At 31.4% G+C, this 258,662-nt stretch overlaps 1 protein-coding gene across 1 annotated transcript; it reads left to right on the forward strand.

Moving 5' to 3' along the window:
* The first annotated feature begins 58,802 nt into the window (after positions 1 to 58,802).
* Positions 58,803 to 200,460, forward strand: LOC148272656 (uncharacterized). The gene is made up of 4 exons (XM_088239752.1): positions 58,803 to 59,166; positions 64,370 to 64,573; positions 134,273 to 134,425; positions 199,245 to 200,460. The coding sequence occupies exons 3-4, from the start codon at positions 134,335 to 134,337 to the stop codon at positions 199,370 to 199,372; spliced, it is 219 nt and encodes a 72-aa protein (XP_088095878.1). The 5' UTR covers positions 58,803 to 59,166; positions 64,370 to 64,573; positions 134,273 to 134,334; the 3' UTR covers positions 199,373 to 200,460.
* The last annotated feature ends 58,202 nt before the right edge of the window (positions 200,461 to 258,662 follow it).

The following is a 258,662-nucleotide window of genomic DNA, read 5'->3' on the forward strand; positions in this document are numbered from 1 at the left end:
GGCGTGTTACTCATGTCATGTTTCTTCTCAAACACTCAACTCGTCAACCCACGCTTATCACTCAAGATCAATCCTGCTATAAGAATTAAGGGGATGCGCGGCTTGACTTTGTTTACAAACGTATGCCCGTATTTCCTCCCTGGATTATAATGCTAAAACGACGATTTTTTTCTTAGCAGTATTTCTCTGTGTACACAAAAATTTAAGTGAAGAAAATATGCATACTTGTGTATTTTATTCTCACACAAATGCTGACATGTATTTTGCGATTTGTTATATCTTTTTTTGGAATCGTTGAGGGTAACGCAATATTTGCTTAATATGAGACTCGGCTAATGAAAAAATTACGTACATATTACGTCAGTAAATTATACGTTATTTAAGTTTCTACATAACAATACGCCGTATAGATATAAATTATATTAACATTTTCAAATATATTTTTTTTAACGAATTTGTATTCCCACGAGTTAGGTCACTTATTCTGAGGAAATTATAATAAAAAACAAAAGTTAAAACAACGACAAAATATATGAATGTATTCAAATCCACTATTGACAGATGAAATTTATTTCAATTATAATTGTTGTGATGATTTTTTTAGACGTAGATTTTTAATGTTCACGTTTGAAAATATGTTATTTAGTCAATTAACATGATATAGTTCATTTTAAAAGTAGCTATTTAACTTAATTTGAGTTCGCCATTTCTCTGAAGCAGCTGTACATATTCTAAAAATACAAAATGGCATCTGTCTCACGCATGAGACTTGTCAGAAGATACGTTTTTCATTTTTTCAGAAATCTTGCTAACGAAAGCGGCGTCAAATGATTCATTCGTTGGCGATCTAAAGAAAATTAATGTTCGTGGATTGAACATTTATTTTCAGTGATATATACATAAATGTATATAGTGCACAAAGCACTTAAATTACTGATTTGTAATAAATACAGAAGGCTTATTATTCATTTTATCGCTTCTCGTTAATCACAGTTGTTTTCGATTTGATGGACAGAGGATAGACAATTTTAATGTAATAAAATCTGATGACATTATTAAAAAAAAAATACAATTATAATTTTTGAACACCAGCTGCGTGTCTACTACATGAAAATATATTGATTTTCTATTTTTTAATGTGAAAATTTAAAAAGTGGCATTGTAATTTTTTTTCAATATTTGAAACACTAACTTAGTGGAACATTTATTTTCTAATATATTACATTAAAATAACTTTGTTTTTTTGTAAGTACCACTTTATTTTTTATTATTTGATAACAAACTAGTTTTGGCAAAATACTACGCCTTATTTATTTATTAACGGACATTGTCCATGTATACAATTTAAAAGGTTTAAATATTACAATAAAAGAATAGTTTAAGACATTTTTAAAAAAAGAAAGAAGCATTGACGAACATAAGGGACATCGAGACAAGATCTGGACTATTTATTTAGTGCTATTTTTTTATGCCTTCTTCAGTTTGTAATTAACTCTGAAGAAGGCATAGTATTTTGCCGAAACTTTTGGTTATTAATATATATAAAAATAAATTATTGCCCGAATACATGTTTTGTGATGTTCAGCGTAATAACGAAATTCATCACTATCCTACGAAGGGAGGTGAAGGTTTCAGACTCCCCAAAATAAAAATCCAGGCAACTCAAAACAAATTGCATCATAGATACATAGGTAGATAGAGTGTTATCGGAAAGCGTCTAGATTTTATAAAAATGTTTTGTTTTTGAAATTATTTTTGTATGCACATTGCACATATTATATTGTTTATTAGTTTAGGTAAAATTAGGTGTTCAAATTTTATTCGTACAACTATCTAAATAAATGCATTACATTACGTTAAATTATAAAAAAAGTTGAACACACAAAAAAAAAAAACAATGATATTAAATTGTAATATATTGGAAGTGACATTGTACTTAAACAAAATATTTCTCATGTAATCAAGTATGCTGTTTGATCTTTAAATAAAATGAAATAATTACATGTCATAAAAAGTCGTATTAAAACTTACACATATCTTGAGGAATATGTTAGATATAATATGATTTAAAAGTATTAGTTGAGTTTTCAGCTATTTTATTAATTTTAACTTTTCGGACAAGATTATTTGCACACTAGTCGGCTTATTTTCAAATGGCATTCGAAAAAAATATCGAATGAAGTAGAATTGAAAAATGTTAATTGTATTGATGTTATTGTCAAATATTGGACTAACAATCCTTTCACTGTGACGTTAATAACTTTGAAATGCATGATTTTGGCATTCATATTTTATGACTTGTATGAAGGGCGTCGGAGTTAGGTCATTTTTCTGAATAATTTGTGTAATTGCAATCTGGTCAAGAGGAAGAATGACATAAGTCAACATAAGCCTTATATACAATTTTCCAAACTCATAGTGAATGGACCAACGAAAGCAATAGAGTTAAATTAAATTACAATCACGGTTTCTAAAATTGAAATTTAAACAGTAACTCGTTTATATACAAAAAATGTTTTTAGTATGAGCAAAACCAATAGGAAGACCCTTTGTTCATTAAAACGTGTATCGTAATGTAAAAAAAATCGGGAATATGCCTTAAAAATCGGAAATATATTATTACTGATGTGTATTTATGATATATTTGAAAATAAAAAAGTAAATAGGGGCTAGATTTCTTATTGTCCATGCGCTCTGTAGCTGCAAGACGTTCTGTTATCTAGCTCATATTTATCATAATTGTAATATATCATAAGTGGAGACGATGAACTAGAATTCCTACCGTCCATGCGCTCTGTAGCAGCAAGACGTGTTGGGATATTTATTTACTTTACAGCGCCCTTGAGGTGATTTTCACAAAAATGGCGCTATATAAATTATCCAAACATTATTATTATTATTATAACAGATAAAATGGTGATAATTATAACAGAAGTGTCAAGTAATAGTTAACTGCTGAAATCCGTTTTTTGAAAAATTTAGGTAAAATAAATATATATATATATACTAGCAGACCCGACAGACGTTGTCCTATCCGAACGTTGGCTTGCCTGCTATTACCTTGGGAAAATACTTTTCATTGATAATTAGGTACCTAGGTAGTTATTTATGGTTGAATTCCAAAACATTACCAAAAGTAAATGGGAAGAAATCATAAGGAACGTAAGGAAAAAATCTGATTGGGATCCATAAAATACGAATGTTGAATTCAAAAACAAACTTTTTTTAAACACAAAAAAACAACGTCCTTTCATTTTTTGTTTCTGCATTCTCATCGAATGCAACCTTTTGTTTGCGAACATTCAAAAACAAACTTTTTTTATACACTAAAATGCAACATCTATCATTTTTTTTGTAAATGCATTCTCCTCGAATGAAACCCTGGTAGGTCGTTGAAAAAAAGATTTATGCTTCTAACTTTTGTTTACATATTCGATCAAAAATTTTAATATCTACGAACACGCGCGGCGCAAAGATCTACATTTCCCTTAAAACCGCACGTAAATCGGTAAAGCCGCTTAGGAGTTCAGTGACAGCACAAGTACAGAAGAATATATCTATATATATATAATTAATTAGTTATGTCGTTTAGTACAAGAATTTTCCCTATGGAACGTTTTATTTTTGATACATAATGTAGCTTTTATCGATTGCCGGTCCTCCGACTATGCAATGGCGACGTAGCATCGTCATTATATTCATAAACCCAAAATCCTACTTCAAAACCAAAACGCAAAGCAACCCAAACTAACCATAGTTTATCGTAGCAAGTCAGTTACATAATTTTAAAATGATTATTTTTGTCAACCCACCTTACCGCCTTTTTCAAATAACGTCGCTCATTGTTTATATATTATATCTACATTTTTATCGTTGTATTTTTTTTTAACTTGCGTTGAAAAAAAAGTATTCTATTTTACTCCTCATCTTCCCGGCTATCCCCACGCAAAAAAAAATGTCAATCGGTCGCTTCGTTGAGACGTGAAGGAAACATAAGGAAAGAAAAATCAATGATACTTTTGTTACTATCGAGGTTATATTAACTACCCATTTTTTATGTTTTAATTATGACACTTCAAGAAAATTATTGAAACCAATTTTGAACAAATGATACGCACATCATTTATATGATTTCAATGTGATTTCTGTTTTCCACCCGAAATCATAATTACCTTTTACATTTATCACAATATTTTATAGTATTAGTTTTGCTGCAAGACGTCATTTTTACTCAATGACAACTGACGATAACATGTGACATGCGACGCCTTAAGTGGTAGAAAAAAATTCAAAAAGAACAATCGGGCGCGAATTGTATCAAGCCAAAACATTACGGCTGATCGTTCGGTCGGCCAAAATGCAATACGGCTAATCGTCGATCAGCCGTTTAACAACACAGAGCTGGTTTAAAATTTGGCTAGCCAACATGTAATCCCCGTAAAATGACAATCCGACTTCGACATTTATATTACATCGTGTAATTGAACAAATGTTTATGATGTACCTACGGTTAAAATGTTCAATCACGCCGTGGTGCAATGCCTGTCAGCAATTTAACTTTCTATGAATAAATGCATAAATAATGACTATAATAAAGCCGGAATAATTACGTCTATCGCTCCGCAAGAAAGGATTCATGATCCCATTTAATGCCCTTTATACTCAGAATATAGTTTGCATCGCTAATATCGACAGAAGTTAAGTTATTTGTTTATCTTAATTGTGTTTGTATTTTGTTTATACTGTTTGTCTGGAAGTTGAATGCACTTGATAACAACATTAAAAACAATGCTATCTTAATTCTTACAGACCAACTGTCTGCTGATTCTGGTACATTCATATCGATAAATTATTAACGGTAGGTACCTAAAGATAAATAATAAATTTAAAAAAATATTACCATTCTATTAAACTAAACCGAAACATATTTTCAGTATCAAATGGACATTGTACACTTTCCTCTTATATATTTCTACAAACCTAATGACATAATTAAATATATAATTTACAAACGTGAAGAAAACGGCGTTTCAATTCGTGAGAAATTGCCTTTCGTGCCTTTAATATTTAACGAACTTTCATCATCATCAGATGTAATGCTACGTTGATATATGACAATACGTGTTTTGAAAAAAAAACTTTAATCGCACTGCAACCAAGAATAAAAAAACGGACATCGTTTCAGTCGTAAATACAATCTGACGATTTGTAATTGTACAATAATGAAATTGTTGGCGAATTATCTATATTTTCCATTACAGTTTTAAAACTTTCACAGCTACCAGCTAGTACCGATTTTTTCAAGTATGAGGCATATCCAGAAAGTACAAGTATTCAGTTTTTGTATTTAAAAAAAAATACATAAAAAAAATACAGTACATCGTTTGTATATTTATATTTCTTATTTTTCGCCTTCCCGTTCTGCGCAGGCTGTAAGTCGTGGCACAAGCTTTTTGATGCCCCCCTTAAGAACTCTCCCGCCATCTCCTTCGTCCACTTGAAGACCTCTTGTTTCATCTTATCGGTTAGAATTTATTTTTTTCCACTCCTGTGAGTCTTCAGGAAGGTGAAAAGACGGAAATCTGAAGGCGCCAAGTCAGGGAAGTATGCAGGGTGGTTCAAAATGTCCTAACCAAACGAGTTCAAATGCGCCTTGGTGGTGATTAGCCATGCACGGGCGGGCGTTGTCGCGCAACAAACACACTCCCGTTGTCAACATTCCCCTCCGTTTGTTTTGCAAAATCGTGATGCAGTAATCGTCTCCCCTCGAGGCAATCAAAAACAATCAAAATGATCCCTTTTCGATCCCAAAACACGGATGCCATGATTTTTTTGGCCGAAGTTGAGGTTTTGAATTTTTTGGCAGATAGAGTACTAGTGTTTCGCCCCTGTGATGACTGTCTTTTTGTCTCAGGGGTGTAATGAGCCACCCATGTTTCATCACCAGTCACAATGGATCTCAGAAAATCCTCACCTTCCAATTCAAATCACTTAAGGAACTCGCAAGCGCTAGCTACCGATTCAATTTCTGCTGTTCTGTCAGTTGTTTTGGGACCCATCTTGAGCCCAATTTTCGATATTCCAGCGTTTCTGTAATTGTTTCGTATAAAAGAGATCTGGAAATTTGTGGGCACATCGCAGACATTTCATCTACTGTCAATTGGCGGTCTTCACGACCAGTTTCGTCGATTTTTTGCCTGGGCATAACATTATATTTATTTATTATATATACGACCTAAGCCAACTACGACAGTTATTAATTTATTTGACAATTGTGGTCTGCAATACTTTACGGGTTGTTTAATTAATAACCCACTACGTAATGATGACTGTAAAAACAAGGTAGAAGTTAATGAATAGAAAACAGATACTGCTAAACTGCCGATATGTACAGAAAAAAGTCTATGTTATCCACACAAGCCGTATTCAGCAAGAGAATTGCCATATTGATGAGTGAATTCTGAAATGCATTCGTACGGTTTCTGGGTGCGTAAAACAATGTATGAGATCTTGCTGTAGTAAAATGATTGGGAACGAATAGACTGATCTCTTTCAGTATTTCATTTAATTTATTTTTTTCATTTCAAATTACAATTGAATACCTATTCACCAACATATTATTGCTTTTTATGCTGTGCCCGTGTTAAGCTATAATAATTAACAAAAACAAAATACGAAGTAAATTATAATAATTAATAATGTCACTATACAAAATAAAAATAAAATAAAAAGCAATCCAAATATAAGAAATAGAATTAAATACTTTGATAATAATAATCACATATGATACAATATCAAAAATAACAATTAATTATTTTAAATACCAATCCAAATAAAAAAAAATACATAAAAAACTTATCATACCTATAATGTAACAAACACAAACCAGTATACAAAATTAACATATTACAACAGGGATGAAGAACATTTTAGTAAAGGTTAAATAGAAGTCCAGGAATCTACAGGGCTTATGACCTGTCATTGGCTGGTTCAAGTGGCCACTTTACACACTGTTAACATTCACCATTCTGCCCATATTTGAACATCTATATTCATTCAATTCTTTCATCCGTTGATGTTTGTGAAGTTAAAGAGCTGAAACCTTTATTTATGTGGGTGAGATTCATCTAATTGAATTATTTTACATACTAGGCAACGCCTGAAAATCTTATTTTTCCAATTTTTAGACTTCTTCATGGACCAGGTGGATTTATCCAGAATATTTTGAGTTGGTCCAAATTTTTGTTGACAAAGTCTGGATTTAACTCCCTGGGGAGTTGTTAATATCAACATATTACAACAGGGATGAAGAACGTTGTTCTTCATATGTTGTAAAATGTTAATATTAACAGCTCCCCAGGGAGTTGAATCCAGTCTTTGTCTACAAAAAAATGAACAAACTCAAAATATTGTTTAGTATTGTTGTGATAATTTACATATGGCGCATAAATTAAAGAAATCAATTAAGCAACAAAATAACGGTTTAAACAATATAAAAAAGAACGAGACAACAAAAAATATAAATCGGAAATAAGGATAATTATAAGGAAAGAATGAAAGCAAAAGGGGTACAATAAATCATTTCATTTATTGAGTTAATGAGTTAATGCGTGCGAGAAAAATTTCACGATTCACTAGAATTTTGGATTATGTATGGTACTTCCAAAAATCAGCTTAGAGAAATGTTTCCCGAGAAAAATTTGACGAGAAGCTTCGAGGGTGTTGTAATCCAGCATAGCATCACTGCTAGAAATAATGGTGCATACAAAAATGGACAATTATTATTTTCTTTAAGTATTGCGAATCGCTTTTGGACCTTCTTCATTTTAAGGATGTGGTTGGATTGGGAAGAGTCCCAAATTATGGAACAGTATTCTAGTATGCTGCGGAGAAAAAACATACTATATGTATAAGAAATTGAACAAAAATAAAATAAAACTATATAATATGTAGCAAAGACAAACAAGGGCATTACAATAATGGCATACAATAACACGATGCTTATATAAGACTTCGAGCTAACTCATGCTAATCCATCTGTATTCCACACTGTGTTAATGGCAAATAGATCTACGAAAAGCGTAAAGATTTATCAGGTTTATAAGTAAGGTTCCTTGTGTTTTTTCTAAGATTAAGTGGCAGTATATTTCAAGCCAGTAGCAAATCAAAATTAAAACGCGAATTGATCAGGTAGATTGATAATTACCGAGGTGTGGTCTTGTTAATCTGTTAAAATATTTTAAGCTCGAGTCAAGGTAAATTTACTGGCAAAGTTCAGCTTTAGGTACATCACGCTTCAAGCTCGAACAATGGAAGGCGTGTTGAATATTTGAATCGGTTACCACAGTAAAAATGGAAACTTACGCGTTTCTACATTAAAATAGCGGCTCAAGTAATTTAAATCTCAGGATTCCCAACGCAGCGCCGTACTGTACTGCTCTGTTTCACAATGTCGGTCGGCATTGTTCACTTCATACTTTATAAACATAACAAACATAAATATACTATGTAGAAACACTGGCGTATACCATCATGTACGCTGTTGTGCGTTTTCATAATTTATTAGTATTTACGTATAATGTTGTTGTTGCCGCCAAAGGATCTTCTTGGTCAACAAACCAATTATTGTATATTTACGCATTTCTCGTCGTCTTTAGACCCTATAGTTTGTTCAAAAAAAATATGTGGAATATAAACTAGAATCGGTATCGATGTATTTGACTGTGAAAATTATGATGCCGGAGTGCCGGAGTAACAGGTAATTTGAAATAAATGAGGTTTACAAATTACAACAGGGATGGAGAATACCTTAAAAAGGGTTAAATACCTTAAATGGAAGTCTAGGCTTATGAGCTGTCATTGGCTGGTTTAAGTGGCCACTTTACACACTGTGTAACATTCACCATTTTGCCTATGTTCTAACATCCATATTTCATCAATTCTTCCATTTGTTGATTTTAGTGAAGTTAAAGAGCTGAAACCTTTGGACAAACTCAAATATTGTAATAAACGAGGTTTATTAACATCGTTTTTGGATAAGTTGTTATCAAGAAGCGAATTTTGCGTTGGTGTGGACATGTAGAGGGGTATGATGGTATTTTTGTTTATTAGTAAAAAAAAAAAATATATATTTTAAAACTTTTTTGTTTTATAATTCATTTATAAAGTTGACGAATGAAAAAAAATCTAAATATTTTATTGAATAAAATGTTTTCATTTCATTTTAGTACTTTTAATCTATTTTTCTTTGTAAGTCTGTACTTCGTTCTAAAGTATCAAGAAAATACTAAATCCCTTTGTTTCTTTAGATAAATGACGCATACTCGTATTCTGTCTTAAGAATATAATAACACATTTTTTTCTGTGCATCATTGACTTTTGTTCGAGCCCTTATGATAATTTACGATTCTGTAGAAAATCTGACATAAAGACTATCGCCGGTACTTGTACAGTGAATATACCATGATAGCTAAATCAATGAAGTGGACGATGACGTCAACATGATTTTCCGTACAGTCCATTAGTGATAGATAGCCTCAACAAAGAATAAGCTTACCCTATCCAATATAACACTCCCACGCTAATGACATTGCATAATATCAGGTCTGGAGGGATTGTAGAAGACCCTTCGGAAGAAAGAAAAATGCTAACAACGTAGAAAAAATATTCAGAAAACGAAATACTACGGGTTTTTGTGATAGTTCATCAATGGAATGTTTTTGATTTCTGAATTTAAATCCATAGAAAAAAAATCACAAAATAGAGTATCCTGAAAAGTGATGTTATTTATTATGGAATGCTTTTATGGCTTGAATAGTTTCCGCAAACGCTCCGGGTAGAGGGATTGCACCAAATAAACAGCCAATAAATGCTGAATACGAATGATATATTAGGTGCTCCGAAAGATATACGCGTTGGCGTAGTGTCAAGTTTCAGGGAAAAGAGTCAATTTTCCGGATTAACGATTGGGCTAACCATAATCTCTTACGTAACGAGTATTGCCATTTAAAAGAACATGTATTTTCGCGAGTTAAAATTAACCGTGGATAAAGAAACTCGTTTTGTTCGTCGCAGACTTTAGACAGGCGCCGTACGGGCTGCGGGTGGAGTGAATCAGGGCGCGTCCGCGATACTCAGAAAATCTATGACCGGAATATGACAAGTAATTTGTTTTGTAATTTGGCGATGTGTCAGTGATGCTCTCGTACTGCGCATGAGCGAATGCAATATTGTCAGATACTTTATTTACTTTGGCAGAAGGAAAATACACCCTTTAATATAATCGGGCAAAAATATTAAGGAAGTTAATATTTTAATGAAAATCAAGTAACATGACGTTTTGTGACTTGTTGGAGCGTTCAAAGTTAAGCTTTTATGTAAAAAAAAGAATAAATGTAAACGTTTCTAAATATTTTCTCATCACTCTTTCATGAAGTCGCAACCATATAGATTATAAATAGTGTATTGGCAATCAATCTATTCAGAGCGGATACTGTTCGCGATCTAGGTATACTATTAGATAAAAAACTTACTTTTGTAAATCATAATTATGAAATACTTAACAGAGCACACAGAAATCTAGGTTTTATTTTCCGAACTTGCAAAGTATTTGAAGATATCGGATGTATGAAAATGGTCTACTTTGCATACGTCCGGCGTCTACTCGAGTCCGGCTCTTTTATTTGGTCTCCACAATACATTGTATTGTGACCTGCGACCTTTAGTTTTTAGTAATATGTTTTTGTAATTCCTTTATAGTTAATAAGTTAAAGTTCCTATAACGCACATTGTAGAACGGTTACATATAAGTCATATGTATAACGCAGCAATGGATTAAAAAGCGCTTAAAATAAACCTTTTTTTTTACTCATTGAATTCATTTCTTTTATTTCATTGTTTGTTATTAAAACCGGGTTGTGGTCCCGTGGTAGTATTGTGGACTAACGGACCAAGGGTTCCAGGTTCAAATCTTACTCTACCACAACTCGATTTCCATTTTTCTAGAACAAGTTATTTACGACTTTCAGGAAATGGACTGAAAATTTAAATATTTGAGTAAATAAAAAGAGCTCTAGTATTTCTCTTTTTTATAAAAAAAATGTGTATTTTATTTAACATTTATTTGAATGAACTCGTAAGGTTTAACAATAAAAACGCCCAATTTTCGGCGTTTTGAAGTGAATTTTAACTTATTTGAATAAATTTAGGTTTTGGCCGAAACTAGAACGGAAACCGAAATTCGGTTTCGGTTTCGACTGAAAATCTTGTTTAGGTTGGTCATTAAAAATAAATAAATTTTGTTTCTAATTTTAAGAAATATTAAGCACTACAAATGTGAATCATCGTAAAAATAATATGTACAAATTTATAATAACCATTCAACTTCTCTGAAGAATTGAAAACATTTAACAATATTTCAACCCTGTTGACTGAAATCCTGAAAACTTTACCCGGTCATCGCCTTCAAAATACCGAACCTGCAATAAGAAATTATTGGGCCTGAAAATTGCATTAAATTTACAAACGCGAAATGCTTATTTTCCTTTATTTGTAAACATATTTCACCGTCAATTTGTAGGCAGCTACTAAATCAAGGATCGTCTTGGCTCGAGTAAGTCATAAACACTTTTATTTCGCATTCAATCGTCGGCGGAGTACATTATATTTTAAGTGTGGGTTCAAATACCCCGGTTAATCAATCAACTCCAGCGGGTTCATTTGTTTTCGCCTGCACCCACTACATTGGGGAGTTATTTGTAGAGGAATGTGTCAAATTCCGATGGCAAGAAATAGACGTTAACCCAAAATTGTTACAAAATTCACATACTTAACGAATGAGACCACTCGCTCATTGCGACCATGAAGCTTTCAGTGAGCGGTAAATTTGTTGGAATCAAATGAAATTATCTTATAAAATGGGAAAACCATTAACGTATTAACACATAGACGCACCCTATAGAGTAAACTGTTTTAAAAAGTGGTGACACGAAAACGTACCCATAGTTACTGAGTTTGTTGATTTACACCGAGGCTGTATTCAACGATCTTGCATGCTACCAAAAATTACAGGATACCCTTTTTTGGTATAAACAAATATTAGTTTTTGGTAGATCCCGCCAGATTATTTCCTTTATTTCCGTATAATTTTGACGCATTCATAATTTGTTTTAAGAAAATGAAAAAATAATAATATTAACTCACGTTTATTACACATTAAAAACGTATGTATATCAGTGCATCACTGTAACTAAGAAGAGCTTTGCAATTGCGCCGCTAGGCGTAGTTTGACATTTACAAACAATATTAGTTATATAAAGTTTATATTTCATTATGATAATTAGTTACGTAAACCTTGACAAAGAAGCTTGTTTGCTTTGAAACCGGTCGGTGAAAAATAAAAATCAGTGGTTAAAAACAAAGTTGTTGCTTTATTTATTTTATAATAATAGTTATATTTGAATATTGATTGTTTTAAGCTCTGTTACTCACTCATGAACAAATATTTACCAATGAAATGTCACACATTCATTTTTACAATGTTTATCCGAAAGGTTTTTACACGCTTTCATGACACAAGTAATCATTTTGGTTTCAATTCTAAACGTCACGCCCAACAGGCGGTCGAAGAACGACTAAATACGCTTTGAGTCTCACTGAGCGTTTGAGCATGAGTTAAGTGTTATCATTTTTGAGGGCTCAGGGCATGTCTATGTGTATTAATATGTCGATGGGGAGAACATATTGGAGATAAAAATTTCGCCGAGACGACGCCGACGCCCGGAAAACTAATATTATTCAAAGTTGAATATTATTAATCAATTTTAATTTAAATGTAATGTTAATTATAAGTGGCAGATAATTTTGATAAAAACACATGAATTTAAACATAGTTTATCTGTCATTCGCGGTATATGGCCCAGCCAATGGTATCGCCTCCGCTTGATGACAGTTGTCGCCGGAGTTTGCTGCGTTCGTTCTCTAATGACTTCATCCCTTACAAAGTCAAACCACTGCATATCCAAGATTCTTCTGAGACATCTATTCTCAAAACTCAGTATCTTGCTGTTTTGGGCCCTAGTGTTATGCAGACGTTATATAGGCGGCATTTGGTTTTCACTGAGTAAATATTCGATGCACAGATAGTCTTCATACTGTTAAATGTGACGCCTGCTATTCCTAGCCGCACTACCAGTTCTTTTTGAAAGCCGCTATTTTCAGAAACATTTACTATACTTCCACTCGGGGGCGCTATTCTGACTCTGATCTTGATGATCTGAATATGATGGTAGTGATAATTTTAATTTTTAGCATACGTTTATATTTTGCCTCATATATGGCCACACTGATGATTAAACGACAAATAAATATTGTGAAACACTTGAAATCAGACATGATGATTATCATTTATGGGATTTATAGCATTACCCAAAACTCTTAATTAGGTTGAATTTACCAAACCGCATTCGTTTATTTCTCTTTTCAAAAAGTTTTATAAAACATTTCAGATTTAATCTTAAGTATAACCATATATGAAGTAAAGTGTATTCGATTGTAAAATATAAAAATCCCTAAATTTATTTCTGCTATACCCCCGCGATGAGATCTATAATTGCACCAGAGGTATTTACAACTCTCAACCTTTTCGAAGTCTTGTTTTGACAGTCAGGGGATTTTATATTGAATGGTATTTATTTTAGATAGTCGTACAAACAAAACTAAAACATCTAGTTATACCTTAACTAATAAACAAAATATTCAAAAACAAAACCACTTTATAAAATCCGACGACACTACTCATTTTGATGTTTGTTTTTAACAAAAGTCATCACCATCCCACAAAACGATGCTATAGACCCAGCATCCCCAATCTCTTTTGGTAACTCATTAAACATTTTAAGTCCTAGATGATACATATTGTTTTGACTTGCCTGGATTCTTGTTTTGGGGAGTCTGAAACCCTCACATCCCCTCGTAGGATAGCGATGAATTTCGTCATTACGCTGAACATCACAAAACATGTATTCGGGCAAAAATTTATTTTTTTATTTAAATATTAACACTTAAGTATTTAAATTTACTCTTTGCTTTACCGAAAACATGTTCAGCTCCGTCAACATATGCTGATTTTTGTATTTATTTATTTATTTATTAACGGACATTGTCCATGTATACAATTTATTAGGTTTAAATATTACAATAAAAGAATAGCTTAAAACATAAAAAAAAAAGAAAAGAAGCATTGACAAACATAAGGGACATCGAGACAAAATCTGGACTATTTATTTAGTGCTCGTTTAAATCCAGAAAGTGTTTTTCTGGGTTATTATGCCGTGTTTGTGGGCTTTGTATTGGCAATACAAAGCCCACAAACACGGCATAATAACCCAGAAAAACACTATCTGTATTCTGAAGGCCGTGAAAACCTACGAACCTCGTTTAAATCGTTGTAAACTTAAACCAAAAAAGTCCAGATCTTGCCTTGAGTTAACAATACGACAAAGACGGGTCATTGGAGAATATCTTCCATATCTCAATATTGTCCTCATTCCCCTATCCTAAGCTTTCTGCATGATTGATTATATTGATTTTCAGTGCTCAGAAAGAGAACACTAGAACAATAATTGAATTGCGGCAAAACAATTGCCTTAAAAATTACATTAATTGTGTTTAAACTGAGATTTTATCTTATTCTATTTAAAAATCCTATTTTTATCATCAAGGCTTGAATTGCTTGTTACACATTACATGGGTTTTTGCAATATTGATGTTGCAACAGTGACTTCTAAATACTAAAATACACATAGAGTAAATAGTAAACCTAATACATATGAAATTAGTACTTGAAAATTATAAGAAATATCAATGATATTTTTCTGGTTCCCGGAAATTTGTTCGCCAACAGTTATTTGCAAAACATTTGTTCCCGGGCTTTTTTTCACAGCGACAATTCACCGCCAGAGACTTGTTGAAAGTGAAAAAAATAATTAATACTCATACTAACATTTAACATTACAAATGTTAAAAAAAAGTTCTTGACTAAACAAATTGGACGCATTTTATCTGGAGACGTAAGTTAAGAGGATAGAATGCCAGGTATTTACATCCACCTTTTTTTGTCCAAAAAAAATTGCCAGCTTTCTGCTGTTTTGTCCACACAAGCTTTTTTTTTAGCATAAGCTTATTTAAACTAGAATTTTTTTATGTGTTCTATTTATGTCTTACCATCACGATGTGCTAATTAAACAAATTAGGCAGATATGATAGAACGCCATACACCTACATTTTCATTTAAAACATTCAGTAATTAGACAAGTCATTTCATATGCTAAGCTAATAAATTTTAGCTATTTATTTTAACACTTGTTATTACTTTGGAGCAATAGTTATCCAAACTTTTTCTATGGTTTTTCGACGGTAAAATGCAGCCTGAGTTATTATGGTAGTTAGAATTGCATTGCATTGTGCTTTAAGTAACAATGTAGCAGGGTTAATACAAACCATGCATTGTTGAATTATTTTATCGTCACCAGTAAAATTAAGACCCCCATTAAATACGACAACTGCGTTGCAAAAATATATTTTAGTCTACTAGATTTTTTGTTTGCTTAAAATGAAATCCCAAAGATCTCATAACTGTAATTGAAAATAAGAAAGTTCATTTTGTATCAAATTCACGAATCATTAAAAAAAACATTCGGCATTTTATCTGTAAATAGTCTGCTCATAAAGCTTACATAATGGTACATAATTTTGTGCAAGATTGAACCCAATTAGAATTTTCTCGTGTAATACACAAAAAGAGAGTCAAATTCATAAAAATTAGAACTTGCCTATTTTTCAACAAATGGTTAAATCCCGTAAGAACTGCGCGCGCATAAAAAATGTGCTCGCGCATCCCACGCCTGTGATACTGTTACCCGTCAACATCAAATGTCAAATGTGCTTGTATCACTTTATTTATCTTCGGGATTATTTATTTCACTGCGATTTTCCTCTTCATGCTTGCTTTTTTTTTCTGGAAATACTATGTTTCAGGAAGGTTCCCGGATACATGTTATTTTAGAAATCTGACATTGATTGTTAATCGCAGAATAGTATATTGTTAGTTGTCAGTAGTTGTCGTAAACAGCTCGTTTTGGCAATCATAAAACTGCTCTTTATCTGTCATGGTATCGAAAATGTATACGTACTGCACACGCTTACGCGCAATGTTCAATTGAGGAAACTGTCCCGTGTAAAACAGCAAATAAAATGGCAAAAAAATTAGCGCAGTAACGAGGTCTACAAGAAAATGCACAAGATCTTATACCATTTTCTGACCCTTGTAATACGTAAGTAGAGCCCTGAATAATATCTATTGCAACAGAGAGGGAAAACATTTTCGAGGAGGGAATATGGAAGTGTAGACATTAAGAAGGCTTATGAGCTGTCATTGTGTGAGCTGGTTTGAGTGATATACTTAGACTCCCATGTCTTCAAAAATATATTTTCTCGCTGTTGTAATTTAAATAAATCTTGATAACTCTCAAGGGGTGGCATCTATCCTTGTTTACAAGCATTTGGACTCAAAATATAATCATCATCATCATCATTCCCTTTCCGCACCTAATGGTGCATAGGGCGCTGCATTGGTACACCAATCGCAGCAATCTTGATCATTTTTGTTACATGAAGGTAAGATGATCAGACTTACGGTTCAGGTGCCAGTCCAAGGACTATGAAATATTCTTGGGTAAAAACACCTTTTTAAGTAAATATTTCATCTCAACCATGTCAGGAATCGAACCCGAGACCTCTTGCATAGTAAGCAAACGCCTTTATCAGTTTACTACGAAGCCGACAGTTTAAAAGGAGGAATATTTATTTATTACTGGCTAAATGTTTTTAACATATAAAAAACATAATGTACACATCAGTTTAAAAAAGACATATTAGTAAAAGATATGTTGTAGGTATTTTTGTGAAAAAAAAAATAGTGTACAAATCTGTCTTTTCTTGCTTTAACTTGAGAGCCATCAGGAATCTGGAGACGACAAACGAAAAAGTCGGCATACTTTTATTTCGCTTTGCACAACTACGCCGTGTTATGACTAACACTAAGTAGGTACTAGTTCATTCATGGAATGGTAATTAAGATGGCGAGACGAGTTGAGTGTTGGCAGAGTTGCCAACCCATAAAGATTTATGTGTGCAGTTTGGCACAATGTAAATAATAAGCCTCACTCTCAGTAAAACCACCAGGTAATAAACTAGTTTTCCGAACATTTTCTATAATAAACCAATACTTAATGTGCATGCAATAATTAACTTGAGTCAGAGAACTATATTTATATACAGGGTGTTTTTTAAACCCTGTCACATCCGAAACCGCAATGATCATTATGGGCAAGAAGACATAAGCATATTAAAAAAATATTTAGAATAAAGAAAATTTAAAAACATTAAATATTTAAAAAACAAATGGTTGCTTACTTCTGCAGGGGAGAAGTAAGCAACGATTTTCTCCCCTGCAGAAGTAAGCAACCATTTGCTTTTTTTTTATTTTTTTTTTTTAATTTTATTCATTCTAAAAAAATATTTTAATGTGCCAATATGTCTTCTTGCTCATACTGATCATCGTGGTTTTAAATGTGACAGGGTTTAATGAACACCCTGTGTGTACCATGTACTTACTAGATTACTTATGTACTTACGGCGTTCTTATACATGTGTTTCAAGGCCAGACCGCGAAACTTAAAAATAACTTTTTGCTGTCTTTGCTTCCAATATATATATATATATATAGTCCGTCAATTTATAAACATTTAATTTTTGTGCAAATAAAAGTGATAGTGTTACACATGAAAAAAAAGCGATGCCCTAAAATAAGTGCAAAAAAAATTTCTGTAAAAAAAAAATTTTTTGGACTTGACCAGTTTTGAAGATTACCTCCTGAAATATTGAAGCATTAGAAGGAAATATAACACACAATATAGGAAATAACACCGGATTTGTTGGGAAAAGTGAACGTGAAAAATTGGAACGACAGAATGCGCTGCGTAACTGCGAGTCGCGGATAGAGTTGCCGTTTCAAAATGAAGGGACGCCAGTTCAGGATGCCTAAAAGGCCCGATTTATCATAAAAATACCTGTCTTAAGCTCGAGTTTCCTAGGACAGCGGTGCCCGTATTTTAACGGCCGTAGTGAACATTAACGCGATTGACAGCCGTCGTAACGGTGACTAGAGAGTGGTTTCCTATAAAAATGGTGTTGATAACACCGTTAAAAAACAAAACCACTCTCTAGTCACCACTACGACGGCTGTCCACCGCATCACCGTTCACTACGGCCGTTAAGATACGGGCACCGCTGTCCTAGGAAACCCTAGCTTTAGGGAAAAAACGGTAAAATTAAAAAGAGTGTTATAATTAACATTCCATTTAAGAAATTAATACGGTATAATACGAACAAAATAATAAGATTATTAGTCATTCTCAAAAATGTTTTCCCTCTATTGCAACAAATTGAGATAAGATTTACCTTATTAACCTGACAAATTTTTCGGATGACGCGATTTTTAAAGAACAGATTTTTTTTCTAATTTATATAAAATGAAAATAATTTTAAGATATTCAGAATGTTCATGTGTCACCAATATCGCCTATTTAACTCAATATTTAACCTATTCCTCGAACATGCTATAAGTTTTAGCTATGAAATAGTGTTGAGTTTTTGCGTAACCGGCAGTGACTAAAATTTTCATCCTTACGTGTTTTGAGGGCATTTATAGTTGCGTTTAATAAAACAATGTTTATTTCTTTCTCAATAGACTGAATTTAAATTAAAAAATGCCTGTCTCAGAAGAATGTCGACTGCACGCCTGTATAAACCTTAAAATACCCGCTAAATGCGGCAAACGCTTGTCACATATTATGGTAACCAACCTAGTCGCGGTGGACATTTGGTAAAAAAAAATGCTTCTGTTATTTTATTTAAATGTGTATTACGCTTAAAAAACGCCGGATACATGTTTTCATTTTATTTTATTCAAATTAAATATTTATTTTTTTTATTCCTGGATTTAAAGTAGCTTTTTGAAATATGTTTCCGTATATTTATATTTCGTGTTTTAAAAAAATTAGTTTAAAAGTAGTTCTTTAATTGTCTAGGATAAAAATGCTCTTACAGCCTAACTCGTTTTGGATTGCACGATTACTTAAAACCTATGATGTATCGTATGTCTCGATGTTCGGAAACTTTTAATACTAAATTTATCGTTTGTCAAACTTTGTAGCGGCGAGAAACAACTCTGGGAAAATGTAATATTTTTTTGATACTGCATGAAACATAATATGAGTTATTATATTTAAGTAATATTTTTTTTATTAAATATACTGTAAAAGTTCAGATTAAAAATGAAATTCTTGTTCTGAATTTTGCAGCCCCAACATTTTAGTTAAAAATATTAAGTAGTATTTTATCAATTAACCCCACTTTTTACAATTAACTAAATTTATTTTAAAAACTGTCCTTATCTAGGCGGTTTAAGAATACAGTTCTGTGTTTGAAATATAACCAGAACTCTTGACGAGCGTTTCTGACTCGATAGTTACTCTCAAATAAAAATTTTGAATAGGGAAATTGAGTAGAGATAAGTCCGCCTAGTAGTGTTGCGGTTGGCGCGTTCGCCAAATATATTTGAGGCCCAGGTTCGATTGCTCGCAGGCTCAACGTGAAATATTTATTTTAAATGTGATTCACCGCAATATTTCACTATCCCTGGACCGGCACCTGAAGCGTAATACTGATCACCCTACCTTGGTGTGACATTTGAAATATGCTAGATCGGTTAACGAAGCCATTTTGTGTACGAGGCTGAAGGGGTGATGTTTTCGTAATCGAGATGTTTTAAAAAGGCTGGATGATTGGTCCTGCGCTCTCGAAGCCTGGGCTGCAAGGGCCTTTAGAGTCGGCTTAACCCGGTTTTTGTGTCGGGGTTTTCTTTCCCTTAGCCAAGTGGAGATTGGTTTTGAGGCACCAAAAATCACTTTAAATCAGATTCAAAATAACTCACCAAATCGTGGCAAGACAACACCGTCCCCGGGTCCTGTTCGCAGTCCCAGTAGGGTGGTTGAGTCTGATGTGGAGTAAGTGTGTGACATCTGGAAGAATCATTTCTGCGGGGTCCTTAATCGCCCACCTCCCTCGGACATTTTGGCAGCGGCTGTTCAAATAAACATCCCTAGAGCAGCTAATATCCTTTCTCTAACCACTGATGAAATCATCAAGGCGGTAAAATGCCTGAAGAATGCGAAGGCGCCGGGCGAAGATAGAATTATTACCGAGCTGATAAAAAGTCGCTTGGATGCAATTGTTCAGCCTTTCCACACTTTATTATCAAAAATCCGGGATGAAGAACGTTATCTCAGGGATTGAATTAATTGCACTTCACAAGAAAGTCGAACCTTTTAAGTGCAATAATTACCGTGGAATAACTCTGCTGAGCGTTCCAGGAAAGATTTTTGGATACATAATCTTAGGCAGAATACGAGCTCCTGTACTGCAGATTCTGAGAGTCAACCAAACTGGTTTTATTCCTAGTTAGTTATGTGCGAACCATATCCATAATATAAGATGCATTCTCCAACAGAGCAATGAAATGAACCCACTTCTTGCGTGTTGCTTCATTGACTACGAGAAAGCATGTGATAGTCCGCATCCACCATCTCTTTGGAAAATTCTCGATGCGGATGGTATTTCTCCCAAGATTATTGCTGTTATAAAAGCACTCCACATAGACAGCAATTGTGTGAGAATCGGCAGCTCTTTGACTGATTGGTTCGGGGTCTCCGCTGGAGTAAAGCAAGGCTTCGTCCTTGCACCGTTCTTATTCATATATTGATAGATTTTATCTTAGATAGATCAAGGCATAGAAGTGAACTCCCCCCTAAATTTGTGCAACTTGGAGTATGCAGACGACGCGGTTCTTCTTGAAAAGTCAGTTGGTGATTTTCAGGAAATTGTTGACAGACTGCAAGAAAACTTTACTCGTCTGAGTCATAATATAATATCAAAAAGATCTTGATTATGTGCACCAATCCTGTCTTGATCCTGATAAGGCTCTCTAAAATAATGGAGAGAAGTTCGAGAAAGTTGACAGGTTTAAATACATGGGAGTTCACATAACTGAGGATGAAAGCATGTACAAAGAGCTCGCAACCCGCTTAGGAATTGCCGGAGCAACTTTTGACATGATGTATGTTGTCTGGAACTCCAATCTATACTCGGTCAAAACAAAATACCGATTATCCAACTCTTGCAAAATGCTAGTACTTCTATATGGTGCGAATCTTGGCACCTTAGTTAAGCTCAGAACACCTAACATCTGAGTTTTCAGAGTAAGTACTCGAGGAGAATATTAGGCATAAGGTGGTTCGATTTAATAACTAACATTGAACTCCGAGAACGAACGCAGCAGCCTCCTATAACGAGTGTCTTGAGGATGCGGCGGTGGATCTGGCTTGGACACGTGCTACGCACGCCTCAGTAAAACCTAAGCCTAAGTTACCTGTTCTTTAAACATGCTGCGATGACGATCTATTGACTTTATTTGGCGGAACTAAGGCGATGGATTGACGTGGGAGGAGGCAAATGTGCTGGCTGGCGATAGTCTCCTGGAGGCAACTGGTGAAGTCCACGTGCTTCACTTAGGAGCGGATGTTGAAAAGAAAATGAAGACATTTCAAATAAATCTAATTTAAAAAAAACATTTATTATATAAAGTAACATAAAAATTGAATTAAATACAAAATTAAATACAAGTTCATTTCAATTCGCGTTTTTAACATTAACATCTTTACTTATCGGCGACAAACCAGAATGAATGATAGTATTGATATTTATATTATTATAAGTTATTATAACGACGAGACGAGAGAAAGAAAAACAATGCTTGCCCTAGATATTTAGATATATATATATGTATATATATATATATTACCACAAATAACAGATCTACATACTGGACAATCACAGTGATGTGATTGCATAATGTAAACATACATGGAAGTGTGATTTATAACAGTCCAATCGATTAACTTTAGTTTTTTCACGCGGGAGCGCTAAGTTATATAGCAAATTTGTTACGTATGCAAAACCGGATTTAAATCTTAATGTTTACCTCAAATATTATAACAAGCTGTGTTCAAGGCACAGTACAGGCGCACTTTTAATAACCATCTTCAGATTCTACGGATTCAACTTGAGGAATAAAACCGAGAACTGTGTGTTATTGTGATAAAAACAATAAAACATATTTTATCTGTAAGGAAGTCCGAATATTCCGAATCATTAAAAAATAGGTGATTTTTTATAATTTTTTTTTCAGAAGGAATTACAGCGCACGACGTCCAGGCTTGAGAAAAAACATATAGTGCGTTCGAATGATTAATAGCCCAATGTTAATGTGTTAGTGACAACGGTTTCAGATCAAATATTCTAGTGCGCCGACTAACACAAACGAAATTTGTGAAAAAATGTTTACGTTGTTCTCCGACAGATACTAACACATTATTACATGCCATCAACCATCAGAACGCACTATCTTTTAATGCCAGGTTAGGTACATTTTTACTTACTTCAATAAATTATTCCAATAAAATTCATGATCATTTCACTTTTTAATTATTTCTTTTCTAACTAATTTCGCATATTTTTTCTGTATATTTTGTGTTTATTTTTTAAAATATTAGCATTTTTTTTTCTTTTTTGTAAATGCCTCTTGGCCGTTTTGTAGACAAATACTGGTTTTTACTCCGTAGGGAGTTTGTAAAAAATAATGTATACATTACAATAGTCACTTTACACACTGTGTAACATTAACCGTTCTGCCTAGTATATGTATTCATATTTTTTCCATCTGTTGATTATCATCCACCTTTACCAGCCAATGACAGTTCATAAGCCTTGTAAATGCCTCGATTTTTATGTATCCTTTCTAAAATGTTCTCCTTCTCAGTTTTTTGTAATGGGCATAGATAGAAAGTTGAATAATAAAATTCGTTAATCGTTTTTACAACGGAGAAACTACTAGAAATGTTCTGAACGTCTATTACAAAGTAGGATTAAACGTTCATATTAAACTGCTTCCATGTTTATGAACTGCATCCTTTGAGAGCGGAAATTACTAGCAGAATGAACTTAAATTTCATTAAATGTGGCTTAATATTTCCCTTACGCCCAGTTGGCTTTTATGTTATTGCACAGAGAAATCTGAAAAGTATTATTATGAATGCAAATGCAGGAAACATTTTCCTAGATGTCTCTTTAATAGAAAAGTTTGAAAATAATGTCATAGTATTTTGCCTTTTCAGGACAAGTCTCTTTAGCTGTGCACCCATACAAATAAATTTGGTTTAACGCCTGTTGCCAAGCGTTGCCAGAAGCAGATAAGAGGGTTCTTTAAGCGGTAAAACATCCCGAGTTAAGTGAAAATAAATTACTTATAATAGTCATAATTAATAATATTGATCATCATATTTATTTTTCTGCAATTTAAAGGAATCGTATAAATAATAATAATGATAATAATCTACATTGATGATATAAAATTGATATTAAATGACAAGTAATTAAAAGAGGCGTTAATTGCATTACGCAATAATAATTTTTGTTACTTGTATATGGGTCTGTGTCCAGATCGATAAAAAATACAGTTTTGTGTGAGAAATAGAACCAAAACCCTAGAATAGTGTTTTCGACTCGATGGCTACTGATCGAGCGGGGATAAGTCGGCCTCGTATTGTAGTTGTTGGCCCATTTGCCAATCACTCTTGATTCCCGGGTTTGATTCCTGGCAGGGTGGACGTAAAATATTGATTTTTAAGATTGTTTTAACTGAAATATTTTATTGTTCCTGGACTAGCCCCTGAAGCGTAAGACTGATCATCTTAATAATATTGATGTTTTTTTGTAGATATTTCTTGATAAAACTCCATAGTTAAAGATTTTAATTATAAAACAACTACTATGTAAATTCACCTATAGCTAGACTTCATCGCCTTGGTAATGAATATGGCGATGTTGATATATTTCGTTACTCATTGAGCATATTCAAGACCAAAGTACTACAGGCGACCGACGCGACGGAGTCTAGTCAATAAATCTTCGATCGTATTTATGTATGCTTAAAAGTTAGCCCGTGTTATGTTTTATATTTTTAGTTTATAAAACCCTTTTCAGTTTTCAACATTTTGGATAACTTTACTTTAAAGTTTAGTTTACCGGTGTAAAAAAAATAAAAAAATAATAATAATAATTATTATGTTTTATTTTAATCCTACTATGAAAATATGTCTATCCATTATAATATACTTTACTAACGATTTGTAAAAAGTATAAGTCCTAACGAACTACCATACATTTGAATTTATATGGGTACATTATAATAACGACTTTTTTATATACGGACATTTTTATATTACACTCATTTAAAAAACAATTTATTTTTTTTAAACTTGATTCAATATACTGTTATATTTTATATGGTAAAAGGTACTCGTGCCGTACAGTAAATAAGTACATATGTAACATATGCACGCCGTATGCGTATCTAATCAAACATCAAACGGTTTAAAGCAAAATATACAAATTCACGTAAACTTTAAATCGAACCTCCCTTTAAAGTGCGAAAAATAACAACACGTCATATGATAAGACCAGTGTACTAAGTTAATACAAATGTCCATAAAATCTATTTAAGGAACATTATTGATATTTTACGTCACGAATTCCAATGTTTGAAGGGGAGATAAGACCACAGGTAGTTTGTTTTCTAATTAAAGTATACACCGACCATAACTGACATACGTACAGTACTAGCACATGTTTGTATATCTCTAGAGCTCAAATGATGCAGTTAAATATTTAAACAATCCGATTAACATGGTATAATACTGATCCTGCAATCATTGAGTACATTGTTTTATCAAAGTTGTGTTTAGATAAGGTGGATTATTTGTGTAAGATTTTGAACAGAACTTAATTATCTTTCGGCGTTTATTTTTTAACAGGTCAAAAACCTGTTACCTGTTTCCCGTATTAGTGATTGAATATTCAAACCACTATAGAGTTTTCGGCTATCCCTACGCGAACCATCCGATACAAGTAAATTGACTCTCCAATCAGGGCACGAAATTCAAGGTAACTCCACTGCCCCGGACGAAGCGGCGCGAAATTCAGCGAGCAGCTGACGTCACCCTCTTTCCCTTCGTGAAGCGTGAAGATGAGGAGACGCTCTCAATGCGATGTATCCTGGCTAGAACAGAATAAAGTACAAATTCAAAATGGTCACCACGATTAAGGAACAATTATTGACAAGTTCCCATGAACAGTTTACCTGAACTATTACTAAACGCGAAATGACCTAAATAATACCCAACTTTAAACGGTGTCTGGACAATAAGCCAAGCTTCAAAATAACCATTCAGCCCCTTACAATTTCAAGAGGAATCTAAAACTAGTTTTTCATAAAGCATACTTATTTATTTATATATACGTCCAGTGGGCATGTACAAGAACGATAAACATTACATGATATATACAAAATAGACTTAATATTATACAATAATAAGTACAAGAATATAGATAAAATCATTGGAAGAGAGGGATCAAAATTGAACTAGTTGGGACTAAAAGAGAGAGAGATGGTTATAGTTAAATTAGATTTAGTGATCACATAGAAGACGATTTGTTATCAATGAAATCGAGACTGGGATATTCCTCGGAAGACCTAAGAATTCAAAGCAAGTCGAAGTGAAAATCATAATTAATTCTATGGTTTTCAGTATGCAAAAGTCAATTTTGTCTTAGGTTTCTTGTTGCCATGTTGGGATATTTAATTTTAAAGAGCTCAGCAGTTCAGACGCATCAAAGAGTAAATTATGGATACTGAATAGGTCTAACATGTTGGATTTATAAGATTACGTTTTTATTTAAATTGTATTTGTTCAATCAGCAAAAGAGGATGTTATAAATATTTTTGAACACTTTACGCTATTTAATGAGTCATTTTAGTATGCTGATAAAAGTTTAACCAACTCAGCTTCAAACATCGGTACACCCGAGTATAACTGACTTAATATTCCAAGCCAATTCCCCAAAAGCCAATTATATTTGATTTTGTGTGTTACAGCAACTTAATTCAAATACTGGATAAAACAGTCATCGTGTAGTTTTGAGAAAAGCGTGGGATTTTTAATAATAGAATGGTATTCTAGATCATGCATTATTATGCGTGCGACGTTTCGTAGTCTAACGCGGGTAATATTAGTTTTTGCACAAACCCACACAAATGCGACATACATTCTCTAAGTAGGTACGTGACAAACTTTGTCTATAGTTTTGTGTATCAATGAATACTAAAGTAAGACAACCGAGTCTTAGTACAATATTGTACTCACTAAACGTTGAATTAAAATTCTAGCATTTTTTCATCAGTAAAGTTTAATAATAAGACGGATATTTTCACGTAAGAAATACCTGTTCAAATACAAGAAAATTTAAAGTTTTAAATGTAAGATTACAATTACATTACATTACAATAAACCTTGTTAAAAGATATTTACTTAAAAAAAAAACAACTATAGTGAAAATATTTTTAAAAGATTTTTTAAAGAAACGTACATAAAAACATCTACTATTTTTATATAGACCTACAGTCTGGAAAGTACTATAAGCATATAGGATGCCTATTAAACTAATCAAACTTATTAAAGCCCTTCACTTAAGTACCAAATGCCGAAACAGAATTAACGATGTTGTTACAGATTGGTTTGAGGTCACCCCCGGAGTTCACCAAGGATGCGTCCTTGCACCGTTCCTTTTTATAACCCTTGTAGACTTTATCTTTAGAAAGTCGATTCCACTAGATCGAAGAATATCCATCTCCCACTCCCAAAAACTCTGGAACCTAGAGTATACCGATGATATATAATTGACGATTCAGTCGGGGGTTTTAAGGTCACTGTAGATAAGCTAAATAGGTACTCCGCATGCATGGGTTTAAAAATCAATACTGAAAAAAACTTAAGTACTGTAACCTAAGTAACTTAAAAACTTAAGTTCGTGTCTTGATGCTCAAAACCCCCTGACTCTGTCAAACCAAATTATAGCAAGGGTCGAGAGTTTCAAATACCTAGTAGGGAGTATATATTATAGAAAATGGCAGCTTTCAAAAAGAACTAGGAGTGCGGTTAGGAGAAGTAGGGGCCACATTCAACAGTATAATGGCTGTTTGGCGATCGGATATTTACTCAGAAAAAAACAAATGCCACCTATATAACGCCTGCATAACACCTATTCTCCTCTACGGATGCGAATCGTAGCACCTCACTAGAGCCCAAAACAGCAAAATTCTGAGTTTTGAGAATAAGTGCCTCAGAAGAATCTTGGGTATGCGGTGGTTTGACTTTGTAAGGAATGAAGTAATACGAGAACGGACGCAGCAAACTTCGGTGACAACTGTCACCAAGCGGAGGCGATACGGTTGGCTTGGCCATGTACTGCGGATGCCTCCTGAGAGCTTTTACCACGCTTGCCTGCTTTACAGGGCATCCGATTTTCGACGCCCAGGACATCCACTGCTGACTGTTCGTCGGCAGTTTATGTCAAAACTTCGGGACGAAAACTTGACTTGGGAGGACGCAAGGAGTTGGCAGCCAATAGAGATGCATGCAAGCTCTTTGTGGATATCATATGTTCCAACTAGGGAGCGGACATGGAATGATGATGACTATTTTTTGCCAATAAACGCCAAATTTTTGCACCTGAAACTGAAACTAAATACAGACGTGTCTGTATGCAGTTTCAGAGATGTTGTAGATTACCTATAAAATGTCCAACACACGATAGGTGTAAAAAATATGAGCTATTAGTATTAACTGCACAAAAAAGTTATCCAATGTTGAAGAAAATTAATAAAGCAATGGTTTTTCGGTGTAATCTTGATGATGAAAGTCTGTACTTTTTGATTTTACAATTTTGCGTCAATATACGTAAATTACGTCTGCCTGCAATATAATGTAATATGATAATTTACTATTTAGTGAACCAGGTAATGGTCCCGTGGGCCACTTTTCGGTATCACTCGGTCACTCGTTGTTAATTAGCACTGCTCAATTTTGTACAGTCACAAAATTGCCCCTGAGTAGTGCCTACTAACGTCACTTAAAATAAACATTCTCGTTTTCATTGTAGTAAGCCACATTGTAAATTTAAAAAGTAATTTGGTTTCAGCTATTACTGGGATGGATAACGCATCAGGCATATCCATAGAAACGTCTGCTATTTACGAAGCCACATCCGATGAATTCCGGTACATACCAAACGGATAATGCGTGGCAGTGTTGCGGAGTCACGCATTACTCTATCACTTGATTTCCATTTTTCCAGCACAATTTACTAAAGAAATAGTCTAAAAAATTGAAATAATCGGGTAAATAATATGAACTTACATATTTATTTTATCATTTTCTAAAATGTATGAGATTCTTCTAAGTTTGGTAAGTATTTTTTACAAAGCAGGCACAGTGGCAGCGATGAGCTTTTTATAAGGATCAGCTTCGATCTGCTTTTGTCTTACATTTTTTGATTTCTCGAGTGACGTCAATTTTCATTAAATTAATTTTACGGCTGTTCAGATTACTCATTTAGTTTTTCTGGGTTATTGTGCCGTGTGTTGATCGTACTCTTTGCCAGCGATTCAGATCGCATTGCAGCATTCATTATCAGGCTTGACGTAATTTGTACGGATATTTATGTAACTTAAAGAACTTGAAATTTGGACCGTTTAAAAGTCGTCGTTATATGTAGCTTATTGATTTGTATCGCGTCTATCGGGTTTTCATGTCAGAACTATATTGTTGTTTTCATGTCAGTACATTCTATTTCGTGATATCGAGCTTCGATTGAAAAAACCTAAATATTTATTTATTTATTTAACTTTTTGTACATAATGTTATTTGTACATTGGCGGGCTTATTGCCAAATGGCAATTTTTTTCCAACCAACCAATAAAATAAAAGTTTTATTTTTATAATTCAAGTTACAGAACATATTCAATAGAAAAAAAGCTAAAGATATATAAAAATAGAAATAAACTTATTTGTTTATAAATTACCTTAAATCAAAACTATTACTCAATGGGAAAAAGGAAAAAAAGAGAAAAGAGGAAAAAGGAAAGGAGGAGAGATTAAAGAAGAGAAAGGAGATGTTTCTTCAGACGTGATTTAAACAGAGATAATGTAGTAACATCTTTGATGGTGGATGGGAGATGATTCCACAGTCGAGCCGCATAGACACTATATGAGTTGGACAAGAAAGAGGAATTGTGGATGGGTATTAAGAGAGTGTCTTGAGAATTAGAACGAAGAGGTAAACCATGAACCGATAAGCGTTGAATTTTTTTACGCAGGTATATAGGAGCGTTAGGACTATGAAGTACATTGAACAGAAGTGAGAGGGAGTGATAGTCTCTCCGCTATAATATATAGTAATATATTGTAACGAAAGCCAATTTTGTTTAATTCAAACGACAAATTACGTCAAAGTATGAATAATTACATCAAAGCAATATTTAAGTATTCAAAACCTACGCTCTTGTTAAAATATTGGATTTCAGAAAAAAAAATGGCCTCGGGTAATAAATTCACTCAATTTTAAGTAGACGTGTATTTTTTTTAATTCATCACTTCGCAATGGGAATAAAATACGTCGGAAGTTGAGTTTGTCCATCGTTTTCATGTCTATACTTGAATCCCTGTCAGATTTCGGCACGTCTTTTCTATTTTAGAACATACTTCATAGCTCTTACGTCAGCTAAGATGAATGGAGACCCTTTACCCATTCAATACGCATTATTAAACATGGTTGCCGATTTAACTGGAAACCCAATCTAGATCAAACATTTCCGTTGTAATTCGAGTCTGTTGACAAAGTGTCGTCATCTATGGGTGGGTTCAAACAGAACACACATCGTGCACCGTCCTCTTACACTACGTGCGAATTCTGCATTGATAACATCTATTAATACATATTATTACTATCTCTCTATATCTAACTTCCTTCGACGTATCGTCAATGGAGCACCTGGTCGAAAAATGATTAAGTAAACTAAATGTTTACTCAAATCGAAGCATCCGTAATTTTAGGTCTTCTCTGGTGATGTAATGCAATCGAGACCCGAGAATCGATACAATATTCAGACGAGCAATTCACGCAGACATTTTTGTCGAAAAAATATCAAGCTGATGAACTGTTTTTTAGGACGAGTAAATTAATGGAAAATAATTATTTAAATGAATTGAAAATATCTGGGAATACATACTTTTTTATAAAGAATTTTGCTTTGATGTACAATTGGGTAGAAGCTTATGATTGCGTTGGAGTGAGATATATATATAAATATATGTATATATTGCACATCAAAGAAAATTTTTCATAAGAAAGTATATTTTTATTTTATTTTATTTTTGCACCACAACAGGCCAGGAGGCCCAATTACAGTGGTGAATTACATCACAGAACACCCAGACTTGAGAAAAATCACATTTTAATTTTTGTGTTCTCACCGGGAATCGAACCCGGAACCTTCCGTGCGTTCCTTTTCGAAAACTTTTCGAACGAAGGGCCGAATGTGGAATTTAAAAAATAACGGCAGGCTGTAAGTAAAGTATTACTTATAGATACGCATTATTTACTAATACTAATACGCATTATTAGTCATAAAAAAGAATTTCAATATAAAAAATAAGTGATTCTCTCATCATCATCATTCACTTTCCGCGTCTAATGGTGCATAGGGCATTGCACTGGTACCTTGATAATTTTTGATACATGAAGGTAAGATAATTAATCTGCAGGTAGCAGTCCAGGGACACTTTAATGTGAAAAGGGAAACATATTTTTTAATAAATTTAATATTTCCGAACCGGATACCTCTTGCATGGTAGGCGAAAGCGCTGACTACTACACCATGAGGCTGATATGTGATTCTCTAATAACCAACAACTTGAGAGGATGGAACTGCTTCACGTCTTTCAGCATTTAAAAAAAATCGTGTCGTAATTTTGTAGTTAGTGGGAGATAGAGTAAGCGGAATGTTCATAATTTTAATTTATTTATTTCACGTAAACCTATTTTTTAAAATTCTATATATCTACCTCACTGGGCATAAGTCTAGGCATTCATTTGCATTATTTTTATATTGTTGGTTGGTGATACAGTTGGTATCCATAATAATATATGCGCATCTATACACACACATAAATAACACGAACACTTCAAGCCACCAAGGTGTATCTTTTTAAATAGTCTCAATTTTTCTCCTTTTCTGTGACCGCTCGCTATATAGAATCAAATATTTTTTTTCAGAAATACTACTATAGCTCGCGGGCCGCACTTTACCTAGGCCTGACATATGAAATAAAAACGAACTTTCGAAACGAAAGAGTGACATAAGTCTGTACATGATAACTATTACAAAAAATAAAAACATTAGAACGTCTTTTAAAAAAAAAAATATTTGTGTTCATATGCTATATTTATTTAACTTTTTGTACATAATGTTATTTGTACATTGGCGGGCTTATTGCCAAATGGCAATTTCTTCCAACCAACCTCAATGGGAATCAATGGGAACATTACTCAATGGGAAAAAGGAAAAAAGAGGAAAGAGGAAAGGAGGAAAGATTAAGGAAGAGAAAGCAGATGTTTCTTCAGACGTGATTTAAACAGAGATAATGTAGTAACATCTTTGATGGTGGATGGGAGATGATTTCATAGTCGAGCCGCATGGACACTATATGAATATACCTATTTTTCAACATTTTATGGGTCGTTTTCAACGAGTTGTAAAAAACGCACAGCCTTCTCACTGAAATTATTGTATTTTGAAGTGTACGACCTAAAATCCCCGCTTTTTACTTTTACCATTCTCGCAATCTCAGTCTTCCAAGCAAGGTTTTGCAATTCCTCCGGAGGTCGCCACCCAGAGGTTGAAAATCACTGTTGTATGGGATGCGAAAATGAAGACATGGTATACTAAATTTCACATATAGAACTGTGTTCTTCATTTCGCCTGTACACAGATTTTATTGGTCAGTAGGCCTATTTATAAATTAACGTTTAAATCGAAACAAAAACAGGACAACCTTCACCATTTCCAAACATTTCTAATGGATTTTTAATGTAATCCAAACTTGATGTAATGAAGTGCCCTACATTGACGTAGATGGCGTTTGTTTTTTCCGATGACGCGTGCCGTTTATTTGTCCGAAACGTTATCGCAAGAGCAAATCACGATGTAGCCTAATCCTCTGACAGCCATGACGTCAAAATATTTAAAATATATGAGAAAAGCATGCGACAGGAGGTTCAATAAAGAGATAACGCATAGATTAACGTATATTTATTTTTTCCTGCAGTAGGCACTTCATACATACATATTTGTAAGTTTAATTTTTTGTTGAGAACTAAAGGGACATATGTATATAACTATTTTTGCTGCGAGTAAATAGGGTATGGAAAAGTTAAGGATCTGAACAATGAATTGAATTAATTTTATTTCATAAGAAAAAATAACAGCATAAAATATTTATTAATTTAAACGCTTTATATACATACACAGTTTAAATACATATGCATAAGGGCAGGCATATTTCCTTACGGCAATTTCTTCTTATCTACCCAAACCGTTCACTTTGAGAAAATCAATGGTATTTTACTAGGTATTATAACACGAAGAGTGCTAGCCCTCCCTACGCATGTAGATGCTCATAGAATCACATACATGGTATGAACTACCAGCTGAACAGTTATCAACCAAAAAACATGAGAAAATGTCTAAAATGATTAATTATCAATGCATAGCAATCAGAATAAATAAATAATAAATAAAAAAACATAGATACTGTTTATAATATAGCATTAATGCTTTTAAGATATGATATACAAAATTTAGAAGATGATTTCCTAAACACAGTATAAACTAATTAAATTATAATATCAACATGCAATATTAAATTATATTTCAGACATGTTAAAATTAAGAAAATTTTGAAGAACAATTTACAGTCAGAGCATTAAAATAAAATTAATAAATTACTTCAAAACAAAAGAGATAATTACATCAAACAAACTAGCGAATTGCACAATACAATATTTTCATTGCCAAAAAAAAGTACTACCTTATATAAAAATGTCACTATTGACTTCTGTTTTATTTACAGAAAAATTCATGAATATTATTAAAACAATGGTTTGAATTCAACAAACACTGATGTCTGGTACACTGGTATCTTAATGAAGTTTAATTTAATGTGAACATTATGTATAAAATAAATTAAATACAAAATGAGTTTATTAATTAAATTTACTTTCTACTCCTAATAGCAAAATGAGAAAGTTAAAAGTTCGCTGTGTCCAGAATTTGTGGAAATTTGTCCCTCCAATGATTTCATGAAGTTCATCCTGCACCCTGAATGGATTTGGAGGAGGCAATCCTCGTTTGAATTCTGGAAAAATCGTCTCAGGAATTGTTTCACCTCGTTTTGCAGTCATTCATTTGTAGCGCGTCTTGGCAATTTTCAAGGAAGGAAGTCTAACCTCTAATAAAAAAATGGCTGATAATTAAATTCACCGTATCTGCTTAGATGAAACCCGTTACAGCATATTAAAATAATATTTTTATATTTAAATAAGAAACGTTGTTTTATAAATATACATATTATTTTTTAGATATAAAAATTTACTAAATATCTACATTACACTATAAAGTAATATTAAATATTATTTACAGTGTATTATAAAATTATAAAGTAGTATTATACTATAAAATAAAAAAAGAGGCGTTTTAGACATTAGTGGGTAAATTATTCCATAATCAAGCAGCTACTACTGCAAAAGAGGAGGTAAAAGAAATTGAGCGTTGAATGTGTATTTAAAGGTTTTCCCAATGTTATTAGAACGAAGAGATAGCTCATGCTCTGATACAGATTGATAAAGCTCTCCCAAATAAACAGGCAAAGTGGAATTATTTAAAATGTTGTGAAGAAGTGATAGAATGTGAATGTTTCTTCTATTGCTGATACTAAGCCAGTGTAGTTGCGTGCGATATTCGGTTATGTAGCCGAATTTGGCAATATTAAAGATATCTCGTATACAAACATCTTCAATCATTCTAACTTATCAAGAAATTCAGAATTAACATCTGTTAATCATATAAATGCTTATGTATGATAATATGTACATTTTTTGACCGTCATATACCATAGTTACAATAGAGTCTGATCATGAATGCAGCTACATAGTTCTTATCTCCACCACTTACTATATCTAGATGGAACACAATAATAAAGCATAACAATGCAAAAATATTCCAAGCCACAATACGGAAACAATGAATTAGGATCAGAATCATGATCCTAAAGTGATATTTTTAATTTAAAAATGCAGTTTGCTGAGTTTAAACTTACATTAGGTACCTCGATGTGTTAACCAAAAACCATGCAACTGGACTAACAAAGTAACAATGATTTAAGATGTTAAACATGTCGTTGCGAAGTATGTGGTTCACATACACTAAAATATTAACGAAGAAGAACTATTGCAACAGGATCTTGGAGCGAGACCGTGGATGGATCCACATGAGACATCCAAAGAGGTGAACACCTACCATACTCCCTATGGATCGCCCTCAATAGACTACGGGTAGGTATTACACGATATAAAAAAATCTCCAATGGTGGGGGTACCTCTCTGGGGAGGATATATTGTGTGATTGCGGCGCAACCCAGGACAACAGCCACCTATTGACATGCCTGCTCATGGGAGAAGGCTGCTCTCCTGGGGACCAACTGTGGCAAATGACAAGGCGATATCCGTCGCCATGTGGAGTGGCAGGATATGATTCAACCGGGCATGTTAAGCAAGTAAGTACTACAATATTGCAAAAATATGTTAACCCCGCAAAAGAAGCTTTGTTTGCCAGAATTGCTGACAAGTTAGGTTTATTACGAACGGCAGTTAAGGTTTTGTAATTTGGGGAAAATACCTTAGGATTTGTATTATTTACTTATTGGAAGTACATACAAAGGTATTTTCACATCTGGTTTTGCACATGAAGCTTTTATTTCAATTTAATTTATTTACTACTCAAAATGTTCCATCACAATAAAATATATACTATTGATAATTTTACATTTAAAAAAATAAATTATAGACTTTTTTTATATTTTTTTTTTATTTATTAAATCATACAAAATTTTTTTTTGTACTCCCAGGAGTTACAACAAACATCAACATCACTTATATAATATATTCATATTGTTTGGATTTTAAGTAACATTGTTTAAAACATTTTTGCGATATCGTTATGAAAAAGTTCATAGTTTTTAGTTGTTCTGTTAAAAACGTGTTATACAACATTTTTGTACGATGTTTATATTAAAAAATACATTTTTTTTACCTTTTGTTTTATTAAGCATTTTCAACACATTAAACTTGACAGGCAATCTAAAAAAATAATCAGATTTTTGAAAAATGAGTCCGATGTTAAATATCAATTATCTCAGTTTGAGGTTAGTATGGCTTAACTCATTTTCGCATAACACGATCTATCTAGTGTAAATATAACTTGAAAGTAAATATTAAAGTAATTCGTAAGAGCTTTATATGGATATGACCTCAAAAGTAAAATAAAGGTCATAGACGGATTTTAAATAAAAATAATAAAAACATAAAAATTAAAAGACATTTAAAAAAACGTCAAAATTTACTAACACTAGGATCTCATTATTTTTTTAAATAAGAGAAGAAATATGATGGTAAATATACTATTATTTTTTTTCGTGCGATGCCGGGTAAATTTCTTCATTGGTTTAAAATACGCACGTGTATTTTGCCTACCTGAAAACAAGGTGTTTTGCGCCCCCTATGGGAAAAACGGCATGTATTATGTAACCGCGCCATACTTATATGCAATGTTTGTTAGAAGAGCACTAGGCGTGCGCGACATGTGAAACGACGCTAACTGCGAGGTTTTAACATAATTTTAACACCTAAAATAATGAAAACATAACATCAATAATATTTTGAGTTTGTTCTAATGTAGTATGTAGAGAATAATTGGATTTCATTCAAAGGGGGTTACCAAGATCAGCATGTTTTTTTTCACGTTATAAACAATAATTAATAATAAAAATAATGCGACCTCATTGAGATTACCCGTGCCGGCGACATTTAACAATATAATATGTACTTTTAATAGAGAATATAAAAAGAAGACTATACAGAGAGAATTAAAAAATAAACACTACGTTTTTATGTTTATATTTAATTACTGTATACCTATAAATAATATTTATTTATACTATTAAATGCACAATAAAAGAAAAAAAAACTCGATAAACTATACGTTTGTGGAGCAGGTGATTCAATTTTGGTTTGGGCGAATGAGACAATTCATTTTACTTCTACCTAGCTCTGCTATTTTTTTTTTATAGCCTTTGTGAACATTTCTCGTTTCATAGAGATTTTATTTGCATAAATTTTAAATCTCTTTGTCCGAAAGTGGTATTAGTTTGTATTTGTTAAAGTTATATTTGTATTGAGGATCTAGTGATAGTATTATTTCTATGTGTTTTGTTGGGGTTACGTCTTTTGTTTGAGTAAGAATAGTTTTTAAATCTGTAAGCGAGTATTGTTTTAGCATATAAATGCTTTGGTCTCATAACTGGTGCTTTGTGGAATATTTCTTCAGTATCGGGATAGTATTATTTTAACAATGGATTTTTGTGCAACAAATACATAATTTAAAACTTTCTCACTTTCACCTCCCCATCTGATTATACCTTACTCCAAAATTGATTGGCACAACGCAAAATAAATCTAAAAAAGTTCTTCTACATTAATTATGTTTCGAATTGTTTTGAAAATATACGATAGTCTTTTAAATTTATTTGTAATATTTTCAATTTGGTGTTTCTACTTAAAATCCAATAATTACCCCTAAGTATTTGACATTATCTACCCTATCCAATATTGGGCAATTACAATGAGCACTACGAGGACAATTATAATTATGAAATTTGATGTTTTAATAAGCATATTGAAAATAGTTTCTAATACTGATTTGAAATGGAATGAAGTTAGATTTATTGAGAGTTAAGTAATAAGAATCTAGCCATGCCTTTACTACATTAAGATATTTTTCGTCTTTCTCATATGTTCCCTTCCATGTCTTATCTTTGAATAATATAATAAATCTGAGTATATTTTTAGAGTCTAAAATATTGTTGATTAAACAAACCTGTCCAAGAAGTTGCAGTACTTACCTAGGTTAAAAAATTCAGTGACATAAAATTTTACTCACATCAATAAAGATTTCAGCTCTTTAACTTCATAAAAATAGACAAAAAAAATACAAGAATTTAGAATGTACATAGACAATGCAGTGAATGTTACAAAATTTGTAAAGCAGTCACTTAAACCAGATAATGACAAATCATACACCCTATAAATGCCTAGACTTCCATTTTCACTTACCAAAAAAAATTATAATGAAATGGTTCGTTCACAATATTGACATATTTTTTTGTGTATTCATACTAAGGTTACTTTGGCATTTAATTTTCAACTTGGGAAATATTTTGCACCCACGCGCCACGCAGAGGGATGACGACAGCGCAATAAAAGAAAATGTATTTTTACGGCAAAAGAATTCAATATATGTATTAACATTTGGTAGGAAAAAATATAATATCGTATTTTATGCCTATGCTTCGTGGTTTATCGATTAGCCCATTTGGCTACCATCGTGCACAATAACCCTGAGTTCGATTCCCGACAATATCATGATGCCACATTTATAAGGAAGTGTTTTGAAATACAATATTAATAGTTTCTATATTATCTAAACTCTCTGTGTCCAGGCAGATTAAGGATATAGTTCTTTGTGTGAAATTGAACCTAAATCCTGGACGAGTGCTTTTGCGTCGATGGCTGCTCTAAGGTAAAAAATCTGAATAATGAAATCGAGAGGAGTTAAGCCCGTTTCGTAGTGGTCGGCGCGGTTGTTGATATATTGGTTTTCAAGGTGGACCTACAACGCATTATCAATTTTTTTTTGGACTGGCAAACCCGTGAGATCGATCATCTTAACTTCCATATAATAAAGTTGATCCAGATACGTAGTAATTAGAGTACAAATGCAGTGCCCTATGCACCACTGGGTGCTGGTAGAGAAGTGATGATGATGATAAGAAAAAGGCTGTTTAAACTTATCCTGTATTTAGAAACGAAAAATGTTTTTATTTTTAAGTCCGTATTCTTGTAAAATAAATTGCTTCAAATAATTCTCTCGTATGTTTCCCTCGAAGATGTACAATGTACAAGGCTTCTATGGAAAAGAAGCTCAATAAACTTTTATGTCCCTTTTATCTTGACACTCCCCTTTTTAAAAACACCCATATCGGGTAGTTTATTCGACTTGCCTTCATAAACTACACAATTAATTTATTGTACCTATAATAATATCCCATGAACGATGCATTATTTTTTAAGAAGAATTTAGCGAAATTGAACTTACGCACGTAGCAATAATTTTTACAATGGAAGAAAAATTCCTAGTCTGACTTTATTAACACGGTCAATTTTGAGATTCACAATTATTTAAATTTATTATTCGGCCTATTACAATATACAATATAACAAAAAACAAACAAACAAGTCGTGATTCTGTGCCTTGGATCTAAAAGTTCCAATGTCGGATATAATTATTTTTTGACATTATTTCGTAGGGGGTTTATATCGATTAAAAAATATGTATATTGAACAAATGTATAAACAAACATAAATGTGGTAGTGTTTTTTAATTTAAAATAGTTTCAAACATCTCTAAGAGTATGTAATGACGTCACAAAATAGGTGTAAAACTACTCTCCTGTAATGTTGTGATTTACGGCATTAGCCCCTTTAGACCCAAGCCACAGAAGAGGGAAATATAACATACGTCAAACACCGATACAAATATATGAAATGGATTAAAAATAATTAATTGAATTTTCAAAATCAATACGGATATTGTGGAGAAATGTTTTCATACATAAATATACAAAAGAAATTTAATAAAAATACATTGCAAGAAAATCACTACATGTTTGGCCTTGGTTGTTGTGACGTCAAGATTTGTGCGGAACAAATTTCAATGGGCAGGAACAAATAAACATGAATCGTGACGTATTAGGGGCGTGGCGTTTTTGCGGGAATTCTAAATTACACATTTATAAATACTTTATATGCTACTAATAATAATAAGCAAAATTTTTTTTTACTATTTTAAAAATGTAAAATAGATGGATATGTTCTCATCATCACTATGACAGCATCATCTGCATGGTATGTGATGTTAATGACTTTATCTCCCTAAGTGGATTCACTCCTTTTTTATATTCTTAAAAGCGTTTTTTTATATATATTTATTCCGCTTGTGTAGGAAAAGGTTTTAGGCTGATATATTGTTTTTGTATATTTAGTTATAAAGGTGCTAAACTTGCTTTGTTTCTTTGTTGTTCTCAATATGTGTTATTTTCAAAATGTTAATATCATTTATGTCCCGAATTGAGTTATTGTAACTCCTGAGAATGTAATTCAATGTATTATACTTTGTGTTATATGATTTATAAATAAAAACATAATAATAATAAAAAATAAAAAAAAAACAAAAACGTGATATTTCCCAATTGTTGTCCTTGTTTACAATTTCACCAACATATATTCTTAGTATGTGATATTTTCCTATTGTTTTTGGGTGTCTAAAACATACACCTCCCCTCGTAGGACAGCAATGAATTATATTACTACGCTGAATATTACTGAACAAGTATTCGGGTAATAATTTAGTATATCGGTGAGATCTAGATTTCCACAAATTACTTCTATATGTATATAAAAATTATGCTTAAAAAACAGTGTTTTTTATATGTATTTGTTTTATATACATTTTTATTTAAAATGGTGTCGGTAATAGGTTGAATTACCTTACTTGTTCTCAGTTTTATTATTCATATCCTAGATTTGGTTGTAACTCTTGTGAATTATTTTATTGCATGCGAAAGTTTAAGTAAAATTCTGATTTTCATTATATTTATGACAAGTGTTACGAATTAAGTTTTAAAATAGAATGAAACAGTTTTTGGAGACGCAAAAAGGTTCTGGCACGCCGCGACAGTGGCGACCAGGAGGGTAGACATGGGAGAAGGTAGAAAGTGATTTGTTGGAGTCGGTACTAACCATATTGTGATGAGAAAATTGACTGCAACTTCCTTACACAGGCTGGGCGCCTAGGAAGATTCTAATGTTACCTTCTTGTCTCTTGTAAAGAAATCAATACTTGATCAACTAGTCACCACTTGTTACTTTTTGCTCGTATGGTTACAAAAATACCGATATAATTGTCGATTAAAAAAACACCAGAATGCGCTAAAAACACAACATGCGCTAAATAGTTTAAGATGTTGTTTGTTGAGTGTTTCGCTATTTTTGCAAATATGGACGGCGCGGCGGAACCATTTTACTTTACACTGCTTCGAAAACCTTATGAACAAATATAAATAAATAAAACGTAATTAAAACACGAATTTTATAGAAAACAAAAATACCGCTTTTAAAAATGTCACGCGTCGTCGTTTCGATACATTCCGCGTTGGTATTATTTCTAAAACTACCATAGACGCAGACGTTTAACGTAAATTTATAGCGTGGATCTTTACAATTATTGCACAACCTACTGAAATATTGATGGTTGGCACCATATTTGAATGTAGGTAATCCCGATTATGACCAGGATTATGCAGGAAAAAATATCTCCAAATTTTTTATTGTGGGTAGAAATAAATATGTTAAAAATAATAAATATCTGTTTCAAACAAAGATTCCACTGTTTTATCTTTAAATTCTGAGCCTTATTTTTTGTTGTCGTATATTTTCAGTAAACTATTTTAATTATCCCTGATATGTCCATCAAATTGTTTGTAATCCATGTTTTATATTTTTGACAGATACTCAATACAGCGCAAGCAAATACTCACAATTTGATTCGCCTTATTATACTTACAATAATTTTTCTAAAAGTAAAAATTTAGGATGCAGGAAGCTAGAACTGCATATTGCATAGCAACAATTATTTGTATTTTAACATTTTTTCCAGAATTTACGGTTTGATTGCCAAAATACCAAGGTTATGAAAAAATAATCTGTGAAAAGTAACAATTTTCCTTATAAATTGTACATCCAGACCTGTTATTAAAATATTTTTTTTTTCATAAAACCATGATTATCGTACTGATAAAGTAGATTCGAAAAAATACTGTCAAAAAATTAAAAGCACATCCATAAATAAATTTACCAATTTAAATATTTTAAAATTAATTCATGTAGATACAAAAAGATGATTTGCATACCATAATGATTATGAAAACAAATCAAATTATTAACATATTACAACAGAGATGAAGAACATTTAAGAGAAGGTAATATAGAAGTCCAGGCATCTACAGGGCTTATGACCTGTCAACGGCTGGTTTAAGTGGCCACTTTACACACTGTGTAACATTCACCATTCTGCCTATATTTGAACATCTATATTCCTTCAATTCTTTCATCTGTTGATGTTTGTGAAGTTAAAGAGCTGAAACCTTTATTTATGCGGGTGAGAATCATCTAATTGAATTATTTCACCTACATACTAGGCAACGCCTGAAAATATTATTTTTTCATAAATAATATTATTTGATAATGTAATATGTTAATATAAACAGCTCCCCAGGGAGTTGAATCCAGTCCTTGTCTACAAAAATTGGACAAACCCAAAATATTTTTAATAAATTACCTGGTCCATGAAGAAGTATAGAAATTGAAAAAATAATATTTTCAGGCGTTGCTCTTTAACTTCACAAACATCAACAGATGAAAGAATTGAAGGAATATAGATGTTCAAATATAGGCAGAATGGTGAATGTTACACAGTGTGTAAAGTGGCCACTTAAACCAGCCATTGACAGGTCATCAGCCCTGTAGATGCCTGGACTTCTATATTACCTTCTCTTAAATGTTCTTCATCTCTGTTGTAATATGTTAATATAAACAGCTCCCCAGGGAGTTGAATCCAGTCCTTGTCTACAAAAATTTGGACAAACTCAAAATATTGTTAAATCAAATTATGCTCACTTGCTCTGTCGGCATTTACTAAACAGAATAAAAGATTATATCTGTTGATATTTCATAAAATTTTTACGACAACGCGTTTAAGTAACTTTAGAGCAAATTAAGAAAAATTATGTGTTACACAAATTATGCGTAGGTACGTTTTTATATTTTTTATAACGTCGTTTTATGTACTCTACGTACCTCAGATACCTATTATATCATATATAAAATTTAAAAAAATTAATTAACCCGCTAAGCCTCTATTTAAAGGCTTGTCAGCAGGTGGGATAGAGCGAGTATGGAAGGAGGTAATGAAAAATACACCACAACACCCAGACCAATTGAGAAACAATCTTTCTTGGATTTTTTTTACAACTGGTGGGAATCGAACCCGCAACTCCAGTTTCACAGTTGGCCGTCTAACCAACTGCGCTACGGCACATGTCTAAAATGTGTATACATTGTTATAATGTGCATGTATTTATACTAGGCACGTGTGCGTATTACGTATTATCGTAAGCTAATTAAATGTGATTGCGATTAAAAAAAAAATAAATTAAACTGATATACGAGTATATTAACTAACATTATTCACTTTATTTTGTTTTCTGTATTTATTTTTAGCATACTTACCTATATATTATATATGTGTGTGTGTGTATGTATTATATTTTATTGGATTGTTAATTTAATCAGTTACTTTAAAACTTTAATTTGGGTATTTATATTTTGTACCCCCTTTCGTTTAATTTATTTATGTATGTTTGAAGACATATTTTTATTGAACTTTTTATTTTGTACATATGGATTTACTCTTTTTTTATAACCTGTAAGCATGTTTTTTTTTATGTCTGTTTTATAATATTATTTACAATGTGTACATATATTATCTTTTACATTGTGTTTGAAATGTTTATTTCTACTAAATACATTTTTTGCAAGGTAAGAAGTATTCTGAATCCTGTATTTGAGAAAAATATAACTAAATTTTAATTACACTGAAAATAAATGTTTTTAGTTTGTTAAAATAAAAAGATATCTGACGAATGCAATTAATTATTGATTCAGGAAGAGTACGTCGTAAGTAATAAAATATTTTAATGAATCACAAAAAACATTGAATTGCTGTCTCTACACACGGTATGGCGATTAAATCATTTTAAATATTCCATTCATGATCTTCCATATACAATTATTAGCAGAAACACGTTTGAGCTTTTTGCGATTTTCAGAAATTTAATTATTGCCTTTATTCGGTATCATCCCTGCTCGCTAAAAACACTTGTAGAAACAATGTTTGTATGTGAGATGTGATGAATGAATTTATAAAATGTACCACCGGTTTCAGGTTTTACGTTTAAGGCTTCGACAAAAAAGCGGTAACACCTTATTTGTAAACATCGATTCGCTTTTATTTCACAAATGCTCTTGGAAATGCAACACATGATAAATAACTTCGATTCATAACACCGACCAAATCGGTCAATCGATGGGTGTCCTTCAATCCCAATTACGGATATAAGGATTTTGAATAATAGGTTAAAAACCTTTAGGTGACTTCAGTGCCACCGTATATATTTGTTTACAGAAATATAATAAAATATTAATTGTGGTATTAATGAGGTTTATTGAAAGAAGGCACTAACTTTTTAAAAAAATATGAGAATGTGATTATAGGGTTTTTTAATGATTTTAAACTCTTTATCGAACAATTTAAGCAATTTTTTTGGAAAACTTTTCCACAGAAAATCCTTCAATTATATCAAGAATATATTGATAAAAAAGGACGATTGATTGTTTAGGGGAATACGAATTCTTCATATTAAATTTATTAAAAAAACCATGCATTTTTAATACCTTAATAAATTTACCGAATTGTAATTTTGAATAATATTGACACTGAAATTATATTAGATCAAAGTAATAAGCTGCCAATAGAGACAAAAATAAATCTAGGATTGTCAATCACAAAATTAACCATGGCTACTAACTATAGTTTACAGCAAAACAATGAACTCTAGGTGCTTAGGTCAAGAATCTCAAGCCAAGTGAAAAAAATCATCGTTGTACTCGTACGTCTGTTGTTTACGCCTTTGACCAAAAATTTAAAACCAAACGTTTCGCTTCTGTTCTATGCAAAAGAGCATTCTGCCGTCTCTACAGCTGTGGTGCATTATTATTCTAAAAAAAATATTTTTTTTTTCAATAAAGGAGTAGCATATTCCATTGCCTTGCTTATTATGTAAAATTAACTGCAAAAGGTATGTTCCTTCTAATTTTTCGACTATCGACTATTTCGAGCATCTGGTGGTGGAAACTCATACAGCAGAAGCCAGACTATTGACAGGCATAAACAGATCCTCCGTTCCACTTTGAGAGCGTTCAAAATTTTGTGTCCCATTTTTATTTATTTCAACAATCACCTTTACTATTTTTACTTCTTATTTTTATTTTTTATTCATGCGATAAGTCCTCATCACTTATTGCTGTTACGATATCTTCTAGGTCCTCATCCAGACTTCTGCATTGGGCCTCCAGCTACATTCGCTTTAAGCTGAAAATGGGACAATGCATCAACAAATGAGGGACATCTTGGGGTGTCTCATCATCACATGGAAAGCTATTGATTTATGAGAGGTTGAAACGGTGAATATAGCTCATAAAATATCCGTGGACTGTAAGGATTTGAGTCTGTTCGTAGCCAACAAATTATATTTTTATTGATCTAGGCATTAATTCTTTGCAATAATAATCAACCACTATCCTATGATTTACCAAAGAATATGCAATGGGCGGCGCAGGTTAACGCCCCGTACCCTCTCTATAATGAATATTTTAAATTCGTTTGACAATACAGGGTTAAATTAATTATTAAATTAATTAGAAAAAGAAAAAGAAGGGAAAAAGGCCGAGTAGTCCAACCGATTACTAGAAAACGACTGGTCGCTGTGGTGTAATTGAACGTAGTTATGCAGAAAACAGCCAGCCATAGAAAATGGGACTGAGATAATAGCACTTTTGTGAAAAGAGTAAATCATCAAATCTAACAACAATTACAATGTTTTTGACAAAGAATGAATAATGCAAATTTTTGGTTTTTTTATACACAATTTTTTTTTTTTTTAATTTATTTGACCAGTTTGAATGATTTCTTAAGTCTCGCTGATCAAACAACCTAAGATGATCATTTAGCAGAAAACAGCCAGCCCTAGTAAAACTCTGATGTATGTTGTGTCATTGTAATATTGTACATGTTATTTTATATTTATTTAGGGGACCCAATGGTAAAGAATCACTTAATAAATTTGCTTTGAAAAATTTTGTAATTTTAGTGATTTTTTAAAGTCTGCCTAAATTTTACAAAAAATAGCCAGATTAAATATTGAATGATACCTTATTTAAACTATGAATGTTCGAGGTGACGTTCTGTATTAAAATACGGGTTTTTATTACAAGTATATTTTATTTAATGAATTTATAAAATTAAAACACTTGTGCATTTTATACACTTTAATTTATTTAAGACAATTAGATTTCTAGTGGCATTAATCTTCCCATCAGTATCTCTGAAAACGATTTCTGTATGAAAGCAGCCTGGCTATTTTGAGCAGAACATAAAATTGACCATACTGCACCCGATAACGCCAATAAATGTTTTTTACAAAATTATAAACAGGCTACTTTCTACATTACTACATTCAATTGGTCTGCATTGGTGGAGTCATGCGAAGTAACAACATGTTTTCGTGAAAAAAGGGACATTCCTATTAGAACTAGACAATGGACCATTAGATTTATAAATACGTTAAAAATTTCAAAGGCTTTTTAGGCATATTATGTATCGGTATTTGTAGATAGATTGGATCAATTCAAAAAATAATTATACTTCATCAAAATTGTGAAGCTTAAAATCAGAGAAGAGGATGAGTGGTGAGAGCAGAGTGAACGATGCACTAAAACCAACATTATAAAATAAGTATTTGTTTTAAAAAATAAATTAACCGTCCACAGTGGAGTCCTGGTGCAAATACAATATATGGAATGAAAAACAAGGATGCAAGTTGGTTAAATGCTGTCGAAATGCGATATCTAAGGCTAATGTGTGGTAAAGCGATTGGTGCACAAATGTCGAGATCCGTGCATTATGTAATTCTGAGATAAGCATTGTTGAAAAAATCATGAAAGGAGTACTGCTGGACAAGTAAAGTGAATGGACGGCGAAAGAACAGCTAAAAAGTTTAACGTTAGGAATATTGATGGACACATAAAACGAAGAAGCTTGAGACAGACGTGGGATGACTAAATCAACAAATACTTGAAGAAGGATATTTCAAAAGTCGGAATAATCGGCGCGCTTGCATAAGAATATGTATGAATGTAGAGGAAGCGGGGTTAGAATGCAAAGACAGAATGATATGGTATTCTATCCTCTCTGTTTTTTCTAATATTTTTTTTATGTGGGAGTTGCATTATTTTTTACCTTGCTTATAATATAAACGGTTTATATTTCAAAAAGAGGATTTTTCTGCCATTATATTACTTTAATTTAGCTAAACTGTTAGGATCAGGAAGGATATTCTAATGTTGGCCAATCAGGAACTTTTTAGCATTTGCTTATGTGAAGAGGAAACCACTTTAAACGCTTCAGAAAAAGCTGGCCTGTTGACAGTTGTCAACAGGTCTTCCGTTAAACTAGAGGAATGTTCGGCATTTTGTTCCCTACTTTGGTTTATTTTACCGATTGCCTGCACTATGTTGATCGTGTATAATACTACCTCTCGTCTGAGTTCTTTACCTATCATCGATGTGATGTCGTTTGTTGTCTTTGATAGCTGAAAAAGGGGCAATGCATCAACAGGTGAGAGACATCTTGAGGAGTTTCATAATTTTGTCGGCCTCCGTGGTGTAGTGGTCAAGACGCTTGACTCACGCACGGAAGGCTCCGGGTTCGATTCCCGGTGAGAACACAAAAATTAAAATGTGATTTTTTTCAAGTCTGGGTGTTCTGTGATGTAATTCACCACTGTAATTGGGCCTCCTGGCCTATTGTGGTGCAAAAATAAATAAATAAAATCATCGCATGGGCAGCTGTCGATCTCGGAGAGCTTGAAGCGATGCAGGTAGCTCATGAACCCACCGTGCCCCGTGAGAATCTGGGTGAGGTCGTAGCCAGCTTTCTGCATTCTTCTGAAATCAAAGGCATGGAAAATTGTAGGGAAAAACATTTTAGTAATATTTCCGGTAAGTTCACTCAAATAACGATCGTTCCAGATTTCAAGGATCCTGCCTTTTATTTTTCTTTTGGCAAAGCTGAGCGGGAAATCGTTGAAATCGGGGGCTGTATTCTTGAGCGTAGCAATCTCCACCGATCCTATCCTCTATGCTTACCACTACGAAAAACAGTGTAATGATATGTTTGTTTCGTTAAAAAAGAGTTTCTGTAATTTACGTAGTATTTACCTAATATATTTTTGTTGTAGCTTTGTTTATTTCTTTTAATTCTTTCTAAAATAACATATTATGTATTCAAATGCACTTTAAAGTACGTAAATATATTAACTATGTACCTATGTATAATGTAAATATGTTCAGCCAGTTCTCGGGACACAAAATTACGGATAATGAACGCATTTGTAATTTGCACCATTCATAAGAGTACATCAAGCTCATTGCATTTAACTTTAAAGGCCCTTCTCTGCGGGGTTCCAATTTCGTCATTCGAAGCTGGAAAACGCTGTTACAAATTACGTTTCTTTGAACATAAAAGTAGATTGAAGGGATGTTCTATTGAAAGTCATGATTGAATTAAAAACTGTTTCCTAAAAAAATGGTATTATTTACTTTGTTAACAATATGCGAATGAAGAGAGAAACAATGTTTTAAAAGGGAACGAAAAAATCTTTGTAATTATTTAATAATAAAACCAAAAAAAAAACTACAGTTTATTTATCGGCTGCCAAGTTTTTGTGTCTAAATAATACGCATATTTTCGGAACGTATCCGTAAATCTAATAAATATTTTGTTAATACTGAAAAACGTTATATTTTTGTTTTACAACACTACAGGCCAGAAAGACCAAGTACAGTCTTGAGAAAAATCACATTTAATTTTTGTGTTATCACTGGGAATCGAACCCGAGCCTTCCGTGCGTGAGATAAGCGTCTTAGTCATTTAGCCCCCGAGGCCGTGTTAATTATTCTAATGATAAATGTTAGTTAATATATCTGTACCTCAGAGGCAGACGGATGCAAATCCAGAATTTGATGAAATGACATTTCGATATTCGTATCCAGTTTGTGATCATGCCCATTGATGTTGAAGAAATGTAAGTCTTTTTATGAATGAACCAATGTATTAAGATACTAAATACACAAATTAATCCTATAAATGATTAGAAATCACTTAGAGAAAGTAGATTCTTTAGACTTGTGTTGAACATTTGACGTTTGGATTTGCATCGTCTGCCTCTGAGGTACAGATTTGTTTATGACCACTTACCAACTTTTCTGTCTGCTGGTGTCGAGGCGTACCCGTCTCTTCTTCAGGATACTAATTGCACCAACATGCAAATTGCACTATACACCTTGACGACAGTAGTTGCCCAAAAATAAAAATCAAACGTGATGATAGGACACACGCTATTAGAAGCTAACACCAACGTGCATTGTTTATAGTTAAAAAAAATATCTTGCGGTCGAAATAATTTTAAATAAGGGGAGGGAGGAAAAGTATATAATAGGAAAATGAAATTACTATAGCAATTAAAATATAGCTCGATTAGAATGACATTTGTCAGAAAAAGTGACGATATAACTTTGTAGTAACGGAAAAGGAGTTATTTATATTGACACACGAAAAATCATTTGTGTCTGGTGTGTTAATTTATTTTTTTAATACAATGCTTGGCACATAAATCAACATTAATATAAAAAATCAGCTTTTAAACTAAAAAAAACTAAAATAAACCTAATTATTAACGACGTTCTTACAAGGTTACATCATTTTGCAAAAACGTTAGAGATGGACAAATTGATCAATGTAAATTGCATAATTCATTTAATATTGTTCATGAAAAAAGTATAAATGTCTTGTATTTTGGTGAATAATTGTGTTAAACACTCTATAGTAGGCTTGTTTTTGCGTTTTTTATATCAATTTTCGGAAACAGAGATTCATGATTGCATGAAATAACTGATAAAATCGATTTGATCAATGATCAGTAATTTTCCATCACTAATGAAATTAGTTTGACAGCTGTCATTCTAATCAAGCTATATTTAAGGGATTATAGGTTTACAGTTTTTATTATAATCAGTGCACCATGGTAAAAGTTTCAAATGGGATTTGATTAAAAAGACATGTTTGTGTATGGAATGAGTAAAAAAAATAAGAGTGTACGATATTAGAATAAAAAACCTTAAAAAGCTCGAAAAATAAGTAACAATTCTGAATAAAAATGAACGCACTTTTACAAAATTAAACAAATATACTTTCGAACATCTTTCCTGAATTTAAAATAATTATTTAATGAAATAATGAAAATTATATGGTGTTTTAAGGTAAATTTTTAGCATTACCTCCCTACCGGAGACTTTGTGTTGACGAAAGCTTGGCTATCGAATCCTGTCATTCGGTACACGCGCTCCCAGAACGTGCCGACTTGCCTTCCATTTGATGGGGAAAATTACAAAAGAAGCTTTGATCTTAAAAACAAATAATAATTGAAACAGGTAAAATTACGGTTTCTAAAGCATGAGTTAAGACATCTACAAGTCTATTGAAAAACCCTTTATATTTTGAGTATTTTTACAATACGATAGGTTATGGATAAATACTATTTTTAAGCATGCACACACTTTTAAATAATTGTTTTATTAGTTGTAAAATATTATAATAATACCATTTTTTCTTGGAAAGGAAAATTTAGTTGCATAATGCCGATCTTTACAATTGTACACAATTCCAAATTCAATTAGATTTTATTTGCTGAATTTTTTTTTAGGAGTCGTTAGGTTTTTTTACAAAGAAAAAAAACATGAAAATATGATTGTTTATAAATGAGACCAGTATCAGATTTCTCGTTTATAAATTAAAAATAGCCCCATAAAAAAAGAGCGCTATAAATTTTTCTCCCTTCCCCTGTTTTTAAGTACATTTTTATTTCGTATTCATAAAAAAATAAGAAAAATCAGAAGTAAAATGATCAGAAGAAACATCAAAAGAAGATCAGAACGAAAAGTAAGTAAAATACAATACATGCTAAGCAACGAATGTGAGATTTTCAGATATTTTAACAGATAAAGAACCCGTCTGTGAGGGGAAATGAAATATAACTTGTTACTGGTTGATTTGATAAACATTCCATATTTGGACCATTTAATAAAAATAACTTTTCTTAATTGTTTTGTAAATACCTACACATATTTCTGTATTTTCAAGGCCAGTCACAGCTCGAAAAGTAAAATAAATTAAAAAGTTACGTTGAATACTAATTTAATTTTCGACAAAATTGTATTATATCTTACCTTTTTCATAAAACCCATTTTTTTCGCTTTGACTATAATGCGACAATTGTTAACTTTTATCTGTTTATCTTTTTCTAAAATCTTGACAAACTGTAAAAATTTTTGTCTCGATCAAAGCCTTCATTGTGTCATTTACCTCTTTTCGCCACGCGCAACTAAATTGCCTGAATTACTGACTGCCAATTAAAGTTGTGGTGGTGAGCAGGACCTATAAAGGACTATTGTCTCGGGAGCTTTTTATACAAATAGTTTCTATAAAGGTACGCTTCGGAGCTTTTTGTATTTTGATATATAATGCTCGAAGCTCAATGGAAGTATCGGAGCTGGACGGAACGTGTGGACTTTAATTGTGAGATGAATGCTTAGTAAACAGAGACATTGTTTACTCAAAGTGCTTCTGGTTTGAAAATGACCGCGAGATAAATATAAAATGCTTGCATTTGAGTTTAAAAAAATGTTCATAAAATACGTAGCCAGCTAGCATATATTGGATAGGAAATTCGTCATTATTGGTTGATTTTTTATTATTAAAAATTGGAAACCACTCAAAAACATACTCACAAAATATTACATGTTTAAGACCTTGCGCATAGTTTACAATTGTATGTGAATACTATAACAGTAAATAAAAATAAGCGGACTGGGTTGTGGTTCCGTGTCTAATGTCATGTGTGACGGATTCAAACCATATTCTACCACAACTTACTTACCGTTTTCTAACAGAAAGTATATTACAACTCGTTGAAAATGGACCCAAAAATTGAAATATTTGGGTTAATCATAAAAACGCAAATACATATTTTTCTAAAAATAATAATAAAAAAAAAACATTTAAATAAACGCTTGTCAAAAAGATATTTAGACTTAAATTTATCAAAAATGTAAAAAAAAAAATGTAAAACGAAAAACAAAGAACACATGTTTTATTTTCATAAAATATACAGAGGTAAACTAGAACGCGCTAAACTGATAGTAAATAATAAATAACAATCGAGCGTGAAATTCTGAATAGAGTTATCTTTTGCGGTTTAACAAAGTTAATGATTCTATTCAGTTAATTAATCATCAGGGTTATGATTAAGCTGGTTGAACTTCAGAAGTAGTTAGTGGACTGGGGGTGAGACGCGGGATTATAGGAACCGGCAGGCGCAGGCGCTCTGCTTTCTTTGAAATCGCTCGTTTTTTATCGCCAGTCTCTGACAAATAAGGGATTTTTATGGGGTCTTGTTTCAGTGGCGTCACGTTTCTAAGGATTAAAAGAGAGTTTTAATAAACAAAGTGATTATAGAATAAAAAATAAGATTATAACGAAACAAAACATAATAAAACACTACGGAACATAATATATCAGAATAAAGTATGAGTTGTTGAAAGATAGCAAATTAAATGTCATTTTTTGTAAACTTTGAAGGAGAGCTTTGATGCGCTCTAAAAAATCGTAATTTTAGTTAACAAGCCTAATTCTAGTGTCAATAGATACATTAAACATTGTTTTAAACATTTTAAACATGAAGGTTTCTTTACCATGGTTTGTTTACACAAAATGCGGAAAAATCCGAAAATATATATTTCTCAATATGCTTAAAAAATAACATATTTACCCATTTTTCCACAAAAGAATTACATTAAAATGAATTCAACCATCTTTTTTTTAATGTTTAAATTCAGTTTACATCCGCTATGCAGCCTTTAAAGTTTACCGATCAAAAAAAGCACGATGCTGATTTTTGTTGAATTTTTAACAAATGTTAAATTATGTATGAAATACTAATATCTGTACCGCGATAGTTCACTTTTTGCCGTTTCGAAGTTTAAAATAAAGAGATTTTCGAAATAAGCGTTTTTATACGTGAATAAGACATTAAAATCCACTTTAGCCATAAAAATGCTTTTTTAAGTTGAAATAAAAATCTAAAGTACAATTTGTTTTAATGTAAACAACATCAGTAGTCCTAGATCCCTATTTTAATATGTACCATAATTATCAAAATAATCATAATTTTACATTGAAAGTTCTTTATTGATTGAAATTTTCTCATTTGGTTGAAAAATCATGTACTCGGATATGGGTACGTCAACATTAACATCAAAAAACAACTTCCTCTCTACCCACCTAGGCACCAATTTTAATTTTTTGTAGATTTTATTTATTGATGATTGATAACATTTATTTTTTAAAATTTGAATTTAAATCTGCAGTGATTCCTTGTTAAAATTCAGGATTACTTTCAAAACGTACCTATATCTGAAATTGTTTGGTTTTAAAACGTATTTAGTCCGTTATCAAATGTTGATAACTAACTAAAAGTGTACGTCTCATATAAACATATAATTCTTTATGAACTTTCCAATATTTCCTACTCATATTCATCATCATTCCCTTTCCACACCTAATGGTGCATAGGACACTGTATTGGTACACCAATCGCAGCATATATTGTAATTTTTTTGTGACATGAAGGTAAGATGATCAATCTTACGCTTCAAGTACCAGTCCAGGGACTGTGAATTATTGCAGTGCGAAAACACCTTTGTAAATGAATATTTCATATCACCCATGTCGAGAATCGAACCCGAGACTTTTTGCATGCAGCTTGCAGCTTTTCTCGTTCGGTAATGAGCAAATTTTCCGTGTATGTGTGGCATGTGGTGGGCAAGCTGTTTATGAAATGACACCTTACTTTACATGTAATAAAAATGATCAAGATACGCTTAAATGATGATGTTGTGGTTTAAAAAAGTAATGTATTTGTAATTAGACTACCAAACTAAGCCAAACATTTTTTCATGTCTTATATTATCATCGCTATGATTTTTGAATAGCTTTGAAATTACTCCGCCCGTGACATAACTAGTTCTCTTCGGTGAGTTCTGCTTCGGTGAGTTCTGCCACGGCGCTTGTCACCAACTTAAAACGGCGCCTGAAAAAACCGGCTACTGGACCCCGGAAGTCTATCACAACACATAACAACGCTGTAATTGATTGGTTGATTCTAAAAAACTTGTGACGTGGTTCAAAAAAGTTTGTTTTCATTTTAACTAATTTTTTTTCTCACGTTTTCGAGAAATTCCGCCGCACAATAAAATGGTCTAATGTTTTATTCTTGTGACCTGTCTTTGGCTGGTTTGAGTGGCCACTTTACACACTGTGTAACAATCACCATTATGTCTATGTTCAAACGTTTAATTTTTTTAAATCCAATTTACCGCACTTAACTTCATCATTATAGTGCCTATGCAGTGCTCTATGCACTATTTGGTGTGGATAGGGAAATGATGATGATGATAATGATGAATTAAAAAAATAAATTAAAATAAAATAAAATAAATATTGGTAAATACGAAAGCCTTTGTATTATCCACCAGAAGTACCTAGGTACTGCAGTTTGGAATGGTCAAGCCATCTCATGCCAATCCTTACCATATTTGGTTCATTCATTCATACCAGTCTTTATTCAGTCTATTCTACTCACTGCGCGACTGAAAAAGTTTATCAATGGACTCAAACATATTTTTTTAAATGTTTTTTTTTACATCACAACAGGCCACAAGAGAACCAATTAGAGTGGTGAATTAGAGAAAGTAACGTAGATTAATATTAGATTAAATATTTTTGGAACAATGAGGAAAAAAAAATTGAGGAGGAAATATGGAAGTCTAGGCATTTACAGGGCGTATGACCTGTCATTGGCTGGTTAAAGTAGGCATTTTACACACTGTATAACATTTACCATTCTGCCTATGTTTTAACATCCACATTTCCCCAACTCTTCCAACTGTTGATTTTTTAATATCAATTCGAAAAATCAACAGTTGAAAGAATTGAAGAAATTTGGATCTTTAAACAAAGGCAAAATTGTGATTGTTATGCAGTGCGTAAAGTGGCCACTTAGAACAGCCTATATCAACAGGTCGTAAGCCCTGTAAATGCCAAGACTTCCATGCTTTTAACTCTAAAATATTCCCGCTGTCTCTATTGTTATATGTTTTCTTAACAACTGCATGGGGGGTGAAATCTATTATGCGTCTACAAACAATTAGACAAACTCAAAATATTTGTTATTTACAGCTTTACACCAACTGGTTAAAGATAAGGAATCAAATGAAAAAATGTTTTTAGGTTTTTCCTATTAGGTGAAATATTTCATTCAGATGAATTTCACCCCCATCAATAAAGATCGCCCTCATCACATCAACTTTCTAAAAATCGACGGAAAGAAGATTTGAAGAAATATGCTCTTCAAAGAAAAGTAGTATGCTGAATGTAACAGTGTGTAAAACGGCCACTTAAACCTGCTAATGACATGTCATAAGTCCTGTAAATGCCTAGACTTCCACATTTCCTTCTTTCAAACGTTTTCCAATTATGTTGTAATACGTTTTTCAAAAATGCATTTGATACTAAAACATTTCTCAGATAATTCGTAATTTACACAAAGAACATGGATATTGTAGGAAAACACAATTGCTTTTTTCTGTTTTGTGAACCGAATGTTTCTTAAATTATAAATAAATTGATTCATATTTTTAAATTTTTTCATTTAATTACTAGTAGTTTATTACACATTTTTTTGGACATAAGTCCCAACACCATGGGACTAACATTTCTAGGGTGAGTTGGGACGAGTAATTCGTTGACACAGACATACGAGTATACAGTCACAAATATTATATTGGGTCAGAAACATAACAATAATTTAAAAAAATGTATATATGGCACATCAATAAGGTAAACAGCAAACTCAAACATTCGGAAAATCATCAAGGAGTTTCCTACTCAAATCCCTCCCACTAAGGAAAATCCAGTCCTTAACTCCTCTTCTGGAAATAGTTATTGTCCTTGAAAACTTAATACGCTTGTTAATTTCTTGTTGATATACGTTATAATTATGTTTCAGAAAATTTATTTTCGTTTTTATAAATTGGTGGTTGTATAAGTCAGCCGAAAACAAGAAATAAAGCCGTAACTTTTGATTTAGGCCCTAAAAAAATTTTTGGTAACGCCATTATGAATATTAATTAAAATGGCTCTCGCGGAAGAACGTTGACTCTACATTTTCGCTATATTTGGCAACAATAGTTGTGGCATAGTTCCAGGATAAATGTAATCATTTTTGTTCCTTAGCTAAACTGGGAAATGTTCCTTCAGTACAGTCAGAATACACCATTACGAACTTATTTAATATTTAAAGTATCATAATTTGATCTTATTCTTGCACCACAAGCGGCAATAATGTCAAATTCTAGTAATGAATCACAACAGAAAACACCCAGGTTTGAGAAAGTTACTTTTATTTTTAATAGATCACAACAGAGATGAACAACATTTTATGTTGAAAATATAGAAGTCTATGCATTTACAGGGCTTATGACCTATCATTGGCTGGTTTGAGTGGCCACTTTATTCACTATGTAACATTACCATTATGTCTATGTTTGAACATCTATATTCCTTAAATTTTTCCACCTGTTGGTCTTTGCAAAGTTAAAGAGCTAAAACCTTTAACAAATTACAACAGGGATGGAGAATACCTTAAATAAGGGAATATGGAAGTCTAGGTATTTACAGGGCTTATGACCTGTCATTGGCTGGTTTAAGTGGCCACTTTACACACTGTGTAACATTCACCATTTTTCCTATGTTTGAACATCCATATTTCTTCAATTCTTCCATTTGTTGATTTTAGTGAAGTTAAAGAGCTATACCTTTATTGTTATGAAGAGATTCATCTGACTGAATTATTTCACATACTAGGCAACGCCTGAAAACAATTTTCCAATTTTTAAACTTCTGCTTGGACCAGTTGGTTTCATTACAATATTTGAGTTTGTCCAAATGTTTGTAGACAAAAGACTGGTTTTCACCCCCTCGGGAGTCATTAAGATTAACAAATTACAACAGGGATGGCTTTATTGATGCGGGTGACATTCTGACAGAATTATTTCACCTACATACTTAACGCTTAAAAATATTTTTTAATTTATATACTTCTTCTTGGACCAGTTCTTGTCTTCAATAAAATGGATAGACTTAGAATATTGTTAATATTTTATTATTTATCTCAGGCAAATTAGACATCAACCTTAAAAAATACTACAGTTTTGTTTTTTTGCGCAAGTGTTCCTTAGGACTCTTAAAATGTCCCCTCTAAAATCCCTGCCCCTTCCATGTTCGGTTCCCCCTTTCCCTTTAAAACATCTCCCCGAACGTGTTTCTCATTTCGCACAAATAGAATATGAAATTTTAGGCGTTTTCTGGGCTTACGACCTGTCATTGGTTGCTTTTAATATGTTCTGTTATATCGGGGCCGAATTGGATTATTATTTTTTTTTTGATGGTCGTTTTCACGCCACAGTAAAAACCCACCTGACCTGATCAAATAATACAGAGCGGATTGACAATTATTTTATAATTATTATTTAGTTTATTTAATGACAGGTTACGCACTAATTAGTACACCACGAGGACTAATCTCTACTCGATTTCCTGTTGCATTTTTCTTTACATGTAAGTAAAAACTAAATAAATAACCCGAAAAAAGAAAATAATAAATAAGAATCGATCCACCTTAATTTTACCGGTCCGGGTGGATTAGGACTATACACATGAAATTGACCATTTGACGATTGTCAGTGTTTTCAGGCATCTTAAATGAACCCGAGTTCGCGTGGTGGATGTGTTCGCCTACTATTATTGAGGTCCTGGGTTCGATTTCTTGAAGGGTGGACGAGAAATATTGATTTTAACTGCAATATTCCACTGTTCCTGGACTGGTACCCAAGCGTAAGAATGATCAGGTGATGTTACCTTCATGTACAGATTATCAAACTACGCTGTATTTTATTTACTAATGCAGCGTCTTGCGCACAAATGAAAATTTAAAAACAAAACTCAAGCTAAGAAAATAATAAATTATACGGATGTTTTCTAAAACTATTTTTATTCGAAATTTTTTTTATGCTATTCAAATTATTTTTTAAAAATTGATTAATATACATGATTGATATATGATTTTTTTCTATTCAATCTACGTTTATAATTTTGTAATGTTATAGATTTAATTTCCAAAAAAGAAACTTGCTCCTTTGCTTGGAGAATGACTTACAATGTAATATTCATTGAGTAATTTGAAGTTACATCATTTCGAATACACAAGAGAAAATAATTAAAATTATACGAAATAGAAAGAAAATAAAAATGCTTATTAAAACAGAAAGCTGTTTTTACTCGGGTTCTAAAAATGTATTTTAGTTTACTTTGAATTTATTTACTAATATATTAGTTTTAATAGTTTTTAGATAGTTGTATTTTTTTATTCCTTTGAAACCAAAACTATTTTGACCATGACTTGTGTGGAATTTAAGAATTTCGATATTATGATGAATTCATCTCAAATTTGTTTATTTTTTCTTCTTTGTGTAATATAATTTATTTTTTAAATAGTGTCTACTGTATGAACTTTAAATAATTTATGTAGATGTTCGGTGTTGAATGTTGAAGGTTTCTTTAAACTTACTTTGATAATTAATCTTTGTACTATTTTAAGAGGGTTTAATATATTGACATATGCACCACCAGATCCAACAACTCCATATTGTAATAAAGATTGTACAATTATATTATTAACTGTGGGTATTGTAATTTATTTTATTTTATGTAGATACCGTACATTCATTTATGCGATGTTAGAACATATTATTTTTATTGTAACAATTTTATATTAAAAACAACAATAATTTTAATTAACGATTATAACATTTTAAGTAACAATGGTGTGATTAGGTAATTCAATAAACTTTTTTTTAAGAACATAAAAAATGTAAAGGTACATGGATAAAAATATTACTTAATAATGAAATTTTTCTATATTTCTTCTGCTTTGTATGAAGGGCACTTAGCGATCTACGCAATCGGAATTTCCTCTCTTGAAAAATAGATGGCGCTGTTTGCGCGCGCGCGCTTTTACAAAACAGTTTAAAATCATGGTAGGTAAACCGAAATTCTCAATTCTCACTCGCAAGCCGCTGAGTTCAGCTAAGCAGTACATGGCGGGTCGCCGTCGGGGAAGGAGTATATACACGCGGCCGCATATTCCTACGGACTGCGTGATTGAATATGACATCGGAAAAGAGATCGTAGCTTTAATTCGAAATCCCGCCATTATGCAAATATCCCAAGTCCACAAGAATCGTTATCAAATGTAGTGTATCTGTGTTGTTTGAGCAATTTAAGGTTATATAAATCGCAACATAAACATTTCGAAAAGTTTAAAGTTTTGAGAAAAGTTGTTTGACAAGTGACAGTGTGAGTTCGATGTTCGTTGTTTTTGTTTTGCTTTTCTACTCAGTCGATAAAATTGCGACAGAATTGAATAAACTATCGCGAGTACCAGCTTAAAAAAGGTAAACAAACAATTGGTTGAATTGATTAAAAATCAACCGTTTTATGATGTACCTACATTACGACACGTGTTTTCATGACGATGTCAGGTGTACGTTGTCTTGGGCTCTTTTAGTACTATGGTTGATTTAGATAAACTATATTTCTTCACCATGTAACACTTCATGCACTCACTAGGCAAAACAGTTGACTGTTGAAGACGGCATTTTTCAGTCAAGAAAGTTTCATTAAACGAGTCACGATTCAGTACAGTATTTATTAACCCTTCGTTTACATCTTTCAACTAACCTTGCTCTGCGGCGTTATCTGTTTTGGAAATTATAATTAGCAAAAATGATCAGTTATTCCCCATTCATTTTAAAATATTTACGCCGACTCAGCTGTAGATAAGTACAGAAATTTAAATACAATTACTTTTTAAAAAATCAATACCACATAATAATAAATATTAATTGAATTGTATTGTTATCGAAATAAAACAGATCTGCTGAAAACTAGACATGGGGTGAATTTTAAAGGTTATTATTTTATTTAAGTTTGTAGGTAGCTAAAGGTACAATAAAATCGAGAATCAACAGATTTTCATGTTATTAAACATTTTACGAACTCATTTTACACATGATATTATTACATAAATATTATGTTATATTTTTTAACCAATGCATGCACATTTTTTAAATGTGGAGACGCTTTAAGCTTCTCTGAGACTTTCTGGCAACTCATTGATCACTTATTTTTTTTTATAAAACAGACTGTTCTAAGTTCAAGGCATTCTTACTTTAGAAATCCTGAAATCGTTTACTAAAAAATAAAACAGATTTTAAAAAATTGACTTTTTTAACTCAAATGATTTATTTGGTTCTACATAATGTGTTTTCATATTTTTTTCAAATCAACCAAATATCGAAAAAAACGTTCTAATTTTTGCAAGAAAAAGTTCGATAAAAATTTTATACAAGTAACGTTTCATTAATATTTTTTTTCTATTGTCTTATTATCGTTATACTAAAAAAAAATATAATTTTAAAACGTGGTTCTTTTTAAATATAATTAGTGTTTGTAAATACCTACTAAGGGACATAAATACAAGTACAACATACGTAATCAGATGTACAAACACCGTTGCCAACCACTACCAAGCTAAAATCGGTAGATTCTAAAAAATAAATAGGTAGATTCTGAAAAATAAATAGGTAGACTCGTTATCAGCTAAAACATTTTCACAAAAATAATTAAACTGTTACCTGTGACAAATTACGCTGCCAAAAACTATTATTTTATTAACAGTTTTAAACAGTTCAAAAACCCCGATAAGCGGCGGGGAAAGGGGGTGGCTGCTATTAAGACATTAAATTTGCCAATATTCCGAAATATTAAAAAATCGGTAGAGTTACCGTCAAATTCGGTAGATCGGTACATTGCTCCCAAAATCAGTAGATCTATTTAAAAATCGGTAGGGTTGGTAACGCTGTGTACAAATACGATAACTATTCGGACATCATTCCTGCGCTTCAACATAGTTGCAAATCGTAAAAAAATAACTAAATATTAACATAAAATTAATATTTGAAAAACAATTTTTTTTAATTTTCCATTTTGAATTATAAGTAAATATTAACTTTCTTTAAAATCACCAAATATTCTTATGACTTAAAAAAATTATAAGATATTTTTTTATGTTATGATTTTTAAAACCAAAGGTCCAGTCTGTAATTGACTAAAACCATAAATTACTTTTGCAAAATCAAGCTCATGAAAATGGCATGTTTTTAATAATTCTTGTTTATGTCGATTTCCCTATTAAAATTTATATTACGAATCGTTTGAAAATGTGTCATAATATTATTTGACAGAACAGTGTACTTTCTCTCCTATTATTTAAATGCTGTCCTTTCCGGGAAATAAGTACTTATTTATCCATTCAATCCAATGTACTGAAATTTCACTTTATAGACATTACATTACTTCGTTGAAGTTTGCAAATTCAGTAACAGAATTATCATGGTTTGAAAAATTATTTAAAAATATAATTAACAATAAACATACGTAGGGGAAACTGGGGCTAGATGTCACTTGTCCTAGTTTTCACAAAAGCCTCTCTGAACGATGATAATGTTTGAAAATACGTTCTGTTTTTTTCGAACGCTTCTCAATATAACTAACTTGTGAAAGTGGCATGGTCGCCGGTTTACTGTGTTATGAAATAATATTGTTAAACAAACAAATCATTTGGCTGTTTTTTGGTAGGGGTGGTAGGCAGACAGGATTGAACGCCATATTACCCTGTCTTTGCATACAGTCTTTGTTTCCTCTACACTCATGCATCTTCTTATGCACAAATGTCGATCATTCCGACTTTTGACATGTCCATCTTCAAGTATTCGTTGAATGAATGTAATGCGATGTCTTTCTAAGTCTTCTCCGTTTTCTGCATCCATCAACATTTTGCAACTAAATCCTTATAGCTCCTCTTGTCTACACGCTCTTAATATCTAAACCAACGCAGCTCTCATTTTTTGATTTTGTCGATAATGCTAGTCTAAGGCTTACATAATGCAGGGATCTCGACATTTAGGCACCTATAATCCATCGTTTTACCATACATTCACCTGAGAGATCACATTTCAACAACATTCAGCCTATTTTGACTGCCAAAACACCAAAATTGAATATGATTTTTCTCAAGCCTGTTTGTGATATGTTGTAATTCACAACTGTAATATGTGCAAAAAAAAACGAAATTCTAAAATTTAAATTATCTCTGTCTACTACACCATTGCACCAATAATATTTATCATCTAAATGCATTAGTGTATGATGTTCTCACAATATAGTAAAGCACTAAACCTCTTTTTATTATTTAATGTTTGTATAATTGATACTGTAGTGTTATTATATAATTATTTAGAGGTATTTAACTTATTTTAAAAATGACATTGGTAAAGCAGAGTAAAAAATTCTGAGCAAAATTGTTAGGGTGCTTATCTCAAAAATGTCTCTTTTTTTAACTTAATACACTAAAGTACTCATGATGCGATATCTTATAAGGTGTTCACGAGTAAAAGATATGCATGAAATCTGTTCTACACAAAATATCAAAAGTGCATATTGTTGAATTCGTATCACCATTTTTAAATTTCTCTTCCAAACAATGAACTTCCATAAAATGAATGTACTTTTATAATAATAAAATATTTGAATCTAACATGACTTTAGTTTCAACAATACTTGCATGAAAATATTAAATATAGTGTCTCGAGACAAACTAATAACAATGTTTTTTTAAATTATTCATCGTTTTTGGCATAAAAAATAAATATAGGTACTTTCAAATTTGCAACCACTTCTTTTTAACAAAAATGACTCAACATTCAAAGACATGCGGTATAAACGGATTATTCGAATCTAAATTAATTGACACAGAGAGGGAAAACATTTTTAAGATGGGAATATGGAAGCTTAAACAATTACTGTGCTTATGACATGTCATTGGCCGGTTTAAGTAGCCACTTTGCACTCTGTGCAACATTCACCGTTCTGCCTATGTTAAGACATCCGTTGATTTTTGTGGAGAAAAAGAGCTTCCCGACTTTTCTATGTCTACCGGTTTAAAGACCTACCCGTCTCTTCGTCAGGACACTAAGTACGCTTACTCGCAAATCCCACTATACCTACTCCTTCACCACATTAGTTGCACAAATATATAAAACCAAGGTGCTGATAGGACCCATGTTATTAGAAGCCAACACGTACGGGACTGATTATAGTAAATAATTCAGTGTCCAGACAAATACACGGATGCGTCTCGAAATCCGAAGACGTAAAACAGTGGATAAATAGTTTTATTAAAATATTTATTGCCATTTATCAGAAGAAGTATTGTTATTAATTTATTGCATTTTTTGTATTTTTAACAGTTTCAGGGGGCTTTTAAAATTTGTAAATTTATAAAATTGTAAAATACAAATTAATGTTATTCAAAATTAACATGTACAAACATTTTTTTTTAAACATATAAATAAATCAAAAAAGTAACGGGAACTCGAAGACCAAATGATTTTGAGAAAATTATTCTACATATAATAAAAGTATTTATTTTAATATTGATGTTAAAAAGCAAAATATTACTTTTCCTTCTGGCTGTGTCCTATTTACTTGGGGTCAGCCCCTTAGTCCTTAATCTATGCGTCGGACTAGGAGTTTTGATGTTTGCTTTTTTTTACAGCAAAACATATCAAAAGAGATAAATTTATTGTCAAGTCGAAGATAATAATTAGCAGGTACTAGATTTTTTAATATAAAATAGCGCTGCCTGAGTTTGTCGCATCAATCAAGATGGAAATTTTTACATAGTCACAAACTAATAGTTTTTCTATTTAGTACACTTTTGATTTTGAGTTTATTTTGTAAGTACAATACAACTATTAGTTAAAAAAAAAACTTTAAAAAAATTAGTGGACTTAGTTTTTTTTTCAGTAAGAGGTAACATCTAAAAAAAAATACTTGTTAGTTTTCCATGTGTGCTCTCGATATTTTATTTGTTTAAATCTGGTTTCCCATAGTGGGAAGTGACGTCTTGTAATGATGTTTCTATTTATTTATTTATTAACTTGGTTTTATCTTGTAGAACTTCATATTATAACTACAAATATTTACACTTAATTTACACATTTGTTTGAAAATACCCTAAAAAGGGGAAACAATTGTACAATTTTTTGTTTTAGTAGACTCAAATCAATCTTTGATTTTAATTTTAAAATTATACTAACAAAACAAAAACACACAAACAACCACGCCGTTTCCGTCCGGGCAGGCAGAGAGGATATATCGCTACATCACTATCCTTGCATACAGATCTTGCTTCCTCTACATTCATACATCTTCATGCACGCCCGCCGATTATTTCGATTTTCGACATGTCCATCTTCAAGTATTTGTTGGATTTGGTAATGCCATGTCTTTCTCGGTCTTCTTCTGTCTTCCTCTATTTCCGCATCCATTAACATTCGCATTCTTTCACTGTACATTCGCTCTGCATGTCCAAACCAACGCAGGCCTCCTTTCTTGATTTTGACGAATTTTAAAATTATTTTACTATTTTTTTGTTCAATAAATATTTCTAAAATTACATACACAATGTTTTCAATGAGTATTTTTGTTTTATACTATCGCTTATAAATTTGATATAATAAATGTGTTTTTTAGGTAGTTAAATGCGAGATTATTTGTGGTTAAGTCCGTTAAAATAAAAAAACAAGTGACATAATACGCGAGTGTTGTTTGTTGTTTGCTGTTCGTTGTCAACCACGAATTGTTGTGACCATAATTGAATTAAAAGTGGTAGCGTGAAAGAACAGCTTTACACGTGAGGAGGATCGGAGCACACCACAAAACCGAGCGAATTTAAAGGTAAAGAAAAATCTTACTTTTGGCATGATTCTGTAGCTTGTTTCTTACTATGTATTCTGTTTTTATTTCGCATTTTACTGAGTTTCAAAATATTTTTATAGACATATTTATATATTTTAATGGTTTTTACTATGTTTTCACTGCATAGATTACTTTATTTTTATAATTTTTTTTGCTACGTTTTTATTATGTTTTTACTACATTTTTCATATGTTTTTACTACAATTTTACTATGTTTTTATTACATTTTACTATGTTTTTACTACATTTTTAACCATGTTTTTAATCCATTTTTTACTTTGTTTTTCACTTTGTCCTGTATCTTTATAACTATTTCTATATATTGATTACTGTTTTATATATTTTTTTACTGTCTTAGAACGGGGTAAATAACCCTAGTAAAGCTAGGGTTTCCTAGGAGAGCGGTGCCCGTATTTTAACGGCCGTAGTGAACGGTGATGCAGTGGACAGCCGTCGTAACGTCGACTAGAGAGTGGTTTCCTAGGGAAACGGTGTTAAATGGTGTTGATAATACCGTTTTCCTAGGAAACCACACTCTAGTCACCGTTACGACGGCTGTCCACTGCATCACCGTTCACTACGGCCGTTAAAATACGGACACCGCTGTCCTAGGAAACCCTAGTTTTAGACAGTCAAAGCAACTTTACATAAATTATAATTTTGTGTATGTAATATAATAATAATAATAAATAAATAAATAAAATAAAAGATCTAAAAGGGTCATGTCATATTTCATTTTAACCTTGCTAACATTTTGTCCAGGGTCAATGTCAATGAGGAAGTTCAGTTCCACGGGAAATGGGATATAAAAATGTTTCTTGCACGCTGTTAAAATTAGAGCATTTGATTGTGTACGGTAAAGTTTTTTGAAAATGTATAAAAATGGTTTTATGAAAATTAAACTACTTTGAAACGTCAAAAAGCGTGTGAAAAATAACGGACCAATGGGGAAATATCACATATTACAAATACGGATAAATGTATTTGAAATGGATTTAGAATAATTCATTGTATTTTCAAAATCATTGGAGAAATGTTATCATATATAATTAAAAAAAAATATATATAAAAAATATGTCACTAGAAAAACGTGACATGTTTGGCATAGATTGTTATGACGTCAAGATTTGTGACGATGTTCCATAAAAATTTTAACGGTTAGGAACAAAGTTGAAAATTAACATGAATCGTGACGTATTAGGGGCGTGGCCAAATTGCAAATTTAAAAATATTTTTTATGCGATTGATAAGTAGCAAAATTTTTTTTTTTACTGGACAGTATTTCATAGATCCTCATTACTTTAAAAATGTTCAAAAAAAGAGTGATATATGTTGTCATGTGTTATGATTGATTTCCGGTTTTCAAGAGGCCATTTTTTCGAAGGTTGAGTGTGTTTTGACAGCTACGGGAATCTTCTTTTAAATGTCAGCACAACTTATCGAGGACAACTTGTGACGTCACGGGCGGAGAGATTTCAAAATTACGAAACTTTAAAAAATCATAGCGATGATAATACGATACATAAAAATGTAACAACTTTTTAAACTTATTTTTATAAAAACAATCGCGATTTATAAAAAAAACACTGAAATTCCAAATAAAAAAATATTTTTTTAAATTTAAAAAAAAAATATTATATGTAATATTTGTTTACAAATTAATTTGAATCTCGTGCCTCGTGGTGTAATGGTCAGCGCGTTCGCCTACCACGCAATAGGTCTCGGGTTCGATTTCCGACATGGTTGATATGAATTATTTATTTAAAAGGGTGTTTTTACAATAAAAAATATACCAGTCCCGGGACTGGTACTTGAAGCGTGTGACCGATCATCTTACCATCATGTAACAAAATTTTTAAAGATATTTATTTATTTATTTAACACTTTATATACATATACGATATATTTATATTCATATGGCGGCCTCCGTGGTGTAGTGGTCAAGACGCTTGACTCACAGACGGAAGGTTCCGGGTTCGATTCCCGGTGAGAACACAAATATTAAATGTGATTTTTCTTAAGCCTGGGTGTTCTGTGATGTAATTCACCGCTGTAATTGGGCCTCCTGGCCTGTTGTGGTGCAAAAAAAAAAATGAAAATGAAATAAAATAAGGGCGGGCATATTGCCTTAAGGCAATTTCTTCCCACCTACTCAAACCGTTCAGTTTGAGAAAATTACAAGTACATGGACATATTGAATCCATTGATTTAATACAAAATTAAAAACAAAGATCAACTTTAAATATATAAAATATTAACACTATACTATGAAGAGAGCAGAGGGGTTGGGAAGGAAAGAAGAAGAATAAAATAACAACTTAAATATTTAGATACTGACATTTCAATCTTGTAATGTAAATAAAGAAGGGGCGTTTCTAACATGAGTGGGTAGATTATTTCACAATCGAGCAGCTACTACTGTGAAAGAGGAGGCAAGAAAATTAGAGCGATGAAAGGGTATTAAAAGGGTTCTCTCGTTACTAGAATGAAAAGATAGTCCATGTTGTGATAAAGGTTAGAAGAGCTCTCTCAGATAAACAGGCGAAGTAGGATTATTAAAAATATTTTGAAGAAGTGATAGAATGCGAATGTTTCTTCTATGCCTGATACTGAGCCAGTGTGGTTGCGCTGCGATTGGTGTGCCAATGCAGTGCCCTATGCACCATAAGGTGTGGAAAGGGAATGATGATGAGTATTCAATAAGCAAAAAGGAATAAAGAGAGAGGTAAGGAGGAGAGGTTAAGGAAGAGAAAGGACATGTTGCTTCAGACAGGATGTAAACAGAGATATTGTAGAAAGGTATTTGGAAGTGGATGAGAGATGATGCTGTAATCGAGCCGCATGGAAGCGTGGAAGATGTGAGTTAAAGATGAAAAAGGTACTTTGGATAGGAGTTGAGAGGGTGATTCAAGAATAAGGACGGAAAGGAAAACCATTATTTTATGTGTCTAGTGTCCTGTTTAAGAAACACAATATTTTATAACCGGGATTTACAAACGGACAAGATTGCATTAAAACCAGCCTCCGGATTCGACTCACAGAATAATCCAGCCAAGAATATTAAAACAAAATGTTTGAATGTAAATATTCGTTCGGAACATTTTTCGTAGCATTATTAGCGCACTTTTGCCACCGTAATGGTAATTTACCGTCCGAGATAATCAGTTATTCTAGCAGCGTAGATATATACGTTTCTATCTTGTATGCAGGGGTCTTAAAATTACGGCCCGCGGGCCAAAACCGGTCTATGAGCACATATAAGCAATAAACACCATAATGTTGTATAATGTTTGAACTGTGTGTGTTTTCTAAACTTTATTTTTATTTTTATTTTTTAAAAGTTAATTTTTATTATTGTGTTTTTTATTTAGTTTTTATTAGACTGTAATAAATTACTAGTGGCAATAAGTCCGCCATTTAACTATGTATACCTTTGTTATTATTATTGTATGATATTGTATGTTATGGTTAATAAATATTTATTATTATTATTAAAAATTCGGCAAATTAGACCGCCGAAACATAGAGTATTAAAAAAAGAAATAAGAAGTCAACAGTATTTTGAGTATGTAAAAATCTTTGTAAATTGCATGGTATTTTAGTACTCGAAATGATTTGTAAAATGCTATCCGTTTCCTTGAATGTCTTAGATCTTTCTATTTCACAAGAATCACCAAAGAATGAATGAAAAATGTATTTTCAAACATAGCCAAAATGTCGAATGTTAAACATTGTGTTTCATTCGCTCTTCTGCTAGTGAATGAAAATGTTCAATGTTAAACGTTGTATGACATTCGCCTTTCTGCTAGTCAATGACAGGTTATAACCCTTGTAAATGACTAGACTTTAATTTTTTATTCTCAATATGGTTCTTTATCTTTGTTGGATTCTTTATTAATTTCGAAAAAATAACAATAATGAAATTACTATGGTATAATTACTAAATTATGCCTTGATAAAGCAGCTTGAGTGGCTTTGAAATCGGTCAGTAGAAAAAAAAAAGTTGTTTTATATTTGTTTTATTATAATGAATAACCACAAAGTTAGTGCTTCAAACATATTTTTTTATTCATTTTTTATTTTTTTATTTCATTGAAAGAGAAGAGAACCTCTTTAAGAAGATAATGTTGAAGTCTCTGCATTTTAAGGGCTCATTTCATATCATTGGCTAGTTGAAAATGGGAATCAAGTTGTGGCAGAGCGGCGTTTGAATCTCGGACCTCTGACCCGTGAATGATGAAAAACGCTATGTTACAACAGAGATGGAGTGTATTTATGAAAAGAGAATATGAATCTCTGTTGTAATATGATAATCTTAATAATTTTCTACGGTTCGAAATACAGTTACGGTCCACAAAAATTAGAAAAAAAATATTGTTGTGTATGAATATACTAAAATTGTTTATAAAAATATGTTGATACAGTCAACTAGGGGTTTCGTTTGTCAGACTTTGCAGAACAGTCAATGTGACATTTGACCAAAAAGATTGAGAACCCCTGGCGTATACTGTTTGTGTAGGTATGTTTGAACACATTATATTATGAACATATACATGATGTGTATATATGTATGTTCATCCACGTAAAGGTAGTGTGACGTTGCTATTACACATCGTATTAAGAAAAAAGTAGTTTCATCTCAAGGTATTTTACATTTAGATTAATATTATTCGTACACTAAGTGCATACTGCACACACTGTACGTTAATTTTTAGAAGAAATAAAAAGAAAAACCGTTTGCAGAATCACATTATACGATACATTTCATTTTACCCCTCACACCCGATGGTACATAGAGCACTACATCGGAAAACCAGATGCAACGCATTCCGATTCAGTCACATGAAAGTAAGGTGATCAGTTTCAGGTAACCTTCCAGGGACAGTGAAATATTGCAGTGTTAAAGCACCTTTAAATAAATATTTCACGTCAATCCTACCATGAATTGAACGTACTAATGCAGAAAGCAGCCAGTCCACAATTTTGAAAAAATGAGATTTTGCTGTTATCGGCTGCAGTAAGGTCTATTCTATGTTCTGCTAAAAACTGCCAGGTCGCTTTCATACAAAAAACTGTTATAATCACCTTTAAAAAAAAAGTGTCGATCACAAAAACGGCATTTCTCAATTCGCAGAAAGCACCCACAGCACTGAAATAATCTTACGGTATTTTAAAAATCATATAAACTGGTCAAATACGTAATTAAATTCTTGTTCGTAACATTAAAAAAACCAATGTATTCTTTGTTTATCATTTGTCAAAAGGCGAAAACATTCCAACTGTTGTGTAGATTCGATTATTCGTCCTTTTCACAGAAGTGCTATTATCTCAGTTTCACTTTTCTATGGCTGGCTGCTTTCTGTATAACTATGTTCAATTGATCCCGTGACCTCTAGTATGGCAGACGAATACGTTAACCTCTACACTACGAGACTGACTTATTCCCATTCGATTTCCTTTTTCAGGATTTTTTTAAACCTGGGTGTAGCCATCGAGTCGAAAGCACTCGTTCAGGATTCTGGTTCTATTTCACTATATACTAGAGTAGACAATATACTATAAAATATATCATGGTACAAGAGCTGAACATACCTTTCAAAAAATGGGACTACGCATGAACTTGAATAAAACTAAAGTGACTGCACGTACTCCTGTAAGGAGATGTATGCATAGATAATATTCCCATAGAGGCAGTTTATAAATTTGTATATTGCGGCCGCAAAATCGTCCTTGGCAAGGTACATCAAACAACAGAGATCAACCGAAGTGTTGGCTCTCTCAGCTTTTGGAAAACTTTGCCATATTTTGAAAAACGCTCGAATCCCTATCAATCTTAAATTTTTGATTTCTGTGTTTTGCCGGTACTCACGTCTGGGTTTGAGACTATCACATTATTCAACAAAGTGCGTATAACTGAGAGTTATACAGAAACCCATGGAGCGAGCGATACTGGGGATTAGTCTTAGATATTAAGTAACAAATTAAATCATATGAATCAAAACAGGGAGCTTTGGGCATTTGGAAAGAGTTGCTAGGTCGAAATGGCACTGGGCTGGTCCCGTTGCTCGCGGCTCAGACAATAGATGAACTAAACACCGCAAGTGCTGGCAACTTTAAACTACTGCCAGAAACCCCGGATGACCCCGGAGTTTCGGGTAAATACGATATTGTGAAGCGTTCGGGAACAGCGCGAATGCAAATAGCCCAAGACCGTTTGGCATGGAGAAGAATGGAGGAGTTCTACGTTCAGGAGTGGACGGCTACAGGCTAAAGAAGAAGACGAAGAAGACTATATAATGGAATACATTAATGTAATGTTAACAAATAAAAATGTTCTAAGCGTTGTTAACAAGACGGTAGAACATAATAATATTATAATACGTTTTATAATGTTTAATTCAGAGTAGGTGATTGGAATAAATTACTATTGGCAGTAAGCAAGAGGTACATTATGCGTATAATTATGCAAGTTTGCTGATTGATACTTCAACATCATTGTAAAATAAATCAGAATCAATGATAATAAATAAATCAAAAAAGGTTATAATAATGACGTTTAATTAAATATATCCGTTACAAGCCCGTAATCGTTGGCATTTCAATTAGTGGATTGCTTTGTATATTGTTTCAGCTGTAAATACAGCAGGACCTCGATAATCCGGACTGACAAAAAAGAGACATTGGCGAATTATTAAGGCGTCCGGATTGTGGTCTGCAATACTTTAATGGCAAAAGAACATATTTCTTTAGCTTTACAAATTTATTTGATTATCAAAAGACAACCTCGACAATATTAACAATAGTGATTAATATACAAAGAGGAACGCTACGCGTTTGAAATGAAGCTAAAATAACAGAAATTTAATTAAATAGTTGTCTTAAAAAAGTCTGTAATACTCTTCTTCTTGTGTTTTTCTAAGTTCGTTTTAAAAGCATGATCTCTTAATTGACAAAAAACTAATCTACTTCTTGGCTATAAAATTCGTTATCTGCAGTCCATTGCAAAGCAGTAATAAGTGCTCCCACCGCTTCGGAAAGTGAAACCTTTTTGGAAGCGACGACTTCAATGCTTTTATCATCATTTTGCTCCGCGTCTTCGTAAATCGCTGCTTGTACGATTTCCCGCCTCACCTGTCCGGATTACCGTAATCACCGGATAACCGGGGGTCTGGATTAAGGAGGCCCTAATGTACAATTCTATTTATTTGATAATTATAAAATAAGTTTTGCTTTAAAGTAAATTTACGATACTAAAAGTTTCAAGTTCAGTTTCGTTTTTTCCAAGTTCATAAATAATGTAAAATACTAACAGCTGCCAGCTCGTATCGTATCTATGGTAACGAATACAAAGATTTTAGGGATAGCGTTTCTATTTATTATACTTCAGTGTGTGATAACCAGCATTTTAATTTGGGTTATTTTTATCTAGTCATGTAAGCGCGTAAATAATTATTATAAATTACTAAATAGACATCGTGTGGCTAGATTCAAAGTCCATAAGAATAAAATATTGTCTGATTATGTTTTTCAATGAATTTAGTAAACCGTAAAAAAATTAAGTATTATTCATTAAAAAAAAAAATATATATTGTAGTGTCATCATGACTAAATATTTAAATATACTATTAGGTGTAAACATAAGTTGTCTCTTTTCTTTCAAATTTCAAAATAAGCACCGAAAGTAAAAGATATTCGTTATTCGAAAGAAAATTTTCTCTTCTATAAAACATTGTATTTTCTATTATTACAAACCTTTAAAACAAAATGTCAAGTAGACAAAAGTAAGCATTTTCGACACCCGCACCCGTTCGCGTTCAATCGAGGGAATAAAAGAGAAAACAAACACAGAGAACACATCGACGACGAAAAGGCAAAAGTGTAGAAACTTTACAAAAGAGTCAATTAACGTTTCTTTTATTTTAAATTAGTACAGAACTTTATACTATAAATTTTGGTTTAAATTGTAAAGGAATCGCAAGATTTTTTTGTTAATAAAACCAAAAAAACTTCAATTGGCTCTTGTGAAAAGTTGCTACTTGTCGCTTGACAACTTTTTCCTTTCTAGAGTCGACAGTACTGACTAATTTGTTGTAATTAATATGTATTTGATCACTTACCGACTTTTTATGACTACCAGTTTTGAGACTTACCCGTCTCTTCGTCAGAACCCTCACTACCCCAACATGCAAATACTAAATTTCACTTTGACCTTTACCGTCGCCGTAGTATACATAGTATTTATGAAAAAACATATAAATTATATACACAGTTAAAAGGGATGCAAACACCACTATGTCCAAATATGCAGAATGTGAGGGGGGGGGGCAGGAAGGGGAGGGGCTAAGAGGTTGAACGTAACATTTTATTATTTAAAAAAATACGATGGTAGCAGTATTGTTTGAATAAATTTTCCACAACGGTTTAAAATATTCGTATTTTGAATTACCCGAAAATGAGATGTTTCTCGCCCTGTGAGACAAACGGCACGTATGACGTTTTGGCGCCAAACTTGTAGGCAATGTTTATTAGAAGCGCAGCCGGCGGTCATAACGCGTGACGTCAACTGCGACCCGTGTTGTATGTGATCATTTTGAAACCCGAAAATTTTTAACGAAATGAATGCATTGATAGTTATATTATTAGAATCGTAAAAATATTTTTCATATTTTTAACGTTATTCCCGACTTGTGAAAACATCCTTTTTGACCTTAGAGTAATATTACGTCACCAGCTAATAGTATCGCATGTGAACATAAACCGTTATGTTATTGTCAGCTTTGAACTTGGCTACAATTTACAGCAATACAACGTATAATACATTCTATCACTTCTTCACACTATTTTAAATAATCCCACTTCGCCTGTTTATCTAAAAGAGCTCATCCAACCTCTTTCACAACACGGACTATCTCTTCGTTCTAGTAACGAGAGAACCCTTTTAATACCCTGTCATCGCTCTAATTTTTTTGCCTCCTCTTTCACAGTAGTAGCCGCTCGATTGTGGAATAATCTACCCACTAATGTTAGAGCCGCCTCTTTTTATTTACATTTAAGTCAAGATTGAGATGTCACTATCTAAATATTTAAATTGTTCCTTTATCCTTCTTCTTTCCTTCCCATCCCCTCTCCTCTCTTCATAGTATAGTGTTATTTTTTTTTTATATATATTTATTTTTGTTAATCTTTGCTTTTCATTTTTGTATAAAATTGTAAGATTCAATATGTCCATGTATTTATAATTTTCTCAAACTGAACGGTTTGGGTAGGTAAGAAGAAATTGCCTTAAGGCAATATGCCCGCCCTTATATGTATATTTATTGTATATGTATATAAAGTGTCAAATAAATAAATAAATACAACGGGCCATATGGACTCAGGTTGAAAATTGCAAGCGTAAACCGAAATCATCCGTTAGACGTTCGTTGTTAAACTAAAAACCAAACCAAAAATTTAAAACGCCTTTGTTCCATGCAAAAGCTAAAGGGCTTCTCTTTAAGTGGAGACAAATTTTTACTCTTAAGTTTTTTCCTTTATGTTTTTTACCGTTTCAATGTAAACTTATTGGGACTCGAACTGAGAACTTCGTATGCTTTTGTCGCCGTTGTTATATTTTTTCTATTGCCACTACCGGTAATCTTTATTACCCAGGTAACTTTTACCAGTGGAGTCGTCTTGTTTACCTACTTAGATGCAGAACATTGCATGATGCAGCGCTGAGTATTGTGTTAAATTCTGGTTTCACAAGACTGAATCGGTTTACAGAGCTGTCATGTTAACTAAGCAATACTATTTCGCAAGTGCTTTTAACTATTGGTGAATGCATCTGAATTAATAAACAGATGTAGGTACTAATAATATTATTAAGATAACTTCGTTCAGAAAAGCAGGTTTATCTAAATCTTTACAAAAAGTATGTTTTCATTGAATTTTTCAGTCTTTATTAAAAAAATTACATACATTACATAAAAATATTATTTAACATTATAAAATATTAAACAATAATGGTCCCAATAAACTATGAACTTATAGTTTGTCATCGGATGCTCAAATATTAATGTTAATAAACTTTTTAATAAAAAAGTACAGACACAAAAAAAACCTCAAACAAACCAATATAAAATAGTTTGAAACGATTAAAAAGCATAAAAAAGGAGTGCGAAAAAAATACAGCGAAATTAATTGATAAATATATAAATTGATTATGGTTGTAATGGTATTAGAAAGAAAAATGGTGGGTGCTCATAAATGCAACTAAAACAAAAAAATAATGCATAACAAACCAAAAAATAAATGTTTCACAAACTACCAGTATTTTAAACATTTATTTAATTTAAAATATATATTTAACGATTGTCTAGATTCACATTGAGTTTTGATGGGTTATTGTTCTGTACGCATTCTTTACATTTTTTTTTCGTTTGTAAGTAGACTTTTAAACTAAGATATTTTTTTTATGTATCGGATTTTCATCGCTTTGATTTTTTAAGTTTTGTCATTTTAAAATTACACTACCCCCGACATTTTAAAAGAAAACCTCTTCGAAACGCGATAAATATGGCAACCCAGAAACCGAAAATGTATTCTAACACATAATGTATTTGTGTTTACTAATTTAAGCTTAGAAATAAATATATTCCATTCATATTTATAAAACACGCACATATAAAAATATTTTATTTTATTTCATTCACGCCCAGAATATTTTTATTTGACAAGTACAACATTACAATAGTTAATATGCAGGTCTAATAAATATTTATGTAATAAACACATTTTTTAAAAGTATCCAATTACATTATTCTTTATAGATATACATAAATAAAGATAAAATACTACATTAAAGTAGGTAGGGTACATATTTACATAGGTTCAAAAATTAAAAGAGTTTTAGGCAAAAAAAATAAGTGAACAATTGATATTCTTTATGTGTAAGTAAGTAAAATATAAAAGGCGGTGATTTTTACAGCATTTGAATGATATAAGTTATTTTGATTTTATCGCTGTAAGAATTTTTAATCTAAAAACCGACAATGGAAAACGAAACATATCAATTTCTCCTTACTCGTTTCTGAGCCGATGTAGTCCGACGATTGGAGAATTTACATGATATACATTTAAATATTATTTATATGTTTCAAAAAATTTATTACTAATAATAATATGCTTTGAAGAACGTTTGTGCGTAAATAATTTGTAATTTTTCTGAATAATTTTTTTTAATATCGCGTTTTTACATACAAAATACGTGAGATAAAAGTGTTTTCTACGGCCGCGAGAGCGTTTGGAATACTACCCCAGGAAGTTTTTGGGCATATTTGCTAATGCTGTTATATTACTTTTCATAAACTTTTAACATGTCACCAAAAATCTTACACTTCGAGTTTCAAGTGATTTCAATTTCAATTTCAATTTATTTATTTCAAAAACGTTTATGTACATAACAAAAAAATTCAATGCATACATAAAACGAAAAAATGAACACTAAAATTTAAATATACAAAAATGGTAAAAATAAAAAATACCCAGCAATTATAGAGAAAGAATGCAATCTTCTCTGAATTTTTTTTCACTAATATGAAAGATGTCAATATCCGAAGAGATACGGTTGAGTAAAGACATTGCTCTTCCTACTGGCATTACCATCGGCAGGTTGGTTCTGCAAGCAGGAAGATAAAACAGCTTAAGCTGTCTATGTCTAAGGTAGTCATTAGGAACATAAAGAAAAATACTCTCCGTTATACCTATGTTGATCGTAATACCACGGATCAATCGGAAAAAATACATAAGCAAGTATGCATTTCTTCTTTTCTCCAAACTATTGTAGCCAAGCATTCCCAGTATGAAGTCAGACGGGTACAACCACGGATAATATCCGCACTCCCTTAAGTAAAGATACCTCAGAAATTTCTTCTGAACCATCTCCAGCATAAGAGAGTACTTCAATTCGTGGGGCGCCCAGATCAGAGATCCACACTCAAGTCTGCTTCGCACCAATGAGTTATAAAGAAGCCTTAGAACACGAGTATTCAAGAACACCTTAGCTGTTCGGAGAACAAATCCCAACATTTGGCGCGCATTGTCACAGACAGTGCCTATGTGAGTATGAAATTGATGCCTATATCTACGTTATGTACAATAATCACGTTTCTTAGGGAGTTCCATATAATAATAAAAATGTTCCTGGGATAGGCTACAGGAAATGTGGATTGAAAAGTCGGTTCTACAGTGCAATATTTTATTTTCGTGGACTAGCACCTGAAGCGTAAGGATGCTCAACCTATCTTTATGTCAGAGATGATCAACATACGCTGCATTGAGTGTACCAACGCAGTGCCCAATGCACCCTCGGAAAGTGAGAGGGGCTTGATTTTTTTTAGTTTTTTGTTAACCAGGACTGTTTTTATTTTTAATACTGAATTATTTAACTTTAACTGTCACTGCTTTCTTAATGCAGTTCAATGTAGCTAATGATAGGTCATGAGCCCGATAAGTGCCCTTCTCTAAAATACTTTTCCTCTCTGTTGCAATAAATTTCAATATTTCTGTTTTTTTATATGGTTGAGGGTATAAAGAAGGGGATTGCATTTGAAGGTTACAGGATATGAAGGGCTAATGTCAATTTTGATGTGTTTTAAACTAATAATGGCATCTGACGGCAGTTCACATTACCTATATTTTTGTTTAATAAAATTTGCATAAAAGCTGTACTTTTCAAGATAATTGAACAAGAACAAAAATGCATACAGGGGATAATGGGTGGATGTCAGTTAAAAATTGACAAAGCTGTTAAAGCGTTAATTTAATGTTAATGAAAACAATTTTAAGTTATGTCAAACAGTATATGCTATTTAAATTAAAGAGGCTCCTTTTTATTAATAAGTTTATTTGAATGTCCGAGAGATTTGAAAACTTAAAAACGTTATATCTCAAAACTTTTTTTTACATTCATCCTTTACATCCTGTGTCCTTAATTTATCTTTCATAAAAGGAATTGAAACACGCTGAGTGATCTCCATAAATAACTACACATACTTTTTTTATTATTATTTGGCTTTCTCTCAAATGATAATAACACACTACGTCACTCCTCTCAAAACGGAAATGCTTGCTTTAACCCTTTCCCGGATAATAACAAAATACATTTTAAAAATAAATTTACAAATTTCAACAAAGATAATATTTTAGAGAAAGAAACGTGGAAGTCTAGGCATTGGCTGGTTTCATTGGCTAATTTAAACAAATTATTTAAATACATTTTGTTAAAGTTTGATACTGTTTTTTAACGTTGCTTAATTTTTTTATTTACGTTAATGTTAAATTTGTACTCAGTTTACTTATGTATCGTCATGATCGTAGAACAACGTTGCATTTGATTTTCTTCAACTTTTCATAAGAGCGATTTTTTTTTTGATACTTTATACCCCAACTTAATAGGTCCTAAAGGATATAATTTGATCCTTGGGTTAGTTGTATATAAGCATATATATATTTTTTTTTCAAACCTGGAATACGGAACCTTTATAAAACCTTTTCAATATCAAATTTGAAAGAAAGTCAATGACGTATTTTTCGCACGTCCGTCGTTGTTCTACGATCACGAGGAAATCAATGTATTGTACCATCATCAAAACCCTTATTTGCATCTAATGGTGCATAGGGCCTTGCATAGGTGGAGGAAATACAGTGTACATCGATCATCTATTAAGAAGATAGGGAGATCAGTCTTAAGCTTCAGGTGTCAGTACGGGGTCAATGAAATATTTCAGTAAAACCACCTTACAAATAAATATTTCATGTCCCAGATATCGTACCCAGAACCTCAATCAATGACACAATATGACAAGTCGGACTTCTGATTTTTCATTTCAGGATATTTACCTGAGAACAGCCATCGAATCAAAACACTTGTCCGGATTTCTGTTTTCATTTCACACAGATAACTGTACTCTTAATCCGCTTGGATAAATATCACTCATTTGTTAATGATATCAAAATGGCGTGTACAAAGTGTACATATCTAAAAGCATTTTAAGAACTCTTTAAACAAACTAAACAAATTATTCAATTATAACTGACCCTTTAACTAGATTTTTTAATAATTCTTGATACATTAGCTACTGATATTATTGTGGACGATGAATTAAAACTTAATAAACACGAACACAATACGAGAATATCAGAAAAATATCACATACAATTTTCTATAACGAGACAAGTAAAGTAGAGACTAATAAACCAGGGACTGAAATTATTCAATAAACTATCAGATAAAACTTGACAAAAGACTCAGACAGCTTAAACAAAATATCTAAAGAGTATATCATTAACAATATGATATGAATAAAAAAAAAAACAATTATTTTGTTAAATGAGTGTAATCCGTTAAATTTAAAATAATAAAAAAAGTAGTACATTCATATCATCAAATAATACCAAAAAATATGTCATTTCAATGTATCAATCCAAATAATAAAACACGAAATTGTAATTTATTATCATTATTCATAAATTTAGGATTTTCACAATTCAATATTGATATCAACAATATTTTGATTTTGATCAAATTTTTGTAGACAAGGACTATGTCTTTAACTATGTCTTTAACTTCACAAACATCAACAGATGAAAGAATTGAAGGAATATAGATGTTCAAATATAGGCAGAATGGTGAATGTTACACAGTGTGTAAAGTGGCCACTTAAACCAGCCATTGACAGGTCATAAGCCCTGTAGATGCCTAGACTTCTAAATAACCTTCTCTTAAATGTTCTTCATCTCTGTTGTAATATGTTACAATATTGATATTGTAATAAAAAAAACATTGAAAGACATAATTTTTTACTGTCATATATAACCACAAAATATAATATCAGTTAACTTGTATTATCAATATGTCAACATTAGCAATAAGCGAAAACATGTTGATGAAAATATTTTTTCCGATTAAATGGCGGGTAGTCGTAGAATGATTCAAATATTGAATTTCCATTGTAAAAAAATAAATGTTTTAAACGGCCGCCGTTTATTCCTAAATTTGAAATCGTTTTTATTTTAGATTGAAATAATTACCGAAAATAAGTTTTAGCATTTATGTACTTCTGATGTTTTATTCTTTAATAATCCATGTGTCAATGGGTTATCATAATATTTTAATGTTACTAACCTACAAACAATCTTAAACGGCGTATACAGGAACATTATCAGAATAAATAAGTGTTTGCGTTATACCATCGAAAACTAAATTAATTAATGAAATAATATTCTAGATAACCGCACTACTGAATTATTTTCAATGAGTACTCCCGTGTTTTAATTGATAGAAAAAACATTCAAACAAAACAACACAAAATGCAAACAACAAAAAACAAACAAAAGTAATATTTATTATTATTAATTATGTACAAAATATAATTTCATACAATCCTAATTTATTAAACGTAGTGATATCATAAAATAGTATTCACTTACGCATTCAAATTTTTAGTTTTATAATGAAATGCATAATGAAATAATTTTAGATAATGCGTTCTGGCATTATTTGAAATATTCTAAATTTTTTTACAAAGAAATTAGGAGTCGTTAAGCACCATTTAGCGTTGTTTAAAAACAGCTGTGGTTGCGAGGGATTAAAAACGTCCTTAAAAAAAGTATGAAGATATATGAAACCTTTTTGTAACTTTTTTTTCTTCTGGTGCCTTATCAGGGACCCCTGACGTTGGCAATCGCTGCAGCGAAAGCATCTCAGTCCTGCGCTACTCTGCTGCCAGGACGACTGCTTATTGGATGTACTCGTCACAGTGATTCCTGAGAAAAGATGACCAGAGTCGTTTCCCGTTGCCTTCTCTGGTGGATTTTTTTGTCGGGGTTACCTCCCCTTAACTAGTTGGTTCTGGTTTGGAGGCGCCAGAAACTCGCCTTTCATCCTTTAGTTATCTGCTGTGATCACACCGTTATGCGTGTGGTCCCATTGCCCAGGGTTCGCGACGTGGACGCTAACGAGCTGGACTAGTCAGTAGTGTTGCCAGTCGAATGCAACTGGGCATTTGCAGCATTTTATAGTTCTAACCCCTTTTGTAATATTTTAATTTATATTTTAATTTATATACATGTACTAACAAAAAATGAAATGAAATCTAAAAAAGTTATTTTACAGTTTGTGAGAACAGCTCGATTTGGATGACAGAATTTTGAAAGACGCGAAGGAAGTTTGTTTACGGTATAAAATTTGCTCGCAGTAAACACAACAAAACCAAAAAATAGTGTTGCCAGAAAAGATTCAGTAAATGAGTTCTAAAAAAGCCGCAAGAAAATAGGGTCAGTACTTAGGTACTCTACAAATAAGTTACAACTTTTGCGTTGTTTTAAAACAACTCTTGTTGAAAGGTGGTTACTTAAAAATTAGCCACTTTATTAAGGTTGATAAGTGCAAAAGAAATACTTCTGAAAAAAATCAATGCGTACACAGAACACAATCACAACATTAAGATCATATCGTTCTCTTCCAAGAAGGCGAATGCAACGCACTCGAGAAATGCATCAAGATTCCTTCTACTCGCACACAAGACTCGCAGTGTTACTCAATCGGTTTACTTGAAGAAATCGTTACACGACGCGATGTTATCAGTTGTAAAATAAAATGCATTCGTTGTATGAATGAGATTATCAGCAGAAGAAACTGAAATCGGAGTAATGCTTACGCGTATAATTTCATAAATCAACAGCCAAAATTCCGTTACTGAATTGAAATTTATTGCAACGGAAAGGAAAAACATTTTTGAGAAGGGAATATGGAAGTCGAGGGATTTACAGGGCTTACGACCTGTCATTGCCTGGTTCAAGTGGCCAGTTTTACATATTGGGTAACATTCATCATTCAACCTTTGTTTGAATATACATATCCTCATCTGTTCCAATAGTTGATTTTTTTCTGATCTGACCATAAACCTTGTAATACCCAGACTTCTATATTCCAAAATGAAAAATGGTTTTTTTCTCTGTTGCAATAAATTTAAACTTAAAAACTCTTTTCGAACTGGTTGTTTCCGTCAGTCTCATCTTAAGAAGCCTACGATCGTCTCGTTTGACGCTTAGTAATAATAATAAAAGTTCGAAAGTTAGAAAAATAAAAAATAATTTAACATAATCCATACTAATATTATGAATGTAAAAGTGTGTTTGTTGGTTTGTGTTTTTTTCACGTCGCAACAGGCTACTTGTTATCCAGAAAAAAAATATCATACCCTCGAAAAAATCCTTAGTGAAAAAATGAATTGAAATTAAAACAGAATGGTAATGCTACTTCGACATAGAATAAAGGACCGTCGTATTTTTTTCCACAGCAAAAGGCCGCAAATCGATACAGTATACTTTGTATGCCGTAAAATATATAATTCCATCGGGAATTTCTTTTTGCTTAAAGACAAAATAATTAATTTTTCCCTAATAGCACGCAAGCAAAGCCGGGTAAAAGCAAGTAGTAATACAATATAATTTTTAATTCGTTTATGAAATTCTCTACATCACTTTTTTACTTACAAGAAAGGGTAGAAAGGGTGGTAATGAATAATCTTTGGTCCGATTTTCTTAAGTATTTAGTAATCGCGTTATAATTTAATAAAATTATTGCATAGTGCGATTTTGTTTTTTAAATCCCGTAATGATTTTTATAAAAGGAATCATATCCACCAATATTCTTTTTTTATTGTACTTTTTTAAGACGTTTTTTTATACTTGTACAAGTTTTTTTACACATAAAAAAAGAGGTTCGGGTGTATTTTTAATGTATGCCTTTTGTGATAGCCGTTTCGCCTTGGGCAATGGCGTGTGTCTTTTCATTATAAAAAATTGAATGAAATTCGTAGCAATGTGGTGGCAATTTGTGATTAATGAAGTGAAGAATGAGTAGATAAAGTTTATGGTCAAAATCCATCTCGGGTCGAACGGTCAAACGCCGCAGACGATAATATGAATACAATTAGCACATTTTTATCGAAAAACGTATGTTAACTCACACTTAATAACAATAAACCGAGATAATTTTGACGTTATTGAACTTTATATCATAATGAATGGCAATTCTCAATGTTAATGGGGAATGGTGTATGGGTAATGGTTAACGTGACCATTCGTCTTGTTTTGAAAGGAACCATCGCGTTTTCAGGAAGCCTGTCTCGTTAGCATATTCGTAAATACCCGACGCGTTATTCATTTGGGATGATTCGGAATCCACCCCAGTAATAACCGAAACAAACGAAATTCTTTTATAAGACATTTATGGCGTGGCCAAGAACAAATGAAAGAAGCCGAGAAGAAAGCGAGAATGTTTGTGTTGAGTGACGTTAGCAGGCGCTACTCAGAGGCATTACAAAATTGAACAGTGCTAACTAATAACGAGAACCCGAGTGATTCCGAAACATCCCGAACGGGAGACGTGTTTCCGAGTGATGCCGAATCATTCCAAATGGATAACGCGTCGGGTATTTAAGACGATGCGTCCCGTTGTATCCAAGCCCAGCTTCAGGACACCGAAATGTTCTGTTTTTGTAAAATGATCAACATAACTTAACAAATTAAAAAAACGAATAAACTTGTCAAGTATATGTGTAACTATCTCTATTAAATCTGATCAATATCATTGAATAAGTATAAAAAAAACCAGTGGATGTTCAAACATGGGAAGAATGGTGAATGTTGCACAGTGTATGAAGTGGCCACTCAAACCAGCCAATGACAGGTCATAAGCCCTGTAAATTCCTAGACTTCCATAATCCCTTCTCAAAAATGTTTTCCCTCTTTGTTGAAATAAATTTAAATATGAATAACTCCCTAGGAAGGAAATACAGCCAGTCTGCAAGCATTTGGATATACTCAAACATTGATAAAAAACATTACCTTTTACTTCTACTTCTGCAAAAACCTTGCGAAAAAAACTGATGTATTGTTTTGACAAACACACCCTTTGGTACTATTGACCTTTCTTAATTACTATTCAACATCTAAATTAATATTCCTCTAAGAGTTCTTATAAATAACCCTCTTCATACTTCATACTCCTCGTGTTTCAATTAATTATAGGCAATTTCAATGGCAAACTTTTCATACTCTTTTACTTCACAAATGTCAGCAGATGAAAGAGTTAGGAAATGTGGATATTTGAAGATAGGTAGAGTGGTGAATGTTACACAGTGTGGAAAGGGGCCACTCAAACCGGCTAATGTCAGGAATAAGCCCAGTAAATGCTTCCATATTCCCGTCCCGAAAATGTTTCCCTCTCTTTTGCAACAATATTAGAACTTTCAGTAATTTTAATTCGATTACGAAATCAATAAACATATGTAGATGTAATAACGTGCGGAGGGGCATTTTTCTTAATGTTTTTTTTCTTTTCTTTTGGACTAAGTTTATTGCTTATAACTATTGTGTGAAAATGTATGTATGTAATTTTCTTATTTTTTTATGTATAGTACATAATATTATTATTATCTAAAAAATATTCCATGTCCCGTTTTGAGGCAAAGACTACACGGTCACATCAGTAATAAATGAACTGAGGTATTATTTTGTTTTATTGTAAAAGTCATACCTATAGTCTTTATCATAGAAACAAGGTAGGCGGACCCCGTGATGTAATGGCTAAAACGCTTGACTCGCGTACGGAAGACTTCGGGTTCGATTCCCAAGAGAATACAAACATTCAATGTGATTTTCTAATGTTCTGTGCTGTAATTCATCAATGAAGCCTTTTGTGATACAAAAAAATATTTTTTTTCTTAATTTTAGTTTTCGTAATAAACCATGAGAATAAATAAATAAATACTTTTGCTCTCAAGCAATTAAATTACAATCGTTATACTTATATAGACATGTAAATCGCTTTTTATATGCGCACTATTTATTTCGTTCCAATTGAATAATGATTATAGAAACATTGTATAAAATAAATAATATAACGCATTGAATGTTAAAAGGCTTGACGTCCTATTTCTATTATCACTAAGTATATAACTATGTATTATTGTGATCTGTAAATAAACCTTGTACGGATCTAACATCCTGTATTGTCGGCAAAACGGAAGTGTTAGTTCTTAGAATACTACGATAAACCCCTTTATTGTAACAGGAGAGAGATAAAAACATTATTCGCAATTACAGGGATTGATAAAAGTATTTTACTATGTTAATTGTTTAGAAGTGCCTGCATACTATTTAATCATTACCAAATCAACAAAAAAAAAACGTTAACTTTTTTTAGGTAAGTTTTTTTATTCAATGCATAATGAAGATATTTAGCGCTCCGGGAAATTGAATAAAAATGATGTTTTGTTACACGCGGTAAAAATTAGAGCATTTAAGTGATCCTGCAGTTTCACTAAAATGTATGAAAAAAAAGATACTTCTTTAAACTACTTCACAAGTTCTTGAGAATAAACCAGTGTTGAAATGTTGTCGTAGATTTCCGGATTACGGGAAGCCAACTCACCAATCTGCAGAACTCAACTCAAAGTAATTCAAAATTACAGAACTTGTAAAATCATCGTGCTGATAATGAAAAAATATTTAAAAAAAACATTTGGCTCAGCTTGATAGTCTATTACCTAACAAATATTTAAAAAAAAAACACTGAACCTCCCCATTTAATTAACATACTTTTTGGGCAAAAATTCATTTAGTGACAAGCATAAATAAAAAAAACAACCTTTATTCAAAGAGGTAGTAAAACTTTTACTTTGAACAATTATGTATATAAAAATAATAGAGGTTAAAATTTATATAATTTTTAAAATCTCAAATATTTTTCCTTAATGTTTTTTTAACATAAAATAAAAAAAAGGTTTTTAATAGGGTAAATGAAAACGACGAATTTAATTAATATAGCTTTGCAAGACGTTAATCAACACAAAATATGTGTTCTATAAAGGGCATATGTTCACACATACATGCTTGTAAATATTTTTTTTTTTTATGAAATGAAAGGGAAATTAAAAATGTACAAATTCTTTAAAATAAGGCGATGAGGATTATTTACGAAAAAAAGTATTCTTAAGTAGAAATAATGCACAAGGTTTGCTCACAGTAAAGCAACAAATAAAATGTATTCTAGCAATTTTTTATATGAAATAATTAAGGGGATAAATAAAATAAAAAATGTAATAAAATTCACCAACAATGTCATTTATATGAAATATAAGATTACCAATAAGGAAAAAACAGTCCTAAAACTCATTGAACAAGGGATTGAAGCTGTACAATGAGTTACCTGAAAAAATAGAAATCATTAAAATATTTAAAATTACTTTGAAGAAATATTTATTTGAGAAATTGTGATAATTTTTTTAGTTCTTAAAATGTTATGAACTAACCTAAAAAAAACATAGATAAATAGGCAGAATGGTGAATGTTACGCAGTGTGTAATGTTGCCACTTAAACCAGCCAATGACATGCCGAAATGCCAAGATTTCCATATCCTCTAGTCATAATTTTTTTTCTCCTCTGTTGCAATAAAATTAGATTCTAGTTCCTTGTTTACGGTTAAAATTTCTAAAGATCTTGTATCTATCACTAGTAATGTAGGGTGACCTTTGTATCTCTTGTGCGACAGGCACCAGGCACTGGTGAGAAGCATAATGATAGCTTTACCCACTGCGCTAAATATCAGTAGCATTCAAGCAGCGCGCATGAATTGCACTTTGCATAACGCTGCTTTATTTATATCAGATATCTGCGTATTGTTCCACTCATAACTTAATTGCCTGTTGGTGGATTAATAACAGCTAGTTGGCCATTGCGCTCTACTTTCTACTCCTTAGATGATAGCGGGGTTCGAAAATATCATGAAATTTATTGGGTGTTAACAAGTCGTGTCTGTTTTATTCCGAATGAAGAGAACAAGAAAAAACATTTAAAAAATTTAGTCAATCACGTTTATTTTATTATTAAATGATTTTTTTTCTTCCATTACATAGCTTAAAAACATAACATAAGACAAAATAAAATAATAAGAAAAAGCCTGAGCGTTAATCAGTTTTACGTAACAGCACGCACCTGTATACACAATAAAAAATACGCAGCATAAAAATTTCAATATGAGAAAGAAAAAAAAACTTAAAGGAACAAATGAAAGTGAAAGGCGGTCTCGGTGGTGTAATGGTTAAGACACTTGACTTGACTTGAAACTTGACTCGCGCACGGAAGGTTCCGGGTTCGATTCCCGGTGAGAAAACAAAAATTGAATGTGATTTTTCTCAAGCCTCGGTGATTCACCACTCTAATTGGATCTTATGGCCTGTTGTGGTGAAAAAAAAAAAACATAATTAAGCGAAAAACTCAATGTTTCCAAAAAAACAGTATCTCTAAGAAATTCTTGTAATTAATTTTTAAAGACTAGTTAGGGTTAAATATAATGTATTCTCCTACACTATTTTACAGTAAATAAGTCAATAACGTATTCTCCTTATTTGCTTTCACCTTTATTCCCTCGATTGAACGCGAACAAAAGGAGGTATCGAAAATGCGTACTTTCGTCTACTTGACATTCCATTTTGAAGGCTTGTAATCAAATGAAAAACATATGTAACGTAAAACCAAATACAATATCTTTAGGAGAAGAAAATTGCACTTAAAAATAAAAATACACATTTACGTTTACCATCACCGTAGTATACTTAAAATGACTTTCCCCAAATAAATAAAAAAAATCAAAATAGCCCCCCTTTTTAATTTAATAATAAACCAATTGGGTAAATTTAAACCTTCTACCCCTCCTCCTTCCCTAACTTCTACCGATTCCTCAACATACTACTAAACATTATCAACCTAATTTTTAAGTGCACGTTCGGACGCGGTGGTTTTAGCATCTCCTATTTTATTTATTTATTTTATTTATTTACTTAAGTTAGTTAATATTACATTGTATATTAACTAATATATTTACAATTATAACAAATACTTATTAAATATTTCTTACATAACTACATTATTACAATAAACATAACTTTTTTTTTTAAAATCCGTAAGTTTTCTTTCATTCTTCATACTTTCAGGCATCTCATCATACAGTTTTAACCCTTTATACATTAAGCTATTTTGTGATTTTGTTTTTTTCTTAAGTGGTAGTCTTATCCTATTTCTATTTCTTGTCCTATATTTATGTACATTTCTATTTAATATAATTTCACTTATAAAATACTTTGGCATGAGATTATTAAACACTTTATATATAAATACAAATACATTATACAATAGTCTTTTCTTTATTCCTATCCAGTTCAATTGTTTTCTCATTTTTTCAACACTATTATATTTGCTTTTTTTCAGTATAATTCTCATTGCTCTATTTTGTAGTATTTCAAACTTGTTTATGTCTCCCTCGTTAGCTAAATATAATATAGTAGAGCAATAATTCCAATGAGGGGCAATTATTGTTTTGTATATAAGTTCTGCACTATTTTTGTTTATTTTTTTTCGAATTCTTCCTAGGAAGAAAATCTTTTTTGAAATTTTCTTATGTATATATTCAAAGTGTGATGTTAAATTTAATCTGGAGTCAAGAATAATTCCTAAGTATTTCATTTCATCAACCCTTTCAATAATTTTACCATCAATATTTACATTCATTGTTATGCCATGTGCTTTATTACCTATTTCCATATATTTTGTTTTACTAACATTTAATTTCAATTTATTTATCTTTAGCCATGACGATATGTTCTGTAGATCTTCATTCAATTTATTAATTGAGTCTTCATAGTTTTCTCCCGCTATATATATAAGGGTATCATCTGCGAATAGTCGTCCTATAACCTCCATAGATTTGTGCATATTATTTATACTAAGGGGATGACAAAGGTATTTGCACGTTGGTGTAGTAAGTGTTCTGAAGAAGAGACGGGTACTTCTCGAAACCGGCAGACTTCAAAATTCAATGCTTTAAACATAAATAATAATAAATCATTATTATTCACCGTGGTTAGTAAATTATTTTTTTCTTTTTATTAACAAAAAATCTTGACTGGTCTAGTCATTTTATATTAAAAACAAATTTATTAGACGTTTTTCCAAAAGTGCTCAAATGTGGGTTCGGTTTTTTTTATGATTCTCAGCCCCTTAAATAAGAGATCAATGTTTCTCAATATCAGTTTTCATATATTTAATCTACATAATTCTGCGAGTGAAGTGTAAATCAATTAAATAACAGGAAAGCTCCCGGATACACATATCAAAAATGGGTACATATATATAAGTGCATAATATATTTGATAACCCCAGCGACTTAAGTTATAGTCAAATTAATAATTTATCGTTTTTATACGATTTATATAAAAATATCTTTCATTCCGAATTTAACGATTCAACTCGCCATGGATAAAAAACTAAATAATTTACAAAAATCCGTAATAAAATAAGGTATTAAGGACAATAAACGGAAAAAATTGCGGAATTAATTAACAAGGCATATTTTATTACAAAATAATAATATATAATATTTATAGTTATCGACACTTATTCATGCAGTTTGATTTCGTTAATAATAATAAAATGAAAAAAAATAGTATCTATTTAATTTGTCTTTGTCCGGGCGGATCAAGAATACAGTTATATGAACAAAATACAACAGAATTTAATTCAGGTAACGAAAATAAAGCAAAATATATTCACCGAAAACTATAATCGTATTCCATACTCTGACCATTGACATATTAATACATAGACATGCCCCACAGAGTAAAATATTTTTAAAAGTAGTGACATGAAAACGTCACCATAGTTACCGAGTTAGTTAATAAGTACCAGGGCTGCATTCAACGAGCATGCATATATTACTGAAAAATTGACGATACTAATTTTTGGTATGTAAAAGTTTGATTTTTACTTTAACAATTAACATTAGTTTTTGGTGGATCCCATCAGATTCTTTTCTTAAATTACTTATAATGAACGCAAAAAAACACGTTTATCATATTTTAAAAACATATTCTTATCAGTGCACCCCTGTAACTAAGAAGAACTTCGCGACGTTTACAAAAAAAATAAAATGTTTGAATAATTATTGTATAATTTACACGTTTACATGACACAACCAGGCATATTGATTTCGATTTTTTAAATTTATTTCACATGAAACTCCTTATTTTTTAATTTTTTAAACGTCTCGCCTGGCTGGAACCGAAGAACGATTTGGGTTGGGCATGACTGAGCGTTCGGGCACGAGTTGAGTGTCATCGTTTTTCGAGTGTGTCGCTGTGCCAGCAAAACTGAAAGAAATCAAAGAAATATATATAAATTAAATTACACTTTATTATCCAATTCATTATGTGTCCGGGAGAACGGTTATGTTTTTGAAATAGAACCAGAACCCCAGTTAAGTGTTTTAGACTCGATGGCTACTCTCAGGTAAAAATCCTGTAAGTGGAGATAAGTCCACCTCGTAGTTTAATGATATGCGCGTTTGCCAAACATGCTTTACATCCTGTGTATGATGCCTGGGAAGATTGACTGAAATATTTGTTTTAAAAGTGAAAATATTAGTTTATATGCAAATTGTAATATAAGCTAACCTAAGAAATAAATTAAAAAATTACAAAAAGGTGGCTCTACACTTTATTATTTCACTGTTTCTAGATTTTTGATTTATAATATTAATTATTTCACCTTCAGCTTATTAGGAATTGAACCTAGAACTTCAAGCATGGTTGGTGAACGCGCTAACCACTACACTGCGAGACGGGCTTATATAAAAAAGTATCAGGTTTTTTATTTGAGAGTAACCATCGAGTCGAAAACACTCATCCAAGGTTTTAGATCTATTTCACACTCAGAACTGTATACTTTATCTGCCCGGGACATAGGAATATTATTATATAGGGTTTTTCATTAAGAGCTTCCAATCTTTAAATTGAAATAAAAAAGCGTGTGTGTCATCATTTTTTTAAAATTCTTTTGAAAGGTCTATCGATGCCATTATGTATGGAATATCATTCAAATGTTCTCCGCAGCTTCCCTTGGTGGCGCGCATCCGAAATGTCTAATTTCCCATAACTCTGGCGCATAAATTAGGCTGAATTGGACTGACGGCTTGGGTTATGTTAGCTTTGATGGCCGCTGTGGTTTTTGTGGTCTTCGGCTCCTGGGTCAGTTGAATTTTGTACGGGTGCAAACCCAAGTCACGACGCAAAATTCGCCAAGTTATGGTCTGCGAAAGGCCGAGTTCTTGTAATCGACGCGAAATCGACTGCCTCGGACTCTTCAGTACACTCTTACGGACAGCGGTGATTTTTTTGGCAGATCTTGAGTTTCATTGACGTGTGGGTGTTGGTTGATTGATTACTGAACCAGTGGACTCAAATTTATCCTCCTAATTGCGAATAGTCTTCTCGGTAGGACGCCTTTGGCGACCGTAAAATGGGGGAAGCGCGCGGAATGTTGCCCGAACAGAACACCCATTTTGATAAAACAATTTTATTATTTGCACGTGTTGTTAAACGCTATATCCGTCCATGGTGATTTGGAAATATAAACTGAATAAATGACAGCCAATTTGATAGATGTCGCTTCAACAATATGGCCGCTATCAACTGTCAAACAAAAGATGAGCGATTTAATACTTAAATCCACAAATTTGGAATTACGATGAAACCGGTCACTTGCGTTATTTCTTATTTATGGATGTAAGTATAACTCGTCTCGTCTTTTTTTTTTTTCATAATTAATAACAATGAACTTCTACCAAGAATTTTCATTAACAAACATGTATTGTTCCACAACCGATATAGTTACCAAATAACCAAAATATTTTTGATACGGTCATTGCTTTGTGAAGGAATTTGTTGTTATGGTAGATAACATTCCTTACGATAAGTAACAGGTGAGACAGATAGCATATCTATGGAATTCTTAATGATTGCAACTATTTTTTGTACCTTGCATTGAACTCATCTATGACTGTTTGACGTCATCAAACGAGACACTGAAAGACCCATTGAGTGGTTTTACATTTGAGGAATTTCAATTTATGTAATGTATTGTTATGAGATATATATTCATAAAATTTATAATTTAATATATGGTTGACGTTAGTTTGCTATGTCAAAGAAAAAAGTTAAAAGTATAGGTAGTTTTATTTTTGAAAATAGAATTTCAATAGTAAAAAATATATTCTTCATTCAATAAAATACACAGATTAATACACTATTAATACATTATAAAAATAAAACAAAGTATTAAAACATATTTTGTCCTGATAAACTTTTAAATAATAGTTTGTCATCGGGTACTCAGACATTACTTTTAATTGAGAATCAAATAAAATAGTACAGACATAATACTGTATTCATATAAAATAAAAAACGTATATTGTTTTGTTTTTGATGCTTTGAAAAATATTGTTAAGAAGATAGAAAAGAAAAAACTCAACAAAACAAGATAAAATAGTTTAAAAATATATTTTTTTAACTGGGAAAATAGAGAAAAATAAAACAATTGAAATTAAAGAATAACCATTTCATCATTATCATCATTCCTTTTCCGCACCTAATGGTGCATAGGGCACTGAATTGGTACACCAATCGCAGCGTATCAAGATCAGTTTTTTACACGAAGGTAAGATGATCAGTCTTATGCTTTAGGTACCAGTCCTGGGACAATGAAATATTCTAATGTAATAACACCCTTATAAATAAATATTTCATATCAACCATGTCAAGAATCGAACCCGAGACCCCTTGAATGGTAGGCAAACGCGCTGACCATTACACCATAAGGCCGACAAAAAATCATTTACTTGAATATATTTTAAGCACAGGAAAAAATATATATACATATATAAATAGTGTGTGCTCATAAATGTAATCAAGACGAGATAAAAAATAAAACAAAGTAAATCGAAAATTTCAATTTATGTACAGAGAAAAAATAAAAATAATAAAAAATATTCGCTGTTATGAATTGGTCATACCTATTTTTGTGTAATTGAACCAATAAAAGATATAAAACTTTGAATAAAAGTGAACACGCTGTAAGCTATTTAATAACCTTGTATCCCGACTTAACACGGAATTTTCTAACAAGTCGGGACATAAAAAACATATAATTGTGTCCATGTAAAATTGTGTATTTTGTGCATTAAATAAAATGAAATAAAAAAAAATCTTTATAATGGGAAACATATATGTCTGAATGGGTTTTAAATTTATTCAGTGATTTAAGTTTATGACAAATCTTACAGATGACTAATATTAAAGAAGATATTGATAACTTATAAAAAAAATTCAATAACGATATATCTCTTTACTAAAGAAAATATCTAATCTTGAAAATATTTCATGTTTTGAAAGCTTAAGAGCTTTTTTTCGCGTGAATTGAGAAAACTTGGTGAAATTTGTCACAATTTCTCAATCGGGCAATTTTACCAAATCTTATCAAAGTCAGCTTTATTAAACTTATCAAATAAATAACATAAATCGTAGCTAATTCAGATAAATATATGAAATGGACAAATCGTAAATCTTAGTGTTTCCATTTATTGGATGGCTAAGAAGTCTGGTTATACATATTATGTACAATGTAATGAAAGCTCCCACGCAGAACCGCGTAAAACTAAAATCTTTACTTAATACTACATATTCACATTTTTTCGCATGAAATACTAAAGATTGGTTTGAAGTAAACACTTTCGTTACATTCTGTACATTTCTTAAGGGCTCTGTTAAAAATTTAATATGTTCTCATAGCGTCTTTGTAATGTAATGGATTTATTTTAGATATTTGTACAAGATTAATTTTAACAAATAGTTTTTTCTTAACTAATACATGTTATATAAAAAAATAATATGCAATTAATTCAGGCTCTTTACGATGACATCCTAGACCCAGCATCCCTAATACGGCAATTAAAAAAAACAGTTAAGTCCTTTATGGTACAGATTGCCCTGACTTGTTTTGATTTTTTCTTGGGAGGTTGAAACATTTACGTCCCTCGTAAGATAGCAGTGAATTTCGACACTACGCCGAATCAGCATAGAACAAACTATGGCCTAAACTCTCCAATGACCCGCCTTTGTCGTATTGTTAACTCAAGACAGGATCTGGACTTTTTTGGTTTAAGTTTACAACGATTTAAACGAGCACTAAATAAATAGTCCAGATCTTGTCTCGATGTCCCTTATGTTTGTCAATGCTTCTTTCTTTTTTCTTTAAATGTTTTAAACTACTCTTTTATTGTAATATTTAAACCTTTTGGACAATATCCGTTAATAAATAAATAAATAAATTACTGAGCCTGTATTCGGGCATAAATGTATTTGATATATTCAAAGTTCTCACGACGCAATCATTAAAGCGCCTCTTCGCGCTGGCGAATACGTTCGCTAATACGTTGGCAAATACGTACTAGCAAACGTGTAGAGGGGGGTATTTGTAGCTGGCTGAGTTGGCACACACGATGGCACGTGTGCTAGCGCGATCCATCTACTGTTGGTTTTTCAACACAAATCAAAGGGCGCCGGCTGAACGCTGGTGAAAGTGTCCACATGTTAGCCCAGCTTTACGTACGCTACGAGCTACCGGAGACGGCGCACGTGATTTTTTGCACGCTTTTGACGTCCGCACATTAGTTCGCACGGGCACCATACTAAACGACTCCCTAACATGTTAGCAGTTTACCAACTTCGTTGCCAATACGCGCGCCGGCGTCATGTGAAGACCTACTTTTATAGGGTATGATTCGTAGTTCGTACTTTGTTATCATCATCAATCTCTGATCAGAAAATGATGGTGCATAGGATACTGCATGGGAAAAGTAAATGCTACGTATCTCGATCATTATCTACGGAAATGTAAGGTGTATTGAGGTGTATTGAGCAGAGATGAAAGAGACTTTATTTAAAAAAATAAAAAACAAAAATTTTATCTTAAATTTCTAACCCGCATTCAAATTATGAGCAACCTCTAACTCTTTTTCATTTTATTTCCTCGACGGAACGCCATGTTGTTTTCGATATTGAATTTCTCTACAAAATAATAAACTGTAACGACATCGGGCTATATTAAAACTACCATTATTTTCAAGCAATGCAACTTTTGCGAATAATCTCTAAGCAATCAATTTTACGTAAGTACACGTGTACAACTTATTTTGCACAAAAAATATTTTTTTAAAAGAAAGCTTAAAGCTAATTCTCTAATTAAAGATACTTGCTTTAGGAATTTTATCGTCGAATATTTACATACTGTATGGTTTTTTAAATATTTATATTTTTTTTAACTACCCAATAAATAAAAATTAAGTTAAAAAAGTTAGTTAATACAGTAAAGGTACACAACATATAATATATTATTAGTTACAAGATTCCCCGAGCCAATGGGGAAGATCGGCTCTATGGGAAATTGTGTTTAAAAAATGCATTTTTACGCGCGGTAATTACAGCTTTGAATTGTAAGGCGAAGTTTCTTGAGAATGTACAAAAAAAAAAAAAAACTAATTATTTTGTAAGAATTCACTAGTTCTTCCGAATCATCTAATGGTTAGAAGGTTGCGATATATTTCCAGTTTACGGTAAGTCAACTGAAGTATCAGTAAAACTCACCGAGAAGAATGGGGAGAGAACTTTAAATATCCCACGCGAAGTAATTTAAAAAATATAATACTTCAAAAAATCATAGCGCTGATAACACTTTGGCTTAGTTCAATAGTCTATTAACAAATTAACAAATAATAAAAACACTGAACTTCCTTACATGTCGTCGAGTTTCCGGCACAAGTTGGTAACTACATTTTACTAGTTGTGAAATATTGCACTTTTACATTTAAATGTAAAAGTGCAATATTTCACTATCTCACGATTTTAAAATCGCACCCCATGGCAACAATTCAAATAAAACCGCGAGTTGAATAGGTAATATAAAATATATTTTTTTGTATTTAAAATATACGATATATTTTTTAATAAAAAATTACTTAATGCCGTTGATGAAAAATTTCGTAGTTATAAACTTGTGCCAGAAACCCGACGGTATTATGTGGCCTGTCGATGGATATCCTTTAAAAATAAAATATGATTACACTTTGTACCTAGTACTAAATAACTAAATATGACATAAACTATAGGGAGCGACAAAATATATAAAGAAATATTGAAAATGGCTAGATTATAACTTCTCAAAAAGATTCTAATATCTGTTGTTGTCTGTCTTAATACCATTATAGCTTAGATCGGATTCAAGCAATGATCGCTACCCTTACGTTCCAGTTTGGTAGACATATCGGGTACAGACTGGGCATCGACATAGCATATTTTCTGAAGATACATGCATATATTTCGATTGGCAGAAATTGGCTGACGCCGCCCACCACGGTTGAGTTATGGCCGATTATTCGACGTAAGTTGAGCAATAAATTGATCCCGTGGACGATTTGCTTTACAAATCCATTGTTAGGCGGGTGTTTATTGTCCACCTTACTCTGTAACATCGGGTGGTGCTTGTGCCTCCGTGCGACGGTTTCTTCATATTGAAACTTGCATCATAGCGTGGGTTGTATTCGATTAATTTCTTTACTCAATTCCTACATTGTAATCTGTAGGGATTGAGTAAACTAAGTACCCACTGCACCGTGATGTTCATAAGTCAGAAACCTCAAAGTGGCATATATTATATCACAAGATTACACACTGTGTAACATGTGAAGTGGCCACTTAAACCAGCCGATGACAGGTCATAAACCCTGTAAATGCCTAGGCTCCCATATTTCCTTCTCAAAAATGTTTTCCCTCGCTGTTGCAACAAATTTAAATACGAATTTTATTTAACTTAAATGGTTAAAAATATTGTAGGCTCACAAAAAAAGTCTTAAATACATTGTCTATTTGTCGTAGGTATTCGTAGAATCAATTAATACTAAGTCAATTCATACATACAGATTTAATGGTTTTCGTATATTCACACAAACGATTAGGTACTAGATATGGAAACACCAAAAAACTTTGCGACAGTTCTATCATGATGATTCTGCAGTTTCTTGTATCAAATTACATTTTGAAATTAATTTACACAAAAAGTTAATTTTTTATCTCGATTATCTTACCTTTGAACAAATTCTTTCGTTAACTGTTAAGGATTCTCATATCTCATTGTAAAACTATGGTAATGCATTTCGACTTAAAGTTATGTTCATGGAAAAGCTACATCATTTATCAAGCAGTATCCTTTTATTGTATTTATTATCTCCTTTGTATGCAAATACCAGCATTGTTATCGAAGATTAATCGCTTCGAACACATTCCAGAATTGGATAATAATGATTTTTTAAACATTTGTTTATTCGTCGATGGACAAATTACGTATCACTGCGACTACCAGGTATAAAGTTTTCAATTATGATTTTATTTTAATAAATTATTCGATGTATTACCCGCTTACCTAAACAAAAAGCCTTCTTTTTAGTGACCGACCGAAACCAGATTTTCTGCCGAAATCGAAACAGAAACTTATTGAAATAAGATAAAAGTCACTTTAAGATAAAAGTCACTGGCGGCCTCCGTGGCGTAGTGGTCAAGACGCTTGACTCACTCACGGAAGGTTCCGGGTTCGATTCCCGATGAGAACACAAAAATTCAATGTGATTTTTCTCAAGCCTGGGTGTTTTGTGATTCAATTCACCACTGTAATTTGGCTTCCTGGCCTGTTGTGGTGCAAAAATAAAAATAAATAAAAATAAAAATAAATAAAAGGGAAATAGGGAAATAAGACGCCCAAAACTAGGCGTTTTTACTATTACACCTTATGATTTAAAACACCATTTTAAATAAATATTTCACTTCAACCATGTCAGGAATCGAACCCGAGATCAAATTTAAAGTAATTAATATATCTGGCGTTAGATAATAAAAAATACCGTAACCATCGTAATTTTTTTCTTATTTAAAAAAAATGAAAAGACTCGATTGTTCTAAAACCCTTTTAAAATATTCGATTCGGCTTGGTTTCTGGCAAAGTCGACATGTCATAAAATATTTATTAAAAATGGTAATTTTCACTGTTATATTTTAATGTCCCCAGAGCTACATTTAATCTGAAGCAGAAGATATGATCATCTTGCCATCAACAAATGATCGAAATACGCTTCCATTGTTGTAATAATTCGCTCCCCCAAAATTAGGTAATCAAACGATTTTGCCATTTAAAAACGAATGTTTTTTTTAATCGCGCATTATCGTTTTCAAGATGTTGTTATAAATTTAATATTACGACCAGAATTATCTTCTCTAAAAAGAAAAGAATAATATTCTAAAAAAAAAGGTTTTAGCAAAATATTTATATAATTTTTTAAAAGTATTACCGAAGGCATAATTTTACGTAGAAATAAAGGAAAATGTCACAAAAATGTATGTGATTTAAAATGCTTGTATTTCTTTAAAAAAACAAAAAATTAAAATTTTGATCTACCACTTTTATGTTCGATTTGTTATCTTTAAAATTTTACAAGAAATTTTAGTTCAATAAGTCTTTATTGAGACCCCAGATACCTAAGTTTAGTCTAAATTTGAAATGGCGTAATCTGCCGGTCTAAAAGTAATTATGTTTTAGTTACATAAAACTTTTAAGTATAGTTTTTAACAGAAACACCTTTAAAAAGTATTGTTTTTATCTAATTTATGTTTTTTTAATTTTTTTACTATCACGCTTTTAAAAAAAAACATTCATTTCAAAATGGCGAAATCGTACGATTTCCTAATTTTGCGTTCGTTTTACTAGACTACAGCTTTAAGTGTGCATACTGAGTACGGATAACATACGCACGAAGAATGGCATTTTTATTAGATACAATAAAACAAAAACTGCATTGAAAATACTAAGAGAATGTATGGATTATAAAATAATTAAGATTATCTTCTACGAGATGTAAAGGGATCAGAGTACACCTGTAAACGTTATAAAAGTTGGGAAAATCCAGACGATTTAATATGATAAATCTTGACACGACATTTTATCAGAGCGCGCCAATCCTTTGAAACATAATTGAGTTTGGGATGTATGTCAAATGTTTAATTATGATTAAACGTTGATATCTAAATGATTGTGTGATTAATAACCGCACTTGAAAGTGATAGCAAGTTCATGCAAGTGTATCGCATTGTTTACCTATCCGTAATGCTATCTATTAGAGTGAGATTTCATTGTTTTACAGTGACACAATTTCATTATTTTTGCACTCATTCAAGATGTTTGTTGCTCATTACTTGTGCAATAGAGAGAAATACTTAGTACACGTCATAGCCGTATGACGAAATGTTGATACACCATGTTTTCATTTTTGGATGACTTAATAAACCTCTTTGGTAATAATTTAAAAAATAAATAGAAAAAAGGTAAACGATTGCTTTTTATTTCATCATTCCCTTTCCCCACCAAATACTGCATAGGGCACTGCATTGGTACACCAATCGCAGGTTATCTTGATCATTTTTGTTACACGAAGGTAAGATGATCAATATTACGCTCCAGGTACCAGTCCAGGGACTATGAAATATTCAAGTGTGAAACCACCCTTTAAAATGAATGTTTCGTATCAACCATGTCGGGAATCGAATCCAAGTTCTCTTGCACGTAGGCAGACGATTTTAATTGAATTTCACTACTTCATTCACTACTACATTTACTGCCCTTTTTTGTGATTTTAGAAAATTATATGTTAGGCCTTTGTCAACAGACGGAAGAGTTGAGAAATCACAAATGTTCAGACATAGGCAGAATGGTGAATGTAACATAGTGTGTAAAGTTATCAATTGAATAAGCCTATTGGTTGCAATGCGTTTCGATATGATTTTTCCTAACTTTTCCAAGAAACAAATACTGATTTTTACTTTCACTACAAGGACAATGCGGCAATTAATATAAAATGATATAGTGTTAATACTTGTATTCTATTATTGTTATTCAAATGAGTTGCCAACTTTTGATCTAATTAACATGTTAGAAAAATGATAAAATTTTAGAGAAGGAAATATAGTTTATTTACATTTACATGGCTTATGACTATGATAGGCTGGTTTAAATTATTTGTTAATTTTGGATGCATTTATTTGCATAAATGTAATCAAAATCACTGTTACTTATACCAATACAGTGTGCTCATATTTTGTAATAAAACATTTTTTGACACATCTAGGCACAAAATAATTGTTCTGTTTAACATTTCTGTAGTTTATTTCATATCATGGAAACATTACGATCAGAATCCAAAGGAATTTTTCTATCATCGTGTAATATGTATTTATGCTTACTTGTCTGCAACAGTGTAAATGTAATGAATAAATAAATTATTGGAAAATAAATACGTAAACTGGTTGGTATGTAGGTACTTCAATATTTAACCACAGTCAAGAAATAAGTACAAGGTTGAGTTCGCACATGCTTGCGGTTCTATTCAGAAAGAAGACTTATTGGACAGCCATCTTGATTTTATGGAAAAAGTATTTTGTGATCTTTATGGTGCAACTTCACAGAGAAAATAAATGTTTTACATTACAAGTGCTTATTATTTGTAACTTTTTTACATTTTAACGGAGCTTAACGTTTACTCTTATAGTATAATTATTATGATTCATGTGCCGACCCTCGTGTAAGGGAGCGATATATAGAATTGGAAAAACGAGGATAAAAGTAGGCTGATTCCTGTCGAAATGCGATCTCACAGGCGAAAGTGCGATTAAACAAATATGTGTATAATAGGTGCACAAATGTCAAGATCCTTTCATTATATAAGGCTCTTTAGACAAGTAGAGAGCGAATGGACCGCGAAAAAACGGCTAAAAGAATTGACGATTTGTTGATGGATGCAGAAAACGAGAAAGATCGAGAAGGACTTGGGGTGACCAAATTCAAGATATACTTGAAGATGGACAAGTCAAAAGTCAGAATAATCGTCAGGCATGTGCGTGTGTAAAGGAATCTTTGTTATTATGCAAATACAGGGTGATGTGGTTTTCATTCCTCCTTGCCTACCTCCATGGAGAAACGACGTGGTAATGAATTTTTAAATATTATTGCTTTTTAATGTATTTTTACCACAAAAGGCGATTAGTATAAAATCGTAGGATGATTTTATCAGAGCTTTATGGTTTTCTTATTTTTATTCTTACTTCAGAGAACAAAAAGCCTGAAATATTTCAAAGAGATGATTTTGTTTAAATTAGAAAATGTGGACACCTAGGTCATCGGGATTATGATTTATCATAAACTGGTGATGCAAAATAGTTTAGAAATTCAGCTGTTTTTTTTTGTTTGTTAATATACTATAAAATTAGGCCTTATTTTTTTTTTATTGTTATAATTTGTATCATCAGCGCTATGATTTTTTAGAGTATTTTATTTCTGATATAACTCCGCGTGTGACGTCAGATATTCTCCTCCGCTTATTCTTGATCAGTTCTGCCTATTGGTCCATGACGGCAAACAAACCGGAAATCTTCCATAACTCTCTTATCATTAGATGATTCATATAGAACAGTGACGTCATTCAAAGTAGTAGTTTTTATTAAAATATTTTTATAATTTTTTTACTGCATTTTCAGGAAACTTTGCCATTCAATTTGATGCTCCAATTTTTACAGAGCACAAGTAAACATTTATTTATTCACGTGAAATATCAAAATTTCCTTGACAACATGATATTTCTCATTCAATTTTTTAAATTTCCTAAAAAATGAGATAGGTTATGATGATTTGTAGAAAAAAAATTGGGAAAACTTGACGTATTTATATTTAATTTATTTATTTTTATGAAAATAATATAAAATATTTTTAATACTATGAAAGAGAAAAACCAATAATAATAAAAAAAACAAGTATGGCCACGCACGGCTTATGGTTATAAAAGTGTTTTTTGTTTAATTTAATGCAAAAAATAATGCATATTGTTGATGTACTGATAAAACCCTTTAAATGATCATTCCTACTCTAAATAGTTGCGAAAACTATTAATTTAATTTACTGAACATTTTTGTTTTAAATCTCATTTATTTGTTGAAATCATTATGGTTTCATGATTATGCATCATGTCCAAAATATAAATAAGGAAGACCGGAAAAGAGTTTTGTTGGGTCAAATATAAAAAAAAAATATATGAAATGAATATTTTTCAAAATAGGCAACAATGCTTTTGGAAGGTTTTATCACTACACCGACGATATATAATATTTAATAATACATATTTATCAGTGTCAAAATTAAAAATGTGATATAATGTTAAAATAATTAATATATCATCATCATTACCTTTCCACACCTAATGGTGCATAGAGCACTTCATTGGTACACCAATCGCAGCATATCTTTATCGTTTTTATTACATGAAGGTAAGATGATCAGTCTTACGCTTCGGTACCAGTCCAGGGACTAGGAAATATTCTAGTGTGAAAAAACCCTTTTAAATAAATATTTCATAATGACCATATTGGAAATTAAACCCAAGACCTCTTAATTGGTAGGCACACACGCTGACCATTACACTATGAAGCCAACTGATTAATAAAAAAAAAAAAAATGTAATATATTTGTAATATATGCAACAAATGTCCCTAAATATTTTTAAATCGTAGAATATGCATATTAATTAGATATTTTAAACCATAAAACTTAGTTTTCACGGGAATTTTCTTGCGATAAATAAAAAATAGTTATAAAAAAGATAAATATATTCTTTGTCTAAGTACATTCTTTGTTTAAATAATTCACCTATATAGATAATGTATCATTTATATGAGTATGTTTTTATTTTTTATGGATTTAAACAAAACAGTATTTAAATAAATAATTGTTATTCTAAGCTCCGTTATTTAAAATAAATTAAGTTGATCAATAATTTAATTTAAAAAAATACATTTGGATGCAGCCTTTTGACATACAGGTTCAAAACGTAATGTTATGTTTAACCAAATCAGTACTCAAAAATGTTCGGTACGCTATCAGATTTTTTTTATCGGAAATATTTTATTGTGTGATCATAACTGACGTCACAAATCATAATTACGTACAAATATATGTCGACAAAGTTCCGATTGGCAGATATTTTAGTCGATCGAAGTTATCCTTTTAGAACATATTCATAAAACTAATTAATGCAGATTCAAGTTTTCTGCATTAACAAACATTAAATATGCTATCAGATTTTTGAATGGTAAATAAAAAGTTTATTCGAGTTGCCAATTTCAAAATTGACGAAATACTTATTTTAATTTTCAATTTACCTATGCCGGTTTTATTTCGCAATCATGTTACTGGCAAAATTTTTCTTGTGAAAAAATCGAATTTTCTTTTTACGCCCTATAATTTGCGAAGTATGCATTATTATTATGAATTAACAAAAAAATATCAAACAGAAAAACGCCAAACATCAGCAAATACCGTACCGTCTTTTTCCAAACCTTTCCGGGCCCTGATTACAATTGAAAGTTAACAGAGAAAACTCTGTTAAAATAAAAATTCTATTGAAAGGAAAACCGAATGTTCTGTACGAAAATGTGTAAAAATATATAAATGTATGACTTTTATTTCAAGACGTGTTCAATTATAAGTTACTGACGAAAATTCATTAAATTTAAATATATAAATAGACATTTCCATACAGAAGATTCGGTTTGACTTTATGGGTAATCAAAAATAACTCTTGTTAACTTCCCATTGTAATTGCGGCCCTAGTCTTATTATGACACCTGTCTGTATTATTGATTTATTAAATCTATGGTCGTGGCAATCGTTTCTAGGATGTGGTAGGTGCGGCGGTCGGTGGTTACTGGTTACTGGTTACCAAGAACCGAGCACTGAGCACCAAGCCCAAGCATGCAGTCCACGTGGGTCGACATTTATAGCACTTGTCATCTCGCGGCGGAGTGGTTTGAATGATGGGAGTAACATGAGCTCAATAATACGTTGACTCGCGGGAATGCCCCGTTGCGCGTTGCGTTGCTTAGCAAAAATCGTTGCTAAATATTGACAACTGGTAGAAATAAATGCGTATTTATTCAACATTCATTTGAAATATCTATTACAACGAATAAGACAATCATATACAGTAACATAAAACTAGAAATGAAACAACAAAAAAGACAACTAAATATAAATGGACGATCACTATGGGATCCAGGTTGATTACAGATGTAAGGAATTTATTGAACATTACTATAATTTTTTTAATTTATTTGTAATGTTATATAATTTATATATCAGATCCTGATTTTTGTTAACAAGTATTATCCTTCTGGGTAGAGGTATCTGGAAACCATATCTGAAACCGTCTTATGATAAACAAGGAACAGAATTTCACAATTCCTAAGTCTGCCTGAAGGAACGTTAAGAGGTATTTGTTGGATAACGGTCAGAACGTCAAATAAACAATTAAGTATTTTAAAGATGCAGATTAAATCTGCATTAAATCGGTGCATTGAAAGACTTGATAGATTAAGTATAAATTCCATATCGGTATTGTTATAGTTGTCTCTTGTGATTCCTAATGTTTCCATATTACGACGTACTTATATTAAAATAAAACCCCAAATAAAAGTAATATTACATCTTACCATAGTTAATAACCGAATTCAAGATTACTAATAGAAATGTTGATTATCTATTTAAATGTCCCTTAAACCGTAAGGAAAAATAAACATTAATTTTTTATTTATTTATTTTTTAATTTTTTTTATTTATTTACAATTTTAAAAAACCCGTTAGGGTTACATTAGAAATTTAATATTGTCTAGTCATTTTATGTCTCGTCTAGTCTAGTTAGTTCAGTCATCATGTGCTTTTTCAGATTGGTTTTAAATTTGTCTCCATTAAAAGTTTTCAAGTAGTAAGGTAGGTCGTTGTAGTGTTTAAGTCCATTATGTAGTATTTTTGACTGTCCTGTGTTTGTCTTTGCTTTTTCAATATGATAGTGTTTTTGTTGTCTGGTGTTATATTTATGTATGTCAGCATTTTTGACTAATATTATGTCGTCGTCTTGTATGTTTCCCAGTGCTATTTTGTGCACAATTTTTAAGGTCTCAATTTTAGTCAAGTAGTTTATGTCAAACTGGTGTGTTTTTTTGTACAGTTCAGTCGTAGAGGTCAGGTAGGGTAGGTTGTATGTTAGTTTAAGAATTTTATTTTGTTGTCTTTGTATTCTTGTTATGTCTGTCTTGTTACCAGTTCCCCAGAAGGCGATCATGTAACTCAATTTACTTTTGACATAGGCTTCGTACATCATATTTTTTTCCTTTCTTGATATAAAATCTTTAATTTTGTAGAAGAGGCTTTGTAGTGATGCCATTACTTTAGTGAGTCCGTCTATGTGTTTTGTCCATTTTAATTGTCTGTCCATTGTGAGTCCTAGGTAAGTCACATGTTCTAGTTCTTTAAGAGTTTCGTTGTTTATTTTTATGTTCATGTTATAGTTCTTCTTTTGTGTTTCGAAATGTATTATATTGCATTTCTTGGCATTTAATGTTAAGAAGTTTTTGTTTGTCCATTCTAATAGTTTTTGCACGTCATTGTTGATGGTTTTAGTGGTTTCAATGTCATTTTTGTTTTCATATAAAATTCCTAAGTCGTCCGCATAGATTGTTTTTTTTCCCATTATGTCACTGTGTATTATGTCGTTAATATATATTATATAAAACAATGGTCCTAATATTGATCCCTGAGGTACTCCAAATTGCATTGTTGTTATTTCACTTTTGTGTTCTTCAATTTTCGTAAACTGTTTTCTCCCTTGTAGATAGTTTTTAAATATTTTGAGAGCTTGTCCCTTAACTCCTGTATGTTGTAGTTTATCTAGAAGGGTATCTATGTGGACTGTATCAAATGCCTTCTTGAAGTCAAGTATGAGTGCAGTCACTGTATTTCCTTTATCAATTTTGGTTTGTATAAAGTTGCAAACTGATGTCATTGCTGTGGAGGTACCCTTTCTTTTTTGAAATCCATGTTGGTCTTTTGCAATAAAATTAAGGTTTTCAAGGTGTTGGTATAATCGATTGTGTAGCACTTTTTCAAATATTTTACTTAGAATGGTTAAGTTTGCAATGGGTCTGTAGTTAGAAGCTAAGTTTTTTTCTCCTCCTTTGTAAATTGGTGTTATTCTTGCTAATTTCATTACTTCTGGAAAGCTTCCGTCTGCTATATGTTTATTTATTAATTTCACTATTGTCGTGGTTATTTCTTCCTTTATTTTTTTGACTGTAACAACTTTTATTTCGTCATGGCCAGGTGATGTGTTGTCTTTGAGCCCGTTTATTATTTTGCTGATTTCTTTGTTGCTCGTATATCTTAAGTAAATTTCTGCGTCATATTCTATTTTTCTAAAATTTGTTTTGGTTGTATTTTGATTTACTATAGCGCTTGCTAGTTCTTTTCCGATGTTTGTGTAATAGTTGTTTATTATATCGGCTATTTCTTTTGCATTCTGAGTCTCTTCACCTTTTTCTTTTTTTAATTTAGATATGTTAGTTTTTTTGGTATCATTTTCTTGGGTAATGTTTTTAATTTCTTTCCATATTTTGTAACTGTTCCCATTAGTTTCATTTATGCGACTAGCAAAGTGTTTTTATTTTGTTCTTTTTATGTTGTTTCTAACTTCTGCTTGCAGAATTTTAAATTGTTGGGTAAATGATGGAAAGTATTGCATTTTTTTATACAGTTGGTCTCTTGTTTTAATTTTGTCATATATTTCTTTTGTCATCCAGCCTTCTTTAGTTGAAGTTGTATAGTTTTTAATGGTGGTTTTTGTGTTTTGTCTCGTTTCTTCTTGAATTATTTCTTGTAGTTCCTTAAAACTTTCAATGTTGAGATGATTTGTTATTTTTGTTATGTTTTCTTTAAGTTTTGCATAGTCAATTTTTTTAGAGGTATACTTTTGTAGGCTTTTTTTGGGATTGTTTGGTGGTATTTTCAATTGTATGTCTATTTGTCTGTGGTCACTTAGTGGGGTGTCGGTAAGGTAAACTTCTATTTTCTCTTTTGGTTTTATATTTGTTATTACATGATCTATTATTGAATTTTGTCCTCGTTGGTTTTTTCTGGTGTATTCTTTGTCAGTTTTTCGGTTGATAATTTTTAGGTTTTTGCTTTTAAGCATATTTATGTAGTCTTTAACGTCGTTATGTGTGTCTAGTAAATTGATGTTAAGGTCTCCGATAATTATGCTTTTTTTCAGTTCCGTGATTATTTAGTGTTAAAATAATACACCTACATATAAATGACTGTTCATCGATCCTTTTTAAAAGCATTAGGATTCTTTAAAATTAGGTAACAAGCATAATACTTAAAGCAAACAGATATCAAATTTAGAAATAATGCACTAAATTATAGTAAAATTTCATATATAATGCCATGTATATGAAACTAGGGGTAATGAGATAAGATTACTAATAAGGGTATAAACAGTGTCTCAGAACTCATTGTACCGAATAGGGTTTAAATTGTACAACAAGTTACCCGAAAAGATAGTGAAATTTAATGACCTCGAAATATTTCAAATTAATTTGAAAAAATGTGTTAATATTTTTTTAAATATAAAATGTAATGTTATTAAAACTAACTTAATAAAGCATAAATAGATTAATAAACCTACCCCTTACTCCTTCTCCGATAATCTTTAGTCTAAACGTGAAAGGCTGATTTCACACCGGAGTCGTATGTACAAATCCACACGAACACGGTAAAATGAGATTTTATTGATTTTTATTTATTTAGTGGCTACTCTTGTTCACTCATTTGTGCTATCTAATTTTAAATGTTTTTTTTTCAATGGCAATGGCATAATTCAAATTGAAATGAATTTATTGCACTAAAATAACATTCAAAGAAAGCAAAATATTTAGGGCATTAAATTGAGACAAAATATCAGGCCAGGAACCCATGAACAATGGCTCGATATTGTAAAGGCATAATACTCTCCAATAGCAAGAGTGATCATGTTCAGCTGCCTGACTGTTCTTTCAGTCAGCATAAACACAGTCAGGTTAGTTTTGAAAGTAAAACATTCTGTGCTGACGCTTTAGGAGAGCATAGAAATTGATACCCATCCCATATAGTATAACGTTGATTTTTTTTATTTTAAGATCACATAAGTAATTTAGAAAATTTTAACATTATTTGAGCCAATAGAAGAAGAAGCTTGTTTGCTTTGAAACCGGTCGGTGGAAACAAAAAAAAAAAAAATTGTTTTATTTCTTCTTTTTCTTCATCTTTTCCACATCCGCTCCTAAGTGGAGCATGTGGACATCACCAGTTGCCTCCAGGAGACCCTATCGCCAGCCCGCACTCTCGCTTCTTCCCATGTCAATCCAGCGCCCCTTAATTCCGCCGAATAAAGTCTATAAAGATCGTTATTGACGGTTTTCCAGGGCGGCGTGATTTATTTTATTGTAATGAATAACCACAAAGTTAGTGCTTCAAATATAAAAATTATAATAGAAAATTTATTTAGGAACATATTTTCCACAATTAACCCCAAAACGACAATTTTGGATTTGTGTTTTTAATATCGCTCCGATGCAACACCATGCCATCATTCATTTTATAGATTTTTGAAATAGGATAGGTTTTAATTAATTATTTATCGTTGTCATTGACAAACTGTAAAACAGATCGAATCAATATTTATAAGGAACTATTGAATGGGTAATTCACATATTAAGTAAGGATGTATTTATGCACTAGCTAGTCAGTCCTGTAGAAGTGAATGCATTGTTGTGTATGTACCAGTGGCGAATGGTGATTTTATTAACAGGTAAGCTATAAAAAAATATCATATATTTGTACCTACATAAAAGGTACATAATATAATGCAAGTAATATATACTACAAATGAATATTTTTCTGTGGTTCTGTGTTATACAACAACTCTCATTCGTGAAATCAACTCAAACGACGTAATTTCGTGATATATTTTATTATATAGATATATTATCTATTATGTTAATACATAACTCTTAAAAAAATAATAAAAAATAGCACTATGAATGCAGTTGATATTAGATATTTAATTGAAATGTCAACTAGCCGAATTGTTCTAGAAATTAATATAGCTAAAAACGGCCGCGTCGAGCGCCATATGTCCCGTAATATGACGCATGAAAGTAATTATAGTCTTATGTCAGAGTACCATCTCAAAGAAAAATAGCCCTTAAGAAATAATGTTTGAAATACTGTTTTCCAAATCAAGAATCTTCAAATAATTTGTGTAATCTGCAAGTTTAATATAGGAGAAAAAACGCGCACTGGGGTTAAGACATTCAAAATATAGTATACTTATTTGTATGACAAAATAAGCTGGAATAATCGGCTAGTTTCTTGACTCAACGCAGGCGCTGGGCGCGCTTTATTAATTTTAATATTTAAATTAGGATAACAATACAAACGGAGGAAATGATTTTAAATAAATAGTAATTATTTTTTTGTAAATAAAGTGACAGTAAAACATTATTATGGTTAGTCAAATATAATGGTAAGCTGCGCGTAATCGCTTCTATATACGGTTCGCCCCTGGTATGTACGTACACGAAGACACATATAGTATTGCTATTTTATTGGCCTCACTATAATATACCATGATATGAATATTTCTGATTCGAATGCCTTGTTTCAAACAAACCCACGCAATTACCGCACTTTGGAGGCTAATGCATACGAACAAGACCATTCCATCATAATTGCTTATTTATTGATGCAGTTACAATTAAATTTATTTTTATCGATTTGAAATTGCATTCGAGGCTACTAATTTTATCTACAAATATAAAAAAAAAATTTCGTCCTACTCAAAAATTTATAGAAATTTACAAAATAACAGGTAAAAACTATTAAAAAAAATATTGGCTTTTCACATTGGGTTGAAATTAAACTCAAGGCTGGTTACCGGCACTACATATTATGTCAAACAACAAAATTACACCGAATGTACCCTACGCCGACTGCGACTCAGTACAAACTGCTATAACAGAAACCAGAAGTGGGCAAATGTGGCTCTCGGAGCAACATGTGACTGGGCCCTTCGTCGTGTTAAATGCGGCCTTCATTTCTCTTGATAAAAATGTAAATATATTTTTAATACAAATTTTTCACATTTTTGTATGACATTTCACATCATCATAATTCCCTTTCTGCACCTAATGGTGCATGAGGCACTGCATTGGTACACCAATCGCAGCGTATTTTCGATATTTTTTTTTGCATGAATGTAAGTTGATCAGTCTTACGCTTCAGGTACCAGGGACTATGAAATATTCTAGTGTAAAAAAACTATTTTTAAATAAATATTCCGTGTTAACCATGTCGGGAATCGAACCAAAAACCTCTAGCAGGGTTGGCAAACGCGCTGACCATTACGCCACGAGGCTTACAATGTCATTTTACACTTTTTTATATTTTTTTGATTTATTTGGAAGTTCAATAAGGATTCATAAAATACATACAATTTTTAAGTAAGCATTGCCAACATTCTTTATAAATATCCTCAATTATAGAACTCCACCATCTAACACACTCACACACACACACACACGTACACACCCATGTACAGTTTTTTTTAAATGGAAACATTTGCGTTCTTATTATTTACCCAAATATTTCGATTTTGGAGCTATTTTTAACGAGCTGTAAATAACTCACTATTAGAAAATGGGAATCAAGTTGGGGTAGAGTGGGGTTCGAACCTTGGACCTCTGATCCGAGAGTCCGCAACACACTTGTTTATTTATAAATTTTGTTTAAACCATTTTAACTTTTAAGTTATACATCACGCGTTGGTCGGTTTCATGGTGTCCTCATTTTTTTTTAAAAGAAAATTTGTGTTCTTATGATTTACCAAAATATTTTATTTTTAGGGCCATTTTTAACGAGTTGTAAATGACTCACTATTAGAAAATGGAAATAAAGTTGGAGTAGAGTAGGATTCGAACCACGGATCATTGTTCCGTGAGTCCGAGACACTAGCCACAGGACCACAACCCAATTCATTTTAGACAATATAGAACTATTAGAAATAAGTAAAGTCATTAACCAAAAACTTCTAGACCTTATTCTGAAGATAATATGAAAACATAAAGGTAAGATGATCAGTCTTACGCTTGAGATACCAGTCCAGGGACTACGAAATATTCTGGTTTAAAAACACCCTTTTAAATTAATATTTCATATCAACCATGCCGGGAATCGAACCCGAGACCTCTAGCATGGTAGGCAAACGTGGTGACCATTACACCACGAGGCCGACGTGTATTTAATACAACCCGAGAATGTGACTACGGTGTTGCTATTTATTATAAATATATATATGAATATCTAGAATATCGCTCTTTTTCTCTACAGAACACAAAGTTGACCCTGAAGTTAGCCGAAACGTCGGGAAGAATCCTAACTACGCGGTTTCACCCAAAAAAGACGATACGAGGTATTTATATCGGGTGTGATGTTAATCTGCCATGTAAAAATATAGCGTAATAAATTAATGAAATATTATTTATTTAAAATGTTACTCAACCACTACATATAAATGTTTACAAATGAGGCAGATCAAAAGACTCGACATGAGATTAAAGAAGCTAGCTTTTAATCTAAACATTATAATCGGTTGATATAATATACAACAGCTGGCTGTTAATTCCCTTATCCTTGTCCAGTTCCGAACACAGAGCTACTTTGAACAAGAGTGTGAAGATATTTATAGATACGAGCAAAACGGAAGCTAACAGGTTGATTGCGATTTTTAAATTACGAATTAGGTAAAGTCATATTTAAATTTATTTCAACAGAGAGGGAAAAATTTTTGAGAAGGGAATATGGAAGTCTAGGCATTTACAGAGCTTATGACCTGTCATTGGCTGGTTTAAGTGGCCACTTTACACACTGTGTAACATTCACCATTCTGCCCAAGTTTGAACATCCACATTTCCTCAACTCTTCCATCTGTTGACTTTTGTGAAGTAAAAGAGCTGAAACCTTTATCACGTGGGTGAGATTCATCCGCAATGACAGGTCATAAGCCCTATGAAAATTGAAAAATTGTTTTCAGGCGTTGCCTAGTAGGTGATTTGGTTCAGCCGGATAATTATAACCACATCATCGGCATACTCTAGGTTGCAGAGTTTTTAGAAAGGGGAGATAGATATTCCTTAATCTAGTGGAATTGACTTTCTAAGGATGAAATCCATAAGTATTATAAAAAAAGAACGGTGCAAGAACGCAACCATTGTGAACTCCGGTGGTAACCTCAACGTAACGACATCGTTAATTCTGATTCGGCATTCGCTACTTGAGTGAAGGGCTTTAAAAAGTTCGATTAGTTTTACAGGTATCCCATATGCTTCTAGTATTTTCCAGAGTTAGGTCTATTCGGACTATCAAACGCTTTTCCGTAATCTACGAAGCACATAACCAAGGAACTATTAAATTTCTTGTTCTCCTGTAGAATTTAGCGGATGTTGTGAATATGATCCGCACATGACCTACCAGGTGGGACACTTGCCTGGTTCTCTCTTAATACTCGCATAACGGGTCCTCAAACTCTTTGCAGTATTATGTATGCAAGTACTTTTCCCGGTACACTAAGTAGCGTGATGCCACGATAATTATCACACTTTAATAGATCACCCTTTTTATGCAATGCTGTGATCTCCTCCTACTGCGAAAGAGGATGCAAAAAATTTAGAACGGTAAATGGGTATTAAAAGGGTTATTTAGCTACTAGAACATACAATAAATTAAGTAACTTGTACATTACTTTATTAATATTTATAATAAATAAACCTAATGAAAAAAATAATTAATAATTAACTTTGTGGTTACTCATTGTAATTAAAATGAAAATTAAACAACTTTTTTTATAAACCTATATTTTTTCTTTTTTTCATCAACCGGTTTTGAAACTGCGCAGGCTGTTTTACAAACGGACTTTATTTTAATAGTATCTATAATAAAATAGCGTAAAATTCATAAGTTAATAATACCTTGTGTAGCTTTTGGCATCTCATTTACTATTCATTAAATATTTACAAAGTTTTGAGTTCTAGTCAGTCCCATATTTGTGTAAATCCTTACTATATTTGATACCTTCCATTACGTATTTGGGAAGTGGTCCGTTTTTTAAGGTGTGGTAGAGTGGGGTTCGAACTTAGGACTAGTTACGGAACCACAACCTGATGAACTTTTTTAATAACAATTTGATCTAAATTACATCTACTTAATTGTTCTGCATTGAACATATAAAAGGAAATATTCTTCAGGCCAGCCATGCAGGTGTCTATCTGTCAACACTACAGATACTGGGAACTCCATTTTGAGAAGAAAAAAAAATACCAGACCGATTTTCTTTGTATAATTTGTCATCGCAATAATACATCTTGTGATTGGACTTGGAGCTTTCGGGTTACTTTTAAGCGCTCTCCGTTAAGTCCATCAATCAAATTTAACACATCCCTAACTAGTTTGCCGTTATAAATATTTAAAATTTCCAATAACAAATAGTTCGAAAAATATGGTAGGTTAACTGTTTTATGCGTTTTGAGTGTCATGATTTATATTTTATAACTTTTGCCATGTTTCATTTGGATTTTAGCCAAATTTTAAGGGCTTCCAAATTAATGCAAATTCATGAAACAATTATAAAAAATCGTCGCCATGTTTTAATTGAATTTTTAAAATATTTCTCTTCACTTTTATTTTATCTCAAGGGTATGTAAATATAATTTATTCTATTATCCATACGCAATCACATCATTTTTAGATTTTCATCAACTATTTTTTTTACTTGTTATAGAAAACAAGATAAAATTATTGAAATAAAAAAAAAAAGTCATTTTCTTCCACAAAGTTAATATTTACTATTTTAAAAGGTATTCAAAAACTTTTTTGCAAAATAAAACGGAAAATGAATGTGCATCCAATACTTGCGTACCTGAGTGATAAAAATTGCGTATTTGAATTTAAAAAATGTTACTAATATTTAAAGCATTAAATTTGTGGCCAAACGTTTTACTGAATGTTATTAAATATTTGTATATTATCACTCACCGACTTTTCTATGTCTACCGGTTTCGAGACGAATTCGTCTATTCATCATGATACCAATTAAACCAACATGCAAAACCCACTATACCTTCACCATAGTTGTCGCACAAAAATATAAAACCAACATGCCATGCATTTAGTATACAACCCCTACATGCACTAATTAGGTTATAAAAATGTGTGGATATTGTTCAATATACAATACTTGCATGTATTTAATATCATTTCTTTTCAACCGTTTTATTATAACTTCCACAGAACATTTAAAAAGTGTTACAATTATCATCTTTAGTGAGTATACTGGCCATTTTATAATGGGTTGGTTCCAAGTTATGACAAATGTTTACATAAAAAAAGTAATTCTCTTTCAGGCGCCTTGTCTATCAAATCGATTTCTGAAAATCATACAATCATTCTTAATTACATTATTTGTTTAAATTCTTATTCATTTTTATATTATTGCTTTTTAATGATATAAATATGTAATAAAGCATTAAAATCTGTACTACGTAATTTATTCTCACAACACCGAGGTAATGGAAATAAGCTAAAATATACAAGTGAAAGCAGGGGTTGTCAATGATGATTTTATATAATTATGAGAATGAACGAGTTTAAATATAATAAATTTAAGAACTGTTTGTATCTAATAATAAAAACAGATGTAAACAAATATATTTTAAGAAAGTTTTATAATAAAACGTGTTTGAATTTAATGTATTATATTTTAATCGAATAAACACTAAAACAAGGGAATCTGGTCCATATATATATTTATATTTTTCGAATGTGCTCCACGATCGGGGTAATTAGATAATTCTATGAAAACATAATTCTCGGTAGTAACTATCATTGCTTGCAGTTTAATAGATACGGTAGTAGGGAATGAACGTGTTGATCTTGTAATGTTATTTTACGAAACTGGTCGTTTAATGTTATTTTATCGGGGGAATTCTTTCAGCGGTTTTTTCAAAATTTAAACATTTTGGTTAAATTTGAAATTATAAACTTTAAAAATGAAATACACTTTATTAATTATTATAATCAAAATACAATTTCTCCAAGAAATGTCAGCAGAAAAACTGAATCATTTAAAAAGTAATTATTGTTTGACTCGTAGGATTCTATGTTTGATTGGCAAATAAAAAGGACTGACATAATACAAAAGAGAAGAAGAAAATTTTAGAGAGTGGAATATAGAAGTCTAGGCAACCACAGGGCTTATGACCTGTCATTGGCTGGTTTAAGTGGCCGCTTTACACACTGTCACATTCACCATTCTGCATATATTTGAACATTTATATTTCTTCGATTCTTCCATCTGTTGACGTTTGTTTGACGTGACTACAAAAATTTGAACAAGCTCAAAACATTGTTGAAAAAGAATTAAATTAGATTCTTTTAAGCCTGGATGTTTTATGCTGAAATTCATTAATGTTATTATGTCTTTTGAACTGCGGTGTTGTAAAAAAATACTAAAATACGTATGTCGAAGAAAACTCCAATAAAGGATTAATCACCAAGCATTTATTTTAAAAGTTGTAAGCTTTAAGTAGCAGTAGGCAGTAGTAAGGCCCACCTTAAGTGCTTGATCCGATATGGCAGAGTAAATGATGAATGCTTTATTGGCAGTAAGCATTGGAAATAGATGTCTGAGTAATGGAAACAGACTCACGTCTCTTTACTCTGGTCGAATACACTTCAAGGCAGATTAATGTACTCAGATACCTTTCTTTTCAAATGCAGCGGCATTTAAAAATTAAAACCAATTATCTACATCGATAAATAAGGATAAATATTTCTTTTTTTTTCGCTTCTGTCTATAAATACGGCACATAAACCGCGCGGAATGATTATTTAAATGAGTAAAGTTTTACATTGAAATAATAATATATCGGAAAATTATTAATTGGTATCAGTCAGAAAGTTAAATGCTATTTTATATATATTTTTTATTTGTAAAAAGACTATCAAACTCAGCCAAAAAAGAAAGAAAACAGTGTGTCGTATTATCAGCGCTATGATTTTTCAAAGTATTGTTATGCTGAAATTACTCCGCCTGTGACGTCACAAATTAAATTTCGTCTGTGAGTTCTGCTGATAGGTATGTTAACTTCCCGGAACCCGGAAATCTATCACAACACTATCATCGGTTAATTCGGAAGAACTTGGAACTCTGAAAGCGACGTAGTTCAAAGAAGGTCATATATTTTTATTATTATTTTCATACATTTCCGAGAAACTTCGCCATACAATAAGGTGCCCGTATTTTTACCGCAATGCAATTATGCAGTTACAATGCAATTTTTAAATTCAACAAAGAAGTATTTTAAAAATTCAAATTATCGCAATGCAATATCCAATCGATTCATAATTTAAAAACATAGATTTTTAGAAGCTTTATTAGCCACATTCAAAACGGATTACTGACTAGTGCTCTTAGTAGGAATTTATAAATAAATCAGTCGGGAGTCGGGACATTCGATAATATTTATTTATTTTGACGGCTAATGCCTTTAATAAAGTATAAAATAACAATAAAAAACAATAATTATGTAACGAAATACAATACACCTGTTCACGAGTGAAGAAAATATAGATACATGAAATAAAATAAAATCAGTAGAAAATAAAGAAATAACACAGGTGTTCGTTCAATATGTTATTTTTCCTTTGTTCCTTATTACTCTCAAAATCTTAAAATTTAAAATTCTCATCTCACTCTCTGATGCGTCTGAACTACCGAGCTCAATAAAATTAAATATCCTAACTAGAAACCTCTGACAAAACTTACTCTTTCATACCGATAACCATAGAATTAACTATGATTTTTATTCCCCTATGCTCAGAATTCTTAGATCTGCCAACAAACATACCAGTCTTGATTTCTTTGATATCAAGTTGTCTTCTTTAAAACGATCACTGAATCAAATTCAATTATAAATACCTCTCTCCCGCTTCCACTCCCACAAAGTCTACTATATACAATTGTGTCTTTCTACTTTTCTTTATAACAATTTTCTATGCGTAAATATATCCTTAAAAATGCCCATTGGGCGCAAACATAAATAAATAAACAAATTACTCATCTTCATTTTTTGAAACTGTTTTTGTTTGTAAAATTCAATTTTGCACTCCAACTTTCCTTCATTTATCCTCTAGCACTCCTCCTCACATTATTTATTTTCCTATTCCTCTACGCCCCTGTTTATTTGGTATTTCTTTTATTTTCATTTGTTAACCATTATATTATTTCAATGATTTATTTTGTATTTTTTTATATCGTCGCTTTAAATAATAACATTTAAGTGAATACATGTAATCGGATGGCAGGTCATATTACGTAATTATTTTTTCTGTGTATTAGAAGTATTGTAACCTATACTTTTTCATCTGTTTATATTACCAATAAAATAAAAAAAATGGTCCCCTGTGTTTTATATTCATATTATATTTAATTACGATTGTAATAAGTGAAGAGTAGAGACGCAAAATATGCCATAACTTTATATTTATATTTAGTATGGCATAACACAATAAATAAATACAATATATTATACTCGTACATTTTTGACCTTTCTCAATCGTAGTGGCATTGACCCAATAATATGAACATATTTTTTTAATTGCGATAAATTAATTCAAAGATATTTCACATATAACATATTCATGTAAGATAACTATGAAATAAGCAAACTAATTACAGGATAGGAAAAAAATGATAATTTTAGTGATTTATGACTTTATTATATTTTATTTTAACGAATATAGTTATGATTATGGAAAGTGCGATTCAAATAAAGATTTACCGGAAAATAAAAACAGCTTGAAAATATTACATTAGACAGGCGCATTGACAGGCGCCGTGGCGCAGTTAGTAAGACAGCTAACTGTGAAACTAGCGTCGCGGGTTCGATTCCCGCCAGTTGCAAGAAAAAAATCCAAGAAATATTTTTTGTGGTATATTTTTCATAACTTCTTTCCATATCCTATTTCCCACCTGCTGACAAGCCTCTAAAGAAGAGGCTTAGCCTGTTATTTATTTAAAAAAAAAACTATCTAAATTATTTAGTATATAAAACGGCCTGATTCCGGGATGTTAACGAATATAGTGTTGTGCGTGAAATAGAACCAGAACCTTGGACTAGTGTTTCGACTCGGGGAATAATTGTGATAATGTTTTTTTTTATTTTGAATATCTATGATAACAATGTAGATATATTTAATTTATAAGTTGTTTAACTCATATTCCTTAACCTTCTGATTGAACTTAGGTATTTTATTTCTTCATAATTGCTTTTTCATAATATTTTTTAACTGTCTTATATCAAATTGAATTTTTTAACTTAGCTTTTTTTTTTAAATGGGAGTCCGATTTTTACATTTTCTCTGTTATTGTGATCATGCTCATTATCATCATCACATCACAGTGCTTTTAATATAATTAAATACGTTAAACTGAATGATTTGCTATTTTTATTTAAAATATTAAACTCAATATTTGATTGTTCCCAACTGTTACAACTTATTGACTCGCGAGTTCCGGGCCGGGTTACCCGATTTAATAAACTATTCTATGTAAATGTATCTACAACAAACCACAGTCCACACTTGCCGGTAAACGGAATTCATGCGTTTGCAAAAGAATACGCAAATGATATATATATATTTAATGTAACACTTTTGAATTTCAAAAAGCAGTGTATCAATTTACTATCTTCAAATTGAAATACCTAAATAATACTATGCTGATTTCAATGCTGTACCATTTATTGACTTATATCTGTATTCTAAATTAGTATTTTTCAAACTTTTTCAAATTTTAAAATAACTTATACTAAAAAATGTACTTCAGTTCTCTCCACTGCAAGATATGTGTACTCGTATGTGTTATTATGTATACCGATATATTTTTTTACTAATATGTAAAGATAATTATTTTTCTTACTCTTTTTTATTCATTTTTATTTTTTTGCTACTTTTGTGAAAATAAATGTCTGTCTATATTTAAGAATTCTGTTATTTTCACTGCAATATATTTATGTGCTATGTATATAGTATGCCCATATATTTTATTTATTTATTTATTTATGTATTTATTCATTCAAAATTACAAAATTAAATATTTATGAACTTATTAAGGCTTTTTAGGCTATGCCCGTGTCAAGCCACAATAAATAACAATAAAAATACATGGTAAAATTAAATAGATCAAATTATTATGACATAGAATAACAAGCTAGAAAAAAAGGTAAATGTAATAAATAATCAAATTCCAAAGAATACAATGCAAAAAAGATAATCAGAAATAATTTTTAAAATATAAAATTAAGAATCACAGATAATCAAATATACAAAATAGTGGTATCAATAAAATCAACAAAATAATAGTAAAATATAGTAGTATTAAAAAAAACAAAGTAAGAGTATCATTTAAATCAACGGAAAAAGAATATATACATAAAAGCATACTTGAAATGATAATTGAGATATGTATTCCAGAAACTTACTCAATACTATAGTAAAAAATATAAGAAATAGGAGCAATAAATCATATGCCAAATAATAGTACGTACTAAATTAAATTAAACAAAAATACAAAATGAAAAAAAAAACATAAAAATTATCAATATATATAAAAAGCAAATAAAAGTAAAAAGTATGGAAGGAATGCAGATTTGTAAATTTTTGCTAATCTCGAACTTTAAAAAAATTGACATTCTCGTCCGTATCGATGTGCAGCAACCAATTGCAAACATTTTTCTTGAATACATTGGCACTTGTGGAGTTTTTTATGGCTGCCGAAAGTTGATTAAAAAATTTCGGAGCCAGGAAGGTAAAGTTTCTTTGAGCTAGCTTCAAGTGAGTGGTTGGGCCAAGGTAATTAATCCCAATTCTTAACATTTATACTAATATGTGAAGAAGATTTTTTAATATTTTTTATTTTTTGCTACTTCTGTGTATACATGTCTGTCTATATATGTATATATGTATGTAAAACTGTGAAAGCCTACAAAGCGTTTAAATAAATAAAATAAAAAGTTCACGGTACATTTGGATCTTTATTAAAAAAGGGTTTGGAGAAGGGATGCAAGTCTGTGACGTAAAGGATTTTCTCAATTTTCATATTACAAAAAATATATTTTTAAAGATTTTTTGAACAGTTTGCAAAGAGTATTGTTTCTTTGAAGTTTCGCGGTCTGGACTTGAAACACCGTGTATTAATAGCTACACCATAGTCAAGTTCGAACGTAGTTTTAAAACACAAATTCTAATTTGTTTACATATTCCATACAGATCTTAAATATTCAAAATAAGAAATGAGAAAGAAAAGACTCCTAATGATAAAAAGCTTATTTATCGCATTTGGCTATTTCTAAATACTCATTTGTTAGTTGCGAACTGTTTTTTGATTTCACAAACTTCATACAGGAGTATGTGGATTTATAAATTATTATTTATTTTTTTAAAAGAAATATTTGCGTTCTTATGATTTACCCAAATATTTCATTTCAACGAGTTGTAAATAACTCACTATTAGAAAATGGAATCAAGTTGAGGTAAAGTGGGATTCGAACCGCGGAACTTTGGTCCGTGAGTCCAAGACACTAGCCACAGGACCACAACCCGACAAAATTTAGAAAGTAAAACTCGCAAAAATACAAGTACAAGGGAGAAATAAAGTATCTGTATTTTAATCAAGATATATTGGAAGCCGCAATCGAGTTTCGGAGCAACATTTGCTCACGTCTGACTTATATTATGTTTATGTACCTAATCATTAGTTAATTAATTGGCGGCCTCCGTAGTGTAGTGGTCAAGACGCTTGACTCACGCACGGGAGGTTCCGGGTTCGATTCCCGGTGAGAACACAAAAATTAAAATGTGATTTGTCTCAAGCCTGGGTGCTCTGTGATGTAATTCACCACTGTAATTAGCCCTCCTGGCCTGTTGTGGTGCAAAAAAATGTAAAATGAAAAAAAAATGTAAAAAATATAAAGTTTTTGCTAGATCGATTTGGGTATTATACATTTTATTTTGTTTTAAATTAATACAAACATAAAATTTCAAACTGAATATCATAACATAACCCTTAATCTAATAATCGGTTCTCTATACTATATTAGGTGTTTAGTTTTTTTCGAATTTAAAAGTGAGCACTTAAAGTAAAAGAAAATTGTAAAGCTTAACGTCATTTGAATAGCAAATTTCTCCTCTAAAGGATGTTTGCGTTTACGTTACATACATTATTTTGTTTGATTACAATCCTTCAAAATGGAATGCCAAGCAGACAAAAGTGAGCATTTTCGACACATCCTTCTGTTGACGTTAAATCGAGATAATAAAGCTGCCAAATCTGCTCGCGATATTTGCGCAGTGTACGGTTAAGATGCTATGAATTATTGACTAATTTTTTGTATTTTTTTGTGTCCTCTTGCTCTCTTAATTTGAAAAAAAACTGACACTTATGTTAACACCATCATCATCTTCATTCACTTTCCGCGCCTAATGGTGCATAGGGCACTGCATTGGTACACTAATCGCCGCTGCGATATCTTGAAAATTTTTGTTCAAAATGTAAGGTGATCAATTTTACGCTTCAACTACCAGTCCAAGGACTATGAAATATAATAGTGTGAAAACACCCTTATAAATAAATATTTCAAATCAACCATGTCGGGAATCATCGATCCCGAGACCTCTTGCATAGCAGGCAAACGCTCTGACCATTACACCCCGAAAACAGTAAAAAATAATGCACATTTTTTATAAATAAACTATTAATCCTTATTGTCCTTTTTCGTAAATATTATATGAATTTATTATTTTTCAGAATTTTCCCCATTATATGAATTATATGTTGTTTATAAATGGTTATCTGTAAGAAGGAGACTTAAATTTAATATGTTGATATTTATACATAAATTTTTTCACGATAAATTACCAAAATATTTTAAGGATAAAGTTGTCTTAAACAAAAATTGTCATGAATATGCTACTAGACAAAAGGATAAAATAAGACTACCATTATTGAAAAGAGCTGAGTCGCAAAATTGTTTGATGTATAAGGGTTTAAAAATGTATGATGAGATGCCTGAATGTATGAAGAATGAAAAGTGTCTGAAAGAATTTAAAAATAAATGTATAAGTTACTGTAAGGAAATGTAAATATATATAGATGATGTAAATGTACATAATAGTTTATATTAGTTTTAATATAAGCTAACTTAAGAAATAAATAAATAAAAAATAAAGAAAAAAATATCTTTTGTATTTTTAGGAAGCTTGTGTTATACTTGGTTTCAATTTTTAGATTATTTTTTAACTGTTGAAGGAATGTTAAAACCTTTTATTTTACTCACAACATTGATAACTTCAACCCGGTAACCCCCAAAGAGCTGCAAAGAGTATCTGTAAATAAATGTGTCCAAATCTACTATTTACTGTTAAGAGCTGTATTATACGGATCAAATTGAGTTACATGTTTGCCCTCTGGGGAACCGGTAACAAGGCAGACATAATATGGATACAAAGACATTAAAATAAAATCATAAAACTAGTATATAACTTACTCTTCTTGACCCCTGATACTGAGCTGTACGAAAATACACGTAAGACGATAAAAGTTGTACACAAAATTGCATTAGAAAACAGACAAGGCAATGACATAACAGTTATCAAAAATGCTGATTTACGCAAATATAATACCAGACAAGAACAACACTACCGCATAAAAACATCAAGGTCAAACAAAAATACTTTACAATGAATTCAAACACTACAATGATTATAAGACAACTACAAAATTTTTTGGAGATAAATTTAAAACCGACAATAAAATGCACATAATGACTAAACTAACCAGACGAGACATAACATGACCCGACCTTATAATATATTGAAATAACCCTAATGGGTTAAATTATAAATAAATTTACAAAAGAGGATTGTGTCTTCAAATAACACAAATTAATGAAAACCTTTTATATTCTTAATTTGATATCATTTTTCACTCAGATTCTGCGCGCGCATACAAATTCTACGTAAAAATCGACAATAAAAATATCATTACATTTTGGAGACGATATAATTAAGGCGATGTTTTTCAAAATACAAAATTCTTCTTTTTTGCTGATGACAACAAGATACTTAAACTTATTGAATCTCCCAATGATTATCTTCTTTTCCAACATGATATTAATTGATTTAAATAATGGTGCGACATCAATTGTCTTCAACTTAACATTGACAAATGTAAAATAATATCTTTCTCACGACGACAAAAACGTATACAATTCAACTACAAACTAAAAAATACTTCCCTTTCAATGGTTTCGTCAATAAAGGATCTTGGCATGACTTTAGATAGTAAACTCTCCTATCGTGAACACATTGATAATATTGTAAACAAATCTCTCAAACTTCTCGGTTTTATTAATAGAGTGACGACGGACTTCAAAAATATTAATACCATCTAAACTCTTTATTGCTCACTAGTTCGACCCCATCTAGAATACGCTTCTCCTATTTGGTCTCCATTCTACTGGACTCATATTGACCATACCGAGTCTGTCCAACACCGTTTTCTAAGAAAAGTGGCATGGTTGCTCGGATAACAAAGGGGTAATTATTCCTATTTTGAAATAGAGCAATCTCTTAATCTGTCTTCATCGGAGAGACGTAGAACTGAGATGGACCTTGTATGTATTTTCGAAATACTTAATGCTATAAGTGATCTCCCATCTCTTTTGCAATCAATTTCTTTTCATGTTCCCAACCATGTCATCGGAAGTCAAAATCTCCTATTTATTAAATCTTCTAAGAGAAACTTTTGTTTTTATGCCCCAATGTCCAGGATGTGTAGATAAGTCGATTCGTCACAGGACTTGGCATTCTTTCTGATAGATCTTCCGGCTTTTCGTAGATCCCTTCGCGACTAAGCCGTGTGGGATGAAGTTGGATTGGCATGGTTTAGCTCGAAGTCTTATGTCTTTCGTTTTTATAAATATATTGTATAGCATTATTTTATTGCCCTTGTTTGTCTTTGCTACATAGTTTTATATAATTTTTATTAAGTTTATTGTATTTATATTTCTTCATGTAACTGTTGTAATTGGTTTAGGCCGTATATTTAATAAATAAATGAATCCATCCATTTTATGTTTCAAGACTTCATTAGTTTTCTATTTAATCCGCTTGCGCCTATGCCGAGTATTGCGCGCATAACGCGTATTACGCATTGCGCATGCCGCAGACATATTCTTTTCAGATTTTTGACCGTTTTCTTGTTTAGCTTTCTGATGTGTGTAATACGGCCTTTAGAGTTATGTGATTAATGACTTCGATAGAAATGGGTTCCACAACCCGAGGGCAATGGATAACCTCTTATCTCCTTACGTTTCCAGCGCTTAGTTAATAGTCAGTACTGAGACCCGCCACTCTATCTATTGGAATGTGACAAGTGAGCTTTAATAGCACGCTCTAAATAATGAAAAGATGCAAAGCGGTGTGGTTAAATTAATTTATTTGATCAATCATTGATCAAAACAAGCTTAGGGGATTAGCTGACCGAAGCGTTAGCAATGGCAATGTAAGCATAGGATAGACCCAGTTGTAGGAGCGTGGAATATAATCACGAACTTATTGGATTAAATATACAATGTTGCTGATATTTCTGAGAATGTAATATGTAGGTACTAAGTACTTGCGTATGTTCAAACATGAATCTTGACTGTAAAAAAGGTAAATTTTTCGTCAGATATTATCGCGTTTTGGTAAAAGGCCTAAAAAGTGGATATCAGCATAGAAAAAATACTATGACAACTTGCAATTTTTGTGGCACAAAAAACATTGCTTTTTACAGGATTCATCTTGCCCTTAAGCCCTTAACGGCACCCGATGGTGCATAAGGCACTTTATTGGAACTCTCTGGAATCTGTTACGTGAAGGCAATATGATCAGTCTTACGCAGTGTAAAATCACCTTTGCAACAAATGTTTCACCTTGACTTAACTCTCAGTTCCCTGATCATAGATTTAGTAGAGTATTTGAACTTTTTATTTCTGGATTGAGTTATTTATAGCTTGAAAACTATGTAAATATTATATTAATTCTTTCAATGATAAAATACTTGTGTTGCTCTGACTATTCTTAATTCTATGGTTGCTTTATAAAAACCAAAGCTTTATTTTATCAGTTTTACGTCACAAAACAAACTAAACGAACCTATTATTTTTTATCAACACTCCTACCCGTAAAAAACAAAAAAAACGTTATTTAAGTGTATTAAGTCAATCTCTTTCAATTTGTTTTTATGATTTATTACAATAATTTATAATTCTTTATTTACTTTGGCCATATAAAAATCCGACGAAATGTCGCCATCTTGGTTTTATCTGTTTTACCTTCTAACTGTCAAGTGTGAAAAAAACTGTGAAGAACTGCTTTATCGGCAACGCGGAACGCTGTAAAATTGCAAATGTAAGGGAATACATTTACTTTACACATGTTTTTTGTTTTTATTTAAAAATCATCAGGTAATTGCAATAAAAACGTTGTTATTTTTCCAATACGATATATTTACAAAAATAAACGGAAAATCCGCATTATAATCAAACCTCAAAATATTTTATAAAAAAAGACTTACTTGCTATCGTAAATATAGTACCGTCGGGGTTCTGGTACAAGTTGGTAACTACAAATTTTCAAAAAAATTGATTGATTCATAACTGGCATCAAACAATTTCTGTTTAAAAAGTAAATAAAAATACGTCGTATTTTATAAATACAAAAAATAATGTTTTAAATATAATTTTGCGCTCGTAGTTTTATTTAAATTGTTCATTTGGGACACAAATTTAACTTAAAAAGTGCAATATGCCACAATTAGTGAAATGTTAGGTACCAAATTAAGCCAGAAAACCGAAGGTATTGAGGTTTGTAAAAGAATAATAACTGTACGGAACCAAACAGGTAACGGCTTTACTCAAAACTCCCCAGAATTTATTTTCTCAAACTAATTACTTAAAAATGGCAGAAACGACTAAAAAATGACAAAATATGTACCGACAGTGATTATTTACATCAAACGCATACTCATATAAGAGATATATGTGTTATTACCTGGAAAAATTTGTACCTTCAGGAAGCACAGGGTTAAGTTTGTTAAATTTCCACACCGGTGAAAGCACCAACGGCTACTCTTTACGGATTTTCTATTTCTGGATGTTTACCTATGAGTATCCATCGAGTCCCAAATACTTGTCCAGAATTCTAGTTCTATTTGACTCACAGAACTGTATTCTTCATCTGCCCGGACACAGACTTATTATTTGAAATATTATAAAGTGATAAAATAAATCCACGTACACGTTTTTCTGATTTGCTAAGTCCTAATGTAGAAATCCAATTTTTAACCATAGCTTTTCGAGTTTTCAGATATTCATTTGGTTTGGAGTAAAAAAAGTTTCATCGAAAAATCCTCGACGCCACTTGAAAACCGCGGTAATTTTTCAGTTCTCTGAACTAATAATGTTTCCAACAATTTCATTACGATTTCACCGAAATTACCCATTTATTTAATGTTCAAACTCCAGGAAATTCCTTTCATCTTTTGATATTAAACGTTTGTACAAACAGGACACGTTGAAGTGTTTCACGATCACATGATAATTCCCGAAAATGCACAATACAGTATTAATTGGAACTAATATTTCTATGAATACGATGATCGAATATTTATATGGAAAAGCCTACGCTTCAGCGAGCTGGCTTGTTTTACTAAGCGGTACGAAGAAACGGCTAAAATGGGAAATAAAATAAGCTCAAATAAAAAAAACAATAAATAATAAGCTTGGATTATAAAATCTCAATATTTTTTTTAGTGTATTATCCATATGCTAATACCGCCAGCCTTCTTATTAAGGTGCTTGAACGCTTTAAAAATAAAAATAATTTAGTAAGTTTTGCTATCATATGTACATGCGGATTTAAATAATCTTAATGTTTGTTTAAATATAAAAGTACTTAAAAACAACAAATATATTATGTTAAAAAATACAAAAAAATTAAAGCTTGAAAATGTGATATAAACTCAATGGTCTCTTTCGAAAATAATATCGTCCTCCATGTGACTTTTGTTTTGTGATTGATTAACGAGAACATATTTGGTTCGTATAAATAAAATGTATAGTATTTTTAACTCTACAATGAGAAAAAAGATTCATAAATTAAAAATATTTTATAGTAAACTACGAGAAAGACTTTAGGATATAAATAATAATTGTCTACGCCGTGGCAGAACTGACACAATTCAATAAATAATAACAGTGAACTTGTTTATATTACTAAACTCCGTTTTTTTTTAAAATTTAAAAATTAATATCCACAAGCTAAAAAAATACGGTAAGGGTTAAACGTCATTCTAAAGAAATTGTGTTTGGTTTTACGTTACATATATTATTTGTTACACGAAAGGGAGCATTTTGGACCTCTCTTTCTGTTCGAGTTTAATCGAGGGAATAGATAGCAATGATTCTCGCAATATTAGTGCAGTGTACAGTAAAAATACTATTAATTATTAACCAATTTGTTGTAAAATAATGAAGGAGAATACCTGCATTATTGACTAATCTGTTATTTTTTGGCTGTATCCTCTTGTCTTTTCGTTATTTTTATTTTCAAATAGATCATTAAACAAATTCCCCAAACTTAATGCTTGCGTATTCATATAAATAATATTTTCAGCCATGGAACAATTTCTGCAAAAGACAATGTATTAATTTATGTATGTATACTTGTACGCGTAGTTTGTGCTTATAGATATGCAAATGTCTACTTAATGGGAGGCCAAAAATCTGTATGAAAAAAAACATCGGGATTGTCACATTTTTTGCGAGCAGAAGCTTGTAGCGCCCAGTTTTGCTGTAGGAGAGATATTAAGGATCAAATAACTTTACGTTATGAATAAATATTTCTTTCAGACGTTATAAATATTATTTTGTTTTCAACTTCACATAACATTTTTATCATTCGTTTTGTTTATATCCTAATAATGTATTTTTTATTTATACGTATCCGCTTCATTGTCAAATGGTCACTATTTTGGCCTACCATGACTCTAATTTATTTATTTAAAACATAAGTACGAGAATAAATGCACTTTGGCGTGCTTTATTATTTTTAATAACAGCTGTTTTTTTTGTAGGCGGATAGAGCTTGCACATATTTTTAATGCCACTAATAAAAATACTAATTTACTACGCATTGGGGGATCAGGTACTGAGTTTGGAAGACGGGAAGAGAATCCCGAAAAAAAATGAGACAAAATGAAAACATAAAAGAAATTAAGGAAGTTTAAGATTTTAAGGATATGTAATACTGTTTCAGGTGAAGGTGTAATTTTTATTTGCATGGAGGCTCATTTCAATATCTGGCACCTCAGACAGAATAAGAATTGCTAAAGAATGATGTGGTATGTCGAGAAACTCTGAACATTGGGGCTAAGTACCATATAAGCTTCTGACGTCACTGCAACGGGTCTCCGTAAATTAGTTATCGCTCTCAAAGCCTAAGAGCCGGGATGTTGAGTGCGGAGCGAGTATTCTAATATTGCTAAATCTTCTCCATGCCCAGGTCCTTAAAGTATCGGGCTTTTAGGCAGGGGGCAAAGGCTCTAACGTCCCCAGGTTTAACTAGTGGTCTCCCGAACACGCGGCTTCTTTTGCTTACTATGAACGTTGATTAATAAAAAATCGGCAGATTTTTAAACAAAATGAACCATTTAATATCAGTATGATAAATTTAGAGAATAATTTAAATTTATTTCTTTTTGTATCGTACCAAGTTAAATAAATCAATATCGGTAGCATGTTTGATCCAGAGAAAGTAGGAAATTAAGAACGAGTTATTTGTAACAGTATTAATACGCTTATTTTTAACTCTAAATATGTACATTTTTTAACTATCTCTTTTTTCCTTATCATTTCTACATGCATTTCCATCCTAATCCCGTTGCATTCATTTAGAAGTACCAACATTTCTGTTTTAAAAAAAAAAATGTTATTATTATTGTAATTATTTTTTTTTTTTCTTTTTCAATACAACAGGCCCAATTACAGTGGTAAATTACAACACAGTAAACCCAGGCTTGAGAAAAATTACATTTACTTGTTGCGTTCTCACCGGGAATCGAACCTTCTGTGAGTGAGTCATTTATCTTAATCACTACACCACGGAGACTGCCAAATATATAATGTAATTGTGTAAAATATAACACATATGCTAATTCTGGATTGCTTGATATGTCGGAACGATTGCAGAATGTTTGTATACGTTATAACGATAAGATATATCTTTAATTTGCGCAAATTCGTCCACATAACCGAATATCGCAGGCAACTACACTGGCTTAGTATCAACTATAGAAGAATCATTCTAACACTTCTTCATAATTTCCTAAATAATCTCATATTGCCTGTTCATCTGAGAGAGCCCTTACAACCTCTATCACAGCATGGGCTATCTCTTCGTTCTAGAAACGAGAGAACTCTTTCAATACTCACTCACGCTCTAATTTTTTGTCTCCTCTTTCACAGTAGTGGCTGGTTGATTTTGGAATAATATACTCACTAATGTCAGCGACACCCCTTCTTTATGTACATTCAAATCACGCATGAAATGTCACTTCCTGAATATTTAAGTTTTTTTTTTCCTTCCCTCTTTATTACAAAAAAATACAAATTTGCAGGTCTTAAGAAATTGCCTTGATGCAATTTGACTGCCTTTATGCACATTTATGTAAACTATATATGTATGTAAAGTGCTTAAATAAATAAAAAATATAAATGAAATTCTCCTTACCTTGTACAATTTGTGGAAATCTATTATTAATTCTGAGCAAAAAAATATTTCTTGATGTTATCAATAAATATGTATGTAGAACCGTAATTTTACAAATAAATACATTATTTTTTTGCTTCAATACCAGACAGTTTATATCAATTATAGATAAAAATGAAGATATACAGTTTAATAAAACGTGCGCCTATTAATTACACATCTGTACTAAGATTGTCACGAAGTTAGAATATGCCCACGCGTAGTTCTATTTCATAATAAATATTGCCACATTTTTCCCACTTCAAATCCTCAGACGGCGCCATCCACGTGACCACCTATTCTAGACACCGTCTGTAGGACATCTTTACGCCATTTCAAGCCAATGCCAAAGTTTCAATTATCACAATCATTCCACCTATCTTGAACATCCACATTTGTTTCAGTCCTTCATCCGTTGACTTTTGTGAAGAAAATAACTGTAACCGTTATTTATTTATTTTACATAAACGGCAAAAATTGCCTTAACATATACTTTAAACATAAATATGAAGAAAAAAATATGACTTCAGATATAATATAAATACATAGTAAAATTGCACAACAATAACAATAGTAATAGGTAAATAGACACAAGTAACCAAAAATATTAACGCAAAATATACATAAATATGAAAAAATAAAAAATAAAAACATGTTTAAACATAGAGAAAAGTTTGAGAATTATATTGCGATAGAAAAAATGAAATCAGACTAATTTTATAACTTTCAAGTCCAGAACTAAATATATCAGCCTTATCCTCATACTGACTACAAAATCTGTGGAGCCTGGGGATAGGCGAGTGCATGTGATAGTTGGTCCTAGAACTTGCCGAGCAAAAAGGAGATCTGAGGCGGCTATGTCGACCAGGGGAGGTATTCTGAATGGTGGTGGTGTCATCGGAAAGCGTCTGGAGTTTATAATAATGTTTTGTTTTTGAAATTATTTTTATATACACATTTTGTTTATTAGTTAAGGTATAACTAGATGTTCAAATTTTATTTGTACAACTATCTAAAATAAATACAATATGGTGCGAAAAAGACTACGGCAAGTCGCGTCGTACTTATTACGCATAACTTAAATCGACGTTTCACTGTGCCATATTTCGCACCCCAAAACCGAACCGATTTTGTTTTTTTATTAAGGAATGATATCATAATAAAATTTTCTGTGTCAGTACCATTTCCGTTTTTCAAAAATATATTTATGATATTTGTATACATTTATGGATTTTTGGATGGTCCTAACTCCCGTAAGAAACAATTTATTTAAAAAACAAAACAAGAGGGACATGCCAATGGTAAATGTATATAGTGTGAAGTAAAATTACTGTTCTAGTGCGAATTTTGAGGGAGAAAATACGGGAACAACGTTGTATGCAGAAAAGTCAGACCGATTTTCCTGTTGATGCTGATTCAATAAATAATATTATTTATTAATATTTAAAGCATTAACTTTGTAGTCAAACATTTAAATAACGTTATTCAATATTTGTGTACAACTATTTACCGACTTTTCTATGTCTACTGTTTTCGAGACGTAACCGTTAGTTTTATATTTTTGTGCAACGTCTCGTACGTCTCGAAACGGTAGAAATTGAAAAGTCGGTAAGTGGTTATATACAAATATATTATATTATTTAGTAATATTTTTATATAATTTATTGATTTATCCACTAAACCACGGAGATTTTTAATATATTATATCATAAAATTTTCTCTGCTCATTGTGAATTATAATTTAAATGATATATTGCTCGATTTATTTATTATAACAAAAAAATCCATTTCATGTAATAAAAACGTTATGAGATGTACGTAGATTATGCTGAAAACACATTTTCAGCCATATAAAAATAGTGCTTAGTTGAATTTTTTTATATGGGAGTAGGGAGGCGTAACTGTTAGTACTAAATATAATATTTTATTATTTTGAGTCATATGAATTTCTTATTTAAGCAATAAACCAACGATAAAATAAAAATGGTATGTTTGTTATTAGTGAAGAATACAGTTCGCGTTGTTAATAGAACCAGACTCCTGGACGCGCGTTTTTTGACTTGTTAGCTACTAAGGTAAAAATCCTGTTTTTTTAAGCGGAGACTTGAGATAAAACCGCCTCGTTGGTGGCTGGTGCGTTTGCCTACCACGCTTGGGATCTTAGGGTCGATTCCTGTCGGGCTAGACGAGAAATATTGGTTTTAATTGTGGTTTCACATTGCAATATTTTATTGATTCTGGACTGGCATTGTAAATGATCTTTTGTACGTAGCGAAAATGATACATGTACGATGCATAATTATTTTTTAAAAAATATATAAATTTTCCTTTGCATTTTGCAATAGGTTTGCATAAGTTACAGATACAAAAAAAAAACTATTAAATTAACACAAAAAAACTCACAAAGACATGACCTGTGTGTGGGAATACATTTTATTTTAAATTGAATAAATGCTACTGGAAGAATATGGTAGAATCGATCAAAAATAAAAAATAAGTGCTAATATTGAAAACAATTTTTTTTGAGAAAATGAGAAAATAAATAACAAAAGCATATGCCATTCATTAAAAAAAGAAGCTATTTAAATCTGCTTTTTTATCCAAAATACTGTCTATATGAAATGCTACATATGTATGTGTACATTTGTGTGTATATGCACGCGTTTTAAGTACATTTATGATTATGAGTGGATCGCGGCCTCCGTCGTGTAGTGGTCAAGACGCTTGACTCACACACGGAAGGTTCCGGGTTCGATTCCCGGTGAGAACACAAAAAAAAAAAAAAAAGTGATTTTTCTCAAGCCTGGGTTTTCTGTGATGTAATTCACAACTGTAATTAGGCCTCCTGGCCTGTTGTTACGCAAAAAAAAAAATTGGTTGATTCAGAAGAATTACTGATATCGCTCAGAGTAGTTAGTTTTTAATAATCACAACTACCCGGTTTCAACACAGATTTTCTAGCGAGTGTGGATAAATTTACAGACACGGGTCGTTCCTAGGTTTGTCACTGTAAGCTGTACCTTTGAAGTGTAATTTTAAAATTGTATTTATATATTATGTTGTTATTAAATAAAAAAATGGGTGAGAAAATCACAAGCAAAAGTAATTTTGAACTTTTTTTAAAAGGAAAACCGGCGAAGCCTCTTCTTTAGAGGCTTGTAAGTAGTTGGGAAATAGGATAAAGAAGGAAGTTATGGAAAATATACCTCAACATCCAGAACGATTGAGAAAAAAAAATCTTGGATTTTTTTCTTGCATCTGTTCACGCTAGTTTTACAGTTAACTGTTTTACTAACTGCGCCACAGCGCCTGTCAACTAAAAATATTAATTTATTTTTATACATACAACGAATCCATCTTACACGGGATCATCCAAAAAAGATACATATTGGATACACTCACCTTGAAATTATACGCATGGCTAGTTTTATTAAGGATTTTTTTTTCTCGCATTCTTTTTAAAACAACATTAATAATACTTTTTATTTTATTGATTTTTTGGAAGAAATTGCCGTTTGGCAATAAACTCGCCGATCTACAAATGTGCATGCATAAAAAGATGAATTAATAAATTGATATTGTAAGAAGAAAAGGCAGTTAACGAGGCATTTTCAATACATTAAAGTTACCTTCAGTATGATGGTAAAAATAAGAGCTTTACTGAAATGTTTTTTAATATATAGGTTAATTATAATTAATGCATATAAAGTACATAATTGATTTTAAAGTACGATTATCTTATAATAATAACACCTCATATTTTATTGATTTGGACAAAAAATTATCGTAACCATTAACGACAAAAAAGTGAATTTAATTCGTGTGTATTAATTCAATGCTGTCAACTTTAGTGATTGATTTGATAGATACACCAAATTGGCACACAATGAAAGAGCTTCTTAGAAATAAATGATTTTGAAACGTTTTTAACATTCTTTTTCTTCTTTTTTTCTACATCCGCTCCTAAGTGGAGCATGTGGACATCACCAGTTGCCTCCAGGAGGCACCTTACTAGGGCCCAATACAACAAAATAATGAGTTTTGAGAATAGGTGTCTCAGAAGAATTTTAGGCGTGAGATGGTTTGACTTTTTTTGGTTTGTGAGGAATGAAGTAATAAAAGAACAGACGCAGAAAATTCCGGTGACAATTGTCATCAAGCGGAAGTGATACGGTTGGGTGGGCCTATATACTGTGGATGCCTCCTGAGAACCTTAACCACGCTTGTCTACTTTACAAGGCATCGAGTTATTGACGTCTTAGACGTCTATTGCTGACTGTTCGTTGGCAGTGCACTTGAGAGAATGCACAGGAGCTAGTAGCTTACAGATGTGCTAGGGAGCTCTTTGAAAACATCGTATGCTCCAATTTAAAAAGGACAAAAAAATAAAAGCGACTATACTACAGAAAATCAAAGCAGTGAGTCAAACTTTGTTAATTTAAAGATGGTTTTTTTTTGTTAAAAAAACCGTTGTATGGATTCATAGATGGAGAATCATAAGATCAAATAAAATAAAAATAGAAAAAATAGACATTCGTTGTTTTTAAAACAGTCTTCAATTGTAAGTAATACATCATTGGATGTTAGAATTCGTTTGAATATGGACTATTTCTTTTCGTTCAATTTGGTTCGACTTTATGAGATCCCGTATTTCTACTTCACCAGCAGCTGTACGCTGATAATATGAATAATTATTGATTTTTTAAATTAATTTATTTACAAATATAAAAGTGTAATTTATTAACGCTGTATTTTATTTCTTTCAGGATTTGCCGCCCTCTTAAGCGGGGGAGTGCTTTCCTCTGCTGCCTCCCCGCACAGGCCCGCTATGGGACCCCCGCCCCTCACCGCCATTGTGTTGGCGGTATTGTTTGCCGCCTGCGCCCCTGTCCTGGCCGCCGCTGCAGAGGGGATTATCGGTAAATTTCTAAAACTAGTACTAATATTAAATTGACTGCGGTACGGTATCATTTCAGCCTATAGGGCCTTACTTATAAACCTGGTATGAGGTTACGCTTAAGCATGGTGGTAGAATAGCAATGGGAATACCATCCTTATTTTTCCACTATCATAAGGATGGTATTTCCATTCGTATTCTACCACTATGCCTAGGGGTAACTTTATGCTAAGTTTATGAGTAAGGCCCTTAGACTGTAGCACTGACGGCGACTGCGGTACGGTATAGATTACTAACATGACTATTGTCAATTAAACCTCACATATTACCTGATGTTATCAGCGTTGATCAGAATTTTCAACCTTTTTTAATATGCGACCCCTTTGTTAATGTTTTAATGATACATTATAATATTTTTTTTATTTATTTGGGATTTATTTATTTATTGTTTTTTTTTCCACATACTAAACAAAGATTAATTATAAAAATAATGTGACCTAGCTGGGTTACCAGTGCCGAAGATACAGTTATACAGCAAATATACATGTACTACGATAAAAAATAAAAATATAACCAATTAGAGATATCTACAAAAATACATTATACGTAAACAAGTAGGTATATAAAAAGAATTCGCGTGTGAGAGGGAAAGAGAGAGAAAGGGTGGGTGAGGTTATGTGTGTGTGATTGAAATGTCGAGATCCGTGCATTATGTAAGGCTAGACATTTTCGAAAAAATCAAGAACAAAACTTCGCCGTTTCCCGCGCTACAGAACGCCATATTACTCGGTCGTTGCATTCAGATTTCGATTCCTTTACATTCATAAATCACATTGAATAAATAAATACAGTACATAAATCACCAAAATTATTTGGCTTCATTAACAGAATATCCTTTGATTTTACTAATGTCCGTACAATCAAAACTCTTTATTGCTCAACTGTTCGCCCTCTTCTAGAATATGCCTCCGTGGTCTGGTCTCCATTCTATGTCAATCGCATAAATCACATTGAATCAGTCCAACATCGCTTGCTTCGAAAAATAGCGTGGATGCTCGGACAAGAGAGAGATAATTATTCTTATGCTGAAATAGAGTCAATGTTAAATATTTCTAGTCTACAAAAACGTAGCACTAATATTGACTCCATATATATGTTCGGCATACTAAATGGTATAATCGATGTTCCATCATTACTGGGACAAGTAAAATTCAATATTCCGACTTGTAGATTGAGAAACAATGAAGTACTGTTCATCGATCAGCATAGAACAAACTATGGCCTAAATTCTCCAATGATCCGCCTTTGTCGTATTGTTAACTCAAGACAAGATCTGAACTTTTTTGGTTTAAGTTTACAACGATTTTAACGAGCACTAAATAAATAGTCCAGATCTTGTCTCGATGTCCCTTATGTTTGTCAATGCTTCTTTCCTTTTTTTAAAAATGTTTTAAACTATTCTTTTATTGTAATATTTAAACCTTATAAATTGTATACATGTACAATACCCGTTAATAAATAAATAAATAAATAAATTCATACATCTTCTCATGCACGCCCGCCGATTAGTTCGACTCTTGACATGTCCATCCTTAATATTTGTTGGATTCGGTCACGCCATGTCTTTCTCGGTCTTCCTCGTTTTCTGCACCCGTCAAAACTCGCATCTTAAATCTTTTAAGCCGTTCTTTCGCTGTTCATTTGCTCGACATGTCCAAAACAATGTTAAATTCCTTTTTTTGATTTTGCCGATAATGCTTATCTCAGCCTTACATAATGTATTACCACAAATTCGTCTAAGAGATTGCATTTCAACAGCATTCACCCTACATTCATTCTAATTGTTTCAATACCATACTTTGCTTCCATACATACGGTTCGGCACCAGGACACCATTGTGAACTGCTAATTTTGCCTCCTGTAACAAACATTTCATTGTAAACGTTGATTTCAGTGCAATGTTTTATTTATATTTTATTTTTATTTATTCAACCTTTTGTACATAACTTTAATTATACATTTCTAACAGCATGGACACTATATGAGTTAGAGAAGAAAAAGGAATTATGAATGGGTATTAAGAGAGTGCCTTTAGAATTAGAACGAAGAGGTGAATGAACTGACAAGCGTTGAAATTTTTCATGCAGGTATATAGAAGCGTTAGGACTATGAAGTACATTGAACAAAAGTGAGAGGGAGTCTCTCCGCTGTCTAATTTTGAGCCATTTCAGTTGCCTACTATAATCAGAAATGTGGTCATATTTCCTAAGACCAAAAATTTACCTAAATAATGTTCATTCTGTTCCCGGTACTCACTCTCCTTTCCATATCTTTCTCAGTTATTCCTACCCTAGTAAACATACTTCCCAGATAAACAAATTCCTCTCCCTGTTTCAGTATAACCTTATTCACGGTGATCGCACATAAGCAAAGCTCTATTATTTTAATTTTGTTGTTAATTTTATTGAAACAATGGTCATTTTACAAAAATGACATTTGTCGATGGTAACTAGTTGCTCAGTTAAGTAAAGCAAGATACAAAACCAATCTTAGATAAAACATGTTTTTTTACCACACGTGAAATTGCGCAACAAGACAAACATTCAAAGCTTTTCTCGATAAACATTTGCTTAATATCAAAGGCGTTAATTATTCGACATTAAATTGTATGATATTAAATACCTTCTTAGAAGACATTGAAATAATTCGCGATATGTGAATTCAAATAGTAAATGTTATCTAATCAATTGTACTGTCAGCGACACGATATTCCAATATCCTTATTGTATAAATCTATAAATATTTTATCCGTTAGAGCTTTATTATGGTCCAAGCTGGTTTCTCAGCATGCGTCTCTATCTGAATGTAGAAATAAATTGGAGCTTGTATATAATACTTGGTTCACTAGTGTAGACGGACTGGCTCTTCCTAAATTCAATAATAAATAAGGGAAAAGAACATTAGAGTACAATATACCAACAATGTATAATATGCTCCCATTAAATTTTAAAAAAATAAAAAATACTATCTGTCTCAAGAAAAAGACGTCTGCTGAGAATCTGGCTTTTAGAACGTGGTTTTTTAAAATAAAGTTTTTGTGTTTTTCTTTTTTATTTTGCCAATTTTTTATTTTCGAATTACATATTTTTATTTTTTTCATAGTAATTGGAGTTTTAATATGTTTATAGAATTTAAGAGATAAGATTATGTATATATAAATATACAAGAACTTAACTATAAGAACTTGCTGACGAACTGCATTTTATGTAGTTCAGTAGGACTTGATAAATTATAAGTTAATTTTTGTACGCTCTTGATAAATATATAAATTTCAAGACACGATGTTGATACAAGAGTAACAGATTTCATATAATTTCTGATCGAAATATAAATTGGGAAAATGAGTAGAGAATTAAAATTTATATAATGCATAAAATAAAATGTTGTAAAGTGAATATTTATAAGACATACAAATTTGACTTGCTTTACCAAAGCCATGGACAGAAAGAAGGCGTTTTGTGACAGACCGTTCAAATATCGAACCAAAGGGAACGGGTGAGTGTAGTCAGTGCCAAAAAGCGTGTGAGGAAGTACTTGCATAAAATTATTCGTCACACTTCATATACCCCTTTTCCGTTAAAAAAATACATTTTTTAAGATTGCATGGTATATGCCCCCTAACGTGGGCACAATTCAATGGTTTAACATCGAAATTGATATTTGTCACTGATTTTCCTTTAATCTGATATCTGCCCGCCACGCTTCCGTACGATATCTTACGGGCTCGGCCTCGAGTAATAATGTGATTAACAGATACATTTCCAGACTGGTTATTGGAATAATCTGCTTTGCAAAGTCGATAATTAAGCTTTAATTCACTATTCATTCCACATTCCAAATTTTATAATCCAAGCCGGGATTCGCTCGTCTCGGGAACTCGTAAACAACGGTCAATGCCTCAGTATTCTCACAGCTCACCCTTACTGAAAAGGTGGAAAGCTACTCTTAGTATATTATTGGTTCAATATCAACTATATTGAATATAAATGAATAATATGAACTATTTGCTAGTTGCAACTATAACGAATAACGAACATTAAATCATTAACCCTTTTCTTGGTAGGATACATATGATTTAATTAACTTCACAAAGATCAGCAGATTTAAGGACGGAATAATTGAAAGAATATAGGTGTTCATAGGCAGAATGGCGAATGCTACACAGTGTGTAAATTGAGGTCTCAGCTCTTTAACTTCACAAAGATCAACAGATTTAAGAACTGAAGGAATATATATGTTCAAACATAGGCAGAATGGTAAATGCTACGCAGTGTGTAAAGTTCTACATAGCCAGCCATTGACAGGTCATAAGCCCTGTAAATGCATCTACTTCTATATTTCCACCTATAAAATGTTCTTTATCTCTGTTGTAATATATTACTTTTTGGTGGTTTTTAACTTTATCTTTAATGCCTTAGAAATTATTTGACTATCTTTTTTACTAAACAGTGGGTCTCAAACTAATTAAAAAATCGAATTTTTATTTTGCGTTTTTAAAGTAATCAACATTAGTAAAATGAATAAAACAATTTTGTTTTTAACCACTAGTTTTTTTGTTTTTTTTTTCACAGTAAATTTAGAAAACCCACCTAAATAATGGAGGTGGATTCTTTTTATAAATTACATTTTTTCAAAACAATTATATTATTTCCTACCATTAAACATTAAACATGCTAATAATATAGGAGCATTGTTAAAAAATCACAAAGACAAAGCTCATAAATATAATAATTCTGGGATATACCAATTAAATTGAAATGATTGTGATTCAATCTACATTGGAAAAACTAAAGACACTTTAATATGAGAGTAAAAGAACACTTACGATGCTTAAATAATAATTATTTTTCTGAATTCGCAAATCGTCTGGTAGAAAATAATAATAACTTCAATAAAGACACTGGATTAAAAGTACTTCATGTTGAAAATAAAATATTAAAATTAGACAACTTAGAAATCTTAGAAATTAAAAAAAGCGATTCATAATAAAAAAGAAATAATTAATAACCAAATAAACAATATTTCTTTTAGTCCTCTCCTGTCTAGCTTCGAAAATAGTGATATCAAATTACCACCCCGAAAGGAAAAAAAGACTTGATTTATTGGGTCCACGTGTAGTATTTAGTTAACATGATAAAAATAAAATAGGAATGAATTCATAAGTTACGTAAACCTTGACGAAGAAGCTTGTTTGCTTTGAAACCGGTCGGTGGAAAAAAAATATATTAGTGGTTAAAAACAAAGTTGTTTTATTAATTTTATTATAATGCATAACCACAAAGTTACATAATTCTTCATGAATACAAACTTAATAATCAAGTTTAATTAGCAGTTGCTAACGCTATTAAAAATTCTTCGTAAATTTACAATGCTAATTGTTCCATCACCAGTGTGAACATTATTACCATATCAGGGAGTCGTTGGAAAATCTCTTCACCTTAATTTCTATTTTCTCCCAGTAACTCAACTTTCTTGCAAGTTGCTTATGCAGAAAATCTATTTTTATATTTGCGACAGACTCGCGATGGGTACTTCAAAAACATAATTAAAAAATTACCATCTCCATAATTTCTTTACCCTCACCCGGTGGTGCTCAGAGCACCGAATCGGCACTTGAATTCCAGGTTATCTTGATGATTTAATACGTGAAGGCAATTTGATCAGTCTCACGTTTTAGATCTAGACCAACATTAATAAGAACCACCTTTAAAAAGTTATATTTCGTGTCAATTCTGCCAGAAATCGAACCCAAGACCTAAAGCGTGGTAGGAAAAAGCTCTAACCAGTATGAATATATCGACGCGGACTTTTCTCGGCTCGGTATTCTTTTTCCATAAGCAGCCATCGATCAAAAATCTAAAATACATTATGGAAGAGGATTTTTGGTCTTAGGAAATATGTCCGCATTTCTGATTATCGTAGGCAACTGAAATGGCTCAAAATAAGACAGCGAAAGTATCACTCCATCTCACTTCTGTTCACTGCACTTCATAGTCCAAACGCACCAATATATCTCCGTGAATAATTTCAGCGCTTATCAGTTCATGTTTAACCTCTTCGTTCTAATTCTCAAGGCACCCTCATAATACCCATTTACAATTCCTCTTTCTTCTCTCACTTATATAGTGTTCATGCGGGTCGGGTGTGGAATCATCTCTCATCCACTATCAAAGATGTTTCTACAGTATCTCTATTGAAATCACGTCTAAAGATGCATCTCCTTTATTTTCCTTAACCTATATTGCTTTATTCTTTACTCCATTTTCCCATTGAGTAGTAATGATATTGATTTATGATAATTTATGTACAACTACAGTTATATATATTTTTATATATCTTTAGGTTTTTATTTTACTGTCTATTGAATATGTTTTGTAACTTGAATTATATAAAATAATGGATTTTTTTGGTTGGTTGGAAGAAATTGCCATTTGGCAATAAACCCGCTAATGAACAATTTACATTAAATACACAAAGTTAAAAAAAACAACAAATATATACATATACAGGAAGGCATTTATTGCGCGATTCTAAAGTATTTAGATTCTTCGTTGGTATCTGGAGGTATAAAGTTTATGTTGTTTTTTTCTCCTTCTGTATCTATAGCAAATATAAATGCGAAATACGTAACGGGTTTTGTTTAGAAAATTGTAAAGACTGATTTCCGGAATAAAAAATAAATGATTTTATAGATATTTAATATGGGTTTGCAAAGGTATCATTTATCTGGTTAATAATCTTACTTCGACTTGTGTTTTATGTCTAGTATGGCTGCCTTAATCAAGGAACATGAACCTCATTAGCAAGACTAAGATAAATTTATTAATAGTAGGCGATTTTATTAAGACCACGATCATGTTCTGTCTAAATATTCAGCAATAATAATAATTATTTCTGAATTTATTATTAGATATTAATTATTCATTATGTTTGTACAATTATCGATTCTATATCTGGAATCAAATGAACTAGATCCTAGAATTTATAAATACAAAATGTAAGCTAATCTTGTAACGCACAATCACAGGTATCATTTTTACAAGTGTAGAATGTAACTTAAAAAATATTTTCTTAAAATAGAGAATGAGATTTCTTAGTGAGGAATTCATTTTTAAGTACGTCGAAATATTTGTAAAAAAAATAAATTATCAAATAATTCATCTTTGTGAAGGGAATTTTTTTGTTTGAATCCTATGTCTTTTAATTTTGGAATAAATTACAATGAAATTCCACCAGGAATGTGTTACTTTATACAGTCATCTAATACTGCACAATTTGGTAAATCAGAGTTGGGCGCACACTTTTTGATTTCATTTATAAATAATTTGATATTGGTATCGCACACAGATATATTAGCGTATTATCTATTCAGTGGTATCGCATAATTAGTATTTAAAAAAAAATATTTTTCGACTGGCCATTTGGTACGCGAATGGTGATCCTGTTTTAATAACAATGGAGATTCTAATGGAATGTAAAATTGTTGGTGTTGATAAATAATTATTGATCAAAGTACCTCTGTATTTAGCGTGGTTACAAGTTGCTTACTACCTTACTAGTCAGCAATCCCACCTGAAGTGCGAAGTAGTTTTTGATAATCTAGAAATCTAGATTTTTTTTCTTACTGAATGACACGTTGGTCAAGCTTTAGGCGCATGAATATTCATAATTTTATCACCTCTAGATGTAGATATAATCTCGAATTTGCTATAATTGCATATTGAATATTTGAATAGTTTAAGCAATTATCTGTTATCAGGTTGTTATAATATTTGAATATGTAATAAATTCGATCATTAGGCTTTGTAAATAAATATAAATGACATGAATAATCATGTGACTTAAAAGGAATTTCATGGTTAATTTCTCATATCATATTGAAGCCCTAACATTTTTTTTCTAAATTATAATTCAGAATCCGGTTGGTAATTAAATATTTAATTATTTTTTTCAATTTTATTTTTTAAATTAGAAGCAGTTACTTTGTGGTTATTTATTTTATTAAATCATAAGTTAACATATTACAATAGAGATGAAGAATATTTAAGAAAAGGTAATATAGAAGTCTAGGCATCTACAGGGCTTATGACCTGTCAATGGCTGGTTAAAGTGGCCACTTTACACACTGTGTAACATTCACCATTCTGCCTATATTTGAACATCTATATTCCTTCAATTCTTTCATCTGTTGATGTTTGTGAAGTTAAAGAGCTGAAACCTTTATTTATGCGGGTGAGATTCATCTAATTGAATTATTTCACCTACGTACCTATTAGGCAACGCCTGAAAATGTTATTTTTTCAATTTCTATACTTCTTCATGGACCAGGTAATTTATAAACAATATTTTGAGTTTGTCCAAATTTTTGTAGACAAGGACTGGATTCAACTCCCTGGGGAGCTGTTTATATTAACATATTACAACAGAGATGAAGAACATTTAAGAAAAGGTAATATAGATGTCTAGGTTGTTGATAAATTACCTGGTCCATGAAGAAGTATAGAAATTGAAAAAATAACATTTTCAGGCGTTGCCTAGTATGAAGGTGAAATAATTCAATTATCTCACCCGCATAAATAAAGGTTTCAGCTCTTTAACTTCGCAAACATCAACAGATGAAAGAATTGAAGGAATATAGATGTTCAAATATAGGCAGAATGGTAAATGTTACACAGTGTGTAAAGTGGCCACTTAAACCAGCCATTGACAGGTCATAAGCCCTGTAGATGCCTAGACTTCTATATTACCCTTTCTTAAATGTTATTCATCTCTGTTGTAATATGTTAACATAAACAGCTCCCCAGGGAGTTGAATCCAGTCCTTGTCTACAAAAATTTGGACAAACTCAAAATATTGTTGATAAATCATAAGTGGTTAAAAACAAATCGTTTTTATCATACAGTAATATCAATATTTGTGTATATTTTATTTCGTTTTTTAATACAACACCAATTAAAGTATTTATTGTGTATGCAGACAATTGGTAGAATTCCATATTTAATTTGGTAATGTATCCAAAATAAAACAAGTTTATTGGATTATAATTCTACTTTTTTTTTTATAAAATATACAAAGAGTATATTGTGACGCGTTTCGTCTTGCTAGGACATTTTCAAACAAACCAACCTAAATATTTACAAAGTTTCCTTATATACTAAAAATAATTGCTATTTTATGTTTGTGGATTTCTATACAAGCCAAAATAAGTAGAGTAATTAAAATTCAATTAGGGTATACTGAGTATATGAGAGGAATATCTTGGTTATATTGGGGAAAAACCTTCCATTATTTAGAAAAATTTGTAAGGGTATGACTTAATGTAATAATTATAAAAATATTGATTTCATTTATACAGGTTTATTTTGAAAATTATTATTGAAACTCTACATTAGTGTACAAGACGAAACGCGTCATAATATACCCTTTGTATATTTTATAAAAAATAAATTAGAATTATAATCCAATAAACTTGTTTTATTTTGGATACATTACCAAATCAAATAAAGTATTAATATAAAGTTACTGTCTCTGTCTTACTAGGGTAAGTAACCCTGTTTGAAGATAGACAATTACGAATAGATTGATAAGGTTGATTGATTTTCATCACAATAAGTGCACTTATCACTACACATTGTCCCATGCATACTCACACACACATACTCGACACGCACAATCATAGACTGATACACTTATACTTCCTTAGGTACATTTACACACTTGCTCTATAAATATATATTATTAATATATTGTGTTACCTTAAAAGTTATTATTAAGTATTTAACCTTATACAATGTTATGAAAACACAATTAACGTATGCATATATTATAACCGATTTATTGTAATGCTCGTATTGTATATTATTTTGTGCGTTTTGTTTTTCATGAAAAAATATAATAAATAAATAAAATAATAATAACTTAAAATTGATATGATATTTGGAACGAATTATAATTCTTAATTAACTTACTATAAATATTCTGTTATAAAAATTTAGACGTCTTAAGACATACTTTTAAGCCTTCATAAATTAAGTTGCATATACTGTGTGAATAATCGATTAATAAACTTTACATACATAAAAAATAAAATAGAAATTCTAGGATAAATAAACACGTAAGGAATATTACAGTCCATAAAAAACGTCATTCAGTGCCTATGTCCAAATGTACATATTATGCCCGGTGGCAAAAAAATACAACCCCTAGACTTTGTTCTTTAACTGTTTTGCCTGTCTTTTGTAAAATATTGTGTTTGTGTCTTATTGATACGCTTTTTTTATTGTAGTGTATTCGTATTGCAGTACAATATTACTGCTGGACAAGAAAAATGCTGTAATTTTTTTTTCAGTTTTTAAAGACTATTATTATTGTCTGTCTTTTGCAACATTTTTTTAAGTGAAAAACCGTCCCGGTAATTTTATTGAAAATAAATTCTAATGTTATGTAATAAGTTAAAATAAATTTCAAACTGGTTTATTGAAAGGCATTTATTAGTTGGTCGCTAATTTAATATTGTGTGTATTCAAACATGTATTCGAAAATTAACGAGAATATTAAAATATTTGAGCTGGTATTAAATTTAATGTAAGTACGTGTTTGCATGTATGGTTGTTAAAATAAGTAAGGTAATATAAGTCTTACTCATACGAATTACTTGAATTGTGAGTAATATGTGTGAGGTGAGTTCGTGTTAGTATAAACGGGAGAAAGTACGGACACCTGACAACTATTTCTTCTAAGTATGTGTGCATAATGTTTATATTAGTTTATGGACATATGTACATACAAAGTATTAGTATGTTATCTACATTGTACATATTGTACATGCTTACAAATTTTTTTCATATTCAAAACCTATTAAGAGCATAGGTGCGATCTGTATACCGTCTCAAAATCTACATTTACATTGTATTTTTATGTATAAAAAAATCATTTTTATGGAAAATAACAGCATTAAAAACTATATAAAAAATTATGTGAAACCTTAAAATAAAGCCAGTAAATTTTTCAACCGAAAAAACATTCAAATTGGACAACATTTCAATGGGGTTTTGTGATAACAGAATATTTTAGAGAAAAAAATATGAGATTTACTTGAATATACGAGTATAGTGATTACTTGTGTCCAGATGTGTTATTTATTTTTAAAATGACGAAACAAATTGTTCTAAAATCCCCTTTAAACTGGGGAGTCTTTTTTCACGTTTCTGTAAGCAACAAAGCAGTTAAACAAAAAATTCACACCGTTTTTATTATTTAATAATAATAGTCTACTTATTTTAATCTTCAAATACAAATAATAAGAATTTGGTGGACATATTGCTAAAAGCAATATCTTCCATCATCATTTCCTTTCCGCACCTAATAAGGCATAGGGCGCTGAAATAGTACACCGATCGCTGCGTATCTTGATTATTTTTTGCTACATGAAAGTTAGATGATCAGTCTTAAGCTTCAGGTACCAGTCTAGGGACTATGTAGGGAAAACACCCTTTAAAGAAGAGTTGGTTAAAAATTTGTTTTATGTATACGATTGTTGAAAAAATGAATATATATGATTGAAGCCTTAATAGCAGAATCGGAGGATGACTTGCGACGAATGATATACAAGTTCCGCCTAGCATCCCAAAGGTTTAACATGAGCATCTTAGTGAATAAAACAAAGGGTTTAACCATATCCAAACAAACCGGGAGATGCAAATTGGTTATGGATGACAAACCAGTGGAACAATTTATGTCATTCAAATACCTATAGTCCTTAAAATATAATAAATATGATTAGAATGACAGTTGTCAGAAAAAGTGACGACATAACTTTGTAGTAACGTCAAAGGAATTATTTATATTGACACACGAAAAATCGTTTGTATCTGGCGTGTTAATTAATTTTTTTATTACAATGCTTGAAACATAAATCAACATTCAAATATAAAATCAGATTTAAAACTAAAAAAAAAACTAAAATAAACGTTATTATTAACGACGTTCTTACAAGGTTACATAATTTTGCAAAAACGTTAGAGATAGGACCAATTGATCGAATAAAAAAAATATTCGTTTGATGTTGTTCATGAAAAATGTATAAATGTCTCATTTTTTGGTGAACAATTATGTTAAACACACTATAATAGGCTTGTTTTTTCGATTTTTATATCAATTTTCGGAAACAGAGTTTCATGATTGCATGACATAACTGATAAAATCGATTTGATCAGTGATCAGTAATTTCCCATCACTAATGAAATTAGTTTCACAGCTGTCATTCAAATCAAGCTATATTTTAAGGACTATAGTAGTGTACTTCGAAGATGGGGAGCAGACCAATAAAACTACCGTCACATCTGGATATCTTCGTAATATTATTTGTGGCGATAATCACATGCGTGCAGAAAGTAAAGTACGGATATGTACGAGTATGTGTCAGGTCAAACATGACACTTGGGGTAGAAACAAGAGCCGACACAACCAAGACAAATAGTCTGCCAAGAATATTGGAAATGAAAACTTTTAAGGGCAATCACAGGGAAAACGCTAGGAAACCGAATCCGTAATAAAAAAAAAATAATACAGACCCGTGGCACCGAAGATGTTGTGCGATGGAGTAGAGCAAGACGAAGATTATGGAGATACTAAGTAAACAGCATGGACATCTACAGAATTTCTTACATTGCAGGTAAGGAAATTCCACCCGGTCATCTTCTTCCTGGTAAACCGTGTAAAAGATAGAGAGACAGTTGGATCTCAACGTCATAAGAATAAGAAGGAGAATTGTTATATTAAGAGAAGAAGACTTTCTGAAAATTCTGTTTATTTAACGTTTTGGAAGACTCCAATGTCGACTTGTTTAAATATCAAATAGAATGAATAATCAAAAGGATGTAAAAATTCTTAAAAAAAGATTATTTGTATGACTGTGCGCCAAAAAAGTCTGTATTTGAAAAAATATATTTAGCCGGGTAAATTGATTAACAATATTTTTGCCGGACTTTTTCCGAAAGAATTTTGGAGCGAGAAATTGTGTGTAATTTTATTTTTGCATATAAATATGCCGTTTGTTAAAAGTTTAAGTTTTTTTTGCGTTAATGTACACGTATTATGTAAATTTATGAAAGATTCCATGCAGATTCGTACATGAGGGACATTTTCAATTATCTTTATCTCGCTGTGCGCATGTATGCTAATCGGTGATGTGACCAAAATTCGTAAATTCTTTAATCATCAGACAGCATCACAGACGTACAGAAATAGGCCTTGATAAATAAAGTTCATGAGAGCCATTGACTTTTCATATACACACGGAATAATAATTGAACAGGTCTTCTTAATTAAAGATGGTTATTTAAAATTTTAATCACTTCAATCTTTTATTTTTATTCACACTATCATTTCTATTTCATGACATTCTTTTTTAAAAAAGTAAAAATAATTACGGCTATTATAAATTTACAGATTAGGTAGATCTCTAACCTGCCTTTAATTTTTAGATTAAAAAATCGCTTCTTTCCTGAATCTGCACCCACATTTCTCTTCATATGATGTTTAAAACATATGTATTTTTATAAATTAGTTTATATTTAAGATGATCGGTCCACTAATAAACAGCTGTAATTTAAAAATAAATATGGTTGTATACGAGTATAAAAAAAGTGAAAATTTTGATAATTTTTTTTTTATACCGTTATCTTTTTTAGTTAGCTTAGAAATTAGCCCGCCAAAGTGCATTTATTATTTTACTTGTAGTTTTTACATAAATAAGAAATTTTGATAACTTGGGAGAAGTAAACGAGTACAAAAAGTTTGATAACGTAATATTACGGCTATGAAAAAATATGATAATCAAATAAAATAATTGAAATCGTATTAGTTTTATAGAAAACGCATATTTATTGTATATTTTGTGAATACTTAATAGCAACATGCATATTATTTGTATTTAACCGTTCCCCATAATACATACATATTAATTGAAATTTATTTAAAAAAATATTAATAGGGTTATATAATTTTGAATTTGTTTAACTCTTAAAACGATAGATACATTTTAATTTAATCCATTAGGTTAAGTTCAGTTAGATCAATTCTAATTTTATCCCAAATGTTGGGCTCATAAATTTATATTTATTAAAAAATTTTGGCTTGGACAAAATTTTTTTTTTATCAAGTGACACAAGCAAGCGCCACTCAGAGTTGACTTGGTAGCGAAATGAAACTCGTGCCGAAAAAATATTTATTTACATAAAAATTAAATAAAATTCTTGGTCACAAACAACTATTACGATGTTTTCAAATAATCGTCTTAATAAAGAGTTCAAAAATTTTATACGCTTGTTTCAATGTCACGGTTTTTGATTGGCGATTTTTTGGTATTAGTAAAATGCTTATAAACGAAATTCATCGCTAGAAATACCCATAAAAAAAAATACTCGTAAACCGATATACATAAACATTTTTAGTAAATACATGCTTAATTATTAAGTGTATGTAAATGTATGGATAATAATATATGGTATTGTTATGATAGCATTTACAGTATTTAGTATTATAAGCGCCGTGCGCCGTATCTGGGCGTGGTCCAAAAGGCGGATAATATAAACTAATCCTCACCTAACAATAAAGACAATCAATAAAAAGAGCAATACCACTTCATACTCCGATCTCATAATGATACCTGCACGAATTCCTGCTATCGCAACTTCCCGCTTTATTAAAAAGTAAAGTTGTAAATTATGTAATAATATTTGAGGCGCAGTACAGTTGGTTTGGCGCTTTTTACAGCGTGGTTTTGTTTTGCTCGCCCGAGGCGTGGTATTTGTTTTGCGGGTCATAGTAAGCACCTGTTTCGAGTTTCGAATAATATCTCGCAGGTGCCTTGCTAAGATCGCTCCTAGGCAAGGTCGTCGGCTCGCGGGCACGTATCGTAGAAACACAATTGGAAAATTAATTATTTATGTTAATTAAATCATTTACATTTTATTTATTTATTAATATACGAAAGTATTTTATTATCTAATATTAACAGGTAAAACTCGTGAAAAGAAAATCGAGTGGGGATAGGTCCGCTTCGTAGTGGAGTGGTTTGCGCGTTCTCGGGAAAGTTATTAAATTAGAAAAGTAAATCACTTTTTGCTGTCTCCCTTGTGGTAAAATGGTCAGCGCGGTTGCCTACCATGCAAGAGGTCTTGGGTTCAATTCCTGACACGGTTGAGATGGAATATCTATTTTAAAAAATGGGTTTTTTCAGTTTAATTATTCATAGTCTTAGAACTGGTACCTGAAGCGTCTCATCTTGTAATATAAATGATCAATATACGCTGCAGTTGGTACACTGATGTAGTGCTCTATGCACCGTTAGGTGTGGAAAAGGAACGATAAGAATATAATAATTTGCAAATGATTAATTTGTTTATTACATTTACAGCCCAAACCATTTACGGCATTTATGTACACGAGGAAAAATATATTTAAGAAACCGAGCAAACTGAACATAAAAATAAAACTTGTAGCGGAGATGAAGAAGGAAACTATAATAAACTGTATACATTATATGAAAAAAAAAACGAACTACATTTAAGACTTTCGGCTAAGCCATGCTAATCCTTATTCATCCCACACTATGTTTAGTGACGAAGAGATCTATGTAAACCGGGAAGATCTATCCTACTAGTAGATTATAAATTTAAAAATTTTTAAAAATATTTTCGATATAATTTTTTTTCTAACATACGTATAAAAACAAAAAATGACAAAAAAAAAACTACAAAAATAAACATGAAAAATAATTAAATCGGGCTGTGGTACCGTGGCTAGTGTCTCGGACTCACAGCTCAAAGGTCCGTGGTTTGAATCTCACTCTACCCCAACTTGGTTCCCATTTTCTAATAATGAGTTATTTACGACTCGTTGAAAATGGCCCTCAAAATGAAATATTTAGATAAATCATAAGAACGCTAATATTTATTTTTCAATCTTAAGGCAGACAAATCTCAGTTTGATTTTCCATTCCAGGATTTTCAACTAAGCCAAAAACAATCATCGTGTGGAAAACACCCATCCAGGGTTCTATGGCCATATTCTGTAACGAATTCGTTTCGTAAATTCATTCGTATTGTATGAAAGGCAACGCGAGAGAAATATGATTTTTATTGCGTTAGAGTGAGATGAGCATATGACGAACAAACGAACCAATGAAACCAAATTGTGACAGAATACGCATGTTAGATTTTTTTTCCATAAACATCTTTACTATTTATTTTACCCGGATAAAGAAATATATCAATTGAAGACCTTGTTCTGAAAACCTCAAATGTCAAAAATCAACAAGTTTTCAGGAGAGCATTTCGTTTAATGTGACTCCCGTTGTTTATCCTTTAAGGTACAGTTAATTATTTACTATTTGGTAAATAGTTTACAGCTTCAAAGCCAGAGAATAACGGATAATATTTAATTTGTGGAAATTGTTGATAAAGTCATAACAAACATGATTTATTTTCCAATAGCAAACACTCGGTTATTTTGTCGGACAGTCTCCCGCGGTTATTCAAGTGATTTGTTTTAGAATTCAAGATGCGATTTTCTTAAAACATTTAACGCCTTTATGCTAGTTAGACTTGTTAGTAAAATATTGTGGGCTTTGTATTAATTTTCCTTATTTGCTCTCTTCCAAGGCGCGAGATTCCTAGAAAGTTTATTTTATATTTCGGTCGCTGAGTTTGTTAGTAAAAACTCTTCAAATAACAAGTTTAGAGATAATTGATAATTGGAGGCGGCCTCCGTGGTTAAGTGGCTAAGACGCTTGACTCAAGCACGGAAGGTTTTTATTTGAAATTTATTTATTGATAAACCCTTACGGATTACATTAATTTAACATAATATTTCTTCTATTCTAAATTTACGTTTTATTGTTAATGATAATATTTAAAACATCTTTTGTCAAGTAGTTTATTGTATGATTTCAATCCCTGGTTGATTAGATTCGGCTGTCCTTGTCTCGTTTTAGAATGTTGTATGATATTGTTCTAATATTCAGGTATTGTGTCCATTATTCACTACAAATATTTTCAAGTTTTATTTCTTCGTCGACAATTACATCATCATCATTTCCTATCCGCACCTAATGATGCATAGGGCACTGCGTTGAAATACCATTTGCAGCGTATCTTGATTATTTTCAATAAATAGTTCATCTCAACCATGTTGGAAATCGAACCCGAGACCTCAGGCATGGTAGGCAAACGCGCTGACCATTACACCACGGGGCCGACAAATAACAACAACAATCACATCAGTGGCTAATTAATGAATACATTTTAAGGATTCTAGTTGAAAGAGCTCAGGGTTCGATTCTCGGTGAGAACACAAAAAAGGAATCCTTTCCGAGCTTGTGGGTTCTGTGCTGTTATTCACCACTAAATTGGACCTCCTAGATTGTTGAGTTTAAAAAAAAATCGAATTATCCCCTCAATGTAACTTTCCATTTTCAATTCATGTTTCTGTTACACTTTTACACTAGATTAGGTATACCCACGCAAAGGCTATGGCTTTGAGGGATTTTTTGTTCCAGTAAACATAGTCATATTTGTAATAAGAAATGTACTAAAATGCATCAAAAGAAATGTAAATAAATAAATGAAAATAATAAAGCTTAAATTGTTAACTTGGCCCTTAATTTGAAATATTTTACTACCCAATGTTTAGTGATAGAACATTGGCAAAATATCAAATGTATTATAGGATAATAAGGGATGATTTGCGCGATCGTCCTAGTGATACCTCAATTTTGTTTCGTATAAGTTTTTCGGCATATTTTTTACAATGAGAAACTTCTGTAACTAATTTTATATTTTTTATTTGTTAATAGATAATCAAACAAAGCCAAACAAAAAAAAATATTTAAAAAAAAAAAGAAATATTTACGTTCTTATAATATACCCAAAAATATCATTTTGAGGCCATTTTCAACGAGTTATAAATAACTCATCATTAGAAAATGGAATTAATATTTTTTTATGCATCGTATTATCATCGCTACGATTTTTTTAAAGTTTAATTTTTTTTCGTTTTTCCGCGGTCTTAACCAATTCTCTTTAGTGAGTTGTTCAGATTAGTACAACCACTTATTGAATTTTCTCTGTATACCGGTTTCGAGACGTACCTGTCACTTTGCCAGGACACAAAATACACCAATATTTACCTTTACCATAGTAGTAGTTGCACAAAAATATAAATCCAACGAGCTGAAAAAACACATGCCGTTAGTAGCCAACCCAAAAGTACCCTGATTTTTATTTATAAAGTTTATTCTGTTAGTAAAATAGTTGAAAAAAAAGGAAAAAGAGGTGGGGAGGAAAGAGCATGCATTTACTATGTGCAAAGTGACCATCATAATGGAATATCGTAAAATGGGCTATATTGAAAGTTATTTGATTATTTTTAATTAAAGTGACATTATTTTTTTGAGATTTCCCAATGTGAAATATTTATATATTAACAACAATATTTTGAGTTTGTCCAATTTTTTGTAGACAAGGACTGGATTCAACTCCCTGGGGAGCTGTTTATATTAACATATTACAACAGAGATGAGGAACATTTAAGAAAAGGTAATATAGAAGTCTAGGTTGTTGATAAATTACCTGGTCCATGAAGAAGTATAGAAATTGAAAAAATAACATCTTCAGGCGTTGCCTAGTATGTAGGTGAAATAATCCAATTAGACGAATCTCACCCGCATAAATAAAGGTTTCAGCTCTTTCACATCACAAACATCAACACATGAAATAATTGAAAGAATATAGATGTTCAAATATGGGCAGAATGGTGAATGATACACAATGTGTAAAGTGGCCACTTAAACCAGCCATTGACAGGTCATAAGCCCTGTAGATGCCTAGACTTATATATTACCTTCTCTTAAATGTTCTTCATCTCTGTTGTTATATGTTAATTTACATGTTAATTACATATACTATTTTATTAATTGTATGTAAGATTTTAAACGACCGGTACGTCTCGAAACCGGTAGACATATTATAGAAAACTCGGTAAGTGGAGATACACGATTATTAACTAACATGTAAGACACAACAAAGTTAATGCCTTAAATATTAAGAATAAAAAATAAACTGCGTATCTATCGGTTTTTATTACGTTCAACACAATCTTTTGTATAAACAAATTAATCCATTTATCAAAAAAACATGGGCAAGGATTAACAATTATTAATCTTGTTTGACCAGTTCAATACAAAGTTGCTTAAAATAACTTTAAATTAAACATAGTTATGCAGAAAGCAGCCAGCCCACAATTTAAAAAAAAAATAGCTAATGGTGTTATTGGGTGCAGTAATGTCAATTCTTTGTTCTGCTTGAAACAACCAGGCCGCTTTCATACGAAAAATCGTAATAATCACCTTCTGAAAATAGTGTTGATCATAAAAACGGCATTTCTTAATTTGTAGAAAATGCTAGAAAAATCTTACGGTATAAATGCTGATGGAGAGATTAATGCCTCCAGCAATACAGTTCAGTTTAATAAATTAAAGTCGATAAATACATAAACATTTCAATTTTTCAAAAACACTCATTTAAAAATACCTGTAATAAGAAAAATACGTTTTAATGCAGAATCTTAAAAATCTTGATTAATCAGAATAAATCTTATATTATCTCTTTAATATCTTTAGACATCTCTAGTAAAAAATTTGTTGTATTTTATGGTTAAAAAAAAAGAAAATACTGTCTATCTCAGAACGGGTATTTACTATATTTAGTGAGTATAGACTGTGCCTTATAATATGTTTGCTTATATTTTAATTGTGCTTGTTTTTTTTATCTTCTTCAAAGTTTTGCAATGATATCACAATAGTTTACTTAATATCAAATGCTTTAATAAAGTTCAAAGCGTTAATATCACAATGCTTTACTTATAATAAACGCAGATTTTTTCGGCACTGAACTAAACTGAATGTCACCCCATACATTTAAAGTTTGAATAAGGTATCATTCAATATTAGATCTGGCTGTTTTCAGCAAAATGCATATTTTAGGTTGTGAGGTCAGACAGCCAAAATAACAAATGAATTAAGGGATCCTTTACAATTAAGTACTCTTTATACATACATACACAATGACACGACATACATCAGAGTTTTACTAGGGCTGGCTATTTCCTGCAAAATGCACATCTTAGGTCGTGTGGTAAGCCAGATATTTAAAATCATTAAGATTGGTCAAATACTTCATTAAATTAATTTTTGTATTATAAAAAACAAATGTATCTATAATTTTTAAAGTAAAAATCATTCCAAGTGTTGTGTAGATTTAATTACTCACTCTTTTCACAAATATGATATTATCTTATAAAATGAATGACCAAAAAGGAAATGCTTTTAATGGAGAAAGAGGATATTTTTATTATAATGAATATTCACAAAGTTAGTGCTTTAAATGTAAAAAGTTACCATTATCTTTGTTTCTTTTTTCTATGGCTGGGTGCTTTCTGCATAACTACGTTCTATGAGGCTAGTGCACGTAGGTACATATCATCAGTATGGTAATAAAATCTTCTGACTAACAAAATTTGAGAAAACAAAAATTTAGTTACATGTCATTTTTCGAGCTTTATCAACTGACAAAATCATTTAATCAAGAGCTTGTTTCTTTTATGGTGTGGTGAGAGAAACTCCATTCGTTTAAAAAATATATTTCCTGTTCAAATATGTAACATTTATGTAAACTAATTGTTGAATAGCATATTAAACTAGAGACAAAAAAAAAGTTTACCGATGAGAAAAAAAAGAGTCTTTAAATTTATTGTACAAGGGTATAAAACTGTAGTGTACAATGAGTAACCCAAAAGAAAAAAAATAGAAACCCCTAAAAAAAAAATTAAAGAATAAAAAAAAGATATAAAATCAAATTTATAAAAAATAATAAAATATATGGATTTTTTTTTCAGTTAATAAAATTGAATCTACAAAATTAATTTTTAAAAAATGTTCCCGATAAATTTCAAACAAGATAAAGTTATTAAAAATTAATAAAAGTTTTTAACCCCTTTCTTGGCAATGTATCATATAAGACACATATTAACAGTTTATTTCACAATTTTAAAAAACATAAGTCCCAACTACATGGGATCAAAAATTCTCTGTTAAGTTGGGACAAAAAATTAGTTAACACAGGCATATATCAACACAAATATTATTTATAATCAGAAAAAATAATAATTTTACAAAGACATACATGGCATATAAATACGGTAAAAGAAATTTGGTTTGCATTTAATAAAAAAAGAGAAGAAAAAGGTCAAGTATTCGAAAAATAATCGAGGAGTTTCCCAATCAAATCTCTCCCGCTAAGAAAAATCCAGTCCTTAATTTGAAAATAGAATTTTTATCCTTGAGAGCTTAATGCAGTCTTCCGAAATATTAAACGCTCTCGATGCGATAAAGGAGAGATGTCATGATTTTTTTTCTCATGAACTCGAGTTTAACAACATTCAGTCAAAACTGTTCTACCATGTTTGTCATTTATAACACAATTTATAATAAATTTTGATTAAAAAAATGATTTTTAAAAAATGTTTAGGATTCTAAAGTCTTTTCAACCATCAATGTGTAAATTTTTTTTTCGTTCTGCCAAGATAAGGGTTATGATGTTATAAAATTACCCAATAAAGCAAAAATATATAAATATGTCTTTGGTTTGTGACAAATAATTCTAAATGACTTAATTTGTGAAAACACGTTAATACTACACTTACACGTCATTTTTGAGCTTTCTTAAATGAAAAAGTCTTCTAAATTGTTCGAGGTTTATTTTCAACGTTAGTATGTAAAAAAACTCAATAAAATTACTTTAAAAAAATGTGTTTTTATGGAAAGCATTAATGAAATGTCTCCAAATTTTACAAGATGGGTATGTTCAAAATATGAAAAAGAAAGACCGGAAAAGACTTTAGTTGAGTCAAACATTCAAATGGATTTTTCTTTATGTTAGCAATGATGCATTTAGAGGGTTGGTTTTATCTGTATACCAACGATATAATATTATGTAGTTATTGAAGGCAAATTTTCAAGGTGTATTTAAAAATTACTTATTATTATATAAAACTCCCGTGTTGTGCTAATAAAAAAATACTTAATCGTAATAAACAGTCGCAGCTCCCAAAATGTTGAAATACGTATGTCTTTATTTTTCAAAAAATTGCATATGTAATTTTATTTTTAAAATATAAAATAATAATGGTCCCCTTTAGCTATGAACTAAAAGTTTATCTTAGGGTGCTCAGACATTAGTGCTAATTAAAATTTGAATAAAAGAGCACAAACACAAAAAATACTTCAACCAAAAACAAGAAAAAAAAAAAAAATAAATTAAAAAGTGTAAAATGAAGTGAAATTAAAGAATAAAAATAAATATTCATTACGGTTTTAATGGTTTTAAAAATAAAAATGGTAAGTGCTTGTAAAAGTAACTAAAACAACAATAAAATAAAAAAAGATAAACCAATAATTTAAATCTAAGAAAAAAAACTAACGTGTATTAAAATTAAAAGTACCTATTAAGATCGAGGTCTAAAAATTAGCAAATAAAAGAAAAAGGTACAAGAAAAAAAAACAAATTTAATTAGTCAAATAGAAAGAAGATTGAATATAATTGATTTTTTTTATTCAAAAATAATTTTCTTCATGGTTTAGGTAATTTGAACATAATTAGCGTTGGCTTAAATAATTAGGAGTGGTTTTGTATTATACTAGGGAATAAAATTTAGGCCATGCCTACAAAAATTTGGATATATATTGTAGAATTAGCTAACTGGTATAAAAGGACACACAAAAATTGAAAAGTATTTTCAAGCGTTGCCTTGGATTATTCAGCCAGATGGATCTCATCGCCATCAATAAAGGTTCAATCTCTTTCATTTTACAAAAGCTAACAAATGGAGGAATTGAGGAAATGTGGATGTTAAAATATAGGTAGAATGGTGATTGTTTCAACAGCGTGTAAATAAGCCAGTGAATGACAAATTATAAGTCAGTCAGTAAATCCCTAAATATCTATTTACGCTTTTCATTTCTTTTCCCTATCTATTACAATAAATTACAAAATTACGCATAAATATTATGGATTTATTGTGTTGCTTTTAGTGATTAGAATTGTAAGACGTAGGCATTCAAATAATTAAATTCAGTTTCACATAAATTACTTTTATCATTCTAAATGGGAGAATAAATCACGACATGGTTAAACGAAGTTAATTATTTAATTAAGATAATTAAATAAGCTAAGTCATTTACTTAATTTTTTTATGAATATGGCGCTTGTATCACTGTAGTTACGTAGTTTGAATAAGTAAGTGCTCATTTACAGCTTGTAAACTATACCAGTGACCTTTGATGTTATGCAGCTGAGTTATTATGATATTAACCTTTTCAGACTTGAATTAATTCCTGTGGATCAAAAAAAAAATGTAAGTATGTACCAAAGGAAATATTTGAAAATTTTCGGTATTTTAAAATATTTTTTATATTTCATCCTAAAGAAAGTATTTAAATGTTCTATTTTATTAACGCTGGGTCTTACTCATAGTTGATTTTATTTTACTCATAAGGTATTTCATTCGTATAAAAACATATTGATGCAGTAAACGAAAAAATTACCAAGCAACATGTAGCAACTTTACAGAAGAACCAATTAAAGTTTTTTTTAATTCTTAAAATCAATAAAAAAAATCTTATACATACCAAGTACTTTGGCGTGATTCCTACATAATTGAAATACAAATTTAAAATACGTGATTTTTCAATAATTAAAAAAAACTTTAATTGGCTTTTCTGTAAAGTTGATACTTGTCGCTTGGTAAGTAGTTCCTTTCCAGCGTCGATCTACGATTTGGTCAAATTGTATTCCTCGGCTTTTTCCTTGGCTTTTTTTTGGCTGTCGCCAAAAGACGAATTATTATTGTAACAATTGATTAATTATTGTTTATTGACCACCTAATGGAGCATAGGGCAAACGCACTGACCACTTTTAAGGCCGACTGGTATACAATATATGTTTACTCAATCAAATAAGTTTAATTTCAGATAAGTATATTAGAACTACGCTTTAAATATCATTAGAATGACGACAGGAATTAGCTCCAAAGCAAGCAAACCAGCTAGAAGACATGTATTAAACTATTTTTTTTTCTGTGGAATGCCGACTACCAACATAAGTCGAAAATAATAGAAACGTAATTAGGGATACCACCAATTGAAAAATAAACTCGCCACTTTTTAATTTTGGCAGTACGCGAGAAAATTAATCTTAAATTTCGTACATATTCGAATGAACACCCGGGCTGAAAGAGTTAATAGGGAGATCGATCCTGTTTTAGTATTTCTATAAATAGTGTTTCAATTGTATACACAATGTTAAAGATTTATTTATATTAAACTATAAAATCAAAACTAATGTAAACAGTGACTAAGCAGATCTTTGATGTAAATAAGAATCATTATCGGTATTTAATAAAAGTTATAATACTTCGAACATTTTATTTTACCTAAAAGGAAAATATGTGAGCTACCTTGCCTATAGACGTAGATTACATATTAACAAAAAATATGACATCATAATCATTTTCCTGACTGCAAATAATGGTGCATAGGGCACTGCATTGATACACCAAATGCAGCGTATATTGTTTATCAATTATGATTAATTTAATAGATATGTTAGTAGCGCGAAGAAAATGTAATTTGTTTTATCTATATGATGCAAAAAATATTTATTATGTATATCATTGTACATTGAACATTGATAAAAGAAACACTTTCAGTAAAATAATAATTCAGCTAAGGTAAACCAATATTTATTTTGCTTTGTTAACGCACGATGAAAAAAATTCAAACCAAAGTAACCCACGTAACATAATTTTAGTTACTCGCGTTACATTATTCATATTTTTCGACAAAATGCATAAGGAGGCTACGAAATAGTAACATAATTGTCTAATTAACTTCATATTAATATTAATTTTACATTTAAGTTTGTAAGTGAAAATTCTTGATGGAAGTTCATTGTAATTTATTATAATAAAGATACCAGTCTCGAAGATGTCGCGAAAGCGATGAAACCGGTCACTGGATATTCCAAATTTGTGGATTAAAGTATCACTCGTGTTTTATTTATATAATAATAAAAAAATAAAAATAATTTTACAATAATATTTACTGCAAAGATTTACTCATCTAAGCCTTAAGCATAAACTTAATAATATTTAAAAAAATATATTCCGTATTATTTTTTTCGTACCACAACAGGCCAGGAGACCCAATTACAGTCGTGAATTTTAACACAGAACACCCAGGCTTGAAATACCACATTTTAATGTTTGTGTTCTCACAATGATTTTTCTCGTTTTCTCACCGATCTCACCGCCGCAACCCCAAAACCATGAAGGCCGTTAATGTGTTGGTAGCAATGTAATTTTTCACAATTTTCGTTGTCTTTTGGAGAAGTTTAACAAAAAAAAACAAATTTTTGTCGCAGTTTCATAGAAACGCTTTTATTGCACTCCAATAATAAAAAACAAAACAGGTATATATTTTATTTTATTTTATTTTTCATAAGGGTCGGTATATTGCCTCAGATATTAATTTCTTCCTACCTACTCAAACCGTTCAATTTGAGAAAATCAGTGGTATATGAACATATTGTTGGTGTATTATAATATTTTCACCACAAAACAAAATATTCTATATTTTTTGAGAAATGAAATTTTTCTAAATATCTACACTTTATTATGAAGAGAGGAGGGGGTGAAAAGGGAAGGAAAGAGGGAAGAGAAAGGAAACTCAAATATTCAGGAAGTGACATTTTTCACGTGATTTAAATGTAAATAAAAAAGCGAGCAGCTACTACCGTGAAAGAGGAGGCAAACAAATTAGAGATGTATTGAAATTATAGGGTATTGAAAGGGTCCTCTCGTTAATAGAGTGAAGAGATAGCTTATGCTATGATAGAGGTTGGAAGAGCTCTGTTAGATAAACAGGCGAAGTAAGATTATTGAAAATATTGTGAAGACGTGATAGAATGTTAATGTTTCTTCTATGCCTGATATTGATATATATATATATATATATATGAATTCGTTCATAAAATAAAATACAAATCCTTTCTGAAGTAACGAGTCACAAATAAATACATCTGAACTAAGGAACTTCCGTCTCTCTTAAGCTAGGGTTTCCTAGGACAGCGGAGCCCGTATTTTAACGGCCGTAGTGAACGGTGATGCAGTGGACAGCCGTCGTAAAGTTGACTAGAGTGTGGTTTTCTAGGAAAACGGTGTTATCAACACCATTTAACACCGTTTTCCTAGGAAACCACTCTCTAATCACATTTACGACGGCTGTCCACTGCATCACCGTTCACTACGGCCGTTAAAATACGGGCACCGCTGTCCTAGGAAACCCTAGCTTTACAAGAATGATCGCACGTGTATCGTGATTTGCGATCTCTTTTTTTTTCAAATGGTTGAGGGCAACCCAATATTTGCTGTTATTTAGTATCGGAATAACCTGCCTATTATGCGTCATTGGTTACCATCGGTTTTTTTCTGTGAATAATCTTAGTTTTAATAAAAACGTAAAAAGACATTTCGCGGAAAGTAATGCTTGGTTTCCTGTTGCGATTTTACAACTTTTATCACTTTCATCCATTTATTCTTAGGAAATAATGCGAAAACAACTGTAGTTTTTATTTAAAAAAGCTCTTCATCTGAGCTTCTGGGAATGCGTGATTGTTTTTGTTTACGCAAATCAGTATTCACTAGTAAAAATTCAATTGTACAATGTTAATACTTGAATCGATAAATGAGTCATCCTTTTCGATTGTCATGTTTCAATAATCCTTACAATTATCCCAAGCACGTAACCTTGTATGGCATTATTCTATCGAGTCTAAGCTTTACTCATATCGATAATAAAGACACAGAGTGTTGAAAAAGTCCATGTTTAGACCTGCCTCAGTGTGGGGTATGTTATTATATTTCACATTACTCACGATGTGACTCGAATAGTAAATAAGTGAGTAATAAGCTTCAACATTAAATAAAGTTTATAAATAAAAATATATATGGTTATACATCCGAGGTCTCTGAATCATTAAAATGCGTAATAATTAGCTTTTTTAAGATAAAAATAACCGAAAACCGCAACAAATTACTTAAGCACTTTGAATGCCTATATGTTCATATTTCCTTTAATACGGATTCTCCATCTCTGTTGAAATATCTATAAAGGTGGTAAAAACTTTGAGGGAGATTTTCATTATTATTACACTTTATTGCATAGTTTATATTGCAAATGCCGTGGTTTTCCAACTTTATATCACCGCGCCCCTCCGAATAAATTTTTAGACGTCTCCCTACCATTTAAATTAAAGTTCATTCAAACATTCGTAAAATATCGATTTCAACCAAGCAATTCGTTAGTGCAAAAAAATCGGTTTGTTTATCACTTAATTTAAAAATACGAAATGTTTTATATAAAACAAATCTAAGCCTTTAAATCTTAATAAATTCTAGAAGTAGAAAAATTTAATTTTGTAAAAATTTGTATTGACTAAGACTCATGAATAGCGGATAACAAATAAAATCAAAAAGAAAAATATTTGCAAAATACATTGTAACACTGAATTAATCAACATATTATGGAAATATTTAAGAAATACAGATGTTAAAAAATAAAACCTCATATGAAGTGATATAAATTAACCAATGAGAGCCCTATCTTCCATATTCTCTCCTCAAAGATATTCTTGACCGTTGCTTTAATATCCATATTAAGATTACAAATCCGAAAATGTGTTTGTTTGTGTTTCCGTCACATTGCAACGGAGGGATAGATTGACGTGATTTTTCCCATGGAGATAGCTCGAGAGATGAGAAAGTAAAATAGGCTACTTTTCATGTCGAAAAAAAATATCACTCTCTCGCGAAAATTGTTGGTGGAAAAATGAATTTTTCTTTGAGGTCTTAACAAAACGACCGATTACTTGATTTTTTTAGATAGATACAGCCGAATACCTTTTTTTATATAGGAGTTGCTTTATTATTTACCTTGCTTATAATATCCAAGGTTTATATTGAAAAAAGTGGATTTTTCTGCAATTAAATATCTTAAAATGTATCTAAACTATTGGGATCAGGAGGAATATATTAACGTGGGCTAATTGGGAATTTCTCTGAATTTGCTCACGTGGAGATGAAACCACTTAAAACTCTTCTAGAGAAGCTGGCCTGCTAGCATTGTTAGCCGAAGAGCTAACAGGTGTTAAAAGCTACTATTTATCCGAAAAAAAACAATCATTCCAGCGGGATTTTTTTCGTTTAGCGACAAATCTAATTAAGTAACAAAATTCTCCAATACCATGCGAGCGAAGATGAGGGTAAAAGCAAGTCTATCAATAAATAAAGATATCGCGTCGAGGGAGCTATGGCGGCAACATATTTTTATTTTTCTCTTTCCGCTAGTCCGCGTTGCCCAGTTTGGAAATCACACATCAAATGCATTTAAAATTCGAGATCATTTATATTTTGCATTACAGAGATCTGTAATAAATTATATTAATGTATCAATCTTCTAACACCTGCAAATGCACCTGTTCTTTAGTACATATATTGATATACATATAACACAATGTGATTCACTTCTTGTGACTAAATATATTATCATAATACTTTATTCTCAAAGTGAAATATTTACTGTTTATAAATGATCAAACATTCTGATAGAATGATATTGGTCTGCGGTTTTATTTTTAATGTTAGCTGTCTTTATCGGCCTTTACCGACTGTTACATCCTAGAAAATTGTATTTATTAATTTGGCTCTTCGGGCCTAAGTCAATCGGCCGTGTGGGCCTCAGATAATTTGGGCTTTGGGCCTTAGTTAAATGGCTGTCTGTGCTTCATCCAAGAAACCGTTTGTAGATTTCCACAATTATATTATACTTGCGAAGAACCATTTTTAAAGTTTGTTTTCAAGTTTTATAAATTTAATTTGAATTTTATTAGATACCAAATTTTCATATTAGACCCTTATTTTAATACGTTGGTCAGTTGCAATACATTTAAGTATATGGTGACCAGATGGATAAAAGCATTGAATTAAATAAATAAAAATATAATGAATTATGTTTTGCAGGACAATAAGTTTTTCTGGGTATTGTGGCAACTAATCAGGGTTGATGTACGCGTCAGAGTGCTTACGATTCACGGCACAATAACCTAAAAAAACTTATTGTTCATCTGAACGGCCTTAAGAATCTGAGAAATTAAATGTTATGTGGGTCCAGGGGGCGATTACAATGGTAAGTTGATAAAATTGCTTTCAAAAATGTTTTGAGTATGTTCAAATGTTTGCAGACAGACTAGATCTTCTCCCTTGACGAATTGTGGATGTCTAAACATAGACAGAAAAGTGAATTTTACATCGTGTGTAAAGTGACTAGACTCCCATATTCCCTTTTCAAAAATGTTTTTCCTCTGTGGCAACAAATTTAGAATTCCTTTCAATTGTATTTTAAGTCAAATCGAATTTAATGTATAAATAATAATTCAATCATATTTTTTTCTAAAAATATTAAATTACGGATTACCGACGAAGTAACTTCAAATTTTAACACAAATATGTACATTATTGTACATGAAATGCGATTTAACTTCATGGTAATTGAAGATTACTCTGTTACCTTCTCGTTGTAATCGGGGCCCAGCTCGCGGTAGTTAAAATTGTGTTTATAAAACTAACACCCTATTTGGGATGCGTCACAAACCTCAAGTCTAGATGTGCAGAATAAAAAGTCATATGGGCATTATTATTTGATAAAACCGCAAGCATCCATGCTTGCTATAGTATAAACACCTTTTGCTGATAATCTGTGCGCGAGTACGATAACCTGTTTGCATTCCGCTGCCACCTGCCTCCTTGGCCTGCAGAATGGGCAATGGTCACCAATACCCTGTAACAGTTACCGTAAATACTATATAACGAGCACAATACCTTATTCCTAAATAATATCCCAGGTCACAGTTGCCGTAAATTCAGGAAATACTGTACAACAAGCACTAATCCCAAACATCATAGATGTCTGTTGCCGTAAAATGAGGAAATGATATAATACTAAATATTATACCATATAAACAGACAATATCCCAAGTAACAGTTGCTGTTAATTCAGGAAATAGTATATAATAAACACTAACCCCAACATCATAGACGACTGTTGCCGTAAAATGAGGAAATGATATAATACTAAATATTATACCATATAAACAGACAATATCATAAGTAACAGTTGCTGTAAATTCACGACATAGTATATAATAAACACTAATCCCAACATCATAGATGTCTGTTGCCGTAAAATGAGGAAATAATATAATACTAAACATAATACCATATTAACAGACAATATCCTAAGTAACAGTTACTGTAAATTCACGACATAGTATATAATAAACACTAATCCCAACATCATAGATGTCTGTTGCCGTAAAATGAGGAAATGATATAATACTAAATAAAATACCATTTTAACAGACAATATCCTAAGTAACAGTTGCTGTAAATTCAAGAAATAGTATATAATAAACACTAACCCCAACATCATAGACGACTGTTGCCGCGAAATGAAGAAATGATAAAATACTAAATATTATACCATATAAACAGACAATATCATAAGTAACAGTTGCTGTAAATTCACGACATAGTATATAATAAACACTAATCCCAACATTAAAAACGACTGTTGCCGTAAAATGAGGAAATACTAATGTTAACGAAAAAGCGGACTGTAAATGAAAAACGAATTTCATTCGGTTTTGTGATAGGGAAATATTTGAAGAAAGAATAGGAATACGAAATGGATACCTACTTTTCATATGATGTGAATGTTCTTCAATTTCGGGCACTGGATGACAAAATGAAATATGACAATGTTTTTAACGACGCGCGACGAATCCAAGCACTTTTTATGCAATTTTATGTGAAGTGAAAATTTTTGTTTTGTTTTTGTTCTAAATCCAAATCTTCTAATTTTGAATTTCTTCTATCTTGATGTTAGGTAAGTACCATAAGGATGGATCAAAAGAAGGATGGGTAAGAAAGGTAATCGGACAGGAATAGTATCGATAAATGCCGTTATTTACTTAACAACTATAATATTAAACATAATATCATATTAACAAATAAAATCCTAAGTAACAATTGCTGTAAATTCAAGAAATACACAATATCCTAAGTAACAGTTACTATATCAGAAAGTATCAAAAATATCAATGTAATATTTAGTCCTATTAACAGCTCTTATTGTAATTAGTTCTTATTCTTATTTAGTTTTTTTTTCACCTTAAGTTTATTTTACTACACGATTCAATTACTCTTATTTATTTCTGAAGATAACTTTTTTATTCTTATTTGCAATTTTTAGATAATTTTGCGTTAATGTATAGCTGCGACATATATTAAAAAAATATGAATCCAATTAATATTTTTCATTGTTTTTTTGTACTATACATTAAATATTTAGTTTTGTACTATGTATTAAAATATTTAAATTTTCAGACCGTTTCTTAAAGAGTCTTAAAAACAATTATGTTACAAAAATGGGAATCGAGTTGTGGTAGAGTTAGATTTGAACCTCTGAGTCCACAACACTACCAAGAGAAATAAATAAAATTCAATAAAAATTACCGATTGTAAGTTTTTATCAAACATTAAATCCATTTTATACGTCCAAACAAGAGTAGATTGATATTAAATTTATAATTATTACTTTAAAAATATATATATATATTTTTGCTACTCTCCGGTAAACATCATGCAAAATAAAATGATATAGATATTAATTGTCCTTATCGTGTACAAGTTATTGCGTTTGCCTGTCATGAAATAAATAACTAAAATAAATATATACTATATTACAATAAAAATCAACCCATTCTGTCATTTTATTGTGCCGTGTGCATTTGGACCATACATATGAAATGGGCTTAAAACAAAATTAAGTAAACATTTGATAGGTATAAAATACGTTAAGCCCATTTCACATAGTTATAAAATAGATAGATAAAATAACATAAGATGGATTAATATTTATTGAATTATAATTATTTTAAAATTATTTTCATTTATTTAATGCCAGGCAAACGCAATAATCAGGACATGAGGTCTACTAAGCTCGACTGGATTTTTTATTACAGGATTTTCAACTGAGAGTAGTTGCTGAATACATTTTAAATGCATTCAAAATAGTGAATTTTAAATATATTTAAACAAACATAATAAACATTAATCCACCCTTATTTTACCGTGCTGTGTGGATATGGATTATCCAATTTTATGGTAAACAAACCCTCGTAGACATAAAAGTTTTAACCAAATTAGATTAGACATACAAAATTTTATTTAAAGAAAGAAAAATACGTAAGTACATTTTTAACTCAGGAGACATCCGCAGTATATGGCCCAGTTAACAGTATCGTCTCCGCTTGATGATAGTTGTCTCCAGAATTCGCTGCATCCGTTATTTTAATTTCTCATTCTTTACAGAGTTAAACCACCGCATACCCAATATTCTTCTAAGACATCTATTCTCACAACTTAGTATTTTGCTGTTTTATTCCCTAGTGAAGTGCCACGATTCACATCCGTAGAGAACAATAAGTGTTATGCAGGCGTTATATAGTCACCATTTGGTTTTCACTGAATAAATATCTGATCTCCAGACAGCCTTCATACAGCTGAATGCGGCGCCTGATATTTATAGCCGGACTCCCAGCACTTTTTTAGCTGCCATTTTCGTAACTTGTGATATTTACCTTTATGCATATATTTTTTATTTTATTTTTAAAATAGGTTTATGACACTTCACAAATCTTGATATATAAGAACGGAGTTCTTACGCAAGTCACCAGGTGTCACGGGGATACAAGCGTTTAGCAATGGCCATAACTACCAGCATGTGGATTGTTTTCAATGTTAATAATTGCTTGAGGGTAATTGATAACCTGTCTTACAACAATGCGTAACCTTTGTACCTAAATGCCTGAAAATATAATATATTAAATATTCACAATTGATCACACAAGTAGCAGATTTAAGTAGGAACTTTATATATATTTACATACTACATACATTATAAAATCACATGCATGACGATTGTTTTATTTAAATTCCATTTTACGTCCTTATCAATAGTTAAAAAAATTGATAGCGTCAACAGTGAGTCAATAAAACAACAATTATACCTTTAGGACGTTGCCCGTTTAAAAAAAAACTACATATTAATATTTAAAGCACTTACTATGTGCTAAAATATTTCAATATTATTATTATCATATAATAACAGAGATGTAGAACATTTAAGAGAAGATAATATAGAATCTAGGCATCTACATATGCAAGAATAGAAGGAATTTGGAACACAAACATCAACAGATGAAATAATTGAAGAAATATACATCTTCAAATATGGGCAGAATGGTGAATGTTACACAGTTTGTAAAGTGGTCATTTAAACCAGCTAATGACAGGTCATAAGCCCTGTAGATACCTAGACTTCTATTTTACCTCCTCTAAAATGTTTTTCATCTCTGTTGTAATATGTTAATATTAACAGATCCCCAGGGAGTTGAATCCAGTTCTTGTCTTCAAAAATTTGGACAAACTCAGAATATTGTTGATTTAAATGTTAGTTACTATTTTTACATAACCAATTACAGACTTTTCTGTATCCACTAACTACTAACCCGTCTCTTCATTAGGATACTAATGTGCAAATCCGACTACTATTTTTGTGCATTTACTATGGTTAAAGTGTATAGTGGAATGTAGATGATAGATTGATAAATTATTATCCTGACAAAGAGGCAAGTATGTCTCGTAACCGGTAAATAATGAAAAGTCGGTAAGTGGTTATATACAAACGGTGACTAAATGTTATTTATTTATTTTTATTTTAAAAAAAGGAATAATCCTCTAAGTCTCTTGCTGAGAGGTTTGTCAGCGTGTGCGAAAGATAGGATATGGAAAGAGGTTGTGAAAATCACACCACAACACACAGACTCGTTGAGAAAAATCTTTCTTGGACAATATTTTGAGTTTGTCCAAATTTTTGTAGACAAGGACTTGATTCAACTCCCTGGGAAGCTGTTTATATTAATATATTACAACAGAGACGAAGAACATTTAAGAGAAGGTGATATAGAAGACTAGGCATTTACAGGGCTTATGACCTGGCAATTGCTGGTTTAAGTTGCCACTTTACACACTGTGTAACATTCACCATTCTGCCCATATTCTAACATCTATATACCTTCGATTCTTTCATCTGTTGATGTTTGTGAAGTTAAAGAGCTGAAACCTTAATTTATGCGGGTGAGATTCATCTAATTGAATTATTTCATCTTCTATATTACCTTCTCTTAAATGTTCTTCATCTCTGTTCTAATATGTTAATCTTGGATTTTTAATTTCTCGGAAATCGAACCCGCTTGCTTCACAGTTTTCAATAATAAACCCTTTTCCATAATTTCATTTTGTATAAAAATGTTTTGTTATAGTTTTATTTGAAAAAATACGAATAATATTAAAATATGATACCTAATGGAATTTTTGTGAAATGTCATTTTAATGAAGGTGAATTCAAAAGTACTCTATTGATGTAACGATTAATTAATAAAAGTTATTTTTTAATTATAAATCTTTTTATGTATTTAATTTTAATGTATATGTTATGTAAAGTCACTAGCCCTGTGAATGCCTAGACTAGTATTTTTATATTTTAAAATACCTGTGTATGCTGTCGTTTTTTAAAAAAGAAATATTTGCGTTCTTATTATAGGGGCAATTTTTAGCGAGTTGTGAATAATTCACTACTAAAATAATGGGTATCAAGTTGTAGTAGAGTGGGGTTCGAACTTAAAACCTCTGGGGTAGTATTCCGAATCTATTCTACCCCCAAGAGAGTAATTAATTTGGGGATTTTTTTTTCCATACGTTTACACTTTGCTTCATATCTGGCCACACTGATGATTTAACATTAAATTAATAAATACTTAAGCATTACTCAAAACACTTAATTAGGTTAAATTGACCAAACAAAATTAGTTTTTTTTCGTTTTTAGGCAGTTTTATACATCGTCTGACGTTTAAATATGAGTGTGGCCATTATAGTATACAGCGAAGTATCGTCGTAATCAAAAAAATACAGACTGTCGGCCTCGTGGTGTAGTTGTCAGCGCGTTTGCCTACCATGGGAGAGGTCTCGGATTCGATTCCCGACAGGGTTGCCATGAAATATTTATTCAGAAAGTTGTTTTTACACTATAATATTTTAATTACCTGGACTGGCACCTGAAGCGTACGACCCATCATCTTACATTCATGTAAAAACAAAAATATTTATCAAATTTATTTTTTAATTGTCAAGATACACTGTGATTGGTCTTCCAATCAGTGACCTATGCACCATTAGGTGCGGAAAGGAAATGATAGTAATGATGAAAATACAAACCTAATTAACTACTTTCTAAGGGGTAGAGAAGATTTAGAATATTACCCCTGATTCGGGAGTCGGCGACACTAGTCACAGAACCACAACCCAGTCAAAAAAATATATAAAAGTTTTTTCTTTGCATTTGATTGAATTTTTCATAAAAGGTGCTGTTTTTTTTAGGATTCGATAGATTACTATAGATATGGATAATCAAGACTTTAATTTCTATTGCAATATACCTAATTATAATTACATTTTTTATAACTACAGTTTATTTTGCTCGCACTTGAAACCCTTTTCTGCGCTTAACATGAACAATCGTTGCTAATAACTCTTAAATAAGTCCTGACTCACCAAAATAAAACAAATTGTATTCCCCAAAAGCTCGCAACGAAGTGAATCACACAACAGGTACTCGGAAACCGCAAATAGAGTTAAAACAACTCGTGAGCAACGAATTAACGCACTTGCGCATATTGGACTATGGTGTAGTGTTCGTGGAAGCAACGACCTTTCATCATCGCCATTTCCCTAACAGTGCCCCCTGGTGCACGGGGAAATGGATTGGTACTTCTGTAAAAGGTGACTAGTCCTATCACCGGTATATTTATAGCTTTCACATGGGGAGGTGTTTTAGAGGCATATAGGATGGCTCGATGGAAACTTAAGGTGTAATGCAACCTTACTTTTGTTTAGAAATAAGCATTTAAGTTCTTATAATTTTGGGGGCCATTTTAAATGAGGACTAGATACCTCGCTATTAGAAAATGGGAAACAAGTTGGGGTAAAGTGGAGTTCAAACCTCGGACCCCTGATCCATGTGTCTGCGACACTAGCCACGGGACCACAACCTGGTTTAAGCATCTCATATCTTTAAAATAAAGGTCGAAGATTAATAGTAATATCTACGGGCTTTTTAAAATTTATTATATCGACGGTGGAAAGGAAAAAGTTCCTAAGCGACATGTATGAGCTTTACAGCAGAGCGAATGAAAGTTGTTTTAAAAAAAATATTAATTAAAAAATCTCATATTATATACTTATTATGTTGGCTTTACCTACACTTAAATAATACCCATTGTTAATTTAATATTTTTGTCTAAAAATATGTATATTTACTCGTATAAAGTTTTATGTAATTCGATACTTAAAAAAATAATATTTTTTAGAAAAATATTTAGAAGATATGATATTAACTGTTGGAATTAAACACCTGAAATGCCACCTGGGCGTATTTAATATACATAAAAATATATAGGCATGTAAAAAGGCCGAATAATCGGCGTGCATGCATGAGAAGATGTATGAATGTAGAGGGAGCGAGTCTGTTTGCGAAGACAGATGGATATGGCGTTTTATCATATCTGCCTGTGAGGGTTTTTTCATTGAGTTTGTTTGGAAAAGTTAAATATAAATTTGAGTCAAGTTAGCGATGTGAATGCAAATGAGCCACCAGCGAATTCTCGCTAAACGAATAGCCAATGATGAATACAAGTTGATTCATGATATTGTGGCGTAATGTTGGCAGTTAATTGGCCATAAACGTTGCTCCCGTTAAAGTGTATTCTAAATGAACATGTGAACTGGGAACACTGGCTTGGTGATGACTGTTAATTCATAGCGACACGGCTCATAGTTTCAGCCGATTCCCCACTAAGGCGAACTGTGAACTTCTGACGTAATACTATCCTGGCATGGCGCTAGTCATACGATAGGACAAGACAAATTATATTCAGATCCAAATTTGTTGCAACAGAGATGGAAAACATTTTTGAGAAGGGATACTGAAGTTAAGGCTTATGACCTGTCATTCGCTGGTTTAAGTGGCCACTTTACACATAGCGTAACATTCACCGTTCTGCCTATGTTCATCTACATTCATTTTTCATCAACTCTTCCATCTGTCGACTTTAGTGAAGTAAAACAGTTAAAACCTTCATCGCGTACGTGAAGTTCATCCGGCTGAACCATTTCACCTACCAGACAACGCCTGAAAACAGTTTTCCAATTTTTATTATTCTTCTTATACCGTTTAAGTTAATCAACGATGTTTCGAGTATGTCCAAATGTTTACAGCCACGCTGAACCTCTTCCCTAGGGAGCCATTTATATTCAAATTTGTTACAAGAGAGGTATCTGAAAACATTTAGACACTTATAATATTAGAAATCAAACACTGATTTGATTTCTAATATTATTTTTTGCTTACCTGTAAATAAAATCACCATTCGCCACTGCTGTGAGGAGAGGAGAAAAAAAGAGAAGGAAAAAGGAAATTTATCGTTCGGTGTTATTTGTTTTCATTAAATTCCACATTCCTGGAGTATTTATGATTATTTGGCGTAAATACGGGTATACTTCATTTTCACGTAATTTTAAATTGAAATTTATTTAACTTCGTGATTTCATTAAAGAATTCCATGAAATTATTCGGCGACATCTCTCCATGTCACGAAATTCGTATAATTTAAGTGTGGGGAAATCTCGGTATTCTAGTTTATATATAAAAGATAAATTATACGTGTTTGTGCGTCGTTACCTCATTAGGTTCCCTTTCAAACAAGTTATGAAATTGATGTCTACATTCAAGGCGACTTTTGCCAATTCATTCAAGCCGATAGGAATAATACTTATTGCAATGCTAGATTATTTGATTACTCTGGCATAATGCTGAATGCAGTTGATTTGAGTGCAATGCTTTGAATATGAATATGTAATTCACTCGGAATATGGGAAAACTACATCTATACAAAACGCGGTTGTTTTAACAAAGAAGGATGTTTTTGAAAAAGTTAGAAAAATATCTCAAACGTTGGTTTATTTTGATGGAAATAATTAAATTTTCTTGTCAGGAAATGTTAATAAACCGGAAAAAATACAATTAAAACAGTCATCCTACCTCTGTCCACCCCTGATGGTGCATAGGGCGCTGCATTGGTACATCAAATACAGACCACACTAGCTGATATAATTGAGGGCATTAGAAGCAAATTAGCTAACTCCCGTTTTGGTGTTTTCGAGAAAAATAATGAAAATTGCTGCACTAATGCCAAAGAGTCTTCATGTTAGAAATGTTATTTTCACTGGACGTAAACTTTAAGATACTAATAAATTAGCTTTGATAGAAATACGAATTCAAAAAAACTTTCTTATTATTTGTATGGCAGGGCCATTTTGAAAATTTAAATCTCAGGCCTGTCATTGGCCGAATAAAATGGCCGATGGAGATTGCTATGCTTCCAAACACTATTTTTAAACCATTGGAAGTATGATTTTTAACTATATTTTCAACTCAACTCATGATTTTTATAAAAATAAAGTTGATAAACTACAGAATGACATCATAACCAAATAATTTTTTTTTTGGTTATGAATTTTTTTATAATTTTTCTTTGCTTCCAATGCCCTCAATTTATCTATTGAAAATTGCCTCTGTTTCAATTGACTGTCCTGAACTACTTTAGAAACTTTTTATTGATGTTCTTTCAAAAGTTCTAAGAAATAACATTCTTCTTCATATTTCTATTGTTTCATCCATTTATTGGCAAAATTCATATTTATGGCGAACATTTTATAATTTTAATGTAATAACAAAATCATTAAACATAGATTTATTTGCGAATAATCAAAATGACGTGCAGCGCTTGCTTTCAAAATAATTCGTAGTATTTGTTTTTTCTTTTGGATTTACATTTGATTATAATATTTTTTGACTTTCTGTGATGCTATTTGTGAAAACCTGTAATTGGCTTATTTGTAATTTGTTTTGTTTTATATATAAGATAAATATAGCTGTTAGTTATCTGAATAAAGAATACAATATTTATTTTATTTTTATAACTTATACAATATGTTATTACACATTTTATAAAACCACTTAACGTCTCTTCGTCAGGACATCAATTAAACCAACACGCGAAACCCACTAAACACCTGAACCATAGTTGTTGCATAAAAATATTAAACTAACATGCCATGCTTCCTATTGGCAACCTCTTTTTTTATTATTGATTAATACGAAGATAATTACATAATTGATACATGTTTTTATTTATCTATACAATCTACTTTTATATTTTTTTAAATGTTACAGCTGTTACTTTCCAAAAAAAGAGAGTAGCTCTTGCGCTTGGAGAGTGACTTAAACTGTTTTATTTATTTAGTAATCTGAAGTTAAATAATTTCGAATAGACATGAGGAAATAATTAAAATTATACAAAATCAAAAGAAAAACAGATAATAATTATCCAGAAATACTAATTAAAATAAAAAGCTGTTTTTATTTGGGTTCAAAAAATTTAATTAAATTTACACGCACTGATTAGGCAATAAAAAATGTTTTGATGTTGTGGGATAAATAGTTTTAAAAAAAGGGAGAAGATGAAGGGTGAGGCGTAAGTTTAATAGGTATTGGGTAACCATTACAATGGAACATCGAATAATGGGCTATATTGAAAGGTTGTTTGATTATTGATCAAAGGAACATCATTTTTAAAGCCTTTCTAATGTGTAATATTTTCGTATTATTTAATGAAATTTAATAAAATGTTTGACAGCAAAGTTAATGTTATAAATATTAATACTATGATTTATGTTCAAAGCATTAACTTTGTGGTCAAATATTTTAATTTGTGTTAAAAATTATTAGTATATTACCACTTACCTACTTTTAATGTCTACTGGATTCGAAACGTACCCGTCTCTTCGTCAGGACACTCACTACACCAACATGCTAATACTAAAATACACTTTCACCTTTACCATCGCCGAAGTATACATTAAAAAAATATATAATTTACTTGCAGAGTTAAAGGGGATGCAAATACCACTATGTCCGAACATGCACTAAAATTTAGTAAATAATATGTTATAAAAATTAACCAACCATCTAACTTTTAATCTCCTAGTCCCTCCCCTTCCTAAACCTCACTCCACACATTCTGCAACATAACGCTAAATATTATTAACATAATTCTGTCTGTAATTTATGTATTTTTTTTGTAAATATTATTTATGCTACTGTGATGATAAACGTAAAAGTGTATTTTAATATTTGCATGTTGGTGTAGTAAGTATTCTGACGAAGAGACGGGTAGACTAAATCAGTAGGTGTTTACATACTTTTATTTACTAACATTAATTATACAGTATGATTTATTTAAGAACTTATAGTTTAATGGGCAAAACAAACAACTTAGAGTGCATTTTTATTATGCATACGAGTATTTATGAACGCCAACATAAAATGATATTTTTGTCGTACAATGAATTTATAACAATAATATTTACCGTAGAAGGTCAGTTTAAACTGAGTATGTACATTTCGGATAATATTTTATCTCTACAATTAATAAATGAAACATATTAATAAATTATATTCTGTCTACTGGCCCAGAGTCCTTAACTTAAAAACGATGTAGCGATTATCGCAGAATGTTTTCAACGTTTTTATCGCGGTACAAATAATAGGCACGGTAGACCAGTGGTGAAATAAAATTAACATTAAAATTGTGAATTCGTTATTTGATTTCTTAATTTAAAACCAATTGACAGGTTTATTAAATTAACTCTTATGGATCAGTATATATAAATAATAATAAATTAATAAAAAAATTCAAATATGTTAAAAGGAACATTACGTTATCAACAATAAAAATATTTAAACATACTGTAAAACTTCAACTGTCGGGATTAACGAGTTCCGGATTTTATTACTTTTGAAATAATACAGCAAATTGGAACCCCACTAGAAACTTACTTCAAAATGTCCTGCAAAGTTAATTGCTCATTTAAAATTTCCTTAAAAAAAAAAATCCTTTAAAAGTGAAATTTCCAAAAATAATTCAAGTTATGATGTTGCGCCTTGAATCCGCAGCCTATATTATGCAGGTTATGTGCAGTTCTGTATGTAGGCACATAATAAAAGATCACTGTATGGTCAACTATAGTTGTATTATATGTATATTATAATGTGCAACTGTGTGACCAATATTCAAAAGTAGATATATTTTGAATAATGTATTACATGTACATTACATTTCTAGTAATATTATAAGTTTTGTATGATCAGTTATTTTATGGTTTGTACAATTTTTATGTGACAACATTTACAATAACAATATTATGTGGAAGCCTCTAATTGGACTTTATGAAACGTATTTATGGTATAATTAATTCTTATAAATGTATAAATATCTGTTGGCTTTCCAATGAAATAAAATAAAAAATAAAATGAAATTTAATTAAAATTAAAAACTTCTCCTTTATTATTTATTTCTCGATGGTAATCTGGATATTTGACGATCCGGATGAATGGAGTTCAGATAAACGGAGTCTTACTGTTTAATTATTTTCCCAGAGAGACAAGACATTGTCGGTAAGTTTCATCTATTGAAAAATGAGCTTAACGATATTTATATTTGTACATAACCACTTACCGACTTTTCTATGTCTACATGTATCTAGACGTTTATCTTCGTCAGGACGCCAATTAAAGTAGCATGCAAAATCCACTATACACCTTCACCGTTGTTGCACAAAAATACAAAACAACTTACCAATTTGAAACCAGATGCTTTACGTAAGCAACCCGTAAGGGATATTATGTAAATTTATATTATGTAAAGTTATTTTATGTAAAGTAAGATTTTGTTGGTTTTTATTTTTAAAGATAGAAATATTAGCGTTCTTATAATTTACCCAAATACTTCAATTTTTGTGGCCATTTTTAACGCTTTTAGGGCTTAAGATAATATGCATAGACAACTCTCCTTATATTTCTATCTGTGGCCTGTGGCATAACCAACATTAAAATAAATGCATTACTCGTGAACTTCTGTGACAAAATTTATTACCAACTAACGAAACGATCGTTTTCGAAAGACCTTATTTTCGAAACGAAAATAATGAATGAAAATATTCATTATAAGAGTTTATATTAACACTAGGAGAATCTTTAAAAAATCTTTTATTTGCAGAGTAGGTTAAGTCCGGTATTCCTCCCGAGTGATAATAATTGTAAAATCTATTCCTTGTAACGGGTTTTCCCGGTGATGAATAGACTGTTAATTAAATGATTTAATCTATTCTGGTGAAGTGTTAAATAAATATACATATGTGTTTCTGTAGTACTTTCTCCCTCGTCGTAAATATGAAAAGCAGCAACAAATGCTAATAAGCATTTATGTAATGCTAATTTTGAATCTAGGCAAAACAAAAAATGTAGTGATATTACAACAGCTGTCAGCGGATTAAGCTAATAGCATATAGGAGTCAGCAAAATAGCGTCAAACAATTGGCATTTGGTAGACCGCCTCACGCTTACTTGACGCAGTTAACAAAAAGCATTTAGCAATAGCACAGCTAACTAACCTTATTCGAGGGAAGGATTTACAGATAAAAAGCATAGATGTGTGTATAAATGATATTTTCCGAAAAAAAAAAGGTGGAATAATACTGCGTGACTAAAAAAACCTTTAAAAAATAAATAAAAATTAGGGGGAAAAATGGAAACCCGGAAAAAATGTTAGAAAAATCTTGTAGGACCACAATTTTTTTTTCTGGCGCAAACATTAGAAAGGAGGGATAAAATTCACTCTGGAAGATTGGTATAGTTTTTTTTTTCTAAAACGTAAAATTCTAAAGAATATAAAAAAGCTCATTATAAAAGAAACTTTAATTGAACTTTTTTTCCATTATCATATGTCAATTCATTGAATAGGGGAATAAAACACACTACCGAATACCGATAAAAATATATAAAATTGATTTTGAATAATTAATTGTATTTTCAAAATCAATATGGATATTGTGGAGAAATTTTTTCATATATAACTTTAAAAAAGAAACCATAAAAAATTTCACAAAAACGCAACATTTATGCCATTGATAGTTGTGACGTCAAGATTCGTGACGATGTTCTATAAACATTTGAAAAGTTAGGAACAAAGTTCAAAATTAACATGAATCGTTACGTATTAGGGGCGTGGCCGATGCACTGATCGTTTTTGCGGGAATACAATATTACAAATTTGAAAAAAAATTATGCCACTAACAAGTAGCGAAAATTTTTTTTTTACTCGGCAGTATTTCGTAGACCCTTATTACTTAAAAATAATTTTAAAAAACGTGATATTTCCCTATTGGCAATAATTTTGTAAAAATTGGGTAATATTATTTATTTATTTAACTTTTTGTACATAATGTTATTTGTACATTGGTGGGCTTATTGCCAAATGGCAATTTAGTCCAACCAACCAATAAAATAAAAGTTTTATTTTTATAATTCAAGTTACAGAACATATTCAATAGAAAAAAAAGGCTAAAAAGCTAAAGATATATAAAAATACAAATAAACGATTTTGTTTATAAATTACCTTAAATCAAAACTATTACTCAATGGAAAAAAGGAAAAAAGAGGAAAGAGGAAAAAGGAAAGGAGGAGAGGTTAAGGAAGAGAAAGGAAATGTTTCTTCAGACGTGATTTAAACAGAGATAATGTAGCAACATCTTTGATGGTGGATGGGAGATGATTCCACAGTCGAGCCGCATGGACACTAGAGAAGAAAGAGGAATTGTGGAATTGTGGACCCACTAATAAAAAAGGGTTTATTTTATAATAATTCACATGCTAAGCAATTTTAACTTTATTACCACTTTGGTGAACAGGAAAAAAATAGCAGAAAATTTAATCATTAATACCGGTGAACAATATTTGAAATGCGCGTTTATAGTGGTTCTGTTTTCAAATCATGAAACAAGGGCGACTTCGGTATTGGGGCTTACTCGTTACTCTTTTCTTATCTCAGAAAGCTTTTACAGATGTGACATTAATGTCAGAATCCTTTTTGAGTTTAGAGATAGCAAATAATATATGGATGTCGGTCATCATTCAATTTGTTGCATTATAATGGATAGTGGACAAGTATTGTTTAGTTTTTATCGTAATGGCCAGATCTAAAGTCACATTTCCTCCGCGATGTCCTTCGCAGATGACAGACAATAAATACATCGCATTAATCAAATTATATCGAAACGACAAACAATACAGGGTGTCCAGTAAGCCTTCCGTTAATATTGTTTCCGCGAGAAACGAAGAATTTTAACGCTTACAAGTTCATGATTCTTTTTTTTTTTATTATCTAACTCATAGATGTGTCCATGCGGCTCGACTGTCGAATCATTTCCCATCCACTTTCAAAGATGTTACTACAGTATCTCTGTTTCAATCACGTCTGAAGAAACATCTTCTTTCTTTTCCTTAATTTATCCTCCTTTTCTCTTTATTTAAGGTAATTTAAATGCAAATACAGTTAACAAATTACAATAGAAATGTAGAACATTTTAGAGAACGGCATATGAGAAAGTCTAGGCATTTACAGGGCTTATGACCTATTGTTGGCTGGTTTAAGTGGCCAATTTACATATTGTGTAACATTTACTGTTTGAAAATCCATATTTAATGAATTTTTCCATCTATTGATTTAAGTGAAATAAAAGTGCTGAAACCTTTATTGTTGTAAAAATATTAATTAGATTGAATTATTTCACATCTAGGTAGCGCCAGAAAACAATTTTTAAATTTTTAAACCTATTCTTGGACCAGTTGGTTTAATTACAATAGTTTGTCCAAATGTTTGTAGACAAAAGACTAGATTTCACCCCCTAAGGAGTCATAAAGATTAACAATTTTTTTTTGGGATTTTTACAGCTATTGACATAAAAAAAAAAGTAGAAATATGTCAACAATACAAGAGCCAATTAAAAAATCCCCTGTTAATCTAATAATACATAATATATAAGAAAACAGTTTATAAAATTGTATGTGTGCGACGTTTGTATTCATGTATGTGTATATGAATGTGTGTAAATGAATGTGTGAAGATGTGTTTGTGTTAAATTACAACAGAGATGGAGAATGTTTCCTTCTCTAAAATGTTCTCCATTTCTGTTGTTATATGTTAATCTTAATGACTCCCTAGGGGGTGAAATTCAGGATTTTGTCTACAAACATTTGGACAAACTCAAAATATTGTAACAAATAAAGTAATTTATATTTTTGGCTTTTACATTTATTTTTGGCAGTATGTCTTTAGCTTTTTAATTTATTTTCTATCAAATGTGCTTTGAAATTCGAATAAAATAATAAAACTTTCATTTTATCGGTTGGTTGGGAGAAATTGCCATTTGGTAATAAGTCTGCCATTGTAAAATTTACATTATGTACAAAATGAAAAATAAAATTAAAAAAAATAATGCTTTTTGTCGTAGAGTCGATGGGTACTTGGGTAAAAAATCTTAAAAAAGTAAACGACTTCCAGTCCACCTTGTTGTTTACCGGATAAAGCTTTTGCCTGCCACTCCTGTGGTCAAGGGTTCGATTCACGATAAGGTGGATATAAAATATGTATTTGAAATGGGGACCGTATTATTTCAATGTCCCTGGACTGGATCTGAAGCGTAAGAAGAACCGTGATCAATAACGTTACAGTGCCTATTACACAGTATGTGATGTGATAATAGGGAAATACCGCGTTCTACGAATACCGATAAAAATATATGAAATGGAGATCGAATAATTAATTGTATTTTCGAAATCAATATGGATCTTGTGGAGAAATGTTTTCATATATAACTTTAAAAAAGAAAATAAATAAAAAATATGTCACTAGAAAAACGCGACACGTTTGGCATTGATAGTTGTGACGTCAAGATTCGTAATGATGTTCTAAAAAAATTAGGCGGTTTGGAACAAAGTTGAAAATTAACATGAATCGTGACGTATTAGGGGCGTAGTCAAAGCAATGACCGTTTTTGCTGGAATTGAAAATATTTTTTATGCTACAAATATGTATCAATTTATTTTTTCCTGGATAGTATTTAATAGACCCTTTTTACTTTAAAATGTTTTTAAAAAGTGGTATTTTTCAATTCAAACCAGCCTATGTCAAGACATAAGTCCTAATAATGACTCAACTTCCATATTCCGGTTTAAAATATGTTCATCTTTTATGTTGCAATCTTGGAAATTATGTAGGGGAATAAATAGAGCATTTGTCTTCCAAAAATTGGACATACTCAAAATACTGTTGATGTATTTTCAATTACTAAGATTTTGAAATTTAAATGTCATTTTGTATTACTCCACAATAAAGAAATAGCAACATTTTTCATGCCGATACGGTAATAAAAATACAAACTGCGGTATTTAAAGTGAACTTTAAAATAATCTGAAGTCTTAAATTTAATTAGTGTCAAAAGAGAGGGAAAACATTCTAGTCTTAAATTAATTGTTTTTTTTTTTGCATATACGTACCTACATATTTATTCCCAGAGAATCTTTTTAATTATTTATTTTACTAGGTAAACAAACAGTATGTACACATATATTGCCAATTTCTTTGTATATTAGAGTAAGAAACTCATGCACACACCAAAAAAATTGTTTACACTTAATACAATAATTTAAATTATGTTCAATATAATAAATGTAAAAGTAACGAAATGAAAAAATATTTATATAATAATAATGTTAAATGTCTGCTTCTCTCAAAATTTCAATAATTTTTGACCTAAATTTACATACATTGTCACAAAAAATATCAGCCTCGGTAAATATATTGTTATACTGGTCGCATATTCTAGGTATTGTAGATTGTTTAAAATAGTTTGTTGACGCGTTTTCAGTGTAAAACAAAAGATTTTGTCTTGTCGGTCTAGATGGCACACGGAATGGAAGTCTTTCTAGTAGGTTAGGAGAATCAATTTTGTTATTAATTAATTTGAATAAAAATAACTGGTCCAACATTATTCTTCGATTTTTAAGAGAGTTTATTCCATGGTACTGCATACTTTCAGCATGATTAGAAAGGTTAATGTTTAACCGGTAGTCGACCTGCTTAAAAAATTTTTGTTGGACCCTTTCTAGTCTATTAATACTTACATTATAGTAAGGTGACCAAATAGGAGTACAGTATTCTACCTGGGGACGAACAAATGTTTTGTAGAGTTTTTCATATGTCTCCGCATGTTTAAAAGGTTTTGATACTCGCATAATAAGTCCAACCATTTTATATGCTTTTTTTAGGACTGATTCAATATGTATATTAAACATTAGTTTTGAGTCAATAATAACACCTAAGTCGCGAATTTGACTATCTGTTATAGAGATCGGGGTATTATTAAAAGAGTAAGGAAAGCTGATTGTTGTTTGTTTGCGCGAAATACAAAATGAATGACATTTACTAATATTTAATTCCAGTAAATTTTGATTACAATACTGAAAAAGTCTGTCGAGATCTTCTTGCATTTTTGCACAGTCAGTGTGAGATTTAATGCAGGCGTAAACTTTCATGTCATCAGCAAATGATATGAATTTACAATATTTAAAGCATTTGTTTATATCATAAGTATATGCGTTAAATAGTAGAGGGCCCAGGTGAGAACCCTGTGGTACACCAGAAGGTATAGTCACAAAGTGTGAATTATAGCCTTCAATTGTTACACTCTGTAACCTTTTTTCTAGGTACGATGTAAACCATTTGAGTAAATCCCCATGGATACCCATGCACCGTAATTTATTAATTAAAATTTGATGATTTACCCTGTCAAATGCTTTGGAATAGTCGGTGTATATGACATCTGTCTGATTGTTACTACGCAAGTTTTGCATAGCAAAGTCTGTGAAAATTGTAAGATTCGATAAAACTGACCGTTGTTTTAGAAAACCGTGCTGTTGATTTGGAATATATTTTAAAATAAGGGGATATATGCGATCGTATATTATTTTTTCAAAAAGTTTACTAAATACCGACAAAATTGATATTGGGCGATAGTTTTTAGCTAAATTTTTTGCTCCCGACTTATGTATTGGAATGACAAGTGCTTCCTTAAACTTTTGAGGGAAAATTCCTTCTTTAAGTGATCTGTTAAAAAGTAAAGTCAGCGGAGTCACTAGAGATTGCGCACAGCGTACAACGAATAAAGGTGGAATCCCATCGCTGCCTGCACCTTTGTTTACATCGAGCTTAATTAAATATTTAAAAACTTCTACCTTGTTTAAAATTATAGAACCTATATTATCAGAAGCCCATTGATCTGTGGTATTTTCTTCTTCTGTGAATGTAATTGAAGCTGTGGTTGGTGATGAATAAATAGAATTAAAGTATTTCACGAAGAGATTGCATACGTTTTCTCCCCTGACACAACTTCATTTTCAAAGCATATGGTTTGTGGAGTATTTGATCCTTTATTCTGATGTTTAATGTAAGACCATAGTTTTTTAGGATTTTGTGGTATTTCACGTTCAATAGTGTTGATATAACATTTGTAGCAGTCTTTTTGAACTTTCTTTTGTCGTGATCGAAGTAGTGAAAATTCAGAATAGTCACGTGGATTACCATATTTTATCCATTTTTTATGTATTTTTTTCTTTTCTTTTATGATTTTTATCAAAGAGGAGTTGTACCACTTCGGATATTTTTTTGGATTAAATAACTTTTTTGGAACATATGTAGAAATGGCTTTATTGATACTGCCATAGAAATATTTTATGGCAGAGTCAATATCTTCGATCTCACTTAGAATCGTCCAATTTATATTTGTCAAAAAAATGTTAATTTGATTGTAATCACCGTATCGAAATAGTAAAACTTCCCTTTGAGCACCAAAAAGAGAGCTATTTACCGGTTCTACCAGAAGTGTGATCTTTAATGCAGGGTGATGGGAGTCTTCCTTTACTAAAGGTGAATCACTGTGCAGTATTTGGCATTCAATATTACTAATAACCAAATCAAGTATTTTACCGTTGAGATTCAAAATGTTATTATATTGTAAAAGTCCAGTGTAGTATAGGGTATCTATAAATGCAGCGTCAGTGTGATGACTTACGGAGTGCGGTATAAGAGAATTGTTATGTTGTCCAATAATCCAGGTGATGTTTGGCATATTGAAATCACCCATCACTATTACAGCGTCACCGGGACATTGGTCACGGACCGAACTTAATAATGATGAAAAAGAATTTACCGCTGTGTTGTAATTGCGTCCTTGAGGTAAATAGACACACGCTATGTGAACATTTTGGTTTAAGATTAATTTGCCGGCAGGAATAGTTATCCATACGCACTCCGCTGTGCATGCCAAATCTTCGCGAGCGCGAGCTTCAAGCTCCTTTCGGCAGATAATCATCACCCCGCCTCCGCGGGATACGTTACTTTCGTGGTAAGGTCTATCGGCCCGGAAAATACTGAAGTTCAATATTGGAGCTAGTTCGCCATCAAAGATATTATCATGGAGCCAAGTCTCGGTTATGCCGTATATAGAATAAATATTATTTAGTAATATGTTATGGAAAAATGTTTCGACCTTGCTTCGAAGGCCTCTACAGTTTTGATAGAATATCAAAGGCATGACAGGGCAAAGCACCAAATTATATCGCTATTAATACATATTATGATTTTTTGAATAGAAGGTAAAATGTAAGAAGTCTCTATTTTTAGAAAACATATATAAGATATACAGTGGGTAAGTTGTTTAATGGATTCGCAAAAAAAATTTTTTTGACGTAACTTGTGTTTGTACCACTCAGACCGACCAGACGAAATCAATGAATAAAATCTTAATAAAATATATTTAAAGATATTTGCTTGAATTAAAGCCTCAAAAAATGAAAAAATATAGCATAATAAATACAAATAATCATTATTTAGCATAATTGTAGAATAAAAGCATCTGTAAATATGAAATTTGGTTGCAATCAGTAAACATTCAAATTTAAAAAATATTAATCTCACAATTTCAGATTTAAGTGTGATGGTTTTAGAAACAAATAAATAATAAGTACAGAGATATGAATAAATTAGAGGCAGTGAAACACCAGTCATCGTCTGTATAACCATAATTAAAAATGTACTGTGAATAGTAAGTTGCATAAGTATAATGAAGTAGTGAAACTGATATAATTTATAGTATGCAAAAATAGGTAATATAGTAAACATCAGCTGAAATACTATACAGTTTTTTATAACAAGTTTTGTACATAAATATGACATGTTAGTTTTTTCTAATTTTAATTGCTTATTAATAAATTCAAAAATGAGATTAAAAGTTCTGCCAGACATAAATAAAGCGTGATGTTTTAATATATATATAGTTTTAATCACCCTGAGAACAGATTGTAGTATACCAATATTAGTAAATTCCATTACCATATAAAATATAAAAAAAGTAATAAGTAATATTTTCAACATATAAGTTTCTGAGCTCATTTTACAAATAATATTGGTCTTTAAATGTAAATTCATGATTGTTTGCTTAATGTATAAGTTAAAAATGATAATATTTAGTAATAATAGTTTACAACATGAAATAATATATTTCCTTTTATACATTATCAGGCAGTTCACACTATTACAGCGAACATGTTTTATTTCACGGTAAATATTAATAATATTATTTCTACCTGCAAACGGTAGCGCCGCGAGGTACATAAACGGGCACATTTTAAAAATTGCATTCGTGACTGTTATGAACAGACGCATGTCGTCCTCGAAAGCATAGAATGAGTTATTAGTTCGAACTGTCAAAACAGTTTCCAATGTGTAATTAAGATTAAACATGCATTGTGATAATGTTTTTGCTTTACAGATTATATTTAATTTGTTGAAATTGATAGGTTTTATTAGGTAGAGGAAGGTATGGACGTAAAAATCGACTGCAGTATAATCTGTTATGATCAAAACATAGAATGTAAGATAAATAACCTGAAATGTGCTAAAAAAAAAAGCTAATTATATTTATAGGCAAACTATTAGATATACTCGGATGCAAAAAAATAACAAATATACAATGAATGGTTGCAGTTTTTTGTAGTTCCATGAAAATCACGGTTCAATGATTATTAGTGAGAAAAATTATATTAGGTGAGTTTATCGAGGTCTTGAGTATTAAGAATAATCCGAGCACCGGACGAGTCATCCCGCCGAATATATGTTTTTCCATTTTTGGTCCAGCAGTACTTCCAATTGTTAGACTTCGCTTTAGATCGAGCAGCAGAAAAAATCATTTTATTTTCAAGAGAAAGATGCTCTTGGACGAATATTGGTTGTGTCGTTCCTGTGATTCCTAGGTGTGATGCGTTGAGTTTACTGGTAGTATTTTTCTTATTATATTGACGTACTGCTGCAAGTATCACATCACGTTCCCTGGGAGATGTGAGTGATATGACAATGTTCTTAGGTCTTTTATTTTCTATTTTTTTTGGAACTCGACTGCAGGTAATAATATTATCCACTTTGAGAGGCACAGAGACTGTGCGGCAAAGCGAAGTAAACGAAATAAACAAATACTAGAGCATTTAAACATTCATTTTAATTAATACTTAAAAATAAATTCCCGAAATAACACGGCCTGATTCTGAGTCCGTGCTATCGCAAGTTAACGCTGAAATTAACACGGCCGCGCTTAATTTCGAACGTAAACTCAAATCCGTATTCGGTTAACACGAACTCGTGTTAAATTATCGCGGACTTTGAATCAGACTGCTGAAGTCTACAAAAATATAATTAAAAATATGCTTTAAAGAGATAGCATTTTAGCCATGGAAAGATGCGGTCACTTGACCCACATAATATTTCAAACAAACTGTCAGCATAAAATCGATCATTTAAATTTAAATTAGGATATTGTGTTTTATTAAAAAGTCATTTGAATAAAACATCGGCCTGAAACATAAACCGCCCCCTGCATTTTACTCTAAGGTTAATTACCTATTTTTGTTTTAGTGGTGGCTCACTGGATCATCCCGTATAGTGTTTGTTTTCCAACCGTCACTTTTTTCCGAATAGTTTTTTGTGAAGGGAGATTTGAGATATTTGTGCAGTAAATTCAGCAGAAAAGTTCGTCATAACATTGTAGGAATCTCATGGACAATCTACCCCATTTTACGACACGAAAGTGATTGGTGATATTTGTGTTGTTTCATTTTCCCATTTATGTTTTTTTATATAAACCGCACTTCCATTAAACTACTATTGAAATCTTAGAGTATATACATCATTCTGCTAAATAATTATATCATAATTTCAATCTGTGTCTATTATATTATATTTTATTTATTTTTATTTTTTTTAAAAAGAAATATTTGCGTTCTTATGATTTACCCAAATATTTAATTTTGAGGGCCATTTTCAACGAGTTGTAAATAACTCACTATTAGAAAATGGAATCGAGTTGGGGTAGAGTGGGATTCGAACCGTGGACCTTCGGTCCGTGAGTCCGAGACACTAGCCACAGGACCACAACCCGATTTATATTATTGAATAAGCATGTAGGTTTTTCGGATTATGCAGTTGTTTATGAACTAAAAACATAAAATTATTTATTCATCTTTTTACTAAAGTATTAAATTATCTACCATTTAATTGAAATACTTGTCGGTCTTAGTACGGGGGTAAGATGAGCAGTCTTTTGCTTCAAGTTCCATTTTAGAGTAAATATACTTTTTAAAATAATAAAAATATGTCAACCATGTTACGAGACCTCTTGCATGGTAGGCAAACGCGCTGACCACTAGGTGCACCACGATGCGGGTAGTATTAATTACAAACTCTATTTATAAATTTTATGTAACTAGTGCCTACATGTACGTAGGTATGTGAAACAATATAAACCTGCTGACGACCATGTCTCGCGGTTTAGCGGTTTTTTAAAAACTAATTATACTACAACAGAGATGAAGAATATTTTACAGAAGGGAATATAGAAGTCTAGGCATTCACAGGGCTTAAGATCTATCACTGGCTGGTTAAAGAGACCACTTTACACCCTGTGTAACATTTACCATTCTGTCTTGAACATTCTGTTTTAACATCTATATTTCTTCAATTTTCCATCTGTTGATTTTTGTGAAGTTAAAGAGCTTAAACCTTTATTGATGCGGGGGAGATTCTGACTGAAACATTTCACCTGCATACAAGCCAACGCCTAAAATCATTTTTAATTTTTATACTTCTTGATGGACCAGCTGATTTTATCAACAACATTTTGAGTATGTTCAAATCTCAAATATTTTTAATTTTTTTCGATTTGTGACGTTTTTAAGGTCAAACTCTTGAAACTTGTAATTAATTTAAAACTATATTTGGAATTATAATTGGAAATACAACCACTCTCCGCATCTAGTGGTGCATAGGGCACTGCACTGGTAAACCATATGCAGCGTAATTCGATCATATGTTACATGAAGGTAAGGTAATCAGTCTTACGCTTAAGGTGCCTGTCCAGGAACATTAAAGAATTGCATAAAAAAAAACCTTAAAAAATGATACCATGTTGTCAATGTTTCATGTCTACCCTGCTCGTGAACGAATGCAGGACTTAAAGATAGGTAGGCGAACGCGAAAATCCCTACACAGCTAGGCGGACTTATCTCCACATTTTGTTATTCAGAATTTTTACCTGAGAGCAGCAATCAAGTCGAAAACACTCGTCCAGGATTCTGGTTCTTTTTTTACACACAACTGTATTCTTTATCCTCCTGAGCACAATGATAATACGTAGGAATGATATTAAATATAATTTTGAAAGTTTTTAAGAATAATATTTCATTATTTCTGAATTGGCGGCATCTGAACTACTACTCGATTCTAGTTTCTGGATTCTACGCTCGATTGTGGAATAATCTACCCACTAATGTTAGAGACGCTCCTTATTATTTACATTTAAGTCAAGATTGAAATGTCACTATCTTAATAATTAAACTGTTCCTTTATCCTTCTTCTTTCCTTCCCATCCCCTCTCCTCTCTTTATTGTATAGTGTTAATTTTGTGTGTTAATTTTTAAAGTCTAAAAAAAAAAAAAAACTACCGTGCAGAGCAAAACCATCGCAACTCACATTTTGTCGTTTTAGAGTAATTTATCGATATGTTATCAGAATTTAATAAGCTATAAGCCTATCTTACTCTTTTTTCACTACGACAACAACTGGAAGGTTGTAAATAAAATCCTTACCCATGCAGTAACATAAAGTTTTTATCCCATAAATGATTAAATTACTAACTAAAATGCGGTTATAAAAAATATTTTTAGCTAGATTATGTTAAATGTTTTTTTTGGTAAAAATAAACGCCACTTGTTTATTTCAATTGATTAAATTATAATTTGATAAATAAACAATGATTTAAAAAAATAATAGTGTGGTTTTAATTCATGATGCTGATACTCAAAAGAAATATCTGCTATCTGTTTTCTCCAAAAACCAACTAAAACGCAGTAAACCTTATGAAATAAGTCATTAAAAGCAGTTTTTTTTTTGTCAGTATTAAGTTTAAATACTGCATTTTACTAGTTTTAGGTATCTTTTTGTCTACAGTAACTGAGGCGAATTTAGCTATCATCATCATTCCCTTTCCGTATAGGGCACTGCATTAGTACACCAATCTCAGCAGATCTGAATCATTTTTGTTACATGAAGGTAAGATGATCAGTTTTACGCTGCAGGTACCAGTCCAGGGACTATGAAGTATTCCAGTGTAAAACCACCCTTTTTATAAATATTTTATGGTGGAGTTTGTTACCTACTAAACGTCGGGTTCGACTGCCTAGTAGGTTCCACATAAATTGCTAAATATTTATCCGCGTTGATATCGTTCCATAAAAATCATCCCGTGAGAACGTTTTTTACTTCACGCTTGTTTTGGATAAATTTTCAGACTAACATTGTATGTGTAATGCACAGATAGAGTAAAAAATTGTCCTAACAGTTTTATTATCTTTTATTTACACAAAAGATACAATATATAAACTTAATATAACGAGAATGGAAATACTTAAAAATAACTCAAGGAATCTAATTTGTAAAACGTAAAATAAAGCAGTTCAGAAAAAGTATGAAATCGTTACAATAAAAATTAAATCAAGTTTTTGTCTAAAGAACGTGTGTCACCGAACACAGCCAAAACGCTTCTCGTCCTGTCCGTCGCTCGGACCTGGCGCGCGACGTCGCGTGTGACGTCTATGATGATGTCACAATTTCATATCAACCATGTCAGGACTTGAGCCCGAGTCCTCTTGAATGGCAGGCAAACACGCTGACCATTGCGCCACATAGCCGACAAATGCGAATATGAGAAACCTGTTTTCTTTAAATTAATTATATCACTATCTTTTTTCTCAAAATTGATCGTCATCTTTTTTTTTGCGTTTTTCTCGAAAGTGGATTTTTTGAGTTACGTCGGTTCAGGGATAGCGCGGCAGTGAAGTATAAATATGTTTATCTGGCCATAAGTTATTTTATGAGTTTTCCAGTTAAAATACAAGAAATAACATGCCAACTAGGCTTAATTGATATTTCCTCGATGCTTTAAACAGTTGCATGTTTCTATAATACTATTATGGAGAACTCAACTGCAATTAATGCGTGTTTTTAATGTAATAATTTGTCATTAATTCATACTCTGTCAGTTCCTTAGCTCCAAGAAATTACCAGCTCAATTATTGCAAAACTAGAGACCTTACAGATAATGTTAACTTTGTATGAATAATACCCTAGAAATCAATTACATTCACAGCAATAATAATATTGTATGATTCTAGACATATAAATATCTTTTTTTTTTTCAATCGAATAACTTACATACTGAAGCGTGTTATTTCTGTGTTAAATATGACAAATTTATTGAAAATAATAGTTTTTTTTTTAAAGGAATTACCCGCTTAGCCTCTATTGTAGAGGCTGTCAGCAGGTGGGAAAGAAAAGATGTGAAAGGAAGTTATGAATAAAACACCACAAAATCTAGACCAATTGAGAAAAAATCTGTACCGGATTTTTTCTTGCATCTGGCGGGAATCGAACCCACGACGCCAGTTTCACAGTTGGCCGTCTAACCAACTGCGCCAAGGCGCCTGTCATTTGAAATCAGAGATTCTTTTCGTTTATTTTTATCAAATCAATCCCTTTTAAGAACTTGTTGGTGCATAGGTAACTGCGTTTGTACAATTTCTGGTAGGGCTGAAATGACGTTTATAAATAAGGCGAAAATTCTATTTCATTCAAAAGAAATGGAAGAAACGTATATATTTTAAAAAGGTGAAGATATGTACATATATTCAATGTTAAACAATGAATGAAATAGGGATGTAACCAATGTTACAACAACAATTATTCAATTCAACAATTATTCAGATCACGTTTATGAGTGAACAATTTTAAGATTCAAAAGTAAAATATTAATTTAACAAGTGGTAAATGAATACATTCCAATTTTTTCCCCTGGACTGGGACTTGGAGCGTTAACTATACCATACCAATGATTGCAATAGCTTACCATTCATTTATGTTTTTTACTATTTATACTGCTTACCACTGTTTATCTTTTTTTTAAACTGTTTATTTATTTATTTGATTTACAAACAATGAAAAATAATACATAATACACATAAATATTGAAACAATAAAAAAAAATTACACCACTTATTTTTCACCAATTACATGTAAACACTAACTAAATATATATTTAAATAAAATGGGCAAAATAAATAATTGTAATATTTTTTTTTTAAATGCAAACATTGAACATGAAAAAAATACGTATTTAAATAAAATTAATAAAAAAAATTATCAAAATTAAATTATAAAAAAAAAATGATTCGTTAATATAAAGCTAATAAAAACAATTTATAAAATACTGATAAAAACATATTTTATTTATAGTCCCTTTACTCTCCTATGATTTCTTACTTACATTTATCTCATTCTGTCATAAATTCCCATTAATCAGTTGTCACTGTATTGGATATATGTTATTATTAGTTTTTTTGGTTCTTTATATATGTTTTCGTTTTTTAGTACAAATTTTTGACCAACTCTTCTTTTGACCAGCCTGTTTTTTTGGTTGGCTGGAAGATATTGCTTTTAGCAATAAGTCTGCTAAAGCACTTATTCTTTGTACTTGAAGCTTTAAATAAATAAATAAAACTGATTTCTTCATATGGCAGATGAGCGTCTGGTGGTCTAATACAGTCAATTCAGTGCTCTTTGTACTATCTTATATTAATTAAGAATTGAAATTTTTAATTTTTTACGGTTGGTACACCAATCGCAGATATTTTTTAATAACGTTAAGCTAAGATGATTAAAATTACTAATGTCGGGGATTGTCGATTGTCTGTGTCCTGGTGGATGAAGAATACAGTTCCGAGTGAGAAATAAAATCAGAATTCTGGACGAGTGTTTTTGACCAAATAACCGTTCCCAGGTAAAACTCCTGAAAAAGGAAATCTAGTGGAGAAACGTCTGCCTCGTACTGTAGTGGTTGGCGTTGGCGCGTTCGGCTACCATATTTAAGATCCTGGTTCTTTTCCCGGGAAAGTTGACATGGAACGATTGTTTTCAAAGGTTGTTTTACACTGATGTATTTTATTCTTCCTAGACTGGAACCTTAAGCGTAAGACTAATACCTTACCTTCCTGTAAAATAATATCTAGATACAATAAGTTTGATTTAACAATGCATTGCCTTATGCACCATTAGAGGCGGATGAGAGTTCGAAGATTATGGTGATGTCAGGGATTGAACCTCAGAACTCTTGCATGGTAAGGAAACGTGCTGACCATTAGGCAGGCGGACAAAATTTTGCTTACACAGCAAATAAACGTTTGCAGCTTAAGTTAAAATCTTTTAACGTATTTATTAAATCAACAATCTTGTATAGGGGAGAATGGGTAACAGTGGATCACGGGTTACAGTGAATCGTTTGCAAAAGTTTATTTTTTATACCTCCTTCTGCCGCACTAGTCGCCTTCACGACATTGGTGCTGGATGACATGCTGCGATGCTTCGGCCACTTTGTTAAAACAAAACTGTTTTTTTTTTACGTGAATGTAAAAAACGATTATCTAATATTGGTTGAAAATTTTAAAGGTTCAATTTTTCTTTCATTGGTCACTTTTTAATATTTAATTATAATATTTTAGATTGTTGGTAGAAGAGCTTGCTATTTTTTTATATTTACGAAAACTGTCATTGGGTTAGTGAATAATTTCATATTAGATTTACATTGAATCGTATTTCTTCATACAAATAAAAAGTTGTTAGCCGTTTCCAGTTTCATGGATTACCATAGGCGGGTCCAAAAAAAGAGGTAAAACATCAAAACGGAAAAGGAGTTCCATTAGTGCAACCGACACCCTAAATAAACTAATAATAGAAAATGTGATTTTTTATTTTCAAAGTCTGATAGAATTGAGAATTTACAAAAAGTACAAATAACAAAAAGTTTATTATTTGAATCAACACCATTTATTTTTATTTTAAAACCATAAATCAGTGTATTCCAGTCTGATAAAAAAGTGTATGCTACTTTAATCTTAAGGTTGATTCAGTTTGGCGCACTTCCGGGTCATAGTTGATTGATTACCTTTAACTTGTAAAAATACAATACCTAATTAAAAAATATATAAAATGGCGAATCGAAACTTTTAATTTTAAGTCTACATAAGCCTCTTTCGATTTTATCAGAGAGACCAGAATTTAAATATGAACTTCAGAGGTACGGAGGTTTAACAAAAAGTGATCCACTGTAACCCATGCTTCCCTACGTTGTTATTTATGACCGAATGTAAATTTATATATTTTATAAATGCACGTGACCGGAGACTCGATGTGGTTAACCATACAAGATGAATCTTACTTAGTCGTGTTTGAGAATATACAAATAAATATTATTATTTGAAAAGTTATGGCAAAGAGATAAATTATTTTATTGCGAATGATCAAGGTGCATAATGGACGCAAACGGTTGAATCTAATAATCATAATTCAGGATAATAAACAAACATTACATATATCAAATCTGTATTATGATAACGTTAACTCCTTATAACCTGCCTGTCATTTAGACGGCTATTTATTATTGAATGCTTTATTGATCATCTAAATATGTTTTAAGAAGAATGTTATGTTAACATTAATGATTTTCGAGCTCAGTATGTACATACTAAAATAAATGGATCCCAATTTATCTCAAAGAGGCTTGCTTATTCTGCGTCTACAAATTATTTATATATACTACTAGGTTTTGGTTCCGTGATAGTATTGGGGATTCACGGATCAATAGTCCGAGGTTCAAATCCTACTAAACGCAGCTGTTATAGTCCTGAAGACTACACACTGAAGCTACACACTGAAGAAAGGCAAATAAATTATTTCCAAGGAATACAACAGATTTATCTACACGGGAAGTAGTGATGTTATTATTACTACCGTGAATATTTATATTATAATACCTCAAAGGGGCTTTACAAAGTGGTTATATGAAAATGAATTTGGTAAATAAAATAAAATCAATGAGAGTAAAATAATTTACTTTGTTATCACACGGGATTTATTTAAATGATTTTAAGAACTAGTGGGTTTTTTAAGTTTTTCCTAAACATTACTTTTCTCTCAAAGTTTTGCATTTCTGCTGAGAGAGCATTCCACGCCATAAGGCCATTTTTTTTTGTTTATTTTTCTATCATATGGATGTTGTGAAAAAATGTTTTCATACATTAATGTAAAAAATAAATTAAATAAAAATACGTTGCTAGAAAAACGCAACACGTTTGGCCTTGGTAATTATAACGCCAAGATTCGTGACAATGTTCTAAACAAATTTGAATAGGCCGGAACAAATAATAATGAATCGTGACGTATTAGGGGCGTGGCCAATGGAATGACCGTTTTGGCAGGAATTCTCTAAATTTATGATACTAATAATTGTTTTTTTTTAATGGACAACTTTTCATTGACCTTTATTACTTTGAAAATATTTAAAAAAAGTGATATTTCCCTATTATCCGAATGAAAATGGAAATACGCTTTTAACAGAAATTTAAGATATTATGTAGTTACAAAAACCTGTTGATAAGAATCTATGAAAATTACTTTTAAATTATTGAATTGTTATTTTATTATTCATTTGTCTGAAAGTAGCACTTCCAATATCCAAATGATAGTTCTCTGATCATCATAATACCGGGGTCTCGGCATCCAATCACCCAATCGTGTTATCAACATAGCGCTTGAGCTTCGATACAGCGACGTTCCATCTGTCAAAAGTAATCATCAAGTATGGTAATGAGACGTTTTTGAAACACCCAGCGATGGTCAGATGACTTAATTGGAAGTGATCATACTGATTTAGGATTTCTTCTGCATTATATTAGTACCTATCCTCGGGCAATGTGGACCACCCGCGCCGCCTCTAGACATCGTTGAATTAAAATATTTGCATTGTTTAGTTTGTGCACTTCATTTTTATTTTCCATAAAAAAAATACGGAAAATATGTGCGTATAATCGATTATGAAACATATGTGGAAGTTTAAGTTTGAGCATATGCACGGCTAATGATATGTCATTTGTTGGTTTAAGTGATCACTTTATAAAATGATCCTGGCAGAATCTCTCCCACATCAATAACGGTTTAAGATGTTTTACTTCTTAAAAATCAACAGATTGAAGAAACAGTAATTTTTAAACATAGTCAAAATGGTGAATGGTAATTATATAGTGTTTAAAGCGATCACTTAATCCAGACAATACCGGGTACCTCCGAAAATGCCGAGACTTTTATATTTCTTTCTCAAAAAAACTTTTTTACCTTGTGTTCTTGTACGAATCTTTCTTTAGTATATCTGCGCAAAAGTGTCTGGTGGGAAAACGAATTTCCACGCGGGTGCGGGGTAAGAAATAGCGGGAGGCGAAGCTCTAGGGCTTCTACGATATTATTTAGCGGAGAAGAATGTATTTTAAATTTAATATAAATGAATGAATATACTTGATATGCGGTATGCAGTGTCAATCGTTTACAACCCCAACGAATGAAATGAATTAGGAATGGACGCCACTAACCTGGTTTGTTCTTGATGGAGTTCCGGTGGTTCGACTGGTCAATTGCGAGCGACTCTAATACTAGGATAAGCTCCCGATCTGGAGCTGAACACTGGTGGTTGGTGGAAATAAAGTCTTTGATGCGGCACACGTTCAACAACATAAACGCGCGATTCACTACCCAAAGTCTTAATGTGGCGGGTTATCAAAGGATACTCAGGTGGGAAGTGAACAGGTGTTGTGGGTAAAAAGGATGTTGAAGGGTGACAATATTTTAACAATACATACCCACATAATTCGCAACCAGTGTCATGAAAAAATATTAAGCTTGGGAATTTTAAAAAATGGTCAATTTATTTTGGATATAAAAGTACTTTATAATGCATGTATACAAGATAAATAATGTAAGAGTACTGTCTGACTATTTTACCATTTATCACATCTTTGTTTGTTTTCGATGATGGATTTTAAACAAGGTGTTAATTACCTTTATATGAGCAAACACTTATTTATGATGTTAAAGTTATCATGTTCCTAACCTCACAATGTATGCTTATTTTTAGACGTAGATATGTTCGCAGTGAAAAATATATAATAAAAAAGACAAAATAATATGCATAATCCCTCATAGGACATCACAAGCACTATCTCCAATGCAACTTTACAACTTAATGCAATGCACAGCAGAATCAAACTCCCCTTTGATAGAGATACATAGTACCTACATCAGTACGGGGCCCAATCATGAAATAAAATTAACTTAGGACCCGTGAAGCCAACAAAGTTTTCATTTTATTTGTTTATGAGAATAAACATCGTATTACCTTATACATTATATTTAACTAACGGACCCGACCGACGTTGTCCTTCCAGGATATTAACTTGGAAAAAGACTTTCGTTGATACGCAGGTACCTAGGTACTTGTTTATGATTGAATTCCAAAACTAAAAATAATTCATTTTAAAATATAAAATTCTTTTTGCAAATGTCAAGCTCGGCTCTTCTCACCAACAGGGGTGCACTTTATTAATGAATGCGATTTTTAAAAGTGCATTGAATGTCAGTTAATATTACTTTAGTATTACCACAAATCCAATAAAAAGAAGTAAATGGGAAGACATTTATTTATTTATTTATTTATTCACACTCTTTATCAAAATACAAATTCCATTTTCACTTTGCCCAGCTAACAAGGGTACATACCCCGTTCTAAGCTAGGCAATTACATTTTAATATATTATAATAGTTAACAAATTAATATAGAGCACAGACAAACAGAATATAAACTTATTCGGATACACATTTTGATTAATATACATACACACATATATATAAATATACACATATATACACATGTACATACACACACACGTACATACACCCATGCGCATACAAATACATACATTCATAAAAACATAGACAATTTATTTATGCGAAACTTCATGGTTGTCATCTATAAATATATTTTTTTAAAATTATTCCTTATTTTTTAAATTTTATTTTTGACATCCAGTAAGGTTCTCCAATCCGTGGCATGCATCAACTTTTCTGACTCCCTACGACCAATGTCATGAAAGAGCGAGGTCAACACCTTCCGTAACTTGCCAACACTCCCGTCTTTCCACGATTCTGGCAAAAGGTTATGGACCTTTTTGCCTACGTTATAGTGTTGTCTCGATGCCAGAACAGTGTTGACCCCTTCACTTAGTATCAGATCCCTATTAGAGTTTCTTGTATTATGGTTGTGGTTGACGCTTGGGTAAATGTCTCTCTTTATGTGTGTAACCACTACCGTTCTCAATATATACTGTTGAATAATATTCAGTACTCTGAATTCTTTGAAGAGCAAGTCACTTGGATAACGAAATGCTTTTTTGAAATGACTCGGATTAAAGATTTCTGTGCAATTGCTACAGGTTCAAGGGCGGTTAAATTAAATTATAAGGAATGTAAGGAAATAATCTGATTGGGATCCATAAAAGCGAATGTTGTTGGTCAACGTTCAAAAACAAACTTTTTTTAAACACAAAAAAACAACATCCTCTCATTTTTCGTGTATATGCATTCTCGTCGAATGCAACCCTAGTAGGCCGATGAAAAAAATATTTATGCTTCAAACTTTTTTTTACAGAATCGAATATATATTACATTTTATTACTTATTTTATTTGTACAAAATATTCCCAATCAGCAAAAATACTGGTATGAGGGTATATACAACATTAAGACACTATATATGAACAGTTTTTTAAAGTATTGATGAACATGTTTTGTATATTGTTTAAGACATTAGAAAGTGAATTGTAGAACTTTATCGCTGTATACACAAAACTGTCGTAGGTTGTTCGTAATTAAAATTATTTGAGCTCTTGTATTTCTTGGATGTATATAATTAGTTCACTATTAATTATAATTCTTTATTTTATTATTTTTCATCTTAAATATCATCTTTACATTTTCTGTGTAAATTAATTAAGCACCTTTGTTATTTTATGTAAATATGAAGTTCTAGTATATTTATTAAAATTAAATGTTACTTTATGGGGCCTTATTCATTGTTCTTTAGACTATGTCTTGCATTTGTTTACTGCACTGCGACCATATTATTAATCCATATATAAATTGTGGACGTTTGATAGCATTAAATATTATTAATTTTGTTCGTTTAGTGTGGCAAATTTGGTATTGAATACATAAAATTGCAATACATAGAATTTACCAAATTTACCACCAATTGCCAAATTTATTTAGAGTACCCATTTTCATATATAAGAACAGCACACGTGAATAAATTGGTAACTTAAACCAGCCAATAACAGGTCCTAAGCTCTGTAAATGCCTGGACATCCATATACCCTTTTAAAAATGTTTTACCTCTCTGTTGCAACAAATTTAGCAAAAAAAAAAGTGTTTTGGAAAACAAAGTAACGAGAATAAAAATAACGGTTGAAATATTATTTTATACATTTTTGTTGTAGCGCGGAGTTTATGTTCTTATTTAGATATATAAAATGTTATATACGTCTTTAAGACATGTCGTTTGCATGTACTTAAATAAGTTTTTTGCCAAAAACTCGCAGGAAATATTATAAACATAACTATAACTATTAACTATCTTACAACAGGGATGGAGAATACCTTAAATAAGGGAATATGGAAGTCTTGGCATTTACAGGGCTTATGACCTGTCTTTAACTGGTTTAAGTGGGCAAGGTATTCTCCATCCCTGTTGTAATTTGTTTATCTAAATGACTCCCCAGGGGGTGGAATCCAGTCTTTTGTCTACAAACATTTGGACAAACTCAAATATTGTATTAACTACGTGTTCAATTTTTTAATTTACGTTTTTTTTTGTTTTAGCTGGCAGCAGAGAACCATGTCAAAATGAAGGGGAGGAAGTCGCTGTGGATTCCATTAAGGACATGAGCTGTTTTCAGTGCATTTGTAAGGTAATACTTAAAGTTTTTAAATATAGGTTAAGCTATTAAATACACACATACATTGTATATTTTTCCAACAAAAAACATTCGCAAAAGCAGCAAACTTGTTATGGGGTGCCATTATATATATTTTTAAAATTCAAATTACGCACGTTGGATCCAATATTTTTTTTCAATAGGCCAATATGTCTTCTTGCTCACACCGACCATCGTAGTTTTGGATGTGACAGGGTTTAATGGACATATGGTAGATATTGCACCATTAGGATGAAAATGATTTAACTAAAAAAAACAAATATTCGGGATACTGCAAAAGAAGAATGGATAATGTTCATTGAAGTCGTTTTATGATCTTAACTCATTTTAAGTTTTTTTTCGTTTTCGTTCTAAAGGTGCGATATGTATCTAGGCTAGGAGCATAGCATGTCATGCTTTCGTTTCGTTTGTATAATATAAACCATGCAATGGTCAAAATCCGGCCATTCGTTTGCAATGTAGTAATCGCACGCAAAAAACAGTTTTTTTTATTTTTTAAATTGTATTTCTTCCAAGCACTTTTCAAAATTTGTCTACTGATCCACATATTTTGTTAGTAAATGCGGATTCCGGATCAAAATGACTTGGTTTGCTTGACTAATTTATTCATATTCTATAAGTATAAATATTTCATTCCAACTTTGTGAAAATTGTTTTCGGAATTCGCATACGTTTCGGTTACATGATAACACAAACGAGTATTTTGATTCTCTTCCCAAGCATACCATAAAGTGAATGAAGTGTTAAATGAAAATATTTTAAAATGATAATTATTTAAACTTAAAGGAATGGTTGAAATTATTGACATAGATGATAATACTATTACTTTTATAGCAACAAAACCACTGTTGGCCTCAAGATTTTTAACCCATGTTTTTCTAACTACTAGAAAAGTCAGTACTCTGTACTCTGTCTTAAATACATATATTTAAAAATAATATACTGAAGGTACATACTTAGAGACAAAATTAATAATTTAAGGAAAATGCCTGATTGAATTTTCAAAAACTTCTTCATAAGACATAAGCTGTATTTACTACAGTCTAAAATACATCTAAAGTTTTGCAGTAAAATAGGGAGTATCCAAGTTTAAAAAAAAAGTTGATTTTCTCAGAAATGGAATTCGTTCGGAATAAACGTAGGTACTAATCATAATACTCTGAGAGGCCAAGACGTTTTCTGGATAATTCATGGAAATATTTAAAAATATTGTATGTCTTATGTTTTATTTGACGATTTAAAAAAATTGCAGATTGCAATTCTGTAATTTAAAACCATTAATTTAACACTCTGGCCCAAAGCCCAAGGCGAAATTATTTCACCGCTGCTTTTCAGAAACAACTATGAAATCTCAGATAAAAAACAAAATGAGAAATGCCTCGCTTCTCGAAAGGGTCTGACCAGTTACTCTTCAAATTATTTTTAATCAGGGAATATTATGTTTCTTTTTACACGAGACTTGAGATTTGCTGGTGCCTTCGGGCTACGGGACGGCCTGAATACCTCCGCCGGCCTTCGGTAATCAACTTACAATAGCACTATCCATCTCGATACCATTTCGTATGGGTGTCATTTATACGGCGAAAACACGATCAATAATAAAAGTGAGATTAAGCAAACGAATAATTTATAGTCAGTAATTCCAAGCTCTCTGCTCTACATAGCCATCGAATTGGCCGGGGAATAAATTTTGATTGACAGAAAGAAGCAAAGGTTAAGCAACTGACTTTTGTCTGTCCGATATGCAAAATAAATGATAGATATTTAATCAAATACATTATAAATACAATGTAGAACATTGCTATTAAATTTGTTTTGATACAGAAATACTGAATGACCAAACAAAAAGAAAATATTTAAAGTTCTCTAAAATTTGGAACATCTCCCAAAATACGATCGAGCGTATTATTTATTATGACATGTTCTGTTTTAACCCTTAGAGTTCGGTTTTCTAACATATACGGTTTTCGTTGTCGTGCCGTCATAATATGTGTGGATCCTGACTTAAGCCTTTTTAAATGTTAACTCGTTCACTGTAACCCTTGTATCTCTATAAGATATGAAACAGATATTCGATAATTATCTGGTATCTGGCCTATCCAGCTTTATTTTACTATCCGGATGGATTCCGGATAGTAGCTCAATATTCAGCGGTTACCTAAATTTTATTAAACTGAAATTTCATGATTCCACTAAATTAATTAATTGATATCTAAATCCCCCTTAGTAACCCCCATTTTTTAAAATTGACTCTAAGGCATAAAAATATTCGTCAGGGTTCATAGTACACTATAAAAAAAAATAACCGGCCAAAAATAAACATTTGAAAACAAATATATTTGCGTGATAAAAATAAAGCGCAAGGGGTAAAACTACCCAAAATCATTAAAATAACTTATTTAATAAACTTATAAACCATATTGATGTGCAACTTATTGACCGATACGTAATAATTAAAAATATCATGGAAATATTTTAGCCCGTTTATGTTTTATACTCATTAAAAGTTTTGTTTTTAACTATGAAAGATATATATATACGGCTATCCGGGTTAAAACTTCGCCGAATATCCGGTATCCGGTCAAACAATTATCCGTTTTATCACAAATCTGTGTGAGTTCAAGTTTTATTTCCCCGCTTTGTAGTCTTTGTAGTCCTTTGTGTCTTGATACTTCTTCGTTTCTAACATTGTCTACCTGGTATTTTAAACATTTTTTTATAACACTGGAATGCTTCAATCAGAAACTTCAGCACTATGGGAAATTGGATACAATAATTGTTTACTTGTGCGTGGTAAAAATTGTAGCATTAAATTGTTGGGGAAAGTTTCCTGAAAATGTACGAAAAAAAAACTGTTTTAACAAAAACTTTTTTGCTACTAAAACTACTTTGAACGACGTCACTAGTTTATATGAATACAATAAAGATAAAAGAGTTATGGGAGATTTCCGGATTACTTGCCGTTAATGGATCAATGGGCAGAACTGATCGAATAAAAGCGGAAGAGAACCTCTGACGTCCCACGCGGAGTTATTTCAGAAATAAAAAACTTTAAAAAATCATAGCGCTGGTAATACGGTACATTCAAATAGAAAAAAATACTTTTTTGGCTTAGGTTAATAGTATATTAACAAATAAAAATAACTAAAGTGAGATTCCCCATTCTTAGTGGAGAAGACTCCAGCTTTCAGAATCGCGCCATATCTTACTGTTTTTCAAAATTACTTCATTATTAAAAAATGTTTTCCAACTGATTTAAGTTTAGTTTTTTTCCAATACGAGTGCGGTTATTTATTTTGGCGAATTACATAATGCCAATCAATTGATCAATGTCTTCGTGTAATACACGCAAATATTTACTCGCTGGAATTGTATTGCGCAATGAGTTTCTACTGACCATGGTATCGATATCAATTTCATTTTATAGAATTTAATACAAAATCACATCCCCTCCATGAATAAATCTGACTATGTATGTAATACTCCTACGAGATTCAAACTAAATCCAAGGAAGCATTCCTTGAGCAATAGGGTTGTTAAAGGTTGAAATAAGCTGTCACAAGAGCTGCTCTCAATATGTAGTGTCTACACGTTCAAAAATGAACCAGAATTTTTTTGGAAAAGTTTCATTTCATTTCATTTTTTTGCACCACAACAGGCCAGGAGGCCCAATTACAGTGGTGAATTACATTACAGAACAACCAGGCTTGAGAAAAATCACATTTTTAATTTTTGTGTTCTCACCGGGAATCGAACCCGGAACCTTCCGTGCGTGAGTCAAGCGTCTTGACCACTACACCACGGAGGCCGCCGTAAGTTAAAGTGGGCTAAAAAACAACTTTCGTTAAAATAGATTTAAGCCTATCTGCTTTAAGATGCTCGCTTACGTACCAGTGTTTTTATGATAGAAGTTATTATCCATACTATTATTTATCAATAAGTAGTTCATCAGACTTCTCCACATTAAAAGAAGCAAATTCCAAAATAAATCCTTTTTCTTTTTAGCACAATATTTCATTTAAATAATTTTATACTATTACAGTATTTTATGTGAATGTCTTCACTGTCTTTTAGTTAGCTACTAAAAAAAAATACTGACTGAAATTTTGGTTTAGATTTCAGTTTCGGCCAGATTTGGCCCATAAAACGAGTTTCAGCCACGGCCGAACATCGGCTCATCCGAAACCTGCGGTCGGGATGTGTCGGATTACGTTTGACTGTCCTCGGGTGCGTGCATCTTATAGCTCGTGACTCGGCCGCGGAACCTGTGACCTGTGACCTGTGACCTTTAGTTTGTTTCGGCTTTCTGTTATATACATTACTATTCATGTATTGAAATGTAGCACAATTAGAGATATTTGATTGTTGTTTATTCAAATAAATGGTTATTGCATAACTGTCAAACATTAAAAAAAAACTACATTGTTTTGTGATTTCTTAATTATAGTTAGTAACTTTTTTATTATGGTTTACGTTAAGTAGATGCCAAATACTATGAAACATCATATTCTTGAACATTCGGGCCACAGATCCATTTTTAACTTATTAGTAAAATGTTTCTTTTTCATGAAAGTGAAATATGAATCAATATAATCATAGCAAAATTATAAAATTACACATTATTTATTTTTTATTTATTTAATGTGTTTTATATACAAATAATTTTTACATCAATAATACATATAAAGGTAAAAAGTACAAAAGAAAAATCTTAACGAAATACCGATCGAACAACAGTGATCAACAGATGAAAGAATTGAAGAAATACAGATGTTTAAATATGGGCAGAATGGTGAATGTTAAACAGTGTGTTAAGTGGCCACATAAACCAGCCATTGACATGTCATACGCCCTGTAGATGTCTAGACTTCTATATTACCTTCTCTTGAATGTTCTCTATCTCTGTTGTAATATGTTAACCTAAGTTATATGTATAACATAACAACGAACCAACAAGCGCTAAAAATAAACAAATTCACTCATAAAATTTATGACTTTCAATTCATTTTGTATTTTACTTAACAATTGTTTTAATGAACTCGTAAGGTTTAACAATAAAAACGGTTAATTTCTGGCGTTTTTAATTGACTTTTAACTTATATAAATACGTTTTGGTTAAAAGTGTTGTTTTAGTCGTCTCTAAAAAAATATTTTATTTATAAGTCCATCACTATGTTAAACATAAATAAATTTTGTGTTTTATACATTAATTTTTAAGATTGTGTTTAGTTAACATTTTAATCCTACATCGAGGAGGTTATCTCTTTTTTGGTGTGGTATTTCGTTATGATTTTTCTTTTGTACTTTTGACCTTAATATGTATTATCTATGTAAAAAATATTGGGATATAAAACACAGTAAATAAATAAAAAAATAAAAAATGTAAGATTTTATATTTTTGCTGTTATTATATTGATTCATATTTCACTTTCATAAAAAAAAAACATTTTATTAACAAGTTAAAAATGGATCTGTGGCCTAAGTGTTCAAAAATATGATGTTCCATAGTATTTGGTATCTACTTACATAGCATGTTGTTGTTGTATTAGGTACGTCTACAATCAATTTAGTTCACTTACAATGTTTGCCAAAATAACGTATAAAAAATGAATTGGTTCTAGAATCAACCTTGTTCTACATTTTGCTATAGAATTCGGTAATGAGGAAAGAGTTCCGGATGTGAAATTCAATATACATTTAAAAATGTTTTCATATCCATCCGTGATAGTGTTGCCATATTTTTCTAGGGTCTCGTCGGGACATTCTGGGATGGGGAGATGTATTAACAGAACAAAAACAAATATAAAAACTATGACAAATGTTTTTCGTTTATTTTATGTGGTGCTTCTTCCGAAAGAAATATTCGCTTGCCATATTTTTTTGAGGGCTTAAAATTAACCTTATACTGCAATACTGATTCTACAGTCCCGTGTCTCTCTTTGAGGAGAGTTCAGCGTGTGTTAGAGTAAATGGGGGATTTACATCTTGATTTGCGATCTCAAAAGGCGTGAAACAGGGATGTGTAATGTCATCACGGTTATTTGATCTATACATGAACAACTGTATGAAAGAGATAGAATGTATGGGTATTGGAGCAAAAATTGATAATTTTTCAGTAAGCTGCTTGTTGTATGCTGATGATGCAGTTCTGTTAGCAAGCAGCAAGGATGGTTTGCAACAAACAGTCTCTAGAATGTATGATGTATGCCTGGAGAGCGAATTGGCGATGAACGAAAGTCAAAAGTGATGGTATTTGAAAGGGATAGTGAGGTTACTGACTGCATAATAAATGTAAACAACGAATGCCTTGAACAAGTAGAAGAATTTGTGTATCTGGAAAGCATGTTTTCAAGAGATGGAAGAGTAGAAAAAGATGTTGAAAGTAGAGTGAATGCGGGCAACAAATTGAACGGAGCACTAAGCACAGTAATTGCTAATTAAAAAATGTCAATCGAAGCTAAACTGGCAGTGCACAACGGAGTTTTAGTCCCAACACTTATGTTTGAAAGTGAAACATGGAACTGGCAGAGGAAGGATGAAAGCCGAGTGAACGCGGTTGAAATGCGATCTCTTAGAAGAATGTGTGGAAATAAATGTATGACAGGGTTACGAATGATGAAATCAGGCGAGAGTGTAAATCTGAGTCAAGTATAATTGATAAGATTAGGAAGGGTCTCTGAAATATTTTGGTCACGAAAAACGAATAGATGACGAAAGAATGGTAAAACAAGTATATATGGCGAAAATGAACGGTAACGTGAGACGAGGACGACCAAAGAAGACGTGTCATGATCAGATAAACCAAAATATTAAGTCTAGTCATGTCAAAAGCAGACAGTACCGAAGGGCATGAATGACAAGATGTTTAATTGTGGAATAAGCTAGGAATGTATGCCAAGATGGACGTGTGTGGCGGTCTATTCTCTCTGCCTACCCCTACGGGGAAATGGCCTGATGGTAGTAGTAGTAGTAGCAGTCCTATTTGTAGTAGTACATTTTTTGTCAGTCCACTGCACTGGGCCGACATCAGTCATATTACTTTTCGACTGTGGCTTTGTGAGCAGGAATTGAAAATAAATACTAGCGTGATTTCAACAATTTACAAAAAAACGCTTTTCTTTCACAAAACCTATCGACTTTTACTCTATTGAGGCAAAATCAGCATCTACGAAGTTGTTTAAATACATATATTTCTGAAAACATTTTCCACCTAATCTACTCGTCCGTGGTCAGTACCATGGGAGATTTTTGTTCGTTAACGGCGTTCCTGCACTGCGTATATTTGAATCGGGACATTATAAGCTTCACCGGGGCGTCGCGTCGGAAGAGAGGGCTCAATAACGGTGACAGTCCCGACATATCGGGACGGATGGCAACCCTAATCCGTGGTGTTGTTGTACAAAATGATTAAATTCGTTTGTTTTAATTTTCTGTTTTGAAAAGCTTAAGTTTGTGACGAAAGTAAAGAATTCAACCTTACCTTAATGTGATTTCAAAATACTATTACAATATAAAATGTAGAAGGCGTACAGAATATTTATTGAATAATCACTTCTTTACTATTATAATAAAATCAAATATAAAGCTTTATTCCACTTTTTAAAATATTTTTTATCATTGACTGGGTTTCGTCGTGACTGACATCGTCAGACTAATGTGAGACTAAACAAATTTCTATGTTATATACATGTGCAAGCAGGGGTTGTCAACTATGATTTTATACAATTATGGTCATAAACAAGTTTTATTACAAAAAATAAGAATGAAGTAATAAAAACAAGATGCATTTAAGCATTATTTTGATATTTATAATAAAAAAATGTAAAAAAAATATTTTTTAGAAGGAGTAATTTAGTGATTTATTCATTATAATAAAATAAATAAAACAACTTTGTTTTAAACCACTTATCATTTATTCCTTCTACCGACCGGTTTCAAAGCTATACAAGCTTCTTTGTCAAGGTATACTAAACGAATGAATTCTATCCTATTTTATTAAATGAATATTATGCTACACACATGGAACAAATAAATTGTGTCTTTTTATCTTTTATATTTTTGTAATTGTAACTCGTTTATTCCCATAATTGTATAAAATCATAGTTGACAACCCCTGCTTGCACATGTATATAACATAGAAATTTGTTGAATCTCACATTAGTCTGACGATTTCGGTCACGACGAAAACCCATCAACAATAAAATTATTTTAAATAGTGGAATAAAGCTTTATATTTAATTTTATTATTATAATAAAAAGGGATAATTCAATAAAAATTCTTCTTTTTTCATTTTTCAAATACATTTTTATTATAAAAAAATCATAAAATTATATATTTTTCATTTATTTAAAATCTTGGTTTACAACCCCTGCTTGCATTTGTATATAACAAGTAAATTTGTTTAGTCATCCACCCGAAACCCGGTCACTGATATTTAAAAAAATAAAAGTGGAATGAAACTATTTATGTATTTTTATTTTTATAATTAGAATGCAGAAATGTCTGTAGAAAAACTGAATATATTTATTACTTTTTTATTCCGTGTTCAGGCGGATGATGAATACAGTTCTGCGTGTGAAATATAAATAGAACCCCGGGCGACTATTTTCGACTCGGTGGATTATCTCCTGTAAAAACCCATAAAAAATAAAATCGGGTGGAGAAAAGTCCGCCTTGTAGAGTAGAGTTGACGCGTTCGCCGAGAGCCTCAAGGTCTCGGGTTCGATTCGTGTAATGATCGGCATGAAACATCGGTTTTAAGGAGGTTTTACTCGGCAAAATTTCATTGTCCCTGGACTGGCACCTGATACGGACACAAATTACCTTACATTTATGTAACAGATGTTAGAGATACGCTGCATTTATTCAAACAATGCAGTGCCGTATGCACCATCAGGGGCGAACAGGGATTTTATCATAATGACGATTATCTAGAAACATAAATAAATATCATATCTTTCGATCCATTTGTTGTCGACTGCTAGCAGGTTGAGTTAATTATAGTAAAAACAATCTAAAAGATACATGGTATTTGTACATATGTGAAGTTATTTTTCCCAGCACACTATTCTAGTACCAGTACATATACAAAAGTCTTTGAATTATATACATATCAATAAGTACAGTTTTCAACATTTTTTGTCGTACTATCAGTAATTTGAATTATTTTAATAAAATACCCACATTTAATTGTTTCTTTATACTAAGTAACAATTATCCAGGCCTGTTTATTTTAATTGCAATAATAGTCGACTGTTAGCCAGGCTACCCATTTAATCATGTTTTGTGTAAGGGTTTATTTAAACTTTGGACTTTCTTTTTCGTTTGATTTCCAATTTTAGCCCTTTATCGAATATATCATTCTATTTATTATATTAGCTAATCAATATTCTTAATAAAATTATATTAGCTAATTTAGAAAAAAAAAATGACAGGTAATATTATTTTAATACAACTTAGTATTTACGTTTTTATTAATTATTATTTTAGTAATAAACATTATTGATTAGTGAATATTGTACATTTCATTATACCTTTTAACCCATGGTTTGAATACTAACCGATCGACGCGTGAAATAAATTTTATGAAATATTATTTTATTTTTGAATCTTGAAAAAGATAGATACATACAACATTTTATTTCTTTTATGGAGCTTTGTTTATTTAGTTACGAATGGAATGCTAATGCTAATGAACTTTTTGTTCTTTAAAATGTGAAAATACATAAACCCAGTATGATGACAGTTTATTTTTATTAATCAATGAATTTTCCAGATACATTTATTTTATTGCAAATGTTTAATTCTCGGCCTAGTGGTGTAAGGGTCAGGTCAAAGGTCTCGGGTTTGATTCCCGGCAAGGTTGATTTAAAATATTTATTTAAAAGACACGCACTAGAATATTTCATAGTGCCTGAATTCGTAAAACTCATCATCTTATCTTCATGTAATCAAAATGACCAAAAGACGCTGCGATTGGTGTACCGATGCAGTGCAATATGCACTATTAGGTGGGGAAAGGAAAGTATGACGATGTTTAATTCTGAACATTAAAAAAAATGTATTTATCGGTAAAACTTTAAATTGGCGGTGTGTAATGGAAAGCAGATTAAAATGTATTACCCGTAATAAGCGTGGTATCAGGTTATTTTACCTCGTTCTATGTACCGCTGTACAGTAAGTTTTTTATTATACAAAGGCTTAGATTATTTATAATTATTTTTTCTTTGTATACTGATCAAGGTAGGTATCATTGATTGGTTGAGGATTATTTATATCATTATTTCTAACGAGCGACTTCTAAGTATCATTTCAAGAGGAAAAGTTAACATATTTAATGCTACGTCTGATAAATTGTAATGTCCAGTAGATTCCTGACGGAATTTTAATGTTTAAAGCATTCTTGAATATACATAACATAATATGGAAGCTTGGAACTTTTACGTTTAAATAATAATATCAAGTTTTAATGGTTTCTTGATACTCGTAAGTAGCGGTTAGAACGTTCAAAGCCTTGGAATAAAAAATATTTTGTTAAATTTAGAATTTAATAATCAGCTCACAATAAACACTCTCCCACCTATTATAGAGATAGTGGGTGAATTTGTTTATCTTGGCTCAACTATTAAGTAAAAATTCAGCGCAGAAAAGGGATGGAAAAATCAGCTGCGACAAGTCTTACAAACCAAAATCACCCGCAAACGAGTGGAAGCATATATAATTAAAAAAATAGAAAAAAAGTCTTACAAAAATATGGCGGAGTTCAGGTATATGCAAATCGATTAAAATCAGATTGGTGAAAACGTTGGTTTTCTAGGTTTATCTCTACGGAGTAGACTTGGACAATCAAGTCTAATAAACAGAAGATTATTGACTCATATCAAAATTATATCGACTATAACTGTAGAAAGAGAGTGGAAACATATCGATGGTATTATGGTTGTACCTATTCGTAGGTCCGTTTCGTACGTATTGTCCAAATCCATACGATATGGTAAAATTAAAGCGGATAGATATTTATTATATTATGTAGTTATTTATTTGGAAGCTGGATACTCTTAGGTAAAAAAAAACCTGCAAAAAGTTATCGAGTGGGGATAAGTCGGCTTTATAGTGTACTGATTAGTACGTTCGGCAGCCATTGTATACAGTCCCTAGAAATCGACGTTAATTTTAATTAAGAGCAACTCTGTTTTATTGTTATAGGTAATACAAATTACAAAGGAAAATAAGAATTTAAAGTACAAACCGCGGTTATTAGAGAAAATTATAAATTCAAGTGTTTTTACAATTAAAAGTATCCATCAGTTATTTTATTATATGCATTTTATTAAGGTATTGTACACGTACCTTATAATAAAAGTAAAATTTATATATGCAATTTGAAAATGTCATTTAAAGCTTGAATTTATGCAGTGTTAAGTGAGTATCGATATACGCTGATTTATTATTGAAAATAAATCTCAAAGTAAATTTGGCTCCAATTAATATTATTTTCTTATTTATACATAACACAAATATTGTTATTGACGTTTTTTTTCGTTTGAAATACAATCAATCATACTAACGTTGATATTTTATAAATAAAACCCATTCATGTACAAATAATTGACATATTGGAAATAAAAGTTGATAGATCTATTTGTTGCCTGAATGATATAAAAACTAGCACATGGCAAAGTGCAGCAAGTTCTAAGAGGAGAGTTTACTCATAATCTCTCTTAAAAATCGGTATTTAAATTAACATAAAAATTCTGTTAAACTTTGAAGAATACAATGCCTTAAATTTAGGATACATTGTTTTCTTTGGTATATATTAATAAATAAGTATATGAACGTTGTTTTTCAGTCACTCTCTTGCAAATGCCTTCCCAATACTATGCAAAAAAGACAATTGCACGTCTGGGTGATTATGACTAACTAATATGATTTCTTGATTTCCAAACTAAAGCTGACTGAACCTCAAAATAAACTGATTTTAAAAGTGTTCAATAAGTTTTCTGAATGTTTCAGGGAAGCTAAAAAGTCTTCATATAAAGAAAATAATGTTTTGATTCGATGAAAATAAGAATATTTAAAGATTTTATAATTTTAAATTTTTTTTAGTCATATTTCTTTGCAAAAAAAAAAAAAACAATTTTGTTAATAAAAATTAAATCCAATAATGTAATACAGTACTTAAATTTTCGTTAAAATGGAGAAAATACTAAAAAAAAATTTTTTTTTCAATTTACATTTATTTTAACTAACATTTATTTGTTATTTTTTTAAATCTATTATACCTAATCTAAAATTTATTTATTATTTATCTGTAAATCAAATGACACATAATCTCATAAGGGATGATATTTCAAACGCTCTCGCGGCCGTAGGAAATACTTTAATCTCGCGTATTTTGCATGTAAATAAACGAGATTAAAGTATTTTCTACGGCGGCGAGAGCGGTTCAGAATAGCACTGCAGGAGTTATTAAAATTCAATTTAGAATAGAAATAGTAAGCACAGTTGAAAAAACAGTACACATCATAACAATTTTTTGTTAATCAAATAAAAACATACAAACAAGCCGAACATTTAGCTAGTCTACCATTATCAATTCATTTCTTTATAATTACAATTATTTTTATAAACACTGTTTAATATCTTTATTTATTGCAACAGAGAGGGAAAAAGTTTTTGAGAAGGGACTATGGAAGTCTAGGCATTTACAGGGCTTATGACCTGTCATTGATGGGGTTAAGTGGCCATATTAACCACTGTGAAACATTCGCTATCCTGCGCATGTTTAAATAAATAAATTCATTCACCAAATTTAGATTTTAATAACTTCCAAGAGAGGAAATCCAGCCTGTCTACAAACATTTGGACATGCTCAAAACATTGTTTATTTCACTTTTTAATATAATTTTTGCCACTTACGTTCTCAAGATAAAAGTTTACATAAAGTTGCTTATTAGACATATTTTATTTATGTATTTTATTTTATTATTAGTATGTATTTTCATGTATTTTATTGTATGGACAGTTTATTGTTAATTTAAACAACAAAAAAATATTTATCGAAACTGTTTATGTCGACTCACCTCTTTACGCCCTAACACGATCGTAACTTATTTCAACCACGTAATTTATATTACTTCTTTACATGGGAAACTAGAAAAGACAACGTTTATACTATACATGGGATATACGTCTTTCTTGAAAAGGAAATAGTAGTATTATTTATATTATGTATATATAAAGAATTCAAACGCCTACTGTGTTTTTTTGGAGTTAAATTTTTGTGTAATAATGTTGTAGCAAATTTAATTATATTATGTATTCAAAATGTAAATTTATCATTCAAAACAAATTGTCATTTAGCATACTATGAACATTGAAAATAATGAGTTTTTTTTCTTAAGGAATGCTGTCGTAATGACACGCAAAATCAGTAGGTACAACAAGAAGGCTTTGATATATGTTTTTTGATTGTTTTTGGTTAATAACAGCCACATAATATACCATGGGGATGGGTGGAAATAAATTACTAAAATAATTATGTAACTTTAAAAATAAATTATGAAAAGAGAAATACTATAGTTCTTATCATTTACTCAAATATGTCAATTTTCGGACCATTTTCTAAAGGTAGTAAATAACTTGTGGTGGAAAAATGGAAATCGAGGTATGGTCGAGTAAGATTATTTATATTTTTTTAATTATATCTTCAATTGGCATAAGGGGTAATTTATTGACTTTTAAAAAAAATTATTTAGTGGGGAGGAAAATGAGTATAAAAATAAAGAATTCATTAAGTCTAGCGAGGGAATGTTTATCAGGGGTGCCACAAGGGTCTATCTTGGGTCCTAAATTGTATGTAATTTATGTGTCAGTGATTTGCAACGTTTTTAAAGAAGTAAGGAGATTTATTTTTGCAGATGACACCGCACTAGTTATTTCCAATAAAAATCCATTAGAATCACAAGAGATATTGCAAAGTGATTTCAATAAATTGTTAAAATGGGCTCATGACTATGGTCTCATTATAAATGCAAAAAAGACTAAATGCTTTTACATAAAATCTCCTCATGCCAAAAAATATGTTTTGCCTAATATTATTGCTCATTGCACAAATTGCTTGAATGATGGTATTTCTAACACATGTAATTGTGAACTCATAGAATTTGTGGAGTAGTATAAGTATTTGGGTATTTTTATTGATCATAATTTTAAATGGGATCGTCATATATTTAAACTTTGTGATCGATTGCGGATTCTTGTGAGTACTTTATATAAGTTATCTTTTATTTTGCCTAAAATCACTCTTAAAATTATTTCCTTTTCTTTAGTAGAATCAATAATAAGATATGGAATAAAGTCGTGGGGACATTCGACTTAAACTAATATTAAAATGATCCAGGGTCTACAGTATTCTATAGTTAAGCGAATTGTACCTGCAGAGATTTACGAACAAAGAAGTAATAATGATCTCCTGTACAAAACAATCAAAACTCTTCCTGTTCGAGGACTACTGTGGCTTTGCATCATTTTGGAACAATTTAATAGTAATACATTCAAGTTTCCTCTCAAACATAACCATAATACACGCTTCACGTCTAATGATGGCTTGGTAGTACCAAAAGTATGTAATAAATATGGAAAAAGAACTCTCAAATATTTAGTACCTAGAATTTTAATTTTTAATTTATGGAAATAGAACTCTCAAATATTTATGACATAGAATTTTTAATTTATTACCAAAAGAACTTAAATTTAACTCACATTGTAACAAGAGAAAAATAAGAGAGTGGCTACTCGATCAAGAGTTTATATGTGAATAATAGCTTAGGTGTAAATATTTTATTTTTTCATATATTTTCTTGTATTTAAAAAATAAATTCATATATTATTATTTGTATAAACATCTTTATTCTGATCTTTCCGGCTGTTAATTTTTATATGTTATTCATTGTTTTTATAAATATATATAATATTATTAAGTCAGTATAAATACAATCTTCACCAACAAGCTACAAAAAGTGGCTTGGTGGGATTTTAGTTTTAGTAAAAATATAACAAGTAATTTTTTTTTTTTAATTGAAAAAATGTATAATTATGCTATTAAATAAAATAAAAGAATAAAAAAAATAAAATAAAATATCAAAGTAAACAAAATGTATATCGCGCCAAACATATAATAAAAAAAAAATATCGGCACGTTTTTAATATAATTTAAAAAAAAAATTTAAATTATCACAAAATATCAAATAGACACAAAAACAAACAAAAAAAAAACACAGTAAAAATTAAACAACACAAATATATTTGGACTGGATAGACACAACTTTACATCTTGAAGTTTTGTTTCTTGATGAGGAAATCCTTCAATCGTTTGCTTCTTCGCTGCAAACTGGTAAAATTCTTAACCTCAGTGGTAAGCTTATTAAATAGCTTTGGTAGAATATATTCTGTCGTCCTGCTTCTATAGAAGTTTTGTGCTCTAGACTCTACCAGTTTCATGACTGTTGTCGATCTTGTTCCATTTTGGTGACTGAGCAGAGACCTGATCAGGGATTTGGACCTTTGGTCCGAGAGTCCACAATACTACCACGGAACCACAACACGATTCATGCAGAAAACAAGAAATATTTAACTATATACATTGATGGCCGTGATATCCTCGCTCAGATTAACTTCAACGTTCATCACCGAAATGTGAGAGCTCAGAGGGTTTATTGAATGAACCGTTCAACTAAGTCCGAATTAAAAAACACAAAAAATGTTAATAGCGTTTAAAGTATTGTATTCTTGAAATTACACCGAGGATGACGTCTCAAGTTCTCTTCCCCTTCACCTCGGTAAATTCTGCTGATTGGTCAGTTGATTTACTGCAAACCGGAAACCTATCACAACCTTCTTATTATTGGTGACTTCTGAAGAACTAGTGACGTCGTTTATCATAAAATCATTTTTATTATTTAGAAACTTCACCTGACAATTTAATGTTCTTATTGTTACAGCGCTTTAGAACCCATTTTTTATATACAGTTTTCCGTAGGGCTGAACTTCCTCCTGAACGGAAATCATTCCTGGCTTAAGAGGATACGCGAGGCAGAGAAATTTGATGGATAGGTATTTGAACATCGTTTTTCTGTCACTCTCTCGCAGATGCCTCCTCGATATTGTGCGAAAAAGACAACTGCAGGTCGGACTGATTATGCCTAGTTGAAATCGACAAAATCCAGGTTTGGTTGTCCTGTTTTCCGCACCCCAAAACTGAACCGATATTGTTTTTTTTTTTTTGAGAATCAGTATGAAATTTTCTGCGCTGGTACGTTTTATGTTTTCAAAATTATTTATTATATTTGAATACCGTGCGTCCGAAAATGGCCGTTACTGGGTGCTTTTAAGGGTTTTCGGATGGTCCTAGCTCTCATAAGAAACAATTTATCAAAAAAGCAAAAAGATAAAGACACGCCAATGGTAAATATCTATAGTGTGTAATAAAATTGCTGCTCTAGTGCTATGGCACTGGATTATGATTCGGAGAGAAAATAGGGGACGACTTTTGTATAAAGAAAAGAAAGAGCGTTTTTTCTCATAAAGATGACATTTTTTTTTTGTTTTTTACTTAATTAAAAATTTAAAAGTACACGCGTTGAAGTTCCTATAAAATCCCACTGCAGATTTTTTTGTCTTTTTTCGACAATACTTAGAAGGCTGATAATCATGTTTTTCTATTAATCTTGTTTTTCTATAACAGTGTACAAATGTAGTAGTAACAATACAAAATTGGGAGTATTAAAAAGGAATGTTTCATGGTGTGTAATGTGATCATCAATATCTGCCAACTACGGGTCACAATCTTTGGAAATGCTTATACATTCAAAATTAAAAAAACCTTTCATAACCCCCAAGCAGCTGAATCCAGTCCTTGCCTACAAAAATTAGGACAAACTCAAAACATTGTTGATCCACCTGGTACAAGAAGAAGTATATAAATTGAAAAATATTTTTAGGGGTTGCCTAGTATGTAGGTGAAATAATTCAATCATATGAATCTCACCCGCAACAATAAAGGTTTAAGCTCTTTCACTTCGCAAACGTCAACAGAATTAAAGGAATAAAGATGTTCAAATATAGGCAGAGTGGTGAATGTTACAGTGTGTAAAATGGCCACTTAAACCAGCCAATGACAGGTCATAAGCCCCGTGGATGCCTATACTTCCATATTTCCTTATCTAAAATGTTCTTCATCTCTGTTGTATTATGTTAATATTCATTAGAAATAATTTTTATTTTTTTATTTATTTTTTATTTTTTTTATTTATTAAATCATACAATTTTTTTTTGTACTCCCAGGAATTACAACAAACTCATTTTGGGACAGAAAAATATTCACATATAGGTATGTTAACAATAATAATATAGCAACAAATAGTAACGTAGTAACAAGTAATAATATGTACATAAAAACTGAAATAAGATAGCAAGCAAATATATGATACAAATCATACATCCGCTTGCCATCCTTTAAACAATCCATAATAAAAATAAAAAATAAAATGTTTATATTTACATACTGCAAGAAAGAAATATTTAAGGTAAAAAAGAACTCAAAACTAAATTTCACCCTCCACGTACCTCCTCAAGTAGTAATTTTTTAAATGAATACCGTTATTTATTGACGTTCTATAGGACTCCGGTAGCCTGTTGTACTCACTACAAGCAAGGTATAGCACCTTAGACCATTCCTTGTTGTGCGTGATCCAGGTACGTGAATATTTTGACACTGTCGCGTATTATACTGATGGACGTCACGATTAAAGGTATAGCCAATATTAGTCAGAGAGTCTTCATTCACACCTTGAAGCACCGTTTTTGCAATCTCATAATACGGTATGACCAAAAATGGGAGAATGTCAGTATGTTTGTAAATGTCTTTGACTTGCGTTTACATTGGTATACCGTATATGTTTCTTATAGCTCTATTCTGTATTACTTGTATTTCTGATACACACTTTTTTTGTGGCAAATCCCCAGATGCACGACAAATATACCATATGAGAGTGTATCATTGAAAAGTACACTGCGCGGCGAAGTGAGATCGGAAGAACTCCCCTAAACCTATGCTTTATACCAGTGATTGAAGAGATTTTAGATTTAACATAATCAAAATGGTGAATCCATGAGAGCTGTGAATCTATGTAGATTCCCAAATATTTTGTCACGTCAGTTTTTTCAAGATAATCATTTCCAAGTGCGATATTGAGATAAATATCTCGCTTTTTACCAAATATTATGTAATTCGATTTTTTAATGTTGAGACTGAGCTTGTTGATACGAAGCCAACTTGCAAGATGGTGAACATCTAGTTGCATTTCGTTTTCAAGGTCTTTAAAGTTACGATTGTGATAGTAAATAATTGTATCGTCTGCATACAGTTGAAGTGTACCTTTAATACCCCAATGTGTAATATCATTGATATAGATTAAGAATAGTAGTGGCCCGAGAACGGAACCCTGTGGTACACCACATGTGATCTGCCTGAAGTCACTTGATTGTCCTCCAATCTGAACTAAGCAACTTCGATCACTTAGGTAACTTCGAAACAGCTCAAGAGAAGTCCCAACGATGCCTAAATGTTCTAATTTTTCTAATAGTATTTTATGGTTGACTGTATCGAAAGCTTTCTTGAGATCCATAAATATACCAGCAGTATATTCACCCCGGTCTATATGTTGTTGAAGTGTTACAACAAAATCAAAAACTGCACATTTCGTATTACATAATTTTCGAAATCCATATTGTTGTGATGAGAGAAGATTATTGGATAAAATATATTTCATTAGTTTGTCTTTAATTACTTGTTTGAAAATTTTAGAGAATACAGAAAGGACCGAAATCGGTCTATAATTAGAGAGATTTTTACGGCAGTCACTTTTATATACGGGAACAATTTTGGTTAGTTTTAATTTATCAGGAAATATACCACTCGCCAGTGAATCGTTAATAAGGGAAACAATATGCCCTGCTAGTTGATTTCTACAGTAGGAGAGTATTTTAGCTGTAACTCCATCCAGTTACATTTAATGTTATATCCCTTAGAATCGAATCCGTAACCCATGTGTTTTAATAACATATGTTAATAATAAGTTCCTTTTTGTACACTGACTATTATATTCTAAAGCTTTTGATATTCGTTTAAAGATAATATTTATCCTGTTATGTAAATTCAATAAAAAAATATTTATTATTTTATGTCTACCTTATAATGTAATTTCTCGGTTTAAAAACAATATAATTTGTTTAGTTATCTGGGTATTTTTTTTCTGTATTTTTCGTTCTTATTGTTTTTTTTTCACCCCAAACATGTCTTTAAACAATTTTTTTATGTTTTATGCAGTACCGCCATATATATTCAAATATACTTCTAATTTTTGTTACATTTTTAATATAACTCAAACACTCAAACTAAGCTTACTTACCATAGTAAGTAAAATTTTATACAGTTGTAAAGATAATGATGATAAATTGAATCTTTGGGAATAAATACTGTAATTAGTATAAATTACCAAAATTTCAATATTTGTAAAACTTCATGTGAAATTAAAAATAGAGTCTTCGTAAATTAGTAGCATCTCAGAATTCGCGAATTATTTGGAATAAAAAAATCACAATTTAATCAAGAAACATACATATTAATAAAAGTTGCCTGTGTTATAACAATCTTGAAAGATTAAACATTAGTAATGAAGCTAATAATGGAAATCTTCCCTTAAAAAACATTTAATTGAACTTCAACTTTTTATCTAAAGGTATTCCGGTTATAGTTCATATTTTTTTTCTCTTTCTTCATCTCTTTCTTCCTTCTGTTCTCAAAATATGTTTGAACATAAATATTGACAAGTGTGATCGAAATACGCTGCATTTGGATTACCAAAACAGTTCCCTATGCACCACGGGGTGTGGATAAGGGTTTGATGATAATGAGCAAAAATATCGCATGACAGAATAAAAAAACACGTTTTTATAATTTTTGTAGTGACCAACCGAAGTTTCGGCATATGAAATGATTTTTGAAAAAAAACAAACAAGAAAGATGAGAAAGATTTTTGAGATGATTCGTTTGCCGAAACTTCGGCTCAGCTGAAACCTGCGGTCAAGATGTGTCGGATTACGTTCGGCTGTACTCGGGTGCATCTTATGGCATGTGATTCGACCGCGTGACCTGTGAAATTCATGGCTTTTATTTTATTGCGTTTTTGATTTAACACACTTTTTTTAATGATCTCGTAAGGCTTAACAATTAAAACGCCTAAGTTAGGGCGTTTTGAAGTGACTTATAACTTATTTAATTAAGTTTTGGTTTAGGTTTTGCCTGAAACTAGATCAGTAGCCTAAATTGGGTTTCGGTTTTCGCTGAAAATCCTGTTTCGATCGGTCACTTTATTTTTGTATCTTTTTGCTGGTTACAGGTATATATTTAAGAACTAATAATATAATATATTTTTTAAAGACTTTATAAAACGAAGCTTGCGAACAAAAAAATAAAATAAAAAGAAATTCCTCCTTTACGATACCACTGCATAGTTCCAACAAGGTCGTTCGTTAGTTTCGGAGGTCGTTATAACCTGTACTAGCGACCGCTATTACACACACAAACAAATAAACACTTCTACACATGAATACACACTCACACTCTTTATACTATACTAATGCTAGATTTTCAATTGTGTAAGGAGTGTTCAAAAAGTTATCGGTTTTTCGTTTATTTTTAAAATGCAACTTAGTCAGCAATATTTTGAGTTAATTTTAATGTTTGTAGTGTGCGATCAGGTGAAATATAGGTATTTTTGACACAAAACGTTCTTAACTCTCCGGTAAAAATCCTGAGAAAGAAAATCGAATGTAGATGTCGTCGGGTTTCTGGCACAAAATTTTTAAAAATGAGATTGATTCATAAATAGCATCAAATAATCTTTCTTTAAAAACTTAATAAAAATATATCGTATTAAAAATGTTTATGTTTATAACATTCTGTCTGTGGTTTTATTGAAATTGTTGATTTGGGATAAACTTTAACTATAAAAGTACAATATGTCACAATTAGTGAAATGTTTAGTTACTTGTGCCAGAACCCGACAATATGTTTGCCTCATAGTGTAGAGGTCAGCGCGTTCCTCTGTCATTCTTGAGGTCCCGTGTTTCCTTTTTTTGTAGAAATAAATTTTTGCGTTCTCATGATTTACCCAATTTTTTTAATTTTAGAGACATTTTCAACGAGTGATATGACTCACTTTAATAAAATGCTAATCAAGTAGTGGTAGAGTATTTAGGTAGGTATTCGAACCTCAGACTTTTAATTTGTGGGTCCGAGACACTAACCATGAGACAGCCGCCCGGTTTAATGATTCTAATCTAGCAATCGACATTATAATTAGAAAAAAATGGTCCAACGCATAAATGAAGAATTTCAATATAAAAACCATATTGAAAGTCAACAAAAGATATTGCCTAAGAAGATCTTTTAAATATAGTCAAAGCACACCCAAAACGTAAGAAAAATTGATCATGTCGAGATCACAAATATTGGGCAAAATGCTGAATGTTACACAGAGTGTACACTGATCTCTTAAACCAGCCAACGACAGATCAGAAGCCCTGTAATTGTCTGGATTTCCACATTTTCCAATGATTTCTTGGTCTCGTTTGAGATATATAAAATTACTTTCCTTCGTCTCTGTTGAGATATGTCTCCTAAGACCAAAACTGGTTGTTATATTGTTATTCCAGCAAGTTATTTGAGTTTGAAAAACTGCCACTGTTTTTTCCATTGATTTATAATTAAATACAAAGCCCGAGGCATTTTAGGGTGCCAATGAACCTAATAACTTTTTGTAATTCCTAATAATTATGTAAGTACCTACCTGCGAATCAATCATCATAAGATTTTAATAAAAAAATGACGTTTGAGAATCCGGTGAGAATAATCAATTAGGCGCCTGCGTGGAAGATCACGGGACTTAGAACGTGAAATCACGAGTTCGATACCTAGAGCCCCAATACCTTCAATTATTCATTTAAAACAATTGCAATCGTTGTTAAAAAATTATGATAATCTTGAAATAAAAATATTTTTCATTGCTTTCAGTATTATTAAGCATTTTATTCTAATTCATTCTATAAAACAATTGCCCCACAGAATCCCACGTTCCATATTTATACTTTTTTTTCTTTTTTCATAGTCTTTATTCAATAAAATACACACATTATTACAATATTAATACATTATAAAGAAAACAAAGTTTTAAAACATATTTTGTCCCGATAAACTATGAAATAACATATTATTAATATTTAAAGCATTAACTTTATGGTCAAACATTTTATTAAATGTTATTAAATATTTGTATATAACCACTTACTGACTTTTCTATGTTTACCAGTTTCAAGACGTAAAGGTGTATAGTGGGTTTTGCATGTTGGTTTGCATTTTGGTTTAATTGGTGTCCTGACGAAGAGACGGGTACGTCTCGAAACCGGTAGACATAGAAAAGTCGGTAAGTGGTTATATACAAATATTTAATATGAAATTTGTCATCGGGTGCTCAGACATTAGTTTTAATTCATAATCAAACAAAAGAGTAAAGACATAATACTTTTTACGGATAAAATAATGAACATATATTTATTTGTTTTTTATGCTTTGAAAAATATTATTAAGAAGACAGAAAAGAAAAAACTCAACAAAACCAGTTAAAAATGGTTAAAAATTTATTTTTTTGAAAATTAAAAAAAGTATAAATTAATAAATACGGATGGCAGTACTATAGTTTCGGGAGATGATCTCTATTTACTGTCGTCGAGTTATAAGTGTGTCTTAAGCTCGGGTTTCCTAGGACAGCGGTGCCCGTATTTTAACGGCCGTAGTGAACATTAATGCGGTTGACAGCCGTCGTAACGGTGACTAGAGAGTGGTTTCCTATAAAAATGGTGTTGATAACACCGTTAAAAAATAAAACCACTCTCTAGTCACCACTACGACGGCTGTCCACCGCATCACCGTTCACTACGGCCGTTAAGATACGGGCACCGCTGTCCTAGGAAACCCTAGCTTTACGGTGTCATTATCCGTCGTAGCATCACGTCTGATCACGACAAAAGTCCATTCGAGAATAAAGTCAAGAAAGGCAATTAACCAAGAATTGAGATTCCATTGATAACGCGCTAGTAGCACGTATATGAAATAAATTATACGTCATTGATTGAAAAGCATATATTTAAAAAATATATATTAAATCATTTGTATGTTAACAAAATCAAAACTTATAACTGAGTGATTGATATGCATAATTTTGCTGAACTAAAACAGAGTAAAGAAATTTAAACTTTACGATAAAACTTTATTGATATTTTTCAAAATCCTTAACTGTGGAGCCAATGTGACACGATAGCAATGGAACTTCCCAGAAAGAAAAAAGTTAAATAGAATTATTCACATATAATAAAATATAGCTAAAAAAACAGATAACCACTAAAAAGGTAAATATGATACAATAATGTTTTTTCAAGAACAATATAAAACCTCATTTAAAATAACTTATAAACACAATGGCAAGAAAAAAGTGCACTCGACAATGATTCGAGAACTGGTTTAGATTCCGGTTGTTTGATTTTGAATGCTTATTTGATTAGTCCTGCAAATGAATGACAAACAATGAGGAGTTGAGACAAATTATTCTCTAGGTTGAATCAGGATGTTTTGACGATCTGCGCTTTAGAGAAGGAATTTGAATAAGCGATGGAATGCTTTGAAGAAAAAATGCAAAGTCACTTCCGCATTTTTGCACATGTATCATACAATCAAAAAGAATCACACCTCTGCGATTATTGATCGTCTATTGTTACCTGGGAGGGCGCGTTGTTATACATAAATAAAATTACAAGGGGGTTAGTGTAATCAGTACACTTAGATTTAATTGTCATAGATGGTGTCAGTAGGAAATATTATCAGAAGTACGGATAACTTTTAGAACACCATTTTCGTAATAATTCTCCTTAGGACATTCTGCCTTCTTCTAAGTTAAGTTTGTAATTAACCCTGAAGAAGGCAGAGTGTTTTTCCGAAACTAGTTGGTTATTAAATAAAATAAAAATAATAAAGTGGTACATAAGAAACGAAGTAATTTTATTTGACTATATTGATTATTAATGTTCCACAAAGTTAGTGCTTCAAATATTAAATGAAAAATCGTCATCTCATGCTATGGATTTATTCAAATGATTGACTGAACATGTTTGTACATTACGTTGTAACAGAGAAATATCACATACTACGAATACAAATAAATATATGAAAGGGATTTAGAAAAATTAATTGTGTTTTCAAAATCAATATGGCTACTGTAGTGAAATGTTCATACATAACATAAGAAAAATTAAAATGTGATTTTTCTCAAGCCTGGGTGCTCTGTGATGTAATTCACCACTGTAATTAGGCCACCTGGCCTGTTGTGATGCAAAAAAAAAAAAAAAAAGAAATTATAAAAATATGTCCCTAGAAAAACGCGACATGTTTGGCATTGATAATTGTGACGTCAATACGATGTTTTATAAAAAATAAACGGTTAAGAACAATGTTCAAAATTAACATGAATCGTGACGTATTAGGGCCCAATGCAATGACCCTTTTCGCGGGAATTCAAAATAACAAATTTAAAAATATTTTTTATGCCATTAAGAAGTAGGTACTAAAAAAATATTTTTTTTACTCGACAGTATTTTATAGACCCTTATTCCTGTCAATTTGTAAAAAAAGTTGTATTTCCCTATTGGATAAAATATTTTTGTTGCAATGTGTATTTTTCAGTGCAAAAATAAACCCACAAGGGTTAGTATTCAGAACGGAATTGCGAGCGAAGAGATCGCTCTGTTAGCGTGTATTTAGTACGTAAAAATGCGTTTCTACGGACACTTTTGCGTTCAAAATACCACCCGAGGAAGAAAGAATTTCATTTAAAAAAAAATACATATTTATATTTTGGTTACGAACATCGAAAAATGCAGGTTTGATATATAAGATCGTTTTTTTTAAAACTACATATATATCTGTGAACTCAACATGTTACAGTTCATCCTAGGATCTAGATTCTTAGATTCATGTTCTTCCATTAAAAACCTTTTGAGTATCATTATTTATAATTATGGTACTGAGCAGATACTATATTTCCTTTTCAATTTTATTCTTTTATCTTTTATTTATATCTACTCAGATAGAAGTCAAATTAATACAGTATGTATAAAAAAGCACGCACATAATTCTAAAATAAACACAATGTATAAATATAATAGAACGTGTATGTAAACATGTCGATATTCTGGTAATATGTTTAGGGTTAGAACAACTAATGGGGTGTTTTTTTGTAAATACTATCTTTTGTCAAACTAATGACAGTTTTTTTAAACATTATTTGTGCTCAGAAACAATACTTAAATTAATAATGGAACGCCTTACACTCAAACAACGCTCGTTTATTGTAGAAATTCATTTGCAAAATTAGTGTTCAGTTCGTCAAACGCATAAAGATCTTCGTGAAACCATGAATTTACCTTCACAAGCCTGTGATTTGATGCCATTAAATTATTTCCTATGGGGCAACGTTAAGTCTATGGTCTATTGAAACAAACCAACTTAAAGATTGAAAGCCAATATAACACGCACCATTGCGAATATAACGCCATATTTGTTGGAATTAGTGTCTAAAAACATACCGATAGAATGTGCTATGTCTGCATGCCGCGGAAGATAATAGTCGAATATCGTTTTCAAGAAATAAAAAATGGGTTTTTTTATTCCGAACACAATAAATACTCGTTTTATATAAAAAAAAAAATTTTCAAATCTACTGTTAGCGTAGTGTAAAAAAAACAGATGGTCAAAAAATGTGCATATTTTAATTTAAGAAAATAATGACTGTTAGAAATGAGTGATATATTTTTATGGACTATTTAACCAAAAGGCTGATGCTGAACATAAAAAATAATGGTACGAAAAACGTGTTTAAAAAAAATCAATTAGGTATGTAGGTAATCTTTTAATGATCACGAGGTCAATGCCAAGATAAATCGACTTAAAAATTATAGTAAAACCATTATTTTTTCTGTTAAAGATAGCAATTAATTTTAAATCGGGAATTTCACTGCAAAAACTATTCTAGGAAGAGGAGTTAGATTTAATTAATGGCATGTTTGCCTATAATTAGAGTTAATGTGTGTGCAGTTAATGTGATCACGTACAGCATACAGAACGTATTGCATCGAGTCAACTCAACTAATGGTTATGGCGCCTACAAGAGCCATCGGTTATCAGTGCCCGAACATATGAAATTACTTATTACGAACAGGTCACTCTTTCAAATTTATCATCAAGGATCATTTAAAGGATAATAAATTAATGAATTCAAGTTGCTTTATTTATACAAACACAAATTATATTATTAATGTTTAAAGCATTAACTTTGTAGTCAAACTAAATGTCATTAAAACTATGGTATCTTAACGATGAGACATGTACGTTTCCAGTAGACACAGAAAAGTCGGTGAGTGGTTACATACAAATATTTAATAACATTAAGATTTTTTGTTCAAGTTTTTATTTATTTTATTACAGGGTTCGTAGGACATAATATATCACTGGTATACCACGATATATATCAAACTATTTATTGTTGATGTAAATTAAATGATAATTATAATTTAGTAGGTGTTTATGTTTTTACGAGACGTTTTCGCGTTTCTTCGTATTGGCACCATAAAGCCGCGTTTGTTGTGTGTTGTGGACCCGGAGCAGAGGAATAATAAGCAGCAACAACCGCTCTTAAAGCTTTGGCTCGGATATAGTAAATTATTAATTTATTTTTTATACTTTTTTTAAAATTCAATTTTTATTATTTTATATTTGTTATGATTAAAATTAAATTAAATTACAAAACTGATTTGAAAAATTATGGATAACGTAGTCATGTTGCCGATTCGGAATATTTTGTAATGGAGTATTAAAACTCCCCCTTCTCTGCTTGATTATTGTTTTAAATATTTTTTAGTTAGCACGAAAAGCATAAAACTTACTACAATTATTTATGAAGTCGTTTATACATTGTTTAAATTGGTTGAAAAAATTCAGTTTCTAACGAAAAAAGGACGATGCAAAAGATTTATTTGAAATGAAAATTTAGGAGTTTTGACCAGCGAGAGTTCGACTAAAGTGAAATCAGGGTATGAGCTTTCATTGTCGGTCCACAGTAGATAGGATTTTGGCCCTCCGGCCGGTGACGTCACGCAGCCACCTGTCGGTGTGAGTAAACACAGTGACGCAGGTGGCTGGGCCACTGACCGGCGCCGCGACCCGGAACTGCACGAACCCGCTACCGGGCCGAGCGCCCGAGCAGCCGGCCACGGGCTTAACCTCAAATCTCCCAAAAGGCGCCGCCATATCTCACACGAAAGCTCAGATTGCAAACAACTCGACCTTCTCGACTAAAATCTAACCTGACATTTTGATCCAATCCTCTAGAAGTCACAATTATTATTGACTTGCAGTGCAAGCTCTCCCTCCACATACCCGAAAACCGTTTTAAAGCCCGAGGGTCTTATCGGTTTCGCTCATATTAAAAAAAAAACTTTTTTGTCAAAAATCGAGTAGTTTTATTTATTTTCAATTAATGAAGATCAAATTTCATTTTGAATTTGAACAACATCAATTAAGGTTATTATGATGATTATTTTAAAAGATTACTTAACTACGACGCCCTTCATACAAGTCGCCAAAAGTTCGATAAGGAAACATCACATACTACGAATTCCGATAAAAATATATGAATTGAATTTAGAAAAAAAATGTATTTACAAAATCAATATAGGTATTATGGGAAAATGCTTTCATTCACGATTTTAAAAATAAAATTGTTAAAAAATACACCTCCGCAAAACGCGACAATATTGGCCTTAACAATCCTGACGTCAAAATTCGTGAAATATACGACGGCCAATTTAAACGTTCACGAACGACGGTTAAAATTAAACCGGATCAAGACGTATTAGTGGCCAATGCAACGAAGCGTTTTCGCGGAAATATAAAATTATAAATTAAATTTACTTTAGAAATACTTTCCATAAATTTGGAATAGAAGATGTCGCGAAAGCGATGAAACCGGTCACTGGATATTCCAAATTTGTCGATTCTACCTTAATATGTGTAGGTAATGCTTAAGAGCTTGTCCAGAAGGGGCGAATTCGCCGCAAAAAGTTTTGCGCGGATACATTCGTGCGTTAAGCTCGGGTTTCCTAGGACAGCGGTGCCCGTATTTTAACGGCCATAGTGAACATTAATGCGGTTGACAGCCGTCGTAACGGTGGCTAGAGAGTGGTTTCCTATGAAAATGGTGTTGATAACACCGTTAAAAAATAAAACCACTCTCTAGTCACCACTACGACGGCTGTCCACCGCATCACCGTTCACTACGGCCGTTAAGATACGGGCACCGCTGTCCTAGGAAACCCTAGCTTTAGCGAGATATTAGGCGCCAATACATCGCGCGAATTCAAAATACGCGCGTAAATTGCGTGCACTTCGCCAGACTTTCAACTCGCGATTACGTATTACGCACAAGAGAATCGCGGCGAATTCGCTCTTTCTGGAAAAGGTTGCAATAATGTTCTAATTTAAAATCATCATGTTTGGTTTCACGTGTTCGTATTTTTTTGACGTTTAATGATCAGTGTGGCTATAAATGAAGCAAAGTGTAATCAAATGAAAAATAAAAATCAAACAATGAAATATTCTCTATTCTCTTAATTGCACCCCTGTCGAAAAAAAAAAGTCGAAATAATACAATAAAGCAAAGTTTATCAATAAGTTGATCTTTTTGACAACAATAAAATGCAACATCGAGTCATTATTAACATTAAAAAAAAATATCTCAGAAAACAAGGCTTAATGTGCTTTAAGCGGCAAATAAAGCAACCCCCTTAAATGATCGAATTGGCATTGTATCCGCTGACAGCTAAATGAAAAAAGCAGATAGTGTTAATTCATTGGTTAATTGAGCTTTTTTTAGTTGTATCGCTAATACTGTCTCTGACATTGTGCATCTATCGGTACTAATAAATAAATACATTATGTATAATGATGTTTTCTTCGAAATATATTTAAAAATAGAAGTGTGTAAAATTTGTGTAGAATATTTCTTTAATTATCCCTTTGTATATTTCAAGTTGGTAAATTTGAACTGCTCGCACTTTAGTATACTGGTGTGTTAACTATTTTGTGGAAAAACAGTTTTTTAATAGGGTTAGTGACATTCCAGTTTTTTGTCATGTTTAATTGTCTGTCTCTAAATTCACTCTCCTATGGGTGCCATCAGTGCATTTTCTATAAGCACAAGCAGGTGCGAAAAAGAGTAGGAAATACAAATTCTTTGATAATACTTTAATCGAGACAATTGGTGGTAATTAATGACATTAATTTATCTTGATTGCGCTTTAATTTATTATGTTTCTTTAAAATTAATAAAATAATTGACTTATTAATAAGTAATAAGTTAATCTCCTAGTGTTTGGGTTTGTGTTAAATTGATAACTCGTTTTTATCGATGAGATGAATCGTAAGAGATGAAACTTTCTGGTGGTAAATTTATATCCATTAAAAGTTTGTTGATATCTTTTTCTCCAATTAACTACGCTTTATCAAACAATAGTAGATATGTGTTTATGAATTATCACAATAAAAAAAATATACGTTTTGTTAAAATGCATGTCAAATACATTTTTCATACCGATACAGAATGTTCTCACAAAATGTCAACATTTAATTCTTTAATTCAAAGATTATAAAATTTACCAATAAAGCCAAAAGTTATTTAAAAAAAATTCAATCTTATTAAAAAACTAGCACGTAACAATAACTACAATAAATCTCTAGTTAATAATTTAATACGTAAAAAGCAAAAAAAAAATACAATTTCTCAATCATGTGCCATCAATAAAATAAGAATAAAAACTGGATAAAATCAAATTATATATGCATTAATAAAACAAGCAATAAAATAAAACAAGTGTTACAAAAAACAATATTTTAGTTTCGTTTTATAATAAAAAATCTTTGTGCCAAACATTAAAATTATAGTAAAGATCAGGTCAACAAATTTGAAATATATTATTGAGCATGTTATTGTTGTGGTTTATATATAGGACACAGCGGACGAACAATTAAATATGGACTGAAAAAACATTTAACTTCATCTAGATTAAATAACGATATATGAAACTACGCACCACATTTAATAGAATTAAAACATAATTTTGACGAATCAAAAGACATAATTTTGTTACATGTATGACACAAAAGTCCAAAGTTAGATTGATTAGAATTTTTTAAATAAATAAGATTAAAAAAAAGAGCGATAGAATTTAATTAAATCAACAGAAATAATTTAAAAACTCACCCTTATAGGTCCTCTTGGTTTGACCCTGTACATTGCAATAAAAAAATAAATATTTTCATGGAAGAGAATTCTCTTTTACCGTACCCGCATACACATGCAGTACACATGTTTTCAATAATTTGTCCCATTCTGTTTCGTTTAAATATTACGTATTGTATCTCTTTCAACTTATTTTTTTAATGTACCTGCACTTAAGATAATATTAAGTTTTATATAAATTATCTTTTGGCTGTAAAATATTTACCAGTCTGACGATGCCCATTAGAGGGTAAAAGCGCTAATTGGTCGTATAAATATGTGGAAGTGTACCAAGTATTTTTAATTGGTAACTTATATGCAAATATAAGTTAGGTATTACATTATTAAAATATACATAACATGATTATGTGGAACTCAATTCTCAGCTATGCCTGTGTAGGGTCGGGTGCAACCTAATCTTTGCTCAATTTTTTTGTAAAACCTCAAAACCAAATGAATATTAATGTTAAGTAATAAAACCGTCTTGGCAAACAAGCGAATTTTTTCGTCAGCAATTGAACATTCCTTTAAAATCATCTCAAAAATTCTCGAGTACACAATAAATATTATTTAAGCTTTTTGTAGTTATGTGTTTTTTTTGTCAATTTTATGTTCTTAGCAATTTGGAAATACTATCTGAAAATTTTCAAAGAGTTTCCATATATAACTAAACACAAATTAAGAAAAGTTTTAAAGAAGGGTATGTGGAAGATTGGGCATAACGCGGATTTTGATTTTCAGTGCTACAGAACAGCGTTTATCAATTACATTTAGTAACACGTTATAATTTTAATGACCCACTAAGTCTCGCGACTTTTTGGTTGACGACAATTTTTCGTAAAGTTTTGTCTTACACACATGTTTTTTTTTAGTTTATTTATAAAAAAATATATGTATTTTATTTTATTTATGTATTTTATAACCATAAACGGCAAATCTGCCTTTTACAAAATTTTTTAATCCTAACATTAATATTTTTTTAACATAAATTTCCTTTTATCCAAGATTTATATAAAAATTAAACCTAAAAATTATACAAGATTTATAAAAAAAGGTTAACCTAAAAATTATACAACATATTCAGTAGAAAGTTTAAACAATTTAAGAATAAATAACAAGAAAATCGTAAGTACTGTTTCATACAGCTGGGCAAACTGAACAAAACATTGTGTTTATTACGAAATGTATAAATAAATATAATTAACATTAATCGTCTTTGAAAAAATTCAAAAGATTTGTTCTATAGGAACAATACCCTACACTAAATATATCCGATATGTGGGAATAAGTATTGCCGAGTTCATGAAGTCTGTTCAGTACGGCATTACAAGTATACACTGTCCGTGAATTGTTGCTACAGAACGGCGGCACATGTCTAGTCATTCTTCCAAGCACCCTGAAATTGATGAGAGATAACAGTTCAGGGCAATCCCATATTGAATTTACAATTTTCAATAAATTTAAAAGGTCTATACTTTTCCTTCTATCGTTAACAAATTTAATGTTTTTCGTTAAAAAAAGCAATTTTAAAATTATTACAACTAAATACAAAATTTCAAATAGATTTAATGCATATTATATTTGCATTAACGTCTTCCATTGCGTAAAAGAAAAAATACATTTACTATAATGTACTAAGGGAGTATTTTTTTAGTTCTGTTTTTTTAATGTTTCAAAAGGCTTCGTAATAACTAATTTCAAATAATATAAATGAATTTTATAGTCACTTTTTTCAATTCTTCCATTCGTAGACAAACAGCATCTCAGAAATATTTATCCATTTCTGTTGAAATATCAATACTGGTTGATACAACCCCTAAAGTTTGAATGAAATAAAATGCGACATTTTACAACTGTTGAAAAAACCGCGGAGTAGGCCCAGTACAGAGTGATGAGATACGCGAGGGAGAACGTAATACCGTTCGCAACATTCCTAGCGAAGTTCTTTCGTCTCACGTTACGCGGTTCCTGTTGGCTAGGAGTAACTCTAGACGGAGAAGATTGCTTCAAGCGGTACCCGTTACTTGCGACGCGTTCCGCGCGCATTCCGACTAGGGATGCGTGTACATCGATATTTTCAACACATCGATACTCTGACAGTAGTTGACAGATTTTATAATGTGAAGTCTAGACGTTTACAAGGATTGTTACCTGTCATTAGCTGGTTTGAATTATCGAAAATAGAGTAGCATTTCCCATTTTGCCTATGTTTCTCTTATCAAAATAATTCTTCATCGTCAGTTGAAATATCTGTCAGTCAAACCGACCTTTAATGAGGCCTATCTATTTAATATCAGATGAAAATCCTCTAAAATAAGTAAATAAAGATAACTTTGCTTAATGGTTGGCGCGTTCGTCCACCATTTTTGAGGTCCTAGGTTCAATTCCTGGCAGGGTCAACGTGAAATATTTATTTTAATGGTGAATCGCTGTAATATTTCACTTTCCCTGCACTGCCCCCTTAAAACAGATTACATTACCTTCATATAACAGATAATCGGAAATGAGAGATGATTATCTAATATACAAATCTGGTAAAAATAATTAAAAAATTTATAAAGCTTTGTTATTGTTTCCGAAAATAGATAATGTCCAATCAATTTGATAACATTTTGTCTGGCTGAAAGATACTACTTTTAGCAATAAGTCCGCCAAAATGATTATTTGTAAACAAATTTTATTATCTTTGTCTTCCTACACACTGTGGTAAGTTGTCAATCAAAAAACCTTTTTTAAAAAATAACCAAATCTTTTGGTTTTTCGTATCCTGCGAAATGAGGTGATCCATTTAATAAAAAGTAAAATGGGAAATGGAACCGAAAAGACTTGCAGTCTAATTACCATTACCATAAAGCGACTAACTGTTCTGAGTAATACTTAGTCCTTCTCAAAGGCATATATGGAGTTATGTGCAGCAGGCTCAGTGTACCGCGGTGATAGGATTTTCGGGCCCCTGGTCAATGAGGGGAACGGCCTTATTGCATTTTGATTTTTTTAATGAATAAGTTCAGTTGTTTTTAAAAAAATAAATGTATTAACTAATAGACTATAAAACCGAAAATTAAAAAAATGTATACCGTATTATAGGCGCTATGATTTTTTGAAGTTTAGTATTTTTAAAATTATTTCGCGTGTGACGTCGCAAGTTCTTTTCCCTTTCTTCTCGATGAGTTCTGCTAATTCACCAGTTGACTTACTGTAAACCGGAAACCTATTTTATCTCTCTTATTATTGGTTGATCTAAAAAAACTAGAGATATCTTGCAAAGTAGTTCGTTTTTATTAAAAACCATTTTTTTTCATACATTTTCCAGACACTTCGCCGTATAATTAAATGATCTAATTTTTACAGCGCATAAGAATACATTTTTTATATCCAATTTTCTATGGAGCTGAACTTCCTCATAAATACGCTGTCGAAACGCTAGTGTAACAAAAAAAAACAGCGGAAGATTTTAATATTCAAAAAAGTTTCTACGGCCCGGTTGTTTCTGTTTTGTTATTATAGTAGTAATGTGTGTGCAAATTTAATAAATAAATTTAAAAAATGTTTCATTGGTTCGGGCCCGGGCCTATTAAGGGCACGGGTCCCTGGGAATCTGTCCCCTCTGGCTTCCCCCATATCGGCGGCCGTAATGCGCAGTAACAAACCGATTTTCGTCAAAACCCGGACATTCTTTGGAGAACTAGACTTATATATGTACTTTAGAGAATAAAACACGGGAGTCTACTTTTTACCGTTTTAAAGTAAACAATGCAAAAATTATGACAATAAACTGGTTTATACGTGATTTTAAGTTAAAATAAAAATCTTAAGTCCACTTTGTTTTAGTGCAAAAAACATCAGAAGTAACATTATCATGTAATTAATGTAATATTATTGTCAAAATAATCAATATTTTACATCAAAATTTTTTTATACTCATTATTCATATGGTTAAAAAAATATGATGTTTTGGAAATCGCGCAAACGCAAAATCTTGTTTCGTGAACATTTCATTCAATGCGACTCCCGGGGTTTATCCTCTAAGGTACAGATATATTCTTTACATGTTTTTACGATGGAAGTTCACGTCTCAAGTAACTGCGGGAATACGACAAGAAAGAGAGAGAGGTCTACAGGCTTTTTTTATATACCACAGCAAGGAGTGGACATGAATATATCGTGGGTATACTGGCAAAAAGCTTTAACTCTCAAATCCCTGTTTTAAGAAATCAAGCATTTATGTTTTGTTCCAATTTTACTCTTTTATATCTGATTTAAATATAGTAAGATGTTAAGTGCTCATTTGAACATGTTTATTAAGATATTTGAAGCTTTTAGCCTGAATGAAATACCCGACATACGACTTAACCTTAAATTTATTTTTAAAACTACAGATATATGAAATTGAATATGGCTTAGTGTATTTTGCCAGTTTGTAGAGCGTTAACATTTTTACAAAACTGCATCATTAAGTCAAATCCGCATATTTTCGAGTAAACGTTAATTGCCAGTATACCTGCGATATATTTATATGTAAATACTTCGAACATCGATCTTTCGATGCATGTAGGTGATGTTGCATCCCTAATTCAGAGACTCGTTTTTTCAGAGATCCGACTATTTCGTGGCGCTGTGCGAAGTTCTCATCTCTAGAATCATATTTTTAACGGTGCCGTAATGAGCCTTCTTCAATAACTACACGAATTTTCAGACTTGGTTACAATCAATTATAATCATAATTTAAAATTTTCGTACGTATTATAAATGGGCATTTTTTTCCCGGCGAGCTGTGGTCATTCTGTAACATATCTGGCGCCCGAAGCGGCTTCCGCCGTTACCATGCGGCGAGTTAATACGTCTGTTTAATGAGGAAGTTCAGTGGTTTTTTAATATATTTTTATAACCAAAAAAAATATATAAATTATTTTTATACATTATCATCCATACGATTTTTTTGTTTTGTAATTTTAAGCCAGTAGCATCACGAGTTCAAGTCAGTTTTTTCTGTCATTCAAAAGCGAAACCCCGTACCCGTCAAAACACGCTAAACGTCGGGAAACATGGCTACACGGAAACCGAATATTCATCATAACTTGGTAATTGTTAACACGAGTTTACGTGAATCTGTGTAGTAGTTAATTTTTGTTAAAAACATTTTTTAATTAATTCATAAATTTTCGAAAAACGTCGTCATTCAATTAAATGTTTAAATTTTTGCCGCGAGTAAGAAAACATTTTTTATATCCAATTTCCCGTAACACCAAACTTCCTCATTATTGCATAACCATTTTATTCTTTACCTTTTTAGAGCGCATTAGGCTAATCAGGGGAATTAAATCACTAAGCCTAGGTATAACTTTACACCAGGTTTATAAGTATGGCCCTCAAAATATTTCTTGCAATCGAAAAATGGTACAACGGAATAAAGCGTGTCTTATCATATATATATTTGTGTTTTATTATGTTACGGGTATTTAATTTAATGACTCTAACAACGTATCATTGTATTGATTACGTTGTCTATGTTAAAACCGTGTTATTAAAATATTTCTTAATAATTCGTGCGGTCGATTACCGCCCGTAAAAACCGCGAATCGCGCGATCGAGAACTTTATTTGGATTCTTGACTCCTTTTTATTAGATTTTTATTATTTGTACGGAGACGTCAGTCAAAGTAGTTTATTTACCATAATGCCCCTAAGCAACGAGATAAATAACATGGAAGTGTATAAATCACGAGTTAAGGTTTCGCCGTCTCCGTGACCGCCCGTTGAAATAATATTTCGTATCACCTGTTTCGGTGGTAGGGCTCCGGTCGGCGCTGTGTACTAAAGCCCCCCGGGCGCATTACACCGACTATATATGTGAGTAACTTGATGTATGTCTACATTTGAGATAGTTTATGCACAAACCGATCGGTTTGGTAATAAATTAATCTAAAATACTTCCAAATTCTCCGAGGTCAGATGAGTTTCGGTAATCAGTCATGGAAGGTTTCCTCGTAACGAAGCTGGCATGCCGTGTTGATATTTGATTTGGCCATACCTTCTGCCATTACCTCGGCTGGTCGCGTATGCGGAGATGTAATCGGAATATTCCGTGGATTCTTTAGTTGTGTGAGATATGATGTGGCGCCAACCGAGTGATGAATGGATTTCCGACTGAAATTCCGCGCTTTACTGTGACAATCCCATCGTCTCCGATGTGTATCCGCAATAATGAAGCATAGCCATTGATTCTCATTTCATGTACTAGATACGAGATGTAAGATTTCGTGAATATTTCACACGTATTTTATTATAGATAAATCAACCGATTTGAAAGGAAATAAAAATAGACAGCTAATTGAATACAAAAAATGGCTTTAAGTAACTAATGAATAACAAAACATACGCTGGCGCCACCAAACTGAATGTTCAGCTTTATTTGTTTTATTAATAGGATACAGACGAAGCTATCACGGAATTTACAACCAACTATTAAACAACATTCGCACCTGAACATATTATTTTACACTTCGTGTCATTTACCAAGTATTTTTTTTACCAGGAACTAATATCGAAGCAATTAACCCACAAGCCGTAAAAAAAACTATGGCGAATAGGGAAATTTCGGTAGTAATGTATGTCGATACATGTACAATAGGGTGGGCCGATACTATTTTTATCCGAATTTTGAAATGAAAGGGGTCTAAAAAGTTGCCTTTTGGATTACTGGGAATGCTAAAAATTTCAAAAAAAAATATTCGATACTACTTTTGACCCTCAACGAGAGCTTAAAATTTTCGAAAAAGTCGATTTTTTTGCGCTAAACCGGCTGTCATTTCGTATTTAGGTAAGAAAATCAGTCCAATTAAATTTTATAATGTGCATTAAACCTTATTAAATAAGTATTTAAGGGCGTGAGTTGCACTTTGTTTTGTGATAAATGGGTAGCATTGTTTTAATGAGCCATTGTTTTCGTCAATATTAGCCAGGCGCTCAACGGAATCAGTTCCACGGAGTGTAAACTTTTTGCATTTCGGTAGTTGTAAAACGTGTTCGAATTTGTAATGAGATTAAGTTATATCTTGACTAACAAAAAAATAATTGTATCAATATAGATAAATTACAAAATGTTCAGACACTGATAAACTTCAAACCTCGGTCGAGGGCCAAAAGAAGTATGAAATATTTTTTAAAATAATTTTTACGTTCAATGTGATTCAAAACGCAACTTTTTAGACCCCTTTCACTTTGGTGTCTAAAAAAATAAAAAACTTCATACATCATCGGCCCACTCTAATGTACAATATATACATACTGATGTGTTATTGATTAGCTATCTTTGATTTAATGACGGCTAAATCAAGCATCTTGCGTTTGAGCGTAACTGGATAAACACTCAACTGAATATTAGAAACGTCCGTAATTCCACTTGCGTTTTTACTTGCAAAACGTACATATGACCAAATACTTACATTAATAACATATATTTTACATCCGTAAAGCGATATTAAACAGGCAGCATTGTTTGTTTTCTCCATCCATCACCGAAGAATTTCATTACAGTCTCGCAAATGAGTATATTTTAATGTAGGCAAGGAATGTTTTAGAGTGACCTTGCGCATAATTCGCGTTATTTATTTGCCAAATCAGAAGTGTGACGATTGAAGCGAAGGCTCCGCTTCGCGTGGCGCTGAAGAACCCGTTCTCCCCTTTTACCGAGGCGCCGCAGAAACATATCTCGAGTATTGTTGTCCGCGAGTAATTTATTCACGGAGATGTATGCGGGACCGAGAGGTGGACAATAAGTACCTACCTGCGTAGATTGGGTGGTCTAAAACGGCCACATTTATAGGAAACATGTGATCATCAATACCGAATGCGCTACAATCGAAATACTTCGGTAGGTGGCATTTTCTGATATATGATAAAAATATTTTGAGTATGTCCAAATCAGAATACCGACAAGGGTTAAATTTCAAATACTCTCAATATAGTTATTGAAACACGGTAAAATAAAAAGTTTTCAATGTACTCAGCGGTAGATAATGTAATTTAGAAAAATATGTCTTTCAGATGCTTAGCTATATTATTGCTGTTTTGCATAGAAAAATAAAACTTTTTTGGATGAAAATATAATAATCGTTTTATTGTCCCATGTTATCCATGAATACAGTTTTACTTCTTTAATAGCAGTTGATTGATGCCCTTGCTGTAAAAATCCTGTAAAAATGTATTAATGCATTTTAACCGACTCTTCAAAGTAGGAAAAAATCCCCTGTAAATTTATTATAAGTTATTCAAATTAAGAATAAAACGGTGATTAGTTGGAGCAATGCTAAACTCTTGCAGCTTAAATACCGTCTGTCGTTATTGATCAGCTTCGATTGTTTCTGCGAGCTTCTCCATCAATGTCTACAGTTACAGTTGAGCCTGATTTTGTGAAGCTGTAGTGGATTTAAAGTTAGTTAGTAAAATTTTGAGTTACCATAAAATTCTTTTGAATGATATTGTTTGGCTGGAGTCCCCCTTTTCAACCACTGCACTGCGATGGCCGCTTACAGTTATCGCGCAAGATCCGACTCAGAATTCTCTCTTTATTGTAGCGTTTTGGCAAAGCAATGAAAGCATCGACGCGTGCAATTTTGAATGACTGTAGTATTAACATGCTAAAACAATTTTATTTCAGGAAAAAAGAGAATTAGGTAACATTAAACCATTATCCCCTTTTAGATAATGTTACGAAGAAAACAGATTATATTGCATTAATGTGTGTCGTAATATTTCATTAGGTAATTCTTGTATTCTCTAAAAAGCGGTAAGCCGGGTAAAATATATTTATTAAAAAGCTCTGCATTAGTGGCTTTCGTGGTGTGATGCCTCGACTTACGAACGGAAGGTTCCTGTTTCGATTCCCGGCAATAACACAAAAATTTAAAGTGATTTTTCTCAAGACTATATTCTGTGATGTGATTCTGCCTCTCTGCCTTGTTTAAGTGCAAATTATAATAGTTTAATTTATTTTTTATAAATCACATTCTTTTTCTATAAATTTTTTCATCTCTGTTGAAGAATCTGTAAAAAAGATTGATTTATTTTTAAGTTGACTCGTTAAATTATCGAATCGTCGACCTCTAACAATATATATTCCAACATACTAACCGCAAAATTTTATGGAGACTAAGAAATATAGTGCCGGTACAATTTTATATAAACTTAAATAGATACAATAATTTAATTCCAGTTTTATATTTGATTGTGTTTTAAGAGTGTTGCTTGATTGACTGCTTTTGTATAGGATTTGAAACATCAATAATGTTTTAAAATTCCAGTGATAAATTTGATTTTGGAAGTCGTAAATCAATTCAGAGCTTTTATATACTTTACAAACAACTCAAAAATACTAAATAAAAATTCGTTTTACGTTACCAAATGTTGAGTCTGTATATTGAGCAATGTATCACTGCATCAAGTTCTCGTCGCATTAATGAAGGAAAAAAAAACAGTGCCTAATTATCAACAGAGATGATGATTTAAAGTGAGAATATTCTACATATTATAAAGCATATGTATTTAAAATCGTTTACCTTCTCTGGAAACGGATGAATAACACAGCTCTGGGTGTGAAATAGAACCACAGAAATAGTGTTTTTTTTGGACTCAATGGCTATTCTCAGGTAAATATTTCTATTGAGTATACTAGTTAGTGCATTTGCCTACCATTCCTAAGGTCCCTCATTCTAAAAAGAAAAATTCTTTTTAAAAAAAATAGAAACCCCGAACAGCAGCTCGATTTAAGTCTTCCCTTGTATCATGCAAAGAAATTTAAATACACCCTGATGAGAGGTGTTTTATCTTTTACCTTTGCTGGATGTACCTTGAATTTTAATTTGGAACATGTGAAGGGGCAATACTCGCGCACTGAGAGACAATCGTCATCAAAGGGTGGGCTCGTTTTCTTGTCGAACGTGACCGTGGATTTTTCCTGTATTCGTAGCTGAAAACGGAGGGTATCGAATATAATGATAGAAAAGCCTTTTGGTAGTTTACAGAAATGGGTTCATTGCATGTGACAACATTTAAATCTTAAATTGGGCAGGCATAAAAATAACACATAAATATACAGTTATATGAAAGATAAACTTATGACCTAAGATTACTCCTGTAACTCCATTGTACATAATCGTCGCTCGAACGAATTCACAGTTAATTATGAAGGAAGTAATTGTGTTAAATTTAACGTTTTTTATTTCTTAAACAATTTTAGATGTATTTATACATATATTATAGACGTATAGGATTTCGTTAAGCTAATTGTTAATATACTTAAGGTCCCAAATTTTATCTCCGAAAATTAAAACTATTTCAGAAACGTGTTTTTATTTTATAAAATAACCTATGTATGGACGAATGTGATAGAAAAACTTAATTCCCATTTTTTAATAGCGAGTTATGAGGAAGAACTGGGCGGCTTTTGGTTCGGCCGTTTTCAAAGGGCTAGCTTATAACCAGCCAACACGTTGAACGTAGAGTTATCTCAACGAACAGCCTAGCCATTCAGATGAACACTTCTTCTTGGCATTCAATGAACAGCCTAGCCGCTCTGTTGAGGGGCTGATTTAACTATTTGGCGGCGACATATTTATTATGATGTAATACTTAAAAATTTGCAACCGTAAAATTCAAAATTATGTATGCTAATCCGACTGTCAAACTGCGTTAGCTTTTTTAGTACTTATATTTCACCTTTTCAGATTTACGGATTATTTATGTCTTATTTTATTTAAACCAATGATGGAATCGTTAAATGCTTCTATGTTAAAGGCTTAGTAGCATTTCATTTCTCTTTCTATTATGGAATCGAAGATAGATTAAATATGATAAAAAGCGACTGAAAGGTGCCATCATTAACTTTATGGCATCCTATTGAAGCTGAAAAGATATAATATTAAATTATATACGATCGTCGGCAGCAAAATGATCTGAAATGAAGAAAATAACCTTGAGTATAAAAAAGATGAAAAATATTTTTATTATTTTATTTCGTTTCTGTAAAAAATATCATCTTTCCTTATATTATTTTTATTTTTTGTAATTGTTGTTTTTTAGATCATTTATATTTTCATGTATTTGTATAAGAACATTTAATTAGTTTCTGTGTTGTTTTATGAAGCTAAAATGTGTTTTTTATTTGGTTTTATATTTAGCCTTTTCGGACTACTTCCTTGTTTATTATTTTTGTAACAATTTATAAAATACTTGTATTTTTATACATAGATTATACACGTGTAAGATTTCGTTCAGCCAATTGAATTTATACTTTAAGTTCCCAAGTTTGATCTTCGAAAATTTTGACTATTTTAAAAATGCGTTTTCATTTTATAAAAGAACCTTTGTAAGGGCGAATGTGATAGAAAAACTTTATTCCTATTTTTAAAAGCGAGTAATATACTCTAAGGTAATTTACAACTAGTTTAAAATTGCCATATCGAAATATTTCAGAACTCAAATAATTGCATTTTTTATTTTTAGAAAAACCTTGGTTTTAAATACAGTTCCGGGTGTGTGGAGGAAGCTTTAACTCTTTCTAGTTCGTAAGATACGCTGCAATTGGATTACCAATTCTATACGTTTTTTTTTCCATTTTTATTTTATTAAAACAAAGACACCAGTAATCATGACAGTTATATATAAATGATGATGTTTTAATAAAATAATAAAGGAACAAAGACGGTATTCTCCACCTTTTTTCGGTTTGAGTAATATGCAATAAATGTTTTGTTAGAACTTTTCCCAGACCGCTCGGATAATTTATTATTTTAGTTAATAATTATTGTTGTCGGAAGTTACTGTTTGTTTATATTTTATTTATGGGTAAATAATTGACACATTTGAAATAACTATATGGTTTTGGTTGGTTTTTTTGGTTTTTGTTCTGTAACGTAAAAAAAGTATGAAATACTGCCGTTTATGCTCCGAAACCTTTGCAGTTGCCTTCCGAAACCATAGCCATTTGTAATTCATTTCAGAGCAATGATGGAGATTGCCGTCTTTATTTTAACATGCCTCATATGTAAATTAGGCAGATAAGAAATTATCACTTGAATTCTGATAAGGGAATGACGTTGATTTGATGGTTGTAATGCAATGTACCTGTTATTATTTTATTTTTTTGTGTTCTGTTCCGCTCCAAAGAGCAAGGTTAAAACATATTCATAGTAATTTCTACTGATCAGAGTACAAAACGGTTCTTTCTTATGCACAAATTGCCTCTGGTTCTTGTTTCGTAAATTTTTGTTTGGTGAAATTTCACCTGTGTTCTCTATTATATAACCACTGTGGTTTTGCTCGTACAGAGAGATTCTGTGGCGGATTCGCTTCCACATGCGAGAGAAAGAGATGATTTAACAGGAACTGGAGGGGGTGTGAGAGGGAGGACGAGAGTAGAGGAGGGCGCGTGGCAACCTGCTTGACCACATGCCGTGCAAAATGCCTCGGGCAAGGACTCTAAAGGCCCAAATAAATTGTGCCTAATAGGGATACCGTTGAAATGGAGACACGTAGTCGAAACGTAAACACAACTCCACAATAACGACAAATCATGAACATCGATTTTTTACTCATTCTTAAAATCTTTTCACCCTTTTTTTTCGACGCGGATCAGACATCGCAATATCTACATTACATCATTGAAATAACATACTCATAAATCAAAGACCCGTAGACAAAAAGTGTATCTCAGTTGTTCATAAAAATTTACGTTTGCATTATATAACTCGGTACGTTTTGCTCATTTTGATTCATGATCTTTTGTTAATATTTTGCGATGCTGTGTACATATAAAAATGTACACATTTCCTCCTAGACTAAAATCTTGGATTTTGACCCCATTATGATCGATTACATGCGGTGAATCCGCGCATTTAATATTGACCGACCCAACAAATATGGACAGCGTATCGGGAAAATAAAGTATCGGGTTTTGCATGGTAAAGAGTATTTTATATATTCGATTTTTGATTTGATTGAAAGTGTGAATTCCTTGATGAGTTCTAATGACTTCAGAATACCTGCGTCAGGTATAACTTTGGTGTTAGGAAACATGACCACATATCATTAGGCTAGAAATTGTCATACCCTCACACTTTTGTTCACTGTACCCTGCAGTTCTAACGCTCCAGTTTACTTTCATGAAATATTTAAAATTTATGTACAATAATTTTAACAAACTCATTATATTATTTTTTAATGTGATCAAATTGAATCATTTGGACAAACTCAAAATCTTCTAGAAATATACGTTCAACTTGTTGACAGTTGAAGTTACAAATTAAAAAATATTAGTAACGGATTAGGTTGATGATAATATGGAACAGGGGTGGGCCATACATAAGGTCAACGAGTCACATTCTGGATTTTCATATTTATAAAGAGACACACCGTGATTATGTTCTCACGTTGTCTTAAATACGAAAATTCTCATTTATCTGCATGTTCTACAAAAAAAATAAATTGGTATATGTAGTACACATATAAGAAATTACAAAAATTAGTTATATTCATTGGGAGCCGGACTTAACGCAACGAATCGCATGCGGCTCTCAGAGAGAGGAACTGGAAAATTGCTATATGTATATAATCCATCGTTCAGATTCAATTATCTAAATATTTCATTATAAAAAACTGTAGTTTCCTATAGAACTGTTAAGCAGGCTCCCGATATCGGACATCTTATTTTGTATGTGGAAGAGCCTGCTATCAAGATGGCCCTTGGTCTCAGGCGATGGTTTGTTGCGATATATTTGCCTGTCGTACCTAAACGAGACCATATCCCGGCTCCTGGGGGACTGAGTCACTTTCTTAGTTCTCATTGGAGTAATTCTCATTCAGCGTATCCACTTCGCGGGGTGGACACCTTTCACTTCAGTAGACCGAAGTCTTTAGGTAACCAAGTTTTGATGAGGACCCAGAATTGCGGGATATAACGCAATCTCTTGCCCAGGTCTACGGGTGAAGACCTTAACGGCTATGATGTCGGAGATGAAGTGCATCAGTACGGCGAAACAGGCGGAAGGGGTACAAACCTTTTCTCAGGCCACCCGGATATACTTCGAGCTATGGGCTGTTGAGAGACAGAAACGTCAGGCAGGACGTTGTGATGAGGATGGCAGCGGAGCAACAATAGACGGTGGCACCCAAAACCCTACTTAGCAAGAGGGGTTACTGTCTCGGTGTCAGGTGGCAACCAGCCGTAAAAAACAACCCAAACAACAAATCTCCTAGTCCGACGTGTAGACTAGGAGGGCTAACCCCGAGTAAATGGGACATGTATAACTAAGGAAAAGATGAAGGAAGAGCCTGCAATCATCCCATATTATTGACGTAAAAGTAAATTCGAAATAAATCTATGAATAAGTTTATATAAATAATCAAATTTTTTATTTGTTTTTAATGAATAAATAGATTCGTTAGTATTGACTAGGTCAATTAAATTTTATTTTACCTGTGATTAGATTTTGTCGTGATCGATTTCGTCAGAATAGTTGTAACCAAAATGCAGTTTTATTTAGATATTTTAGCAGAAAACCCAATAAATAGGTTTATTTTGTGTAAAATCACCTTATTAAACAAAATAATTTAAATGGTAAATTATTCAACTAGAAAATTAAAAAAAAAATGTAGTATTTCAGATATAAACATTGAAAGGATTTGTACAAAAACTGCATAACTTAAACTGGAATCTTTTCTTTTTTATTAATTAACTGCAATCATGTTTGGCAATAATTTCGTTCAACACAATCCAAATGTTTAATTCATTTGAAATACATAATATTTTTTGCAATTAATGAGTTATGCGTGTTTTTTGTAAAATTCCCTTCAATTGTAACGTTATTTACGAATATTTAAAAAAAAAAATGTTTTCACACTTTTCCTAATATATATATATATTTTTGACCGCAACATATAAGTTACTTAGAACAGGTATTGCTAACATAGAAACCGATAGATCCGTACCAGTATTCTGCAATATCCCACTGCTTCGCTTGTTTCGCTTATCATTGGTGCATAATTAGAATATCGGTTTATAATTTTGCACTCTTAATTTTAAAAAAATTAAATAATAATAATCTACAGTATAAATTTATAAATCATAGCTTTTTCCGGTAAAACGAGTATTTATGACTTATCACGCTATTTCACTAGGTGTGCATGTGTGCAATATAGTAGTATGTACAATGAATTCACAGACAAACATTATTTTGGGTTGGGGCTAGTCTGGAAATTTATTAAAGAAAGAAAAAAAACATAAATCACGGATTAAGTAATCGTGTATGATATTTCAGCTACTTGGTCAGTCATCGACTCTGGCACCATGATGTCATAAATCATGGATATACAATAACAATGGTCCAACTCCATAATTTCCAAAATACGCCCACTCCACTGTTGCGATGTTCTCTGGACGGCTCAAGGGTTGTTGATTTGAATATTAATTCAAATAAAAACAATTTAAACAATTATTCCATTTTTTGTAGTAAAAACGAGTTATTTCTGTTTATTTATTTATTCATAAATTTAAATACGAAGAATATCCAGAAATGATAATAAGAGGTTTTTTAGGGACAACCTTTTACTCATAAATATTATTAGCTGACAACATAACAAATCAGAAAAAAAAAACTAGCTTGTTGCCATTTAATGCCATTTAAGAAAATCAAAATAGTATGCAAAACATAGGGCAATTCTCATGGATTTAATGGATAAATAACTAATAAGTTAGTTTAAAAAATCACCAACTAATCGGTACTATTCTTAATAAAATCCTTAAAGAAATAAGAGAGACATAAAGGATTGCAATCTACTCATTTGAATAAAGTAAAAACGAGCAATTCGTGACGTCATCAAGTATGACGTCATCGGATGCTGTGTGACGTCGTTGGTTGTTTTATTCGAAATGTCTGTTGTTTTATAGAGTATCTTCTTACCATTCTAGCTACCTATTAATATGGGTTGTTTATTAACACCGTATTATACTTTGAGCTGTGATTTAAAATTTGAATAAGGTTTGTTTCAATGCATTATTCTTAAATGCAGAAATACAACTGACTTAACTGCCGTTTTTGAGATGGTACATTTTGCTAATTGAATTAATGAATGAAATTATTTAATTATCGACTTTAAAAAATACTTTTCATGTACAGTGTGTATTATGTTAAATCTGATATTCTTTCTAATTGAAAATACTTTATTTTTTGAGAAGGTTCTAATGGAAAAACCTTTGGACTCGCGATTCCGTGAAGTCTTTTAGCGGGTACTACGGCTCACTAGTACTGCCAACGTGAACGCTATGCTCTGAGTCGCTAGCACGTTTGCTATCACCTCGCACTCTAGTGTCTTGCAAATACCATCGGCAAAATTAACAACTAGCTATGTAATTCAGTTGTATTTGACAGTCATGAGCTCGTGAACTTTCATAAGTGGACTTGGACCAATGTCGTTCGATGTGCGTCAAATCTAGCATGCGTTCCGCGTGCTAGTCTTCCATCGCACCATCTGGAGAATCATACTACACGCAAATGAATTGACATTTCACGCCTTTTTCTGTTGGGGCCTTAATCTGGAGAGATGTGACATTGTATCACCACTTGACTTTGATTGTTGAGTGGTTATGTCGAACGATTTCTAGAATCCGTATTCTTGAAATTCAAATATTCTTCCGTGGTCAATGCTCATTGAAACTAAAAAATTGAGTGCGCCAGTAAGCCAGCTTCTTAAATTTGCAGTGCATGCTAAAACCACAAAAGTAAACAAAAACATATTTTTACAGAACAGTTCGTAAGATGGATTAAGCAATTAAAATAATTGGTCATATTATAATCACTGTAGTCTAAACTAACTTGGGACCATATGCAACATGCATTCATGTCAAGATTGAAAAAAATGACTGTCTTTGAAATCGGGATATAAGTTATTTATAAGAATTTTATTTAACATGTACGGCACAATTGACTTTTACAAAAATTGTAATATGAAAATATTTGATTGGGTTATACAAAAAGCGTACGTTTATTTTTACTTAAGTAGTAATAAAAATAAAACCTTAAATTTATATAACACATGCAGCAGTAGTTCAAAATTATAAAAAAATTACAAAATAAATTTATAAAAGGCATACTTACCACCAAGTTTGAAATAATCCAATTTTTTAAATAATTTTTTTTTTTTTTGCAAAACAAATACATCAAAAGGCGATTTGTTATGTACGAATAATAATATACTACAGTAAATATATCCGTTACGTGCAAATAAATTTTGCCAAGTTTATGTAGTTCATTTAACACGGCATTGTACGTATATAATACTGTCGGAATTATTGCAACAAAATAGCAGCATTGTTCCTGGTATCCTTAAATTGATGAATGATAATGGTTCATGGCAATCACATACATAGGTTTAGAATGAATGAATTAATAAGGTCTGTGATTATTCTTCTATCATAATAGTTACACTCTTCTAAATGTAATAGTTTTGCAGATCATTTATTTGAATGTCAAATGGATCAAATAATTTTTTCGCTTGACTGAAGTCGAATGGAAGATTCAAGGATGCTGTTAATCCCATTAATGTCGCGTTCGACATTAAAGACACGACTCTAGAATTGGCCCCATACTGTGCTGACTGCGGTGTCGTGTAAAACTGTCAACAGCTTATATGGGTTTTCGAATTTTGTGGCAGTCTACCGCGACTAGACACTAGACCACAGGTTCTCTATCTTATTTTTCCTACTGCCTACATTGAGAATAAAACAATTCTAGAGTCCCCCAAAAATGTTCAACCTACCATCTGTATCTTAAAAACCGACTTTTGAAAATTAATATTTAAAAACTAGCTGTATCCTATTCCCGAGTTTAAGCTTACATTATTTAAATGTTTTTTTTTATAAAGGTAATTAAAACGCACGCGCAGTCACATTGAGAAATGTTTTTATTGAAATTAAAATAAAGCATCTCAAAACTGATCTAATGTGAATAAAGATGAATTTGATGCACTTTAACGAGTTTGCTAATACCGTTAAGTTTTACAAAAACTCGTTAGAAATGATCGCTACAAACACGGCACACGAACTTAGAATGCAGTAATAAATAAAATAAAAACAGAATAGGAATAAGAACGAAATGATTTTTTGTTTAAAATATAAGGAAAATATTTTTCGCCTTTTTTTAAAAATTACCCATCACCCCCCCCTAGATTGCTTTAACGACCCCTAATTTTCTTTGGGCCTTCTACCGCTTCTTTGAAGGCCTTCTGAACCCACAAGGGGGCGTCATTGCTCAGTTTAAGAAAGACTGCACTAAACCAATTATTTGTATGGATGTTCAACGGAGTTCATAGTATATTATACGATTCATATCATGGGAGGTAGGTACGAAAATAATCGGACGTGTTATGAAAAATATACGTATCTAACATACTGAACCAGTTGTCCAGGCATATGAAGAATACAGTTTAAGCACTTTCTCCGCATTCCCGAAAACCATTTTAAAGACTGTGGGTCTTCCTATTGGTTTGCGGGTCTTTCTATTAAACTTTGAAATAAATGTGTAATATAAATATAAATTAAAAGTATTTTGATCTAAATATTTTTGTTTTCTTCATTAAAATGTTTGCCGTGGCGGACGAAATAAGCCGTTCTCAATGGAGTTCTTTTAACTGACCTAATGTATGAAATTGGGATAGCAAAGATGTATGCTCGTTGTATGCTGTCGAGATTTGATACCTTAGGCAAATGTCCCGTATAACTACCTATAGGTGCAAAAGAAATCGATGTAAGTCCCGGTTTAGTTTTATTCAGAAAATATACAGCCATACATAATAAGCATTAAAAATAAAGCTTTTTTATCATTTAAATACGCATTAAGTTTTTATAAATTAAGTTAAATATGTAAACATTAAATGTGTCAAAATTTAAATAAATTAAAAACTTAAGTGAGAATAGAATAATCAAATACGTTTTCCGTGGAGATAATTATTATTATATTGTCGGCCTCGTGGTGTAATGGTCAGCACGTTAGCCTGCCATGCAATAGGTCTCGGGTTCGAATCCCGACATGGTTGATGTGAAATATCTATTTAAATGGGTGTTTTCACCCTAGAATATTTCATATTCCCTGGACCTGTACCTGAAGCGTAAGACTGATCATCTTACCTTCATGTAACAAAAATGATCGCTACGATCGGTGTACCAATGCAGTGCCCTATGCCCCATTAGGTGCAGAGAGGGAACGATAATGATGATGATGAATTATGATTGATAATAAATAAAAATACCGAATGCACACTCTGAGTCATTCTTGCACACATATATGAACGCATACATATACACACATGCATACGCACTTCTACATTCATACATGAAACATACACGTGCATCGCATGCGGTACATATTATACATATTATAAACCTAGCAAGATGTGCATTCAGCAACTAATCCAAATAATCAACTCCATGAATAAATTTTCTGTATAAATGCAATGTGCAGTTAAAAATGTCTAAATTTATACCGAATCCATTATAATTTTTACAGGTGGGTCAAATAAATAAATTTGAGGCATAATTAAACATAGTTATGCAGAAAACAGCCAGTCCACAGTTTGGAAAAAAATAGATATTAGTGTTATCGGGTGCAAAAAGATCAATTCTATGTTTTGCTAAAAACAGTCAGACCGCTTTCACACCTTCTGAAAATAGTGTCAATCACAAAAACGGCATTTATTAATTTGTAGAAAACACCCACAATGCCAGAAAAACCTGACGGTACTTTAAACTGGTAAAACACATAATTAGATTCTTGTTTGTAATATAAAAAAAATGAATGCTTATCATTTGTCTAAGTCCAAAACATTCCAACTGATGTGCAGATTTTCTTATTCACTCTTTTCATAAAAGTGCCATTATCTCAGTTGCACTTTTCTGTAGCTGGCTGCTTTCTGCATAAAAATTGTTTTTACGAGTTGGTATGGTATAAATAGGAAATTTAATATGGTATAGCGAAGAGGACAACGGAAACCGATATAAACAGCACATGCAGAATGGGCAATGAAGAAACGGATGAAAAGATTGATGGATACAACAAACGAGAAAGGCGTGGCAAAATTAAAAAGGTCTCAAGTTGTAATGGTTAGAGGTTATAAGTCGTTACCTTACTCTCTTATGTCTGGAGTTCAGCAAGGATCGCATATCGGTGCATCATTATTTCTAATTTTTACTAACGACCTGTTCAATAAATTAAAATGTAAGTCTCTCCCGTACTCCAATGATCTTAAAATACATACTGCATTCTTCTTTTGCTGTTGATTTGCATAGTTCAAACTATGCCAAATACTCACCTATTCCACATGTTATAAACTTAGACTTATTTAATTTATCATATTATCAATTAAAATCATTACTTTTTAATCACTTCTTTTCTAAATTATAAAAATGTACTAAGTGGTTTATTTGTTTTACTGATTATTTATTTATTTATTTTATTAGGTTAACAAACAGTATGTTCACATATATTGCCAATTTCTTTGTATATTAGTGTAAAAAACTCACACACACACCAAAAAAAATTGTTTACACTTAATACAATAATTTAAATTATGTTCAATATAGTAAATGTAAAAGAAACGAAATGAAAAAATATGTTTATATATATAATAATGATAATAATGTTAAATATCTGCTTCTCTCAAAATGTCTATAATTTTTTACCTAAATTTACATACATTGTCACAAAAAATATCAGCCTCGGTAAATATATTGTCGCATATTCTAGATATTGTAGATTGTTTAAAATAGTTTGCTGACACGTTTTTTGTGTAAAACAGAAGATTTTGTCTTGTCGGTCTAAATGGTACACGGAGTGGAAGTATGCTATGATACATCGCCTTTGTTACTTCAATACTTTTTTATTTAAACCCTTTATTTATTATTAATTTGCTGCATATCTATGTTATAATTTCTATAGTTATTGTTTTAGTTCCTTATTTTCTGCTGATTTTATTTAATATATCAATATTTTTTATACTGTGTTCAGGTGTTTTGTTTTATTATAATTGCTTTTCAATATTATTTTAAACTTTGTCGAAGGCGTAAGCTGTCGAAATAAATAAATATCAGTTTTAAGAAAATCGAGGATTGTTACAAATGCCGACTGATATGCATGCATTATTAAATTGGTGTGATGAAAATGATAAGGAACTAAAAATATAAAAAAGTGCTACTGCATCCGTTTTACCCGCAAAATTAATCAAATAATTTTTGACTTGACTCTCGGTAACGAACCATTGAGTAGGGTTACCATTACTGAATTTCGAACATCACATTAGTTATATATAACTTATATATTATTATATATATAAGTTATAACTCGTAGGTAAGTCACTTAAACTACTGAGGTTCTTTAAAAGAGTACTCAATCAAACCTTTCAAAAAAACAGAAACTCTTATACCTCCATATACGGAGTATGAGTTTGATTCGCAGTAATCTTGAGTATGCCTCATGTGTATTAACACTTCGTATCCCAGAGCCGTGTAAACACGTGATTATATAACGACGCGTTGTGCCCCGGTCCTGTGTTTTCACGTGGTTTACCAACTGTTAAAAAAAGTGCATTTTCTTGACATTTAGTGACTTTTTTTTTTTTTTAATAAATATTTGCGTTCTTATGATTTACCCAAATATTTAATTTTGAGGGCCATTTTCAACGAGTTGTAAATAACTCACTATTAGAAAATGGAATCGAGTTGGGGTAGAGTGGGATTCGAACCACGACCTTTGGTCCGTGAGTCCGAGACACTAGCCGCAGGACCACAACCTGATTTAAAATTAGTACTTTTTTGCTGCTGGTAAACTACGTGGAAACACGGGACCGGGACACAACGCGTGTTTATTATAATCACTTGTTTACACGGCTCCGGGATACAAAGAACAAAAAAAGGAGTGAGACCCTCTAGGTATATGTGCGAACATTGTGACTCTCCATAAAGGCCAATGTTGGCAAAACTATCATACAAAAATGACTTTTTAAATTGTTTCAAATAAATATTGGAAGTAACAATAGATTTAACTAAGTATTTTCGTAATTATGACACGTTTAAGAAACCCTTCACAAACATGAAATTTCACAAAAATGGGCCGGGCACAGGGTAAATTCAATGAGTATTCGGTCGGTGCTCAAAGTGTTAAGTTCGCAATATCAAAATCACAAACAACTTGATAGAATTTATAAAAAAATGTTGAGTACCTTGCATAAATAATTAATCTCAAATTTCTGACCCACATTCAAATCATAAGCAACTTATAACTCTTTTTCGTGTAATTTTCCTATTTTGTGTAATTCTATGCATGTCAAATTTTATCGACGAATATCTACAAATTTTATGTTTTTTTAAGTATGTGTCTTTGATGAATTACTTAATAAAGTAAAATAATATTATTAAAGAAAACAAGAAAAAGCGAATGCCTCGTAAAGTAGGCAAGCCGGCTAAATTGAGTCCGCTCGATTGCAACAAAAAAATATATTTAGTAGCCTTTCAGTTGATAAGCTAAAAAATAACATGCTAATAAAATTAAATGAAAATTGCAATCTTACAAATAAAATAAATATCGATTTTAAATGTCCACGGTGGCGCCTTTACTGGAATCCACCTATTAACATATTCACACGTCAACTACCCATTTAATTTGATTTTTTTTATGATTTATCTTTATTTAAATTTCACTTCTTAAACCGTCAAGTAACTTAAGGTTTAAGCTAACTTTATTTAACCTAGAAACTTTGCACTTTATTTGAAAGTTCTAAAGCCATTCAAGCAATTTTGTAGTAAATAACTATAATATATTTATAATGGAAAAATGCTGATATTATATTATTGTAACTTATTTCTAAAGGGTTAATGTTTATCAAGAATATTGTTAGCATCCGATGTTGCGATTGAACTAACAAAAGTTGCTGATTTTGCTTTAAAAATACTTTTATTTCGATACATAAATATAGCACCAATTCATGCAACTTTGAAAATAAAATTAATTCTAAAGGTAAATACTTTTATAATGTAATTTAATAATCCCTTCTGTAAAATGCTTTCCATCTCTGTTATAATTTGTTGATTTTAACATGTATTTATGTTTGAATAGTTATTTATTTTTTCACTTTATTTACATTTACTGTTTTTGTACATACAAAGGCGGATATATTGCCGTAAGGCAATTTTTCTCACCTAACTAAACATTTTGATTTTAGAAAATAAGCAGATAGTATATCATATTAATATTTCGTAAGAATATTAGAAAAAAAGCACCGTTAGAATTACTCTAATAATTATCTATATGTTTATCAATTCCCTCTTTTTTCAAAAAATTCTTCAAACACTTTCCTAAAAATATAGTTTTTTTTTAAAACTCTAATAAATTTACCTTTATTCTTAATTTCTGATCATTAAGTAACCATCCACCTTGTCTTACATTAATTTTTTGGTTTTTCACATAATGATAATGTATATATCGTACACGCTGACCATGATGCTTAAAATTATTATTTTAATACCTAGATTTGTATAACTGCATATGAAGACCTTCAGTATACTTAACAACGACAACAAAAACCACAAACCATCACGTCGTTTTCCCGTAAGGGTAGGCGGAGAGGATAGAACGCCAAATTTCTCTATTTTAGCATACAGATCTCGCTTCCTCTACATTCATACATCTTCTCATGCACGCAAGCCGATTATTCCGACTTTTGAGTATTTGTTGGATTTGGTCATGCAATGTCTTTTTCGGTCTTCCTCTATTTCCGCATCCATCAACATTCGCATTTTAAATATTTTTAGCCCTTCTTTCGTTCAATATTTCAATTCCTACATGGTGTTATATAAAATAAACGCTAACTCAAAAAGTAAAACCAAATTATTTCGCTTTATGAAATGTATGATCTACGTGCAAATACGTTTCAGTTATTATGTCAGTGTTTTACGCAAAATAATTAGGTGTGAATAAGGAATGGATGGAGAGCATTTAAAACTTTCAAACCGCTTAAATTAACGTTACTTTAAAATGATTGAAAATAAAGTACAAATATTATTTAATACACTATTATTACCGTATCCGCCATTAGAAACTACCTTGGCGCCATGTTATATTATACCTTGATCTGAGAATGCTATTTATATGATTGACTATCAATTAACATACCTATTTACCAACAAAGATAATAATAAAGCTTCTAATAGAGTATTGCCGTGACGTCATAAAATAAAATTCTTTGATAATTAAAGATAAAAATTACAGCCAATGTTATTTTGCTGAATAAATTATGGAGTAAAATAATACAAGCGTAGTTAATTAACAGTGACTATAATTATTTAAACTAATTGCCTTTAGAAAATTCGATGTAATTTATTGTGACAGACCGAAAATTCGGTTTCAGCTTCGGCCAGTTTCGGTCAATAAAATACGTTTTTATAATAATTTTGCATATTCCCGCGTCTTCTAGAAAACACTTAACAAACAAGGAAAACAAATTACACTTTTGAACATCCATTTAATGTATAAAAATTCCTTAATGTGATGCATTTGATAAAATAATAATAAAATATTGATAATTTTTTATTTTATTTATTTAACTATATTATAATATTACATACATTTTTTTGTACACTTTGCCCAGCTAAGAAGGGTACATACCCCGTCCCAAGTTAGGCAATTACATTTTGATGCATAATAATGATTTATTTACAATATTTGAGTTTGTCCAAATGTTCGTAGACAAAAGACTGGATTTCACCCCCTCAAAGTGGCCACTTAAACCAGCCAATGACAGGTCATAAGCCCTGTAAATGCTTAGACTTACATATTTCTTTTTTAAGATATTCTCCATCCCTGTTGTAATTTATTAATGATTTATTTGTTTAATTTTATTCTTTTGTTAATTGACCGACGAGCGCTTTCGCCTATGTGGGCATCTTTTATAATTATATTTTTTTTTCTTTCTAAATACATATTTGAACATTAGGAGATTATCAAATGGCAATTTTTTGCAACCAAATAATGTAATTTTAGTTTCAAAATGTAAGCAGCACAAAAATAGATGCAAAATAGAACTAGCAATATGTGTATTCAAATGAATTAATTGAAAATGGAATAAAGAGAGAGAAAGAAAGAGAAAGAGAGGAGAGATTAGGGGGAAAGGACACGTTTTCTCGCGTGTGATTTAAATAAAACTACCGCAGAAACATTTTGTCAATGCTTCTTTTCTTTTTTTAAAATGTTTTTAACTATTCGTCTATTGTAATATTTAAACCCTATAAATTGTATAAATGGACAATGTCCGTTAATAAATAAATACACTGTTGTAATTAGCTTAGGCGGTATATATAATAAATAAATAACGCTTTTTAGAAGGGAATATGAAAATTTTGGCGTTAACAAGGGTTATGACCCGCCGTTGACATATTTAATATTTTCTTACTATTTTTCAATAACACTAATATACATACATGTATTTACGCACTAAACGATAATTGATTACTCTATAGGCACGATAATTATTATTGTTAGTTGCAAGAAAAATCATTTGAAGTAAAAACCCAATTCATTTTAGTTGCTGTTTACAATTAATGGCAACCACAACAAAAATAATCCCCAAAAGGAAATACATTTTTTTCGCTCACTTAGATGTAATGAAATATTTATAGTTTAATCACAAACACGACCGTCAACACAATTATAAAGATGTGATATAGATAATTTATTTAACATTTTAAAGATAAATGGTGTTTTATTTATATCTTCTATTTATTTACGTAATTTCTTTATATCATATTTGAACCAATAAAGTGCCATTGTAATTAACATCGAATATTTTTAATTAAATCATTTTAATTCAGTCAAGGAATATATATATTTTATTTGGAATGAATAAATTCTTATATTATTTTGTATATTACATTATGGTTATAACTATGTTTATCTAATATTTTTACTTACATTTTTTTTAGGAATCATTCATTTGAATGTAATATTCTGTTTTCTGGATTACGTTAGTAATTATGAATGATTACTATTCTATTATTTTTTTATGAAGTTAACGTTATTTATTAGGATCATTAATTTCAATATTGTTATTATACGAGTACGTAATAATTTCTTTATATTTCATATTTTCAACGGACAACTTAAGTCGGACAATAAAAGCCATAATAAGTTCGTAGATATGTATATTGTAAATTTATTAAAAATAAATAACTATAACAACGTGAATCGACTTTAAGCTTTCTAGATACTGTGGTGCAAATAAAATGTTTCGGGAAGGTAAAAGGGCTATTATTACTTTATATTATTTAATTATTTTTATACACACCTAATGGGCATTTCTTAGGACATATTTATACATACAAAATTATTAAAAAGGAAAGTAGAAAGACACAATGGTATATATTAGACTTGGTGGGAGTGGAAGCGGGAGAGAGGTGTTTATAGTTGAATTTGATTGAGTGATCGTTTAAAAGAAGACAACTTTTTATCAAAGAAATCAAGACTGGTATGTTTCTTGTCAGACCTCAGAATTTTGGGCACAAGGTAATGGAAACCATAGTTAGTTCTACTGTTATTGGTATGAAAGAGTAAGTTTTGTCTGGAATACAAACGTATTCCAGATTTTCTCCCTGGATTATTGCAGTGATTTTTTAAACTTAATATAGATATTTACCATTGGTGTGTCTTCATCATTTTACTTTTTTGATAAATTGTTTCTTATAGGAGCTAGAACAATCCAAAAACTCTAAAAATCGCACACTTTTATATGCTGTCGTCGGACATACGGTATGCAAATATGGTAAAATATTTTGAAAGGGGAAAACATATCAATACAAAAAAAAGTATTTTGACACTTTTTCTTTCAAAAAAACGACTAAATTGTTTCAGTTTTGGGGTGCGGAATACAAGACAGCGAAACACCGATTTTTAGTTAGGTAAAATCAGTCCGAGGTGCAGTTTATATTTTTTTTCGCTCAGTCCCGTGGAGGCATTCGCGAAAGAGTGACAGAATTTTTTTAAATACATATTCATCAAAATTTATCTGACACCGCCTATCCTCTAAAGGTTCTTTCTTTCAGAGAGTCAGAATAAAAAAGAACTTTGTTATTCTTTCAGTTGAATAATGGCTAAATTAGCCAGTTAATCAAAAGCAGTTGAAGTTGTTAATAACCTTCTACATCATTTTTTTGAACAGCACTTACAACATAAAATTTAGTCAACAATTTTTCGATTTTTTCGTCATTTTTAGTGTTCGATTTGTCCAAACATAAAGACTGGATTTCACAACATGTTACATAAGAAATGGAGAGCATTTTAGAGATAGGAGAGTGGAAATCTAGGCATTTAAAGAACTTTCGTCAAATGAACACATTACACTGTAACATTCTGCCTCGTGGTGAAGTGGTCAGCGCATTTGCCTACCAAGCAAGAGGTCTTGGGTTTGGTTCCCGACATGGTTGACACGAAGTTGACTCACGCACGGAAGGTCCCGAGTTCAGGCAGGCAGAATGGTGAATATTGAACTGTTAGCAAATTGATCAATGGCAGGTCATAGGCCTTGCAAATGCCTAAACTCTAATATTTTCTTTTCTCAATGTTCTCCAGATCTGTTGCAATACGTATATAAGATGAAATATTTAAAAAAACAATGTACTTGAAAGCGTAGTGTTGATGTCCCCTTCTTGCTTTCTTGAATAAAAATGTTATATTTTTATTTTTTATTTTTATGTGTTTATTTATTAATACATATTATCATATAACATACATTTTTTGTACATTTTGCTCAGCTAACAAGGGTACATACCCCGTTCTAAGCTAGGCAATTACATTTTAATTCATAATAAATATTTACAAGTTTAAAGAAAGAACAGACAAATAAAAAATAAACTTACTAGTATACAGATATTGATACATGCACACATATAAACATAAACATACACACATACATATACACATATACATTTTTACTATTCTTATTAAGGAAATGACTAGATTGAACTTTTTTACCGACTTTTCTTGGTGGAACTGCATTAGAATTATAATAATAAAAATACGTATATAGTTTTATTCCGCTTTTATTTATATTTTTTACCTGAGTCCGGGTTTCGCCACGACCGACATTATCAGACTAGATGTCGGTCCCGATAAAACCCGGTCATTTGTAAAAATGATAAATAAAAGTGGAATAAAAGTGGAAAACAATGTCGTATTTTTATTATTATAGGGAAATTACGTTACTACAATAAAAAACTATGAAAAAAAAAACTAATTTTCCATACCTACATCAATTGAGATTTCTAATATTTTATACTATCAAATTAAATAAGATTTTGATTTCTCACACAAGTATTTATGGTTGTAATTTCTTTGTATTGAAATATTTATTTTAGGGATGCAAAATTTACAAACAGCCTGTATGCTAAATTAAGCAAACGGTGTTATATTAATGATATTCATAAATGGATTTTTAGACAATAACACGTGCTGGTAATATTAAGGTAATATCTAAATAGTATTTTCTAAACATGATCTTAAGAGGGGAGTCTTGAATTTAAAAAATATCAGATATATGAAAAAAATGTAAGTACTTGTTTTACGATATAAGGATTTAAGGTTTTGTCATATTATAACTTCTTTTATCAGCGATGACATATTGTGGCAACATACATTATAAGTAAAAAAAATTTTCTATCATTATGTATCTTGTCTAGTTTTCAATACGATTGCCTACTAAGCAAGAGGGTC

This window comes from Micrasema longulum, unplaced genomic scaffold (genome assembly GCF_059751315.1).
Source record: "Micrasema longulum isolate JH-2025_06_02 unplaced genomic scaffold, ASM5975131v1 h1tg002257l, whole genome shotgun sequence".
NCBI lineage: Eukaryota > Metazoa > Arthropoda > Insecta > Trichoptera > Brachycentridae > Micrasema > Micrasema longulum.

Excerpts from the sequence above, each read along its gene's own strand:
- LOC148272656 (XM_088239752.1), top strand. The coding sequence starts at position 134,335 with ATGGGACCCCCGCCCCTCACCGCCATTGTGTTGGCGGTATTGTTTGCC. Across the intron at positions 134,426-199,244 it reads CGCTGCAGAGGGGATTATCG|CTGGCAGCAGAGAACCATGT; the intron begins GTAAATTTCTAA and ends TTTTTGTTTTAG.